Genomic DNA, 288358 nt, shown 5'->3' on the forward strand with positions numbered 1-288358 from the left:
ATTTTCACAAATACATTTCCCTATACGAAATTTACAATAAAACTACGCATTACACAGAGTCCATAATAGTATTGTGAGTCGATAGAACTGATATTATATTTATATAATAATACTAGTTATTGTTTGCGGTTTTGACCGAGTAAGTCCGTTTTCAAACAGTACCACTGCACGTTTTTGGGATCAAAAATAGTCTATAATCTATATGTGAAATCGGGACGCTGTTTGTATGTATTAAATCCATTCTGTAGTGTTTGCGTTACTTGAAAACGTTTTTACAAACTTACATTTACAGTATTAGTAGGATGAAATGGTGGAGAGTAGGAGGGAGCGTAAGGGGTTGTGTCCCGATGATAAATCACCTAATGATATCATGTTAATGTTGTCATGATGTTGTAACATTTGCTGATTGAAATAAAAAAATGTCAAATTGATATCTCATAGCCATTATAAGTACACATTACTTTAATTCAATAATTCAAGCATGTATTGCCAGAGGGGTAAGTAGAATTGATTCTACAACCTAATTGTCTTCGTATATGATAAGCTATACTAAGTACCAATACAAACCACGTGTAATGTTTTATAAATATCGATAAAATTTTACAATTGGAACGCGGTACCGTCCTATTCACAACAATGCAATACAAAAACATAAATCTGTTACGCTATATACATTATCTCTTTAGAATTACAGTGATGTAACAAAACGCAATTTTCTAAGTACCTATACCAAATAGTAAAAACAATAGTTTGTATTGCATTTCGATTAATAAATGGTTATATTGACATCATTGTAAGTGTAAAGCGTGGCGTCGATTTGAGTAGAACTGAAATGCGCAGAATCGTATACGTGGTGATTCGACGCTTTCCTAATGGACGCAGTTTTATAGTAGGCCCAGCGAGCCTAGTCGACGCTGGTCATTACGATGCAATTTCGATTTTTTTTTATTTCAATCAGCAAACCCGTATTATACATTGGACTCATCGTGTACCAGTTATGTCGACTCACGACCTCCCGTAGGCGCGGGCGCCGGCGAGCGCGTCCCCGCGGCGCCGCTAGAGCAGCTGCCGGATCTCCTTGTGTACGTGGCACAGGTAGTCCACGTACGAGGGGCTGCCGTCCACGCCGCGGTCCTCCACCAGGAAGTGGCGCAGCACCGTCTCCAGCTTGTCGTGTTGTCGCATTATTGTTAGCTGGAATTAGAGAGTTTATATACATGGTGCTCTAGAAATATTTTTTCGATTGAATTTGATAAAAAAAAAAAAGATTTTTTTCATTAATTATGTGGATATATTAAATCTAGATGAATATATTTTTGTTCAGGCGTGTTTGTTCAAGTTTTTAGACTTACATACTTAATAAATTTAAATTAGTAGATTTGTATATTTTAATATTATTATAAGAAATATTTTTGAGTACATAAATTTTAATTTTAAACAAATAAACAATAAAAATATAAAAAGAAAATAATATGTTTAAATCAAAAGAAAAAGAAAGACCAACACAAAAAGAAACGCAAAAGCAAAATTGTGCACTTTATAAAAAATAACCATATACATGCTAAATAAAAAAACTCCGCAATGCGTTAGAAGCAACACCGAAAACCCCAAACCCAAGAAACATGTGCATAAACCACTGTTACCCGTTCATAAAGAAATGTAAAACCCGAAAACAAGCTGCCTCAATTCTCAATTAACGATATCAATACATTTCACGCAAATAATTGAAAATATTTATCGTACGACACTAATTAGTTCTCATGAAATATAAATGATATGATTATAAAAAGATGGTATTACGATATTTTTTTCTGACCGGAAAGCGACCATCGCACACAAAGTCTGAAACTCGCCATAATGACCCACATGAGAATGTTTCGGACTCAACCTTTATATATCTGTATTCAAACAGGCGAATAGCGGCGATAGCCTAGTTGGGTGTAGAACGGACTGCCGAGACGAATGTCCGCAGGTTCAAATCCCAAGGGCACACACCTCTGACTTTTCTAAAAAATCATGTGTGTATTCTTTGTGAATTTATCGTTCGCTTTAACGGTGAAGGAAAACATCGTGAAGAAACCTGCACATCTGAGAAGTTCTCTATAGGAATTTCGAAGGTGTGTGAAGTCTACCAATCCGCACTAGGCCAGTGTGGTGGACTAAGGCCTAATCCCTCTCAGTAGTAGAGGAGGCCCGTGCTCAGCAGTGGGGAAGTATATAATACAGGGCTGATATTATTATATTATATATTCAAACAGGCCGGAATATTGTGCTTTCTGCCGAGGGGTAATCATCCCTCGTCAGTCGACACTCTATCTGACCCCCACTCTGTTTACCATTAGGTGCGGTGGGGCGACTTAACCGTGTCCGTTTAAAAAATGGATTTTAGTAATACTGGTAGTGATTAATGAAAAAAAAAACAATATTTTGTTTATATTCCAGATATCCTTGATGAATGATTCCTTTGTTTTTTAAATACTCATAGACAGCAGTCTTGTACAATCATACAAAAAATTGACATAATAACCTGCGATTTTAAAAAACGATCCCAGCCGCTCTTTTTCAATCCATCGTAAAAATAGACCAATCAGAACTAAGTTAACATGCTTATAAATGGATTCGATTAGTTTATTCACGAGATCGGATTAAAGAGTTTGGGAGCGTTCATTGAAATCGATTTTACCCCACAAAAAAAGAAAACAACCCAATGAACCAAAACAGAAAAAAACCTCATGCTTTCATATTACTTATTTTGAGTTACATTTTCAAGATCAGATGAATATGGTCATTTATTGAAATCGATAAATTTACCCCATACAATAAAATAATAAAGAATCCCTCCCAAATCAAAGCCACCAACACCCAAGCCCCTTTAGTCGACATACATCATCTTCTGGACGCTCTTGTGCGTCGCCATAAGGTACTCGACGTAGGAGTCGCCGGCACTGAAGCCGCGGTCCTCCACGAGCAAGCGGCGGAACGAAGCCTCCTCCTTGGAATTCTGTTGCACTACCGATAGCTGGGACAGGCGATGGGCGATTATGGAATTGTGTATCGATTGTATCATATCGATTAAATTGATGATAATTAAAAAATATTTTTTTATCGATTATATTAAATTGAATTAATGAGTGATTTTTATATATTGGTATATCGATTGTGTGAAATAAATTTATCAATTATGGGATTTGATAAGCAATTTTTAAAAAGGGTTTAAAAAGTAAGTTAGCGATTGCGAATTTATTAAATTTACTACCCTTAATAATTCAGTTTATTTTAATAACAGTGTATGGAGAAATTTATGCATGTTTCTAATTTCAAAGTGCTAAAGTACAGGGTTTGTGTATAAATGAGCAAAAAGGCTATTAACTATTTTATTATAGAACAATGACCAAACTACAATAAGCAAAGATAGGTAAAATTTTAATAAATGTATCAAGATATACTTGCTTAAGAGCTCTGATATTTTTTAAAATTAATCTTAATAATGGTCGGAAACAGATTTTGACATTCTTATTATCAATTCATATATTTTGCTGTGCATAATCGCCCACTTTAAGCTTGAAGCACGCTTTCAAGCAAAGTATACAGGCTGACATTCTATTTAGTAACAAATTGGCTGTATATATGTTGTGCCTTTACAACTAGAAACTATAGCTCATAAATAAGTACAACACGCTTTTATTTTTACCTCACTCAATGTCAGTGTCAATTTTGACATTTTATTATAAAGAATGTCAACCCATTGAAAAACAATTTATTACACTGCAGCTAAAGCACCGGCTTACTATAATTCGATGCATATTCGACTTTATACATAACTTAGTACGACAGATATTCAATTAACAAATATAAAAAACCATGCTTTTGTCAAACAAAAAATACAACTACATGTTATTGTCTACCATGCACATATTTACAATAAAAATATAACTGAAAAAGGAAGAAAAAGGACGAACTTTCACCCCTCATTTGGGACGGAAATATGTCCTACCTTACGTGCACTTACAGCACTTCAAACCCATACCTTTGAGGAGTTGGGTTAGATATAAATTACAAAATAAATATTTGGGGTAGTGAAGAAATATAGCGGTAAGTTTGTCATAAGCTATAACAAGGCCATTTTCGTACCCCATCGATAATATAGTCTTTATGCCACTGTAATCATACGGCCTCAGACCGGCTCTTAGTGGAATTAGCATTCTGGGACCTCAATACAAATACTTTGTTTCTTTCAGGACAAGATTTAAAGCTATTTATACTATGTTGTATCTAAAATAGATGTTATTTTACATCTATCTATATCATACTTTAATCAAGGGTTGGCGAAACGCGTGGTAACAGCGGGTTGTAGAAAGTACTAGCCAGTTTTAACGGCTGGTTAGCTGCTTAATATCATCCTACCTCAGTGAGTTAAAACGGACAAAACGTGCCACAAAAAACAAGATTAATATGAGATCTGGAATCGACCCAAGACCTTTACTACGTGAAATACACTAACAAGGATCAAGAATACAGCTGAGTAACCGCGGTTTTCAATAAACAATTCCAATTGTTTTTTTTTTTTTAATATTGCACAAATATAAAATTCAAATGAAGATTATTTGACATGCTTACAAATGACATTTGGATTGGTTGCTTCTTGGGATCGGATCGAAGATTAAGATTGGGATTGCTCGATAAAAATAATAATAAATGGATTATAAATGAAATATAGTATGTATGTATATTCCAGTATATACTAACCCTCATGCAAGAGCGTCTCTTCTCTCTGGCGTCGTGCAGTATGGCGCGCACGGCCTGGCTCGTGGCGTTGTGTCGGTCCGGCAGCTCGCACACCTGCGGGTCCAGCTGCTGCGGCGACGACACGCCGAACACATCCGCCGTGAACTGCGCAGGCGCCGCCGAGCCCACCCACAGGAGCATGTGCACTCCGTTCTCTGTAGGTTAGGAAATAGATACTATTGGTAAGATACATTTACACCCGGATAGCGACTACTGAAAACAGTGTAAAATTTGTTATAATAGACCAAGTAAGTTCGCAGTTCAAGATAACCTATGTCCGGTCCGAACTGGCCGACATGATTGTGTCGACTTAATTAATATCTTATATAATCACGATTACAATTAATTATATTTTAGAATGACACACATGTTGGAGTCTAATGTAAATCGTAATGACTAACTAACTGTAATATACCATTTGTCATAAACAAACTCCTACCTAGCAGATACACGCCATGATCATTCATCCTGTCGACCGACGCCCGCAGCGGCGCGGGCGCGGCGTCGGGCGCGTCCGCCAGCGGGTGCAGCGGCAGCAGGCGCGGGTACGTCAGCACCACCGACTGCGGCACGTCCGCCGTGAGCGCGCGGTACATCGCACACGAACGGTCGTCGCACGTTATGTCTGGACCTAGGGATCAGTATTAGCCGGTTAGTATTTTTTTTTTTTATTTTTTAGGAAGGCTTACAGACTAATAACATTAAATTAAGTCACATCAATGTATAATTAAGTTGCTAATAACTAGCCTCCACATTTGAGTATACAAATATCGATATTAAAAAGAACCAAAAAAAAAAGAATAATAAAAATAACAGTATTACTTATATAGTCCTATAAGAAGTATTACAGATATGAAAATAATTTTAAAAAGAATCATTTTGAAGTATCAAAATATAATTTATATGGATTGATATGTTATTTGATTGATAACAAATATACTGATAATCTAAGTTTAGACTAGCAAGTGTTAACAGAAATTGATTGTGTAGAAACTTTCAGATGCGTTTATGTTAGCGACAATATTTTAATAACTTTATGCACTTGCAACTCATTTGGTGTAAGACCTGCAAGCTTAAAAATTTGCACTAAGTCGCTTGTTGTGACGGTTTAATATATAAATAGCTTGTGCAAGACAACTGCAAATTTTCTTGTTAATCTAAACCTTGCTATATAATTGGTGGAGTATGTAAGGGGAAATGAAAAAGATGTGGTGATGTTACCCCAATTTGTGACAAGTATTAATGTTTACCCCATCGTGCGATAGCCTATCATTTACTAATTTTTAAATCAATATAATTTATTTCAAGTAATGAATACAATTGATAAGATTTTCGTTGTAAATTTACCCCAATATCGCAATAGACGTTTATTGGATGAAAATACATTTATAGATCTACAAACCATATTTGACATTATATAAATTTAGTAACAGAAGTAGTAGTTGTGTAGGGTACGGACCGCCGGCGACGGCGTCGGAGCGCAGCAGGCAGTTGGTGTAGAGCGGCAGCAGCTTCATGGACTCGGGCAGCACGAGCTGGCCGGCGGGCGAGGGCGAGGCGCAGTGGCGGCGGTAGGCGGCCAGCGAGCGCGCGCACCGCGCCGACAGGGCCTCGCGCACCGCGCGCGGCGCCGCCTCGCGCAGCGCCCACACCGCTGCGGGCACACGGTACACACGGCTTCAACACGTGTCTGATACTAAACACCACGTCTAAAGTCTTGTCTAACTCCCTGCGTTACCAAAGAATGTGCCAACATTTCCATATAAACACCCGTTAAGCGGCGATAGCCTAGTTGGGTGTGGAACGGACTGCCAAGACGAATGTCCGCAAGCTCAAATCCCAAGGGCACACACCTCTGATTTTTCTAAAATTATGTGTGTATTCTTTTGTGAATTTATAGTTCGCTTTAACGGTGAAGGAGAACATCGTGAGGAAACCTGCACATCTGAGCAGTTCTCTATAGGAATTTCGAAGGTATGTGCGTGTGCAGCGTGGTGGACTAAGGCCTAATCCCTCTCAGTAGTAGAGGAGGCCCATGCTTAGCAGTGGGCAAGTATATAATACAGGGCTGATATTATTATTTATTATTATTACTCGTTAAACTACAAAACAAAAACAATTTTTTTACTGTCAGCTGTCAAATTAGACTATTTTCCCTCTATGTGCCAGTCAGTGAGAGTCAAAATATTATTCGTCAGTTTTTTTTAATATGACATCATCATAATATTCGAATGGGTTCAATTTTTAACGGTTATACCAATATTACGAAAATAAAAACTAACTCAACCCTTTCTTTCATCTTGATATTAAAGTCTCACCTTGTTTAGTAAGGAAGTTGATGGTGGTGTCCAGCTCCATGGAGCGGTAGACGTCGGCGAGCTGCTGCGCCAGCGACAGCGACAGGTTGATGACGCGCAGGCGCCGCTGGCCCGAGCGGTGCGTGTACAGCAACGCCGCTTGGATATAGACGCCGTCCTCGGCGGTTAATTTGTCGTCGTGTTTCACCTCGATACCTATCGCCTTGTCCGCGTCTGTGAATAATAATACAATATTTATCAAAGTATAGTGAAATTTATATTAAATAAAATACTGTTCATTTGTGATATATGTTTTTTAAAATCTTCTTTGATTTGGCACTTTATTCAAGACTGGCCATTAGTGACGTATCTATAACATCAAGTATGTAAGTGATACATACCAACGGCGGCAAGTTCGACGTCCGTGGTGTTGGACATGAAGAAGTGTCCGAAGAAGTCAGTTGGCCGTACACCAGTGGACGTGCGCACGCGCATGACGGCGTCGTGTGCGGTGTTGCGCGTGGCGGCGCGCCGCACGTCCCACAGCAGTCGCGCGCCGTCCGTCTCCGCCTGACATAGCGTGGGATAAAATAAAACATCCATAAAATTGGGGTAAATGTCTTGACAGCGTTCTTCAAAAATCGCCAAATTGACAAAAAAATATTTACAGAATAAAAGAACCTTATACAAACGAAAAGTGCATTTTATTAAATTAATTCTAGTGTTAAAATTTGTTTATGTTTATCACGATATACGACTTTAATAGACAGGTCTGGCTAAAGTTGGTTATTGATAATGCGAGACAGTTCGCAAGTCTGCTAATTAGTCTCCATCCATACTTGCGATACTCTCAAATTCCGTCTACACAAGCTTCTCGAATTTTACTGACCATAGCAGATGTCAGTATACGTTTCACCATGGATCTAAGCGAACTGACTGACGTGACCTTCGATCCTAGCAAATGTGACCATGGATCCAAATGGATAAAAAAAAACCATCGACTAACGAGAGATGATTGCCCCTCACGAATCGACACCATGCCGGCTAGTTTGAGGCCAAATATTAAACTACACTACACTAACGAGCAACTTATGGCTGTTGGTGTACTCACGGTGAAGTAGGTGTACTTGTGGAGCTGGCCGCCGGTGAGCCGCGGCAGCTGTCCGATGGTGGCGGCGTCGACGTACGCGTTGTTGCAGACGAACATCTCCACCGCCACGCCGGCCGCGCTGCACGCCTGCCCCGTCTCGTTGTACGCTGTCGTTTGCGGACCTGCGAGTGCCACATGCGGTATTATCGATGTAGTCAAATATTAATATAAGTCTAAGATGATAATGAGTCAACGTTGTCGTCAAAAATGTATATTGAAGTTTATAATGTACTTATGGTGGTAGTACCCCATCTTAAATTAAATTTACTCCATACACATAAAATAACACTAACACACACGCACGCACGCATGCAAGCACACATTCACATACTTTCCGGGCCTATCGCCATATCGGGCACAAATTCTAGTTTCCAGCTGACACTGAGTAGAATAATCCAATATTCTTTGCCCGAGTCGGAGTTCAAACCCTCATCACTGCAGTTATACCGTCATATAACTACACCACCGGAGCAGTCATAAAATATTTTTATAAATTGGATGTATAGAGCATATTAATATGAGTTAAGTCTAATACCTTTTAGAGTACAATCGTTGCCAAATTAGTTGTAACAAACTTTACCAATCCTGTTTACAGTAGGATATATAAACACTTACTTAGTATCTGTTTCTCCTTCTCAGTTCCCAATAGTTTCCTGTCCTCTCTGTTGATGAGTTTCCCTGGCGCGTTGTAGGTGGGCAGGGTGGTGTGGAACACGAACAGCTGGCCTGAAGTGTCGGCCGCTTTCAAGGCTTCCAGACCCGCCTGCAATCATGAATATTATTGAGGTATTTCTTTGTAAAAAAGAAGATATAACCATTGACATATATTCTATAGACACGAACGTCCATATAAACTATTTCTGTCAATATTGACCATACTAAAGTCAGTTTGAATGGATTGCAGTTCATTTCAGTTGAACACAATGATTTTTCGGAATGCCATATTTTGAATTTAGTATGTAGCACTCATGTATCAGTGGATATAACCAATTTTATCTCTATGAATGAGTTTGCATGAACAGTACGACTATTTTTACACATATAAATACAATATCGCCTTTCGTTTGTTTAATAAGAATGATGAAGTTCAAGATTCATGGTCAAAGTCTTCTTTGATTGAAACTAAGATAAAGTTATGACAATTTGATACTCCCAGCAATCAATATTTCTTCAACAGTTATTAATAAAATTTCCTATAAGTAACTAGTATTGCAGCTGAGTTGGAGTTCAAAACTACAGCATAAGCAAGTCTTACCTGCACAGCAGGTAGCAGTATGGTCTCCGTCTCCTTGTTATCGTTGAACATGACCGGTAACTGCTGCAGCAATGCCTGGAGCACCGGACCACTCTCCTCAGGATATACCAGGAACCCTTCCAGTAGGGGAACAAACATATCTCCCACGTCACCCACCGACATCATCTGCGGCTGGGCTAGGGAACCCTGAGGAAACAATAAAGCTATTATCGATATTATCTAGACAATTTTAGGCATTACATGACAAATTGATGCATCGATATGAGGACTATCCACTTTATATTTGATCGTAAACTTTTATCGATACATCCATTTGCTTTTTATCATTATCGATATTTCGATACATCGAATTTGGAAAGGAAATATCGATATTTTTATACACTGGTATTTTATATCATTAGCGTAATTTCTTTCACTGTTATACATAAACAAGCCTTAGGTACTAACTGATATGTGTTACATAATCACCTTGATGTTATAGAAGTGTACTGTGGAGCTGTAAGTGATGAAGCCGACGCGTGTCCAGCTCTTGCCAGTCTGCTCGTCTTTTGGCAATGCCTGGAAATAATTACACTATTCAGTCACACTGAACCAATACTAACTTAATAATAACGAGGGACTACTGCACTCACACTTGAGACGAATATTTGTGGATCGTAAATTTGACTTGGTTCCCCTACGGTATATCGATTCATATTTTTTTTTTTATTGCCTTAGTAGGTAAACGAGCAAGCGGTCCGCCTGATAGTATAGCAGCATCCGCAGCCCATGAACTAAAGCAATGCCAGAGACATAGCCAAGCGGAGATGGGCACTCTTTTTGAGCCTCGTAAGTACAAGTCACTCGAGAAACACCGATGCAGGTAGTTCTTTACATATTTCGATCACAATTTGACCCATCGCACCTGATGGTAAGTGGGATGGTGCAGATAGAATTGTTTATCCCTCGTAAGTCGACATAATAATGCCGGCCTCTTTGAAATTCACGAGTTAAACTACAAGTTTTGAAGTACAAATATTCGCACAAGGCGAGAGTGAGAGAGAGAGAGAGGTCAGATTGTTGACACTAAGGATTTATTCTCTATGACCGTGTAAACTCGTAACACGGCTGTGTTCCGTTATCTTCACGAAATTAGCGTGGAATGGTATTCCGTGTGGCAATTTTTATTGTCTGAAACGCGATACCGTACGTTACGTGTTTGTTGCTTGCGCAGACTGAGTATTTTAGACGCGCGTTTTGATAATCCGTATTAAATGCGTCTAAATGTACCTCTATAACGTCCATGATGTTTTCGCATATGGTGCTGAGCATGCCGTTCTTGATGGAGTTGTACGACACGTCGATCACGAATACTAGCGCAGGCGGGTTCGGCAGTGTGTTGTTCTGGAAAAAGGACAACAAGATATACAAACAAGTTTTAGACTGGGTTAGGTATTGCTCGCGGTTTTATCCGCTTTGAAAATCTTTTTTATTCCTCCAATGCACCTGATGGTAAGTGGAGAGGGGTCCAATAGAATGTCGACTGAAGACATATCATTAGTCCTCGACAGTCGAGACAATTATGCTGGCCTGTTGGAACCGGATATACACAAGTTGATCCCGGAATGTAACACACTTACGTGGGCCACTATGACGGTTCTTAGCACCTTGTGTGCGGTCGCTACTCGGGTGGATATAAAATATATTTACCACCAGCAAATGACTGAGCCGGTACAAAGTCCCTAAAACTAGCGATTTATAACGTCATATGTAAGACGTCAGCGCCGTCTATTTGAAAAATCAGATTAAACAATCCCATTATTCCCCATGGAAGCAAATTACGGATATAAAAAGTAACCATTATGTTAATTCTGGACATGGCCTACCTATGTGCCATATTTTGTCCAAATCCGTTCAGTTGTTTCTGCGTTTACTTCTAACAAACATCCAAACGTCCAACCTTTCACATTTACATCAGTAACAGTAAGCAGTAAGAATTGTAGGGATCCATGAGGTGTTATGCTAAGTATGAAATTTTAATTTGTTATTTGATTACAAGGCTTTAGTCCGAATTCAGTTAGCTGTGTGTATATTATCGCCTGCTTTAACGGTGAAGGAAAACATCGTGAGGAAACCTGCACATCTGAGAAGTTCTCTATAGGAATTTCGAAGGTGTGTGAAGTCTACCAATCCGCGCTAGGCCAGCGAGGTGGACCAAGGCCTAATCCCTCTCAGTAGTAAGAACCTCGTGGCCAGCAGTGGGCAAGTGTATAATACAGGACCGATATTATTATTATTATTATTAATATAGTAAATGGCAACACACCCTACAGTACTCTTTAGTGGCGACGATCTCGTACGTGCCGAGCGCCATCTCCGCCGGCACGCGCCCGTACTGCTGCATGCTCGTCACGTACTGCGTGTACTCCATCGGCACTGGGAACAAACATTTGTTACACATACAATCAGGGGTAAGATTACTTTTTTTTAATACCGCAAAGTGACTGTACTGCACCTAATAGTAAGTGGAATGAAGTCTAATAGAATGTCGGCTGACGAGAGATGATTACTTGACAGCTGTATATACTGCGCACCGTTCAAATTCTGCTATCGCAAGTCAGAATCGTCTGTCGCCATCTAGTGTGATTATTGAGCATTATTTTCTTGTCAATATTAATCTTGCAATTCCAGTGATGTTGACGAGATGGCGGTGTAAACACTCATTTTACCCACACCGGAATTGCTAGTATTCCCTGTTGGACCTATGCCAGCCGACGCTGTAGCAAATCTGCATAACGGCCACTTCACCATGTCTACAGAAATTAAGGTAGCTGACTGACCGCGAACATGATGACAAACCAGCCATCAAGTTCAGAGTCTTCAACTTCCACCCGACCCTATCCTACTCCAATAGGGGGTCTGCTCAAAACACTTGCATATTCATGTTGCGGAAAGATTTTGGATTATGGGACGTGATATACGTTGTTTTGGTTATAGACTGACCGTAAGCATGTCAACCGATTTTGGGGATCCAGTCAATTTTGTATGGAAACTTACTATGTGTTGCCTGACGTGGTAGAGACTTTCCCGCCCTCACACCCACCACTACAACTCCTGTAAGCCAGGATCAGCAGTGGCACGCATTTTATGACACCGAGCAGTGAAGCTCGGCGAGTCTCAGGGAAAACTACTATGTCATTATCCCGCAACGAAATTATTCAAATAGAAAGATAGGGAGGAGTTGGAAATATTAATTGTCCGTCCACCAATTGACGTGGTAGGCAAATTCAAGGCCAGGATGATCTATAGCCCATATGAGGCAATATATAACCGAGGAGGTATATAGTAGTGACCAATAAACACTCAAAATATGAGAGCAATCATCAATTTTGGTGTTTGGAGCAGTGGCGTAGAGTGAAATTTTTACAAAGGTAACCCGTGGCAAAAAAAATTGGCTTAAACATATAGCGGCCAATTTAACATAAAACACACAAATAAATAAACCTAAGAGTGAAGCCGATAGTCATCGGATTGTATGGACGCTTCGCCACTGCTTTGGGATAACTTGATATAATTTTACCAATAATACCAAAATAATAAACAATACCTTCAGTAGACGAAATAAATAAAATAAAAAAAAAGCGACGATAGCCTAGTTGGTTGTGGAACGGACTGCCGAGACGAATGTCCGCAGGTTCAAATCCCAAGGGCACACACCTCTGACTTTTCTAAACAATTATGTGTGTATTCTTTGTGAATTATCGCTTGCTTAACGGTGAACGAAAACATTGAGAGGAAACCTGCATACTTGAGAAATTCTCTATAGAAATTTTCAAAGGTGTGTGAAGTCTACCAATCCGCACTAGGCCAGCGTGGTGGACTAAGGCCTAATTCCTCTCAGTAGTAGAGGAGGATCGCGCCCAACAGTGGGACAGTGTATAATACAGGGCTGATATTATTATACCTTCAGTAGTGGCCTTGCAGAAGGCGCACTTGAAATGTCGTCCGGCGTCGATGAACTTCATGTAGGGGCACATGTAGGCCTTGCAGCGGCAGCAGCGCACCGGGCCCATGGCGGGGGAGCCCGTCAGCGCCGCGAAGTCCAGCAGCGGGGGCTCCTGCTCCGCTCCCACTGTCTCCGCCATGGGAGAGATCTGGGAAATTAAAATTCGGTTGTAATGTTTAGAAACGATCATGTACACAACACAATATAGATGATATGCTCCATCCTTTAACTTTTTTTTATTTGTTATTGAAAGTTTATTATGATTTTTAAATAAAGTCTGCATAAATATTGTATCTTTTACTTCTTACGGATTATAATTTGTACGCCGCACATTAAAACATTATAGGACAATTTATATTTATATTTGAACAATGTCTACCTTGCATATATACTCATGTTCTACAAAAAAAAATGAATTTGTTTATCTACTTCATCCTGTAGTCCTAGTGATGAGATGCAGATGACGTAGGATGTTTTTTCTTTTTTTTTCCAAATGTATGTATAATTTTTACTAAGTTACAATATTAATTTTTACTTGTGCTTCACAAATTGGGTGTCGAACGGGAAGGGGTGCTGCGAGGTCCGATATATCTTACGTAGCCCACCCCCTGATGCTATAATTTAATTATACCACGACAAAAAAGAAGTACTTACGACTAAAGCGAAAGGCATCGAGGTCTGCTTCAGAAGATCGGCGGTAACCGGCACCGAGTACATGGAACTTCTTATGTACCTGGGACCTGGAAATGTATAACAACACCTGTAACCATTTGTGCTAACTGATTTTTCAATCTTCTGGAAGTTATTCACAGCATGAAATATTTAGTATTGTTTTTAGAAAATTAATTAAATCCTGGCCAATAGATTTGTTTGCCGTCAGTACAAAAATACGGCAACAGACTTTTTTGCCGACGGTACAGTAACAATCACGTCGAGATTTCCAACTATCAAATTGGAATTATGTTTTTTTTTACTAATATGAATAATACATTAAGATAGAGTAGAACACAAACAAATTAAGAATGACAATATTATGTATAGTTATCAATTTGTCTCACTTTTATATTCAGTCAGGTTATGGTTTATTTGATGGGATAAATTTTATCTCATTGAAATATTACTCCTAAGACAAATAGTTAAAGCACAATTAAATCTTCCATTAATTCCAACATGTACTCCATATCAAGTCATCTTATTCCCTCGTCCAATGAGTAAATCCACTCACTTGCGTTCCCTTTATCGTCGACGACGAAGTTGGTGGTGACGAGCGGCGGCACGAGGCCCTTGTCGTTCGTCACGAACACGCCGCTGCGGTTCTGCTGGTCTTCTAAGATAGCTTGAATCTATAAACAATACATTTTTTTATTACTTTTGTGTATACTTAAAATGAAGGTAGTTAATATAACTCAAAGAATGATATGTGTTTCTTTTTTTATTACTTTTGTATACAGGGTTACAGTTAAAATGAAGGTAGAACACAGACACATTGGTAAAAAAATCTCAATAAAATCTACAAATTTTGACATTACTAAATGAATAAATTAATATAAAATTATGAAAGATAAGATTAAATATATATGTACTAATGTAATAATTATATATTAATTACTTAAAAATTATATGCATATAAAGGCAATAAAACCGTACCGGACTAGGCATCTGATCCGGGTCAAGCTGCTTGGTCGGCGGCTGCGGTTGATACTGCTGTCCAGGATACGGCGGCTGTTGTCCAGGGTACGGAGGCTGGTACTGCGGCGGGTACCCTGACGGTTGCTGGCCAGGGAACATTCCCTGGCCTGGCAGCGGCTGAGTTTGATGGGGCTGGTTTGGTGGCATACCTGTATGAGGTGAATTAAAAAGATTACAATAAATTATTCATGGACTTTATCGTTATTATTATTATTTTCTCCATACGTTTCGAAAACTTTGCAGCCTACATGCAGATCCTTCCAACGTCGCAACGCCGGGAGAAAATTATAATATAAAAATCCGCGGTAAAATACGATAATAGATTTTTCAATGTCTTAAATTCATATGAACATATGTAATAAATCATTATAAAAAAAAAATATAATAAAATTGTTAATAGTAGTCTTTCGTGTTAAGTTTATTACTGGTTTGGTGGAAGATATTATATAAATATTGGCCATATAAGAAAAGATAAGTAGTGGAATTTCAAAAACCCTGATTTAGTATCTTTACCATTACTCTGCCTATCGCTAGCTATTGCTCGCGAAGCTGTCTCGAGAGTTCTTTTAGAATCTGTCAATAAGTAAATTTAAATTCTATCTCATAATTTATGTACTTTACGAATTTTGTTAGATATTCATCAGTGTATTCACCTTGTACTTGTATACCAGTAACATGTTGACAATTAATTTCAATAAAATCTTTTTAATCAAGAAGGTAAAAAAAAAGATACACATAGACCAACATTATAAGGTATAACAACTTTTTGAATCTAGAGATACATTAAAAATATTACTCATTTAATGGCTAAAATATGTAGCTATTACTAAAGCAACACTTACCAGGATATGGAGCACTGGCAGGTGGGCCAGGTGGTTGACCAAATCCTGGCTGACTGACTGGTGGTGCACCAGGGAATTGTCTCTGAGATAGAGGTGGCGGCATGTGCGGTAAACCTGGCATCTGCTGGAACTGCTGGCCGGGCGGACCTGGCGGACCAGGCTGGGGTGGGAGACCTGGCATGCCAGGTCCTCCAGGCTGCGGGGGCATACCGGGTTGAGGCGGTAACCCGGGCTGTCCTTGCCTTGCTGGCGGTAGACCAGGTTGTCCAGGTCCTGACTGAGCATGTGGTGGAATACCGGGTTGGCCAGGCTGAGGAGGTAGTCCCGGTTGTCCAGGTGGCATCATTCCGGGTTGCGGAGGTCCCTGTTGCGGCGGCTGCCCAGGCGGTCCCGGCTGCGGGGGAAATCCAGATCGTTGCAAGGGCTGCTGTCCAGGACCAGGTTGCGGTGGCATGCCTGGCTGAGGTGGATAGCCAGGCCCATGCATTTGACCTGGTTGTGGTGGCAATCCTTGATGACCTGGTAGCTGTCCAGGTGGTCCCGGTAATTGACTAGCTCTTGACTGTGGCGGTAGTCCAGGCTGTGACATCATGCCTGGTTGTGCAGGCATACCACCTTGCGACATACTCTGTGGCGGCATACCGGGTGGTCCAGGTTGGGGTGGACCTCCCATAGGCTGTGGAGGCATTCCTGGCTTTGATTGAGCTGGTGGTGGTGGGGGCATGCCCTGCCTGCCCATCATTCCAGGTTGTGGTGGAAGACCTGCTTGTGAATTTGCTGGAATCTGCCCTGGTCCTGGTGGCATTTGCCCTGGTCCTGGCGGCATTTGCCCTGGTCCTGGCGGCATTTGTCCTGGCCCTGGAGGCATTTGTCCTGGCCCTGGTGGCATTTGTCCTGGCCCTGGCGGCATTTGCCCAGGTCCAGGTGGTATTTGACCCGGTACTGGTGGCATCTGTCCCGGTACATGAGGCATTTGCCCAGGCCCCGGAGGCATCTGCCCATGCCCAGGTGGCATATGGCCTGGTGGACCTTGCGCTTGACTCATTGGAGGCGTTCCTTGACTAGGCTGTACACTTGGTGGCCGTTGCTGATTCATCATATCGAAGCCCTGAGGAAGTGATGTCGGCACGGGTCCTGGCGTCGATGAGGGTGGGTTTTGACCCATTGGAGGATACTGTGCTCCACTAACTGGTGGCCTGCCTGGCATTGGGCCTGGAGGTCCGGGCTTCTGAACTTGTCCAGGTCCATAATTTGGAGGATATTGCCCTGGAGGCAATTGGGAGGACGGTATCGAAGAGGGTTGAGACCCATTCAGACCCATGTTGGACATCTTCTGGCTCATGTCATTGAAGGGATCCTGCATGCCTGTAGGCGATAATTGCCTGTAGTTAGCATTAACCCCATTGTAGTCTTGAGAAGTGGGGGGATAGAGGGGGTTGTTCGGCGCATTATTGTTTTGACCCGGTGGCGGGTATTGAGGATTCATCATCTTGATTAAGCCAGTTCACCTGTAACAATAATAAATACAAAGATGAGGCTTTTCTGAACAAATTTGTGTAGTTAATGTGAACAATCATTCTCAAAGTATTGTTAGTGTCCATAATTATACTTAGCTTATAGCCGTGAAGAACATAGTAGGTTGTATGTTTATAAATTTTTATGTATGTGCTTATTTAGTATTTAATGTATAAAGGTTTGCTTTTCCTCAATAAAATAAAATAAACTAATATCAACTTTTTACAAATATAAAATCCTTTTTTTTTTACAGTTGAAAGGTAATAGAAAATAGTTTTGCTTATTATATTTAAAATACAATAAATGGCAACAAGCCTGAGTATATTTGGTTCGTGGGATATGTATACCAACTGTTATAGCCTTCGGATAAACATTACAGAAGTAAGTGCACTGCAGCACCAGAGTTATGATGAATCAGCACAAAAACTTCTCTTAGCAAATGTAACAAACATCATGCCTTTATCTCTGAAGGGTTAGGCAGAGGTGCAACCAGAGCAGCCACTCCTCACGGCATGTGTTCTGTCTCATGTGACAGGGAAAAGCCTATTGCCACATTAGATGCAAAATTTCAAACTCCAACTGATACAGATCAGAAAACTTGACTATGACTTCCCGATTTGTGATTTGAAGTAGGGACATCAGATCAATGTGGTACTTAGCAAGCAATACAGATATGCCGCTGAGGCAGCTTCCATACAAAATAATGTTTTATGAACCCTTCACCAATTAAATATCCCTTATTTTCACATAATTTCCATAATTATAACTAATACCTATTGCCTTGGTGGGATACTAGTAGTGCATATACAAAATCATTGGAAAATCGTACATAAGTCCACAGTATTGAATAAACAGGTAATCAATCATTATCAATAACTAATATTAGAGAATGTTTGAACTACACCTCAACACTTCAGAGGAAAAGTTTTTGAAAGCAAAACCAAAATATTATAAATAAGACTTTTATTTCACATTGTTCAATAACTTGATTATTGCTATTTTTGAATAATGATAAAATATAATAGCCTATATAACCTCCATATTATATACTGCCTACTGCTAAGCATCAACCTGCTGCATTATTTAAAACATTAAGACTTTAGCCCAGAGCCTGACAGACTTCAAGTACCATCAAAAATCTAATGAGAATTCTCGGATATGTATTTTTCCTTATAAAGTTTTCCTTCACCGTTATAGTGAATGATAACTGATTAACAATACACTCATAACTTCAAAAAGTCAGTAGTATGTGTCGCAGGTTTGAACCAATGGATCTTTGTCTTGACAATCTATTCTGTTACTAACTAAGCTTTCACATTTTGTACCAACTTGATTTTTTTTTATTCTTGTATTTGTATTAACAAGCTTCAACATATTGCAAAATATATTATTTAATTCATGTTTAAAATATTGTCAAACTGTAAATATAAATCATTAGTCACTATGTTTCGTATACAGATGCTTTAAGAAATCACAAATTAAATGATATTCTTTAAATAATAACCGCCTAATTTATTTTCAAATAATTCCATTCTTTTTCATACGGAAGCTTCAGCAATGTGTTTAAAAACTATCTCTTATTATACAAGTTATAAAGACCATTAAACAATTCAACTTACTGTAAAGATGCATTGAGGATGAACGCGCAAAGTATGTCACACAGTGATAACAAACTACAAGCAAATACGTGTCTACATACAATAAAATTATCCCGCATTTCTTACTTACTTAAAACTTTTACGTCAAATATTCGACAGTCGACGCGTACTATCACGTAATTAAGTAAATATCAGGCGAAAAAGAAATTTTAATAACATGTATCACATACCGAATTTGGGCAAAGTATAGACATTTCAATGGGAAATTTATACGATTTTAGCAAAAGAATGGCGTGTAATTTATCAGTGGACGTTTTGGTTATGTTATATTGATTGTGTAATTGAGAAATAAAAAGTAATAAAGGCAAAAAGTCACTAAATATTGGAGTCGAAGATTTGACAGCTGCCTGCTAAAATGTTTAATTAGATTTTGGGAGATTATGGAGTCCCGTTGTTCTTGTATTTCATTTGATATGAAATATAACATGTTTACTTTTTGTACTTACGGCTTATGTGAGAAATTTTCACGAAATAACGCACTAAAAAATATAAACAAGACACACAAATCACACAGAACTGCAGGGCCACGTATTAGGCGGTGTTGTCAGCAGAATATCGCTTATGTGGAACTTTTGAGTTACCCACCGACGTGCGTGAAATGAAATGTAAAATACGTTATCTATAATGTTTTATCAACTATTACTTATTTTTTTTTAATTGAAATATGATAAAATATATATAAGTTTTATAACAAAGTAATTAATAAATATTTTTTTTATATAATATCTAGATAATAAAATTATATGGTTTTAAAATTAAATGTGTAGAATGGAATACATTCGTGTATCCTGGCAATGTCATTATTAGTGTCAAATTATATTAGCTGTAAATAAAAAAGACCTTTATTCTTACATGACATAAAGTAAAAATTATATAAACTTTCACAGGAGACGTCTCATCTAACAGATGAGACGTGTAATATAAAATAATTTTGAAAGTATGGATGTTTGTTGCATAATTGGCCAGAACAGGTTTGGCAAAAAGTGACATACGTAGATCAGTAATAATAATACTTTCAGTTCAGCTAGTATGATTAATGATTCTTTAAATGGACTAGGATGCACGGTTAAAAGAAAGTGCCCATTGGTCTCCTAAAATTATCGATGTACATTTAGTTTTACGCACACATTCGGACCTATATATGGGAGCAGACGAGTGCATAGGCTCCTAAGCTACTTTTAAGTTTATCCCGGGAACCGGGGCAAGTCTACTTATGCGGCGTATACCCAAATAGATAAAACGGACATAAAATCCAAATTTTTGCTTCAAAACTTATTACCAATTGGTAATAAGTCGCTGTCTTATTTGAAATGTCCATAATATGAGAAGATGTCTCAACGTCCTTAGATATTAATACAAAAATAATATACTTACAGAAAATATAGTAATATTCGCATTAAAAATATGCGCAAACCATGATATGGAAAAAATATGGAGTATTTTACCTTGATGTTTTGCAATTTCACGATAGATTGGGTAACTAACACATAAGCGCAATTTTTTTTTGACAATCTTCCCAATGTTTTCTCTATATTATAATCTTAGAACTCTGCATAAATTCTATCACACAAGCAGAACCGCGGCAAATTGATTTATTTTACACCCAATAACACTTTTGTTAGGAAGATGTTGAGTCATGTTTTATTTGCTTTTTAATAATGACCAGACACTGAAATAATTGTATGTAGGTATGTATTATTAAATTGCGATTTGCGAATATAATTTTTGCATAGCATAAGAATCCAAATGAAATCTAATTAGAAATGTCATTCGCCTACGTTTAGGTAGGTAGATACAGAACATGACTGATCCATATGAGAGTGGAAGTTAGGTCTGTATCTCTAAAGCCATAAAATTTTAATTTATTTATCGACGAACATTTTAATTGGTTGGTTCAAGCAGCGATAACCTAGGTGGGTGTGGAATGGTCTGTCGCGACGAATGTCCGGAGGTTCAAATCCCAAGGAAACACGATACTGACTTTTCAAAAAAAATAAGGGTGTATATTTTGTGAATTACCGCTTGCTTTAACTGTAAAAGAAAACATCGTGAGGAAAACTTTATATCTGAGAAATTCTCTAGAGGAATTTTGATGGTGTGTGAAGTCTACCAACTCGCACTAGGCCAGCGTGGTGGACTTCTAGGCCCAATCCCTTACAGTAGTAGAGAAGGCCCGTGTCCAGCAGTGGGACAGTATATATTACAGGGCTGATATTATATTTTAATAGATTTAAATCTACAAGTAAGTCAGTCAGGCTCTTGCCATGTTCAATAGCCAAGCTATGCAATAGATATCGCCTCCATATTGGAGGCATCTATCTATTCCATATATGATATGGTCCAATGGTAGCGTATGCAGCCTAATAATCGGGAAGTGTTGGGTTCCAATCCTAGGCCGGGGAACACTTTGAGTACTTTTCTAACATCAGGTTTTAATCGTTCAATATTGTGAGTTATGGCGCAGCGTTACAAGCATCATTAGCGACTACAATCATATTCAAGTAGCTATTTAAACTAAGGGTTTTTAAAAACTGTAAATTAGCTTTCGTCGGTTAATCTATATACATAATAAAATAGGCTATTTGTTACGCAGCAATGAGGAGTCACTGCAGCGAAGTGCACCTCAAGTAAAATATGGATTATTTGTTTCAATTGTCGCTATAATTATGCCGGCCCTATTTCTTCGGCACGTTTCTATATAACATGAAGGTTGGAGAGCTTCTGTCTACCAGCAAACTATTCCATAATCCATAGCGAGGATGATCACTTACGATTAGGTAAGTATTTGCCATATATTTTACTGTAAAATAAATCAGTATGGTAATTTCCATTGTGTTATACAGCACCACATACATGTGGAGCATGTTTGCTTAACGTAGCCTGTTGGTTGCGAGCCAATAAGGCCGCGCATCCCGGGCTACGCGCGTGCGCTCTGCAGGGTTGGTAGGGATGGGACTTCTTACTCGATGTAGATGTATATGGATGTTATGCCCTAATTGAGTATTGAAACCATTCGTTGAATGGCTTTCCTACTTATGTAAACTAACAATTCATAGTAATTGTCAAACGTTAAGATGGATAAATGTAGATTGCAAGAACAGGGCAACAGAAGGATGTACATATCAATTGCCATAACAAAACCGCATAAAGAATCTTGGTGGCGTAGTTCTATTACGGTACGACTGCAGTGCTGAGATCTTGGATTCGATCCCCGGGTCAGGCAAAGTGATTGTGGAAGTGGGTTTTTCTACTCAGTATCAGCTCGGAGTCTGGAATTTGTGCCCGAAATGGCGATAGGCCCGCCCACTGTCACATCAAGGGACGAAATACACACAGCGGAAAGTGGCTGCACCTATGCCTACCCCTACAGGGATAAATGATGTGAGTATGTGCATTGCTGCATACAAAATTGAGTGCAACGCAGCACTACCTACTAAACATTCGAATTGATATATTAGCCTGTTTTATCGATATTTCACCCTCAGCCCCTCACTACAACTGTAACACACCCTCTATCGATTCGCAACGCCAAAGCCTAAATTTGTGTTTGCTCTATCATTATAACACCGTACAACAGTATGTACTTCTACGCTTTATAGAAAATTCGACCCTAAAACGTAGTATGAAGACAAATTTTGCATAAATATGTAAAATAAGTTCATGCATTTAATAATAGAGATGGGACAGTAAGAACATTACAGAGTTGCGATGGAGCCATGCAAGGTGCCTACACCTTAGGATTGATATCTCTTTGACAAAAACACTTATTGTGATGCCTCGGTTTGTTACCTTTTAATTTAATTTGGAAAGATCTGGAAGGAAATGTTTTTGTGAATATGATTTAGTGAAGTGAAATCATTTTGGATTGCTTCAAGTGCCTGCATTTAATTGTAAGTTTATTTTTTATACAAATTACTAATTGCTGTTATTAGATACGGGTAGAAGTTCATTCATGAGATGAAATGGTGATTCCATATTAGCTCAAGTTTATTTATCAAAAATCGTTCCGTAGTTCTGGAAAATACCGTCTATACCGAAATTCGCAAATCCTTTCAAATACTTTATACATTGAAAAACCTGTAAACCACGGGTATTGATGATTACTCAAGACAGGAGACCAGCGTGAAGCTGTAGCTTTAAACTGGATGCTCAGAGCTGAAGGCGAAGAAGTTCTTCATTAGTAGAAGATAGGTGTTATAGGAACTAAGACCAGTTAGTCGCTTCAGTAGGTCAACTTTGCTGGTGGTAGGATAATTATGTGTACTGCTTAAGGGAAATCATCTCTCATCAGTCGACATTATAGTGGATCCCACTTCACTTACCATCAGGTGCAGTCGGGTCACTTTGTACGTATAAAAAAATCTGTTGACTCAAGAGCAGCTACTTGACTTTGATGCCTGCAAAACGCTACCGCTTGAGTGTTACATCTTGAGTCGTGCCTAGGAGCTGACAACGCGTATAGGTAATTTGTGTCATTGGGGAGAACATACACCTCAAGGTCCTTTAAGCACGTGAAGAAGCAGTCAGACAAGCCGGCGAAACTGTGCCGACTGTCCGCGAATGTATTTATAGTCTGTCTGTCGTCATTTTTGGGCTAAATTTCATTTAACATCTGATAAAGGGAAGCCACTTGCTTTTAGTATGATAAATAAATAGAATATTGCAATAGGCTCGATTTTGGATACTGGGGCATTAGTTGCGCCTCCATCGGTAATTAAAGTGTGGGCAAATACTGTTATCGAAGGTCTAATCAAAGTGGTACTTATGTCGGCACTTGACCGACTAGACTTATGCATTTGGTTTGCATTTACCATCACGTTTTATATAATCGCATAGATTAAAAAAAACAGGTAGTTAGGTAGGTACTTAGTTACATAATAATTTAACAGAGGAAAATCGTTTGTGTTTTCAGCTTGAAATCATTATAATGTTGCCTAATAAGTGTCGTAAAATTTGCCTAAAAATTTAGTAAATATTTTTCCACAAAGTACACAAAAAGTTAGTTCTAGAATCCTAGTAAAAAGTAATCATGATTTCCTCTTCCGATACGGCTAACATCAATGACTTCCTAGTAGATATATCATTAATGAATTATAATATTATACTGTTTGGTCTAAAAGAAAGTAGGTGTCGACTTTTTGTAGCCAACACGGTTGAAAGAGATATTAAAGGTACTCATGTCTTGAAATCAAATTACAGGAAAATCCAGGCCTTGTGTTACTAGTCTGCAAATCAAATGTTCTGCAAATCGTTATGGCTTTTAAAACAAGGCTTTAGATTGATTAACGATATTTATATCATGCGACAATCATTAAAAATTCCCGCGAAAGATTACTCTCTTAAAATCGCACATCAGATGCAGAATATTGGGATTAAATTCCATTCCTTATACTTTGCGGCGTTATAAGGAGCCCGTATGCTAAGGGCATGGTCTACCTGAGGCGTAAAATGCTACAGGAAGTCACGATAGTGTGTCGATTTTCGTGATCAGCTTGATTTCAAACGGTTTGTGTCAATGTTGTCAACTGTCGAGGAATCCGACTGACGATTCCATAATACACTATATCTGGACCCCACTCTACCATTAAGTACGGAGACGTCATTTGCAGTGCCGGTATAAAAAAATTAAGAGCACCTAAGACCTACGATAAATCATCACGACTTTCATTCCAGTAGCCACCATGATCTCAGAGGCGGTACTCCTGTCACTGGTCTGCATCAGCCAGGCCCTTCCGCAAAAGCCGAATCTGGACGCTATTCTGAACCGAAGAACCGATGTCTACATAGCCGGGTTCTTTCCCTTCGGCAAGGGAGTGGAGAACTCAAACACTGGTATTTATTTACTTCGTTTTAATTACGGACGGAAGAAGAATACAGGTATTCGATTGCATAGTAATAATATACGTGAGATGGTTTTTGTATACGGCAGTCCATCTGAGTAGGCACCAGAGCTACATTTATTTCGACCGTCAAGCAGCGATGTGCAAGTACTACTGAGTTATGATTTAAGAACATCGTTGTTAGTAAGAATTAACGTTCTAGGGGACAAATGCAGTGCAGTGACGTGGAGAACTCTATTATTAAGAATTTTTAGAGGTATTTTTCACGTTGTCTTGTCATCTAGGGATTTTTAGATAGTTTAACTAACTAACGGTGAAGAAGAAACTGCCTCATCAAAAAAGTCCTTCGGTATTTACTATTTAGCTTATGATTTTCAGAATATTGAAAGTAACTAGCGAGAAAGTATGTTTCATTGTCCCGTAAACACTACTGTAGGTCGAGGCGTGATGCCGAGCGTGAAGTTGGCGCTGGACCACGTGAACGAGCACGACTCCGTGCTCAGGAACTACCGGCTGCACATGTGGTGGAACGATACTGAAGTAAGTACTTATATGTATATGCAAGTTTTAGATAATAACTACAGTGTATGTTTTAGTACCTGAATTGTCGATCTAGCTCCTCTGCTTATGAACAAATAGCGGAATAAAACCAGCCCTCACTTACCTAAAGATATAACTCGTTAACTACCTCGTAGAATGGTCTACTAAATTAATTGGTCCACTCTTTTATCAAGGTTTAATCTATTATAGATGACGAGTTTAGCATTGGTAAATCAATACGGCTAGTACTGAGTTACCTTGGTCTTCTAAACAGTGTAACGCAGCAGTGGGCGTGAAGTCATTCTTTGACATGATGCACAGCGGGCCGCACAAGCTGATGTTATTCGGCGCCGCGTGCACGCACGTCACTGATCCCATCGCTAAGGCCTCCAAGCACTGGCATCTCACGCAGGTAACATCTTCAAATTATTGTACTCCTGGTAGGTATAAATCATAAGCGAGAAGTATTTCATTCATAGAAGTTTTGGTCAATATACGTAGTCAAATTAACAAAAATTATAGGCAAAAAACAGACTAACTCATAGCTGCCGTCAGGGTAGTGTTAATTGTAGACTTCGAAGGAGATTCATTTTATAAGACCTGCCCATAATCCTACCCGTACTGATAATTTAAAATAAATAACATATTAGAATAGATCCAAATAGGTCGATCTGAAAATCTTTTGAGGAGGCCCGTGTTCAGCAGTAGACATCCTACGGCTGATGATGATGATGATGATATATTTTTTCCAGCTATCTTACGCCGATACCCACCCGATGTTTACGAAGGAAGCGTTCCCGAACTTCTTTCGCATAGTGCCCTCGGAGAACGCGTTCAACATACCGCGCATCAGACTGCTGCAGCACTTCAACTGGACCAGGGTCGGGACTATCTACCAGAACGAACCTAGATATGCTTTGGTAATTAATTTATATTAATTTTGATCACAAATCATCGACCTAATTAAAACACTAGAAGTCGATGAATGCAATCCGCTTCAACAGTCTTATTTGGATTTTTTTAGAGGATGCCTATATTTATAAATGGACATCCTGTGGCTAATCATGATGATCTTGGTACCTTATGCAAACAATTTGGATACTTCTAGATTAAATCTATGGAAACATGTTTAACAGTCGGATACGACGTTAGTTGTTTTATAAAAATAGAAGACGTCGTAAAACAAAATTATTTGTGATACATGAATGAATTTGAAGTAGGGAATGAAGCGACGAGTAACGGGAAACAATTTAGAAATTAGTCACGTTAGCGAATCCAAATAATTTGGGACCTGATTGTAAAATAATAATGGACAAATCCTTAATATTCCAGGCTCACAACCGTCTCCTAGTAGATCTAGACACGAACGGCTTCCTCATAGAAGAAACACAGAGCTTTGCGACGGAAGTGAAGACGGCGCTCGCTAAGCTGAAGGAAAAGGACGTCAGGATCATCCTCGGTAACTTCAACGAGACTTGGGCGCTGAAGATCTTCTGTGAAGCCTACAAGTATGTAGAAAGTTCCTGGTCCAACTTTGCATTAAGTTTGTTATTATAACAGAAGATAATAAACTTTCGGAAACTGTTTATTGTACGGTATCACTGAACAGGATGAACAAATGGGCGGAGTCAAATAACATATTATTTTAACTTCCAGACTAGAAATGTATGGGCGCGCGTACACGTGGCTTCTGCTAGGAACGTACAGCAACAAGTGGTGGATGAGACGCGCGCCGTGCTCCAAGCGGAATCTTACCACCGCGTTAGATACCGCCATCTTAACCGACCTTCTGCCGCTCTCCACTACCGGCGAGATGACTGTCTCTGGCATCGTTAGTATTGATGTCTTCTCTACAAAATACTTTTTTTTGCAATGTAGGATATAGCTGCTATCGTCTACTACCTTTCCATTATTAGTTATCAGTTTCATATATTGGCAACATTCGTGACATACTTCTTGATGATTTTTCCCTTCGAAACCAACACCTTCAAAAACTAGCTTCTTTTTTCCACCACTGGCGGAGGTTATCTTCATTTTTGTATCGTTAGTCAACATTTTGCACACTATGTATTGGATATTACGGTAAATTTGTATTTCTCGTTCTCCACAGACTGCCAAAGACTACCAAGTAGAATACGATAGGAGACGAGGCACGGAATATTCTAGATTTCATGGATACACCTACGATGGTAAGAAGTTGATTGAAGAATCTCTTGACCGTAAAAGATTTCTTTGGTACTATGGTCTGATTTTTACAATATTTTTCGTTTTACTAGGTATATGGGCAATGGCGTTAGCAATACAGACGGTGGCTCAGCGAGTCAAACTGAAATACAAGGAGAAAACTGTGCAGGACTTCAGATATCGAGATAAGGAATGGGAGCAGCTGTTCTTGGACGCCCTCAGCAATGTTACCTTTGAAGGAGTCACGGTAAATATCAAGAATTTTGGCAATTGGTAGTAAACTACTAACAGCTGATGCATTTTTTTATGTCCGGATTAAAGGTAGATGACAGATGCTTCTTTATTGTTTTCTTACTGATTTTAAGCCGACCATATAAATTGATATCGGTTTTAAAAACTCTACCATTCGTTTCGCCAGGGTCCAGTCCGTTTCTACGATAACGAGCGGAAAGCATCGATCCTGCTCAAGCAGTTTCAGGGAGACGAGGTGGGGGAGGTGAAGGTTGGGGAATACTGCGCCGAGAGAGACCACCTAGACTTAGCCAGTGGAGACACTTTCAAGTGGATCGGAAAGTATGTGCTTAGATAATTTCAACAATGTTCATTGATATGTTATTCACAAAATTATCATTATTATGTTTTAGTTTTTTGGGAAATCAATATTATTATCAGAAGTATTTGTTTTCGTTATTGGTTATCGTTTTCGACGCTACTTTAGCATACATGGCAACTGGTAACTTTTAGTGCCTATTGGTACAAAAGATGGATAAATAGCAGTTTTCCTCACGGCATTGACTTTTTCAAGTAAGATAACAAAATATAGACCTTTACAAAAATACTAAACAAATTTTCTAAATTCACCAGGAACCCTCCGAAAGACCGCACGCTTCGCCTGATTGAGCATACCCAAGTGAACATCACCATCTACTCAGTTCTGGTCTCCTGCTCGGTTCTGGGAATCCTGCTCGCCACCGGCTTCTTGGCCATGAACATTCATTACAGAAACCAGAGGTAAAAACTTCTTTAGTTTGTAACTAGTGTCATTGGTAACTCAACACCACACATATCAATGGAAACAATCGTACCCTTAACTTACTAGACGTATAATAAACAAAATTACTTCTAATATTGTCAAGAACATAAGAAGAAAACTATGAGAATAGAAAACAGACTACGCATAAAACAATACTATTACGTCCATTTTAAGTATTGGCAGTCATATTTTCTATAACCTAGTTAACGAATCTAGTGTCTAGAAATAATTACAAATACATATTATTATAATATAGAGACTGGGAAATATTTTCTCACAAGCATGTATTCTATAAAAATATTTCTTTGTTTTTCAAAGATACATAAAGATGTCATCCCCTCACCTCAACAACCTGATCATCATCGGCTGCATGCTGACGTACCTCAGCGTGATCTTCCTCGGCCTTGACTCCAGCCTCAGCAGCATCGGTAAGATACCTTATATCTACCTTAATTTACCTCTTTCCTGGATACGAGGTAACATGGTCTTCACTGGTCAAATGTGTTTTCCAGGCACTGAAAATGCTATTTTAATATTTTTTAAAGATTCTTTTGCTTTCAACTTTGAATCTTTGCTATTAATCATCTGTGCCTTTAAACATAGAAAATTGGCATTTTAATAACTAAAATTTATTATATTTATCTTTGTCTTTCTGTTTATATGAATGTGCCTCTAACATGATTGGTTCGTATTCAAAATTTTTACATATTGTTAAACTACGGTCGTTTACAACTTTGTTTGTATTTTGTGTATTTATCTTTACTTTACTTTTTGACAGTCAACGTTCGTCTGGTTTGAAATGGTATAACACTTTTTATTGATTCATTATTATTAAGGTTTCCTGGGATCGTATACAGGATGCCTGTCTACAATCTTTATCGCTAACGTTATATGTGAGAATGAAATAACCTAGCGATTGATTTATCGACAGGATATGTCAGCCCCATACATTTTTCTGTTTCCTATTAGCGTTAACGATTGTAAAAAGGTATCTTGGCCACGGCTCTAGTCTTACCTTACGAACTTAACAATAAATTTAAACAGACAATCTGAAGATGATGAAACTAAACATTAATATATTATGTGATGCAACAGAATACTTTTTCACACAATCAAAAATTTTATTTCTCAAGTACTGTTTACATAAAATTAACTACAACAAACTTAAGTACTGATTAAAAAATGCAAAAGCATCATAGCAAGTCAGGTAAAAACCATTACAAAGCCATCATTCACCAATAAAAAAATTCAAACCTTGGCTTAAATATCATCTTCATTGAACCTATAGCTCCTAACACGTTGATCAGCGAACACCCATTAAAAAAACAAAATAAAAAAGTTCTAAAAGCACATTTAGCATGTTGCTGGCACATCATCACGCTGTGTCATCTGATCTCATCATTACCATTGATCCTTAGGTCTTTCTCAGGATGCACAGCCCGGAGGTAAACCTTGATCCGTCCCCCAAAGCTTGGCTTCAACCCTGGCCAATGTGGATCCTGTTAACCAAATTTTGGGAACTTCAGTTTTTATTTCTCTTGTCGAATAAACTGGCAACCATTTGCTAAACACGTTCTCACGATATTCAATTCACGAATGACACTGAATTTGTAATATTATGTTTTAACGGAACAGATACACTTCTTAAAGCATTTTTTTTTTATCTTCTTTCAATTCTGGATACGCTTTCGTTGAATTTTTTTCTTCGTTTATTTTTCGTTTTTTTTTTAGATCTTTACAACTAAGTGCTATCTCTCATAGTGCTTCTATGTCAACAGCAGCAACATACAAATCCTTTCTTGATAATGCTTTACTTTAGTCATCTTAAGCCTTAATTTTGTCTCATAATATTCGGTTATATATTGACTTCAAAATATTTCTTGTAGACACAACAGTTTTTGTAACACCAAGGCTTCTTAAACCTTTTTATAGCAACAAGAAACTCCGAACATAATAATAAAGATTTTACTTTAGTTCTATGAGTTTTCTCTGTAAATAATAAGGACAATCCACAAAAACAGGGGTTTACGTTTTGGAAAACCTAAAGCATGTGAATGAAAATAGGTGTCCCGTAGTCCCTAAGTTAGTTTAATAATTTAAATCTTAATTTATTGAAAGAAGATTCTGTAGATGTCTCATACCCCAAATATGGAATGCTATAACTTACGACATTTGAAGTTTTTGTATCCCTTCCCCCGCTGTATTGTGATTTTTTTTAGTATGGAATGTGATTCGGTTCATGTCTTGCCAGTTTATGAGGCATACAATACTGAGAAAGACCTAGGCCATTTTCTAGGTCGAAGGAGGGCAGCATGTTTCCAAGTTTTGGTTTGTTTGTTCCTTTAACATCATGCGCGAAGCTTATGTCCGTTGGTACGTCAGGAGTTTGATGCTGCATTAATTTTAGCTCTTCGTTAATTTTCTGCTTCGTTATTGTCATTTGTTTTGACGCATCTAAGTTTCTTTTACTGCATCATGGCTTGATCTTCTGCTTTCTGCGATGGATTCGGCACTGTAAATAATGATTAATAAAATAATATCAATAAATATTGTATAAGGTTTGGTATAGAATGTAGTCCCAACCATTCCTGTTTGTTTTGTTAAAGCTCTGAATTTTGGTTGATGTTACGTAGTTCGTTTATGTAAATATGATTTTGTAATGTGTTACTTAAGAATGTTTTAAAGACCTTCCCTTATAATATGTTTGCTCATTTATACCTATTTTTTTCTAATTTTATGTCGCCACCTTTTCTTGCAATTTTCAGAGCTCGATATGTCCAATAATCCTATTTACCGATTTTTTCACCTGATGTTGCTCGTAATTTAAAATTATCCTCAATTAAGTATCGTCCTCTTTCCATGAAAATAAATAACCTCTTCCACCTCTTGTGGCTTTTACTTCAATTATTGACGGCCTTTATCTTATCAATATCTTTACTTCTTTAGTCCTAGCAGTCCAACTTACTATAATCATATCCATATATTCATTATTTTTAGTATAGCTTCCTCTTTAATTTTACCTATCACTTCTCCCAGGGTGGCGACTTCCCCCAGCTATATTGCAATCAGTAGTGGCATAGAAAGATGTCAGGGTATTTATTATGGTGTACTCTCAGGTGCGTTTCCCGTCATCTGTACCACTCGAGCCTGGCTGTTGATGGCGGGTTTCAGCCTCGCGTTTGGAGCCATGTTTTCCAAGACCTGGCGGGTCCATTCCATATTCACTGATGTGAAGCTGAATAAGAAGGTATGTTGAATAAGAATGATCATAGGTGCAGGTTGATTAAAATAGTAAACCTACCAATGATTGGCATAGGACTGCGGCGCCCTTGATCGTAGTAAATTACAAATATTTTATTTTTGTCGACATCTATCGTGGACCTTATGGATATATAAGTATAGTCGTTATAATAATTATTTCACAATTATTATTTAAGATGAATTACGAAAATTTCTCCTCGTCGCAGGTAATCAAAGACTACCAGCTGTTCATGGTGGTGGGAGTTCTCCTAGCTATTGACCTGGCCATCATGACCACCTGGCAAATATCAGACCCCTTCTACCGCGCTACAAAGCAAATGGATCCTTATGTGAGTAAAGTACCTAACCAGAAATTCGATGTTAAAAACAATGAAATAAATCGCCTTTATTTCCTATCTCAGTGAACTTAGTTCATTAAATCTTTGCTCCTTCGGTGAAAAAGACTTGAGTCTATAAATAACTTAAGGTGGTAGCTCAAGGTCTATTTTCATACATTTTGTTTCGGCTTTAATCTGGGTAACTAAACAAGTATTGGCAAGTAAAGAATTTAAATTCACGTCTAGTTAGTGATTAGTTCTCGCAGTTGAAAGAAAAATGTAAAAATAATTAATAATCATGGATATTTCTGCCTTTAAAATTTCGTCATATTAAATTTTAAAGGCCGAAATATCCATGATTATTAATTATTTTTACGTTTTTCTTCAACTGCGAGAACTAATCACTAACTAGACGTGAATTTAAATTCTTTACTTGCCAATACTTGTTTAGTTACCCAGATTAAAGCCGAAACAAAATGTATGAAAATGGACCTTGAGCTACCACCTTAAGACATTATTTTGTTCCTACACTATTTCATGTTTAACTCAGCAGAAAATAATAAGATCCTACTAGATCGCAGTTGAACGCAAACTAGGCTGATCAGATACATATCTTCCAGCCCCATCCATCGAGCGAGGACATCGTCATCGTGCAAGAGAATGAGTACTGCCAGTCCGAAAGGATGCCCATCTTCATCGGAATCATATACGCATACAAGGGCCTTCTGCTGGTACGTGGGATTTTACTACATTGACGCGCTAAATTAAGATTTACAGGGGCAAGTATAAAACCTTAAATAGATTGACAAAAAATGATAGGGTTAAGATATTATCGACCACCGTTCCTTTTTAAAGAGTTAGCAAAGCATCCCTTATTCTTCATCTTGAGAATATTCATTAATAGATTTGGATTTGCGCGAATAACATTAAACCGTCCAAAAACGAAAAATAATATCCGATTACTCTGTTCGAATTTTACTATTCTAAAGACCAGGTTGTTCTAGGTATTCGGTGCGTTCCTGGCGTGGGAGACGAGGCATGTCTCCATCCCGGCGCTGAACGACTCACAGCACATCGGCCTGTCTGTCTACAACGTGCTCATCATGTGCATTATGGGCGCTGCTATCACTCTGGTATGATATTTTGGAATCTGATGGTCACTAAGTACAATAATATAAAAATACCAGAGCGAAGAATTAGTCTAACTAATAGCACTATCACGTGGGTCAAATTGATAACATAAGTACTAATTCCCAATGTAAACGAAACCATCTCCGCTGTCAAAGAGGGTTCGTAACAAAGAAATTTTGAAAGCAGAAAACCTAAACCCAAATGTAACTTCTATTTTCAGGTTCTGGCTGATCACAAAGATGCTTTGTTTGTCCTCATCGGTATCTTCATTATCTTCTGTACAACAGGAACGCTATGTTTGGTCTTTGTGCCTAAGGTGAGTAAAATATTGTTGAGCGTTTATGTTGAGGATGCTTTATTCACACAAAATCTAGAGCCAGTAAAAGAATCCTGTATCAATGAAAAAAGTATATATCTATATATTATTATAGATTTCTTACTTTCTTTTTGAGTAAAACAAACAGGCTTTCCTGTTAAAAGACAAGCAGCAACACCATCTAAAACTTTATTTTTTATAACTTACTTAGCATCAAGCAATACGTGACCATACGTATATAAGAAGGGGGTCGGCTGGGCCGTGCTTACCCAAGATTTGCGTGGGAGTACACCCACAGAAACCTATAATAATAATAATAATATCAGCCCTGTATTATTATATACTTGCCCACTATTGAGCACGGGCCTCCTCTACTACTGAGAGGGATTAGGACTTAGTCCACCACGCTGGCCTAGTGCGGATTGGTAGTCTTCACACACCTTCGAAATTCCTATAGAGAACTTCTCAGATGTGCAGGTTTCCTCGCGATGTTTTCCTTCACCGTTAAAGTGAACGATATTCACAAAGAATACACCCATGATTTTTTTGAAAAGTCAGAGGTGTGTGCCCTTGGGATTTGAACCTGCGGACATTCGTCTTAGCAGTCCGTTCCACACCCAACTAGGCTTTCGCCACCGCAGAAACCTTACCAAATATTGAATATATTATAACTGTATAAGCTGAAAGTCACATACACCTAATTCCTGTGTATTTTAATTCCTAAACTACAAGACCCTATTTTAAATTTCTTAATTTTCCAGCTACTAGAACTACGTCGGAACGGTCAACCAGGTGCAGCAAGCGGTCGCATCCGCGCCACTCTTCGACCCGCCTCGACGCATGAGTGCCGTTCCCCGGGGCCGGAGCTGGAACGAAGGTTGAAGGAGCTGCGACAGTACAACAATCGGTACCGAAGGACGCTGCAGGCTAAAGAGAATGAGTTGCAGGTTATTATCTTTTTTATCCTAGCACGGCGAAGTGATCCCATTGGACCTAATCGTAGCCGGAGCGATGCAGATAGAGTATCGACTGACAAGAGACAATTACCCCTCGCCAGTCGATACAATTATGCCGGCTTGTTTGATCCGGATAAAACAGATTAGATGGTACACTAGAAGTCCTTGAGGATAGTTTTTAATGGGCTGGCATTAAGAAACTGTTTAAATGTAGGTTAGTTTTCAGGGGATATGTATAGCATGAAATGTTCATCTTCAAAACTAAACGAACATTTTTACATTATTATTAGGTGTTTAATAAACGAGATATAAGTAACCTTTTGTATCACAACTATAAATACCTATAGAACACAGGGCACATATTATATCTAAAGGAAAGCTTATTCATATGTTGCGAGTTTGGAACATTATAGCATTTTTAAGTGGATCAGGTCACAAAGAAAAAGATCTTCGAAAACGGTCGATGAATGATCTTCTTGGATTCTTTTCAGATGTTGTTGAGTAAACTGGGTAGTGACGCCGGGTCAGAGTCCTCGACAAGAGACTCCCGCTCTCCAGCCACGCAGAGGACCAGACTTCCTGTACCTAAAGAGAACATTAGTCATCCAGGTACAAACCTTAGATTATTTACTAATATTATTTGGAGTGTCTCTTAAAGAAAAGCATCCAAAACAAACTAAATACCGACCATAACTCCCGTTAGATTTATTCCGATGAGGCCCGATCCGCGGCCAACCGCTCCATGGTAACTATTGACAAATGCATAGTTCTATATCGGTTAACAAATTATGTTGCCAATCAAATTATACTCAACACCAAGTTCGTTATAATTAGATAATGTAAATATCCTGATAAAATTATCATGTGTAATATTCTTTTTTTCCTAAAGAAAGAAAATATTTAAAGGAAGCAAAGGAATTCCAAGGCTGCAAATGTTGATGAATAATATAGTTCTGTCTTGTAATAATGTTTTGATCTTCTGCATTTTCCAGAAACCAGTGACATTACGTCAGTATGCAGCCTAAGCGCGTCTGCCGGAGCTGAGGCGGAGTACATCAACCTGCAAACCCAACAGCCCATCGATAAGTAAGTCCAGACCAACCCCAGCACATTTTCATCAAGGGAGATCACGGAATCCAACCTGATCATACGACCATAGCGCAATGAGACTAGTATGCTAATTTGAATGAATGTCTTCAACCTTTTTAGCCCATGCAACAATTTTTAACCACTATGTCGTTGGATCCTTTCAGACATAAAATCATTCCTCGATATTTTATGTTTTTCCAGGCCAAAACCATCAGCGCCACCAGAACCAATTAAAGAACCACCTCCGAGGGAACCAAAGAAAGAGCAGACAAAGAATGTCTCCTTCAAGAATCACCTGGACTACACCAGTCCACCATCGTCTAAGGCAGTTCCTGAGAAAGATCAACTCGCGAAACTGCCGTATGGTTGGACTTCGGAAGTAAGTTTAAACAATAATGAAAAATGTGCTAATCAAGGATATCCTTGAATAAAACTGACTTAAAACTTGTGAAACAGGTCCATGCTTTTTGATATGCCGTCTATATAATGATAAGTTCTGGTATAATATTTAAAATCTATAGACACGTTGACAGGCCCAGTTTTGGAATGCCAGGCTGCATGGCCGTAGTTTCGTATACATAAATGATACGATTGGTGCCTACTAAGCTCTGAAAAGCTTAAGTTTAGTAATTGCACCTGTAATTTATATCTTTAGAGTTAAGTAATAAATGATTTACATCTCATTGGTAAAAAAGTACAAATAAAACTAAATCCTTCGTCTAGGAGCCATCAGAACCAACACCCAAGCCGATAACGAAAGTCTCCGAGGTGGCGAAAGCTGAGGCAAAGACCATACCAGCTTTGAAAAGCAGTGACACTCCTACTGCTAAATCTGTGCCGGCCAAGGTCCAAGAGCCGATGTATACGAAGGCTGCGACACCGAAGGTTAACAAGGTATCAGTTTTCTTTGATGATTGTCAACAAAAGCATACCTACTTTTGTTTTTGATCGATCATGATGACAACTATTAAGCGAAATACTTGCTCGTGTCATTATCCAGATGTAAAATAATTCGATCCTCTTAAAGTCATCAAAGTTACGGGCTAAGTGCGGAAAAAGGAGCCCCTCAAGATAGAACATAGAAATCATCAAAGTTTATGTGATACCTATTTAGAGTCAAGGAACATTTGGACTTCCGAGATTAAAAATCATGGAGTAGGATAAAAAATAATTTAGTGCACGTCGCACCATGAGTTTTGGTATAACGATTTCCAGTTAATTCACTTATCATAAATCAAATTATCCCAGACCCCGGAACTACAGAAGAAAGTGGTGAAGGTTCAGGACTCGTCGACAAAAACCACGCCGTCGCGGGAACACAAGCCGGTGCCGCGCGGGCACCGGCGCATGTCCAGCGTGAGTCAGGCTGCGTTGCTCACCGACCTCATGCACGTCTCCGTGGACCAGGACGACCTGGAACCGCCACCAGGGATGGAGAGGAAGGTTATAGGTAATTTGCAGGTGTAATCGTTTTTGTTAAGTATACCTTAACATGGCATAATAAATATTATAGCTATTGAAATAGCTCAAGACCTAAACGACAAAGAAAGATTACGAAGTGGCTGAGAAAAATCTTCATTAAGGATACGTTCGGCCGGCTCGGCAGAGAGGGCAATTTAAATAAAAATCGATTTGTGATTGTATTTCGTATAACTTATAAGATTGCCGAAACATCTTATTCTTTTTCAACTTCCATCCTTCCTCTTTAAAAATCGAATATCATATAGATTTTTCTGGCTATATAAGTGATCAAGCTATTATTGGTAATAATTATTAATTATGGAGTCCATTTGGTTATTTACCTACTTGCCTTTGCTATAAGAAATTAGGCTGATGATAACCATAATAGTAATACATGATGCATTATTTCACATTTGCTTAGGTCAAGAGAGAGATCCGCCGATACCTCCAAAACCAAAGCAGGAGCCTGAAGACATACTGGATGTGGACCACGACTACTCCTCTGTCGAGAGGCGGAAATCTTGTAAGTAGCTATATTTTTATCATTCTATAGAGTAATATAATCTTAGCATTCAATATAAATTAATAATACTTAACTCTTCTTAGAGTAGATAATTTTTTAATTAAAATAATTGCCGGATTTATGATTAAAAGTCCTTATCCAGATCGGAAATAATTTGTAGTTGTATTTAGATTTGACAAAACATCTTTTGCAGCGTGGGATTGGAATTTGGGTATACTTGATGAATAAGATTTTTCTTGAAATAAAAACTATTTAACAGATTTTTTATCGCGGTTTTTTATATTATTATTTTCTCCTGACGTTTCGAAGACTTTGCAGCTTTCATGGTCACGGGGGGGACTGAGGTGTTGTTCATCCGGAGAGTCAAAGTTACAATATCTACCTACATTTTTCAGATACACAACTTTTTTAAATTTTAGCTGTTGACGACGCTGTTGTTAAGATTTTCCTCCCTATCAGAATCATGAAGTCTGGTTAGAAAAAAAACGCATCATAAATAGCAAACGTTTCCAAAATTAATGTAATTAAATATATTTTAAAATAGGTCAGAGAAGAGATTCCGAAAAGAGAAAGAAAGAGAACTTCATAGTTGTGCAGAGCGATTTGTGGGACACCACAACTTTCCAGTACACGTGTCAGAAGTCTCCACCTGGATCCAGTAAGTTTCTTTATTCAATTAACTAATAAGTTACAATGAAATATCCTTGAATCTCGTGTTTCATCACTTCTAAATTGTTTAATCTAAATGTTACATTACACTCTCCTCTTGTATATAATTAAATGTTATGACGCCTGAATTCCAAAGGACTGAAACAATGGGTTCCTACTTACTCGTTCTTATCATATATGCCTACTAATTTCGCTTCAGTCACGATAGAGTTTAGCAATCCTTGCACAGTTATTTAGCTGTCAAAATACATGGATAATTTTTAATGACAAAGACCTTCTCTAAAATCATAATTGGGTTGAAATGGCGGTATATTTTTGCGTAACAGGGATGACATATTTTTGAATTAACTCTCAAAATTACTACATTTACCAAAATATTCTATTAGTCTGACGATCAATCACCCATTATATTAAGAAAATCTCTCAAAATTCTAATTGGTAAAACCATTTCTTTTTTACTTTCATAAGTATGCTTCTCTTTTATTTATCAATGCCGTTTCAAAATTGCGTTATAATAAACATTATTTATTTCTAGCGCGTCAAAGTGATCACACAGCACCTGATGGTAAGTACAGTTCGCAAAAAAGGATACTCGTTAGGAAATAGCCGACTAAAGGTCCGGTTTACTTTCCAGAGATATTAATAATGTTTTCTTCTTCCAGCTCACCATCACTCGCCGATGCAGAGGAGTGTCTCGGAGAAGAGCAGGCAACAGCAGTCACCGCATCATCATAGGTTCTTATTTTTTACCAAGAAGTCGTTTTGGCATCGTTTTCGGAGCAACTACCTAAGCTATAGGCTCCAGAGAAGGAGGAAGGGTTACAGACACGAGTTTGAAACATTAAATGACAAAACAAAAAAGGGACAATATTGTTGTAAAAAGAATTGAAAACATTTTGCTTTATTTTCTAGGGAAGTCGACAGCAGAAGCATGGAAAGGAGAGCGTCTAATGCTTCTATCAATATTCGTAAGTTACTTTTTTAGTTACTGTTTTCGAAGATAAACCATTTAGTATGTACCGATTTATATGCCTCATCAAGTTTGCTCGACTATATAAAGACGAACTACGTATCTTGCTGACAAATTTTAATTAATTGTATATATGATATCTATACTAATATATAAACAAGAGTCTTTTTGTTTAAACGCGTTAATCGTAGGCACGACTAGACCAATTTTGATTTTTTTTCACTAGTAGGAAGCTATATTACTCCTGAGGACTATAGATTACTTTTTATACCTGAAAATGTTCCACGCGAGTTGAGCCGCAGCCAAAACTAGTGTTACATAAAGTCTACTCTAGTTATAGATTTGTATTTTCTCTTTAGCTGGAGCGGCAAGAGGCGGTACACCTGAAGGGTACAGAGAAGCCGAGACACTCAGGATGACTGACAGATTAGCCAAGGTAATTATGTTTTTTACAAATCAATCATAACGCATTTGAAATTATTAGAATACCACGTGAAAACCCGAAACTCTATAAAGTCCTACGTTGGCAGAAACAAGTCTCATAATAATTATGTATCTGGTAATTCATACCTTTGGTCTGCATCTGCAACTACATTAATTTTAGTTTGATTGTACGTTAGTAAGGGTTTATGAGATTGCCCTTGTCTTACAGCGCCGCGGTTCGGAGTTCCCGCAACCGGTAAGCACGCCCCCGCAACAGTCTCAGGTCAAGCGGAGACAGTCGGCTGCTCAAGTGAGTTCTCTTCAGAAGATTGTTCTTACATTGACCTTCATTTCATTTTTGGAAGTTATTGGTTTTGGCAGGGGTCTCGTTGTTACTTAATCCATTAAATTCATTTTTTTACAGGTCAGATCATACCACGATGAAAGAACAGAAAAACCAGAATTAAAATCCCGGAGACATGAGGAACTGCCCAAAACGCCAGTTCAAGAGGCACCCCAAGAAACAGAGTCCTGGAAACCGGACCCCGACACGATTAGGGTGTCGAAAGGCCAAGAGTCGCCTGCAAAGAGGCTGCGACAAGAAGCCGAGCCTCTGAAGAGGGCGAAGGCAAGTGACTCTCCAAGATTGACGCAGGCGAGCCACCCACCACGACCCGATCACCATAAAAGTAGTCCTAATGTAGCTTCAAGGCATAAATCCGGTACGTACTTGATAACCGTAGGTAATATTTTGGCAAGTTTGTTTAATATGATAACAGGCAAATATATTTTTTTTAAAAGTTGTAAAACAGAGCCTTAATCATATTTCTTCTTCTATTCTAATATCCTCAAGGTTCACCAAACAATAAGCGAGAAGAGCGCAAATCAGCAGCGTACAGAAGCGACTCAAAACGCCAAGACTCAGTGGAACAGCGAAAGATGTATACCGCCAGCTCGGAGTCAGAACTCTTCGAATGTGCGATCTTACCCATCTTCCACAAACTCCTGACCGAGAGACACAAGAGTCAACCTCACGGGCTAAACCTCAGTTATGGTGTCAGCTGTCCCAATATATCCATCAAGTGCGATATAGTTGAATATTTGTAAATTATAAAGGCTGGTAACACTGGTTTTGTGATAAGAAAAAAACAGGTAAAAATACTGGTATAGGCTGCCTATATTTCGTAAAACATTTCTCTATGTTATCTTTATTTCATTTCAATAGAACTAAAAAATGTCCCTAAAGCAACTGTTATAATCAGTCAGCTTGTGTTTGCTTTATTCGAAAGTCTACATCCGTTATGTTTTTTTTAAATGTTTCATGAAAATAACAAAACAACTTAAATATTTCATGTAAACTTAAATATTTCATGTAAGTGTCTAGTCTACAAAATAAGAACAATGCTTTATTTAAAGCTTTAAAACAAACCAAAGACTTATTTTAATTTTTAATTTTAATTTAGAAATACTTTTACGAGTCTAAATTTATTTTACTGATTTTATATTTTTATTATGAAGCACTGATGTTAAGCTTTAATTTTTATTCGAAGCAAGTAAGTTTATATTGCAAACTTAGACATTACTTTATTAAAATTTGAGATTTAATTGCAAAACATTTAACTGTCCTAGATGCAAGATTAAAATAAATTTTGAAAGTCGAATATTACTAATTTAGTAAGAATCCCGATCGCTAGCAACATTTAACCAGAAGAAGAGGATACTATATAAGTTTGTCCTCGTATGAAGAGTAGAAAAATACAATACATTTGAGGTAGAATAAGAATGTGCAACTTCAAAAGAATATAGTTATTTTTAAATGGCAAATTAATAAATATTAAAATTAAATTCATATAGATAATTGTAATTAAATTGTAAGTAAAATTGTAGAAAATGTACAAGTTCGTTGACGGGTCAATTTCATGTATAATGTAGTAGACAGAAATATATTGACGCACAAGGCAACACTGTACAGTCAAGAATAAAATTTAGTGCACATAAAATATAGGATACTTAATTACCTACAAAAATATTCTAGATTTTGTCATTCTTGTGTTATAAGTTAGTAAATACATAACAATAGGTAATTCACCTACTAGGTAGTCAAATTATATTGGATTCTATCATAAAAATACTTTGAAAAATATAAAATTATTGTAATATTTACTTAACTCTTCAATTTTTTTCTACGTGTTTTGTATGGTAATACGTTCCTTATTAATTCTAACTTTTGGCGTAAATCATAAAAATTATAACAATACCTTATTAAATAAAGCTTTAGAGTGATACAATATATGCTCTAGTTCTTTAAATTATTTTAAACCTCGACGTTATAACCTCCTATACGAAAATCACGCACTGGAATACGTAAATGTTTTATATGTCTACGTAGTTTTTAACATTAATAACTGTAAGTAATCTAAACTGTAACAATGTCAAGCAGGAATATTGTATAAAAATGTAAATTTCGTATTTAGACTACAATTGGGAAAGTAAAATAATTTATTATTGCTTAAGAAAAGAACTAAGTAGCTATTAACTATAGTAGTATGTTTTCTTATTACCTTTACAAAAGTAAGGACAGTCAAAAAGCAGTATTGAATCATTTCAAGTAGCGTCTAGTCAAACGTGTTCAATTTGATTTGTAGATGTAATTGTTTTTTATTGTTGTTGAGACTACTTCTGAGGATAACAGTAATATGTATTATAGTTCGGCCTCAATTTTGAAATCTGTATGTATAAATATAAAATAATACTTAATGTGTAAATAACATAAATGCATAGGCATAAAAAATGGGCTCGGACATCCTCTGAAATTAATTAAAGCAAAAATAACAGTGTCTACAGTAAATATTTATAAAATTAACATGATAAATTGCAAAATGCATTCGAGGGCTTTACCCCTACAGTCTTAGAAAAAAGATGCAGAGATTGGGGGCCTATATGTGTTTATAATATTACTATCTATAGAGTAATAAATTTTCTGAGGATATTGCCCAGCCCATTCCAAATGTGTATGCGAAAATGTAAACAAAAATGTTTTATGCAAAAACTAAGAAGTCTTTGCTATCTAATGTTTATTATACGTTATACTACGTGTCTGTAACTTCAGAAATAGTCGTTAAAGTTTTAAAATATATTTTAAAAATTGTACACTAGAAATAAGTATTCTGTTATTGACTGTACATATTTGTTCATAAAATATTATGTAAAATTTGTTAATTTAGTATTGCACGTAATTTAAAGACTTTGTAACATTTAAGATATTATAATTAATGTATGTATTGAATCTAAATAAATAACTTTATTATAATAGTTTAGACCTTATTTCTCAGCTTTATTTACTTACACTACCAAAAAATGACATTTTCAATATTGATATGGCAATACTAAAAGTAATGTCACTGTTTCAAACAGTGGTTGCAAGTGATGCACTGCAATCGATTTAAATATTTGATCTGAATAGATACAATTAACTATGTCGATATAAATATTCCAATTAAGACTAGCCACGCCGCGCCGCATGGTCTTCAATAAGATTAAGTTTATCTGCACTCTATGCCTACCTGATACCTTATCAGGTAGGTATAGAGTGTATGTATATGTAATATAATATTCAATCCGTTTATTCTCACCTATTACACTGTAGGTATTTTTATTATTACAAAAAAACTAAGGAATAACAAATAATAAAGAATTTGCCGACATTCTCTTAAAACAGCTTAAAAAGATCTTCTCTTAAAAAGCTAGTTAGTTTTATAAAATTATGATAGCATCATTTATACAAAATAAATAATAAATTATTATCAAACTAAACCATTTAAATATATTACGATTAATGAAAATACAATACTAAAACAAATCAAACCATCGTATATAACGATTGCTTTTATTTAATGATCTGCTTGGTTTTGATTCGAATGCTCTCTAATCGAATAAGTATATCAGCACGGCGCAGCCCTACGTGCCCCTCTAGCCGGTTAGTATTTTTCTGTGTGTCTCGTCTTTCGGTTGTGTTATTTTTATTTTGTGAATTTGTGATTAACACCGTTTAGTTGTGTACGTATGTTTAAGTGATAATTAATAGTCAAAATGCCTGTGTTTCACACTAAAATCATCGAGAGTATTCTAGATCCGGTCGCTCAACAGGTGAGTGAAGGAATTGTAAATTACTAAATATTATTTTTAGCTTGTTCCAGTTAGATGTAGGTGTAAATTTTTATTGTTTACATCACGTTTACTTTAAAATTACTTTGTGATTATGTCATCGACGTGTCGATATTGTATCTCACTGTTGTCTGTTAGCTGATTGCATTTTCTTCGTAACGTAACCTTGAAGAATAGGGGTTAAGATGCAGAGATTCGTCAGATGACCAATGAGAGAGGCTGGAAAGTGATTCATCCATTTTGAATCTTATTGGAATTGTTAATCGGTTGTTTTTAGGGTCCGAAGTAATGTAAGGTCATTTCTATTTAGGTTTGAAACTATACATTGTGTACATATGTGTCATGCCTGTGAGGGAATTGTTCTGCCGTTGTTTATAAAGTACCTACACGACTTTTTTAAGAAATATGTGTGTCAACTGATTGTTCTGCAGACACTTTTTACCATATATGTTGTATAAAACTTGTCATGAAATGAAGCCACATACATGAGGTAACATATATTGTACTTTATTATTGGTTAATTGATATAAAACCGTAAAGCCTTAATACTAAGGTCTGAAATGTCATAATCCATGTTTCCCAATTATGCATGATAGAAAAAAATATCAGCTCAGTGTAAGAAGTGATCACATCTGATAATTAGTTACCAACTCATTGGCTATACTTGAGACACCACTAAGCGAATATCTACCATGAAATACCTTCTTTATTATATTAGTATAGATTGCATATTTGATTTCAATAAAAAAAATAACAGAAGGTTATCAGCCTTAATAAGTATAAAATCAATTGTTAGTTGAACAAACTTTATTTTGGGAGGTGGATGGAGATTTATCTCCTAAAAGCACCCCTCTGAGCTACACCTTAGATGTAGCTAACAAACTACCAAACTAATAACATTTTGTAATTCGTAAAATTGCAGATCTATTTGTTTACATTCCTGCTGCTCTTATTTTATGATATAGTGTATGTTTAGTAATAAATTTTGTAATAGCTTTAACACTTTTATAATAGTAAACAGTCAAGAACATTCTACATTGGTATCTAAACATTTCAGAATGCAGTGAATTAGAATGTCAGTGGATTTTGTTTAAATGTCAATGACTTGTTTATTAAATCTGGGACAAAACACTCTCATATACTAGTTTATGTTTATACATTCCACCTTAATTTGATGTACAATAAAGTGTTAAATAATAATAGTAACATATCATACAACAAAAGTAACAGAGTGGCCACCTTGAGATAATGCAAAGCGGAAAATAAGTGGGCAACTTAGACAGCGGTCTAATGATCTAAAGAAGTTTGCTGGTCCATTGTGGATGAGAACAGCAAAGGACATGGGAAAATGGCAAATGCTCTAAATACAACTAAAACTTAAAGTTAAAAAACATTAACTCTCTTTGTAGTGATAAAGGCTTTTTGAATTTTGAATATAACAATGGCCTTCTAGTTAATAATACTATCCCACTGCTAGGTACAGACGTCCTGTACTAAGAGCATTTAGGCTGTTTACCACCATACTAATATGAACTTATTTGGTATCTTTAATAGACTGCAAGTTATATTATTATTTCAGTTTGTAATTTAACACATTATAGTAGCATGCTGTGGCAATTTACCATAAACTAGAAAATTCAATTTACTACTTCCATTCAATTTAATGACTTGAAACAATTTATTGGTCTATGAATGAGCAATAAATGAATCATCATACTCAATGGTATTATTGATGGTGACAAGCGGACAAAGTCCACAAGGGATTAGTCAAAGCTCTGGGTTGCTAATAAATTTGTAAGATATAAGCTGTAAGGCAAGCATTTTTGTATGAAACTATTGGTCAGTGTAGGTAGTTAAGCAAATTTTTATGGTATAAGAAGTCTTCATTGTAATAAGTGACATTATACATATAGACATTGATGTTATACTGTAGTGTAAAATCTTAATAGATCCCTTAAATCTTGTTTTCAAAATGGAATGTTAATTGCCTTCTAATTCCTGAGATTTCGAAATATTATGTGTATTGTATTTTAGTGACTATTTTAACACTTAAATATTATCCTGTTAATTACATACATACACAAGGACTGATTCAGCTTTTAAGTAATGGGAGTGTCATATTATAGACAGTCAGGACAGACACCAAATCGATTAACATAATGATTTTCCACTTAAATTAAATAACAGAGTGAAATTATCCATGTCAGTCACATGTATTACCTATCATAAAAAATATTTATTTTATTAAATTTATTAATGTAAGTCATTAAAAAATTATTAGTAGTCCCTAGAGGGTTATGACCACAATAAAACCTCCGAGATTTGTCCTTGTACATACAACTGTAAACTTAACATACACAGTATTGTTTATACATTCCTTTGCATACAATATGTTATGCAATTAGTTCAGCTTGTTTCCAACCACAAAGATTATGTTGAATCAATCAGCTGCAATCTAATTGTGTAATGTGTCTGAATTACGAAATCTTTAATTCTGATATCTTGTCCAGTAGTAAACTACTATGCAGTTTAATATTGTAATGCACAAGTTTGTAAAGCAGTTTTGTTTAGAAGTAAATACCACTGAATGGATTTGTATCAAAATTAGCACAGACTGGGCCTTTATTTAACATATTGGCTACATTTTAAACCAGAAAAATTCACAATCTAGGAAATTTTGTTAAACCTAGTAATGTATAAAAAATATGTGTTTGTTCATTAACCTGTAGAAACAATAAGTCAGTTTCCAAACAATCGAACTTTGCTTTTATTTAATATTCACACACCCGTGATGGTAACATCCTCTAAGAGATATGGTCTAGGAAAAGTTGTTTTCAAAAAACCATCAGATCAGTTTGGTCTGAAACATGTCTGGAACCCAGGATCTTCCGTTTCACACTCCAGTCTTTTACAATGCTAGTACTACAGAATAAAATAAATATAATTGTCAATTATAACCTGTAGGAACAATAAATGTCTGTCTTTGAAGACAGTCAAGCTTTGTTCTGCAGATGATTTAATTTCATTGGTCCGCTAAAAGCTTTATATTCAGTTAATATCACGGTTTATTAGTTCACGCCTCGTTAATTTTGGCGTTATGTGCTACTGACCTTCAGAGATTTATAATGCTTACATCTGGATTGTAGATGTTTTTGTAATGTGTGATTTACTCTTTTTTTTATGACTGTATATTATGAAAATGTCAATTTGTGTGACACTGTATTTATTGAGTCGTTACAATCGAACTTTGGACTTCTCGATACCATAATTTCGAGACCTAGGAGACGTGAAATGTGTCGTATACCTACACCAGCTTTTGCTTGCAATTTCGTCCGCGTGAAGGAGTTTTCCAAGATAGTAAGTAGCCTATAACCTTCCCAAGGTGGTAAACTATCGCCATACGAAATTACATAAAAATCAGTTCAGTAGATTTGGAGTAAATCGATAACACACAGACAGACAGAAAAGAGGACCTGAATACCTGAGGAGTTCTCTAGGAAGTTTGAGGGTGTGTGAAGTTTACCAATCCGCGCTAAGTCAGTGTGGTGGACTATGGCCTAATCCCTCTAAGCAGTAGGGGAGGTCCGTGCAACAGTGGGACAGTTTGTAATACAGGGCCGATATTATTATTATATAAACTGATACAAATATCAATGACCATTAAACCTCAAAAAAACAGAAACATGTTCTTTATGTTATGGATTTGAGTTAAAAAATAATACAACTCGGATTTGACATAGCCGCCCGTCGGCTTGGCACGCTATTTTCGGCGCCATTGGTCATTCGGCCCTCTGTCTTATGCCCTCAGTCTTCCGTCCTCACACTCTGGAAGGTTACAGAGATTGTACTCTTAAATATTATTACATCGTACTGTATGAAAAGGTATAGGAACACTCGCGTATAGTTGGTAGCAAGCCTTATTTCCAATGAAGAGTTATAATACTCTAGCGATTCCAGACTGGGGTTTTTAATAATTTATTATTATAACAAATTAACAGTCGTACTTATAAACTCGTCTTACGTTTTAATCAATTGCTTTGCCACCAATTACCAATACTTATAAACTTGTTTTAGCGTTAAGAGATGGTTAAGCATTGCTTACATATCTGTCAAATTTAAACATCGTCGGTGATTAAAAGTTTAAGGGCAGACTTGTCAACACGTAAGTAATTATAGCTTTGCGTAATTTTTATAAGTAAGACTGTAAATGCTTACATAATACGTATAAAGAGCTGAAAAGAATACAAAAGTCGTCAGTGAACATCACATATTGGCTTCAAAAAGGCATAACCGGTTAGCTTCGGCTTTCAACCAGAAGCCGCACTAAAAACATTTACTCAGACAAAAAGGTACGAATTATAAACCTTAAATAAATATTGTTATTTTAATCCCCCACGTGCAGTAATATAATTCGCAACCGAAGCTACATTCATTTACTTTCACTTTGGAAGGAGGCAAGTACACTGACTCGGAGCTGTGTGTTGATAGTCATTTGTACCTATACAAATATGTTTTGACAAATATCCTATTTATATCCGAAGGGGTAGGCAGATGTGCAAGTAGGGCATTTACTCTTTACTTGTGTTCCATCTCATGTTGGGGGCGAGCCTATGGCCAAATCGAGGACAAATTCCAGACCCCGAGGAGAAAAACCCAATATCACTTTGTCCTACCCGGGATTCGATCCTGCGTCCTCAGAGCTATATCGTACCGCGCACAGTACAACTACGCTACCGACACAGTCTTATTAGTCCGATAGTTTACTATTAAAAAAATATAGCTAAGTAAAATATGTTTATTCGCTCATTATATCATCCCAAGTTTTAATAAATTCTTTTAAATATGTTGATTAACGATTTATTTAAAAAGTCGTCTCTAATCCCCAACTTCGTGTTTACAGTACCTAAGAAATAATCCAATAGACTATCGAAATAAGTCATTTGTAATCATGCGAAATAAACTTTAATCTGATTGGTCCGTTTGAAGTTTAGTAATTTAGATTCAAAAAGCAAGGGTACACTTCCATTGGTCCTTACATATGAAATTGGCGTTTTGTCGTACTGGCCACTTCGATCTGATATCTCTTTAGTTAAAAATTCTAAATTCAAATTTATAAATGCATTGTAACTGGTACATTTGAGTTTCGAAAACAGTCATTTTTTAGTAATATCGACCTTTCCTCAATAACGTCTAACCTAAGCTAAAGCTTATACAAAGTAGGGTCAGCACCGGAGAATCTAGATCGATCGGAAGTACAGTCAGCAATAGAATCTAGAACAAACTCGGTACTAGCTACATTAATATTCTGATCTCGTAGCGTATGCAAATAGAGTATGGAAAATCATTTGTAAACATCGACTTCGACAAATATTTATTGCCTATTGAAGCTGAATTAAACATGCTAACGGTACTGAATTGTTTATTAAGAAGTGTATCTGCATTATATAATAGCAACAAGTGGACGTTAGTTTGGCAAAACCAAGACTTGGGTAATCATGTAGGCAACATTTTTATCTTCGAAAAGTGCACAGTGGGACTTTAATTCCCAGAAAGATATTTTTCATTAAAATAGTAAAAAATACGCTTGTGGCTCGTCTAATGGTAAATAATACATCTGCCAATATACGATACGAATACCGCGTAGAACTTTATATTAAGCATAATTATAAAGCATCAAAATTACAAACACACAAATATAGTAATACCAGCTTTGTATTAAATACTGTCTCACTGCTGAGCATAGGCCTCTACTACTGACATGGCTTAGGCCTTAGTCCACCACGCTGGCCTAGTGCGGGTTGGCAAAGTCACATACCCTAAAAATATAGTAAAGATTTATTAAAGCCAAATTTACAAGATATGGCACTATACATCCAAGTGCATTTTATTGCGATAAAAATATTAAGTTTCAAGTATCGTGAGGAGCTTTTGGTATAACAAAGCGCTCTTTATACATCGTGTTTAAAGTGTCAATAAACGATGATAGCTTATCAACAGCCCTCTGTGCGTTGTCATTCATAAATCCTTAACATATACCAGGCTTCTTGACGCTGTGAGTGATGCTGTGGAGCGAGGAGTCGTGAGTTCATGAAATGTTTGTCATCTTAAGATTCGGATATGGGCGTGGGACGGGAGGTTATTGTTGTAATTTTTTTTTTATAGTGGGGAACAGCACTGGTGCGGAATTTAGGCCACTTGGTGTTAAGTGATTGATTAATCTAATGTTCGGATGACCACGACACTAGATTTGTATGTTAGTGTGGTGGTATTGTAGGATCTTTGGGCGAATTTAATTAACAAGTATTTGGGTGTTGTTACAACCAGCGTAACATGATCTTCTTATCATAAGGCAGAAGAAAAGCTCATCAAATTCCGTTCAGCCCTTTCGAAATCAGAAACGAAAATAGACGGATATTTTACCTTGTTCCATGATTTTCAGGTCGTTTTTATTAGTTTTTATGTCTATTTCGGAACATCGAGTGTATAGAATTTCATTCAAACATTTCCATGAAAGCGAGCTAACTTACTCGTTCCAAAATTGCACTTCTCATTTTACTAAACATCTGTTACCATTTAAATACACCAGCATACTATAAATTACTAGTGTTTCCCAACTCGAGACCGGATCGATAGAGTGCAGTTAATTCCAGTGATATCTAAATATAGACTGGAGACACTGCAGAGTGTGCTGTTACAAATGTCTGCCCTTTCGCAAAGTGATTTAGTGCTGCAGTTACACACTGGGATAGTGGATGGGCGAGCGTTGTTGGATAGCGACTTACATTCAACAAATTTTGTGTTTGTACATGTTTAAGTTTGCCACAACCATTTTTCTTATTTCGTCAAGCAGGTGTGACTGTTTCGGAAGTGTGCGAAGGAAGAAATAACTCGTGTTCTTTCCTTTAGTTATATGTTGAATTTTGTTGATGGACAACGCGCAAACGCGATGACAATATACTCGTATAGTAGAAAATCAGTTATAATAGCACGTTCCAGTGGGGCTCGGTGCAGCACCAACTATATAGTTTGGCAACTGACGCGCCAATTTGTCTTGATAGTTGAATAAAATCTTACTCAATTTCGCTACGTCTAAATAGCCCTACTGTTGAAGTAGATGTATATTTCTTTTTGTTGCCTTAGAAGGCAAACGAGCAAGCGGTCCGCTTAATGGTAAGCAGCATTCAGCGCCCATGGACTTTGCAATGCCAGAGGCATAAGGAAGCCGTTGCCTAATTTTGATTTCCCTCATTTACCAAGACGTTTTTGTCTAATTTGGAAACAACAGCTAGTTCTCTGAGCGCTAAATCTTCAATTTCTCTACAACTTACATGCACTCGCAAGGCACTGTCCCAGTGTAATCTCCACCTAGTAATACCACGAGACGTCTGATAGGTGACTAACTGCTGTTCATGCGATGTGAACTTCACTACAGACAGGAAACCGACTGTCTTTGCATATTTATTGGCCGTAAGTGACTCTGTAAATGTATGTGAATTGTGTGACGTCACGATGTTAATTATGTATTCGATGTTGCGGGGTATTTAATATGTAGCTGAGCGATTTATTGATCCAACGTATTTGGGTTGTGCGATGTGTAGTTTTGATTGAGTTCAATTCTCGGGTTGGTTTTTTGAAGATCATATTTCATGAAGGTGAGAGTTAGTTAGAATTTTGAAAATTATATTAACACTATAATGCCTCGGTGCACGTGAGATCATAACATCGCTAGAAGTAAAGGCCATTGACCAACAATGGACAGCTCAATACATGAGATTATAACTAAGAAATATTATAGTTCTATGGGTGGATGACAGTGGGTACATTCCATCAAAATAAAATATTGCATTAATGCACACACCCGAAATGTTCTGATAATGGAAGCAGAAGATAATGATTTGATAACACGCTGATTAAAGTTAATGAGCGATGATACGGTTCATGGAAATTGGCGACGATCATGGCCAAAAACATGAAGCTTTTCAGAGCCACGCGTGCTGGATTGCGGAACCACAAACTGGTGGTGCGAGACTAGGCCATTGTGGGGAACTAAAGTCTAAACATTATGTAGGATACCGACGCTACTTTGATTAAAATAAAAAGAAATATCACCGACTACAGAAACACATTCACAAATTCTTCACTAACCAACCGACCAGTATGGTCTGTCAATGCTCAGTGTTCTTATAGCAAAAACTACCCTCACAAAAATATTTTTATTCTCACATTTAGGCCGCGATAATTTCATGTCTGACGAAGGATAATCATCTCTCGTCAATCGACTCTGAACCCTAATCCGCTTACCATCAAGAGAGGGTTCACTTTGCCGTTCTCATATAAAAAAATATAAAGGGTTGTTCGCAGTGGAATAAGGTATAATATAGGGCTGGCATTATTAGTAATATAATCTTTATGAACAGTCACAGAATGAATAAAAACACCATGAAACGACCGCTGTAAATAACGTCAAGGTCCAGGTGTTATGTCACGGTGTTACGGTTTGGAGGTCGTATCATATTTTTAAAAACAATGCGATGTTCGCGTTGAAGGACATTGGCCTTTGTAATTAGTTTTGTGTGATGACTGATGTATTTTATAGGATAGGAAATGAGCCCTAACGAGCTAGTAAGTCGCTTGATGTAACCTAAATGACCTGATGTTTCTTTTTGTATCGGATCCCGCAGTCGACGCTAGGGGATACCTGTGAATGGGATATTGGAATTTGGAATCCCTCGGCTTAGGACTGCAAGGTCCTGGAGGAACGTTGAGAGGGGATACCCTGGTATCTTCTTCGGAGAAGAAAATGTGAGGGAAGGAGACGGAACCCTCTTCGGATGGGAGGAGGGGAGAAGGCCAGGAAATGTTCTCGAGCCCTCATAGGTCTCAATGTGAATTAGCAACCACGAGGTATGCATACTTTACTGTGTGCCTAGGACAGCGACAAACGTCCCCCGTGAATGGGCGTGCATTTGGTGTGGAGCCCAAGCGCACAAGAATTATCTCCATGGGAGAGGGGGAACATGTGATGTTAACCAGCCTTTAACTTACTGTCAGAAGTATCTTTAATGCTACCAGCTATAAAGAGAATTGGGAAAGATGTGGGGTGTTTGGGTCACCGGAAACTTTACTTATTATGTGACGGGCAACAGAGAGTGCACTTCACATTGGATTGCCTGTAGGGCAGTGGTACAGACCCGGCAAAAAATGTAATGTTTTAAAATTATTAATTTGTATAATTTAATAATTTCTGGTAGAATTGTATCATTAACTTTTTGGATTAGACCGCGACTACAAAGTGCTGCAATGCCTTTGAAACGTCGAGAGAAGAATAAGATTAAAATCTGCGATAATATCCGTTGAATTAGTTTCACATTGTCTAACATTCGTGCAAACGTGCGAAATCGTAAAACATCACCGGCACTGTATAAATGTAAACAAGCACTGTAGTAACAATAGTGTGGCCTGACGGGAAGAATGCACGGGCCGTCGGATTCAGGGGCTTCTCAATTTTATAAAATTACCAAGTTTTTTGAGTATTGGATCAAAAAGGTCGCCAGAAAATTTGTGTAGGTTTATATTTTTCATATTTGGGTTAATTCGATAAATTTATCATGAATGTATTGGGCCAGAAAAAGTCGTGACAATTTGGGTACAGATTTTTCATGTTTAGAATAATCGATTCATTTTCCACAAATCCTTAGGATGTAGGCACGTCACTATAAACAATTGATTCCTGGTTTATGGCTAGATCCATTTGTTTATATCCCTAGTATAAAACAATCGAATATATTAGACAAATCATGGTTCATAAAGATTGCACGCGATGCTCCAAAGCAAGTACGAGCGAACACCACTCATCTAATTTTACGCGATGATTCAGTTCGGTTTTCGCGCCGGCACCAATCCTCCAACAGAGTTTAAATAGAAACAAACATTTCGTAACTTTTGTTATTTTGATGCTGTCAAAAATCCAACGAGGAAGCGGCGTGTGCCAACCGGTAAGGGCCATTTGGGATGTTAGTTCCGCTGCGGTTGTGGATTGTTAATCTACGCGAATGTTATAAAGGTAAGGTTTGGGAATATTGAAGTCTGTATAGGGAGCGGCGATAGCCTAGTTGAGTGTGAAACGGACTGCCGAGACGAATGTCTGCAGGTTTAAATCCCACGGGCATACAGCTCTGACTTTTCTAATAATTATGTGTGTATTTTTTATGAATTATCGTTTGCTTTAACTGTGCAGGAAATCATTGTGAGGAAACCTGCGTGCCTCAAAAGTCCTCTATAAGAATTTAGTGGGTGTGTGAAGTCTACCAAACCGCCCTAGGCTAGCGTGGTGGACTAAGGCTTAAGCCCTCTCAGTAGTAGAGGACATCCGTACCCAGCTGTGGTACAGTATATAATAGAGGGCTTATATTATTGTATACGTAGTCTTATGATAGCTACACCGGAGATGATATTAGTATCCGGACATTTTTCTGTGGTCTTCAACGAACTCCGGAGATTATCTGGCAAAATGTTAATGTAGTAAAGCTTACATTGCAACCAAAAAAAGGTCGCCAGTTTTCTTTGTCACTGGCTTCTGGTGAGCTAAGGCCAAGACGTAAATTATGAGTATCGGGAGATTTTGAAAAAATCCGGTTCTTCAAATCTATGTCCTCCTGAGTTTCTTCGGTATTCTTGTATCCGGAGCGAAGCCAAAACGACGAGGCAAGCGAGTCGTTAGTCTGGTGGTAAATAGTCATAAACAGTAGCAACATCACCCCTAATGTCTCCAAGGCACCGTACTGCGCAAGTCACCCTGAGGTATTAGATAAGTTTCCCAATGCCCAGTTATTGGCTGTACTGTTCTTCATGAGAAAACAAGCATGGAAACGTTTGCTGGCCTAACAGGGTCTCGATATAAAAGATCTAGTGCAATCTAGTCATAACTGGCTACAGACTAGGTCAGGTCTCTTAAGGCTATTAAAATTTTAGAATAGGCAAATTACCCACTGTGTTCTATTAAACGTAATTGATGGGAAGTTGTTAGTTGCATATGCATGCAGCGACGGGGATGCAAGTCGTCTCGTGATTCAAGAATATTTGTAAGAGAAATCGAAATCAAGATGGTTTTGTGGCATAGATCTGTATGCCCTGTCGACAGTTGTCAGAATTATTCCGGCTTGACATTGTTTTTTTTTTCTGGTGTAATTTCTGGTTTATATACTGGTAGTAGGTGGTAGGTTTTTGCTACCAAGCACCAGTGTGTAGTCACTGTTGTATTCCGGAGTGAAGAACATTGTAGCCAGTTTAACTACTGCGAGCGCACTGGCATACCAAACAATACTTTGTAATTAAAGGGTTTGGATTGTTTTTCTATTGCTTATGTGCGGTCGTGTCTCTTATCATCAGTTATTTTAATTGGTTTATTATTGCCTAGTAAGTGATGTGGATTGCAATCGACCATAAGTCCCAGTCAACAATTGTTTTTACATCAAATAATATGAATAGTACCTAAACTGTGTTTTAACTAAATAACCGCTTCCAAGAAATGATAATAATTTAAGAACTTGGTACTTGTGTGTTCAAATAAACATAAAGAATTACGACTCAACATGTTTACCGACGTGTGCGTCATCTTTATTGACCTGTTCACACGTACCCTTATCAGCTAGGTACTGCGTGACATCATAAAACACGTCATCTACGCATCCTTTATTACATACATGCATAGTATCACGCATCTATCCCGTAAGGGTAGGCAGAGACTATGAATTGCCACTTTTTCACGATTCCACTGCTCCGCTTTTTTGACCTGAGTTTTATTAAGAATGTCAGATATTTGAACACTTGAAGGTTCGGTGCGACCGACCCCTACCGGCTCCTTCATTTACTGGATTATTCTTTAATGAAGTTGTATAAGTTTATTTGTGGCGACGATAGCTGTTTGGACCGGAATTAGTATCGAAGCGAAGGTCCACAAGTTCAAAAAGACGCAAAACATGCACCTGTGCCTTTCCTAAAGACATCTGTGTATTGTTTATCAATTACCGTTTGCTTTTGAGGTATAGGGAAACATGGTGAGGAAACCTAAGGAATTCTACATTATAATTTGAGGGTATGTGAAGTTGCCAACCCGCATTAGGCCAGCGTGGTGGACTGAGGCCGCATCCTTCTCGTTAGTAGAAGCGACCCGTGCCGCGTAGTGGGCTGACTGCTGACTGTGGTGACTATAATAAAGGGCTGGTATTATTACTATAAGAAATTTGTTGATGGAGCAGGGACGAATGCCTAAATTATTTGTTGTAAACATTAGTAATGTAGTGATGTGTAATTAGCTCAGTTAATAAAGGCTATTTTATATTATTTATTTACACTCATAAACATCTTTGGGTCGGAAGCATCATTTGTTGAATTTGGAGATAATATTTTGTTGATGGAAAACTAACACGTAGAACGAAACGAAACATGGAAACCAACTCAGCTGTAATTTAGTTTTGAGAGATAGTGATACTTCATTCAATATGCAAATCGACTATAGGAGCCTTTAAGTTGCTTAAAATGGACATTTACGACTGCATTCGACAAACTTTTCTTGCTAAAGACACACTAATAAAATCTCTGACATATCAATGAAGGCAGTAAAAGTGCTGAACTTGGCCATTAAAATGTGGTCGCCATATGGTGCGTCGCCCACGCGTGGGCCGGCCGAGGACTTATTTGTAAAGTATCGATGATGTAACGGAGTCTGTCAAGTGTAATTAATATGTTTTGAGCAAGTTGAAAAGTGGTATTGGTTTTTTCTACTTAGTATCAGTCTCGAGTCTGGAATTTGTGCCTGGTATGGCGATAGGTTCCTTCTCTATTATGGATGGAATAAGCATCTCAAATGTAATGTACTAGTATCGCCCTTGCCTACCCCGTCAGGGATAAGGCGTGAGTGTATAGGTCATTTCATTCACCAAGACGCGCCCCACCACTTTTTGGACGGGGTGTTGTGGCATAGAGGTACTGATCCAAGCCTCTGCCTCGACGTTACCCATGGTAGCGTTCGTGTGCACCCTTCTGCTCATGCTCACTGTGAGCTAGTAGGGAAAGTAGTGTGGCGTGTCATGGTGGATGAAATTATCTAAAATGTAAGATCTACCACGGTATTTTCACGAAGATAAGACAACACGGCCGTGTTACGAGTTTGTAGTGTCGTAGAAAATAAGGCTCCAAATTGGTTGATAAGTAACATTTTGAATACAGTTTTCCTTTAAACGATTTTTGAAGGATGAAATGAGATTAAGACGGGTTTTTAAAAATGTCAAATAACTTCTGATTAATCACATTACTGTCGATCCTATGTTATGATCGTAAACAAAATTACATCTCGTTAACAAGAGCATACGTCAAACATTCTACCGCATAGGAATCAATGAAAGCTGCAAGTCGGGCGCGTGGTGCAGCGAGATGAAAGTTAGTGGATCAAGGGCAGCAGAGACGCGCCGGGCCGCCGAGGTCGCATCGCATGCCGTCTACTACTTATTATAGTTACTGCACATAGACATACGTGGCTTGCCTCTGATGTAGGTGGTTAATTGGAAACTGGTGATCAACTTTTAGCCTAATATGTATGTGTAGGAATTATAATTTATTGTGTATTTATTAAAAATGTTGAACTTCTATTTAAGTAAGTCAGTCAGGTATTCCTTATAACGTCTCTGGATGACGAGCGCCATGCAGTGCCTTCCATCTAGAGTTTGGTAGTTCCTATTTCTTCTGTCTGTTGGTATTGCTCCGTTGAATGCCATTTCATTTGTTAAAATACTCAACATGAAAACGAGCATCTTTTAAATCAAATAAACTAAAACAATAAAAGCAAATTAAAAATCGGTTCAGTCTTTTGGGAGTAACATCCATGCGTTAATTTATACCACCCCTCTTTTTGCGCTGAGGGTAAAAATGTATCTCGAAGCAAACAATTTTCACATTTATTCTATTCAGATTTAAAGGCTAAATTCAACAATACATGTTACACGATGACAACAGCAAAAATATCCATTATTTACCCAAACAGTAACTTAAATGTCATATTAGACCACCCCTAGTAGAAATGTCGCGCCCTTTGCACCACGCCCCTGGGCGAGGCCCCTCGGGCGCTTTCTGTAAGTCACGCCAGACGTCTTTACGATAAGCGCTTATGGTTATTGGGGTGTGTTGGGCCATGTTTGGATACCGTGATTGTGTTTGATCAAATGTTTGTATTTGGGTGGGTTATTAATGAAGTTTTTATGGTATAGGCTAGTAAATTAGAAAGGGGGTCTCTTGATGTTATCTTCACTGTAAGGATCATAGATGTGGAAATAGATATAAGAAGAAATAAGGGGGCACTGCGGTTAATAAGGGAAAGGCAAAGGAATTAGGAGAGGGAGCAAATGGATAAGTTATTTACAATACTCAAAATAGCAAGTTGTGTCTTGATCAGATTTTTATGAGACGGTGTTAGTACAGGAGTAATCTTGGACGGTGAAACCAATCTATTGTCTTAACATTGAATTCGTATATTAATTTGTTACTTAGCCTAGCTGACAATTTAAGTTACTACTTTAAAGTCTTTTAAAAGCATCGAGCATCAAGTAGTACTCGCCTTGTTGGTTCATTTTTTTTATTTATTAGTGGGAGATACGACCGCGCATAAACAGTAGAAACAGCATCCAATGCTCTAAAATACAAAGTATTGTTTGGTATTCCAATGCGCTTGCTATCCTGAGACATGTGATGTTAAGTCTTATTATGTCCAGTAGTTACCCTGGTTACAATGCCCTTCAAACTGAAACACAACAGTGACTATACACTTCTACTTCTCTCACATATGAGAGACCTACCACCAGTAAACCAATCATGTCGACAAATACACGTTACTACATTAAAATTCAAGACAAATAGATTTCAACATTAATTTTAATGTAAAATCAAGCCCAATACAATACTAGTCGATGACAACACGTACCAATATGGTAAGCGCCAGTACGCCCACTTGGCTGCGTACACGCAACACTCCATACAAGGAGAGGTAACGTGCCGCACTGTGGTATCCATTCATGATTTTTTGTCTTCAACTTTTTTAATGATGTCAATACCATGATAGTAATCTATTTGTTGTAGGCAATATTGTTATCGTTCAAGTACCTATATGTTAGTATTAAAGATGTATAGAAATCTGTACCGACTACTGAAGGAATTCCAACGGCTACCTAACTATAAGACCTACGCTATGCTATTACATACAAATAACTACAAACCAGCATTACTATTGCATAAGTGTTATTATTCTGTAAAAGATTTTCTGAATGATGATAGATTAATTTAATGTATAACATTGAAATAGTAAGTAATATTTTATATAAAAAAAAAACTATCATTAATTTGTAAATGTTTCCTTATGTAATAAGAAGTTATTTCTTTAATATTACTATAAGAGACTATTCATCATTACACATTCATCGGAACTTGTAAATTATATTACCATCCTATGTTTTGTACCTACATTCAATGCAAATAAAAGATTATGGTTATGATTATGATTACGTTGTCTGTATGTATGATATTTATAGAGGCTTCTAGTTTTTTTAGTGTTTTAAAAGGCAAAGGAACAAGCGGTCCGCCTGGTGGTGAGAAGCACCTGTCCCTCTAATACTAAACAATGTCAGAGGCAAAGCCAAGCCGTTGCCTACTGGAAGGTTTTTATATGCATAAGATTCAAGATGAACATAAAGGTGAAACAAGGCCGAGTTCGAAATTAAAAAAACGCGAGGGGTTGACTGTTTCGATGCTAAAAGATTAGACATCGGAACCGTTGCCAAATTCATTGACGATGGCTATTAGAAGTGCAGCCTTCTTAAATGTTTTTTAAAAGAGATTTGTTCCGTTTATTGACGGTGAATTTATTACTTGGCAAGTCATAGCTCGTTTTATACGACAAATGAGTAATCCATCCCAGGGTAATGATCCTACATTTATAAATATTCGTGCACAATACATAAACATTGAAATTCGTGATGTAGAAAATAAAGGAACCACGGAAATCGGTCTACAATTTTTGGAGTAATCTGTGTAAAACATTTAAAAAACATACGAATTTATAATCTTCTTTTTTCGAAATCGATTAAAAAGAACAAGAGTTCCTAAATATGTGCTGATTTGTTACTTTATATTTTATAAGGACACGGCGAAGTGACTCCAATGTATCTGATGGTAAGTGGAGTGGGGTCCAATAGAATGACAATTGACGAGAGATGCCGACTCCTCGACAGTGGAGACAATTATGCCGGCCTGTTAGGACAAAATACATAGAATGATCTCGGAACGGGACACACTTACGTTGGCCGCTGGCGGGTTTTATCACCCTGTAAGCGGTGCCCCTATTCAAATCTATACTATTATATAAAGCTGAAGAGTTTGTTTGTTTGTTTGTTTGTTTGAACGCGCTAATCTCAGGAACTACCGGTCCAATCCGAAAAATTCTTTTTGCATTGGATAGCCCTTTGTTCGTGGAGTGCTATAGGCTATATATCATCACGCTATACCCAATAGGAGCGGAGCAGTAATGGCTGATCTCAGGAACTACCGGTCCAAACTGAAAAATTATTTTTGCGTTGGATAGCCCTTTGTTTGTGGAGTGCTATAGGCTATATATCATCACGCTATACCCAATAGAAGCGGAGCAGTAATGGCTAATCTCAGGAACTACCAGTCCAAACTGAAAAATTCTTTTTGCGTTGGATAGTACTTAGTTCGTGGAATGCTATAGGCTATATATCATCACGCTATACCCAATAGGAGCGGAGCAGTAATGGCTAATCTCAGGAACTACCGATTCGAACTAAAAAATTCTTTTTTGTGTTGAATAGTCCTTTGTTTGTGGAGTGCTCAAAGTTATATATCATCACGCTATGACCAATATGGAGCGGAGCAGTAATGAAACATGTTGCAAAAACGGGGAAAATTATTAGTTTTGAGAGCTTCCGTTGCCTGCGCTGCTTAAACGGTTAAAGTTATGCAACAATGATGTATGACGGGATTGTTCCACTTAAAAAGTTCTAAAAAATATATTATAAAACAAAAGTCCCCCGCTGCATCTGTCTGCCTGAACGTGTTAAACTCAAAAACTACCCAACGTATTAAGATGAAATTTGGTATGGAGACAGTTTGAGACCCTGGGAAGAACATAGGCTCCCGGGAAACTACTACTTTTATAACGGAAAACTTTAGCCTGAAAAACTTTATAACGCGGGCGGAGCCGCGGGCAAAAGCTAGTATAAAATATATCTCTCCACCAGCAACTATCCAATCCTACTAGCTAACTTGGTATTTAGATGTTTTAATTATCGCTTGCAGGTCTCCCGGCTGGTGATTCTGCATGAAGAGGCAGAAGATGGCAACGCAATGCCGGACCTGGCGCGGCCCGTGCAGGCCGTGTCTCTCGCCGTCAACAACCTCGTCAAGGTATGAAGCGCTTTACATTGAATATTTAATAGCACTACTTCAAGAGGTGTTGTAACATTTTCTTCAATAGATACTCAAAGAAGACGGAGATAATGTTTTATTGAGCGTCTGTTGCTTGAAAGTGGTCTTCATTGGTGCTGAAGTAAATGTACAAAGAACTCTTAGGGCCTTTTTCACAAGTTTCAAGTAAATGGTATTTAGCAGTTGTCGTATTAAACAGCTAATATAGATAGTGTTAATTTTATTACCATTTGGAGCATAGATTAAATTGACTTTTGTATTTAGTTGGCTTGTATATTTATATCACAAATAGCCATTACTCAGAAGTTGTGAACATTGAACTCTATAAGATCTTCAAAAATATCTAATAATGGCCTAATACTTAACCATAATCAGATTTGTTCATAAATTATTATTATTCTGACACGTATTGCAATCTGTTAATATGAAGACTCCGGTACTCGCAGGTTGGTCACGAGACGATCGAGTCGTCTGACGACGCGATGCTGCGACAGGACATGCCGGGCGCGCTGCACCGCGTCGAGACCGCCGCCACGCTCCTACAGCAGGCGTCCGACATGCTGCGCGCCGACCCTTACTCAGGACCTTGCCAGGTAACCTGCGGCAGTGTATGTGATAAAACTTACGGAGTGATAATTGATTTGATACTCTTGGGTATGTGACAAAACTGGCGGCGTGATAGTTGGTATACTATTTGATACTCTTTGTGCCCTATTTAGGATTTAAAACAGATTGTCTGGTAAAATAGATATTGTCGAGTAATCAATGTTGGTAACATCCCGCGGTAGAATATGTAACAAGACTTGCGGACTGATAGTTGAGCAATCTTTGTACCCTATTTAGGATTTAAAACAGATTGTCTGGTAAAAATAAACACTGTAAATCAATCAACGTTGTATGCCAAGGATATTGAAATTATTAGAATTACTTAGTATCCTCTATTTGAAAATTCAGAGTAATAATGATATGCCAATTACAACGTTATCAACCAAAATCCTGGCCTTACTAGTTTTTAAGCAATGTTCTTAAACGCACTCGTCTTGTTAGTATAAATAAAAATATAATACTGATGCTAATCCTACAGGAAAAAGCTGATAGAAGGCTCCCGCGGCATCTTGCAAGGCACGTCCGCTCTTCTTCTTTGCTTCGACGAGTCGGAAGTCAGGAAAATTGTGAAAGAATGTAAAAAGGTACATTTAAGTTAACCTAACTTTTATTTTATTAGAAGAGGTTGAAATACCCTTAAACTTTTTAACAAAACCAGTATTTAGTGTTTTTTCTAGTTTTATATTTAGATCATGTTAACTGGATTTAAAAAAAGTTTCATGTATGTATTTACTGTGGCATACTCAGTAGACATCAGTTATCATCTTTATGGCTCCATAGAATGGAAGAAATGCGTTTTTAGAATTTGATGAGTACAGAATTCCATTTTTTTTACATTACTATTATTTTTTTTATATTAACCTGTTGGAAAAAAAATCAGAAATAAAAGAAAAAACCGAAAAACACATCAACCTGTATATCGTATCGTGTATGTTACATCATCCTGTGTATCATAGCTTGAGGTTCCCTAGTGCGTGTGGTTGTAGGTGCTAGACTACCTAGGCGTGGCGGAGGTGATCGACACCATGGAGGACCTGGTGCAGTTCCTGAGGGACATCTCGCCGGCGCTGTCAAGAGCGGCCAGAGAGGTATGTTGTACCCGTCTGTCTTAATAGATTAAGTACTTGTTACAGTAGTAGTAGATAAGTAGTCGATGGAATTTTTCTGCTAAGGTTTGTATGTATTTTCTAAAACCCTTTTTTTTTAAGAAAACAGGAGTAAGGAATATATTGAGTCACAAAATTATTTAATGTTACATATCTATATTAATATTTTTTTATGTAATTTTTTTATGGCAATTCTACTTTATGGCAATTTCAAATTGGGAAACCTTTTATGTACTTATAATTCGATATACTCGTATATTGACAATTACCCTAACCTATACAGGTTGTTTCAAAAAGTTGGGATTATATAAATTAGTACACTGTATAGAGGGGTTAAATTAAAACGTTTTCATAGACTTTTAAAGAAACTCATCAAGATTACCCATAGCGCTCTTTAGTAACTTGTGAATACAATTGGACTCTTTCCTCAATATAAACAGCATATAGCAAGCCTCTTTATATAGTATATGGTTTAAGGATATTTTTTAACGAGACGGTGAAGTTACCCCACTACACCTGATGGGAAGTGGTGTGGAGTCCAAAAGAATGTCCATTGACGAGAAATGATTACCTCTCGGTAGTCGACACCATTATGTCGGCCTATTGGAATAAGTTATACACAAGGTGATCCCGGAACGCGACACTTATGTGGGTCACTATGACAGGTTTTAACACCATGTGTACGGTGGTAGCTATTCGGGCGGATGTAAAATATATCCTACCACCAGCAAATGAATGTGACCATTGCAGGTGGCGGCCCGCGCGGCAGAGCTGACTCACCCGCCGCACGCGGAGACTCTCGCGCAGTGCCTCGAGAGCGTCAAGCAGCTCGCGCCGGTGCTCATCTGCTCCATGAAGATATACATACACATACTCACTGAAGGTAACAGGATCAGCGCTAGTACTGTCGCGTACATCATATGAATGGCTGAAATCTCTTGTGTTTCACTTATGATATGCCAACCACGTATTTGGATTCTGTATTGTTGAAGGACTCAATTAACTTTATACAGGGTGTTTTAATACTATGGGATTCATTGAGATCAGGGCCAGCTACTGTCGCTTGCATACTTCATAATATGAATAGCCGTAACCTCTTGTGTTTTACTTATAAGATGCCATCCACGTATTTGGATTCTATATTGATGAAGGACTCAATTAACTTTATACAGGGTGGTTTAATACTATGGGATCGTCCGAGTGAAAATGTTTTTCTAGGGTAGAAAGTAGCTTATAGTACTCAGAAGTAATGCAGCTATTAGTGAATACTAAATCAAAATCGGTTTAATAGTTCTTGAGATCGCGTTCAAACAAACTCTATAGCTTTTTAAAAGTATAGATTATGTTAGTTGTGTTAATAATATTTACAAAGTATAATTGAACAAAACAAAAACTTGTTTTCGTATTGCAGGTGGCAAAGGTATAGAAGAAGCGGCCGAGAACAGAAACTATCTCGCGCAGAGAATGTCCGACGAGATCCATGAGATTATACGGTGAGTTATTACTCCATGTCTTGACCTGTCATACATTTAAACTCTAATTATCTTGCCATAGGTATTCGGTTTGCTACCAAATGGTTAATATGTAAATTGACAGTCTTATAAATTTATTTTAGCGTTAAGAGGTGGTTAAGAATTGCTTAAATAGGGGTCAAAAATATCACCGGTTTCCTAGTTTAAACCTAAACTTAAAGAGGCAAGATGGCGGGTTTTGACTTACAGCTGATCGAGTATATTTGTATTTTAACTAAGCTTTGCGAATTTTCTATAAATAAGACTGTATCCTCCTTATTTATAGACGTTATTTATCTAAGGACGGAGCATTGCTGTGATAACGAGTCTGTTTTCTCAGTGCTGACGGCATGGCAGCCTTCGCAGTGCGTAAACATAGGGCCGATGTGATTGGCTAATATTGAGATATAACTTAAGTAGAATTGGCTGTCAGATAAACAAAGCTGAACAAACAGCAAGCTGTCAGATAAACAAAGCTTAGAAACAGACTCGTTATCACAGCAATGCTCCGTCCTTAGATAAATAACGTCTGTGAATAAGGGAGTATGTTTACGTTAAATTTGTTTTAGAGTGCTGCAACTGACGTCTTACGTAGAAGACGGCGGTGAGAAGGACAACATCACCGTGTTGAAAGCCTTGCAGAATCAGATACACACCAAGATGGGTGCCGCACATGATTTCTTGAATGTGAGTCTGAGGTCTACAAGTATTTTAGTTCGGAAACTGTGTTAATTTATTGTTGTATGGAAACAGAATATTGTTTAAGGTTATAGCTTAAGGTCCATTTTCATAACATTTTGTTTCACCTTTAATCTAGGTAATTAAACAAGTATTGGCAAGTAAAGAATTTAAATTCACGTCTAGTTAGTGATTAGTTCTCGCAGTTGAAAGAAAAACGTAAAAATAATTAATATGCATGGATATTTCGGCCTTTAAAATTTAATATGACGAAATAACTTGTTTAGTTACCCAGATTAAAGGTGAAACAAAATGTATGAAAAATGGACTTTAAGCTATAACCTTAAGGGTATTTATTTTATTAGAATTGGGTGGATTAGTTTTGTGCGTATATTATTTGTTAAATAGAAAAGGAAGGAAAATAAATCGATTATATAAAAAATCCATATGATTACTGGTGTAAAAATAATAATTTTACATTTCCTAAATGTCCGGGTTTTTTGGCTACGCTATTGCTTGTGATTAAGTTTAAAGTGGTAACGTAATATCTATAATAGGATTTCCTAAAGTATATTTTGCCGCATTATTCTGTTGGCAAAAAAAATGCAAAAGCCTGCTTCTCGTTAATGTAAGGAAGGGAAAGGCAGGGCTCACCAAGTGATCTGTTATAAAAATGTGTTTATTTTTTTGTTAAGTCTTTCGCCGTTATTACTCAAACTATGATCATGTAATTTTGTCTATACGTGTTTTGTGGCACAAAAGGACATACAGTACATTAAATGTAAAAAAAGTGCTGTTCTCGAGTAGTATAAATTTATTGAATTACCCTAATGCCTTCTTTTGCATGTTGTCACGGCTCTTTAGGGGGCGCGAGCTGCACTTTAAAAAGCACTGATGTATCGTGTATTGTTTGTGCGCAGGACCCGCTGTCGCTGCGTAACAGCGGCGGCGAGCGTGCCCTGCGCGCCGTGCTCACCGCCGCGCGCCGCGCCGCAGAGCATCTTGCGCCTGCGCACGCCGACCCCGTGCGCGCGCACGTGCGGTACGGACACACACACACACACTACCACTCTTAAAAATAATATTAACGAGGGAAACGCTTATTGATTTAAGCAACTTAGGGTTTTATACATATTTGGATTCGTCTCATTTTTAGATGTTTTTGGAAATAGTTAAAATCTATAAAAAAAAAAAAAAATCTATATCTATTAGCCTTTCACCACATTATAATAGATGACTTTAAATATGATAGAATACAATAGTAAAAAACCAAGATTCATGAACTCACAGTAAAAGGTGCAGATGCTTTTTTTTTTTTAAAATTATACCTTCATAGTTAAATTAAATTATCTATCCTAAAATGAAACCATAGAAAAACTTAAACCTACCCTAAAAATTCACAAGCATACTAAACCATAAAATTGTACAGGTCAGGCGGCATCAACGCGGACCACCTGTGCGACGAGCGGCAGTACGGCAGCGGCAGAGAGCCCAAGGCGCTCAGCCTCGCCGCCGAGCTGCGCGCGCAGCTCAACCAACTCGACGCGCTCGTCAACGACGGCGTGCGCGCCGCCGAGAAGCAGGGCGGCAAGTCCATGCAGGCCAGGTACCTACCAACTACGGCTCCATTGTGAAGTTGCTGCGTGCGCAGTATGACGCCGATTTGAGCTCCCGGGTTCGAATCCTGGGTCTGCCAAAATTATGTTAGCTTTTTTCTGTACCAGTTTATTTGTATTGGTAATTTAATCACGAAATGACTTTCAGACTATAGACGTTGAATCTAAACAAAATAATTGATTTTTGTAAAGAAGATATCTGTCATGTAATGCTCGTGTTATTTTAAACATGGTGATAATCTAACGAAAATAATTCGTTTTATTTGTTATTAATAATAGCATAATGTTTTTCGTCATAACAGGTTGGAGACGGCTCACAAGTGGCTGTTGCATCCAGCTGCAGACCCCACCACCAGGGTCGAGGGACAGAAGGCGATCAACAGCATCGTCTCACAAGGACAGAGGGTGAGTTTAGTTTGTGCAAGCCTGAGCACGTGTGCGCGATGGTCAGGGGGGACACCAGCCGGAGACAAGACGCCCCGCATGCACCGCACGTACCGCACGTAGCGCACGCACTGCACGCACGACACGCACCGCTGCAGTGCACAAACTCTCATGTCATCATATTCACTCAGATTAATACGCATAGCCTCGCGAAGCTGAAATGTTTTTATTGATTTTATAATTTTGGTTAGATCGCGGACGGCCTCCAAGGGCGTGAGAAGGCGGAGATCCTGCAGCTGTGCTCGGATGTGCAGCGGCTCTCCGACAAGCTTGCTGACTTGTGCATGAGCGGCAGAGGGGACAGCGACGACGCGAGGGCCATTACTAGGTACGGTGATATCTTGATTAGTGTGAAGTTAGTTACGTCAAACGGCGCCTAAAGCTTTTGTCATTCTCTAGGTTGTAATATATCTTAATAGTCTTAGAGGTTCCCTATTCTACAGTGATATCTCCTTGATTAGTGTGAAGTTAGTTACGTCAAACGGCGCCCACGGCTCTTGTCATTCTCTAGGTTGTAATATATCTTAATTGTCTTAGAGGTTCCCTATTCTACAGTGATATCTTTTTGATTAGTGTAAAGTTAGTTACGTCAAACGGCGCGTACGATTCTTTTCGTTTTGTGGGCTGTGATATATCTTACTTAATAGGTTCACAATTCTCGGACTGAGCAGCTTGAAAATGAATACGAAATCTTAAATACTAGATTCATCGAACACCTATACATCATATTTTAAATTTGACCATTCTGATTGTCATAAGAATTTTGTGTATTGACCATGACTGCATCTCATCATTCCTCCAACTAGTACACGTATGAAAGTATGTTGAATACCTGTTGCGAGCACGCTATTATAATGTTGAGTTTGCAGGGAGCTGACGGACAAGCTGCACGAGCTGAAGCGCGCCACGGAGCGGGCGGTGGTGAACCGCGTGGTGGAGGAGTTCATCGACGTGGCCGCGCCGCTCCGGCTCTACAGCGACGCCGTCAACGCGCCGCTCGGTGAGACACGCATACACACCATCCTTTGGAAAATACACTTGCGTTTCTGACGTAATTAACCTCTTGCTTTAAGAAGCCACGAAGCGGTTTTTATCCGCGCTCGCCACGGTCGAGAATCCGCTGTTTTATTTCCAAACTTACGACTGGAGATCTGTGCGATTTGCAACCGTTGCGGTTGCGATTATCGCCCGTAAACTTGGCGAGCGATTATCGCAAGACGGGCAGTTAACGGTTAGTTTCCTTTCCTTCCTCAACTACCTCCTCCCAACTTTCGAACAGTTGTTCAGCTAGAGGATTCCAGTATCCCATGCGCAGTTTCCGCCGGTGTTGGCTGTGGGGTCCGATACAACAAGATAGAAGAAGTTTGTTGCGAGTGTTTGAAATTTGTATCACTGTGTATACAGGCACGGCGGGGCGCTCGGCTCGTGCGGAGGAGCGCGGCGCCGCGCTGCAGACGTTCAGCGCGCGCGCCGCCGCCGCCGCCGCGCTCGTGGCCGCCGGCGCCGGCCACCACAAGCGCCTCGCCGACCAGCTGCTGCACTACGGGGAACAGGTACACACCTCAGCTTATATACTATCTCCTCGACTATGAATAACCACCGCGAACTCACCTCTCTCCGCTCCAGCAGCTCCTAAAGGTAATACAAATTACTGTATATTTTTAATGTTTTTTTTTCGAAGGCATGACAAATTAGCTTCACTGCACATAAGTGTCAGTAAATAGATGCCTAAAAACATGTCAACTGCCCAGAGATAAACCACCCCCGACGGTCAGCACAGTAAATTGTAAAAATAAGATAATCTAGTTTAAAAAAAATTTCTACAGAATTGCATTCTGCTCAATCCAGGTGGATAAACTCTCGCCTCAACTGATAGCGGCGGGCAAGATTCGTCTCTTGTACCCGGAGAGCAAGGTAGCCGAGGAGCACTTCAATAACTTGAAGAGTCAGTACGCGGACGCGGTGCTGCGCGTGAGGGACCTCTGCGACCAGGCCGTCGACCCGCTGGACTTCGTGAGGACCGCTGGTGAGTGAACTTGTACTTGGTTTGTGTTGATTACCTTTTTATGATACGCAGGGTTGAGGACCCAGTCTTAGTCGCCAAATCATTCAATTAATTGACCTATCGCCATTCACTGCTGGAAGTAGGCTTCCATAAAAAGGACAACAACCATTCTGGTGCTGAGAAGCTCGCATCTATCAGCCACAAACCGTTTTTTTTTTCTAGTTATAACTCAGTCGTGTACTAGGACAATATAATAAAGCTTAATGTAGTCACTGGCATGTTAGGGTTAGTAATAATGTAGTTCTAATAATGTATTACAATGTGCCTTATATGTTTGCAGGAGAACTGATGCAGAAACACACGTATTTGTGTGAAGACGCCATAAGGAACAACGACTCGCAAAAGATGGTCGATAACACCTCAGCTATTGCAAGGTGATTTTAAGAATTTGATTAATACAGAGGATATTAATTTAAAGCATGAGTTGTCAATATATGATTAATTCTATTTACAATCGATTTCATACATTCACTAGTGAGTATCGATGCATAGAATCAATAATTTTAACGAGATCTTATGAGGTATTGTTATTATATTAAATCGATTGTTTATCGTATTTTGTTTTCCTTAATATGATTTCGGATGTTTGTATGTAAACGAACGGTAATTAAAATAAAACGGTGGTCCAGACTGGCGAACCGCGTGCTGCTCGTGGGCGGGGCGGAGCGCGACAACACGGAGGACAGCGAGTTCGGGAGGGTGCTGGGCGCCGCGCAGGCGCGCCTGCAGGCCGCCATCGCGCCCGCCGTGCGCGCCGCCAAGCAGGTCGCGCTCGGCGACCGCGCGCACGCGCCGCTCTGGAGGCAGGCCAACGCAGAGGTACACGTCACATAACAGTCTCTTTGCGCTGCTTCAACTCAATTGATAGAGAATGCTCACGGCTAAGTCCGCTTCTACTCGACGGCATGTGTGAGGTGTAAATATATAAAGAAAATCACCCAATTTGTTGCCAAGGGATCGAAATACATGAAGGGATCTACTTAATGTATTTTGTACTCAATTACATAGAGTGATCTGATACACACGATGGGGTAACTGTCATATTTTCGGAGCTACTTATCCAACGAACTTCAATGGACTTAATTCCTCTTGTATAATATCTTTGGACTGTACTATATCATTATCATCGGATTTATTACAGTCATGCTAAATCTATGCTCCTAATATACCTACGTCAAGTTTAATGGTCCTTCGAGCCGGATAGCCCACCAACACTTGGCCAAACAACTCAATTATAACACGTAAGTTGTTGCTCAGATCATCAACGCGGCATCGGAAGTGGAGTCTGCGCTGGGCGGTCAGTACGCGCCGCCGCCGCCGCCGCCGCTGCTGCCCGAGGCGCTGTCGCGGCTGCAGGTGTCGGAGGCGGCGCCGCCGCGCCCGCCGCCGCCCGCCGCCGCCGCGCCGCCGCGCCCGCCCCCGCCCGCCGACACTGATGACGAGGGCGAGGATATCTTCCGCAGGCAGCCGCACCCGAGTCAGCCTATCTTGGTTAGTTCATATTCAGAAAATTATAGCACACAAAAAAAAAGTACTAGCTGAATCACCTTTAATTATTCTATGTTATGCTATGGTAATTATATTTATAGAGGTTCTAATAAATCTTAGGCTTCGTAGCAATGGCTATACGAATAAAAAAACGCAGTTTAAGTAATATAAAATTATTAAAAAAAAAAACGATTTCAGTTAGAATTGAATATGTCTACAAACTGACACCATGTATGTTCAGGTGGCGGCCCACAACCTCCACAAGGCGGTGCGCGAGTGGTCGTCGAAGGACAACGAGATCATCGCGGCCGCCAAACGAATGGCAATTCTCATGGCGCGACTCTCCGAGCTCGTGCGCTCCGACTCTAAAGGTAAGGCTTGATGCGATTATCTGTCTGTCTGTTACCGATTTTCTCAAAATCTACTGAACGGATTTTTATGAAATTCGGTATGGAGATAGTTTAAGACCCTGGGAAGGTTATAGACCACTTTCTATCCCGGGAAAATATATAGCGGGACTTTTATCCCGGAAAACTCGACACGGGCACAGCCGCGAGCAAAAGCTAGTTGTATGGATCGGGAAAGACGTGGTGATATTGGTTAAAACTCTATAACCTACTCAATATAATATACATTTAGAGCCTTACTAACAAACACTATATACTTCTATGATAGTTATATAATGTTTTGTCTTGCTTCCTCTGACGCTAACGCCCGTACATCGAGGTATATAGTAATGCTATGATAAAAAGTTTGTTTCTAAACATAAGAGCCTCTTAAATGTGTAACCATAGGGGCGCTGTTATTGACTACTATTAATAAGAATTGATCAACACTATGCGTTCGGCCGCATTATGCGTCCTCACCATCTATCATTTGAATACAGGTGTAAATACTTTTCAGTACCATAACACAAAACTATCTATGGCCTTATTTTGATGTACTTAGTCAATGGTTACTGCAAAACAAATAATATTATGCATAGCTTTAACCCAGAGGCTCGATATAATAAATCTAAGCGCTCTTACTCCTACAGGAGGCCTATATCCAGCAGTGCGATAATTTTACATACACGCATAAACATAAACGTGCGCGCCTTTTATCCCCATATTGCACCCACTCTCCGCAGTCTATTCTGTCCCTTGATGGGATAGGGGGTAAGCTTATCGCCATGTCAGACACAAATTCCTGTGTCCATGCTAGTACTAAAAACTCAATATTAATGTGCCCGATTCGGGATCGAACCTGAGACCTCAGCACTGCAATCGTACACTAATACAGCTACACCACAGAGGCAGTAAACCCTGCAATAATTTTATTTTATTTTAATTTTCTTGGATCGCCAGTGTGTGATACATGAAGAACTAAACAACAACAAAAACAAAACAAGCACTCAAATCACACTGTCCAGTTACAGGCAACCACAACTGACATGAAATATTACATCGGATATAATTTACACTAAAGGTTTATAAAATTTAAGTGTGCCAAAAATAAAGGTGATACAAAATGTACAAAAAACAAGAAACCTAAAAATTTTTTTGTACAAATATTAATACGTATGTAGCTCCGTCAATGACAAGTCTAAATATTGTTTATTAGTAAGAAAAAGCAAATAGTTATCAGAACTCGGATGCGTAAATCCCTATCAGAAATGTGGGTAAACAAATCACAGGGAATCCCAACGTTGGTTGGTTTTTAGTGGTCTCTGGCATGTCCCGTGGCTCGCCACACCGCCGCCGCTGCCGCGAGCGATGTGTGTCAATGAACCTGGCTCCGTAGCCGAATGTCTCGTGCGGCCAGGCTAGACTAGACCAGCCCGGCCGCTTGTCATCTGCAGCGCGCTGTTTGTTTTGCTAGCCGTATTATCCGCTTTATTACATGCACTTGATATCCAACTTTATTTTTTAAGTATCAGAGTAGCGTTTACATTGGCGTAGACGTCTTTGTTTATTGCACACAAGAATGTGTGAGCGTTTTAGGTTATTTTTTATCGGTTAATACGTTGCCGCCGTCTGGTTAAATATTCACGCGACAATGAATGTTCAAAGAGTTGTCGCTTGTCTATACTATTATATAAAGCTGAAGAGTTTGTTTGTTTGTTTGTTTGTTTGTTTGTTTGAACGCGCTAATCTCAGGAACTACCGGTCCAAACTGAAAAATTCTTTTTGCTTTGGATAGCCCTTTGTTCGTGGAGTGCTATAGACTATATATCATCACGCTATACCCAATAGGAGCGGGGCAGTAATGGCTAATCTCAGGAACTACCGGTCCAAACTGAAAAATTCTTTTTGCGTTGGATAGCCCTTTATTCGTGGAGTGCTATAGGCTATATATCATCACGCTATACCCAATAGGAGCGGGGCAGTAATGGTTAATCTCAGGAACTACCGGTCCAAACTGAAAAATTCTTTTTGCGTTGGATAGCCCTTTGTTTGTGGAGAGCTATAGGCTATATATCATCACGCTATATTCAATAGGAGCGGAGCAGTAATGGCTAATCTCAGGAACTACCGATTCGAACTGAAAAAATATTTTTGTGTTGAATAGTCCTTTGTTTGTGGAGTGCTCAAAGTTATATATCATCACGCTATGACCAATAGGAGCGGAGCAGTAATGGCTAATCTAAGGAACTACCGGTTTCAACTGAAAAATTCGTTTTGTGTTGGATAGCCCTTTATTTGTGGACCGCTATAAGCTATATATCATCACGCTATGACCAATAGGAGCGGAGCAGTAATGGCTAATCTCAGGAACTACCGGTTTGAACTGAAAAAATATTTTTGTGTTGGATAGCCCTTTGTTCCTGGAGTGCTATAGGCTATATAGCATCATGCTATAACCAATAGGAGCGGAGCAGTAATGAAACATGTTGCAAAAACGGGGAAAATTATGAGTTTTGAGAGCTTCCGTTGCCTGCGCTGCGTAAACGGTTAAAGTTATGCAACAATGATGTATGACGGGATTGTTTCACTTAAAAAGTTCTAAATAATATAACAAAAGTCCCCCGCTGCATCTGTCTGCCTTAACGTGTTAAACTCAAAAACTACCTAACGTATTAAGATGAAATTTGGTATGGAGACAGTTTGAGACCCTGGGAAGAACATAGGCTCCCGGGAAACTACTATTTTTATAACGGAAAACTTTAGCCTGAAAAACTTTATAACGCGGGCGGAGCCGCGAGCAAAAGCTAGTATAATATAATGCTGATATGTATTAGAAAAAATAAAAGCTAATATTCTAAATTCAATTTATATGTACTATGCTATTATGTGTAAGCATAAAACGAAATCACATATCGGCCCATAATATTCTAAAGTAATCCAAAACATAGATATAATCTACTCGGCATTTGTTTGTTGCTACTTATTTCCTTTTAGAGATACCATTTTTAAAAACACATTCTTTGCATGCTTGAGGGCAAATACAATACTATGTTTTTTGTATATTGGTTTGGACTGAACAATTTATAACTCAGAGAATGAGAGTTTAAAAAAGTGGGCTGTTACGTGTTTCCGTTGAAATATTTTGTAACATAATATGTTATATACTATGCACAACTCATGCTAGCACTAAATGTATATATATGCCTTCTTAGTCCAATAGTGGAGTTGAAAGTACAACTTTGAAAGTGTTACAATCTGAAAAACATTTGGAAAAATATATATCCTTTACTGAAGGCTTTAAAAGAGCCGACAGACTTAAATGTAGTATGTTTTGGAATAAAAAAAATTATAATATCTGGATGTAGTTTTTGCTCTTATCTTATAAAATGTCAAAAATCATAGTAAAGCCCACTGTTGGACTAAATTAGGCCTCGCCATTGTCTGTAATCACTGTGTATAATGTGTCCACTTGCTCGCTGCGGACAGAGGTCGCTATGAATCTGAGCGGTGAGTGCCTTTTGTGTTCGCGCGCGTTTGACAGCTGTCAAACCTGACACGCGTTAGTTGTGACAGCTGTCAATTGTCGAGTGTCAGTTGTGACAGCTATCAATTGTCGAGTGCCATCTCGGTTAGACGTAGTGCCGTTTTATTATTTGTAGTACGAGTATTTCTGGATTTGTATCAATGTAAAATGCATGCTTAATAATTTATTTTTTAAAATAGAATATGTTTATTATGCCACAGAGCATCTCTTATGTTAATACATAATCGTTAAAGTCGTAATCCACTTTAACGATTTCTTTATATAGAAAGGTATATGCATGCCGGTGCATTTGTGTACTTTGGACTTACGATTCCAACAAGCAAGGTTTTAGAAGCTAAATAGTCCCCACAATATAGCATTTAATTTTAATTAAAACATTTAAAAATTTATATTTATTAGCAAGTTTCTAGATACATAAACATCATTTTTCTCGCGGTCCCCTTATTTGACATGAGAGGGAATACACACTTATGCACGACATTTTAACAAGTTTTTTTCCCACTTAGTAAGCAGTAAATGATTACTCGTTGTGTAAAAGAATCACCAACTATAGAACTGCATGATATCAGCAATACCATTAAACGTTCAATACGAGTTAATCGCAATCGTTATCGCTAACAGGCAGTAAGCGCGAGCTGATCGCGACCGCGAAGGCGATCGCCGAAGCTTCGGAGGAGGTGACACGCCTCGCCAAGAAACTCGCCCTGGAGTGCACCGACAAGAGGATCAGAACTGTGAGTAACAACTACAATACCTGCCAGACAATTGAACCTCTACCGCGTGGTGGATTTCTTTTGTATGCATTTACGTATATTCCATAGACACGAACGTCCCTGAAAACTATTTGTTCAAAATCTGCAGCGCTAATACATCAATCGTACGTCTAAACTCTTTAAACATGCAGTGCTAAACCGCTTTAAATAGAGTATAAGTAAAATGGCAACCTAAACCGGATTGCAGTACACTTCAGTTGTACACAGTGAGTGAAGTAGGATCACTTTATCGTACCCGTATGACATAAGCGGCGATAGCCTAGTTGGTTGTGGAACGGACTGCCGAGACGAATGTCCGCAGGTTCAAATCCCAAGGGCACCCACCTCTGATTTTTCTAATAAATTAAGTGTGTATTCTTTGTGAATTATCGCTTGCTTTAACGGTGAAGGAAAACATCGTGAGGAAACCTTGCATACCTGAGAAGTTCTCTATAGGAATTTCGAGGGTGTGTGAAGTCTACCAATCCGCACTAGGCCAGCGTGGTGGACTAAGGCCTAATCCCTCTCAGTAGTAGAGGAGGCCCGTGCTCAGCAGTGGGCAAGTATATAATACAGGGCTGATATTATTATTATTATTATTATGACCTAGTGGTATGTGTGGTTTATAGGATAAATAACTAAAACCTTTAAACTTCCATAAGACCAATATTTGATACTGTATTTTTTTATAAGTGGCACATACATTTTGTTAACCAATTTAAAAAAGGATGCGGTTCGCAATTTTACCCGTATGATTTTTTAATTGCTATTAATGACGAAACGAACTACCCGTTTGCCTGATAGGAACCGATACGACCGCCAATAAACAATAGAAACACCATCCTACACCTTGAATTAGTATTATTGGTATTCCACTGCGCATGCCATCCTGAGACATGAGATGTTAAGTCTTATTAAGCCCAATAGTTACATTGGCTACAATGTCCTTCAAACCGGACCACAACAGTAACTACGCCCTGCTGCTTGGCGGCAAAAATAGACATTGCGGTGGTACCTACCCAGGCGGACTCTCACATATGAGAGACCTACCACTAGTGAAGTATTCACCATCATAATTTTGTCACCAGAACCTGCTGCAAGTGTGTGAGAGGATTCCGACTATCGGCACGCAGCTCAAGATCCTGTCCACTGTCAAGGCGACCATGTTAGGAGCGCAAGGTACGTTACTATTACATATTCACAATGTTTTAATATTTTAATAAATTAACTGCCTTCGCTCGAAAATGTATAATCGATATTTATATTTTAAACTGACTACTGCCTTCGCTCGAATGCTTTGCATATTTTCTTATTATTATTATGCTTAACGGTTTAATATTAAGCTTTACGAATTATATTCTATAGGACATGTTTAATACAATCGTGTAAATCGATTAAATAAAAACAAATTACAATATTCATCGATAAGTAAAACAGGTGAATTACAAGACAGACCAACATAATTCCCGCTCTCTGGGATGCATTGTTATGTATTTTAAACGGCATACCTCGTCAATTGTATATTAATTTTGAATCAAGATACAATCGTTTGATTTTTATCGATATGTAGTAACAGTTTGGCATAATCGATAACAAAAAATATCGATATAACAGCTTTAAGCTATCGACTATTTATATCAAACAACTCTTTTTAGCTTTAGTACTTCGCCTAGATGAATAAGCTAATATTTAATATCGATGTATTGTTGTATATATTTATCGATATTAACACTGCTTCTCGCTTTTAACAGTCGGCATGCCGGACTACAAAGGTAATTTTATCCCTTATACCCGATTAGTGGTTACCCATTGTCATATGAGAGGGATGGTCATTCATATCGATTTGTTACCATAATCGTTTTACATTATAATGTTTTCATGCTGATTTTAATAGGTCGGACAAATTGGTTACTTTAAATATTTTTATATTTTATTGAAGAGATAATTATGATTATGAAATATAATTAATTATAATTTAGCCGCATTCTTTGCTGTAAAAACCTCGTCTAATTGTAACAAAAAATTATCGTAATACTCCTTTTCAAATTATTTAAAACAGCTTGTATTTAAAATATAGCTTATTGCACAAGCAATTTATTTAACCTTTTAACTCCTCTTTAATATGTTTTCTAAAAGTCTTCTGCTTATAACATTATGCTAAGGCTATACTGGGACACTCGATTAATAGTTTTTTAATGAGCTGTTTAAGAGATAATTGATAAAAATAACAGCTTCAAACATGCAACTAAAGGTATGTATTACGAAATTCTAACTAACACATTAGTGAAGTATATTATTTCTCAACAATAATAATTGATTAGTCTGATTCGTTTTGAATTGTAAAAGTTCTGTCAAAGCAATATAGCTATGTATCTGTGTTACAAAAAAACGATTTTTAGTCACGACATAACAAATGTATTTGAATGTAGACAATTAAAAAATACTGTTTATTTATTTTTACATCTAATACTCATATAGTAACCATAGCTGCTAACTAACATAGCTTCAACATTAACGACTAAAAAACCTTTCAGTTAACATGAATGTGTTATATATTGTATTGTAATTTATACTCATTATAATGTGTTCATTGCAGGAAGCGAGGAAGATCAAGAGGCGACTGAAATGTTGGTCGGAAATGCTCAGAACTTGATGCAGAGCGTGAGTGTTTTTATTTCAATTTATATAACAATGCGGCAAAGGTTATTTGTTTGATTTTTTGTAGAGAGTAAATTCTGGAATGTTTGAACTGATTTTACTAGTTATCTAATTATAGTTTTATCATTGAGTATTCTATATTTTATAGATTCATAGCCGCGTTAAAACTATAATTGTTACAGTGATTCTACGAGTAAAATTATTTTAATTACTTTATCGATATTTGCACATCGATTCCGAAAATAAACAATCAAAATTAGTAGTATATCTGATTGGTCGAATTCTATAATAATTTATTTTTGTTCTGTGTAAATAAGCCTTGCCTAGTTCAGTCATCAGTCTCACACAGTAGACTTTAAATATGATTTTTGATTAACAATATAATCGATGTATAGATATATTTGCTGGTTGTAGGCCACTTCTACGTTTCGGTTTTTGTTTGTCGGCTTACCTGTAAATTAGAGGAGGCCTGGGATCAGCAGTAGACTTCCAAAGGCTGAATACAATTCATTTATTTAAAGGATCATCAACATAATATACATAAACACGAATAAATACACAAAACATAATAATTAATAGAACTATATGTCATTACAATTAAAGATGACCACAACATGCGAAGTTATGAACAACTTAAGAACTATATAAAACGTATAATTTTAAACTTTCAAAGAAAACGAGAATAACATACAATAAAAAACATGAGCAACAAAACATTAAAAAATAAAATTAAATAAAATAAAACAAAAATACAACAAATACAATTATACAATTTAACTTAAAAAATAATGATGAATATACATATCTCGTTCAGGTGAAAGAGACAGTGAAGGCGGCAGAGGGCGCGTCGATCAAGATCCGCACGGAGCAAGGCGGCTACCGGCTGCGCTGGGTGCGGCGCTCGCCCTGGTACCAGATCTAACTACAGCGTGCCGGTCTCGTCTCCCTACTGCTCCCATGTAATACACTACAAGGTTTTCTGACATTGTTTAATAGGAATTATTTCAAACTAGACTACAAAATTATATTTTACAAGAGTATGAAATGATTCAGAAGATGCAGTGTATATTAAGCTTCAATATATCGATGTTTCTCGACCCCTTTCTCGGAGTTATTTTTTTTAATGTTTCAAAATAGGCTTTATAATAATTAACATGTGAAAGTTGTGTCTTACATAGGGTGAGGCCGGGGTTAGCTCGAGGTTCTGCTATTTGATACGTATTTCGTCCTCCCTCCTTTCTCGGTGTTTAACACGTAAGAAAACACGAGTAAGATTTTGTTAGGACTGTTTGAGTAAATACAGAGCGTAGAAAAAAGATTAAGACAGGGGTCAGTCAGTGTAGGGTTTCAAAGTTCTAAAATGCGTATTAAAATATTATTAATGTGTCGATTTTTTTGTGGAAAATATATCGATAAGTAGGGAGATAGAAACTAAATGACTTATTGTCTATATTTTCAGCTGGCATACAAAAGCGACTAGCGACTGTTGCTAGTTCAAAGCTGTTTTAGATTATAACAGTTCGTAAAGGTGTAATAAAATTTCGTGAATTCGATGATTGTGGTATTTGCAGCTATTTTTGATTTGGTATTTAATTGTTTATGTAGTTAAGGTGGTTAACATTATTTTTTTATTTATTATGCAAAGGCTTTGTGGGTCATGGTCGATATATTTATCGATACTTTTTGTATTGCAGTTTATTTTATGTATTAATAGCATAAGTTTAAAATAAACTGTGCGAGAATGAAAACATCATAATATATTTAAAAAAAAAAACAATAAATTCTACACAAAATAAAGGACAAAAATGTTAAGAGAAAACATCACTACAAAAAATATCGATAAATACATTCGAGTACGTGACAATTTTTTTTCAACAACGAATGTAAAAATGTACCGAAAAATAATTTATATAAGCGAAACGTAAGTTCTAAAAGTGAGTGTGATTCGAGAAAGTAAGTGCCATGGAGTTAGTGCTTTATATTAGTCTAGATTCTAGATCTAGTGTCTAACTATGTCTAATACTATTCACATACCGTTTTTCAATAAACAATTCCAATTGCTTTTCGATCCATTGGAGAACTAATCAGAATGATTTTGTGACATGCTTACCAGTGGCGAGGGGTCAATTTTCAAAAGGCAAAAAATTGCCTTAGTTAACATATAACGGGCAATTTAACAGAAAACAAAAACTAAGACAAACGAAAATAAACCTAAAATGAAAGATGGTAGGTATCAAGTTGTATGCACGCTTCGCCACTGATGCTTACAGACTGATTAGTCTATTCCCGGATCGGATCGAAGATTAAGATTGGGTTTGTTTATTAAAACGGCGGTTAGTGTAAGTAATTAGTATAACCTACTTGACCTAATCCAGAAATATATATTGTCTTCTCACGGATATGTATATATATAGTGCTTTATCTCTTCCCTTTATTGTATTAATTTAGAGTTCTTGTTATAATATAGTATATATTATTTATCGAATGATCTACCGTATTTAAAACTGAATACGATAGCCATATTCGAGGGTTATCGGTGCAAGGTAAAGTGTACCATGTCTGCAAAGAAATTAAGTCATAGGTCGTTTATCTATGGCGCGTGCAACACACAAGTTGCGCGTGTGTGAGTAAACACGTCAGTCGTCAAGTATCGATAAAGTCAAAATAAAGTATATTTTGTTTGCGTCTATGTATCTGACCCTTCAATTATAATATGATTTTTTTACATACACAAACTGACAAGCCTTTTATCACCGAGGAGGTAGATAGAAGTTCAACAGATGCCTCTACTTTTCGCCGTGTGTATAACATACCTTGATATGACAGGGGGACCTATCGCTGTATCGGGCACAGATTCCAGACCTCCGGCTGATACAGAGTAAAAACCCAATATAATTCACGTCTCGGGTATTGAACCCGAGAACTCAGCACGGCAGTCGTAATACAACTACGTCAACGAGACGGTCGCATTTTTAACATACTTTGTAAAATTGTTATGTTGCAGCTTAAGTTGGCATATTTAAAGTTAACAAATAAATTTTCTAACAGTTAAATTGGTAGAAAAAAATGGCGATCTGATTTTAAAGTCTCTTTTAATTTTGTATTTGCTATTATTACTTCGCATTGGCAAAATTACCGATAAATAAAATGTGGCAGGCTTAATATAAAAGAAGAAGAATAGTTAAATCCACAGGTGCGAATAAATAAATGTTATTGAAACGGAAACTATGGTTTAAATCGTTCGACTAATCGCACCACATTTTGTAACTTAAAGTAATGTTGCAAGGTTTATTTTCCTGTAACTATTGTTTATCTATCTCGTATTTTTCCTGTTTATGGAACAAGCCAATCTTTTATTTTTAACAGTCATTGAATTGAAATCTGTGTGTTTTTACAAAGTATTGTATTTCCAATATATATGTTTTTCCTATTGTAAAAAAATGCGAATAATCACATATAGGCTACAGTGTAGTCACTTGATCTATTAATATACAGCATGTGGTAAAAACCGAACGGTTCATTATAAGTTTTTGAGAATCGGAATATATTTTATCCCATATTTCATTTCATAATAACCTTGCGGTGAATGACAAGGATATATTGTACCTATTTATACATAAATATTATACAAATTACGTCTCCATGCAAATAAATGTGACCAGCACAGAAGGAGGAAACTGTACCAGAGTTTTTAGACAAGATGCCTTCCTACAATCAGTAATACTAATAGAGAATAAAAAAATAGGATATCTCAACTATAAATGTACCATGGCGATGTTACAATCACATTTTTTTATTAATATTTAAATCGCAATCCAAAGACCGGCTACCAGACTTCAAGCAATAGCTCATTCTGCGCAGATCAGACCTTCAACAGATAAATTAAAAATAAACAATTGTAAAGTGAAGGTAGGCATTGTAAATTTGACTTTCGGGCAACCTACACTTCAGTTCGATCCGTGATCACGAAGGCTGCAGTATTCGAAACGTCGGAAGAAATTAAAAATTAAGAAATATTATAAAATTCGATAACTATATTTTTTATGTAGAAAGGTATCTTGTCCAAGGCCTTTGGACTACACTGTCTGAGCTAATGCAATCTCTGCTGTGCCAGGGTAAAATAATCGGCCTGTGTATACAAGCCCTTTTTATGGATAATGCATCTAGTACAGAATTACATCCATTAGGTATCTAACAATCTAAATAGATAGAGAGAATTTTACACTCTCCTATATTTAGAATAGTTTGAAAAAAATATACTACTTGTTTTTGTTATCTAATTTTATATATGTATATCTATATATATAGTTTTCTTCCTTTCATAATCTTTAGAAATATGTAATTAAAAATGTATGCTAATGGTTCTAGAATAATACAGATCTCCGTATATCACCTACATTATGTAAGGAATATATTTTTGTATGTGTATGAATGGTGTACGCTGCGGTAACCTAATTATATTTTACGTAATGCAAAATCGGATGTTCGATAACTGGTAAAGTAATAAGGACCGTAAGTACTTGGAATTAATGTCTAGATTTGCATGCATGTCCATTACTGTCAATTTGAGTTAGCTACAGGTAAATGTAATATTGTTAAGTATTAAATAAAATCTATGAGTAATCGGTGTGCATAAAAAAATACGAACACGCTTATTGAGAACACCCTTTTTTAAAGTCGGTTAAAAGCGCTGAAAAGGTGCATTTTCTTGAATTTTTTTTTTAATGAAGAATATTAGAATATTCGGTTTTGCATTAAAGATGTGTAATGTATATAACTCTATAACATTTGTATCATGTTTTTTTTTTTATAATTTTTGTCTTTACCTTTTTTTGTTATTATATAATCATTTTTTATGTTCTAATAAAATATTTTTTTAATTTGCTTTTTTTATTTATTTTTTGTAGAATTTTACTTTCAGTGTACTGGTGATAATTCGTATTGCTTATTTTTTATTTAAAAAAAAGCTCCTAGTTGAATTGGCATACTCCTTTTTTATGTATTTTTCATAATTATCGTATATTGGTAAAAAATAACTTTTTGGAAAGCTTAAATGCACAAAAATAAGTATGATTACATGACATTCGTAGAAATTTAGAACATCCTAGATATTACTATTTGTACTTAGTAGCTATGTGCCTGCTAGAAAACTATAATGTGATATGTATTTTGATACAAAAACAAGTTATTAAGGTCTAGCCAAACAGCGCATTACCCAAGGTTTCAGAAGCTATATATTCGAAATTTCAAAAAAAATATTGAAATAAATTAGATACATAATTTCTACAGTATATTATTTTTAATTTGGTTGTTTAATATTTTTTTTTGTAAAGTGGATATTGTTACATTGATTTTATCACAAAAATTGTTGATTCTATACTTTCCAACTAACACTAATAGATAAATAATTGAATGAGGAATAATTATGTTGATTAAATATTCAAAAAAACCTAAAATATTATTAAGAAATTAGGTTTAGGGCTCCAGGCCGTTTGCACGGGAGAGGGTTTTAATAAGCTTTTGCAGTTGTCATAATATAGTGTACATCCAATACGACTGGCCGGCATAATTCTAGCGACGTGTGAGGAACGCTTATGTTACTCGACTTATGTAGACTATACTGTGTTTATTACTAGCTCCAGTGTAGTTAATTTTGTCCTGCCAGGATAAAATAAATAAAATGAACTTTAGGGCTTTTTCCTCTAATTCTAACCCAGTCATTTTACACGTTACTTTGTGGAAACCTAAACCATTGCTTTATCTAGTTCTAATATGGAATTTGTATCTAGACTAAGTAACAATGCAATGAGCAAGTTTCCATCTGGCCTAAATGTGTAGATTAGACAAAGCAGTCAGGGCCGGACTTAGGGATTTAATGTAGGTCTTTAATTATACATTTTTGGAAGACCTATCAAAAAAATAAAATATTGTATACACTATAATAATATTTCATCTCATATAAAAATTGATTCATTTATATAGTTCTCCGGTCCTTATATTTATGTTTCTTAGTATCCACTATGTCCTAATTAGTGATATGTACTTTTCGAAAAAAAACAATTTGTACTTTGTAGTGATATTTTTAACCAAATAAGAATAAAAAAATGTAAATAAATCTTTGAGGTTTTCGCACAATAGGATTAAAAGGCGTAATAAATCATGTCAGAAAATTTAAGGCAATGACCTAAAATGTATAGTTTAATAGCCGTTAGTAATGATTTGCTTCTTCTGTAGCTATGTAATTCTTCTGTCCATGGAAAGTAACTAGAAAGAGATGGAGTTTCGTTTCCAAGCTAGGAGAAGAATATCGAGCAAATGTCAATGGTTGTTGTTGCAATCACTAATGTTACTTGAAATTAAATTTGCTTAGGATTGGAAAGAGATCTATCCTCATATAAAACTCACTAATCCAACTACAGTTGCTTTGATTCTTTTGATAAAATTTGTACCTTTCTTTCAAATAATATTTAGGTCAATTTTTTTTGGTAATTAATTAATACTCTGTGTCATTATAGTAAGGTGAAGAAAGAAAAAATACGTATTTTAATATTGTAAAATCCTAATAACTAAGTTATAATTTTATATTAGAATAGTGTATCATACATAGAAAATATTTTCTTATTAGATGAAAAACTAATAAATATTATTCTTATAAAAATTTGTTTTATTTTCCCATATTCACGTCGAGTTTGCCGTTAATTTATGCAGGGATAACCTAATTTGAAACATTTTCATAATGTATAACATAATCTTATCTCTTCTGACTTATCTTACTTCTTATTTTTTTAATAATATGTTTGATAGAAGTAACAGACATGGGCGTAGCTAGGGGTGGCTATAGAGGGCGGTACGCATTCTAGAAACGTCTTTTCGCACCCTGAAAATGCCTGGCGCCTACTTTACCTATAACAAACTGTACGGTGGTCGCTATCCGGGCGGATATAAAATATATCCTACCGCCATCAAAGAACATGAAACTTTTGGCCTTTATTAAAAGATTTAAAACATAATATAAATTTATTGGAATAATGAAATAATTAATACTTATTTAGTTTTAGTTACTTATGTTATTATCTAATTAAAATAATTAACGCAATTGTTTGTAAGTAAACACAAAACCAATAAATCGGATTTAAATACAATTTAGGTTCCCGCGTAGAACATGTTCTGGTTTAATACATAGGGTACTTTGTATACCGGTAATGTCTTCCTAGGAGGAATAATGGAATTTCTACTCAGTTTTTTTTCTTAAATAGGTGGCGGTAGGAGCTGTTTTTTAGGGATATATGTTTTCAAAAATCTAAAGCAGTGTCTGAGTGTTTACCAAAATAATTCAGGCTTTAGAAGTCAGCGTATTTTTTATTCCCTATAGTTTGAGATTTGTTCATTCAAACACACTGGATTTCTTTTCATCTCGTGTAAATAATCTGCATACCCTTTGGCCATCCTCCATCATCCATTTCCTTTTATGTTACTCACCGATTAGAAGCGTCTTGGTGAGTGGGACTGATGAGTAAGTCATTTACATGTGTGTATTTCTAAGAATTATATTATCATGATGCCCTTACTATACTGGAGTGCTCAGTGGAGTTCTATGCAGTATTGTGTAATTCATAGTTATTTATTGTGTTATTATTGTTTATAGGCGGACGTACCGCTATCAGGCGAGTACCATACTCGACTCAGCAATCAGCAATCAATTACAATAAATAAAGAATTTGTGCCTGACCTAAAGGTGAAACGAAGTCGATGAAATTTTAAGATTTTGACATATTATGAGGATTACTTTATACCAGCATGCTTAACGTCGAGTGTCACATTTGGGCAATTAAGGGAAACGAAGTGCTCACAAGTTTTGCTCGATCTACCATCGAATTTAGACCCACCAGGCTTTACGCTGCAACTAGGCATCATTTATCAATATTGTCAATGCACTTGTAATCACATTTATTTGTCCGTACGTCATTTTTACGTTTATTTGTTACTAATAACAGTGGAACGAGGAAAATACTACGTTTGTACACCGCAAAGTGATATCATTCGTTATTTCTGTGCTCGGTGTAACTTAACGTCTTTGCTATTGAAGTGAAAAAGTAAATATTTTGCGGTAAGTAATATATTTGGAAAAGATAAAACATCTATAACGTTATTGTGTGTGAATTTGAATATATGTACTATAAAAAATAGGTGTGAACGTTGAGTGCGGTTTATAAATATGGGTGTGGACTAAAATTGTAGAACTTCCTTTTTAATATTTATATTATTATTTCTGTAAAAATGTGCTTTTATACTATGTCGAAAATTTTTTAATCTTTAAATATTTTCAATGTTTTAAATGTTTTATAAATGAATTAATAGATTGAATTATATCTTCGCCCCATCTTGAGCACCTTTATCAGGAACATCGTATTATTCATTATCGAACTAGTTGTGCACTTCTCGGAGACCTAATAATACCTTCTACAAATGCGAAACTTGTTTATTTCCCCAATTTATCGAGTAGATAGTAGTAATTATAGTAAACATGTAACTAGTTGTAGTAATAAAATAGTATTGTGGGTGGAACTGAGTACTGGCCGGTCCCACATTTGTTATAAGTATACCAAAAATGTCTTACCTGTTAAGTTAAGATAAAGTTAAATTTAAATCTAATATGTCCAAAGTTGACCGAGTGTCGGCCTCGGCGGTGTAGTGCGTGCGCGGTAGTACCACCACTCAGAGACCCAGGGTTCGAATCCAAATTGTGAATGTGTCAAGTTTAATCAATATATTTGAGCAAGTTAAAATTAATTGTTTTTTTTTGTACACTATTGGTTCAGTCTGGAATTTGTAGACGATATGGCTATAGGCTCGCCTCTATCACATCATAGGACGGACTTGGCGAAAAGTGAATGTTCTGGTTGGATTTCTTACCTTTTCGGGGATCCAGGCGTGATGGTGTATGTGTGTTATGCCCATAAAGTTGACTATAATGTTTCCGATGAGACTCACAAATTGATAATGATAATGATGTATAAGAGTATCAGTAACTTTATCAAGTATCCTTCTTATTAAAAACTTTGCAAACACTTACCACAACTATACTTGCTCGTTCGCAAGCTAGAAACATAATAAAATGTTGAAATTTGTCAGCTAGGTGAAGATGGCGCCGATATCGCTGAAGATAGTCCTCGACGAGGGCGCTGTGACCAGGAAGGTTAAGTTCGACACCACGGACACCGTCGCCAAGGCGTACGACATCGTCAAGGACAAGGTCATCGTGGAAGGAGGGAAAGGTCAAGTATATTGAGTATGTCAAAAGACTGTGCTGTTTCTGGGCCAACGAAGGCTTAGCAAGGGCTACGGTTCGATTCCTCGGATAGCTATTAGTTGTTCTGTCACAAAGGGGGTTCGATTCCTCTGCCAGTTACTAGTTGTTTTGTCACCAAGTATTGATATGCATGTCTGTTGTGTATTTAAAGGCCATTGTAACCAATGTAGTCGCTGGACATTATCCGCCATTTTCAATAAAAGATCCCAATCGCTTTTTTCGATTTATCACAAAAGTAGTCCAATCAAAACAAAAGTTTTTTTGACATGCGTGCAAATGCGTTATTTTGATTAGTTTCTACTCGAAATCGGATTGAAAATTGAGAGTGGGTTCGTTTATTGAAAACGGGTGTAAAAGATATACTAAAGATTTGGTATTATGCCTACATTTTGATGCTTTACTCTATTTTACTTAGGCTCGTGGCGCTTTCATACAATCAGGGGAATATTGTTCGTTCGATGATGAAGCATAAAAAAGTTCAGAATAGGTTTTATTTAATAATTGTCAATTAAAGAACGAAAACAAAAATAATCAACCACAATAACTTTCTACAATGTCAAACATTCTTGATTCTGATTAGTCTAAATTAAAGATGGTGGTTAAGTTCGTTTTTTTGAAATTGGCCGTTTGATTACAGACTATGGACTGTTCCTGCGCTCGGTGGACGACACGCTGGCGGGCGTGTGGCTCGAGCGGCAACGCACCCTGGACTACTACATGCTGCGAGATGGAGACTCACTCGACTACATCTGCAAGATCAGGAACCTGAGAGTGCGGATGTTGGACGGTGAGGATCTTGGTTTATTTATAATGTGGGCTTTAGCTACCAAGGTGCTCCTTTTTCTAGTTTTTTAGGTCACAAAAAGAAGGTACCTACTGATACTATAAAGTATTCGCACTTTTATCACTATTTCCATGTCTTCTTTTTATGTATTTGCCATTTATAAACAAATGTATATCGGTGGACTTAATGCCAAAGGCATTTTCACCCACTCAACTAAACTTTATTTTTATTAATATTTATTACAAAATGTTTGAGTTTGTATTGCTCAATATTACGCATAAACAGTGCAATGGACCTGGCGCTCAGATAGATTAAATCCGTAATTTGCGTGGGTATATAGGTTACTTTTATTATTAAAAAGGATTTGTAACACAGACGGCTCCAGTAGCAGCTAGTCTTCCAATATTATAAAGAAGTCTTGTTCGAGAAACATAATTTACCTACATCTATAACAAATGTTTTACCCGTTGTATTATAATGTATGGTCTTGTTTGCAGGCACGGTGAAGACCATGCAAGTAGATCAGTCGAAGACCATCGCGAACCTGATGTTCGACATCTGCTCGAGGCTCGGCATCATCAACCACGACGAGTATGGATTGGTGAGTCTCATAATTAAGTCGAGAATAATATTATATTAGAGGTATTCCTCTGCTCGAGCTAAGCTCGGCATACTGAGCGCCCGCCCCGAGACCCTCAGGGAAGGGATGGCCCAATTTCCCTTTAAGTGAAAACTGAATCCCCTAGAAATTCACTTATTGTTTTTGTTGTGTGGATGGATGCCTGATTCTGGATGATGTGTATGTTTATTCCTGAGTCCAATTTATTGCAGTATTTGTTTAGGGATTTCGCAATTACCCTTGTGGCTCGTACTGCTATGGGAATGATTTCTGTTGATGTGTTCCATAACCTGGCTATTTCGCGTTTCAGTGGATGGTATTTACTTAATTTTTTTTGTTCTTATATTATAGTCTGATGGAACTGTGATATTTATAAGGTATGTCAGCATAATATGTATATATTTTTTTAAATAAAATATACCATTATAAATTGCGAATGGATGACTTATAAAAATACAATCAGTGCGTCGTTTTGCTTGAGGCACTGCCTTAAACAAACGTTGGTGAAAGAGCAATCATTATACATTATAACAAGGACAAGACATCACAAAATCTCATCGGAAATGAGACACTTGAATCTTATCTCAACTCAAGGCCTCTTCAAGAATAATAAAGCAGAGTGTTTGCATTACTGGATGAGAAGATGCTTGTCAACCAAGCCTCTTGTCTGATGGTAAACGACAAGTGACCATCAAAACATTATCACAAACTTTCCAATTTGTAAAAAAATATTTTGTCCAGTGTCGCGAGGAAGTAGAATCGTCAGACGACAAAGAGCTGAAGGCGGGTAATACAGCCACCCTCACCAAGAACAAGGGTCCGCCGCGGGAGAGAGACCAGCAGCTCGAGCAACTCAGCAAGATACTCAAAACTGATGACAATGGTAAGTTACACTATATTTAGTCAATTGCTTAATATGTGCTTGGATGAATTCAAACAATCCAAATATGCAAATAACTATTTCAAAAGCTTATTATTAAACTTTAGTCGATCGACAACTCTCCAACGAATGATTCTAAGTGTATAGAAATAATATAAAATCAACTACCTATAACCGGAAACAAACTACTTTTTTTAGGTACATATACGTATTGCCGAATCAATTGAGCAACTAATCTTACATTAAATCTTATTTTTATATTCTAAAACCACAAATTTATTACATGTAAAAGTATAATGTACAACCGTATAAAGTTATAAAGTATTATTCCACCAAAAAATTAAACGCAAATTATACACTTTATCAGAATCGTTAATGCTGGTGAATATTTTGTACTCATACGGATAGCGACCACCTCATGGGTGCGTCGCATTTTGGTACCACCAGTATATCCGGTTTAAACAGGGAAATTTACAATTTAGGACTAACCCTTCCTTTATACATTAATAACAATAACCATTGTCACCAGTGCTATGGCTCGACCACCATAAGACGTTACGCGAGGCGGCAGTGGAACCCACAGAGACGTTACTATTGAAGCGACGCCTGTTCTACTCGGACCGCAACGTGGACTCGCGCGACCCTGTGCAGCTCAACTTGCTGTACGTGCAGACCAGGGATGCGATCCTCAACGGACGGCATCCGGTCACTGAGGACCAAGGTAAGTGATAGAACTACCACTCTGAGACGAATGCACGCCCATGCTCGCGGTTTTTTTTTCTTTACTGATGTTTTAACATTGGGTTTACAATTTTACATAACGTAAGTGCTAGAACTACCACCCTGAGATGAGCCTTCTTCGCTAGGTCCTCACACGAATGCACGCCCATGCTCGCGGTTTTTTTTTCCTTACTGATGTTTTAACATTGGGTTTACAATTTTACATAAGGCAAGTGCTAGAACTACCACTCTGAGATGAGCCTTCTTCGCTCGGTCTTGACACGAATGCACGACCATGCACGGGGGATTTATTTTCTTTACTGATGTTTTAACATTGAGTTTACAATTTTACATAAGGCAAGTGCTGGAAATACCACCCTGATATGATCCTTCTTCGCTCGGTCTTGATACGAATGCACGCACATGCACGGGGATTTTTGTCTGTACTGATTTAACATTGGTTTTATAATGACACATTATAACTATTTTACATGTGGATTTGTTCACATTGGGTGAGGAGGGGGACGAGGTTTCGTTATTTGATACGTAATCCCCCCCCCCCCTTCCCGTACGGGGGAATTTGTCGCGGCTCTAGGCACACGGTTGAGTGTGTATATCTCTTGGTGATAAATTCACATTCAGGCTTATAACCCTTATCAGGATTACTACCCGCATTAAGTGGCAACACTCAAGCAGTTTCCGTAAGAAACTCGCTCTGGTTAATTGAGGCTATATATGCTTAGGTTTATAATTATTTATAGCGCCATTTTTCGTTTGATCACCTGTTTTAGTTAATAAATGAAGTTTTAAAATGGTTTATTGCTGTTTTCGTTAGATGGCGTTTAAAACGCCCGTCGAGTAGCGTTCATAAAATTTACAGTATTACTTGAATTATACTTTGAAAATGTATTTTGTCATTATGATAATATATTATACTTATCTGTATTTATTACACTTTATAGATGTAAATTTGTTTGTGCAAATTTTAGTGTCCATAGATGCCTATTAACGCGATAATCGAGAAATCATAGACTTATAAGAGAAAGTATAAACTCTTTTTATTTTAACTCTTTTTCTGTGCTCGTAAAGCAACGTCCGTTGTCACTATGACAGTAGATATATAATTTAACTGGCAACATTGGCGCGTGCGCGTCCCAACTGTCATCTCTCATGTCACTTGATGACGCTCATTCCTGACATTTTACTACGCCGGTTACAGTTTTATTTCTAGTACTCGTTTTAAATCACCGATAGATAAACGGTAGAGGTCGTAATTTATAAAAAAAGGAACACGAATATAATGCCCGAATATTCAAATCGCGAATATTACGAAATGGTGCGAGCGTATGTGCTGTGCGGGGGGAACCTTAGCGCGGCGCGAAGGATGTACGAAAAGGAGTGTGTGCCGCGGCTGAAGATGCAAGGAATCTTGAAACCGACGCTGCCTACTATACGTACCCTCAAGGCGGTTAACCACCGGCTCATAGAATACGGACAGTTTCGGAGGCCGAAGGGCTTGTAATCATAGCTAATATATATATGATTGTGAATTCAATGGACCTTTGTGATTTACGTTTATTAATCTGCGTTGTAAGGAATGTACAATGTAAACAAATGTATGTCCTATCTTCGTAATTAGCTTTGGTTTTGTTTTACTTCTAAAACGTAAGTTAAGTAATGTAAGTTGTAAATAGTCTGAAATATAAAAGACTTTTTACATTTTGTAAAAAAATCTATGAAAATACATCTACAAAAATAAAACTTAAAACTGTAAGTGTAATTAGTGTTACTTATGTATTTTTGATTTTAGTAAATAAGTACTTATTTGTACGTCTTTTAATTTTATTCTTCATGTAAATTAATTACCCCCAAGTACCTATCTCCATAGATTTTTAAAATGTATATTTACTATTTTAAAATAGACCTTTATGATTTCAAAGATTCAAATTTCGAAATATTTGTCTATTAGAAAACACCAACGGTGACAAACCGGTGTTTACGTTTGACAAGTTGAACTTGTGTTTTGTTTATCCCATAAGATAAGCAGTAGAGTGAATATACAGTTCAAAGATTTCTCGGACACTAACTGTCGATCTTTGTCCAACTTTTTGTCAGTCCCCTTTTTTGGGGGTAAAATTAATAAGACACGAGGGGTTGTCGAACCTTGTTTTTCAATTGTAATTCGTGAGCAAGCTTCGTAGTTCCTATCCTGAGTATAAGGGGGAGGTTGGTAGAATGGAATGTAAAATTTGAAGTTACTTATATCGATTTGAAAAATGTATTAAAATTAAGCGACTTTAGTTTATTTTTAAAATCCTATTCACGCCCAATTCTTTTATCTCACATTCAATGAAAATGTAGTAGATAACGCATCAAAAATTTGCGGAATTATTTTACTAACATTTGCAAAGCAGGATTACATTTGGCATTACGGGACAGTCCCGCAAAATGCAGAACGGTTGGTGGCTTTATTGGGGTAAAGATTGGAGGCGGGCGGACGGCGCGGCGTGACGCGTCCGACACGACGGCGCGCGGCGTTGCCAGCTCGCGGTCGGTCGGCCGGCCTCGCTGCGCGCCACTCGCAGTTCGCGCCATCGCATGGCGACTGTCGCGTCGTGGCGCGCTCCCACCGGCGGCCATCTTGTCACGACGCGCCGACACGATTACTGATATTAGGCTTTGCTTACATGACGCTGGGATGGTTGATTTAAGTTTATGTATGGATGCGTTAGCGTAAAACTTGTTGCATTGAAATATTTACACATTTTAAAGCCGAGGTTTTGTATGTTATACTTAATTATATTATGGTAAATAGGAAAATATTTCTCATTTAAAATCATTTTTATAATAGACTTTCGTGGCAGATATTTACGATCGTATTTGCCTATTTACACATATCTATTTTTTCTAACAATATTTTATACACAGATAATTATTAATATTTTCCGAATTTATATTTTCCTTAAGTACTGGTTACTCAGTGCCGCCTCTAGGCCGCGGCCTATTGCCAAATCCGGCATTGAGATTATAATAATATATAAAATGTCACATTTATTGTTCTAAATCTAATATGCATCACCATGAAAAACTTTGAGAGCTATTATTTAAATATAACACTTATTAAACTCACCATCAACTATATTTAATTAGAAAAAAGGGAAACAATTGAATTTCCTCACTATCGATTTCTACATGTAAACCCGCCCCAAACACCGAAGAGCGAGACGACAAATCGTCGCGCCATAATGCCGGCAGGCCGACACGACGAGGCTTGCATCGTATACACAAAAATGTTTCGCGAAAGGATTGATTTAAAGCTCATAAAATTAGTGAAAGCGAACTCTGTGCTGTATGACTACAATAATCCTAAGTACATGGACTTTAATTCGCGTGAAGTGGCGTGGCAGAGGATCGGAGACGAGCTGAAGAGAGCCGGTAAGTGAATTTACAATGGACGATTTGTCATTAGCGACTGGCGCGAGTACTGCGGGAACTCGATTTGTTTGCGTCACGATCGAGTTGTACTATGGAATGTCGATATTTTCGTTTGTAATATGAATTTGGTTTTGTGATATTTAAAGCAAATGAAATATTGAGTTTAATAAAATATAAATATGTAAGAATTTTGTACGTCTGTTTTGTACGTTTCTATATAATTTTCCTTGTTAATTTATGGGAAACCGATGCGACATTCCGATCATTGAGTAGTCCGATAAGAATCGGGATATCACAGGTTCAATTCCGCGTGACAAATGTGTGTGGTACTGTAGTAGACAGCTATTTAAATCATACTTTTTGATACGAATTCACAATAATAATGCGACACCGTTTATATTGCATGTTTATTGATAAACGAAAGAATTGACGTAATATGATTTATAAAGCTAAATATCTATATCCTTTAATTTACCTTTCAGCGGTCGACTGCAAAGTGAGATGGATAAACATAAGAGACGTGCACAGAAGGATATGCAGGAAGAGGATCGCGCAACCAAACAACAGGTCAAAACCTTACAAATACGAGAAGGAGATGGCGTTCATGAAAGCTTTTTATAAAGACGTGCCTGCGCCTACGACGGAAGAAGACAAAACATACGAGCAATGGGACGACGGGGCTGTAGAGAGCGACACCAGCGAGAAATCCGAAGAACCCGTCAAAAAACCAGTAGTCAAGCGCCGCAGGACCAAACGAACACTGGAACGGCCCTTCGAGGAAGAAGAGAAGCAACCCTCGACGTCATTTAACGAAACGCAGTCGGAATTTGATGCGTCCGATCCAGTGGACGCATTCCTGCTTAGTATCGGAGCCAGTTTGAGGACTTTCTCGCCGTACCATTTGAACCTGGCGAAGACCAAGATCTTCTCGGTGGTGCAGGAGCATGATCTACAGCAGATCATGGAGAAGCAGTCAGGGGATGTCGGTGTGAACGTCAAGGTCGCGCCCACGGAGACATTGTATTTAAATGAATAGAATGTTAGGGTTTTCATTTTATATCTTAATAGGTTGCTATATCTGATGATGGCTGAAGGTTGGATGAAAAGTTGACACATCTGCACTTTTAGGAGCCATAATCGCAGTGCCTCGAAATATAACTTGTTCAGGCACAATTGGCGATCCATCACCTTGACCTCCATGTTCTGTGGCGGTCTCTGATGGCTTTCGGTGCTCTAGGTCTTTCGAATTCGGCCATAATAAATTAATATGAAACGGCGTTGGCTGGTATAGTTGATTTTTTTGTATGTAGGCATGGAAAATTGCCCTCCTGCACCTGATGGTAAGCGTAGTGGGGCTCAAAGAAGTGTCAGTAACGAGGGCTGGATACCCTTTGCCAGAAAACACAATATGAAGGCCTGTTTGAAACTGGATATTCGCAGGCTGAGTCCAGAACGTGACAGACTTACGTGGAAAACTATAGCATGTTTTAACACCTTGTGTACGGTGGTCACTATCCTGGCGGATATAAAATATATCTTACCACAAGTAAAACTTTTGAACTCCGATATAATGATTAAAAAATCGCGTTGGTTGGTTTAGTAGGTTTGTTAGAGCAATGGTTTTGAACCAATTGCTTATTAGTCGTGAAGTCCTAGGCTTAAAATGATTTAACTACTTACGCCCATATTCATAAACGTTATTTATCTAAGGACGGAGCATTGCTGTGATAATAAGTCTGTTTCTCAGTGCTGACGGCATGGCAGCCTTCACAGTGCGTAGACATAGGGCCGTTGTGATTGGCTAATATTGAGATACAACTTCAATCTAGTTGGCTGTCAGGTAAACAAAGCTTAGAAACAGACTTGTTATCACAGCAATGCTCCGTCTTTAGATAAATAACGACTATGAATTGGAATAAAAAATATGGGTTAGAAAATATCGTAGAATGCTAAGCTCCAAGTTTGCTTTGGTGATAAAGATTATGTATTCAGTTGCTAATGTTATCTGCAGACATAAGACAAGTCATAGGATATTTAAATAACGTACATACATAACATCACCCATTTATCCTCGAAGGGGTATGCAGAGGCGCAACTAGGGCACCCACTTCTCGCCAAGTATGTTCCGTCCCATGATGTGATAGGGGGCGAGCCTATCGCCATATCGGGCACAAATTCCAGACTCCGGGCTGATACTGAGCAGAAAAACCCAAATATCACTTTGCCCGACCCGGGATTCGAACCCAGGACCTCAGAGCGCTATTGTCCCGGACATGCAATACAACTACGCCACCGAGGCAGTCAAAACAATTTAAATAACGTAATAGATTTTAAGTTATATGATCTAACTTAAGTAAATATTGTGAATATTTTTTTTGTCTTATTTATATTATGATGGTAGTGAATTCCAAATATACAGGTCAAATCTGTCCGTGACAATTGAAACTCAATCTTACGACCTTCTTAATACGTTTAAAGTTAGTGTGACATGTCTAAACACTTTTTGATATACACATTTAAGCCATAAGCTAAAGGTTATAAGGTTGATACAATTGTTACATATGTACATAAAAAATAATTGGTTTCTCCATAGTCCGTAAGCGCTTCAATAGAAATAAGTATGTTGTAATAAATGGCTTTATTGTTTTTTATTGCGGTAATTGTAAATATATTTTGAAGAAATACATGCATAAATAGGGTGTTAATATCATTTCCCTTCCTTGCTTCGCCGTAGTCGGGTAAAAAGAGAATTACTCTGAGTGCCTTTAGAGTTATCTCTAACCGGACGTTCTAATTATCCCAATCTCCAATTTCGGATTAATGACATTAGTAAACTAATCAGTTATCTTGAAAGATTATCAATTAATAAGGTTTATTCTGTTTTGAGTATTTTTGCTATCGACTGAAGGTTGTAATTGAGATCGTAGTTTATTGGTCCGTAAAAGGCGTAGCTTTTTAACCATATTGACCTATGTTTTAAGAACTAGGTAAGTATAGAATACAGATATATTAATGTGCTCGCTTTTGCTCGCGGCTTCGCCCGCGTGATGGGGTTTTCCGGAATAAAAGTCCCGCTATACATTTTCCCGGGATAGAAAGTAGCCTACAACCTTCTCAGGGTCTTAAACAATCTCCATACCAGATTTCATAAAAATCCGTTCAGTAAGTTTTAAGAAAATCGATAACATACAGACAGATAGAAAAGGGGATTTTGTTTTATTATGTTTATAGATAATGACAAATAAATAAATGGGTCTTTTAATACTATAAGTAAATGTGTTTTTTTGTAAATTCCGGTTTGTAGGTCACGGCAACTTAATCCGTATTGCTAAGCATTATGAAGCTCAGAAAAAGCACTGAGTTTAGTTGGGTGTGGAACGGACTGCAGAGACGAACGTCTGCAGGTTCAAAACCCAAGGACACACACCTCTGACTTTTCTAAAATTATATGTGTATTTTTTGTGAATTATCGCTTGCTTTAACAGTGAAGGAAAACATCTTGAGGAAACCTGCATATCTGAAAAGTTCTCTATAGGAACTTTGAGTGTGTGTGAAGTGTACCAGTCCGCACTAGGCCAGTGTACTGGTGTAAGGCCTAATCCCTCTCAGTAGTAGAGGAAGCCCGTGCCCAGCAATGGGACAATATAATACAGGGCTGATATTATGAAGTTTAATACCAAATGTATGAGAATAAGGAGCGCATTGCTATGTGTTATTGTAATTTAAGCTTCTTTATGGCATCTGTTTCTGAACGGGCTTTTCATTTAGTTATAGAAAACTAATATTATATTAAGGTTAGCGGGCCTTCTGCTGAGGCTTATTTATCTTTTTGCAATTACGGGCGTTCTTTTTGAAGTACAGCTTGGATAACCGTATAGGTAAGAGATTCAAAAAATCACCTTATTACAAAATAATTTTGTTTCTTATTTGTCTTGGGTAAAAAACTGAAGTCCCGTATTTTGTGCCCATTTTCCTAAGCATGTGCCCATTACAGACTGAAAAAAAACTGGCTACCCTAGTAGAAACTGGACAAGCATATCGAACTAAGACTAGGTTCCCTCTAACCTTGCTTCTGCCGTTTGGTGCTCCTATGTGACTTCATAGCTAATTTTATTTATGAAAGTACAACTAAATATCAGTAACTTGTCCACACAAAAGATGTGTGTGAAGGTCAACAGTACGTATTATGTTCTTCGAACAAACTACAAAACTAACTACAACTTAGTCCGCCTTATTACAAAACGAAGACTAACTATAGTACCGGGTTTAGTACCAGGTTTAAACTATGGACTAAGAAAAATGGTATTACAAAACCGAGTTTATCGCTAGTCCGAGGACTATCTGTGGTACTAAAGTTAAACCGCCGTGACCCCTAGTTTAACTCCAGTACTAACCTCGAAACATCAAATTTCAAAGTTGATAATTGTGTTTAGAGAACCAAATATAAACTAAAATAGAAAAAATGAAAATAAATTTGATTGATTTAATAGATTTAGAAGATTTAAAAATGTTAGGAACAAATCTGCGGTTCAATAGACCCCGTAGTTTTCGTTAGTGAATCGTTTAGTCTTACAAATATAGGTACATTTTACATAAGTCATGGTAACTAAATATTCATTACAAAAACAGCAAAATATACTCACTTATTTGTTATTTTTTTTCATTCTTTCCATCTTAACATATTGGTACTCGTCTTGGTTGATTTATAATCTAATATGTAAACCGACTCGAAAATAAGTTAACGTAGTATTTCTTGGATTAAGAAGGAAATTTGCACTAATTGAATAACATTTTAATTTATTACACTGCTCATAACCAAGATGATTGCTTTTAACTAACCTTTTCTTCAAAAGGCCAATATTCGCCTTGTTTGTTTTGATTTATTGCTCCATTTTTATATTGGTATAACTAAAATATACGTAACGTACGTGATTCCACAACAAAAACAATTACACTTGTGATGCTGTTGCCGTGCCTAAATTGTTTTAAAAGAACAACGTTCCTTTATGTTACTTGAAGTGCTATTAATCAAAATCATAAATAAACCGACATGTAAACATTTTGATAATGTTCAAATATCCCCGCCGCACACTTCATTCCATTGTACGCTAGCTTAACAAGTCAACAGTGAATTAAAACAAAACCAAGCCATTTTAAATTATTCAGCTTTAAGATATATTTATATACCAAAATAGTATATATTTAGTATCATCATCATTATCTAAATCACATTTTATTAAATATTTTGCCCTTCGTTTTATACATACTTGTGTTAAAAGAAACGGTGCGTCAAACGAGGAGTGAATGAATCAATGGATTACGGTAATTTTTTGCTTATACTCTGTGGATACTAATTAAATCAGGGACTATCTTCGGTACTAGTTAATCCTCGGTTGGTCTTGGATTTGTAATAAGAATGAATTTTAGTCCGAGTACTAACTTTAATACCGTAACAAACCTAGACTTTTTAGTCTTGGTTTAAACCCAGTACTAACCTATCTTTTTGTGATAAGGCGGAGTAGGTTTATACTGATCCGTTGCAGAACATTCAATATAATAAAAAGCGACATTATCCCTAAATATTGTATTTCCATACTGGGAATAAGTACTCAATACACAGTCGCCAGCAAAGTCAATAATAATTTCGAAAGATAAAGTCCATACTTAGGAACAAAGATTTTATTCAACAAATTCATTGACAATGTCGTAAGGAACAAAGTACACGATCGGTAAAAGATAGAATAATAGCGTTTATTGGTACGGAATAAGGGTCATGTTGGTATTTGGCCGGTTACGTCGCGGCCTCCGCAGGTCCGTGGTATTCGCGTCGCCCCTATCTCGTTTCGTGACGTCGTCGTGGTGTGCGTTGTGTTGGCGACTTCGGACTGTTTTTGAGTATTAGCTTATAAGTATTAAGTACACTACATTTTAAATGCGTACAATTACGCTATGGCTGTTATATTTAAATCTTTATGTTGTTACTTGATAATTGAGATAGTACAAAATATATTCGCGGATTACTTTAATTACATTTTTTTTTGAGGAAATCAATTATAAGTATATTGATTCTTCAGCCTTACAGTTAATTCGGCATGCTTTACAAGTGGTGACTAACTGAAGTTTTATTATTGTTAAATTATGAAACATTTTAATTGAACATTTCGTATGAAAGTCATGGAAGACAATATTATGTAAAACTTATGAAAATAATTTTAAATCGTACAAAAAACTAAAACGATGAAATACTTATGTAAAATTATATTTTAAATGAGATAACGTGTTTTAAATGTTGTTTATTTGCATTCTCAATCACATAAATATTATTTTTTATGGCATATTTAAATTTTATATAACTCTGTTTTATTAACACGGAGACAAACATAGATATATATATTTTTGGACAATTAGTTTGTCGATTGCATTTTTGTATCTACAATGGGATGCCAAAGTAATCAAACGCCTCGAGTTCCATGATAAACACTGTTTCTACAGATAAAAAAAGTCAAACTTACCGCAAGCAAACCAACATGCTTACAAAGTATAGAAACAAGAAACAAGCGCTAGTCGGCCAGCACGCGGTACGTCACACGTCACCTCGCCGCGACGTTGCCGCACCGACACGACGCCCGGCCCGGCCCGCTGACAGTCGCCGCGCGCACGTCACGGCTACGCCATGCCGATGCCGCTCTTCAACAAAAACTTAGATATTAAACTGCTGAAATTAGTCAAAGAATACCCGATATTGTACAATGCGACGCATTCTAGTTATTTAAATTTCGACGCGAGGGAAGTGGTGTGGCAGAAGATCGGCGATATACTCAACAGGCCGGGTAAGTTTTGTTTTTTATAGCTATACATTTTCATTTGTGTTTGGCAAGTTCGTAATGATAAGGTTAGTTCAACGGGGTCGGACTGAACAGTTGTGTTAAAACACCGCTGGTGCTGCCATCTATGAATTATGTAGTGTACTAAATGAAATTGTAATTTAAAAAGTATATTTTAATTTTTGAATATAATGATAAATAAAATTTTGTGTAGATTCTAGAATCTACAGTATTGCTAATTATTTATCAAACATGTCTAATTGAACGGGGTTGTAAAGATTATTTATTATGAACGTATGCTGTAGAAAGTAATAAAAATAAGGCTTTGTTTTATGAAACCTTATTAAGGACTATTATCGTTTTCAGCTCTCGCGTGCAAGTCAAGATGGGTGAACATGAGAGACATGATGCGTCGGAAGCTGCGAACGCGACAGATGAAGCCGGGCAGCATCAAGCGCCAGTACAAGTACAAATACGAGGAGGAGATGGCGTTCATGATACCGTTTTTCAAAGAAGTGGGGTCCGAACAAGCGCCTCCTGCGCCAGAGTACTCTGAATTCTACCAAGAAGATGGCGAGTGTGAGGTCGAGATGCCTTCAGAGGTCTTCGTCGACTCCAACGTGGAATTTGAAGAGACTAAACCTTTAACCTTCAAAAAACGGCAAGAGGAACCGAGCAGAGAGTTTAACGATAGTGTGTACCAGGAGCCGAATCCTACAGACCCTCTGGACGTCTTCCTCTTAACTATAGGCACCACCTTGAGGAAATTCAGCCCACTATACCTGAACCAGGCGAAGAGCAAGATATTCCAGGTGGTGCAGGATTACGAGCTACAGCAACTACAGAATTCTGGAAATGCGGATACCAGTAATACTAATAGATAGAATTGAGATACATTGGTTACCTTAGCATAAAAATACGAAACAGTACAGGCCGGGTGTAATAATTGTATACTATTCGATGGCTTTGACCTCAACTGAGACGTGCGTGGAATTAATACAACGCCATCTGTTGTTGAGAATCTCAAATTTGTATTTTTTTTTTCACTGAAATCGCAGGCAATTATAATTGATAAGGCGGTCGAATTAAAATTAGCTATAAAATAGATTATATATTTGTCTATCCTACGTTTGAAAAAAAAACTTTATTGTGACTAATATTATCTGTTAAGAACTTAATTTTTTTATTCTAGTGAGGCATTTAATGCAAAGAAAATGTAAATTGTACAGCCTATATAAGCATTTAGAATATTGAGTTTATTTTGCATTTTTTTTTAAACATTGTCCGTAAATTGGAGAAACATCACGATATGTTCAATATTACCTAAGCGGTGTATTTACTAGATTTATTCTAGAAATGTAAACCATAACTTACACAAATTACAAAATATGAATAATTAGTTTTATACGACCTAATAAAAGTTGCAGAAGGTTGCTGGATGCGTGTCGCTTCCAATAGGTCTATTTGGAAATCTTTGGAGAGGTCCATGTTCTGCAGTGGACATTCTGCGGATGATGATAAAGATGATACGAGCAGTTAATTTTTGTACTTAGATACTTGATACGTACTAAAGTATTTGTTAATTGTTTTGAAACTCGTTATTAGGCTAATAAAGATGCTTTACTGGCAGGTCGTAAGTGCAAAATGTTGCTGGACCTAAATCTGCAATACTTTTAAATTTATTGTAGAAATAGAGGCGCAACTGGTGCTCTTTCCACCCTGTGTATTTCATCCTATGATGTGATGAGGGTGATACTATTAGCATATGATGAGATGTTAAGTAGATAGACCAAATATCACTTTGCCCGACCTGCGATTGAACCCGAGACCTCAGCACTGCAGGCGTACCGTAACAAATACGCCACAATTTTATAACACTGTTTGTCAATAAAGTGTAAGTATGGACATTTACGAATGCTCACTAATGTTCAAATATTGTTGAATATGTTTATAATAAATAAAATGAAAACTATTGTGTTGATTATTTATTAATGTTTCCTTAAATCACTTAGCAGATACATGACGCGTATTTATTTCTAGACAAGACACAAATGTTGCTATCGAAGGATAAAAAATATCCTACCAGTCTATGGAGCCTAGATTTTATTTAAATTATATACATTTATATTGTATGAGCTGGTAGAAGGCATAGATGTTGTAACTAGGAATATAAGTAGGTGTACTAGCATACCCAGTTTACACCTAGGAGAATGAGCAAATCTCAAATTTTGACCAAGAGAGCCAAAGCGGAAATTTCATGTAGGTAGTTCCAATATTTCAACCCAAGTACTTGCATACAAAAGTTTATAGGTATTTACTTGTGTTAAAACCGGAGTGTGGGAGGGGAGGGGGTCAGATGCCTTCCTCTGCCTCCATAGGTTCGCCCATAGGTACGTGTTGTGTCAGACCGCCCGCGTCCTAACGCGACGGGCAGTGAGTATGCGAGTTCGTAGCGACTCGCGACAGGAAGCGTGGCGCGCACGTCACGATTCACCGGTGAAGTGATACCTGACGAGTTTTGTTAAGCGACGATAGCCTAGTTGGGTGTGGAACGGACTGCCAAGACGAATGTCCGCAGGTTCAAATCCCAAGGGCACACAACTCTGACATTTCCAAAAAAAAAAAAAAAAATTATGTGTGTATTCTTTGTGAATTTATCGTTCGCTTTAACGGTGAAGGAAAACATCGTGAGGAAACCTGCACATCTGAGAAGTTCTCTATAGGAATTTCGAAGGTGTGTGAAGTCTACCAATCCGCACTAGGCCAGCGTGGTGGACTAAGGCCTAATCTCTCTCAGTAGTAGAGGAGGCCCGTGCTCAGCAGTGGGCAAGTATATAATACAGGGCTGATATTATTATTATTATTATTTGTTAAATGAAAAATCTACTACTTATCAATTGAAATGTCATACAGTTTTTAGTTAGGGCCGCGAAAAAAGTCCCCTCTAGCATGGGTGTGCATTTGGTGTGGAGACTGAGCGCACTGTATCGATTTATTTATACACTTTATATGTGGAGAAGTGTATAGGCTGATTACATTTTCTAACAGTCGGCAGTATGATTGTTCTCTGGTGATCTAATATTCACCTATATTTTTATAATAATATACCATATAAGTATGTAATAATATGTTTGTTATCAGCCGTGGAGTTCGCCGGAATACAATGCCAGATCCACTTCGACGATTTTCACGAAGAGAAGCACAAGCCCGGATACATAGAGAAGTAAGTATGCATACCAGGTAGAACAAAATCATCATAAGCCCGTTGCAGTCCACTGCTGGACATGGCCTCTCCCAACGTACGCCAAGACGCGGTCTCCACTCCAGAACACGCTTACTCCAGCAGTTATCTGTTCTGTGATATATGTTATGGCACTGCTAATTATTTAGCTACAATCGGCTGGCAGGTTAAGGGGATGCACGCTATGGAGTTGGGAATAGTGTTAGGGAAGGAGGTAAATATCTTTCCTGGAACGGATTGCAATACGATTGCTAACTATAATCTTTAGTTAAATTTAATTTAAGCCTATTATTGACAGCCTAACGAATAGGGCTCAAATATACTAATGCAAATTAGAATATCTTTGGTATTTATTGTATTATTATCTTATAAGGTTTAGTACATGTTTGTTCATCTTTCACTATAATATTTCTATAAGTGGAGGCTGTTGGATCTCAGTCAACCAACCTAGTGCTATTAAGGTTTATAATATAGCTGTAAGTCTTTCGCATCTTAAACAAATTTTATAGGTGGAATCTGACCGTCAATTTTGTTACCTATTTGCTTGTAAATAATAATATAGTAGTTAGTACAGAATAGTGATTTAAATGCAACAGTACAATGATATACCTTTACTTTAGCGTCAGTTATCACTGGAGTGATCGGAAACTAATGATTATGGGTTCTTTCCTACATTCTTTGCAACATCTAAACATACTTTAATTCTGGAATCAAACATTCATCTTAGTTCCTGATTACACCGGTACCTTCTAACGGCTCAGAAGTTTGTGGCTATTCATTAATAAAAACTTTTTATATAATATGTAAGTACCATCGTAGTAATCTCTTCAAATTGATTGGTACCTTAATTGCTTTCTCGCGTGCTATTTACTATCCTTGCTCTATACCAATTACTAATTGCAGCCTGGCCGAGTTCCTCCCGGAACAGTACGCGGGCTCGTGGGGTGTGGAGAAGAAGATCCTGAAGGCGTATCGAGCGCACCAGGGCCTGAATCAGCTGGAAGCCAAGTGTCTGTACATCAAGACGGCCAGGGACCTGCCCACATACGGTGTCACTTTCTTTTTAGTTAAGGTAAGAACATTTTCTCTTAAAAAATGTCATAACAATAAAGAGAAACCTATCTAGGCATATCTATATAATTTAGGTTAAAATTATTTGATTGACAAAGCGAGGAAGAATGAACTTCTTCTCTTAACCTTTTTTCTTATAAGAAGTTAAAGAATGTAAAGAAAAAAGAAGAAAGAATAACTAATAAACAAACGTATTAACGATTAGGAGAAACAAAAGAACAAGAAGAAATTGGTACCTCGGCTGCTGGGCATCAACGCGGAGTCGATCCTGCGCCTCGACGAGAACACCAAGGAGATCCTGCAGGTGTGGCCGCTCACGCAGGTCAAGACCTACCACGTCGGCAAGTCGGAGACGTTCACGCTCAACTTTGGGGATTATAGGTAAATAGGAGGAATTTGTACCTTGGATTAATTGCAGCACTTATGATTTAAAGGGCTACAGAATTCGGAACTCAGATGAGACATTTCGTGTGAGGTTGAATTTGAAGATGCATGATTGCAGGCACGTCGCCAGTTGTAAAAATAGCATTAGTTCTTGTACAACGAATAACAATTAGTTGACCGACTCTAGATGAAGTGGGATAAGGTCAAAAAAGGCCGTTTCTCAAAAAATTTGCAACATCCCTAATGTAATCGGTAAACGACACAGTCACTGCGTCGTGGTTTTAATACAATTCTTTCCTTCTATCATCATCTAATCACAATGTTTTTTTAGTGACAAAGAATACAGCGTGAAGACGCAGGACGCGTACCGCATCCGCGACATCCTCGAGGGTTACATCGACTTGATCCGGAAGCGCATCCTCGCCGGCCCGGACAACCTCGGCTCGGAGAGCGCCGTCATCGTCCAGGATAATGTCGAGGCTTCCAGGTAATATATGTAACGATATAGATATCTGGCAGGTAACAATATATATCAGTAGCGAAGGGTCAATATAACCCGATTCATGTCGGCTTCCCTTTAAGTAGAATTTATGTAGAATCTAACTATCATTGGAATGATTTCCAGACCGCATTCATGCATATTAGTACCTATATGTTGTGTCGGCTTACCATTCGGAAAATTTTATCTTTCGCTACTGATATATATCAAGAACTGTCTAGGTGGCGTTGTTGTATCACGAACAGAAGAAGGGACTTCATGACCTTCGCTGTCTCTATTCTCTTCCCCAATGCCCATTTTCTGTCTTAAATCCGTAAAGTATGTATTTGTAGCAAAGACAAGACGGGAAAACATACATGCATTTTTTATTAACCGACTTATAAAAGGAGGATGGTTTATATTTCATATTCTATTAATTTTTATTTGCCTCGGTGGCGTAGATGCATTGTGGTACGACTGCAGTGGTGAAGTCTTGGGTTCAATCCCACTCCACTTACCATAAGGTACGGTGGGGTCACTTTCCTGGGCTTGAATAAAAAGAAAATGCAGTAGAACGTACCCAGCTGGCCTATAGCATTATTAGTTTACTATAATTAACTAGTCACCAAATTATTACATTTTCAGAGGCAACATCATTCATATAGTGTCGAATAACCCGAGCAAAGTGGTGGAGCAGTCGTTCGTGGGACCTTCCAAGCTGATACCGTATGCTAATGGTAAGGTCTACAACTCGACAGCTAAGCAGAACTCTTACTGGTTCTAAATATAGTTGTTGGATAAATTGAAGTTGTTTTCGTTACGCAAGTAGTCTGCTAGATCCAAGTGCACGCAGCTTGAGTCGTGTAGCAGTTTTCTAATATACAGGGTCATTTTGACATTGCGTTACTAAATGAAACCACATACTCGTTTTCACCTTTGCTGACATTGTGCCAAAAATCATCCATTAATAACTAATATTTTCACCAAAAATCCTGGTTTTGTTTTGTGATTTTTTGATCATTTTGTAGTTTAATGCGAATATGGCGTGTGCGTGGGTGTATTTCTGACTGAAAGTATGATGTTGCCGTTGTGAATTCTCTTAGAGTAGTAGTAGTGGCTTTAGGTCGCTTCAAATTAAAATTAACTTTTATTAATAAGTATTTTGTTCGAAACTTACACTTTTTTATTTTCCATCCATGGCTCAAGTAACTTATTGTAAAGTGTTATTTCCAAGTAAATAAGTATGTGGCTTCATTTAGGAACGCGATGTCAAAATGACCCTGTATACTGTCCCACTGCTGGGCACAGGTCTCTAGTACTGAGAGGTTTAGTCCACCACGCTGTCGTAGTGCGGGCAGACTTCACATATCCTCGAAGTTGTAATGTAGATTTCTCAAGTATGTAGGTATCCTCGCGATTTTACCAATTTCAATTGTATTGTTTTTCTCTGTATGCACTATAGTTTATACCATAAACTGATTTTGAAAAGAACGAAAGCAGAGTTTCTTGCCTGTTCTTCTCTGGTGAGAACTGCTTTCCGAACTGGTGGTAGAGTTAATATTGACGGAATCTAAATAATTTATTTAAACATTTTGCAGGTTCAAATGAACTATTTCATTTCAACGAATAATACAGATATAATATGATAATATTGCTCCTCAGAGATGAACACCGGCCAAGGCACACAGATTGTGACGGTGCAGCAGATGGTGGTCACCGGGATGGTGAACAACCCACAACAGGCGGTGGTAAGTCATATTAAACAAGGTCTTAGCGGAATCTCTGTGTACTTCTTTGGGATAAATGGACGCGTATACGTTAATTGAGAACGTGAGCTATCCGTATCACAAATTTTATCGAAATCTGTTCAGGAATTTCTGATTTTATTTGTAACATCCAAATATCAGAAATTTAGATACAATATTAGTCAGACTAGTTATTATTATGGAAATAAAACTGTTTTTGGATTTTATCGCGATTTTTATAATAATAATTCTAGAATTCAATCTGATTATAATTTGTAAAAAGAAACAGTATCACTGCTCGACCTGGGGATCAAACCCGGGATTTCAACTCTGCAATCTTACCGTACTATAACTACGCCACTGAGGCTCTCATAGTGGAAACTGCCGTAGCAATACACCTTTAATACAGGTCGGCATAATTCTACATAATACATACTAAGTACAAAATTTTACACAAACGGACGCTCGCAAACCCTAATTAAAAAACTTAAGATTAAGATTTTCTATCGACGTTTCGAAGACTTTACAGCCTTCATAGTCCCGGGGGGAGGGGGTGGGGTGCTGTTAATTATTAGTCGCTTAGACCAGTAAAATATATTCCAAATTTCATAAAAAATTACAGAAATATAATTCGCTTTGTGTACGTGCAGGAGTGATAAAAATATTACCGTATACTTTTTGCAGAAAGGTGAAGTTCCAATGCGCAGTGACATGTCTATGGAGTCTATAAGGCGACTGAATCGCCTTAATTCTCAATCTGTGGTCCTTGTTGGATTATTGTCAGGTAAGGTGTAAATATATAATGATTTCTTGTTTATGCGAATGTTTGACTTTGAAATAAGACTATTTTACGGCTTTAATTGCGGTTATTTACATTATAATTTTCTCATATTTCGAAGACTGCAGCCTTCGCGGTCATAGAGCGGACTGATGTGTACTTAAGATGTTGACACCTTATATTTTTTTATATGCCACGTCATCAAAGAAAATAATACATATACAAGAAAATTAATAATTAACATATACAGACACTAAGTATAAAACCTTCATTTTCAAATGTTACTTGTTTCAGAACCTGATGAGGACAAAATCCGTGAAGCGCAAAGGACGGTGGACACAATCAATTCGGACATCATGCCCGTGTTGGTTGAAGGTCGGTCCAAAATTCTTTCTACCATTGATTCCCAAAGCGGTCCAGGACCCTCAGCGGTCCACGGGAGACTTGGCGGAGGTCTACGTTGACGTGACCAAAAAATGGGGGTCTACGATTCTTAAGCGGGGTTCCACGAAAATGTATCTGGTGTGATAGTAAAGTACTAAAATTTTGGTGAATTACCTTTCACTGTAGGCAGATAATATTGGGGTCGTAAGAGGCATGGTGACTCCGACATAACTCCCCGCGATGGCTGCGGGGTAGTTGTAATGCATTTTCTCTGCGAATCCTATAAAAGAAAGGTCCTCCGGAATCAGCAAAATTTTGAAAGGGGTCTATGTGTAACAAAGTTTGGGAACCTCTGGTAAAAACTATGCACTTACGTTTTGTGACCTGGCGGCAGACAGAGACGCTACTAGGGCACTCCCAATTTGTCTTTTTATTATTTTGTTCTATGACTGTCTTGGCTTGGTTGTACACTGTGCGCGCTGCTACATCGCTCTGAGATCCCGAGTTCGAATCCCGGGTTAGGCAATGTGATACTGAGTTTTTTCTCTCCGTATTACGCTGGAGTCTTGAATTTGTACCCTACATGGCGATAAGGTCGTCTCCGTTAAGATTATGAAAACATTTTTGGCAAAAAGTGGGTGCCCTAGTTGCACCTCTAGCTACCCCTTTATAAAGGCGTGTTATATATCTGTTTGTTTGTTTTTTATGTCCTCTGTGGGGCGAATCTATTGTCATAAAGGCGATGAAATCAGATTATTGAATATATTTTAATCATTTTACATCATTCCAATATTAAAACAGCCTACATTAGTATAAAAAACAGAAAAATTCTAATGAGTATTGTAAAAATTTTGGTGTCTTGCTTTTGATTCGTTTTCTTATATCTTACAATTTACATCGAGTAGCTGAAATCTTCTTAGAGTTCTAAAAAAGCAACATTATGCAATTTCTTTTAATATATGTTTGCAAATAGATCTTCCACAAACTCATCTGATGTCAAAGAACAACATTTATATTGTGTGTACTCTCCAGGTCTACACAAGTCTGCCCAGAAGCAGTCGACGGAAGAAAGCAAGAAGAAGATGTTAGACGAGCTCCAGGAGTTGTCAGACTACGTGCAGCAACTGACGCACAGCATAAAGATAGAACCTGTCGTGAGTACTCTTTCATTCCCTCCTAGCCGAATTTCGGCCATGACATCCAATCTCAACGGAGATCAGCCAAGTACGCAGGAGTTACTATAGTGCTCAAGTGTGTGCGCAATACACAAGTACTCTCTGTTCCTTCACTCTCATAGTCCGGTGAGACGACAACCCGATATGACCGGAGAGAGATTAGGCAAAGAAAAAGTGCTCTTTGTGATATAATTAATATTATGTCGAGAGTGAACTTAATGTTATAACTATTATGTTGGCGAGGAAATGTATATTTTTCTTAGTTGCCTAATTATTTTGGTTAGTTCTGTGTAATTTAGATTATTCTGTCACAGTTTTCCTATAAATACATAATATGCTGAATGCACCCGACACTTTTGGCGTTCCGATAAAATTTCTCGGCCCAACTTAATGTGAACCAGCCCTTACTGTCTCATCAAGGCATATTGCGACTGTGTCGCTCCAAACGTCGTCTTGCTCAATTTTTATTTAGTTTTTAAATATTTACCAAATCTATCTCTTTCGACATAGGAAGGTATGATTTTAATTTTAATTCAAACTTCTACTGGTGGTAGGTCTCTCATATGTAAGAGTCCGCCTGGATAGGTAGCAGCGTCTAGTCACTGTTGTGTTTCGGTTTGAAGGACATTGTAGCCAATGTAACTACTGGACGTAATAAAACTTAACATCTCATGTCTCAGGATAGCGAGAGCAGTGAAATACCAAAGAAAATTGTAATTCAAGATGTTGAATGGTGATTCTACTGTTTATGGGCGGTCGTATCGCTTGCCATCAGGCGAACGGCCAGCTCGATTCGCCATTTAAAGCAATAAAAAAACAAAAAAAATCGAAACTATGAATCGAACCCAAAATGTCCATGTTCACAGCCCTTGCTGCCAATAATAAAATATTTATCGTTGTTATATTTCCCGTGTCCAGAAGCCCAAGGAAGCTGAGGAGACGGCCATGAAGATCGCCAATCTGACGACGCAGATGTACGCGGAGCTGGACCCCAAGACCAAGAGGAGGAGTGATCTGCTCAGAGTAATATATTTTTTTATCCTCTCTCAGTAGGTAAAGGCCCTAGGGTAGACATTGGGTAAACCAATAGCATGATAAGAGAAATGGCACTTATAGTAGAATTGTCATTGCTAGTATAGTTCGTTTTTTTTAGTACCGGACCTCGTAACCGTGAGGTATACACACTTAACTGTGTGTCTTAGGGTCGCAACAAAGGTCCGAAGACCGAATGCATAAGAATTGCCTTGGGGATGGAGAGGCTGGTTGTTGTAGCTGCTAGTATACTTAACTGATTTATTATGTCTTTGCAATAATTTATGTAAATTCCTCTCTATATTTTTTCTGTTACTACTGCTAAGCAGTAAACAAATGCCGTGTAGGTAGGCCTGTTCTCTCAAAATAGATAGAATATAGTCAATAGCCGCCCGGAAAGCGATCACCGTACTTATGGTAAAACCCGCCGTAGTCCACGTGAGTCGTGTTCTGGGTTCGGCCTGTATAGATCCAGTTCAAACAGGCCGGCATTATTGTGTCGACCGGCAAGAGTAATCATCTCTTGTAAGTCGAAATTCTATTTGGACCCTAATCCAAACACTATCAGGTGCAGGGTTACCACTATAAATACTATCAGACGAGTATGGTGTGCCGATATAAAAGGAAATATATTGTTATTGTTGCAGAGATCCCGTCGCAGCTTCATAGTGGATGAGAAGATGGACAGCAGCCTCCGCCGAGCCTCGTTCATAGCCGCGGCCACCACCGCCCTGCACGTGCTTGATGATGCACAGAAGAACATCAGCCAGGTGAGATTATTATTAAATACCAGCAAGAACAACTGGACACCTAAATACAACTACAACAAAATACTTTACTGGTGGTAGGTCTCTCATATGTCAGAGTTCACTTGGGTAGGTACCATCGGCTTCCTTGCATTTTCTGTTATGTATTCGCGTTAATGATTGTAAAAAGGTATTAGCTAGGGCCTCTAGCATATCTCAGCTGAGCAAAGTAAACAAAAAAGCAATAACAAAATCCCTCGTTTTCACCCACCAGTGCCAAGGCACTATCATGATTCCTGAGAGGGTTGTGCATTCATATGAAAATTTAAATTAATTTATTCCTTATTTTACGAGCATATGAATGAACTTCTCTGAACAACAATAAAAAAAAAACAATTGTATTTTTTTTCTCCTCTCCTTATCATGTATTGTAGTCTTTGCCTTAAAATGATTTTGAAAAGAGCAACACCAGAGTTTCTTGCCCGTTCTTCTCTGGTGTGAACTGCTTTCCGAATTGGTGGTAGAGGTAATATTGACGGAATCTAAATAATGTATAACATTTTACGGATTCAAATAAATCATTTCATATCGACATTACTCATTTACTAACAAACTAAACTAAACAAGTCCCAATGTACTAATAAAGTATCTCCCCAATATAGCCGTATGCTGGACCTCCATTAGACAAGACCCAGGTGGAAGACACAGAGAAGTCTGCGCTGGATAAATTGGGCAAACTGAACGCAGCGATTGCGCTATACCTGTCTGCCCATACCGGTGAGTATTATCATGCATTTTATTTTATTATTATATTAACCCCCCCCCCCCCCCCCCGAGGCAATTCTTGTGCGCTCAGTCTTCAAACCGATTGCACGCTCATACACGGTGCTCATTTATCGCGGCCCTAGGCACACAGTTAAGTTTGTATACCTCATTGTTGCCAATTTACATTGAGGCTTATAAGGGCTCGTGAGCAGTTGCTAGCCTTCTTCCCTCCTCCCATCAGAGGTTTCCTTATACTTCCTCCACACTTACTTCCCAGATATCCCCTTCCAACTTTCCTCCAGGACCTTGCAGTCGTTAAGCCGGGGGATTCTAGTATTCCCTTGGTTTCCCCTCGGTGTTGAATTCGGGGCCCGATACCCAAAAAATACCTTGGCTATCTGTCAGTCAACCTGAGGGTTTCGGCTTCTCTGTACCCTTCAGGCGTACCGCCCCTTGCCTCTCCAGGTGAAAAGAGAATGCACTTCTGTAATTGGAGTTGCCTTGTAAAACTAGTTTTTGGCTGCGGCACCGCCCGCGTGAAACTTTGCCGGCATAAATGTTTTCTTGGAATAAAAGTTGCCTTAGTAGACAGGAGTAATGTAGCTATGTAGCTACGTACCATAAGTGAAAAAAAAATCAAAATCGGTTTAGTAATTCAAATAAACTCTTCAGCTTTGTAATATTAGTATAGATATGGTTTTTTTAAAGATATCGTTATATGTCGTGGGTTAAATGACATCTTAGCGTAGTGATAAGACTGATGACTAGACTGTCAATAAAAATCAGATCTTAGGTTCTATTCTTAAGTTAGTCACCGCAATGCTCGCTGTGAGTGTTGTAAATAAATAAATAATACTTAATAGCTTCTGTAATCAAAAAATAAAAATGTGTTTTGTGAAAAGGACAGATTGGTGATTTTTTCCGGTCATAATTAGTTTGGAATTCTTATATACATTTAATTGAGGCTGACTGTACATACATCTCTGGGAGTACAGGTGTGATGTGTCTTTCAGATCCCAAAATCATCGACTACTCAACAGCGGTCACTTCAATGAACACCATCAAAGAACTCATGCCGGAGTTGGCTAATGGTATGTACATACAAATAAATATTTTGCAACACACTTTCTTTACCCTTATGTCAAGACTAAGTCTGACAACGCATTCCCTCTATAATGATTCTTCTGGTATTGTTAAAGAATAAATGAATGAAAATACTTCATTATTAATTTAACACATGTGAATCTATTAATATAATATATATGAATAATATTCACACCATTACTATTTGGATCAAGTTTAATGACTACTTTTATAAAAAGATTTTATCTTATTGTATGCACTTTAATGTCACAAATGAACTGATTTTCTTTCTTCTTGCTCCGTTATTTAAATAGAATCAAGTCTCTATAAATTTATTTTTTCATTAATCGATTTCAATTTTCATCTATGGAATATAATTGTTCAGACGCCCAAGCGCTGGGCAGCGTGAGGGACAACAAGAGTCGGCAGCAGTTGCTGGACGGCATCCGCGCGCTGTGCGACTCCACCAGGACCATCTGCACCCTCACCGGCGCCGAGGATCATGAGGTGACCCATTTGGGTTTATTCAAATAGTCTGTTTTCAAGTAGTTATTACAGTACTACACGCCAAAATTTAATATGCGTAGGTATGTCGAATATCATGGTATTAGAGGCTCCCTATCACTCCAAAGATCCCCTATGTAATTTTTACTTAGTATCTATTCGTACAGAGGTCGGCCTATAATTTGATTATATGTAAAGACAAGTAAAGCGGCGATAGCCTAGTTAGGATTCCCGAGACGAATGTCTGCAGGTTCGAAACTCAAGGGCACACACCTCTGAGGTTTCTAAAAATGTATGTGTGTATTATTTGTGAATTATCGCTTGCTTTAACGGTGAAGGAAAATATTGTGAGGAAAACTGCATACTTGAGAATTTCTCTATAGGAATTTTGAAGGCATGTGAAGTCTACCAAACCGCACTAGGTCAGCGTGGTGGACTAAAGCCTAATCCCTCTCAGTAGTAGAGGAGGCCCGTGCCCTACAGTGGGACAGTATACATATAATACAGAGCTGATATATATTATATTATATAAATATAAGTAATTCTCAGTAATGTCGTGATCAGGTGAATGATATTTATCAACTGTTGCAGAAAATGCAAGACGCGTCGAACAAATACGCAGATGTGTCCAGGAAACTGATATTCACCATCGGGAAAGGAGTCGACAAGGCCACGGAGGCAGAGGTAAGTAAAAAAGAATTCCAGTACGGTAAAGTCACGAAGTGTTCTTCGCAATACTTACATGTAATTATTTATTTGTTTTAACGGGCAAGTAATTTTTGCATTGTAATTGGGTAGAGTTTTAGTTATGATTTAAATTGTATTAGTGTATGCTACATATTTAAATGGACAGGGAAAATTAACCCCCTGCATCTATCTGATAGTGAGCTCCGTGGAGTTCTGACTCCAGCTATCTGGACATTATAGTATCGACTGGCGAGAAATGGTTAAGCTTCGCCCGTTGACACAATTATGACGGCCTGTTTGAAGACAAATAAATGTATATAAAATCAAATTACCTATTTGCCACTGGTCTCACAATAACACGATGTTTTCAAATACCAGCTTGATTCCCATATAAAAACGAATTTTATTATTATAATTTGTTCAGATCCTAAAACTAGCTAAGAACGCGTGTGACAAGGCGGTGATGCTGCAAAAGGCTGGCAATGATGTCGCCAAGGCCAAAGGAGTTGACGCCAAGGAGATTCAAGACGCTGGTCAGCACGTCGTCACCTGCGGGAAGGATTTGGTTGCTTGTGCTAAGGTACGTGGACAGTAGTATGAAACAGCGGTGGTACCTACGCAGGCTGTTATCACGGTGTTTCGAGGACTTTGCAGCCTTCATGGTCACGGGGTGGACTGATATAGTAGTTTTATTTAAATGTAATATGGGTCTGGGTTCAAATCGCGGATCAGGCCAAAATAATTGCGACTGGGTGTTTCTATCTTAAAGAAATTACTTAGTCGCAGCTCGGAGTCAGGAAGTTCGTGGTGTGATAACTCCGTGCCTCGGAAAGTACTTAAAGCCGTTGGTCTTGCACCTGATCTCTCTTTGGTCATGTCGGACTGCCGTCTCATTGGACTATGAGTGTGAAGGAACAGAGAGTGCTTGTGTATTATGCACACACTTGTGCACTATAATATCTCCTGCGTACTTGGTCGATCTCCGTTGAGATTGGCCACCGAGGCCGGAATTTGGTTAGGAACATTGACGTATATAGACACGTAATTCCATATAAACTATTTGTTTGGAATCTGAAGTAAAATGGCAACTAAAACGTCATTATTACAACCTATTTATTCACTTGAACAACAAATCAATTTACTTATTTGACTAATATTTTTTATTCACATACAGGTTTACTTAGACTCGAGTTCTTATAATATGAGCGTCACTCCGTACGTAACCACAATATTGAAATCATACTAAAGTCAGGTGAACGGATTGCAAAACAGTTAAGTCGAACATAATGAGTGTACGGAACGTCAGCTCTAGTCTGTAGTACATATATATAGATGGTTAGGAAGGAATCATGCTAAAGATGTAGTTACTGCGCTAGATCACAGCGCCGTGTCCGCACGAGGCGCACGGGCGCAGCGCGCTGCTCGCGGCCGCGGCCGGCACCGCCGCCGCCGCGCGCGCGCTGCTGCACCGCGCCGCGCCCGCCGCCGCCACCGCCGCGCCCGCCTGCGACAAGCTGCACGCGCGCGCCGCTGATCTCGACATCGCTCTGGAGGCTATAAACGAAGCTTGCTCGAAACTCGGTTAGTCTACAATAATAAGCCAGCTTTACAATACCAAAAAAAAAAAATGCAAGAATTTACTTCCACTAGCGATTTTTAGTCATAATTCAAGGCAGGTCAACTAGAAATTTTGAAACTTGAAGGACTTGCAGCGAGTTGTTTTTGTGTATAATTATTGAAATATTAAACGCATTTAGAAGAACTTGCGACTATAATTATAGCTTAAAAGTCCATATAACCGTAACCAACATCATGGGTTATAAATCAGTAGATCATATTTGAACAAAATAAAGGTCTATTTAATTATCTCTTCCTCTCACACACGCTCGTTTAATGACAAAGACGTTATAGCTTACATCGTGACACTTAGCCATCAAAGATGAAAGGCTTATAAGTTGCAAATTTTGAAATATCCTATATGAAATATGCATATCAGTTGAACACAGTGAGTGTTCGGAACAACGGATCTGGTACGTACTACATATAATCTATCGATGATTATTAATTCTATTGCAGAGGACGCAGATGCGAAAGCCAATGCCAAAGCCGAACCGGAACCCGACGCGAAACCCAAGTCTCCCGAAGAGATATTACGGCTGCAGATAGTGAAGACCATCACCGTGGCCAAGGACAAACTGCACGCTGCCGATGATGAACTTAACAAGGTATTGTTTAGCCAAATCCTTACTAATATGAAAATAACTGTTTGATACGTTTCATAGTTAAGGCACTGAACTGTATTTAATGAAATTTTGTACCGAAGAAGCATGAACATACAAACAGTAATCAACGCGACGAAGCTGTGAGCAAATTCCTGTAATAAATGTATTTGTCACATTCATTCTATGCGTATAGTGTACACAACAACTGCTTTCTTTTTCCTTTTTTAATGTTCATGTCATTTGGTTGTAAGATATTACCTCGAGTGATAAAACCGCCAATTGTAATTAATTTATCAGTGGATATACTGTCTTTTTTTCCTCATGTTCTTGTGTACAATAAATAATTAAATAAATAAAAAAGCGTAATGATGTAATGGTCGTTTCCCTTGAACATGAAAATCTATCTACCTAAGGATATTGACTTTACAGAGTCTGAAACCTAGGCCAATTCTATTATGCGTGATAATTGTTTTGTACCGACACCACGTTGAACTAATATAATGGATTTTGACCTTATTTTTCACAGCCACTGACGAGCACCATGATGAATCTCGAAGATGCGGAGAAACAGAAACTACAGCTTGCGAAGAAAATTGCGCAAATCAACGCGGCGATGGCGTCCTTCGTGTCTGCTTATTCAGGTAATAAATATTAAAGATAGCACCCCCATTTTTGAAAGTCTAGGCAGAGGACAGCGTAGGCACAAATTCGAGTTTAATTTTTTGTAATATATAATTTTTTTCTAACATGGAAATTAAACTTAGCATCCTATACATTTATTTATGTGTCTGTAATTTGATATTTTTTAATTTATTTAAAATTCTAACATACATGAAGCTAGTTGCATTTTCGGTAAATAAAGTTTAGTAATATACTTCATCGTTCTATAATCATTTTGTAGACCGCGAGAAACCCGACCGGGCGACCGCTGAGCTGGCGTTAAGGACCATCACCGAGCTGGTGCCTGAAGTTGCACGTGGTAAGTATTTTGTATTTGATAGACTAACTTCTGACTACGGCTTTGTGCTCGTGATTTTCTTCCCGGATTAAATATAAAAAAATATTTAGCACCTATAGCACTCACCTATAGCACCTATAGCTTCCCATTAGTGAACAAAATTTCAAAACCCGGAGATTCGCGCGTTCAAACAAATAGACTCTTCAACTTTTTATATTATTGTAGATTGTACAGAGTTGATCATCTTTTTATTAACGATCTTATGAGATAACTTACCTATATCTAGTCTACTTTTTCATATTTCATCCGGGGAAGTCATTTTTATATTATAGAACAATCAGGATAAGCCAATCCTGAACGATAGAGCATATGGGGTAATTCCCCTTATTCGAGAGCCCATGGGGTAAGCTAACACATGTACCGTATGGGGTAAATTACCTTTAGTTTACAAATCACATTGATTTATAAGTAGTAGTCGAATTAAAAAGCTCACACATTTTTTTGATTTAGGAATAGAAGACAATCTTACTTACTGTTTTACCTCTAGTTCAATGAAGATGGTGGTGGTAAGTCTCTTATATGTGAGGGTCCGTCTGGGTAGGTACCACCGCAATGTCTATTTCTACGCCAAGCAGAAGTGTTTAGTCACTGTTGTGTTCCGGTTTGAAGGACATTGTAGCCAGTGTTACTTTTGGACATAATAAGTCTTAATATCTCATGTATCAAGATGGCGAGTGCAGTGAAATACCAAATACTTTGTAATTCAAGTTGTTGGATAGTGTTTCTACTATTTATGGGCAGTCATATCGCTTACCATCAATGAATGGCAAGCTCTTCTCATCATTCAAATCAATAAACATAAGAAGGTATTTTGTAACTTCATCCATTCATTCAATTATATTGTACAGATGCGAAGACTCTAAGCGCAAGCATGGACCCAGACTCGCGGAACCAGTTCCTGCAGCAGATCCAGGCGCTGTGCCAGGCTAGCAAGGACGTCTGCGCCACCGCCGAGACCGAGGTATGAATAAACTATAGTTGCAAGAGGTTAGGGTCTGTTCAAGTATTACTTAACGCAATTTGGGGGGTGCGGGTGTCTTGTAAAACGTTACGATGCGTTACAGGGGCGGGAGGGGAGTTCCGTACAATGCGTTATGTAACATTGTTTTTTTTTTTATTTTGAAACAATAACAAAGGTATTTTCGCGAATTTACGGGATTTTGCATAAAATATTTGTGAATATTAGAAAATTAACTTCACAGTTACATAACTTTTAGAGGGTGGGTTGGAGCGTAGAGGAAAACGTTACGGCGCGTTACATGGAGAGTTGGGGTCAAAAATCTTCAAAAATTGCGTTACGTAATAATTGAACGGCTCCTTACTGGCTTTTCAAACTTTTCGAATACTGACATTTCTAGTATATTAGTTAGAAAATACTGACTATCTCGGTGACGTAGTAGTACGGTATGTTTGCAGTGCTGTGGTTTCGGATTCAATCCCCGGGTTGGACAAAGTGATATTATAACTTAGTAATTGGTATATTACTAAATTTATTTATCTATCCGCCCATAATAATCGCAATCCAAATTAATAACTATTCTAGAACCGTCGATTTACGTTTTTAATGACATTGACTCGTGCTCAGGGTGTCAACGCCGCAGTGAGGAAGTTCTCAAACGCGTCAGAGAAGCTTGTGTTCACCCTGACTCCAAGAGAAGATGGTGCAAAGGGGCAGCAGGTAATTACTACAAATTGGATCTTATTTTTAATAGCACAAAGTTGGCATTTGTATATACGGCGATAGGTCTTTCCCTTGGCACATTATGGAACAAAATAGAGCCTCAGCAAGATATTAATGTCATTACTTCACTATCTATACCTTCGGGAATAAAAGCGTGGGCTTCAGTTCGGACCCGTCTCTTTCATCCGAACAAGCTGCCACAAGTGTGCCGACCGGCGAAGGTGCAATCATTTCCTGTCAGTAATTTATTAAAAAAATATTCAACTCGAATTGATAACCTCCTCCTTATTTTGAAGTCGGTTAAAAAGAGAAAATGGTGCAAAGAGGACTGCGGCAATATAATAAACCATAAAAACATTTCCTTATTTTATCCACTTTAGTGTTTAAGAAAAAACAGCAATTCATCTTAATCCTTTCGTGATATTTTCCAACCATACTCTATTTTAAGAAATTTCCACTCTCCAGATGTTGGACCTGGCAAGTTCTGCATGCGACAAGGCTTCCCAACTGCTGTCGAACGTTCACCAGCTGGCGAACATAGTTGAAGGTGTCAACGGTCAGGATCTCGACTGTAAGGGAGTCAGGGTGGTGGACAAGGCTCAGGCGCTGCTTGCCGCTGCACAGGTGAGAATGGTCCTTGTGAGTTTAATGATATGGTCTGATTTTCTTAGGTGCTCGATTTGCTACATGGTTATTATCTACACTGGTATTGTAAGGTTAAGTGTTCAAATTACTTTGTAGGGGGGTGATATCTGAAACTTCGGAAACGATTCTAAAAAATCAATCATTAGAAAGCTTCACTAATATAATGCTAATTTGTAATAGTGTTACTTATTTTAGTAGTATCAAGCAAGATAAGTCGGAAGTAGGATAGAAAAGTTAGATTTAAGATTTCTGGTATTCTTTCATCAGGTGACAGCCCCTACCATCACCGAGCCTCGTTGCCAGTCTTCACTGCTGTCCACAGTTGACGACCTCTCGTCATCCAGCCAGCAGCTTGCTGACTCCTGGCGGAAGGTGCCTCCCAGCCCGTACCACCAGCCGCTGGAAACCGAGCTGCAAGAGTTGGAGAAGATCTTGGACAAGATGAGGAAGGGATGCCAGTCTCCACCACCAGGTAAGATGCGTAGATATAGAGCTAAGCCAATAGCTTATCGATCCCTTTGGTATAAGACCCACGTACTTGTTTGCTCCACCTTCCGATAAAAAACAGGATGATAACTAATAGTGAAAGGTTCAACAGAAGCAGACATTCGGACAGAAAAGCAACGTCAAGTATCGGGTTGTTGATGCGTTTCTTGACGTCATATATGTACGCCCTAGACTACCGTTTTCATCAATCTCTCTTATTCCATCTAATGGTTGTCTGTACAAAATTGCCTCGAGCGATAAGACCGCCATTTGTATCTCCTCTCAGCCTTTATTGTTTTAATATTAAGCACAGTCTTTTGTTTATGGTGTACAATATGAAATGCTATGAAATAAATAAATAAATAAAATATCTCCGAATATTCAAACCTCCCTTTCCTTTATCTTTTTAAAGCCGACATAGTGTCTATGATAAAAAAATAAAAAAGTCTATGGTGCCAGAATGCATGACCGTTGGTAAATTAAATGTCTTGATGCAGGAGCCACAAAGATGATGATGCCGATGGTGTCGCCCCAGGAGATGCAGAGACTGAAGTACGTGAGGACTGTCTCTAGAGCCAAGAAGAACTTGCAAGCGGCCGATGATGAACTCAATAAGGTACGATAACCCACATATTCATTGATTCCCAAAGTGGTCGAGGTGGAGCCCTAGGGGTCCACGGGAGGCTTGGGGGTCTATGCTGTTGTGACCAAAAATGGGTGAACACAATTCGTAAGCAAGCAAGTATTCGTAATTCGACAATTTGTGTTCGACAATGTTTTTTTTATATTGTGTTCGGTATAGTTCTATGATGTTTCTGTATACATTTAATTAGCATCGAACCTTGAACTTAACAGATGCAGCAGACAATTCATCAAAATAAAATAGGACGCGACTGATTATTTTTGTATCGGGTTCAATTAGATTTGTTTTTGAATAAAAAAAGCAAAAAAACATTTTTCTTTTTAATAAAATAGGAAACCACTATGAAAGTATTATTGTCTAGCTCGTATAGGTATACTATAATATTCATAATATAATGCTTGCTGCAGCCGGATATATGCTTGCTGATGCGACAAGAGGATGCTGATAAGATGCAGAAACAACTCCAGCAGCGGCTCGAAGAACTAAACGCGGCTGTCGCGGCGCTACTTGCGACCTCTCAAGGTAAACTAAATACGACTGTAGCAGCGTATAGGTAGACAACGCTGTAGAGGAACAGATGGTTGCGTTCCTCTATGGAAGGGAAAGATTTCCAGTCATCATCACGCGAATATTGCTTGCGTCCGGCCCCGGCCCCTCCGACGGTTCCTAAATTCTAATCGGAAGTGGTATATATACTGAGCGTCGCGCAAATTCTGGTGCGCAAGTCAATATTGTGTAACGCCATCTAGCGTGATTCCTGTGCATTATCACTACAATTATGTCAATACCATATCGGCCTTCTCGTAGTGCCATTGATATTGGCGAGATGGCGGTGTATATACTAATTGTACCTCACACGGGACGAGAGAGAGAGAGAATAGACCTTCATGATTTAATGAGAGTATCAACTGTGAGCTTGGTATTCATAGCCATTCTCTGGTCAGGCAATTGATATTAAATTTGTATGTTTTATAAAATTTATGGAATATACCTGTATTACAAATTGTGGTTGGACTTCTGTTCCGTATAGCTGTCGATATGGGGCTAATATTAGCTTGTTGAAGTGTGGATGTACTAATTTCATAACTACCTACCCTTTTGGTATGAGGTACTGCGGTTATGCAAATACATATAAAATTTTATACTATAACCTGTTTTTTTCGTAAGACCGTTCGAACCCTGATTACGTGGCGACTGAAGAGGCAGTCAGCACCATCTCTGAACTCGTACCACAAGTCGCCAAGGGTGAGTAATTTCATCTCATTGTTTTCCTTTCATATAGCTTTCTCGTTGTCGTTGCATTAAGATACCAATGCAGTGTTAAGGTCAGGGCTTCGCTCCCCGGACCCAGTAGAGATAAAGAATTTTTCATGGAACCGAGCATAGCTAACGCCACGTGCGTATGACATCTCTGCCTACCCCTGAAAAGGGAATAATGCATAATGCTTTGTTTATATACGCTTATTCGCAATATTCATTGCTATCACTAATTATCTAAAAAAAATTTAGATTCGAAGACGCTAAGCTCCAGCATGGATGCGGAGTCTCGTGACAAGTTCCTGGCAAAGGTCCGTGCGTTGTGCGATGCCAGTAAGGACGTCTGCAGCAGCGCTGAGAGTGGCAAGGTGGGTTCGCATGGTGAAATGTGTTTTTTAATAAACGAGTAAACTTAACAGCGTTTGAGTGGCACAGTGCAGTGCTGTAACAAGGTAGGTGCTGGTGGTGCCTGGGAGGGGGGAGGCAGACATGACCAGACACAGATATCACCCTGCGTGAATGGTACATGTCCCACTACAACAATGCCAAGAGAATCTAGGTCAGAGACAGAGAGAGTCAAGACTCTGAAGACAAAATTGTGTGAAGCTACCTATAGTACAAATGCTATTTACCCACGACAACATTAAGTTTGAAAAACAAATTATAAGGAATATTTCCTTTTCAGGGCCTGGAGCCAGCCGCATCGAAGTTCGCGGACGCATCAGGAAGGCTGGCGTTTACAATTAGTCCAAAATCTGGCACCAGTAATGAGCAACAGGTAACATAACTAATATCTGATTATTATCAAAAGCTTGGTTTTGCATGCTAAGAAAGGAAAAGTTTTTTCGAAATAATATTAATTTTTATTATGGATAGGTCTCTCATATGTGAGAGTCTGCTTGGGTAGATACCGTGTAGCGTGTCCTCACTGTTGTGTTCCAGTTTGACCCTGGCTACAAACTGCTTCAAACTGGAACATAACAGTGACTACACACTGCTGCTTGACGGCAGAAATAGACATTGGGGTGGCACCTACCCAGGCCGACTCTTACATATGAGAGACTTACCACTAGTAAGAATCATTATGAATCTACCACCGCTTCTGAATGTGTTATCGCTGTAAAGAAGAAGCGGCGCACGAAGAGAGAGCAGCTTCTCAGCGTATGTCGCACTTCAGAGCTATTTTATAGCGCCTAGAAATGTTCTAAATACTTGCGATAACCCAGGTGGTGGATCTGTCAAGTGCTGCCTGCGACAAGGCCGCGCAGCTGCTGTTCAACGTGCAGCAGCTGTCGCAGCAGGTCGGCGGTGATGCTGGAGAGCATTTAGACAGGAAAGGGGTTGATGTCTGTAACAGCGCACAAGCCATACTCGTCGCTTCACAGGTATAGTAAACATGATTTTAGTGGGAGTTCAGGATAAATTGTTTTTTTTTTTTGTGGTGGAATGATCAATCAATGAACAATCATTTTGCAGGAACTAGAATTTGAGGGTCTTTTCAGTCTTTCAGAGTAGTTCATTATGGGACTCGCTGATCTTCTTTGCTAGGTATCACTGAAATGCCTTTTATTGATTTTGACTCATAGCAGCAGTGGGGAGTGTGAGAGCGCAATAGTCTGTCACTGCTAGTAATCCAAATCACTTGTTTTATCATCTTTTGTGCTACAGTTAAAACTTGCGGATTAGTCTTCAAGGTTTAATTGCAAAGATATAAGACTGGTGGCGTAACTGTACTGCATGCGCGGTACGGCAGCGTCCTGAGGTCCTGGATTCGAATCCCGGGTCGCGCAAGTGATATTTGGGTTTTTCTGCTCAGTATCAGCCAGTAGTCTGAAATTTGTGCCTTATATGGCGTTAGGCTCGCCCGTATCACAACCATGGGACGGAAAACACTTGGTGAATGGTGGGTGTCCTGGTGGCGCCTTGGCATACCCCTTCGGGGATAAATGTGTGATGTGTATCTTTTTTGTTAAATACCAATGCCGTATGACTAAAAAGCCATCGTGGTCCCTGATACATCAAAAAGAATAGTGTGCGGCCATGATGTGTCTTTTATTTATTTTTTTCATTTAGAACTGGGGTCCTAACATCTCGGATCCCCGCGCCCGATCGGAGCTCCTATCAGCAGTGGACTCGCTCTCATCGTCGGGGCAGGACCTAGCCAAGAACTGGCGGCAGGTGCCTAAGGGTCCTCGTCACCAGGTCCTAGAGAAAGATCTGCAGGAGTTGGAGAAGATCCTGGGACAGCTTCGCGGAGCCTGTGAAAGTGCTGCTGGTAGAATAACTTTTATTTAGCAGTTAAAACAGAGTATATACGGTTTCATAAATAATTTGCAAGCAAATGATCTATAATTTTTTTTATGAATTCTCAAGCGAGCTCTTTGTTGATCTCGTTCATGATTTCGAAATAAAATATACAGGCTTGTACAATTTAAGTGACAAGGCGCGCAACGTTTATATTAGTGGATGTTATCAAGAGTCAAGCACTCTCTTGTCTTGCTAAGATAAAAAAATACTTTTAAAAACCTGGTTTACTTGAACTTTGTATTCGATATTATCTGAAACGTTTAGAATACATGACAACCTCAGATGCATGAAGAACTTCTATAAATTTGAAGAATCTAAACCGATGGTAGTTCTAAGTATGATGGTGAAGCATCTGTCGTTTCTCTAGATGATCAAGTCAAGAAGGTGGCAGAGGTCAAGCGGCTGCAGTTTGTGAAGAGTGCTGCCGATGCCAAGAGGAACCTGCAAGCAGCTGACGATGAGCTGAACAAGGTAAGTGAATTGTTGATCCACATATTTGTCCAATAATATTAAAGGTAAAATTTTGACAATTAACTATCATCAGGGAGAGGGGCGTATGAGGGACTATGGGGTACTCTTTATGAACTTTGCCTTTTTTAATATTTTCATTTTGTTATATTATATTTTATTTAATATCCTATTCCAAGTCTAATGATATGTATCTTGTTTAGCCGGTGATACCTGCTCCACTGAATCAAGAAGACGTTGTGAACAAACAGCATCGCCTGCACCAGCACCTTGAGGATCTCAACGCTGCTATCGCGGCACTGATGGCTTCTACGGCTGGTAAGTGGCGACTTACGAGAATTATTATTATCAGCCACAAGATGTCTAGTGAACATAACCCTTTGCCAAAGATTTCCACACTGACCTGTTGCAAGCAGTTCGCAGAAAATCTACACGTTTAATGTTAATTGGAACTGGAAGGACGAGGCATCAAGTTGATAATTTTTATATTTGTTTTTATTGATTTTAATGACTAGACGAGCTCGCCGTTCGCCTAATGTTAAGCGATACGCCCATAAGCAGTAGAAACATTATCCAACACACTGAATAACAACGTATTGTTTGGCATTCCACTGCGCTCACCATCCTGGACATGAGATGTTAAGTCTCATTATGTCCAGTAGTTACACTGGCTACAATGTCCTTCAAACTGGAAGACAACAGTGACTACCCACTGTTGCTTGGCAGCAGTAATAGACATTGCGGTGGTACCTACGCAGGCGGACTCTCACATATGAGAGACCTACCACCAGTAAAGTAATCAGTAATATAAACCGAAGGTTAAAGCAGAACCAAGGCTACAAGACAGGCTCAAATATCAAAATATAAAATATAATTATAAGCTATACGCTGAAAAATATCTCTTTAAGTGTATGGCCAGGTCTCTATAAACAACCTAATAAACGATATAAAGTAACAGCCTTAATTATCGTTTACATTAATGTTGCAGATTCTTCGAGGCCGGACTACGCGGCCGCTGAAAAATCAGTCGATACAATCAACAAACTGCTGCCCGAAGTCGTTAAAGGTATGTAAGATATGCGGTCCGAGTACGTGTTGCCCCTCTCCAGTGAGCGTGACTCGCTGAAAAATTACGGTGCAACAAAAAACTCACTTGTGAGACAGGTGACTCATACTAGTGCAGCACGTGGCTTTGCGCTAGTGAGTGTTGTGACTCGCTTGTACCATCTTTCGGTAATTTTAACTCATTACCAAATAGGTTTTATTAAGGTGTCAAGTTTTGATTTTGATAGTTTTTAATAACATTCATTAGATGCGAAAGCCTTGGGCGCGAGTCAGGAGCCGTCGAGCCGCGACGCGTTGCTGAAGCAGGTGCGCGCACTGTGTGACGCCAGCAGGGACGTATGCGCCAGCGCAGAGACCGGACAGGTCAGTGAGATTGTTCTTATAATTGATGGCAGTGTAACGAATATATTTTTTATTTGGTTGGATAGCTATCACCTCATGTATGGGAATAAAAATCCGCGGTTGGTATAAGTTCCGTTCAAGAATCAGCCAGTGTGCCTCTAATAAGACAAAGCAATGTAATTTAGACGAGGTAGTAAACACATTTTCTTCTCTTTTTCATGGCGATAAACTTGACTTGATTGTATTATAATTAGATTACCCTGTAATTATAAGCATTATTACTTTGACGTAACTGAATAAAAAATCTTCATATTTTCTACGTACAATTATTGTCTCTAACTTCCTTTTCGTGTCCATCATGCAAACTCTTAAATCCATCCCTATAGAGGATTGCCTGATACCATCTTTGCAGTCTTTCCTTCTTGACTTTCCTTCCTTTTGATTCCACCCGTGTTCTGGATTGCCTGCTAGTGTGAGTAGGTAATTAATAACACGGTACTGGAAAGTAAAAAAATATTTTAATTACTGTTTCAGGGACTGAGCCAATCAGCGTCGAAGTTTGCAGACGCTTCAGGAAGGCTGGTGTTCGTAATTAGCCCCAAAACCAGCACCACTAAAGAACAGCAGGTAAGATTTGATATCAGAATTTTAGAACTTATACCAATGTGACACTAATAGAGTAAGAGATGATATAAAAAGCGTGGTTAAAAGTGTCACAATATCTGTATTTTAAAACGTATATCAAGGTGTTGGATCTCTCGGCCGCGGCATGCGGTACGGCGTCGCAGCTGCTGTCCAACGTGCAGCAGTTGTCGCAGCAGGTCGGTGGAGATGCTGGAGTGGCCCTCGACAGGAAGGGGGCTAAGGCGGCTGATGCAGCACAGGCTCTGCTTGGAGTTGCTGAGGTAAAGCATGATTTGTTAAAAGCTACGTTAGGAATATTTAAAGTAGATACTATAAACTGTAAAACGTCTCTACAACTGTATATATTTTATTCACCAGAAATCAGCTTCGACGATATCCAAACCAGAATCTCAAAAATCTATGTCGTCGGCGGTGGACGATCTATCCTCAGCGACTCAGGAGCTGGCTACTGCCTGGCGACAAGTGCCAGCAGGCTCTCGCAGCCAGACCCTGGAAAGAGAACTACAGGACTTGGAAAAGATCCTGGGACAGCTGCGTGGAACTTGTCAAAGCGCTGGCGGTAATACTTTAGATTTTATTCTTTACGGCAAAAGAGTAATTGTGTGACAAATCGTTTACAGAAGATAGATATACTCGCGCAAAACAAATATAATTGTAGAAAGTAGTACATTAAGGATCAGTGTAAATAAAATAAGTTTTGAGAAGGATACACACAGTCCTAGGCTGTTTGTAAATTGGTAAAGAATAGTTTGGATTTAATGTAACTTATGTCGAATTGCGTTAAATTATTCTAGATGATGAAGTAAAGAAGGCGGCAGAAATCAAGCGGCTGCAGTTCGTGAAGTCTGCTGCCGGAGCCAGGAAGAACCTGCAGGCCGTCGACGACGAACTGAGCAAGGTACGTGGTTAGATGATCTGCTTCGATCTTTCCTTTATTAAGAGTTTTGAACTCAGTATGTCAAAGTTGAAATTCTTCCTAGAACTACTTTGTGAATTGCCGATTACTTCTGAATTGATTTTCTATAATCTATATATATAAAAATGAATTGTTGTTCGTTAGTCTCGCTAAAACTCGAGAACGGCTGAACGGATTTATCTTATCTTGGTCTTGAATTATTCGTGGAGGTCTAGGGAAGGTTTAAAAGGTGAGAAAAATTCGAATAATTGCCGGGAAAGTCCTCAAAACAGCATTTTTCTATTTCTCATACAAACGTTTTCTAACTAATACGTAGAGTCAATTTGAGCTTTATTGCTATTGTATAAAGTTCACTGTTGTCTAAGCAATGTAGGTGTGTTCCTAACATCAAAGCAGTGTGCGTTGGAGCACAGAATATAATAATGTAATGTCGCGTTCTGAAACTCAACAAAAGTGATATCGCGGACCCGACTAAATTGAATAGTCACAAAATTTAATATATCATTTGTTATTTGGTTGGCTTCACGATATTATTTCTTTTGTTTTACTTTAAAATGCATGTTTTCGTTATGGTCAATTTTTGAGCTACTTTTGCATATCTATACTTATAATAAATCTGTAGAGAGGTCAATTCTGTACATGAAATATATTTCCAAAATAACTGGGGGTGATTAGGGATCGATACTGATGCCAAAAATGCAATTAGTAAAATTTTTGTCTGTCTGTCTGTATAACCATTATAGAAACAAAAACTACTCGACGGATTTTAACTTAACTTGGTACAATTATTTTTCATACTCCTGAGCTGGTTATAGTATACTTTTCATCACGCTACAATTAATAGGAGCATAGCAGTGATGGAAAATGTTGGGAAAACGGGAGAAGTTACTCCATTTTTTAAGCTTTCGTCATTTCGTGTGCAACCTTAATGGTTAAAAGTTCCTTCGATTTCACCAGGATCCCATCATCAGACCCTGACCGGACAATCGGACCACCTGCATACCACCATAAATTAAAAGAACATCCCGACAAATTGAGCACCTTCTCCATTTTTGAAACCCGAAATCCACGCGGGCGAAGCTGCGGGCGGAAGCTAGTCATCTCTATAAAATCCCAATACAACGCATTTTTATTTTTCTGTTTCTTACGGTTCTCTTCGTTGTTTAGCCAGCGCAGACTACAGCACTAAAACAGGAAGATGTTGCCAAAAAACAAAATCGCCTGCACCAGCACATTGACGACCTCAACGCTGCCATCGCAGCTCTGATGGCCTCCACGGCTGGTAAATAATCCTTATACCTATCCTTATTTAAGATTTTAAAAAATTATCAATAATATTAACAGATTTATTGTGATGACTTTTTATTTCATTGTGTTAAGTATTATTTTCCAGCCTCCTCTGAAGGTGTGAAGCTTTCATTGATATGTTTTTTAACAGATTATTCGAAATCCGACTACGCGGTCGCTGAAAAATCAGTCGACACAATTACGAAACTACTGCCCGAAGTCGTGAAAGGTATGTAAGACATTATGATTGTCTGGTGAGTCATGTGACTCACACCAATAATCCATGTGATATACTTTAGTAAGCCATGTGACTCACGATGGTAAGCATGATGGTGACCACGTAACTTATGCGTGGTGAGTCATGTGACTCACACCAATAATCCATGTGATATACTTTAGTAAGCCATGTGACTCACGATGGTAAGCATGTTGGTGACCACGTGACTTATGCCGGTGAGCCGTCTCATGTCGGTTAGCCAAGTGACTTGCACTGGTAATCTATCTGTCTGACTCCGATGAAATACATGAAAGTATATTTACCTACATGTTCTTGTAGTTTCTTATGTCACCAAGTAAATCTTAATATGTTATTTGTCAGTGAAAGATTTAATAGATTTGAATGAAATGTATCAGATGCGAAGGCCTTGGGCGCGAGTCAGGAGCCGTCGAGCCGAGACGCGTTGCTGAAGCAGGTGCGCGCGCTGTGTGACGCCAGCAGGGACGTATGCGCCAGCGCAGAGACCGGACAGGTCAGTCATTTAATGTGATCATAGTGACATGTGGCCATGTGATTCTTTGTGGTACTATTACTTTATATCACATTAGCAAATCCATTGAATCCTTAAAGTGAGAATCCTGTGACCTGTGATACACTTTGCGCTTTTATCTTCATTCAGAGTACCATTAGAGATTAATGTGTGAACGAAATATATGCTGGGAATACGACAACCGGCTTCGCTTCCATTTGCTTACACAAGTAGTTCTTCCATATAACTATTCTACAGTAACGAACTTTTTATTCGACAGGATCTGAGCCAATCAGCATCGAAGTTCGCGGACGCTTCAGGAAGACTGGCGTTTGTGGTTAGCTCTAAACCCAATATCGGCAAAGAACAGCAGGTAAGACTAAAATATTTCCTAAAATGATGAACAAAGGGAGAGAAGAGGGGCTTTTTATAACACAAGTGACTTTAACAGAATGTAATATTACTCAAATTATATAAAAAAATATTATAGCTTGTATAGAGTTCCCTCCTCTCTGGATACCCTTCTGATAATCATAATTGGCCATTCTTATGGAAAGATACACTATCTGTTTAAAATAATTAGAAATTAATTTTCCTTATTATCAAAAACTTACCGGAGTTGCGAGAAACTGGTTGCGCATAAAATAATGTGGCTTATTGACCTGAAATTATGGCGTAGTTCCAAAAATCATGTAGTTTTTCTACAAAACTATCTCTAGGTGTTGGATCTCTCCGCCGCTGCGTGCAGCAAGGCCTCGCAGCTGTTGTCGAACGTGCAACATTTGTCGCAGCAGGTCGGCGGTGATGCTGGAGTGGCCCTCGATAGGAAGGGGGCGAAGGCGGCTGACGATGCAAAGGAGTTGCTTGAAGTTGTGCAGGTAAGCAAGCAATACGCAGCAAATTAAAAATATTGAGTTATTGAAGTTTTATTAAATTTCTTACTCTTAATCACTTTACTATTTAATTTTGTAATTTAAACAAAGTTGAAAAATTATACGCGGGAACCCACGACTAAAATCTAGTAAGTATATCACTAACCAAAATGTCATTCGCCAGGGATCAGCCTCTGCGATTTCCGAACCTGCTTGTCAAAAATCGGTGCTGTCATCCGTGGATGCTTTGTCGTCATCGAGCCAGGACCTGGCGTCCACCTGGCGGCAATTACCAGCAGGTCCTCACAACCTTACCCTGGAGAGGGAGCTGCAGGATTTGGAGAAGATCCTGGGACAGCTGCGTGGAACTTGTCAAAGCGCTGGCGGTAAGTGTAATTTACCTTATTTTATGTATAAAATAAATAATTGGGTAAAAATCAACAGTATCCTTGCTCAAATCAATTGTAATTTGAGAGAGTAGTGAATAATTTGTAAATAACGGAAGTAACGAGAGATTTCTGACTAATCTTGCGTCATTTACAAGTCAATAAAAAACACGCTGGATTTACGCGTGGCGCATACTAAAGTGTTTGTGTTGTCCTAGACGACGAGGTTAAAAAGGCGACGGAGAAGAAGCGGCTGCAGTTTGTGAAGTCTGCCGCTGGAGCTATGAAGAACCTGCAGGCGGCTGACGCCGAGTTAAACAAGGTAAGTGGCTTTAAATGAGGTCATGATTTTTCAGGTAGTTAGACAGCCCAAGGCGTCATAATATATTTTGTCTTCTTCTGCATCTAATGATTCCTCTCCTTGTTCAGCCGGTGCAATCCGCTCCATTGAAACAAGAAGAAGTTGTCAAAAAACAAAACCGTCTGCAGCAACACATTGAGGACCTTAACGCTGCCATCGCGGCCCTGATGGCCTCTACAGCTGGTAAATGATCTTCATATCCATGTATTATTAGACTTTTATCCTTTACGTCTAAATAAAAATTTGAATATTTGTACAATATTTTTTATGTGTCTGTGCATTAATTCCCCATTTGATAGATTCCTCTGGAAGTATTAAGGGAATATTTTCATTTTAACAGATCATTCGAGGCCGGACTACGCGGCCGCTGAAAAATCAGTCGATACAATCAACAAACTGCTGCCCGAAGTTGTCAAAGGTAAGTAAAACAAGGTACTCAAGATGATGTGACAAGACTCTCACTTGTAAGATATGTAATTCACTCACGAAAATTACGTGACACGTGCCGGTAAGCCATGTGACCAACGTCGGAGAGCAATGTGACTCACGTTGTTGAGCAATGTGACTCACGTCGGTGACCAATGTGATTCACGAATTTTTTTAATACATGAAAGTTTGAAGACCACCTTAATTAACCAATTTAACCACATTTAAAATAGATTAAAATATTTATAGATTTTTGTAAGTGAAGAAATTAATAAATTTGATTGAAATGTATTAGATGCGAAGGCCTTGGGCGCGAGTCAGGAGCCGTCGAGCCGCGACGCGTTGCTGAAGCAGGTGCGCGCGCTGTGTGACGCCAGCAGGGACGTATGCGCCAGCGCTGAGACCGGACAGGTCAGTAATATTTATTCTTGTGCGTAGCCAGGTATAAAATATCTACGATGGGTTTCTAGATGCTTTTACTTAATGCAAATGCGCAATCGACAGATGGACTGAGAACACTACAAACGGTTCCATTTTCATGCTACGGAATCAATGATTTGATGCATATATACTTTTTATATAATAGGACCTAAGTGGATCAGCGTCGAAGTTCGCGAACGCTTCGGGAAGACTGGCGTTTATGGTCAGTCCCAAAACCAACACCAGCAGAGTACAGCAGGTCAGAATATCTCTTCTAAAATTATTTTTAAAACTTTATTTATTGTAGCAAAGTGAAAGAATGAGAGCGTTTTATTAGATACGTGAACATTGCCGTCGTTCGGCACGGCAACCAATAAAATTATTCAAACGCAGCTAAATTTAAATAAATAATGTAAGAAGTAAAGTGTTTTGGTAGGGAGGAACTCCTGTCTTGAGCTCTTTTCAGTAAATATGAATTAATTTCTTTATGGAAAATTACACTATCCGTAAGCATCAAGTCCCAACTTATTTACCTTAATTGTTTCACTTTGGTTAGAGATATGTGAGGAACTGGTTAGAAATAAAACTATATGGTTCTATCGTAGTAATATAATTGTCGTGTGGTTTCACAAATGTTGTAGCCTATTTATGAAACTGTCTAGGTGTTGGACCTGTCGGCTGCTGCGTGCGGCACGGCCGCGCAGCTGTTGTCGAATGTGCAACAGCTGTCGCAGGAGGTCGGCGGTGATGCTGGAGTGGCTCTCGATAGAAAGGGGGCGAAAGTGGCTGACGACTCGAAGGCGTTGCTTGAAGTTGCACAGGTATTTCCCAGTAAAACCGAGGTGTTAGTTTAATTAAACTCCTTGCTGATTGTTTTAATATTTTACTTTGCAATTTAAACCAACTTGACGGGTGGATTGCAATATCACGAGGACGGACTACGAGCATAACTGAAATAATATTTAATATCGTAAACTGAGAAAAGCTATGAACCAGAATATTATTCACCAGAACCCAGCCTTAATTTCCGACCCTGCTAAGCAAGAATCGATCCAGTCGACGGTGGACGCTCTGTCGTCATCGACTCAGGACCTGGCCTCCACTTGGCGGCGACTACCAGCAGGTTCTCACAACCACACTTTGGAGAGAAGTCTGCAAGATTTAGAGAAGATACTGGGACAGTTGCGTGGAACTTGCCAAAGTGCTATCGGTCAGTACATTTGAAAAACAATGTTGTATCTACGTTTAGAATATGGGTGTGGTAAAACGCATATATTTTTACATCTTATCGTGGGTTCGAGTAATCTTTACAGCGTATTTCTGGTTTTCTCTACTGATAAAAGAGGTTTTCTTTGTCAAAAAAAGTGGTTGTATTTTTAGATGATGATGTTAAGAAAGCGGCAGAGATCAAGCGGATGCAGTTCGTGAAGTCTGCCGCCAGCGCCAGGAGGAACCTGCAAGCGGCCGATGACGAACTGAACAAGGTATCTGTTTACATAGCATAAGTCTGTAAATTAATACTTAAAGAAGAATTAATCTTCTCAAAAGAAAGAATAGTAATTAAATTCTTAAAAAGTAAGTAATTTGCTCTCTAGATATATTATGTTTTATAGTATATTTTTACGTCTCACAAGCAGGTAATGGCGACCGCCCCGCTGAGTCAAGCAGATATAGTTCAGAAGCGCAACCGCCTGCAAGAGCACATCGCCGTCCTCAGTGCTGCTATCGCGGCCCTCCTCGCTTCCACCACTGGTAACGTCAAGTCTTTGTCCCTCAGAAATAAGTAGTCTCTTTGTATTGTGCTAAATAAGAGTGCGGCCAAACCTCTCATCTGTTGAGCTCTAAAGTGTTTTTTTTTGTTGGTCTTCGCATACTGTATGTGTATTGCACATCCAAAAATTCCTTTAAGAATGCTAGAGTTATGGTCATATCTATGACATTGGAAAAAAAATAAAGCTTTGATAATACTTTTTTTTAACAGATCGTTCAAGATCGGACTACACGACCGCCGAACAATCTGTTGATACTATCTCAAAACTGACCACTGAAGTCGTTAAAGGTATGTTAAGTATGTTGTTAACTTTTGTCAGATATTTTATTCACACTAGAGAGGAATATAGTTTGTGAGATCGGTAATTCACATTTCTGAGACAGGTGATTCACATCTGTGAGATGGGGGACCCACATCTGACTGGTGAGTTACATCATTGAGGCATGTGACTCACGTTAGCGACGGATCTAATACTCTCTAATGAGATTCACGCCCCATATTTTGTTACTTACGCGTCCTGTGACCTAGGAGTCCTGCGACTCACGAGTATTGTGACTCACACATTGCATTAGATTTGAATCTCAGAGTCTCACTAAAATTTGTCATCTATAACAGTGACTCTAATGTAAATTAAGGATGATGTAAGTAATAGCTTCGCAGTATGAATAAAATGTTATTATGATTGCTCAGACGCGAAGAGCCTGGGCATGACCCAGGATCCCAGCACGAGGGAGAAGCTGATGAAGCACGTGCGCACGCTCTGCGACGCCAGTAAGGACGTGTGCGCCAGCGCAGAAAGAGGACAGGTCAGCATTGAACTAACACCCATATTTACAAACAATACTATGAGGCAGTTTTATGGTTTTATTTGGTTCTGGTCAGGTTTGTTTATTTATAATTACAATTATTCTGCAGGGTCTGAGCGAATCGGCGTCAAAGTTCGCTGACGCTTCAGGCAAGCTCATCTTCGTGGTCAGCCCCAACACCAACACTAGCAAAGAACAACAGGTAAGATAGTGTATTATGGTACGAAATTGTTGATCCAGTACGTATTATTAACAATAAGGTACCCAACTGAACAATGTCCTTTTAAAATCTGCCACAGTGGTTCGTTCTAAGAGACTTTCCGGGATCAGCTATTGAAGTAAGCCAGCATAATCCTTGCGTGTGTGTATGCATACGCGTGTGTGTATGTGAAGTAGTGTTATTTCAAATTAATTACATTCTTTTTTGTTATTTTTGACTAGGTCTTGGATCTGTCTACTGCCGCGTGCGGCACAGCATCGCAGCTGCTGTCTAACGTGCAGCAGCTGTCGCAGCAGATCGGTGGGGATACTGGAATGGCTCTCGACAAGAAAGGGGCAAAGGCGGCTGACGACGCGAAGGCATTACTTGAAACCGCTGAGGTAAACGGACATTCAACTTATTGAATTTATTCATAAACATCACGCCTTTACTCTCGAAGGAGTAGGCAGATGTGTAACTAAGGCTCCTGCTTTTCTCCTGTGCATTTCGTCCCATGACATGATGGGGGCGAGCTTATCGCCATATTGGGCCCAAACTACAGACTCGACGCCGATACTGTGCAAAACAACCCAAATCACATTGCCCGACCTGGGATTTAAACATGGGATCTCAGAGCCATGTCGAAACCGCGCACGCGGTAAAACTACGACGACCGACTCAGTCTTTAGTTAGTAATTGAATTTAATTAACTCCAAAATAGTTGTTAGCATCAAGAGTTGTTAGCATCGATATGTATGTACTACGTACTAGATTTGGCGTTTCGAACATTTACTGTGTTCAACTAAATTGAACTGCAATCCATTCAAACCGACTTTAGTATGATCAATATTGACAGCTTGTGGTTGTGTACGGAGTGGCGCTCATGATATAAGAACTCGAATCTATCTGTAAACTTAGATTTGAATAAAAATATTAGTCAAATAAGTAAAATTATTTGTTGTTCAAGTGAATGAATAGGTTCTAACAGTGACGTTTTGGTTGCCATTTTAGTTCAGATTTTGAACAAATAGTTTATATGGATGTTCGTGTCTATAGAATATACTTCAATGGTTGTTAGTTAATTCTATCCGGTTTTTTTCATCAGAAATCGGCTCCGACCATATCCGATCCTGGTTCTCAAAAATCCATCCTGTCGTCGGTGGATGCTCTGTTAGGGTTGAGCCAGGACCTGGCTAATACCTGGCGACAGGTGCCTGCGGGCTCCCGGCACCAGGTGTTGGAGCGGGAGCTGCAAGACTTGGAGAGGATTCTCGGACAGCTGCGAGAGGCTTGCCGAAGTGCTGGAGGTAGGTCGTTCTATTAGTAGTATATATTGGTATCTTCATGGAATATAGTCCAAGAAAAACATGCTGCCTATGTCCATGTTGCCGCTATTCTTCATTAATAATGGTGTTATGCGAATGTTATATTACAACGGATTTTTGAGCGTAGATCAAGCGGCAAAGGACGACGTCCAGCGCCTCAAGTTCGTGAAGACGGTCGGTGCGACCAAGCAGAGTTTGAAGACTGCTGACGAAGAGCTGAAGAAGGTATGCGTTATATTTTGCATGTAATTAATTAATACAGGTTTTTTATAAAACACGTGTTGGTAGTTTGGTAGTTTTTTATGTATTGCCAACAATACATTAGTATGAAATTATTACAGCTGTGTTCGCAACTTTCTCGGCTTATAATTCAAATTAGTAAATAACCCCCATCAGTGTCTTCAGATCGATTTCAAAGTACATAAATCAAATAGAATGATAATGCGTGACCGTTGCGATCAAAATTTCTCGTGACTGTTTCGTTTCCTAATCGATCGGGAGTTGTCGATCAATCATTAATTCTGAACGGTAAAATTCGCTGTCATGTACACATGTAGGTTATTTCTGTTTCTTTTGATTGGGAATGTAGTTCGTATGTTGGTCACTACTATTAACAGAAGGAAACTGCCCCAGAACTTTGAATTACAAAACTTCAAGGCAATCACGACTACTCTGATTTTGTAAGATATTTCAGTAAGCCTGAATTACTTATCTGGCTGTCCTGGGAATCGATATAACAGTAAGACAGAACAGGCGGTTCTGTTCTATTACATAGTTAACTAGATTACCTTACAGTACTTCCTATTGTTTATCAAACTAGAAAATGCATTTCTAATTTATGTATGTAGATGTATAAAACCTAGATAGCAGTGGCGAAGGGTAAAATTTTCTGAAAGGGAACGCGACCCAACATAATATAGGTACTTATATGCATAAATGCGGCCTGGAAATTTTACTAATGATAATTTGATTACACATAAATTACGAAAGGGAAGCCAACAGGAATCGGCTTATATAGACTCTTCGCCATTGCCAGATAGGAAGAAAGTCCGTTTAACGTATATTCTAAATCAGTAATAAAAAAATGGCTTTTGACTTCTCGATTACCACGGCAGCAGAGTTATATAGATATGTTTGTAGCCGGCTCCCACGACGCCGTTGACGCAAGAGGCGGCGGTGGACATGCAGCATCAGGTACAGCAGGAGCTTGGCCAGATGAGCGGCGCCATCGCGGCACTCGTCACTGCTACTGCTGGTACATATAATATTATGTCAGCCCTATATATACTGTCGGTGAGACGGTACTCGGCACAGGCCTCCTTGACTACTGAGGGTTTAGGCCTCAGTCCGTAGCAGAAGGGTATTCACGTGGATGAAATTACAAGTAAAATTTTATCAGTTAAACTGGGTTTTTTTAAGCCTAAGAAGTTATAAGCGATGATGATAAACAATATGATAATGTGCTTTTGTTAACAAGGGCTTCATGAAATAACTTGAGAATGAAAACTTTGGTAGACAATAGATAAATTCTAGACCTACTATATATAATAGATATATTCATGTATTACAGAAGAACAATGAGCCTCGCTGTTGTGGAAAAATATACCAACTTCTAGTAATGACAACGTTAACTTTAAAACTAAAAAGGTTATTTATTTCCCTCACACCATAACTACTATATTACTACAGAATTATGAATATTGTGTGTAGATCGCTCGCATCCTGACTACGCCACAGCTGAGCAGTCTCTCGGAGTCGTCACCTTGCTACTTCCTCTGATCATCAAAGGTAAGTTGGATAATAGTTCGCACAAAGTAGTATAACTAACTTAACTTCTTCATTTCAGCAAGATACGTTGTGGTGGTGTATATTTAAAATGTTTATAAATATAAGTGTCATACCTTTTCCAATTTTAACTATAGACACCTGTTTAATGATAAAAATGGTCCCAAATATTTTGTTTAATGTTACAGAGAACACTCTGGTATCGATTTTAAGGTCAATCGACTCTACTTTATAAAAAAACAAGCTAGTAGATAACAGAATTGAACGTATAACCTAAGCAAAAGCTAAAAACAAGTAGCTCTCCTTAATTAATTCACTTCTTGGGACATTTCATAAGATACTCAGTCAAAGCTCTCTGTTTAAAAATCTTTATAAAATTTCATCATGGTTTCTATCCACAGACGCGAAGACATTAAGCCCGAATCAAGAGCCGGCAGGTCGCGAGGCGCTGGCGGAGCGCGTCCAGGCGCTCTGCCAGGCCAGCAAGGACGTGTGCGCCAGTGCCGAAACTGGAGAGGTCAGTCGCTTAAATATGCTACGTAGAGCAGTAAATAATAATTTATTACCTATCTTCCCATCTCTCTCTCTCATCATCTCTCGTTTTGTCTCTCTACCGTATACACGCCCTTTTACTGTAGGAATATTATTGCAAGCTGAGATAAAAAATGCAATTATCCACATACTAGGTCTCAAAACGTTTGCGAACATTTTCTTTCCCTATTCCTTTCCTCATCATCAGGCCCTTTTACTTTCCTTTTTTCTTTCCATATCTTTCTCCAGCCGTTGCAATTGCTAAACCAGGGATCGTCAGTATCCTATTATTAGGGACTCCTGGTGATACAGAAAAAAACAAAAAGAAACAGAGGCCTCCCCCACTTATCCTAGGAATCTTACCTTCTTCTCTTCCTCTAGAAACATCGCAGCCGCAATGCCTATGACTATCAGCATCGGCTCACGCAAACTGGCACCATACTATATATAAAATTTTGGATGGGATGTTGTTTTTAGTTTTAACTTGTATCTTCATTGGTATCACGCTCGTTTTTATTTTATCTACTGTTATTTAACTTATAAACTTTAGTGGTGCTACAAAAATTATCACAAATTTTCTTTTAGGGTTTGCCGGAAGCTGCGTCAAGGTACGCCAATGCCTCGGGCAAGCTGGTGTATGTGATCAACCCTCGAGTAGACGTGGTCAAGGGGCAACAGGTAATTACGTGGATTATGTTATTTAAGGATTTATTTTTTAGTCATCGATTAAGTCTGACATTGTTAGGTTTTTTTTTAAATAATGGTGTAATTATTTCATTTTCATCCTAAAGAATGTATTTAAAGATATGAAAGTCAGTCTCTGGAATCCTTTTTTCAATTGAGAGTGGTACCTAAACAATAAAAAATTAAATTTATGTGATTTATAACAGTGAGTCACGTGTCTCAATGAGTTGAATCACGTCTCAGCAAATTGAGTCACACGTCTCAGTATCTGAATGATTTTCATCACATATCTGAGTAAAGTCAGTGACAATATGTCTCCGTTGCATGAGTCACATGTCTCACTGTCGCAAGTGCTTTCAGCTTGCAATTGTTATATTTTAATATTCGTCTCCAGGTGCTAGATCTGTCAGCAATCGCATGCGGCACAGCATCTCAGCTGTTAGCCAACGTGCAGCATCTGACGCAGCAGGTCAGCGGCCCTGTGGCTGAAGATTTGGACAGGAAGGGCGCCACCGTCGCCGATAATGCGCAGGCCCTGCTAACTGTTGCTCAGGTATTTATAGCGTAAGCCGGCAAACAACAGATGAGTCACCTTGTGTTAAATAATATTCAACGGTCATAACCGCTAAAAATTTCATAATTTATCATCACCATTATCGTCATCTTCAGCCTTTGCAAGTTCATTGCTAAACATTGAACAGCAGTCAGGAAGTTGGCGGTGGGTACCTGCGTGCTTCGGAAAAATCGTAAAGTCGTCGGTCCTGCACCTGATCTCTCACCTGTCATGTCGGATTGCCGTCTCATCGGACTATGAGAGAGAAGGGACGGAGTGTGCTTGAGTATTGTGCATATATTTGTGCACTATAATAATATGTCCTGCGTACCTGGCTGATCTCCGTCGAGATTGGCCGTAGTGGGCGCAATTAGGCTAGAAAGGAATCAACTTAACTAAAATTTTACCAGGTGACAGCGCCGTCCATCTCGGACCCTCACTGTCAGGCGTCTATACTGTCGTCAGTGGACGGACTATCAGCCTCGAGCCAGAACTTGGCGCAGGCCTGGCGCAAATTGCCTTCAGGCGCTACGAAGCCCCTGGAACAGGAGCTGGAAGACTTAGAGAAGACCTTGGTGCAAATTAAGGCGGCCGTCAAGAGTGATGCAGGTGAGTTTAAGCAGGATTCTGCTTTAGCTGATGTATGCATAAAAAAATTGAATAGTGATGGTATGTGTACATTCCCATCTAGAAATATTATAGTCATAATAATTTAGGTATACAGCCGACTTATAAGTTGGAAACATGGCAATTGAAAGGGTCTGCGAGGTCTTGGGTTCAGATTAAGTAACACTTAGTATTGGTTGTTCTGAATCGACTTGCTCGGAAAGGTAATGTCACGTTTGTCGCAAATCTTATGAAATTAAGTCTAATTATGTCTGCAATATGGGTGAAATTGTATGGTATTTTGACCTCACATTGTAGTGGTATAAAGAGAGGATTTATTGGATCTCTCGAAAGACTTGTTATACAAAGTGCAGTGTCAAGACATTTCTGTCTTAGAAGACAGTTATTATGTAAATCATCACACTACTAATATGTTTTTCAATGACGGTCCCAGGTTCAAAGCCCAAGGTCCGTCCAGAGGTCCCCAAGCGCAAGTCGGGCACGTTCAGCGCCGCACAGGGCCCGAAGCCGCGCGGCCCGCCGCCCGCCGTGCCGCGCCGCAACCCGCGCGCCTCCATAGAGATCACGCAGGAGTTCCTCCACACCATGCGACTCGCCGAAGACCACGCAGCAGGTAAACTGTCATATTCGCTTGAACATAAGAGAGAGAGGAGTTGCTTAATGATAAATCACTACCACAAACACTTGCTTAGAGAAATGGAGGTAAATAATGTTATGATTACTAGCCTGTGCCGCATGTATTAGTGGGTGGAATAGATTGATGTTTTATAATTTAATTCGTGTTCAAATTAAAGATAACTGCAGGCTATAAGATATAAATATTAATGTCAACATGTATTAGTGTGGTCGAGTTGGAAACAGTATCTGGTACGTCTCATGGTTACCGCTTGTGGGTAACTTTAGCTTGAATATAAATATTGATGATATAAAGTTTCCGCTTCCCGCGAATTCCAATTAAGTTACTGTTTTTTACGAGTTCGGCAAAGTCACTATAAATGATGGTAAGTTAAGTAGAGTATCAAGTTGATTACTCCTCGTCAGTCGATACAATTATGCCGGCCTGTTGGAAACCGCATATAAACAAGCTGATCTAGGAATCCGACACACTTACGTAGATCCCTACGGCGGGTTTTACACCTTGTGTACAGTGATCGCTATCCGGGCGGATACACATATCCTACCACAAGTACTATTTACCGCCATTTTCAATATACGATCCCAATCGCTTTTTTCGTTCTATCTCAAAAATAGTCCAATCAGAACAAAGGTTTTTTAGACATGCTTACAAATGAGTTATTTTGATTGGTTCTTTCTCGAAATCGGATCGGAGATTGAGACCGGGATCATTTATTGAAAACGGCATTTTAAACGTCTAAAAAATGTAATATTCCTTTTATTATAAAACATTAACAAGTAGTCCTAAATCAATATCCATCACAGAAGAGAAGTATCGTCAGCAGTTCCTGAAGGCGGTAGATAATGCCGGCAGGACTATTGGCTGCGCTGAAAACAACCTTAAAGAGGTAAGCATAGAAATTGTTTTTGTGTACATATTGTGTATAAGTGGATTTACTGTCGATTTCAATAAACGATCCCAATCTTCATTTTTGATCCGATCACAAGAATAAATCAATGAAAATACGTCATTAGTAATTATGTTAAAAAATCAGAATTCCTATTGATACATTCCACGATAGAACAAAAGAGATTGGAATTGTTTATTGAATACGGCGGTTAGTAGTCGAGAGTGAAGGCGTATCCAGTATTGCGGTAATATTTAAACCAAAGATTCGCTTTAGACTTGATTTTGTCCGGAGTGTTCCTAGTAGTTCTCAGCGTGTTACGCTGCGCATGCGGCTGGCGTATTCCGCTAGCATTCAGTATACCCACTTAAGCATAGTTTACCACTTTACCTTTGAGTGATATGGATATGGACATGCACATATCAAAACAAAGAAATTCATTAATCATTTTAAGAAAGATGACACAATTCTTTTAGCAATAGTTTGTCTTTACGAGTGCGGCATTTATAAGTTTAATGATGTTGAATGACGAGACGAGATAGTAAAGAATAAATATTTATGTGCAGGTTTACAAGTCGAAGAGTCAAGCAGCAGGGCCGAAGTTGAGCGCGAACCAGCAAGCGAAGAAGCAGAAGGAAATGGAAGAGAAGTTGGCGCTCGCCAATGTTAACGTCGCCGCGCTCGTCGGCGCCAACTGTGAGTACATCCACGAATATAATGACAGATAGTAGGTCCCTATCGACGAGTTTTCTCGTTAGAATTCGATGGTACAAATTACACTGGGTTTGAATATGTAAGATGGGGTAGTTGGGCCCAACCCAATTATACACTAAATGGTCTAATGATTGTACTGTGTGCATATAGTGAAGAACAAATTGGGATTAGATCCAAAGATTTGTGGAACGAAGTCAGTCTTTCATTCTATCCCGATTCCCGATAGACATTACATACACACAAAGCTGAATTGAATTTCAAGTTCTTTGATATAATTAGACTTAGAGTCAAGTACTAAATATATCCAGTTTCCTTACACCCGCTACATAAAACAAAGACCCACTAATCGATATGTTGTTGCAGATGCCGATAAAATCGATTTCAACACTGCTTCGAAATCGATTAACGAGTTGCCGCAACTATTATCCGGTATTGTGGAAGGTAAGTGCATATTAGACTAATGACTATGTGTTGATCCTAAATGTGTTGACTAAATATAGAGAACGTATTAATATCTAGAAGAAATCTATAGGAACCACAGGCCTTGATAGTGACTAGACGATACTACATGAAGCCGACGACAACCGATTATCTCTTTCTAAAACTAATGTGCATTCCTTGCGAAGTATTTCTTTCTGGAACTCAATAATACCTGCCGAGTATTGTTCGACATTTATGTTTTGTTGATAGTTATTAACTTTTTTTATTACCTTAATTGGCAAACAAGTAAGCGACCCGCTTGTTGGTAAGCAACATCCACTGCTCAAGGACTTTGCAATGGAGGAGGCACAGTCAAGCAGTTACCTATCGGTACCTGCGTGGCTAACTATTGAATTTTTAATTGTACGTTTAGAGCTCGATGTTCAATAATCACTGCCGATTACTGCAATCCTATGATTTAGTAGGACAGTTACTAAATGACTGACTGAATGATTCGCAGACGGCAAGTCGCTGAGCACCTCATTCACGGACAAAGCCCGGCAGGCATTCCTGGACGACATGCTGCAGTACTGCGAGACGACCAGGACGCTCTGTGACACCGCCAAGAACGATCGACAGGTGAGAAACTTAGCTAATTAGTGAATTATATTTTGCGTTGGGATAAATATCTTTTCAAATCCCAATGGCACACACCTTTGACTTTTCTAAATTATGTGTGTATTCTTTGTGAGTTATCGCTTGCTTTAGCGGTGAAGAAAATATCGTGAAGACCTGCATACCTGAGACATTTTCTATAGGAATGTTGAGGGTGTGTGAAGTCTATCCGCACTAGGCCAGCGTGGTGCACTAAGGCCTAATCTCTCTCAGTAGTAGAGGAGGTCTGTGCCCAACAGTGGGACAACATACATATAATAATACAGACTTAATATCATATTTATATATTTATGAAAGATCTAACAGAAAGATTTTGGATTAATAAGTTAATCACTAAAATATCTGTTCAAATTTAAAACGATGTATCCTTCTATTCTACTAATATTTATCACTAATGTATACTACAAAGGGTTTATTTTTAGATAAAGAAAAAGGTTTTATCAAAAGTTATCTATAAAGTCGTCTAGGCAGTACAATATATACCATAGTGTTCATGTTGTTGATAGAAACTTAAAGAGGCGGCGGTAAACTTCGGTGATAAGTCCGCGAGGATCCTGTACACCGTCAGCTCGGAAGCTGATCACGACCTGGAGAAACAGGTAAGGAACATTATTGACTTCTGGAGAAACAAACATCTTTCTCCCTTCCTAAATCCCTATTCTTTTAATGGCGATAGTATATATGATTTTTATATTCATTGTTTATCGAAGATCGGTATCATTAAATCTAAGTATATTTGAGAAACAAACAAAACAATATTTTTCATAAAATACTAGCGACACTATCGAATGGTGTAATGATAGTCGCGTTCACTCCCACGCCGCGCACGCGTCTGGAGTCTGCTCGCAGCAACACGACACCTCATATGTTAATTTATTGTACTTACCCGAACTACTTAAAAGTTTAACAAATGATATGCCTTCACCAGATGTCGCAATTGTATTTCCCCTTGCAGATAATCTCGACGGCGAAGGACATCGGCGACAGCACGTCCCGGCTGGCCGCGGCGGGCGCGCGCCTCGCCCCCGCGCCCTCCCCCGCCGCCGCCGCCGCGCTCGACTCCACCGGCGCGCTGCTCTACACCGCCAAGGTACGTGCTACTCTTATACAGGTGAAGTGTCCCAGCAACATATCAAACACTCACTGGGTCACATCAAACCATCCCGTGCTTGCACCGGCCGCTTTGCTTCTGATGGGAATTGGAGTGGCTTACATAAAATATTGCACGGCAAGGTTGATTGTTCCTCGTCAATCGACATTATTATAATATACAACAGCAAATGGCAAGACATTCACTTGTCTATTGATATGCCTTTGAATTACATTAAGTTTCAGAATACCAATAAATTCAGCTGAATATCCTTTAAACTGGAACACAACGATACATGCATGCAGCCGGACGCTTATGATGTTATATAGTATAGAATATCGAGGAAGGCTATAGGGCATAGGCCCTATAGCCTTCTTCGATAAATGGGCTATCCAACACTAATAGTTTTTTTTTCAATTCAAACCAGTAGTTCCTGAGATTAGCTTTATATAATAATAAAGATATAAATTACTTGATCACAGCTGGTAGCGCCCGCCATCCACAACTCCACCTGCAAAGAAGCCCTCCTAGCATCAGCATACAAACTTTCCGATAACTTGACGGAATTCTCCAACTCCTGGAAACCGCTGGAGTCAGATCCGCAACAAGCCAAGAACGTCAAGGAGTTGACAGAGGAGACGAACAAGCTGATGCAACTCCTGGAACACTTGAGGAGATGCGTCAGAGGACAACAGGTAGTAGAGGAGAAGAAGGAGAAGCTAGTGGTGGAAAACACTCCGCTAAGGGTCTTGGCTTGCAAAATTCATCAGGATGCACAGGTCGGTGGTTGTATAGTTATATACTCGAGTGCTTAACATAAATGGTTGAAGAAATAGCAATTATTTGCAGAGATGTATTGAAAATTAAGTAAACATGACAAAAAAGGCTATGGCTTATTCATTGACAGTTTAGTCGATGTTGTATATCCTGTATCATTTTTTATACAGACAGACCAAAGTTTTTGACTTCAGAGTTCAGATTCAGTTTCCGGTAAACTTGTGGCTGTTGGGCTTCGAGTCGCCCTTGCAGAGTAAGTGTGGAAAGTAAACTAGGTTTTCCGTTGAATAGGAACTTATATTTTCAATAGAGTGAACACATTAGACAACCGTATTAGACTAGCACACATTGCTTAGTAACAGTACATTGTTATTTCATTCCAAATACAATAATTCAAAAGATACATACTGTTACACGGCCAGTTTACATAACATTATTAAAAAGGCTTTGTATTTCGCTATGCAAACCCCAACACGCCCCCTCAAATACAAAGTCTTCAATTAAAATTAAATGAAACAAATAAATAAATCCTGCAAGTATAAAAATCTTAACAAGATTTAAGACCTATACCGTCTATACATTTATAATGTTTAATGCTAGGCAGCGGTTTTGTTAATACATCTGCTATCATATCGGTAGTGGCTACATGTCCCAAACTTATACTTTTATTATCTTTTAGAACCCTCCTAACAAAATGATATTTAATATCGATGTGTTTGCTCCTAGCATGAAACACAGGATCTTGGGCAAGGAAAATCGCAGATCTACTATCGGCATTAAGGGATATGGACGCATACCTTTCAAGCCCCAATTCGTTGAGTAAACTTTGTAGGTACAATCCTTCCTTAACAGCTTCCGCAAGACTGACATACTCCGCCTCGCAGCTGGATGTAGCAACAGTTCGTTGTTTACGCGACATCCACGTGATGCCAGCACCAGCTAAAGTAAAAACATATCCCGAAAATGACCGTCTGTCTATAGAACAACTCCCCAATCTGCATCGCAGTATCCTTTCACGAACTCACCAGTTTTCTTATACACCAGTCCGTAGTTTATTGTTCCTTTCAAATAGCGTAAAATCCGTTTTGCTCCTTTCCAGTCTTCTTGCTTAGGATTGTTACAGAATTGTGCCAGTTTTACCACAGAATTTGTGATATCAGGCCTCGTTGCAACACTTAGGTACATCAATGAGCCTATCAATTCTCGATATGGCCAATTCTTAGCCTTTTCATCATCACATCGTTCTATTTTACTACCATTACTAATTTCCATAGGTGTTTTAATATTATTCGCATCTTGCATATTATATTTTGTTAATAATTGTTTACAATATTCTTCTTGCGACAATGTAATGACGTTGTCAGTTCGTCGGATGTCAATTCCTAAAAATATTTTGCTTGACCATAATCTTTTAATTCAAACTCCTTCCTTAGTTCATTTTTAAAACGAGTTATGCGCTCTTCTTTTTCCGACGCTATAAGAATATCATCTGTAAACACAAGTACAAATAAATGTTCGTTACCTTGTTTTCTAAAATATGAACAGGGTTCATTTAGACTTTGTGTTAAACCCATTTCCTTTAACTTCTTATCGAGTCTTATATTCCATTGCCGACCAGCTTGTTTTAATCCGTATAAGGATTTTTTTAGCAAGCATACGTCGCCACCAGTGTTCAAACTTTCAAGCATTTCTTTAGCTCGTTTAATTACAAAAGGTTTCTCGCCCTCATTGTATATCAGTTTCATTAACGATTCCTTCAACAATTTTGGAACTTGCATATAAATTTCTTCGTCTAGATATCCATTTAAGTAAGCTGTATTAATGTCTACCTGATGAATCTCCAGATTCATCTCAACAGATAGAGCCATCAATAGTCTAACGGTATCCCACCTTGCTACGGGCGCAAAAGTTTTATCGTAATCAACTCCGAATCGTTGACTGAATCCTTGAGCAACTAGTCTTGCCTTTTTCACAGTTGATTTATCCACATTTGTCTTGGTTGTCAAAACGTATCTACAACCAACAATATTTCTATTTGACGGTCTACTAACGATATCCCAGGTGTCTTTTGTATTAGACTCCTTACTTCAGATAGGATCGCCTCTTTCCAAGCTGACCGTTCGTCTCCTTGAAGAGCCTCTTTTAGCGATATTTCCACAGAACCTGCAAAATCCATGCAGTCTCCAAAAATCTCTTCAGCTTCATTTTCTATTGACTGTTCTGGTTCTTCTACATGTATTGGCTCCGTTTCCATAATACTTTCCGGCTGTTCTATTTGCACCGATTGATAAACTTTTCTGGGACGGCCTACTCGGCCAGTACGTAGCACTTTGGGTCTCCCGGGACCTCTGTTCAGTACTACACTTCTTGTTTGAGTATCACATTCAAGCGTTTTCGAGCTTATACCTATTTCTTCTGGATCTCCTTCCTCAATTGACTCTAGTCTTTCGGTGACCATTTCCGGTTCCATATCCATTCTTGTTTCGGGCATTGCAAAGTTTTCCGTACTCTTTTTTGCCTCAGACTTTCGATCAAATAGGATATCAATGAATTTCTTGTCATTATAGTCCATATTTTTAATATTATTAGTGATATTTGATCCATCTTGTAGCATTTCATTTTCAATTTCTTCAGTCTCATAGAATTTTATATCTCTAGAAATCATGAACTTTCTCTGTTCCGGTATCCACACCCTAAATCCTTTTAATGTCCTAGGATACCCTACAAACATTCCTAATATTCCGCGAGAAGCGAACTTATCCTTACTTGGATTCTTATCAAGTACATATACTTTTGCACCAAACTTACGTAGATAATGAATTTTGACTGGTTTGTTGAACCATTTTTCATAAGGGATTTCGCCACCTAAACTCCTAGTGGGGCAGCGGTTCCTTATGTAACATGCTGTATCTACGGCTTCAGCCCAAAAGCTCATAGGTAACTTGCAATCGAGAAGCATGCATCTAGCCATCTCGACCAGCGTTCGGTTCAACCTTTCAGCAACTCCATTTTGCTGTGGTGTCCGAGCTACAGTTAATCTCCTCATGATCCCTTCTGATTGCAGAAACTCTTCAAATTCGGCGTTACAGTATTCACCGCCGTTATCGGATTGAAAATATTTAATCTTCGATCCTGTTAAATTTTCAACATAACTCTTGTACAGTTTGAATGCATCTAGAGCTTTATTTTTAGATTTCAGAATATATATCTCGCACCAGCGGGTACTATCGTCGATAAAAGTTATAAAATATTTACCACCCGTCTTTGATTCACATCTCATTGGGCCTACAATGTCAGAGTAAACGATTCGCAATTTTTCATTGCATGGACCATTAGATTCACCAAATGGTAATGCAGACATTTTACCTTTAGCACAAATCCCGCAGTCACGTATCATGCTAATGTCGTTTACATTCACATTTTCACCTAATTTTCCTAATAGTTTGACAACATCCTTTCCATTCAGATGTCCCAAACGTTTATGCCAAGATTGTAGATTTACATTGCGCTCAATTATGGCATTAGCAGCTTCAAATTCTTCAAGACAATATAAGTTACCCTGACGGTATGCCGTCAACTTAACTTGACCATTTTATCAATTACCCACGCTAAGTCGCGAGTGAATTTGACATCGTAACCATTATCAGTAATTTTGGCTACAGAAACCAAATTGGTTCTTAAATCCGGAACATAGAGTGTGTCCTTAAACTCGATTGTGCCTACGGAATTGTCACTTATTGCCGATAGTCTAACTACGCCCTTACCTCGGACTTCTGCGCTCATGTTAGTAGCTAGCTTCAATTTACCTCTGCTTTCTAGTAAGTTACCACCAAATTTGTGTACATCATTGCATAAATGGGACGTGCAACCAGAGTCCAATACCCATCGCTGCTTTTGAGAATCAACAACATTACATTCATCTAAATCTGAAACATTTAAAGATGTTAGTTCCTCATCTACATTATAACTAAAATGTTGTGGTTTTGATTGACATTCCGAAGCTTTGTGCCCTGGACGATTACAACGATAACAGCACAATACTCTCCTTTCATTTTCCTTTGTTTTATATTTTATAGACGTATTTGTTATGTTACTCCTTTCATTCGATCTGCCACTTGTGGTCGGCTTAACAGACTTTACACTTCTTTTATTCCTTTGAGTATACATAACGCTGTCCTGTATCTGATGATTTGTACTTCTACATTCATATTCCTCCAGAATCTTGACTTTGAGTATCTCGGGCTTTGATAGCTCATCTCTAGTCTCAATCGCACAACGAAAATTATCGAAACTTGCTGGTAAACTATATAATAAAATAATAGCCAACAAATCGTCATGGATTTTGACATCCATACCATCTAGTTTATCTACTGCATCGAAAAATTTGCCCATTTCTTCTCGGATATCTCCCGAATCACTCATCTTATGAGTTAAGAGTCTTTTTAGTAGTGTCGCCTTTTTGGCAGGACCGCGCGACGCATAAACCGACTCTAGTCGTAACCATACTTCTCTAGAAGTATTGCAACCTCGAATATGTCGCAATTCGGATGCGCTTATCGCAAGAATGATGTCTGCCTTCGCTCTTGCATCTTCGGCCTCCCATTTTAATAAGTCAGCCTCACCAGTGGGCTTTGTTAGCTTACCGCTTACGAATTTCCATCCGTCACTCTTTATCAAAATAGCTTCAACCTGAATTCGCCAACTCTCATAATTGTCCTTGTTTAAGGGCTCGATGCGAATTGCCGAGACATTATTCATTTTTATTTTACTTGAATAATTCGTATGACACTAGAAATGTCCGACAAAATTTTCACTCCCTAGTTACTGGTTTTCTGGGTGAACTGGGCCCATAACCATTGTTGGGCTTCGAGTCGCCCTTGCAGAGTAAGTGTGGAAAGTAAACCAGGTTTTCCGTTGAATAGGAACTTATATTTTCAATAGAGTGAACACATTAGACAACCGTATTAGACTAGCACACATTGCTTAGTAACAGTACATTGTTATTTCATTCCAAATACAATAATTCAAAAGATACATACTGTTACACGGCCAGTTTACATAACATTATTAAAAAGGCTTTGTATTTCGCTATGCAAACCTCAACAGTGGCAACATTATGAAATAGATAGTGCCTTCATTGGTGTTTGTATTTCTGAGTGTCCCCACAAATTTCGCCGAATAAAGATCTTTCATTGGAATAAGCATGGTATTGTTGCAGAAAATGTCCGAAAACTCAGATCTGCCGGTGGGCGTGCGGCACGAGTACGCGCAGTACTGTGACGCCATCCGCAGCGCCGTGGGCGACGTGGATGACGCCAGCCTCGAGGCCAGGCGAGCGCCGCATGTAAGTATGCCATCGTGACTGCCTTGACGTAGTTATGATACATGATATGATACGAAAGAATTGCTCTAAACAAAAGAAAAACGTTTTTTTTCTTCTCTGTATCATGTACTGTAGTTTATACCTTAATAAAAAGTAATTTTAAAAAGAGCAACACCAGATTTTGTTGCCCGTTCTTCTCTGGTGAGAACTGCTTTCCGAACTGGTGGCACCGTTAATATTGATGAAATCTAAACAATGTAAAACATTTTACGGGTTCAAATAAATCATTTTATTTCATTTTACAACTATTGGGCAGCATTAACCCAAAGTACGGATGTAGTATGTCGAGGGTCGCAAGCATGACGAGAATTAGGTGCAGTGTTTGTGCCTGCCTTTCCCTTCAAGGATAAAAGGTGTGTACGTAAATGTACTATCATCATCAGCCACAAGAAGTCCACTGCTGGTCATACACCCCCACCAAAGAATTCTTCACTGACTTGTATATTCCAAGAGCAGAGATTTGTGGCCATTTTTAATATGGAATAGACAAATAAGCAAGTATAATATTGTACAACTACCTAGACCTACCCTTCTAATCACTCTATTTGTCTTCAGGACATAAACAAGTACCGAGAGCTGGAGAATGCGATCCAGAATTTGCAGATGGTGATCCTGCAGAACAGACCCAACAGAGACGGCAAGGGAGCTGATAACAGAATCGTCGATTTGAGGGTACTTTTACTACTACCTTTAGTATTTACAGCGAATGCCAATTAGGGATCTGTGGGATGGCTAGTGGTAGGATATTTATATCCGCCCTTATATCTATCACTAGTCGTAACGGTGGAACCGATTTTCATTGTCCTTAACGCTTCCCAACTCTCTCATCGTAGGCGCGATACAAAATCTTAATAAGTTTTAAGTCATCATCATCAGCCCGTTGCAGTCCACTGCTAGACGTAAGCCTCTCCCAAGGTACACTACAGAGCCAGGTCGTCTGCTTTATGCATCCAATCGCTGTCAGCCCTCTATAAGTCGTCCCGCCATTTGGCCAGAGGGCGTCCCACGCTAAGTTTGCCAAGACGCGGTCTCCACTCCAGAACACGCATACGTTTTGTGTAAAACACTAACTTAGTTAATAATACTAAATAATGCTTTTGTTCGTTGTAGGAATACATTGAAGATGTCGCGGCGGAGGCGGACAAAATTATTGAAATTGCCAACTACGTTGAAACTAAGCAAGGCAAGAAGCCTTTAGGAGGTAAATTTGAAACTACTTGTAGAACATAGACAACGAGTGCAAATGACATTCGAAAAAGAACGAGTTCGCACGAATCAATTCTTACGAAAACAGCCAGTGAGACGTAGAATCCTGAAAGAGCTTTCTTACCAAAAAATTAAATCTTATAAAATTAAGTGTTTGAAACATTGCATATCATTCCAGCATATCAAAGAAGAGTGCCAGAAGATCAAGAGTGGCGCGTCGAATTCCCTCGCCCCGGCGCAGTACTACGGCGACGACGCACGCGACAACGACTTCGAGATCGACTCGTTCGCGCAGGTGCGTAGTGAGTGCTTTAGTACAGACTGTATGGGAGAGTAGGTTGATCTGGCTTGTTCCGAGCCGCCTTAGGCTAGGGTTGGAAGTAGTGGATTTTCGATGCATTTATTCCTGCTTTGCTACCATAAAAACCAGGATGTATGATAAGGAGAAACTAGGAGTATCACAGTCACTAACCGCAAAGAGGTGAAAGGTTTAGAAAGGAGTGGAGGAGTAAAGACTATTTCGTTCATTCCACATTTCGTTTCCATGCTGTGATGTAAATAGAAGTCAAGTTTATTACCATATCGGATTCTACATCAAATTTTTGCCAACTCATTCCATCTAAATCTGAAAACTCACATATTTATGGAAATGCCGACCTGGAAATCGAATCTTGTTTTTTGTTCAGGAATGCGAGTCTCGCGTATCAGACATCGGAAGCCACATGCGAGCGCTAGAGGATGATAAAGCGAGTGCATCTCTTCTGCCAAGATACGAAGCTTTGGTGGAGAGCTGCAATATGCTGAGGTAAGTAATAGATGCGTGGGTTTTTTTATACGGATCTGGTAGTAGAGTGACAGTGCACCTAGTGGTAAGTGGAGTGGCGACCAGAGAGAGGTTTCATAATATTAATTAGAAAGATAGCAAGCGAAATTCGCTCACATAAGCGCATTTATGGTGTAGAGAAATTTCATATTAATCATATTATCAAGAAACGCCATTCATCAGTTAAGGCACTTTCCCATAAACGATCCTAATGGATTTTTTCGATTGCTTGCGAAAATGGACTAAAGACAATAAAGTTTATTACACGCCTACAAATGACGTACATATTTTGGATGGTTCATTCTCGGGATCGGATCGAAGATTAAGATTAGGATCTTCATTTAAATCGGCCGATAGTTGACTAAAAAGGCCGTTATCTTGTCAGCATCATCATCATTATCATCATCCTCAGGATCCCGAATCATCACTACCCCGAAACAATTTAACACCGATCCGGTGAAAGCAGTCCGTATCTAGATTTTTTGAGATCAAGTTAACAGCCTCTTCCTATTTTTAACCAGCATTTCAAAAAGGAGGAAGCTCTTAATTCGATACATAACACACTGTTATGTACGCAGGTTTGCAACAAAGAGTGGTCTGGCTACAGCCCAGAGTGCGGCCCTGGATGCAGCGTTGGAAAATCTTTATAACCTGGACACTAGCGTAGCCAAGACGCTAGAGGAGGACGAACAGCACGATGTCACGATCAGGGTGAGGGTTGATATCTCTGTTTATTTAATAGTATAAGTTTTTGCTTTTATCTCTAGAGGACTAACTAAAGAACAGTTCGGTGAGATTATATTTACCCTTCGAGTATATCGCCTCTATGAAATTTTAATTCACACTATTTTTGTGTTCTGTTATAGATTCCTTATGAGATCAGATTATTAGAGATTTTGATGTATGCTTATTGATAGTAATAAGGTGTTGTGTCCCCCCCCAGCGTCGCGCGCCGCCGCCGCCGCCGAAGCCGTGGGCCCGCTGGCGCGTGTGCCGCGCCGCGCAGGGAGCCGCGCAGGGAGCCGCGCATGCGCCCGCGCCCGCGCCGCTCGCCGCCTACGCCGCGCAGGAACTCGTGCGCACGCAACACCACCCCGACGAGAGGGACAGGTAACACTACATTCAACACAGGCCGGCATAATTGTGTCCCGGCGAGAGGTAATATCTCTCGTCACTCCACCTACCATCAGGTGCAGTGGGGGCACTTTGGCGTGCCTGGAAAAACAATCACTATGGACTTCTGAGCAGAAAAAAATACGTGCAATACATTTTCAGATTAAAAAAACATTTGTCCAAGCTGATACATCTGATGAAGCTGCTGACGGTGGTGACCAGCAAGCGAGTGGCGATGTGGCAGCCGACCGACGACCTCGAGCTCGCGACCATCAGCGATCAGATTTTGCAGGTCAGTTCATTTGTCAAACGATATGGAAAATAAAATATTAAACTACGAAGACCTTTCAAAGACACGGCGATTAGTATTAAAGTATGCGACAAAAAAGAAGAACTATAAGTTCTAGATTAGAGTAGCTAATAGATTTACGCAATTTTAATTAATTTCCATCACTTCGTAACACACCCAATGCCAGAAGATTCTGGAATGGCAGGGACTTAGGACGACAAGCAATTATCTGGACAATAAGGTCTACCTTCTATTTAAGTACACCTAAGAATTTATATTTAAATCTACAGGAATTGGAAAAACCAGAAAGCGGTTACGGCTCGTCGGAACACGATCACTCGATATTAACTCCAGAATATACCAAGAAGTTATTGTCTCCAAACCAGAAAGTGAAAATCACCGGGGACCGACAGTGAGTATATACTTATTTTGATTGGTTAATATTTTCTTTTCACGGGTACCTTTAAGTGACCACATTGAACATGATAAGTGGAGTGAAGTCTAGATAAACGCGACGGCTGATGAGATATGTTTATTTCTCGTCAGTCGAAACAATTATGCCGGTTTGTTTGTAATCGGCATTCTCTTACAAGTTGGTGCGGAGATATTACTTGAAAATTAGTTTTTGAAAAATTTCCAAATTCAGTCGTTAATTTTGCTTGTGGTGCCTTCATTTGTGTAGGTATATAATTAGTAGGTAAAGACAATTATGGTGACAGGTCTCATATATTGAACAGAAATATCAGAATCTCTAATTTCAAATTAGGAATTTTTATAAATTACGATCGAGCTCGATCTGGCAGGTCAAGAGGACGCAGATAATGAAGTTAGCGATACGGCTATGAAAGTAAAAAAGAGGGAAAATATAGAAATCGGATCTTTATTATAACTTCGGTGGTGTATATTTTGTCAGACAACTGCAAGAGAAGGTGCAGAAGACGTCGTCGAAGCTGTGCATGATGAGCGGCAACGTGGTGCAGAGCGTCGCCAGCGCCGCCTCGCTCGCGCGCGGCGCGCACGCCGCCGCCGACGCCGCCGCAGAACTACGCGCCGCCGCGCACGCGCTCCGCACCCAGGTCGGTGCAGACAATATTACTGTGTTGAACATGCACACATGTTCACATGTTCACATGTACACATGTACACATGCACACATGTACACATGTACACATGTACACATGTACAACGTGGTGCAGAGCGTCGCCAGCGCCGCCTCGCTCGCGCGCGGCGCGCACGCCGCCGCCGACGCCGCCGCAGAACTACGCGCCGCCGCGCACGCGCTCCGCACCCAGGTCGGTGCAGACAATATTACTGTGTTGAACATGCACACATGTTCACATGTTCACATGTACACATGTACACATGCACACATGTACACATGTACACATGTACACATGTACAACGTGGTGCAGAGCGTCGCCAGCGCCGCCTCGCTCGCGCGCGGCGCGCACGCCGCCGCCGACGCCGCCGCAGAACTACGCGCCGCCGCGCACGCGCTCCGCACCCAGGTCGGTGCAGACAATATTACTGTGTTGAACATGCACACATGTTCACATGTTCACATGTACACATGTACACATGCACACATGTACACATGTACACATGTACACATGTACAACGTGGTGCAGAGCGTCGCCAGCGCCGCCTCGCTCGCGCGCGGCGCGCACGCCGCCGCCGACGCCGCCGCAGAACTTACGCGCCGCCGCGCACGCGCTCCGCACCCAGGTCGGTGCAGACAATATTACTGTGTTGAACATGCACACATGTTCACATGTTCACATGTACACATGTACACATGCACACATGTACACATGTACACATGTACACATGTACAACGTGGTGCAGAGCGTCGCCAGCGCCGCCTCGCTCGCGCGCGGCGCGCACGCCGCCGCCGACGCCGCCGCAGAACTACGCGCCGCCGCGCACGCGCTCCGCACCCAGGTCGGTGCAGACAATATTACTGTGTTGAACATGCACACATGTTCACATGTTCACATGTACACATGTACACATGCACACATGTACACATGTACACATGTACACATGTACAACGTGGTGCAGAGCGTCGCCAGCGCCGCCTCGCTCGCGCGCGGCGCGCACGCCGCCGCCGACGCCGCCGCAGAACTACGCGCCGCCGCGCACGCGCTCCGCACCCAGGTCGGTGCAGACAATATTACTGTGTTGAACATGCACACATGTTCACATGTTCACATGTACACATGTACACATGCACACATGTACACATGTACACATGTACACATGTACAACGTGGTGCAGAGCGTCGCCAGCGCCGCCTCGCTCGCGCGCGGCGCGCGCACGCCGCCGCCGACGCCGCCGCAGAACTACGCGCCGCCGCGCACGCGCTCCGCACCCAGGTCGGTGCAGACAATATTACTGTGTTGAACATGCACACATGTACACATGCACACATGTACACATGTACACATGTACACATGTACACATGTACACATGTACACATGTACACATGTACACATGTACACATGTACAACGTGGTGCAGAGCGTCGCCAGCGCCGCCTCGCTCGCGCGCGGCGCGCACGCCGCCGCCGACGCCGCCGCAGAACTACGCGCCGCCGCGCACGCGCTCCGCACCCAGGTCGGTGCAGACAATATTACTGTGTTGAACATGCACACATGTACACATGCACACATGTACACATGTACACATGTACACATGTACACATGTACACATGTACACATGTACACATGTACACATGTACACATGTACAACGTGGTGCAGAGCGTCGCCAGCGCCGCCTCGCTCGCGCGCGGCGCGCCACGCCGCCGCCGACGCCGCCGCAGAACTACGCGCCGCCGCGCACGCGCTCCGCACCCAGGTCGGTGCAGACAATATTACTGTGTTGAACATGCACACATGTACACATGCACACATGTACACATGTACACATGTACACATGTACACATGTACACATGTACACATGTACACATGTACAACGTGGTGCAGAGCGTCGCCAGCGCCGCCTCGCTCGCGCGCGGCGCGCACGCCGCCGCCGACGCCGCCGCAGAACTACGCGCCGCCGCGCACGCGCCCGCACCCAGGTCGGTGCAGACAATATTACTGTGTTGAACATGCACACATGTACACATGCACACATGTACACATGTACACATGTACACATGTACACATGTACACATGTACACATGTACACATGTACAACGTGGTGCAGAGCGTCGCCAGCGCCGCCTCGCTCGCGCGCGGCGCGCACGCCGCCGCCGACGCCGCCGCAGAACTACGCGCCGCCGCGCACGCGCTCCGCACCCAGGTCGGTGCAGACAATATTACTGTGTTGAACATGCACACATGTACACATGCACACATGTACACATGTACACATGTACACATGTACACATGTACACATGTACACATGTACACATGTACAACGTGGTGCAGAGCGTCGCCAGCGCCGCCTCGCTCGCGCGCGGCGCGCACGCCGCCGCCGACGCCGCCGCAGAACTACGCGCCGCCGCGCACGCGCTCCGCACCCAGGTCGGTGCAGACAATATTACTGTGTTGAACATGCACACATGTTCACATGTACACATGTACACATGTACACATGTACACATGTACACATGTACAACGTGGTGCAGAGCGTCGCCAGCGCCGCCTCGCTCGCGCGCGGCGCGCACGCCGCCGCCGACGCCGCCGCAGAACTACGCGCCGCCGCGCACGCGCCCGCACCCAGGTCGGTGCAGACAATATTACTGTGTTGAACATGCACACATGTACACATGCACACATGTACACATGTACACATGTACACATGTACACATGTACACATGTACACATGTACACATGTACACATGTACACATGTACAACGTGGTGCAGAGCGTCGCCAGCGCCGCCTCGCTCGCGCGCGGCGCGCACGCCGCCGCCGACGCCGCCGCAGAACTACGCGCCGCCGCGCACGCGCTCCGCACCCAGGTCGGTGCAGACAATATTACTGTGTTGAACATGCACACATGTACACATGCACACATGTACACATGTACACATGTACACATGTACACATGTACACATGTACACATGTACAACGTGGTGCAGAGCGTCGCCAGCGCCGCCTCGCTCGCGCGCGGCGCGCACGCCGCCGCCGACGCCGCCGCAGAACTACGCGCCGCCGCGCACGCGCTCCGCACCCAGGTCGGTGCAGACAATATTACTGTGTTGAACATGCACACATGTACACATGCACACATGTACACATGTACACATGTACACATGTACACATGTACACATGTACACATGTACACATGTACACATGTACAACGTGGTGCAGGGCGTCGCCAGCGCCGCCTCGCTCGCGCGCGGCGCGCACGCCGCCGCCGACGCCGCCGCAGAACTACGCGCCGCCGCGCACGCGCTCCGCACCCACGTCGGTGCAGACAATATTACTGTGTTGAACATGCACACATGTTCACATGTTCACATGTACACATGTACACATGTACACATGTACACATGTACACATGTACACATGTACACATGTACACATGTACACATGTACACATGTACACATGTACGCATGTTCACATGTACACATGTACACATGTACAACGTGGTGCAGAGCGTCGCCAGCACCGCCTCGCTGACAAATGAAGCGATCTCCAGTGCTGATAAATATCCACAATTCCAAAAGAAGCATTATTGCGCTTCAAGTATTAAAAGAAAAGAAATTGTCATAGAGAAGGCATTCTTTGTATACCTTGTAAGATCCTCATAACATTCCGATGAAGCTGTTTAAATCGTAGTAAAATCATGCCTACAACATAATTAAGGTATCTTTAGCCATAGATAAATTACAATACTTAATCTCTTTATTTTTAACGTAAATTACAAGTCTTATTTCTATAAAAATAACTTGTCTCAACACTAAGGTGTATAAACAATATATTTACCTTCAGGATGCGACGCATAACAAGCGCATAGAGGAAGCTGCGCAGGAGATGTCGTTCGCCACGTACAACCTGCTGGCTCTCTCGGAATACGTCAGTCAAGTGAGTATGAACTATTACCACATGCAACGAATTATTGTATGATTATCAATATATCGATATTCAATTTTGTATCGATAATATCGATTTTATTGAGAATTGATAATGATTATTTATTATATAAGTATTTAATTGTATGTAATAATATGTAATAATCGGGGATATATTTTATCTATCTCTTTTATGTAGAATTTTATTTTTTGTTGATAAGGCAAAAATGATTTCTATTATAATTATTTGGCGTCATTATAGAACCCAATACATTTATAAATAATTATAATTATTGATTAGTGAATTAATACACTACAGTTGCTTTCACATTTTCTCCTATTTGTTTTCACAGCGACCTGATCATCAGAGCTCCAAGATGAAACTCCTCGAAGCGGTGCGGCAACTGAACCACTCAGTTAATGAACTGGTAAGATTACAGAAAACAGGTCGCTTGCTATTTATTGCTCATTCGTTTATGAACAGCGAAATGGATGAATCTGTTTAACACCTTGTGTATGGCGACCAACATATACAGGGCGTTAAACCACGCTATAGTGGCCCAAAAGTGTGTCGTGTTCCTGGTTCAGCCAGTGTATATACGGTTAGTAATCACTGCAGACTTGAGAAAGGAATCCATCCCGATAAGTTTATCCTTTTGTGCACAGCTCTGAGTAACTATCTTAAGATTTATTTTTCTACCCTTATTTCTATACTATGGATCCTCAGTACTTATTAGAAGATGAAGTTGAATTTGAACTCACGTGTAGAGGTTATACACACTGGGTTGGTTTCGGCGTTAAAGAGAATATTAAAGAATAACCTGTGTATATAAAATAGGTTGGCATAATTGTGCCGACTGTCGTGGGGTAATCATCTCTCGTCAGTCGACATTCTATTGGACCCCACTACACTTGCCATCAGGTGTAGTGGGGTCACTGCCGTACATATAAAAAAAAACTGAACGTATAAGTTTTGTGTTCGATTCCGAATTTGAGCAACCAATACGTGATTTGACGATTTGAAAAAAACGAAAAATCTCCTCGCAATGTGTTTTGGGTCCAATTAAAAGGTATTACTTCTAGCCTGGTGACTCTTGAATGGATAAATGGATCTTCAGCTAACAACTTCAACCTTTTCACCAGACCCGCGTGACGTGCCCCGCTAACAAGCTGCAGCAGGAGTGCGAGGAGTTGAACAGGACCCTGCAGCTCCAGCACAGTACCCTGCAGGCGACCCCACGGCCAGCCTGCACCAATGTGTACAAGGACTGCGTGGACGCGCTCAACAGTCAACAGGATGTTGTTGGTAAGTGCCATAAATTACATTTTTGTACTGATCATACACGATGGAATTTAATACTGGTAGGTCTCTCATGTGTGAGAGTGCGCCTGGGTAGGCACCACGGCAATGTCTGTTTCTGCCGCCAAGCAGCAGTGTGCACTGTTGTGTTTCGATTTGAAGGACATTGTAGCCAGTATAACTACTGGACGTAATAAGAGACTTAACATCTCATGTCTTAGGAGGGCCAGTACAGTGGAATGCCAAACAATACTTTGTAATTCAAGGTGTTGGATGGTGTTTCTACTGTTTATGGGCGGTCGTATCGCTTGCCATCAGGTGAACGGCAAGTCCGACTCATCATTCAATGCAATACAAGTACAACTACGCCACCAAGGCAGTCAAATTCATTTGATTAATTGTTCAATCAGATAAGTTGAAGAACGACAGTCCGATGCCTCGTAAGCAGTTCGTGGAGGAGATGGGCTACATCACCACAGCTGTTTGTAACAGCAGCGACTACGCCGCTCAGTGCGCTTACCTGGTGAGATCATATGATATTCAATTAAAATTAGCTGTTGATATTTTGAATCGCTTTTATCGAATTATTATCTTCCATATTCCAGTATAGGAAGAACGATTCATATAAATGCGATAATTGGTAGAGGTAAGTGTAAAAACAAAAGAGTGTTTTTTTAAGAAAATATTGTACAAATACAACGCGGGCAAGACAGAAAAACAACCTTAATCGATATTCTAATCTTTTCGAATGTTTCAGATCTCGATATCAGACGAGAACAAAGCAGCGGCGAAGGAAGGTTTAGTAGACACCCACAAGCTGCAGAAGTGGCTCGGGACTGTGGAGGACACCTGCGTCTCCCTCATGCACTCCGCCAACGTTGAGAACGTAAGTGATAATTGTTTTAAAAGTGTTTATTTACAGCTTCGTTGTTCTCAGAACGGTCGCACATAAACCAATTAGGTTAGAGTTCTCCTTCCTTATAAACGTCTTTATGTAATTGGTTTATTTTTTAGATTAATTCATAGGGAAAGATTGGATAGCTTATTGATTTCAGCAATAAATTAACATACGAAAAAAGTCGGTGGATAATGGTCTATAATCTATATATCTGACAACGCTTATGAAAACATTTTAAACAAACAAACTAAACTACTACTTAAATAATGTACATATCCAGATGAAGGAAGAGGACAGGAACCTCAAGAGGCAGGTGGAGAGCCTCTCGGAGATGCTGGAAGAGTCGTCGGGCAAGGTCCCGGACCGCAGCGTGAGGGCGCGCCTGCTGGAGTGTCGAGATGAAGTGAACACGTCCGCGGACGCCGTGTCGCGCGCCGTCGACGCGCTCGACGGACATGCGCTGTGCTCGGACGGGGTGAGTATAACTTAATGATAGTTTTTTGGTTACCGTACCTCAATAGGAACCTTTATAAAAATTAAGTCAAATATCTCTTGCAACATGTTTAAAAAAATATGTTGTACCAACGACCCCATACTGGAAGAAGGGAATTAGTAAATGAGGAAGTAATCCAAAGTTAAGTTATTCCAAGGGCCCACAAACGATGGTGACACCGGCTTTACAATAAGAAAATAATTAGGGGGTATGGAGTCCTCCTCTCTATCTCTATTACTACATACTATAATGGGCAAAAACTTTATCTCAAGGAGGCTCAGATCAGAAAACTGACGATGGGGCTGCTCTCCGCGCTGAACAAGACCGAGTCGCTGGTGGAAGACCCCGTGCTGCAGCCGCAGGTGTCCTCCATCCATCCCGACACGCAGGCCAAGAGTGATGAGGTGCTCAACAATTGCAAGTAGGTTTACCGTTCCTAATGCTTTTTATTGAGGCTATGGGAAAGTGACTTCATTGCCCCTGGTATGAAGTGAAGTCCATGGAAAATATCAGTCGCTAAGAAAGTATTCCTCGTCAATCGGCACAATTATGTCGGCCTGCAAATTGCCATTTCATGCATTGCTTGAAGGAACTTATGTCATAATTGGAGGAACACATGTGCGGGCAAATTGTTCCAGCTTAGTGGTTACAATTATGATCTAAGGTCAATAGACTATGGCAGCTGGTGGTAGAGTATTGATTTGCCGGATAAAAATGATCATACACAACTACAAGGTGTAAAAACTACCAGTGGCCCTCGAAAGTGTCGCATTGCGGATTCAGCCTATGTATATTCGGTTTTGAACATCCCATCGTAGATTGGCGAGGGGTAATCTCTTATCAATTGATAGTCTATCTGGACACTTCATTTACCATGAGGTGCAATGGAGTCACTATGCCGTGTCAGCAAACGGAGAGAGACCATCAACATCTTGTGTTGCTTACATCTTAAGCAGACGTAAAAATTGTCTCTAAAATGAACATCTTTGTCCAGGACATTAATTTCCAAGACTCAAGCGCTGGTGAAGCAAGTAAAGTCTTCACCGGAGACGGATGAGGAGATGACCTGGGTGATGTTCAAGATGGGCAGAGACCAGGTTCTGGAGTCGTTCGAGGCTTTGCTAAAATCTATTCGGTGAGTACGTGTAATATTGTAGAATTTGGAGGGTAGGCAGCATTAAAATTCAACAGGAAAGCAGATTTTTTAAATTTTAAATAGATATTATGATTTCAAAAACTTGCCAAATTTTTGAAAGAGTTGAGTCAAAACATGATTAAATAGTGGCTCCAAGCCAAACGATGTATTCATATCATGCTTAATAAAGTACTTTTCAGTAAAAAGAACACTGATTTTTTTCTTCAGCAATATTTTGCCCACAATTATGTAAGCTGTCTCGTTAATACTGCACCATATAAAATGGTTCTCTAAATGGTCATAATCACTTTTTTTATTTACTAATCCCTATGATTAAAAAGTTTTAATCACTACTATTAACTTTCACTTGGCAGTCTCAACGGGAACCGGTGTGGTATCCTGGAGTACTCCATCGATGTCGCTGATGAGGTAATATTTAAATTATGTTGTATAATATTTTGTATCATAATTATTGTATAAATCGATTTAAAAAAATCGATTGTAATGACGAAAACGTAACTATGAATAACGGAAAGATAAGCTTTTATTAGAGGAAAGATTAAATAAAAATATGTTTTCAGGATGCTGAAATGGCGAACAAAAGTTACGTGCAAGTACAGTGAGTAGTTTGACTCTTTTATTTTCTTTTAGTATGCAGATAGTTAATAGTCCTAGGTCTTTCCGTTGCGGTGGGCCGTCTGGGTTGGTATCACTGCAATGTCTATTTCTACCGCCATGCAGCAGCGTTATGCATGTTCTGATTTGAAGGATTATGTTTGTAAATGTAGGCGTATGCACGCTGTACTCTGTTTCATAGTTTTTATAAATTTTTAGTATTATTGTTTTTTTTTTCATAAATTTTTAGATATTGTTAAATACTTTTATGTGGATTTTCTCCGCACTTTTACGGTGATGTGCGTGTATTAGCTTATATAATTAATCAGACTTTGTATAGAAAAGACTTATTCAAAAAAATATATTTAATAATAATATTATAAAAGAATGGACAATTGATGACAAAAAATAAAGCCTGGAGTTTCTTTCTGCCTTTCTTTTTCAGGTAGCCATCGCTTAGGTAGTTAGTGAAAGGCTGGTAGGTTAGCTAGGTTAGGGCTTTTATTGTCCTCACCGGCGAGGATCGCGACGCGTTTCTCCCTTATTGTTTATTTAAAAATACATATATACATCATTTTATTTCTTCTTCCCTGCCAGCCCGAGCTGGCTTCTTTGTTTACTAAGTATATTTTTCATTTATTTTATTTTCAATATAAATTGTCTTTGTTTATATAAGCTAATTGAATTAAGTAATAATTAAATATTCTCATGTACCTTGACTTGTCATAAGTGCAACTATGTTCGCCTACGTGATTAATAAAGGATTTTATTTATTTACTAGCTTCCGCTCGCAGCTTCGCCTGCGTGGATTTCGGACTTCACAAATGGAGCCGGTCGGGAACGTTCGAGAATGTTCGTTTTACGAAGCTACTCGCTAGGTGATTTGCTAGCCTCTAGGTGCCAAGCAAGCCGCCTGCCTGTGCGTTCGCGACCTTATATATACCTAGTCTTGCCATAAATATTGTAATAAAGAAAAAAGAAAATTGTTAACTGCAAATAACATTTATTACTTTTACAGTGTGTCAGTTTAATACATAAATATAAAACAATTAAAAATATAAAAAGCTTATTCGAAGTGGTCTCCATTGGCTGCAATACAGTCCTTTAAACGATGAGGCCAGTTATCAATAGAAGCACGCACTCTTTCCATGGGAAAATTCTTCACTGCCAATCGTATAGATTGTTTTAGGGACTCCAAATTATCATGGCGTTTAGAGCAAGCTGTACTCTCTAAAACTGACCACAAATCATAATCCAGCGGATTAAGATCGGGACTAGACGACGGCCAGTCTTCAGCTCTGATGAAGTCCGAAACGTTCGATTCCAACCAAGACTGCGTGGACCGAGCTTTATGACCCGGCGCCGAGTCTTGCTGGAAGGACCATACTTGGTTATTGAACATGGTGATGTTAAGGGGCTTAACTACCTTCTCAAGAATGGTATCTTGATACACTTGTGCCGATGTTTTGATACCTTTTTCACAAAAAATATGGCTCAGTCACTCCTTCATAGCTAACACCCCACCAAACCATCACTGAAGTCGGATAATGTCCACGTTGCACTCTGTCGACTAATTGGGAAGCTTCCTTAGAGCTTTGAGCATAAATACGGTCATTTTGTTTGTTAAAATGTTGCTCAATTGTAAAAATTTTCTCATCCGTAAACAAAATTTTTCTGTGACCTCCCTTTGCGTACCGCTTCAGTAGTTGTTTCGATTTTACCACCCTATTCTTCTTTAAATTATCAGTTAAGAAATGGCCAGTGCGTCTCTTATAGGCTGCAAGTCCTAAGTCATCTTTTAAAATACGCGACATGGTTCTAGGTGCTATCTTCATTTCCCGAGATAAAATCTTTTGCTTTCGGACAGGATTTCTTCGAATTCTTTCCCTTACTGCTTTGACCACCTTTTTCGTACGAACACTACGTGGACGGCCAGATCTTTTCTGTCACAAACAGAGGAGGTCTCATTGTACCTATTAATAGCCCGGTACACAAACATTTTACTAATACCAAGTGTATGGAGAGTTTTAAAAATTGCATTTGGCTCCATACCTACTTTGTGTAATGCTATCACAGCGATTCGGTTCTCTTTATCACCCCACACCATTTTAATATCGCAAAATATTTTACAATGTATTGGCGCCAAAATGAGAAAACACAATGAACAATCGTATAAAAATGACAGATTCGAAATTCAAATGTAATATTTTTTTATAATTAAGTGTAACAGTATTTATGGCCAGACTAAGTATACAAAAATAATCCTTATAGCATGATTCAGTATTCACGCATGATGGCTTATTATTAGCGTATTTCATGTATAACTTTGGTGTTTCTATACCGATTTCTATGATTCTTTTTTATGAAATATTTAATAATGTTAACTTTTTTAATTAGGGATGTCTGAGAGTGTTATAAACGTAAGAGTAGACATATATAATGAGAAAGCTTCAAACTGCTAAGCTATCGGGAGTTACACGTGTTATTGTGAGTCAACCATAAAAGATAGACATATGCTGTCGTGGGATATTTTTTACATAATTTTAAGGAGAACATTTCCGTCATCCATGTTTTCTGTGTAGGTTTAACCATTAAGGTTGCACACGCGACGGAAGCTTAAAAATGGAGTAACTTCTCCCGTTTTTCCAACATTTCCCTTCACTGCTCTGCTCCTATTAATTGTAGCGTGATGAAAAGTATACTATAACCAGCACAGGAGTATGACAAATAATTGTACCAAGTTTCGTTAAAATCCGTCAAGTAGTTTTTGTTTCTATAACGGTTATACAGACAGACAGACAGACAGACAAAAATTTTACTAATTGCATTTTTGGCATCAGTATCGATCCCTAATCACCCCCCTGATAGTTATTTTGGAAATATATTTAATGTACAGAATTGACCTCTCTACAGATTTATTATAAGTATAGATATAGATTATTATTTTATAAGGACATAATACCCAGCGTAATTTTCAGACGTTTTGAGACACCATCTTTATCTCATGGTGACAAGCAAGTGGAGTGCCCAACAGTACTTTGCAATTCAAAGTTCTTTATAGTGTTGGGACTGTTTATAGGCGGTCGTATCGCTTACTATTAGGCGAGCGGCATGTTCGTCTCGTTAACCAACTGCAAAAAAAAACCTTGCACCGACGAGTTTATTGACAGCGTACTGGGTGTAAAACTATTGACATACGAAGTTCAAAACAATTTATATTTTGCATTATTTTTTTTAGAATTTCGCTAAAGCTTGTATACATTCATACTGGTACTTCCAGACTGGACACAGCCAATCAGTGGCTTTGCAGGCCGTCGTGCAGCGCCGTCACCAAGCTGGCGGGACAGCAGGCTGCGAAGAACATCCTCGACATTGGCAAGAAGGTATGGAGCGGCATGTATAGATTACCGCCATTATAGAGAAACAGATGGTTGCGTTCCTCTATGGAAGAGAAGATCTTCAGTAAGGCAGATGTTACTTGTAACCGGCCACGACATCTTCGACGGTTCCTAGTCGGAGGTGGTATATACTGCGCGTCGCGTCTGCTATCGCAAGTCAGAATCGTCTATCGCCATCTAGTGTGATTATTGAGCATTATTTTCTAATTGTCAATATTCATATTGCAGTTCTAGTAATGGTGACGAGATAGCGGTGTATACATTAACTGTACCGCCATATATATATTGGATAATTGAATGCATTCGTTAGTTTGGTATTTTTAATTATTTTAACGTTTTAGCAATGTTATTGCACTTGGTTTTAAGTGTTACGTGAAAATGTGGACCAGAAATTGATGGAATAAAGTCTTTTTCTTTTAGATGATTGAGGACATGAAGCCAGCCGAGAAGGAGACCACCCAGCAACTGATCATGGAGATCGAGCAGCTCCAGACAGAGTGCAGCGTTAAATACGACCAGGAGAAGTACAGGTACCATGACGATAATAAAAGAACAGATCTAAACTATATAGGAGACTAAAAGAACTTTTTATGTTATATATTATATCTTCCTCATACCTTTGAAATGATTTTGAAAAGAACAACATTTTCTGAGTTTCTTTCCGTTTTTCTTTGGTAAAAATTGGTTTCCGAATTAGTAGTAAAGTAAATATTTTACTGAATCTAAATACTTCACATTTCACGGTTTCAAATAAGTGATTTCATTTCTTTGCAATACAGAGCTCTGATGATTACAATAGCGTACCTATGAGAAGAGGGGTCGTTGGGCGCATCCCAACTTAGAGTTGCCAGCGTTGCGTGGTGGAACCCTTATTATTTAGACTGTAGTAGCCATAGGATACTGATAATCCTAAAGTGGTAAAGTGACATTATCTTGTGCCACTATAATCCTACCGAACGACCGAATTAGATACTGTATTTTATATTCTACATCTTTCGAAAGACAATATCCACCAGAATTAAACGGAAATTATCAAACAATGAAATTAATGGAACTATACCAATTACTCTAAAGACTAATGAAGTTTTCACTTTCAGTTTGCTAATGGAGCGTCTCAAAGAACTGAAGAAGGTCATCGAACGCGACCTGGTCACCAGGGTGGTGGAAGAGCTGATCGAGGAGGAGGCGCCTCTCGAGGATCTTGAAATCCTCGCCGATACGGAGAAAGGTACGCGTATTTTGCGAAGACTACTCTATGTTATAATTTGATATCCGTTTTAGCCCATATTTTCGTTATTCTGTCATAGTCCCATCTCAGGGATCTCCCATCCAAGGGATTAGTGTAAAAGGTTTTATAACCCATGGCATAGTTCTTTTTTATAAAATTTTACTAAAATTCAGTTCTCGGCAAACGTCCTTAGAAAACCCATATACAACTTATTCACCTGGGAATCAAACCAATGATTTTCATCATAACTATTTTAAACACTGCAGTGTTACATATAACTTAGCTGGTCTTTCATGCATACATACAGTCCGCGCGCAAGCTTTTAGGAATCTAAGTAATAGAATGTGGACATAATGATTTAATACAATATTTTTATCGATATTACGTTACTAATGTAAAGTCAGGCAAAAGTGCGAAACTTAGATATTGTAATATCCATATGGTTCTTAAGGGCTGGCGAGGTGACTGTAGCTAGTTGTAACACCGTAACACTCCTTGTGGTTCAGACGCGAGCAAGCGCCACTACCTCCTGGAGCGGAAGATAGCGGAGCTGCTCGCTCAGCTCGGCAGGGTGACGAGGATCGCGCGCTTCGTGGCGGACGCGGGGAGCGGCTCGCCCGCCCTCACCAACGAGCTCAAGAAGTGCAGCGACCAGGTGTGACTCAATACTATTTGTGTTTTCATTGTGCTAATGGAGTATTATGTTTTGTAGTATAGCAACGAGGACAGTTGGCGGAATATTCTTAATATTTTTAAAACCAAAATATGCTAATGCCTTATTTTATATTGCATGAGCTGGTAAAGTAGCAGATGGGTTTCCCAATGCTAGGCGTTCTCTATAATTATCTATAATTTCAGAAGAATTTTGATAGAAACACCCAGAAGAGAAGAGTGTGTTAAAAATTATTTGATATTGTTGCAGAGTGAACTATTGGCTCCTATGCTGGTGAAAGCTGCGCAAGAGAGGATCAACAAACCTAATGATAAGGTAAGTGATTACAACCAAAATATTTAGAAGAAATGTTTTTTTACTATATTCTTTCTATAAAATTGTGCGAGACAATCTTTTGCTCTAAGTAACATTCAAATCTCAACATTCAGAAGAGATAAATATTAGTCGTAGAAGGTGATGGCTTAACCAATATTTATGGAATTTTACCTTAAATTTACTAAGTCATTTATATTTTTCGACCAGGCCGCAGTGGATACCTACAAAAGCCTGCTATCGAAGTACGCGGACTCGTTGTCTCGCGTCCGTGAGCTGTGCGACCAGGCTGTGGATCCCATGGACTTTGTGCAGACAGCCGGTGAGTACACACTAATATATTATAGGGGTTTGAAGTTACATAAAATACTTTTTATGTATTCCTGTGTTCGTTTTTTATAGAATTATACATATTTTATGTACTTCTGCCTTTTTTGTAATAATGATTAAAAATAATAATTAACTAATTTATAAACAGTGGCGAAAACCGGGATGAGAATCAAAATACTATGTAATTAAAGATACATTTTTTATTTGCTTTTTGATCGAGACTTAAAAGTTATATCGAAATGTAGAGAAACGAAAGATATTTAAAAGATGGGAGGTGAGGTAAGAAATATCACAGGTTATAAATATTACAGATTTTTAGAATTATTTATATTTATAGAATTTTATAATAATATTATGTGCACCCTAATTTTTACCCAGGTGTGATGATGGAGCGAATGAGGGAAGAGTCGAGCCAGAAGGACGACCCGAGGACATGCGCCAAGACATCCAACGTGATCACCAAGTAAGTTCTCAAATTAGAAATATTAAACGGTTCACTACTACTAGGCCCTACGTTATTTTTATACGACTGGCAATTCACCCATAAATCTTGTATTGTTGATGTATATTGATCATTAAACACCAGGTCATCCACTTGCCCGTTTGACGGTCTATTCATTTGCCAATGTATCATAATTTGTGTGAAAAATTTATAAAATTAGTGTGTTGTCAGTCAGTCAATCAGTCGGTCAGTTAGTCTACTAGTCAGTCAGTTAATCAGTCAGTCAGTACTAAGAATTGTATGACTAAACTGTTGTGTGCCCCCCCCCCAGACTGGCGAACCGCGTGATCTCGGTGAGCATGTCGTCGCCGACGGCGCGGCGCGACCCCGAGCTGCAGCGCGCGCTGAGCGACGCCAAGCAGCGCCTCAGGTCCGTCATCCCCGCGCCCGACACCCGCGCCAGCCGCCTGCCCGACTGGAGGCACACCACCGCCGAGGTACGCCGCACCACTTCAGTCTCCTAGGAGAGAAACCAAAGGCCTCCTAGGGCGACACCAAGGAAGCTAACGGGCATCACAGGGTCCAACTTGATGCATATACCTAAGGCCGGCGCTGACTAAACTAGTTTTAATATGATATAAAATATGTGAAATGAATGTCGGTGTCGCGTCATCGTGGAAAGCAATATATGAATCACATGAATGGATTGTGTTTAAAAGCAAAATTGATAAATGTGTCTTAATATAAGTTATTATGGTATTTGTAGATCCTGCGCACCACTGGTGAAGTGGAGTCGGTGCTCGGCGGCGAGAACATATTCAACAAGCAACCGGAACCCAACCAGCCGATATACGTACGTATATTATACAGGATGTTGCAGAAAGAGGGGATCAATAATAACTCGTGTATATAATTTTTTTATACGGGTACCGCTAAGTGAACCCAGTGCATCTGATTTTAAGCGAAGTAGGGTCCAGATAGTGTTGACACAATAATAAACGCTTGTTTGTAACTCTATGTACATTATGATTTTGAAACGCGACATACTTACGTTAGCTACTATGGTGGACTTTATACTTTGTAGGTGGTCGATATTTGGACTGATACATATATCATTAGCACAGAATAAAAATATTTTATTTCAGCTGATATTTTAATAAATTTCAAAAATTGCCACTTGGTATTTGTGCCAAATATGGCGGTCAAATCTACCTTACACATAATCATATAAGGCGTAGTCTGCAAGCATTTTCACCACATCTGTCTAACCTCTATCTAACAGTTTCCATTGCACAAGTTGTAATAGTTCTGCTGGTGGTAGGATATATTTTATATCCGTCCGGATAGCGGCCACTATACCCGAAGTTTTGAAAACCGCCATAGTGGCCCACAAGTATGTCGCGTTCCAGGATCAGCCTATGTATATCCGGTTCCAAAGGCCGTCATAATTGTGTTGACTGTTGAGGGGCAATCATCTCTCGTCAGTTGACAGTCTATTGGACCTTACTCCATTTACCATCAGATGCAGTACGGTCAGTTTGTCGTAATAATGATATTGTGTTGCAGAGCGTGGCGCTGGACCTGCACGCGTCGGTGCGCGAGTGGTCGTCGCGCGACAACGAGATCGTCGCCGTCGCGCGCCGCATGGCCGTCCTCATGGCCCGGCTCTCCGACTACATGAACACTGGTACCACCTCACTCACTCTCACTCACTCTAACTCACTCTCACTCACTTTCACAAACTCTCACTCACTTCGCTCACTCCACGAATCGCGGGGATACTGCCTGCATGACATACATACACATACGTATTCATCTCCAGATAGACAAACCGATTACTAATTTCGTTATGAGCTAATTGAACTATAATGATCTTCCTTTGATTGAAATTTAGCATTAAACTATCTATGTCAATAAACAATACTTTTGTTAATGTACTCTTTCTTTCTGCGATATTTTATAGTAGATCTGTAGAATACTTACTACCAGCTGTTTTCAATTATTCCAATTTCAATTCTTTAATCCGATTCCAAGAATGAATAAGTCATTTGTAAGCGTGTCAATAAAACTTTGTTCTGATTATTCCATTTTTGAGATAGATCGAAAAAAGCGATCGGGATTTTTTAAGCGCTCTGAACTCCTGGGTTTGGATCCCGGGTCGGGCAAAGTGATATTTGGGATTTTCTGCAATTCCGTATCAGCCCGGAGTCTGAAATTTGTGCCCGATATGCTGATAGGCCCTCTATCACATCATGAGACGGGACTTAACGAAAAGTGGGTGTTACGCCTCTGCATATCTCTTCAGAGATAAATGCGTGATGTGTGTTTGTTTAGTTTTAGTAAAAATGACGGTATATCGTCCATGTACAGATAAGCAACGCGAGTTACTGCTGACGTCGAAGCAGATCGTGCAGGAGTCGCACGAGGTCGCCTACCTCGCCAAGAAGATGGCGCACGAGTGCACCGACGTCAGGATCAAGACGGTACGTATAGCTGAATATGAACTGACAAATAAAATACTTGCTTTGGGATAGTCATTTTTGCCTTTTTTTAAAGTTAATGTTGTCGTCTCGGACTCCCGGCATGTTGCACTGAAACACTGGACCGATATTTTTTTCTTGGTTTCGCACGTCTGCCGCATTTAGCCAAAGACAAGTTGATGCAATTGTTCATATTTTTGGCTTGAATTTCTACTTTCACCGGAATCTATAGACCGGACTGTAGTATTATAAAGTATTCTTTAGGTTGACGGTTATTGTAGATGACAAAGGTAGGCAAAAATCACTGCACTTAATTTCATGTGAAGTGTTGGCTAAACAAAATACCAGTGGTGTAGGATCCATAAAAAACCGATACCCGACTTCCTTATTGTAATAATGTCAAATCTAATTATCATTAGAACGATTTGCAGACTGCATTTATGCAAATGCCTATATGTTGTGTCGAGTTTCCTTTCAGAAAATTTCACCCCTCGCCACTGCAAGATACATTATGTCTCCTGATATCCACTTCCCTCCAGAGCAATGCGGGTGACAAAATCATGATGTAAGGAGGCGATTTAACCTCAAGGATAGGGACGTTTACAACTAGATAAGCTAGTTATAAAGCACCACGGATAACATTAAATGAAAGGGTCCTATCACATGAGCTGTTAGATTTGATTACAATAGGCATGGCAAAAACGCCGAAAAGCACGGAAATTCCGTCTAGTCTCAACAAGGTCCATGTAGTATACAACCCCGGATGTTATTTGCATACTGTTTAACATGATGTTGCGCTCTTCATGCCAGAGACCACACTCCCAAAGTACGTGATGAATGAATTGAATGAATTGAATGTCTCCTGATATGTGCCTTTGTTGCTAATCAGGTTTTCGTGTATTTTTGCTTTCCAGAACTTGCTGCGGGTTTGCGAGAGAATCCCCACCATCAGCGCCCAGCTGAAGATGTTGACCGCTGTCAAGGGATCGTCTCTTGGCCATCAAGGTGAGTGTCTAAATATTAATGAAATCCCCACTATTCTTAGACTGTAAATTTCTGTGTTCGATTCCCAGGTAGTGCAGTAAAAAATATTGGTTTTTCGATAATATAAGTGAAATAAGTGAGTTGCTAGATTTCGTGGTGGGCTCACTACGTGGAACGGAACTAATATTGGCGAAATGATAGCGCAGGCGCAGTTACGCTTTTGCCTAGTGGATACGAAAATAAACTTTATTTGAGTAAATAAATAATAATATTATCAGCCCTATATTATAACCTGTCCCACTGTTGGGCACGGGCCTCCTCTACTACTGAGAGGGATTAGGCCTTAGTCCACCACGCTGGCCTAGTGCATATTGGTAGACTTCACACAACCTAAAATTCCTATAGAGAATCTCTCAGGTACGCAGGTTTCCTCTCGATGTTTTTTCCTTCACCGTTAAAGCGAGCGATAATTCACAAAGAATACACGCATGATTTTAGAAAAGTCAGAGGTGTGTGCCCTTGGAACTTGAACCTGCGGACATTCGTCTCGGCAGTCCGTCCACACTGAACTGGCCAATCACCGCTTTTTCAGTAAATAGCTAAATTTATATTCGTTTGCAGGCACCAAAGAAGACAAAGAAGCCATGAACATGCTGGTGGATAACGCGCAGAGTTTGATGAGAAGTGTAAGTGCTTACAATTCGCTTTCCTGTATAATACGAGTACATTGTTCACTATTGACAAAAAACATCAAAACTTTTTGATAAAAATTCACCATTTTGATGTGTGCGATACTGGCTTTTATTCGCCATTCTTAAGTCAAAGTATGTTTTTGCAGAATAAAAAATAAATTCGTGTAAGTAAGAACTGTAAAGAATTAAGAATATTAACTCATAATAATTTCTAATGTTTACGAGTATGTTCGACATTTAAATAAAACTATTTTTCTGATTTTATCATAGTTTTTTATAAGACCTTGTAGCCTTCATGGTGACAGGGGGGGGGGGGGTTTAAATGTTGGTTGTCCGAAATTTCAATTACAATATCTACCAACATCCTTCAATTAACGAATATTAATACTCCTCGTCTATAATAATATAATATTAATATTGGGTTGATACAGATCCAGGACGTGGTGAAGGGAGCAGCGAGTGCGTCCGTGAAGATCATGTCGCAGCACGGACCCCGGAACCGCTGGGTGCGCAGGAACTACTACTGAACTGCGCAACATACAGCGCAGGACCACTGCAGTACAACTAATTCATTTTGATACTTTTATATTTTTGTAATAAAATATTTTATATCTAATTTTTTTTTGTTTTATTAGATGTGAATATAAAATAAAAATCTCTCCTAATCGCAATGGAGATCAATTAGGTATGCAGATATTTTAGTATACAAGTGAGCGCGCACTACACAGGTGCACTCTCTGTTCCTTCACTCTCATAGTCCGGTGAGACGGTGATCCGACATGACCGGAGAGATAAGACGCAGCACCGGCTTTACGTGTTTTCTGAGGCACGCGGTTATCACACCGCCAATTTCCTGACTTCTGGCTGCAACTGAACTGAACAATTGCTAAATATACAGTTCCTCCAGGCCTAGAAATAAATTTGTTCTCAAAATATCAGATTTGCTAAAACTCTGACTAGAATTGTAGCAATTTTATTCGGTTATGTTAAGGGCTATGAACCCATAAATGGCACTAATTTACTATGAAATGGAAACACCTAGTAAAGTGTAACTTAAGCAGCGATATCCTAGTTGGTTTTGGAACGGACTGCCAAAAATTGTCCGCAGGTTCTAAACCCAAGGGCACACACAACCTCTGACTTTTCTAAAAAAATATATGCGTATTATTTATGAATTATCGCTTGCTTTAATAGTGAAGGAAAACATCGTGAGGAAACCTGTATACGTGAGAAGTATTCTGTAGAAATTTCGAGGGTGTGTGAAGTCTACCAAACCGCACTACCGGTGTGGTGGACTAAGGCCTAATCCCGCTCAGTAGTAGAGGAGACCCGTGCCCAACAGTGGGACAATATATAATACAGGGCTGATATTATATTATTATATGCTCGCCTAGTCCATTTGCATTGCCCAGGTTTTTATATTCTATACTTGTCAGGTTATAAATCATTACATCCGTGGAGACGTTGCCCACCACTTTTTGAGTGGGGGTGTAAGAGAACTGGTAATAGATCTGTTTCAAGCCTCAGTCTCGATGCTATCAAGTGTAGTGTGCGTACATTCATGCTGTCTACGCACACCGCAATAGATAAGGAAATGTAGTAGAGGGTTGCATGTAAACCAATGATATTTTTGGAGTAAGATGCAAGCATTTTAGAGCAGTATCGATATGCGCCACATCGAATCGTATTGATTGAAGGACAAAGGGAAATTAATGCGACTGTCTTATTTCTCGGTGAGTTTAGTTCACAGTAGGTATTAATCCCAATCTTTTTATTCGATCTATGAAAAAAATGGATTAATCAGATCAAAGTTTTTTTTATCACGTACCTATAAATGTTATTTTGATTATTTCATTTTTGGAATCAGATTGAAGATTGAGTTTGATTTATTGAAAGCAACTGTTAATCAATAGATTTTTTTCCCTATTGTAAAGTAAATGAAAACAATAGTTAATATTTAATAACATAATATTTATTATTTCTTTAATACAATGACATGATTATTTAATACCTTCCGAAGGAAACGGCATCATAAATAACAAACAATGCGATATGTAATGGATGATGCGCTGATGACGTCACGAGCGTCTGTTTCTCGCCTTTGATCACAGATTGGAGCGGATTACTTTCGTCTGCGAGCCTGTGGGGCAAACAATGTGAGTTAAAAAAATGAACAAAAAAAAAATATCTTCTAATAAAATAAATGCTTATTAATTTGGCTATTGACAATAAGACTAGAAACTTCAACTATTGCTAAAATTATTAAGTCCGCTACTTAGAATTAACTAGATTAGGTATATAATGAACCAAATTTTGCGAAAATATTGAGTACCTGACACCAGTTCATTGAACAAGTGAAACAATGACCAAATTTAATATTCGTCAATATCTTAGTCTTTAAATGCCTATTCTAATGGTAACTGAGTATTTTTTATTATTATTTGTTATCAGGCAGGCAGTTTATTTAACTGACGTGCCCATATCTTGCAATTTTCGATCTCAGTTGCATATTAAAAAAAATACCAAGTTTGTTCTTAAACCTATCCACATTTCCTGTTGCGACTAAATCCTTTGTTCCTTTAGATATATTGATGCCACTTACAACTTCCGTCCTGGCCTTGTTGAAGCACACCGAGCGCACTCTGAAGGGATCGACGAACACGCACGTGCACTGCTGCACGATCTGCTCGCGCCACATGCGCTGGATGATGTTGTGCGCCGCTGTCTGGATGAACTGCTTCTGCTGCCCAGCTGGCAGGGCTGCGTAGTTCGATGCTGAGAATACCACGCCGTTCGCCTGGGGAGGGGGGTTGATTAATGTATCATGAGGGTAGTTTTATTAGATAAAGTATATGATCTCTAATGTACGATTGATGAATTGCATTACTGACGTCAAATATGTAAATACAGTTATGTGTCGTATCTATGGACAGTTGCTTTAGTATAATTACTGAGCATTACGTGCCTAATCCTTTCACGAGCATGTGCAAAATGTTTTCCAAAGGATTTACAAAAATTCGCACCTAAAGTTCTAAGTAGTTTGGTATTGTGTTATTTAATTTAGCTAACGCGATAACATTATTCGTTGCGATTATTTTTTTTGTAGTCAAAAGCAATAGTTAAAAAAGTCAAAACCTAATTTAACTCCGAAATTAGCATTACCCGCTTAAGGATGATATTTAGTGGCTCTGGACTACGAGTGGACTGTCAGGTCGTTCTTGGTTGTTCGAGGCTTACCTCAAACAACCCTCAAGTGTTTTTAAGGCACTTTATAAGGCAAAATTATGCCAGGTTTTCTAGAAAACTGGAAACATTCTTGGTCATCGTGAATAAAAAATTGCATCACGTACCATCTAAATTAAACAGGAATTAAAGTTAAGTTCTAAGTAGAGACTTACGAATTCAACAGCATCTGAGAAGGGATCGTCCTCGACCTCGAGCGTGGCGCGAACCGCCTCCGAGTCCTTCGACTGCTTCTTCTCGCCGAGCAGCAACACGCCGTGCTTCTCGTAGCCTGGGGAAATGATTAGTTTGAGATTCTGATTCTCCCTTACGAGAAAACTTATTCAAATTTATGGTTATTTTGGAAATAATTTTTGAAGCAACTCGTTAAGTATTTGAACAATATATGAAAGCGTATATCCAAGATTACATCAATGCAATATTTTCTACACTTCAACATTAGCTTCGATAGCTAATTGTATTCAGTCTAAATTTAAAATATTAATGTTGATTTACTTACCGACAATCTGGGCGGGATTCTTGCCTCCACCGATCTTGAGTCCTGGAGTAGAGGTCACCAGGGAAGCGGACATGGCCATTTCGTCAATAATCACCTTGTTAGCTAACGCTCTGACTGTTTCAAGCTGTTACAACAAACATAGTTCTTTATAAATCCGTGCCGCTATTGTCAAACGTCTGATTGGTTAACACTGCATTATCTTTACTAACAACAAAATTGGAAGCACTATAATATTTCAGTTTAAATGCTATTTTAGCTAGTGTAATTATAAGGTAATGAGACTGTTTGAGCGCTTTAAAATTAGTCGTGCAGTTGCAGTGGAACCGTCATCCGGCGAAGTAAATCCTTCAAAATGTCGTGATGAGCGATTTTCAGTCCATGTAGTTCAACATGATTGATGGTATTATTACTGTTAGGACTATAATGTCTTATCATCAAGAACTAGCTAGCACGTCCCATCATTTAGTTTTATAGAAATAGATACTTATTTAATCTACTATACTCTCTCTTCTTCAATACAAACTACTCAGTACTGGTAAATGATTAACCTAAACGATTAATTACAATGGCACTTACAAGGAAGAACTGGCTGATGGTAGGTCCGCCGGTGACGAAGATGGCGTGTTTGACGGCGCCCGGACGCAGCGGCAGGTCGAAGATCTGGCCTTGGCTAGCCTCGATGTTGGTGATGCCTGCAATGATGATGGACTTTAATCAAACTTTCTTTATGGGTAGATACATTGGGTAATAACGGGTAGTTCAAATATCGAAGTTGTTACCAGAACAAAACCAGAAAGATTTGCTTGGACTGTTACCAAAAATATTTCGTTGCTCTCCTCATAAGATGTTCATTGGACCTCGAAATCAACTCGCTGAATGGAGCTATTATTGTAACTACACCAGCAATTAGAAGGCAAGCACTGTTCTGTTCCGGTTTAAAGAATATAACTAAAGAAAATATTGGCTATCATAAGAATTAGCGTTTGACGTGCTTGGCAATTGGTAAAAGGCAAATGTCTCTTTCGTAATAAGATGTAGTATTAAGAAAGCGGAGTTCTCGTTCCTTGCTACTACTACTACAAGTCAGTGGCAAAGGAGCCATATAAATCAATTCTTGCCGGCTTTTCTTTCGTAATTCATGTGATATCTAATTATTATAAGAACGATTGTAGACTCCATTTAAGCATATTAACATCTATTGATTGTCGTTGTTTTCTTTCGGTAAATTTCACCCTTCGCCACTACTACAAGTACAATACTAAACTCACCTAATTCGATCTTGATGTAGTTCAGGAAATCGACGACGGATTTGGAGTAGGAGTCGAATTTCTCGTGTCCGGTCTTCACGAACGGAATGCGGTCGTAGCGACTCTTGTCGTCGAACGACACCTTGGCGTTCTTCAGTTTCACTGCAATAAAGATGTTTAGTTGAGAACAAGGTCAGATGTATCAGTTTTTGCAAACATTACCGCTGTCTAATCCTGCCGCTATGCAACGTTGTAGTAGTTTAATGTTATAACCTCGCTGCAGTAAGACGGTTTTCTTTTTAGTGTTATTTATTAGTTGTGGGTATTATAATGAAAGTTAATTCCTTAGGACAAAGAGGTTGTTTCAGTTGTCTTTAGTATTGCAATTCATGTACTGGAGCTTATTGTTTGTTCAAGAGAATTAAATTGTTCAACGATGCCTACCATCACAACAATTTTTAATTTTGTTTATTAAAAGTACAATTGATAAACTTCATCATGATTTAAGTGATTACATCTTAGTACAATTACATTGAGCTTACACTTGTCTAGTTATTTTCAAATATACCTATCTGATCAAGATATTATAGCCTAAAATTTGTGACACAGTATTATTGTGATTACTGAACATATCGAAGGTACTTACGGTCAGTGTCGTAGAGGATCGGGTACGGGTGCTTGGAGGTGTGTCCGACGAGGAACACCTTGATGTCGGTGCAGTGCTTGCCCTTCAGCATGTCCACCAGCTGCGAGACGAGTGGCACTACCATGTTCTTGTAGTGGGCGGCGTTGTCCTGTTTCCAAAGGAGTATTGTTATATTGAAAAATTAAGTCAGAAAAAATAGGTTTTAAGGAAAGCGTGGGATCTTTAACAGTTACTTTACGGTGAATAGTGGAGGACTTGGTATTATATTATACCAAAATAATTTAATCTAAAGGCATGGCTTTAAAGTTATTAGCTACCTTCTGAATGTTGAATTTGAATACGGTAACTATGTAGAGATAATTGAAAAGAGATAATTATATATGAAGGTTAATTTTATAATATGGGACCTACTTCGATTTGTAGAGAAAAATAGCGAGAGACAAAAGAAAAGAGATCTTAATCTTACCTCAGTGGTCTCAACCGAGATGACGATATCAGCGAGTCTGTTGGGCAGTTTGTACTCGTAGGTCTCGCCGACCTCCCTGGGCCGGTCGCCGTCGGTGCAGCGCACGCAGGCGTCGGGCAGCGCGGCGGGCAGCAGCCCCGTGAGCGCGAGCGCCGCGTAGCCGCGCGCCAGGTCGCACGCCTGCTGCAGGTCCTTGTCTGCGTCCGCGCCGGTCACTGCGTGGATGCACGCTTGTCTGCAAAGAAGATCAACTTTTAGAGACACAACTAAAATTTTACTTATATTTAGTTTTTTTGATTAAGTCGTAATATGCATGTAAACCCAACGTTTTGATTTTAATAACACAAATTTGTGATTTTAATTCTATACCAGTTAAGCTTTTAAAATTAGAACCATAAGTTAGACTTGGCAATGTCTTGCCCAGATTATATAAATGACTAGATCTACAAACTCCATACCTGAAGGGCGCGATGTCGAGCATGAGCGACAGCGGCCTCAGTGGCGAGGTGCCGCTGAACACCCTCTCGCAGGGCTTGGGCAGCGGCGCGTGCATCTGGTGGTGTTCGTGCGCAGGCGCGTTCGCCGCCGGACAGCTGCGACTCAGGCGGTACGAGTTACCGAACTCGCTCTCCGATGAGCAGATCTGGAAGTGATATTTAGTATATTAGCCTTTTATACTTGAGGAGTCAATGTATACATAGAAGTAAAAAATAGTTATAGCAAATCTCTCTCAAAGTGGGCAGTATTGATTTAATTATTTCCATAACCAAGCCGTATGCAAGTTGTGTTTCGGTTTGAAGAACATAATATTATGGTATTGCTATTCTTTGTGGATAACGGTTGCACGTATTAGGCAAGTAACTTGTTGATCTTCAAATTCATTTTTTATTTTTGGTTTTGTAAAATAAGTGTTTAGTGTAATTAATACTGCACAAACACTAAATGCAGCACTTATGCCTTTCATTCCGGAAGTTATAGACGAAGGCGCGACTGGTGTATCATCTTGCCACCATTTCCAATCACTAATATTGCAATAAAAATATTGCTTAATCTGTTGAAATTTACCTTTCCGTTGGGCATCCTGAAGTCATCGTAAGGTTCGTTGTTGCCGTCTCCGAGAAGACCGCGCAGTTTGCCAAGATAGAACCCGTTCACTTCAAAGTAGCACACCTGGTGATAACAAAAATATTAACTTTTACAAAACATTCAAGCTATCGTTAGCCATGCAAAACAGATTTCCAGAGGCTTGAACACCACTATTTTTTGAGTTTATTGTCTCACTTACCCTTTTGCAAATATATTCGATATTACAACTTTTAAATCCGACACTCAAACTATAAGGAAGCGGACTTACAACCACACCATAATCGAATTATATTATTGCATGAGAAATCTTATAGATCCCTCTTTACATTCCCTATTTCTTCACAAAATTTAACGGCACTCACAATCCCTCTGCGTATTTAAGAGTGAAGATGTTATTCTGTTAAGGGACGTGATGAATGACTCACCTCAAATTTGGAGGTACAGAAGGCCATCAAGCCGTACTTGGAGCCGAGCCCGATGCGGCCGCTGGTCTGCCTGAACGCGAACACGTCCTGCTCCACCACTGGGAAGCCGTGGGATTGGCCATTCAGGATCACCTGCGGAACAAGTAACAATGTTATGTATTTTTGAAATTTAGACTTAATACAAGTATTTAATATAATTTCAATTTTATTGCAGTATAAGTTAGAGCCAGGTAATTCGAAGTTCTGAGTGTAGTAGTTAGCAATCGTGGTGGTAACCATCGCTCAAGCGATTTCCTGAATTGAGAGAAAACCTAGTTCATTGAAAAAGATATATTTGCTGATTTTGGTTTTTGATATTATAATATATGTTATAAAGTAGCACATATCCTTTTTTGTAGTTTAAGATTAAGTACCTAATACATCAATCAGTTCAGTAGATAATGTAAAAGCGACAGAATTACTTCCATTTAATAGTATACTTCCATCTCCTCACCTGTCCATTATCCTTAAGCTCGATGATGGTTCCGCTCTTGTCTTCCAGTACCAGCGCCTTGGGCTGTCCGTTCGCCAGCTGCATGAGGACAGTGAAGTTCCTGTCGACGTGGTCGTGGATGAGGACGTACCGGCACGTGCCCGGGAACGTCAGGTGACGGCCGTCGAACGTGAAGATGTGCTGACCGTTCACTACCACTGCGCGGACTGTGGAGGGTTAAATGATTAGTGCAATATTCTGATAGAGATTGCATATCTCCAAAAATCCAGCTAGGTATCTAGGTATTGAAATATTATTTCTGTTCGGGTAACAATGTGTAGTGACTGTATGAAAGATATTGTGGTGAGTGGATACGTCATATTGTCTTAACGTGTGTTTCTTCTAATACAACTGCTAGATTCTATACAGCTTAGAAAATATGTTCTTTGTAATTATAACTTCTAGATTCAGTACTACTTAGGATATTGGTATGTCTATGAAAAGTGAATTACTCGTACCATAATCTGTTGTAAAATAGAAATAAGGTGATCTAATCTCATCAGTCGACACTATTTGGATTCCACTTATCTTGCAACACAAGATACAGATAGCTTAATTTGCCGTGGTCTAAAAAATCCAACACGACTTACGTTTGTTGGGCACTTCGTCAAGCGGGTCGAGGCTGCGCGGTCGGTAGGCCTCGAGGAGCGCGCGCGGGTCGGGCGCGTCGCCCGCCGCCAGCTGCCGCAGCGCGCTCCACGACGCCGCGCCCAGCGCCGGGGCCGACGGCGCCGGCGCGAATAGCCACTGCGGGACACGAGACTTATTTATGTAAGGGTGTGCAATGGAGATAATGTTTGATATATCAATTAAGTTCCGAAGAGGTAAGATCTTCAAATAAATATAATCCTTCTAGTCAATTATTTATTCCAAAGAGATCGACAGCAAGTGGAGTAGTTAATTTCAGTTCCTTTCTGATGATCTGCGCCATCAATGCCAAATTAAATTTCCATTATACGTTAAGATTAATTTTTGTTTCCTTTTTTCAATTATTATAATCTTCAATTGTTAACTTCTAAATTGTAGTGAAACCTAAATGAATTTCTTTCGGAATTTTATGTAAGCCAAAAGTCACTAGATCACCGAACCTTCAATGACTATCAAGGTATACTCACGCTTGAGATGCTGCCAGGTCCAGCGGCGGAGACGAGGTCTCCGTACTGCGAGGGCAGGAATTGACGTAATGAGGAGAACGCGCTGACCAGTTTCTCGTACAGCACGCGCAGTTCCTTGCTTTCCTCCATCTTCTCCTCCTTGATTTTCTGGAGAAGAAATTCTTGGTTAGGCCGGAAATTATGTTATTGTCTATTGGTATTCACATTTTTTTATTTGCTATCACCTACGAACCTATCAGACGATTTATGAACATGACCGCTTCGGATGGAGTGTATGCTAAGAAGAACTAACTTCTCTTCTTTACGTAATATTATTTTATCGTAGTAATTGTGACGTGGTTTCTGTACTGTGTGATAGTTAAACTCTCCACGTTGAGATTATAGATGTTTTTTTAAAAACCATGTTAATGAGACTTGGATCCTGGCATAACAGTAAAAGGCAAAAAAAATAGAGTCTCAAATATTTCGATCATTCCATGTTAGAAAATATTCTCCACCAACCTTAAGCAAGTAAGCGTTAAGGGCCTTGGCGAATTCCTTCAGCTCATCAGTGGGCAGGATCTTGGAGATGGCTTCGTAGGCTTGCGAGACCAGTTGAACAGCGCGCTCGGCGAAGTTGAACTCCTTCCACTGGTGAAGTAATTCAGAATTATTGTAAGACATCTTTAGATAGCGGTCATAATTAAATTGTTAGAAGCAAATAATAAAGATGTAATTCGCGGGTGGATAACTGAATAAAGATATTTGAAAAACTATTCAATCTCCATGTTTATTTAATGATGAACATTTTTAGAGTGTATTTTTTATATTACCTTCTCTTGGAGGACGACTACGAAGGGCATGTTAGTAATCTGAGAAACAATGTCGTTGTAGATCTGGGCAATCTTCGGAGGCAGCTCCTTCAGTTGCGCTACCACCAGTCGTGTCAGGTCTGCATACAAAAAGATAATTTAGTAATCCAATCTAGTCATTTTTACTCTACGGTAAAAGTATATCTACTGAATTTTTTTATGCGTAAATACAGTTCAGCCCAATTTATATTTTTCGATTAAAAATATTATAGTACCTCTATTTTCTGGATATTATAATAAAATGTTATGTCTAAGAGTCAAGAGTGCAGTGTATTACTGAATACAAAGTATCGGTTTATATGGATTCTGTTTATACTCATACTACTTACCATCAGGCAGGTGATTTGCTTTCTTTACAGTATTAAACAGAACCTCATTTTTTGAAGTCGGTTAAAACTCTTAATGACTTACCCTTGAAGATCTCAGTGAAGACGTTGGTCAGCTCTTGCAGCTCAGCCTTGTGCTTCTCGAAGAAGTCGGTAACGATGGCAGCGAAGTGAGCCACCACGTCGATGACTCCGTCCAGGTACTCCTTCATCAGGGCGCCGAGAGTGTCATACAGCTGCTTCACTTGGGGCTCGATCTGAAAATCAATTCTTATGAGTACGCGCTGAAGTTTGAATCCCCAAGGAGGTAGCAGATACAAGTGTAGTAAACTTTGTTATATGATGATAAACGTCAAGTTTTCTGCAAATCGCAAATTCCAGACAACCAAAGTATGTTTTTCAAATCACAAAATCAGACAACATGGTTTCTACTCTAAAGATTAAACACAGGACAGAATTGCTAACGTAACATCTTTTTTATTATTAAGATTACAGAGTTTTAATTGAGTTAGTTCTAATACTGGTTGCAAGATTTAACTAAAACTTTTTTACGAAAAATATCTTCATTCCAAGATTTACTAAGTTTGCATATTTACCTGTTTCTTGTACATCTCTCCGATTTTCTTGGATGACTCAACGTAGGTCTGCACGATGGAGTCCATGAGCGGCTTGGTGCCCTGCAGGATCTCGTCGATGAACTTGGCGATGTACTGGACGATTTCGTTGCTACAAAAGGTAATGTTGTAATTATTATAATCACCTTATGTGATTGTAATAAAGCCCACTTGGAAGTTTGTGCAAATATGGTAAATTGTGACAATCTATAAAATGTTTCCACAACTCATTATCAAAGGCGGCTAAAATAGGGCAAATACAGTTCAGCTGAACCCAAAGTAAAACTAGACTTGTTGACGTTGAAGATTCAATAAATCTTGTATGAAGTGTTAAAAAAAGATTAAGCAAGTAATAATTACAAAATAATTTTTTCTAGATGGTTTTACTTACAAAACGTGCGAAATTTCCTTGAAGACCTTGTCGTCAGCGATCTCCTGGTAGAATCTGTTCCATTCAGCTCTGAAGTTGTCTTCCACTTTCTTGAAGTAAGGAGCGGCCCTTTGAGTCACAGCCTCGACGTCCTTTGATGCCTTCTCTCCGACGTTCTTGATGCGGTCTTCAAGAGTGTCCAGATCCTTCTTCAGTGCATTCTAGAAGATAGGTGTTTGATAAGAATCGTCATCAGAGTTACAAGATTGATAAGTGGGTTTATTTATAGTATAGAATTTTATTAATAGCCTTGGTGTTGTCACTATCTAACTTTTGCTCATTTCAAAGTCAAATTCATACGATTTAGACTTTAGGGTTCCGAATTTTTTACTGTTTTTAAAAATCTATTTGTTAGTAAATATTAAAAAAAATGGGATAAAACAATAATATAAGATAGTGACAACTAAAGTTCTTAAAGAAATATTCTCACAATTTTCTGCAATTAATGATACTTGTTGTGTTAAATAATTAAGAACTTACGAGGAAGTAGTTGAAGTTCTCCTTAGAGAGGCCGTAGTCGCTCTTGACGAGGTTGTCTTGGAGGAACAGCGCTCCGTGGGCGATGTTCTTCTTGTCTCCGGAGAGGATGATGTCGGCGGAGATGTCCACGCGCTTCTCAGGGATTAGGTGGCCCACGATCGACAGCTTGCGGTTCGACTCCTCTGTTAAACTTGCATTGTTAGTCAAGAGTTCATTGTTCGAAATGGAACTTCTTTAACACGATTTGGTTAGTCGAGTGACTTTATATTTCAAATTTTACTTTAGCAAACGTGATAGTTTTTTTAATACTAAATCAGTAGCTCGTACGTCGAAAATAAATTAAAATAAATATGTGTGTGTCATAAAAGTTCCATTTTAATATTAAAAAGATTGTGCTATTGTGAGCTGAAGTGAATAAAAAAAATATGGAGTGAATCCAATCTCATAAACTATTTATGAAACTTTGAAGTTCTTATGGAGTTGGTGTATTTTATCGATCTAGTCCCAAATGTAGTACAATAATATCATCATTGTACTTTGTCTTTTGACTACCGGATTGTTTTGGGATTTTATGTAGAGTATTTAGGTATGCAGGTTCTTTAAGAGACTTTTGATAACTATTACATACAGTGTGATTGCATGTCATACCAAATATTAACATGATGATAACAGGCATTTTGATCTAGATCTCCCCGGGTATCAGGCATCCAATCTCTGATATAGTTTTGATACTATACCCTTCCTGAAGATCTTCCCTGATAATCATCACCTAATTTAAAGAAATAATCACCAATATAACCTGTAGTGAACTCGTAATATTGGTAGTCCTTGACCAGGGCTGACATCTGGACGGGCTTGCCTTCCAGCAGGCATATCTTGAACAGGCACTGCTGCGTGCGTTGTTGCTGGTTCACGTTGAAGGAGCCTTCCACGTCGATCGCCTTCACGAATGGTGTGTCGGCCTGCGGAGTGCGGAATCGTAAGTTGGAGTGTTCGAGATTTTATTTGGAATATACAAAAATAATGTAAGATTGGAGCATTTATGAACTCCTTGTCGAATTTAGAAAGAGCCTGAAACAAGAAGGCTGGCTTTAGATTGTTTGAAAAACAAGAATTTAATATCTATTTGAGAGGAGTTTTAGATCACGAGGATTTTATTATAACTATAAACATCGTGGTAGAAATAAATATAAAAATATTTAGTGTAAAGTATCTACTCAGATTTGATCATGACAATATTATAATAATATTTAATTTCGTACAAATTGACCTAACTGTTGCATGGAATATTTTTATTACTCAGTAAATTCCTTACTTACCAAGAATTTGACGGAGTTCGGTGTCGTCTCGAACATGACCTTAGCGACACGGTCCTGTGGGGGAAAAAATTAAAGGTGTTTTTTTTTCAAATATAATTTATTTTCATTAAGGATTTATGTTGCACTAAAAATGGAAATAGTATTTTCCTACATTTAAATAATATTTGCTGATAAATAAATTTAGTTTAGTAGAGTCACGTTAATTTCTAATGTTTGTACTTACAGTTCCAAGAGCGGAGTGGCACAGACTGGCTGATGATTCGATCTTGAAGCAGCCGTTCTCTGGGCGTTTCATGAATGCGTTGAGCCTGATCACTGCCTCCTGCGGGAAAAAAGAGATTTTATTATTTTATGAACAAAGTCTAATTTCGTAGGATCTTTAGATGAAACAGGATGAAGTAACATAATGGAGAAAAGACGAACACTAGCATAGCTATGGAGTCAAAAGTTGAGTTTAGGTTTCTATTAAAGTTTTTAGGAACAAATCTGTCTTCACATGCAAGTGCTGATAGTACTTTTGAAGTTGATGGTGCCTTTTGTGAAACAGTGAAATATTCTTGATCTGGTAAAAAGTATTAAAGTAACCTTTTCGATCTTAGGATGGAAGAACCCGATCTCAGCGACAGCTTTGTCCTCAGATCCTGAGTTGGAGTAGTCCACGAGGAACCTGGCGGAAGTCTTGTGTCCAGGCCTGTTCTTATCCAGGTCCAGGCAAGCCTCTCCCTTGATCGGGAACGGCAGGTCCTGGCTAGTGGGGTGAGTCAGGGTGTATTCCAGTGCCATCACTCTTGAGGGAAGGCGGACGGTGACTCCCGATGCGTAATCTTGAAAATAATATACGTGTGTTTGACATAAATACATATTCAAGGATGGATGTGAGTTAACCTAATGCGAGGTGCTGACGAATATACGCTTTAGTATAATTTGTACTGTTAACCAAAAACAAACACCCAAGGAATAGACAGAGTTTCGTCTCATGATGTCAGCTGGTGAGCCAATTGCCATATTAGACGCAATTACCAGTCTCCAAGCTGATACTGAGCAATAAAGCCCAGTATCATTTTGCCCGACCCGGGATTCGAACCCAGAACTAAATTGTTAACCAGTTTGAAAAATTGTTCACGCCATGTATGTAGTAAATTCTCATCAAATGAAGTATTTACGTAATTATCAATTGTTCAAAGAAAAAAGAATCTTCAATCTATGCTCATATGATACTTACGTCCATTCTCAGGTGTATTGTATGCGTGCAGGTGGTATTTGCGGTCCTCCTTGTTAATGTGTAGGTCGAGTGTGAACCGTGGTGGGCGGCGGTCTGAGACCTCATCTCTCATCTGCAGGCCAATCTCTGGAGCCACGCCCAGCTTGCGGAGGTCCAGGCCAGCGTTGATGACGTTCACGATCATTCCAGGTGCTGTAATGATGGATCAGGTGAATTTTAGAATTTAAATCATAGAAGAGAAATACTAGGAATTTCGTTTCGTTGATCTATAGGTTTGTTGCAAAGGAATTAGACTACTTCTTAAGATTTGGATTAACAGAGACTAAAATTCTCTGGTTAGTTGAGTCTCTGGTTTAATTAAAAAAAAAAATCATTTTTGTGCCTATACTTAAAAAATATTATTTTGAAGACTATAGACCAGAATAAACCGAAGCTGAATTTCTTTTTATGAAACAAGTAGGTAATAAGCACAGTATCAACACAGCGATTAAATAAGATAATATGCAAAAGAATGGGATTTTAGTGGTATTGATTATCTATTATCGGTCTGTTTCGATAACTCAAGAAATGTTATAGTATGTCAGTTATATTTTACTTACTGGACATATCGATCTTAGACTGGATCTCTGCGTGTGCGCACTGTTTCTTCTCCTCACAGTACACGTACGAGTTCTTGTATTCGTAGTTGGTGACGCGGGACTCGGCGACGTAGCTTCGTTCTCCCAACGCCACATTGAAGAATGTCTGTAGGAGAGAGACAGATGGTTTCTAATGATGTTGAGGAAATTATAGTCCACACTAATAACTACTGGGTCTAGTTAACATAACCTATAGGGAAACAAGTTTTAAAAAACTTGGACTAATAAATGGATAGTGGAAAGCTACAAGTCATTAAAAAATGTCAAAGTTCTAAGTGTGAAATTTATAAACAACTTATTCAACATACATATGTTGAAATCTTCATAATTAATGGATAACAATTACCTCAACACCCTTCTCGTTGGAGTCAGTGAATACGGTGCGAATGTATTTGAAGTTAGCAGATTTCTGCTCCTCCTTCACTTTCACGGATCCAGAGCCCTCAATGATGGTCTTCTGACCTTCCTGCTTGCTGATAAACGATGTGCTGCCGAATAAATTGATAATTATTAGACCGTGTATGTCTTCAGGAATCTTTGCCTTTATTTTTTTATATATATAAAGTCAGAGCATGCTATTAAGCGCATTATAAAAGAAAATTAAGTACGCAATCAAATTTTAAATTACTGTATTATTTCACCGACGAGCTATCGTTTTACTGCATATCAATCATGGTGATCATTACCATGGTCTATTCTAGGACTACAACAAAAACACTGTGCACTACGATATCCTAAATCTACAGATATTTAGCAACATCAAGAATATCTTTATTCACTAACCTGCCACTAAGAACATTCTTGTTGTCATTCGTGGCGTGGAACTCCAATCGCTTGCCGCTGCCAGAGTCCTTGCTGCTGATGTCGATGACGTAGTTCTTCCAGCCCAGCTCCTTAGAGTTAGCAACAACCTTGAAGGCTACGTTGTCCTTCTGGACATTGGCTTCGGAGACGGCATCAAGGCAGATGTCGTTGATGTTGTCTACCTTGACCTCGAGCTTGCCTTGGGTTGAGCTCAATGACGAACCCTGGACGTAGAGCCTGGGGATTTTGAAGTGCGAGATCTTTTTATTTTTTATTTTATTTTAATAAAATTAAGACGCAAAACAGATTACAATCAAAATTAAAGCTAATTATAAAATATACAATATTGAATATTGAAAATTGTATTTATACTACAATCTCAAAAATGTTGATAAGTGGGACGCGTATTTATCAAATCTTTTATCGTATATTGTGTTTCCAAATTTATTTCATTTCATAGTAATCATTTCGAACAATTGGCGCCCAATCGTGTCTTTGATAAGGGACTTAAACAAACAGGTACTACTCAGCATGCTCGAAATTTATCTAACTCATATTTTTTTTTATTTTGAACATAATTGGGAATAGCGCAATACCTTCTGATTTTGTCGGAGCTGGGGCTGTGGTACTGGATGTCGAGTACTGGGTGGGCCTTGGACAACACGATGGAGGAGTCTATCTTGTACACGCGACCGTCCGCGTCAACCACCACGGAACTGCTGTACGCATCGGGCGATGGGTTCTGAAACAAACGAATGAGATTATTAATTTTACAATTTACAAAAGGTTACAATGTATTTCATATAAACAAATAATGTAAAAACCAATAATTATGCTATAATATGCTGCAAAATCTTCAATATGGAAGAAAAAGATGGAACATTTCCTTCAAGTGATTTGAAAAGTTTTTACCTCCAGACTATACCAGCAAATTATCAGTATCATTTTACTCTGATATTTAGTAACCGATTTTAGACATTATTATCATTAACATACCTTGGAGTGTACAGTCACGTCCAGTTTCTTGAATTTGTCGTTGTTGGGCGTGTTGGCCTTGACCTTGAGGGTGCTGTAGTGCGGAGCGTAGGAAGAGTCCACCACCATGGAGGCAGACTTGCCTTTACCGTACTTCGTCTTCAGTTCCACGTAGTTGTTGTTCTTTTCGCCTGGGGAAATTAAATTAAAATTAGTAGCTATACGGCTAGGGTTACCTTAGTTGATTCGATTACCAACAACCAAATTTGTGTGGTAATAATTAGAAAACACACGTGAAGTAATCACGTCTACATTTGATAAAGCCTTAGTACTTAGTTTTATTGACTCCCCTTTCTATGGTTCTGATGTCAATTGAGGGATGCGACATCTCATTAATTAATATTTTGCACAGCATGTTCCGTCAGTTCCATTGTGGTCACGATACCGGGACAAATTAATACCAAAAAAGGGTGCAACGAGCACGTTCCCTATCATATTACAGGACGGAGTACAGATGGGGCAAGGAAAATGCTCTGATTTCTTCTCGGCCAATTTAGGAATACTGGCGTGATGAATGTTTTATTTGCTTGAAAAAAAAAATCTCGCTCATAAAACAAATCCTCCTACCTTCATGAGAGCTCTTGTAGTTGTAGTCCAAGACGAAGGGCTCCACGTGTGGCACGAGCACCTTCACAGCGCCGTACCCGTTCTTGGGACCCACTTTGCCGTTGGCGTCGACCTTGTATACATCAGCGTTGATCTGGACCGACTCCACTAAGGTGTACTGTGGGAGGAGTATCAATGTAAATGAGGTTCATGTCAAAGGAGATACAGTTTTTTGTGGATTGTAAACGCACGAGTTTTAAAGCCTTTACATTGTAGATTTTTATTTCTTAGCAATCTAGTTTTACGTTCTATCACATTATCTAACCAAGTCATATCATTAATATTTACATCTTTTAAGTAAGTTCAACGGTTTCTATATTTAGGTCCTTGACAGCAATTTATTCTAGGATTATTTTTGGCAGTAATTTATTAAAAAAAATTGGCTTATTATATGAAATATTCTCGGCGTGTAGGTATCAGATTTTTGTTCCTTCTAATCTATTATATTTAATTCTTATATAGTTAATTACCTCAGTAATTTCCTGGCCCTGGGGCTGCAGGAACAGGACAGTGGAGACCCACTTGATGTCGTGCGCCTTTTCGAACGGCAGTCTGACTGTCAGCGTGTAGTCGTCCAGGTATCTAGGAGAAATAGGCTTATTAGAAAATTGTGTATAATATAACAGGAACTTAATATATTATGTCTCTTGCTCCACCTATGCTAAATTCCAGCTTACATTAATTTAAAGCTTATGATCATATCTAAATTAATAACTTAAGGTTGAAGCGTAAGGCCCATTTTTCATACATGTTGTTTCACCCTTAATCTGGGTAACTAAACAAGTATTGACGAGTAAAGAATTTAAATTCACGTCTAGTTAGTGATTAGTTCTCGCAGTTGAACATTACTTATCAACATATAAATTACCCGTCCTGATCAAATTTAAATTGGAATTAAACTTGACGTTTCACAAATCTACTACTCCTACGAGACTGATATCTTTACTATATTCTTTAACTTACTTCTTATCTCCTGCATCCAAGAACTTGATGGTACCAACGCCGGCGAGTTCGAAGCCGATGTCGCTGCCGTAGCTGCCCTTGAGGCGGTAGGTTTCGTCGATTTCGGTTTCTGAGTTGCTGTAGGTGCCGGTCGCGACCAGGTTCGCGGGCTTCGGGATCAGGTTGCCGTTTACGTCGCTCTGCAAGACATGTTAGTTTGAATGTTTGCTAATGGACGTATTTATACCTGACTGGTTAGTGATAATAAAAGTGATGTTAAATTGGATATAGTATCTCCTTTAAATGAGTTAGAATTCATAGTAAGGTTTACATTTTGTGACAGACTTAATTCTATTCATCGTCCCGGGACACTGTCTATCATCAGATGACGCTATATTTTATTGACTTTTTAATTATGATTAGTCCAGAATTTAGGTCTAGAATTACTTTTATGTCTAAAATTAACTTACCTTAAACTCATATTTGAATTTGTCGCCATCAGGGTTGTTCTTCAACGAGAAGGTAGACTGCAAGTTCTTGCCATCCTTCAGCTTGAAGTTGAGCTGGCCTTCATAGTCGATGATCTCCTGGTCAAAGTTGCTGTTGGAAACTTTGCCCTTGTAGCTGATGGTGGAGGCTCCGGAGCCGCGCTTGGGAGCGTCCGAGATGGTCATGTCCATATGGCCATTGTAAAGCTGTAAAGAATTATATATTAATATATTATAATAAGATTGACCATATAATATCTTCCCTGCAGTCAGTAGATTAAGTAAATAATTTGGATTTGTTAGTTAGGCTAATAATGCAATGCTTAAAATCCAACATTTGTCAAATAAATTAAATCCTAACTTTTTGGCAGTAAAACGCGTTCTTCTAAGTAGGATCAATTCCTGTACGTGCCATAGCCTGAAGATTAAGTAAAAACTACTGACCCCATCCTTGAAGGCGCCGTCACGGTCGATCTTCAGGCTGAGGCAGCGTTCAGTAGGCAGCACCAGCTCGGCCACGGTGTGGGCCTTGCCAGTCACGGCGAGGATGCCGTCCTGGTGAATGTTCACTTCCGTGCGCTTGCCGGCGTACTCCAACTTGTTCCTATAGGAGAGTGATGGAGTATTACGAATTTGAATATATAAAGACACAAATGATAGGTAAGAAGACCTATAATATTAGTAATGAATCACATTTTATAAATAAGTAGATAGATAACGTAGCTTCAGAATAAAATAAGAAATATTACATATTAATATTTAATTCTCATTTTGCTACAGTTTCTTACAAATATGAAATAAAACAAGCCAAGATTATATTTCTGGATAGCAGCAAAAAGACATAAAGCCATTGTCCTTTCTTAGATGATGTACCCTCTAGTAAAGTAATTTCTATATTAATTGGGGTAAAAACAATTTCTAAGGATTTTGCTGCTAACTTACTCTCTTTGAAGAACCTTAATCAATAAGTTTGCTTCCTTAGTGAAAGTAATACTCACTTGGTGTCCATAACTTTGTCGGTCTTCTTGTTGTAGGTGGAGAAGTGCACTTTGTCGCTATTGTCCTTTTCGAAGTTGAGGAATAGGTCAATATCTGCGTTGAACACTGGCTCCTTAGCCGTAAACCTCACGTCTCCCTTGATCTTGCGGTTGATCTATAAGATAATCAAAATTGCTGGTCAAAGTAGAGTAAAGTAGAGTAAAAGGCATAGATTTAAAATATTTTTAATCTATGCTTTAGCATTTCAAACAGCCATCATGAGTATTGAGGATATAACCTAAATATTATAGAAGAATATTTACAAAACATCTACTATCGTGTATGGCAGACATTCATTTAAATCCCGAGCAATGTTGTTTTTGAAATAAAAACACCACACATATTTTTATTATTCGGTCTGAGGGTCGAATGAATAACTTTACGATTTATAGTTGATTTGCAGTCACTAGAAAAATAAATACATCTTATCTTACTTCTTATTAATATTATAAATGCGAAAGTTTGAGGAAACTTTCGATGTTTGTTACAAGCAAAAGCAGAAACTGTTTTACGGTTTTCAATAAAATTTGGCAGATGTATAGAAAATGTCCAGAGTTAACACATAGGCAAGTTTGTATCCCAATAACCTATTTTCATGGGAAATAATAGGATTTTTAAATAGATTACGCCAGCTTCGCACATGCTGCGTTAAACATCAATGTTTTAGGGACTTTTGTAGCAGGCAATATTTTACACGCCGGCGAATCCGTGAACAACACCTAGAAAACTATAATTACCTTCTTAAAGTCGATGATGATAAGTCCGTTTCCTTTGCCGTCAGCATCGGTAACCTTGTACTGTCCGTTAGCCGCGATGCTATCCTTGATGACCAGCTTGAAGTTACCGCTGGGGTTGGCGGTGCGCATAATCTTCAGCAGGTAATCGATGATGTCGCCCCTGCTGCCGGAGATGGTGGCGTGGGACGAGAACACAGCCGGGGTCTCGATGTGGCCGATGTTGATTCTGATGAAATATTACGAATTAATGCTTGTACGGAATATTGCAGCAGCTAAATTGAAAGTTATAATAATATGTAAAGCCATTGGTTTGATGTGTAAATATTTATTTTGGGTCTACTAAGTGACTCAATTACTGAGGCAATAACAATATCTTCAAAAATACACTGTACTCACTTGAAATCCTCATTCTTGCCGCCACCGTTGATCTTCAAGTGTCCAATGAAACCAACGTTCACGTCATTGGGCTTCGTCTTATGGAGAACGAAACCAGAGAGCTCGTACCTTCCAACTCCCTTCATGTCTATATAGTTCTCCACGTTAGACTTTTCAGCACTTACAATATCCCTTCTAGAGAAGGCTTCAAGGTTGGCGTTGTTCAAATTAGCCTTGACTTTGATGCTGTAGTCTCCTTCCTTCTTGATGTGTGTTCTAGCGTCCAGGTTGAATCCAGCACTCTTGTCTTGAAGCTGACCTTCGATGTCGATGTCTATCTTCTTGGGGTCTACGTCAGCGTTTGCCACTAGTTTGAATGGTACAGCGCGAATCTCCACTGTTGCCAAAATAATTTTTGTTATGAGAAATGTCGGAAAGTAGTGATACGTTATATATTTTGTTAATAGCTTTAAGGCGATACCTCAAGGTCCATTTTCATACATTTTGTTTCGGCTTTAATCTGGGTAACTAAACAAGTATTGGCAAGTAAAGAATTTAAATTCACGTCTAGTTAGTGATTAGTTCTCGCAGTTGAAAGAAAAACGTAAAAATAATTAATAATCATGGATATTTCGGCCTTTAAAATTTAATATGACGAAATTTGAAAGGCAGAAATATCCATGATTATTAATTATTTTTACATTTTTCTTTCAACTGCGAGAACTAATCACTAACTAGACGTGAATTTAAATTCTTTACTTGCCAATACTTGTTTAGTTACCCAGATTAAAGGCAAAACAAAATGTATGAAAATGGACCTTGAGGTATCGCCTTAATAGGCTCGATTGACTGGAGTAATTACACAGTCTTAGATATAGACGTCATGAAGCGGTAAATCCTTTTCAAAAAGCATAAGTAAGTTTATATTCTAATGGGCATTCTATAAAAAAATACGTTGAAAGAAAATGAATGTCAATTCAAACTTACAATTGTTCTTGGTAATGACGTTGAAGTTCTTAGAGTTCTCGACGTGGTACTTGAGAATCTGGGAGAAGGTGATCCTAGCGTTGTTGTCTCCACGGTTGGGGCCGTAGTGGATGTCCAGTTCATTATGCATCTAAAATAATTATACAATATAATTAGTCATACACCGACTTCCAAACTCAAAATTGATTACATGTATCTTGAGGAAACTTACAGAATCTGTGTTCTCGAATTTGCCTTTAAGGTCAAAGTTAATTTTAGGGTTCAGTTGGTTGTTGAACGCTAAGACGACGTCAGATCCTTTCCACGAGCCCTTCAGGGATGCGTAATGCTTGACCTCTACATCGAACTCCACTTCCCTCGGTTGTGCGACTGTAGACACAGACCCACAGATCTCCAAGGGTTTCTCAGCATTCTGGAGGTTTACATGGACGCCATCGAAGGTGTATTTCGTAACCCTTCCATCACACTCTCTGATGACTTGGCCGTCGATCTTGACTTCGTACTTCTTGCTGCCAGGAGACGAACCATCAGGCAAGCTGTATTCGAAGATCGGTTTGTAGACGGCACGGTGCTCGTTGCCTTGGACGGAGAATCCGAGTTTTCCAGAGTATTCGATGTCGTCTAACTTTCCTTTGACGGATGCCACGAGCTCGTTGGGTTTCTTGTGTGCCCAGATGTGACCGTAGATGACTTTTCCGACGGCTTCGAGGCCAAGCTTGACTCCAACTTCATTCTCATTGTAAACTGCTTCACCAGTCAGTTGAGAGCGACGGGTCTTCGCACCTGCAATAATATTAATTATTGTTACTTGTTTGAAAGTAACACTAACGTTACTTACGTAACAGTTTTTACCGCTTGAAATGGACTATGTCGATAATCCAAACATTTAAGTCATAAATTAATATTGATACGTCAGTTTTTCCATCTAATGAGAAATTACATCGAATTTTTTAAGTTAATGAGAGAGTATATTTGATAATAGCCATTTTATATGGTCTTACCTTCAGTGTCAAGTAGCAGTTCGAAGCTCCTCCTGCCTGCATCCTTGTCCTCCTTCACAACGGCCTTGATGTGGTAGCCTCGAAGATCGTTCTTTTCGAGGAATAGTTTGAATTTAGCTGAGCCAGATAGAGGCCATTTGCCCATCGCCTTGGCAATAGAGTCCAATTTGTCGTTGCGGTCTGATGGGAGAGAAAATGTATTTTTTTAATGCGAATTCACATCTACGTGCTTTTAAAATGGAGTATTCGAACTATTATAAAGTAGTATTTTACCAAAAACCTAATGTTGATTTTTAAAGTAAATTGAAATTATTACCCATAATAGAAAAATGGTACTCACTGACAATAGGGAAAGGCAGCACCATATCGTAGCACATGGTCAAGCCCAGGGGTCCAGACAGCTGGTCGAAACAGGCTGAGTACTCATTTTCACCTTTCTCCATCTTGATCACCTTCTGCTTCTCTTTCTGTCCCTTTTCCGCGGTCACGAAGACCAAGTCACTGCTAGCGGCGATCAGCTCTTGCTTGTCAACAGGTAAGCCGATTTGAAGGTCGATTCCACGTCCATTCTCCAGGACCTTAGCATTGACGTGTACACCAGTGGAAGAGTGCAAGTTGGTGATCACTTTGATTCCAGTGGAGAATGCATCAGCGTCTATGATGAAGGCTCCAGAGATTTCAAAGTCAGTGCTGGGAACGAATTTGATGTCGGCCTTAGCGTTTTGGGGGGATTGGAAGATCTGACGAATGTCGATGTTGGTGGCCACGTCGAGCCGCGCGGTGGCTGCTCCGATGAGGTTCAGGCGGAGCGGGAGACCCACTGAGGTTGGGTACGCGAGCTCAGCGTCCATGAACAGGAGGTGGGAGCGGATTTCTTGCTGTAAGGGAAATTGATAATATTTTAGCGACGTTGAATTTTGTTTCTTGTGTTATCTTTTTGATTATCTTGTTATATTAATAAAAAAAAATCTCACTTTTAAAACTTGAATGTGTTTGATATTAATATTCTTAACGGCCATTATCTATTTTTTTATCGACGCACATAAAACAACACCTTATTCACACTTAAACTTGACGTTTCCCCAAGTAATATAAACCTACCTGGAAGTGCTTAGCCTTGTTGATGCCAGAGTTGCAGCCGCCCAGAATTTGGTCCAGCATCTTGTTGAAATCGAAGCCCTTGTCGTCTCCGAAGGACAAGAACACGGCGTCAGTGCCGAAGAGTTTTACGTAGATATCTAGGTCCAGCTCGTTGTTGTAGGGGGCAGATTCGGCTTTCAACTAAAGATAACAGGAAATTATTAGCTGATGTGATTTTTTTAAGGGATTGGCCTTCATTTTGATTTCAAGTGAGAATTCAGCACTTCGATAGTTAAGTTTAATTATCGGTTGTAGTCCAATTATGCGATACTAAAGTAAAATGGAAATAAATGTAATTAAAGATTAAACAATATTCTAGGTTTCCTGATCTAATTTATGAAATTGTAAAGAGATTTGTATCTTATACGTTTTAAAATAGAGCATACTTTACAAATTATACGAAATTAATCTGGAATTACATGAACGCAGTAATGAATACTTACGTTCTTATCGAAAACGTCGATTTCACTCTTGATAGACCTGCGTCCACGAGAAAGGCTGTCTTCCACCTTCTTCTTAGACTCCTGGAATCTCTTGACGAGATTGTCATACAGAGCTTGAGGGTCTTCGGTGCGGAGGAAGCTCTTGGGTCCGAGGAAGTGTTCCACAACACGGTCCAGGTTACCTTGGCGACCTCCGAGCTGGAAGATAAGAAAGATGTGAGAGGAGAATCAGGCTTCGTACATGTGGTAAAAGGTTATCAGTAAATAGATTATAGGGTCAGATTTCTAGTTGAAGTAATTTCTTTATTTATCTTCTTTTTTAAATGTATGCCAACCTTTTATTAAGAAGACAGCAACTGCCTACACCAATATTCGTAGAGGTAGGTAGAAATACAATTTGGAAAAAAAAACCATACGATGCGCCTACACTTGTTTTTAACATGATGCAATTATGTCTTACGCAACAAAGCTACATTATCCATGAAATGTTTAAGATTTTTAAAAGACATAGAATTTTACGTGGATCCATGCGGAAACGGTATCTAACAAAAGAAGGTTACCTCCATGACGTTGTAGCTCTGGCCGAACAGGTCCACAGTGAGATTGAAGTTGACGGAGCGAGGGAGGAAAGAGGTTTGCGAGTAGATGACGGTCTGATCGACGCTGCCACCAGCGCCTAGAGCGTCCAGCTTGTACGACATCTCGCGGTAGAACGAGTATTTCCTGTAAATTGTGTCATTGAATATTAAATTGCATGGGAAGTTTTCTAAAGCGCGAACATCAAGATTTACTAAAATGTATTGTACTTCCAATTCCACATTTAGAGAGATCTGTAAACATATACCACAGCCATGGGAGAGTGTCTGCTCTGGATCTATTGGTGACTGTAGTCACATCCTAATTATAACACTGTCATAGTATTTCAACCATAAATTACTATATTTTTTTTACTCTATTACGTACGTGATTTAAAAGTTTTTGGTTTCATTAGAAAATCATTAACAAGTTAATGGTCTTCGAACGTAATAGGCCGCTAAATGGATACGAACCTCTCATCAACCTTGAACTTGTTAGGTGTGCGGATTTGTCCGTAGTGCTTCTTCGCGAGCTGTTTGTCGGGGTTGGAGGAAGATCTGATGTGGCGCAGAGATGACGTGATGAAGTTGCCCACTGGAAAGACAGTAAATCTTCAGTGGACACTCTAGGTTTATTTGTAAATTTAATATTTGGAGATAATGAAATGTCCGTTTTTGTAGCAAATTGATTTGACGATTCTGACATATTTTTGATTTTAAATTTTATTGACATTATTTTAGACTAGAGAAAACAAAAAAAAACAATAATAAATGCTCGTCTGTCTTGCAATTAAAAATAACAATCATTGCCAGTTGAAAACTGTTACAACTGCCTCTAATAAGTAATTATGGTTAATGAAAAAAGCAACACCACCCACGACTTGTATTTTATACAAAACTGCAATTATATTACGGTCTTTCGCCGAGTCATTTGATGTTTAGGTTCCGTATTGCTCAGGAAATACTTTCATATTTCGAAATTCGTCAAACTTCTCAATAAGTAACTATTCTAATTAAGCATGCTGTTTCAAAAAAGCGTGACAGATTTATACTGGTCGTCAAACTTCTCAATAAGTAATTACCCTAATTAAGCATGCTGTTTCGTGACAGATTTATACTGTCTATGATAGCATATACTTGGTCGTAGCAAAGCTGCCTTTCTACAATTGTCAACGCCACCTCTAAGTATGGGAATGTTATCCTAGCCTCTGTCTATCCTATCAATCCATTTTGGTTAGGGTCCCAATTTCTAATTACCTTGGTGTACCGGCTCGGAGTCAAGTAGATTTTTGATTTCACTGGCGGAATGGCTGCAAGGACATTCGATCACGGCGAGGTACGCCTTGATGCGGATCTCGGAGTCCAGCTGACGGTTCTTCATGATGTCCATGGCGGTTTTATGGATCTATCAAGAGAATTATTTTGGTTACATTAACTGGCAATGTTATTAGATGAATTTATATATCCATTGAAAAATATGTCTTTTAAAAAGAGACGAGAAGTAATTTTATGGGTGGGTGATTAAAAATCTTGCTCAAAATAGTATATAATCCAAGAGACATCTCTCTGTTCAAAGTTTCTGGACCGCATCCCCTAGAATTAAGGATTACGCAATATATTCTGTAAGGTGTGTCTTTACCTTAGCACTGCAAGGGTCTGCATGGAAAGCTTCTAGAGCCGCGGCCCTGACCCTGGCCTTCACATTGTTGTCCACAGCGCAGTGCACCAGCTTGTCGATCAGAGAGTCCTCCAGGTGGCGGATGTTGCGGATTCCCTTGAGGATTGCGACAACCTGGCAGAAAAAAATAAAATATTATGTGAAATGCTAATTGTATTTTTAGAGGTTGGGTTTGGTATTTTTAATAATGAAAAAATTGAAGGTAGTTATAGTATATTATTAAAGGGGTACGTAAAAATGGCCATTTAAATCTAGTTTTTAATTATGTGAAGATTTTGCGGATTCTGGTATGCTAAGTAAGAATGAATAAAGCTTGCTGAGCTCTGTGCTGATAGACGCATTTCGTTAAATAACTCTTGTATCACATTCACATTGCGGGTGGCCCAGAACCGGTCCCTATGGCGCTCAATAGGGAAGGCCTATGTTCAGCAGTGGACGATTCCCTGCTGAAATGATGAGATGATCACATTCAAGGGATCAACTCAACTTAGTTCGAAGGTGCCTAAAAACGTAGTCCAAATAACTTACCACATCCTCATCAGGCTTGTTCTTGGGCCTGCAGTTCTGCAGCTTGGATCCGAGTTTGTTGCTGAGAGCGACGATACCCTCCGGCTTGACATTGTGGCAGTCGTGTTCGCGGCAGTACGCTCCGCCGAGGGCTCCGGCTCCGAGGTACACCTCCTTGGGCAGATTCGGCATGTCCAAGAGACCCTGTGAAGTGATCAATTGTTTATAAGATAATTTTACTATAGTCCCTATGTTGATTAGTTTTATTTGGAAAGTCCTTTTTTTAAGGAGTTGATCATTAAGTGGCTATCATGGCACATTTTCAATATTATATTATACGTTGATTTGGATGAATCCCTCCTGGCCAATCTTAACGAAGATCAGCAAGGTACGCAGGAGACATTACAGTACGTAATTATAGCCTTATTTGGAGATATTATAGCCCCGTGTATTTTTTTTATTCAAGTACTTTTTAATTTAATTTCAATATTCTCTAATTGGTCGACATAATCAGGATGTACCAAAATTTACATTATTACTGTATTGAAATAAAAAAGAAACATCTTGGACTACATCAAATAATCTAAGACCAAGAATACTAACAGCAGCAGCCTTCAAAGCGGGGTTGTTGACGTGTCTGGCGTTGCCGAGGGACAGGAACACCAGGTGCTGCTCCAGCTGGCTGAGGTCCTTGGACTTCAGGATCTGGATGGAGGCTTCGATGCTCTCGCCAGTGCCGACGCGTAGCAACGCATCCAGATACACGCGCCTGGAAGAGGAGGATAGTTAGTAATACTGATTCGGTGAGTTTATTCGTTTTTAATTTCTGGTTTTTGCTCTCGTTTATTGATTATAAAAGAAATTATTAAATACGCTGTACGTTAGGTGTTTATTTTGTGTGATTATCGTATACAACGCTAATTGTATCGTAAACTTTAGTTTGAGTAATCGTTCTTCATAAGTAATAAAAAATAAATAATACCTATACTCTACAATTAAAACATGACATTTTATACGAAATACTTGAATAAATACTTACTTTTCCAGTTGGTGTGCCTTGACTTGGCTGTAAATCCTCATCAAGTCATCTTTGCTTGACGTTCTCATGATCTGTAGGGGAGAAGATTTGTGTAAAAATCTAATCATTTACAAGTTATATCTCAATTACTAAAAAGTCTTGAGATAAAAGGGGAGGTAGTTGCTGGAGCAAAATTATTATTAGGAGAAAGAAATAAAACAGTACTCCGTACTTAAGAATACGTCAAGTAAATTTATTGATAATAAGAATACAGGTAAATACATAACAAACTATGAACTTGTAATTATTTGTAGAAAATCGACTAGATCAAATACGGATATAGAAATAAAAGTCAAGATCGCTTCATGCAGTTTGGAGGTCACTTTATGATTATCTATTTGATACTGACCCTGACAAGTTGTGCAAACTGTCCAGCAGACTTGGAGCTAGCGTCATTGGCGACGGTCCTGGCGGTCTCCTTCACAGCACTGATCACGGAGTTGAGGTTACCGTTCGCCGAGGACGTGCCGTGGGGGACGTCGAAGATGATGCTGCGGGACTCCGTGCAGTGGGCTGCAGCAGTACATGGATAATTAATTGTGATCAAAGATGGAACTGTGATATTATTTAAGATGCTACAGACAATAGAAATTAAAGTTATTTAAGGTTGTGTTTGCTAAAAATATATCATAATTCTTATCTCATTGTAGTATGACTAATTATCTGAGCATATTAGTAATATACTAAATAAGGAAAAAAAATCTGGCTTCATTCGTAAATTCATTCAGATATATAAAAATATGAATACAGTAAAGAAACCTTACCGTTACCACCACCAGCGCCTCCCTTGCCGGAGAGGGTCAGCTTGGTGTGGACCTTTGCCCTTGCGCCGTTCTCTCCCACTGAGAAGGGTTTGTACAGGTACTCCTCAATGGCGGACACTTTCTCTGGCACTCCGTTGTTCACTTTCGACTCCACGTTCAACATGGATTGCAGCACTTGCAAGTCCTTGATTCCCTGTTTCATTACAAATAGATTTATAAACGGTTCTTAAATACATTCATACTTAGTAAAATTGAACGTTATCAAAATGTGTTCTTTATTTTCAAAGAAAGAGAAATGCCTAATCTATTGACCACCCACTTTTTATTCAATTAATTGTGAGTATTATGATTTCAACTTTCAAGACAGAATAGCCAATAGAAGCACAGGAATTGCATTATTATTCTGTCCTGACAGTAGGTCCTTAATCATTTTAATTATCAATGCATCTTTTGAAGCTACCACCAAGCGGGCTATGTGTTCGTCCCGTCAAGAAAACTTACGGCGTCAGGGTTGGCGATGGAATTGACGAAGTCGTTGCGTCCTTGTTCGCGGTGAGCGCAGCGCGAGAGGTCTCGGGAGCGGTGCAGCAGAACGGCGCCGCCCTCTTGAGAGGACGACACCTCCGTGGGACACACGCCGAACACGTCCACCTGAGAGAATATAATATATAAATTTAAGATAATATTTACAAGTCACTATAGTCTACAAAGTTCTATCGTTGAAAAAAAACGTATGGCTTAGAGCTAAACAGTACAAACGCCTTTCGATGCGGATTATCACGAACTCTTTTGAAACAAGGCCGTCGACCTACCGCAAATTCTGAGAGAATATAATACCTTCAGGTACTTGTTCTTGGTATTTATATGAGGTGTTATAATTTAAATTTAATTATGCTGTATACAATTTTAATTATGTAATTTGATTTGTGTGCTTCTTGATACTTTAATTATGAATTTGATTAATATCATTCTACCTGAAATATTCTGTTTGCTTCACATAAATCTACATTACAAATGTCATTTTATCATCTCAATTCTAATCTAGGTCTTCATATATTTTATAATCATTTGTAACCAGTTTACCTGTACGGAAGGCTTCTGCTCGGCTTGGAGTAAAGAGATGATAGCCCTCTTTATGTTCAGCGAGCGACGGCTGTCGTCCTCCGCAGCACAGATCTCCGGCCCGACTCTACCGTCCTGGTACGAAAACCTGACTGGCTTTTCGATGCCTTGCGGACATGGGTATTTCTGCAAAAGAAATATAATGTTATTCATCGAGATATAAAAGGACCTTCCAGAATTTATTTTATCTTAGAATAGCCTAAAAACGTGTCAGAAAAATAAAGAACCTATAAAGACTATATAAAAAGATTAGATATTAAATACAGAATACCACGTCTGTATCTCATATTGGTGGGCAGAGAAGTTATGGACAACCACTTTTCTTTCCCCCATATTTCCCTCTATTTAATCAAACTATACACAATCGGATCTTTGGCTTGAAAAGGGTATCGGGTACCAAATGAAAGCGGCCATTTTAAGAACGGGATGGTTGGCTCTCACTTGAGAAGGCATACGTTCAGCAGTAAATGGCGTTAGGCTGATTGATATACAATTACCTTGCCGTCCGGTCCAGAGAGGACCATGTTGTGCACGGAGAGTTCAAGCTCGCAGTTGCTTATCGCGGACACCGACGCCTGACCGAGCATCTTGAGGCTGGTCTCTTGGTTGTCTGCTCCGGTGAGGTACACACTGACGGTGCCTTCCACTCCATAGTTGTATTTTTGTCCAGCGGCGAAAGATGGGCTTGAAGCTGTTGGGAAAAGGAATATGAATAATTTTAGTGCAAAGGTTATTTAACTATATTTTCTTATGCATTCTATTAAAGGCAAGAACTAGTTGTCAGTAATAAATTCAATATTAACCATCTGAAAGATAGATTAAGAATATACTTACATCCTTTACAGGCTATCTGGCATTTGCCTGAAACAAACAGAACAGTAATGTTAATTGTTTATTCATTATTTCTTATGTTTACGCGAATGTTAAGGCATTGTGTCCACCTCATGACCATGAACGCTGCAAAGTCTTCGAAACGTTGGGAGAAAATAATAATATAAATCAGCGTGATGAAATCCGTAAATAGTTTTAATTTAATAAATGCTTATTTATATTACGAGAGAGTGTTACTATTCGAAATTATTAAAAAAAATTAAGTGGTATCAATGAGTCTTCAACATATTTTTTATATTACTCCAACATGCTTTTACGAACAAGGAAAGGATTTAGCTAAGTTTGTACGACCTGATTTAAAAATGTTTGGAGAATTCAGTTCAGAACACATTTCTTTCACAAATAAAGGCAAAAGCTCGTTAAACATTTCATTCATTCATTGCGAATCCACCTTCGATAAAGGCATGTTTGTTTAAATCAAATAATATAAGGTATTACTCTTTTGGGGATACAGATTGCGAAGCATATAAGACGCGTGACACCATCACTTATGTTTAATTTGTGCCAATTATCTCAGATATTGTTGTCTATAATTGGAGGTGCGCTAATTAGTGAGGCGCGTTCTCCATCTTAATTTATTCTGTTTCCCGAAATTAAATAACCACTGATTTTTTTTGTAGATAAAAGTAATCTAAACATTAATCCAGCACAGGTCCACCTATCTATAAAAAAATATCCAAATCTATTTACCTTACTGTTAGAAATAAATAATGGAACTACTGGACATAATGAGAATTAACATCTCATGTCTCAGGATGGCGAGCGCAGTGGAATAGTAAACAATACTTTGTAATTCAAGGTGTTGGATGGTGTTTCTACTGTTTATGTGCGGTCGTATAGCTTACCATCAGGCGAACGGCAAGCTTGACTCATCATTCAAAGCAATTAAAAAAAATACTACGTAGATTTGAATTTGCCATACACCTAACAAAAAATCATTGCAGTCACTCGCAATTTAGACAGTTTAGTTTTACAAAATTAAATAAAATTTTGTCCTTATCAAAATCAAGTTTCTTTTGAAGACTTAGCAAACCAGATCCTGGTTAAGATGTTTCGTAGATAAAAGAAACCTTGAAGTCAACACAAATGAAATTGACCAACTAACTTATCACAGTTCAAAGTCACAAACCAATTAGCAAGTAAACATATTGAATGGTAATTAGAAACTTATCGTCGGTTAAAGGTCCCACTGATTTCTATTATTGACAATGTAAGAATTCCGGTTCATGCTGATCGTAATATAGAAGATTCCGTGGCTTTATCTATTCATGGAATCTTACTCAATATACAATAAAAAATTTATGATGCACCTATATGTACAAATTGCTGAATGGGTTTGGATGATATTAATATTTATATATTTAGATCAAGTTAGATTAATATACTATAGGCTATCAAGTATTAAAGCGAAGTACATAAGTTGAGATTATAATGTATCCAGCTAAAGAAAATATGTAAAAAAATATAATACAAACGACAGCGCTCTTATTTGAACGAACTACGTTTTCGACGTTATTCCTTATTTCTTATTTCATACAGTTTTATTTTCTATATATGTAATGTTATATTAAAGCCTAAAACACACAGAATTTCTTCCAAACATCGTCGAGGACGCGGCGCGTAATAAATTTCTTCCCCCACGTGACGGCTGATGCCCCAGTCGCCAGCAATTACCCAATTTGTCCAAACTGGAGGGGACTGGCCTCGCCTCTCGACAGCATTGCCATCGACGATTCATAAATGCATTTATTTTGACAGGACTTTTGTAGGTTACAATATGGGAAAATTAGGTGAAATATATTTTTAAGTTGTAATAAAAAATAATTATGTATTATGTTATTATTATTTACTTTCATGAGTAATTCTAACCAGCTGATGTATTAAAACATAATATAATGGTCATAAGTACGAACATAGTAAATTAAATTACATATGGTATACAGGGTATCAGGGCCAAACTATTCCACTTGCGTGCGGATGCGACAGTTAACTGATCGTTTTCAAGTTAATTCGTTATTGAGAGGCCATCCGTTTGTCATGTCTGCTTACTACTAGATAGTTAAACTATGAATATATGCAGTCCTACTTATAAACTTGTTTTAGCGTTAAGAGGTGGTTAAGAATTGCTTAAATAGCTGTCAAAAACATCACGCGTTCCTAGTTTAAACCTTATTAAAAGGCAAGATGGCTGGTTTTGACTTACAGCTGATCGAGTTGTTGGAAATAAGGACGCAAATGATTAAATTGTATTTATAGTCTATTATATTGGAGCCTTATTTTCATCACGAGTAAATATATGTTTTAACTAAGCATAGCTTTACGAATGTTTTATAAGTAAAACTGATGATCAACAATGTGACATGATTCTATTTTGACATACCGAAAAAAATATAAGTTAGCTTTTTCACATATTTAGTTCCCCTTTCACCTTATAGATTACAATCATTAGCTTATACAATGTTTACTTTAGATAATATATTATAAACAATTAGAATTTAATTGACACGTCTACTTATTATTTTTTGAGCGTAAGGAAAATGTTTAAGAACAGTTCATTAATTAAAGATAAAGTTATGTAAACACGATAATTTTTATATTTGTCTTTACAGATAATGCTTTTCGCAGATGGCTATACTCTTATTTAAAAGTATAGATTTGAAATAATTTATTCGTTTACAATTACTCTAGCTTTACTCATGTTGCAAAACAAAGTTAGTGGGATTAGATATTGATATTTGAAGTGTACTAGCATAACTGCCTGGGAATTAATTTGAGAAAACTATGCTCGTCCCGAGATATGTGTAAAGTGCAGTAGCAATGCAGTGCTTTACAATTTATAATTTAAGCAACAGCTTAAGCAGAGATTAGGTTTGCAAATCTTGCAGTATCTTCTGCAAGAAATTTTCTCCGCATGAACAATCACGGCGAGCTAACCTCTGCAATATTTGAAGCTTGCAGGACTTGTGCAAGTCAAACATTGTCACTAGTGTTAATGCATCTAGAAGTTCTTGCGCAAGAATTTGTAAAATCATCGTGTAGGCGATTGTGAAGATTACAATCAAGCGAGGTTGTCGAGGTAGTGGAAAAAAAAAGTTATATTATTTTACCCCCACTAAAACAAAGAGCAGGGATGACATTCTAGGGCCATCGCCCCTGGATATTGAGATGAATAGAGCTAAAGACGTAATAAAAGTATTATTAGCTGATAACTTTAGATAAATCGATGAACTGTTGCGGTCAAAGTCATGTCTATCGACTTCGTCTCAATGTGGTCACTGTCAAGGCGAATTCATTATCAATTTAAACGAAAAACATTTAATGGAAACTGCAAAATAAATTGGTGATTTTTAATCCAATGACCGAAGAAATAAAGTAGAAAGCTAGTGTCACTAAATCTTGGGGGACCTTCGATATAGTTCTGAAACTGAAATAGTTCTCGATACTAAATTGAAGATAAGTTTTAAAAACATATTGCCTGATGAACATAAGTTGTTATTAGGTGAAATTGAGAATCTAGTCGAGCTCTCTTATAAGATTAAACCTTCATCATTACAAAAAATTATTCATTCTTACGTGATTAAACCTTTTCCATTACAAAAATCATTCACGATTGGCATAGTCTAAACGAATCGATGTTTTAGGGAGTTGTTTAGGTATGGTTCCCTGCAGTTATCTTAGTACAACAAGATGTGGGAACGTCCCGTATGCGCCGAAGAAGACCACCACGGGTTTTGGTTTGTATGCCGGAGAAGGGTGTATAAAGGGTCAGGGAATCTTTCCAATGCGCGCTCGGAAGATGCTATACTCTCGATTATCGACTTTCGACATTAGGGCAAAAGATCGGTGAAACCAACATAACCGTTTCACTCAACTTCCAGTGGTGATAGCAATAACGCGTTTTTTGAAAAATAAGGAGGTCCCTACTTCTTTCGAACTCAACTTTATCGAAACACGGACGAGGCAATCACTATCCAAATCCATACTGGACCATTGTGGTGGAATTATATTTCAGGATAGAAAAAGCAGACAGTCGTTAATGATGCAGTTACTCAACAAAGACCATTGTGTTTAAATGATTAGCGGGTTACTTTTGACTAAAAGGACTTGCTGGTGGTAGGATATATTTTATATCCGCTCAGATAGCGACCGCTGTACACAAGGTGTTAAAACCCGCCATAGTGACCCACGTAAGTGTATGATCAGCCTGTGAATATCCGGTTCCAACAGGCCGGCATTATTTGTCAAGGGGCAATCATCCCTCGTCAGTCGACATTCTATTGGAGCCCACTCCACTTACCACCAGGTGCGGTGGGGATACTATGCCGTGATCGTATGAAAAAGGAACCTAAAGACCTAATCCTTGATTAATCTGAAATAGTTTCATATTACATTATATCGCATATTCGGAATTTGTGAGCCAATTGCAAACTATGCAAATTGAATCTCACCAAATACAAATAAAAGGAGCTCAATTTCTTTACTTTAATCTTTCAGATCCTTCTAAAGAGAGAAGACGAAAGCGTTCATACCTAACTGGCATTGATACCTATTGTTGACACATCGGGTAACAGATAATACAATCTGAGGTCAAAGTTCCCCCTATCTGTTTATTGCAAATTAACATTATCTGAAGGCGAGTTAGTAACACTTTGTTCAATACAGAAGAATATTGTTCAGTTATCTAAAATCGAAAAATATTATTCCAAGTAATTGTACATTTATTTTATTATCTGTAGTGTTTTATTTTGATAAAATTATGTTAATATGTGTAATGATCTGGATCCACGAAGATGTTTTGTAGTTATTTTATAATAAGAAGGATATGCTTGAGAGTTTATTTGAACGAATCTACAATATGAATTTCACAAGTCAAAAGACATATCTTGAGTAACGAAAGCTGTACTTTTGAATAATTTAAGTCCGTGAAAATGCTTTCATGCGAAAGGGCTACATGTAGTCAGAAACCCACAAATATAATATCTAAGGAGTTCTAAATTATTTCGAGTAACGGAATTTATGAACATTCCAGCATCTTCTAATTTTAAAATACTCTTAGCAACATTGTTTAGATTGTGTTACTGCCTTCAGGTATTATCTAAAATTATATACGATTTTTTTTATTCCTTTGAATAACAAGACGAGCTTGTTGTTCGGTAAGCGATACCGCCTATAAACAGTAAAAACTCCATGCATCACCTTGAATTACAAAGTATTGTTTGCCATTCCACTGCTCTCGCCACCATGAGACATGAACTGTTAAGTCTTATTGTGTCCAGTTGTTACACTGGCTACTAAGTCCTTCAAACCGGTAATTTCGTATGTATTGTAGTTTGTAAAAGCATTGTAAGACTGAATAAATACAATGTTACTCTGTTACTTGCAGATCTTTAAGGAACCTATGTTCACCTACAGCTAGTTAATCAAAAAAGCTCTCCTGCCATTACATTTACTGTACCTCATAATTATTATAACAATTTTAAATAGGACCTTAGTGAAAACAATGCTAACCAAAAAAGACCTCTCTTACAAAGAAGTTATATTAGACCTAAATAAGAATATATTTAGAGAAATATGTTTCATTCTTTATTTGGAATTTTATGCACGTGACTTTTGCACGCATCTTGAAACTTGAAATGAAAATTGTTATAAATTAATAATGTTATCTTGTTCTTAACATTTTTATCAAGTAACGTTGGCTATTGTTAGCTGCAAGTCTTAACTACCCTTATCGAATGTTTATATAATATATAAGTTGCCCGTATCATTGTTATAAAATTTTGAACTTTATTTGTCAATACCGTACAATCATTTTTTGATAATATGAACCTGTATAAGACAAATTTTCTACTTGTGAATAATCTTTATTATTTTCTTAAATATATCGATAAATGATTGTTATTACATCTAGATTTTTCCACCCGTCGAAATAAAACATAAAATTATTAGGACAATAAGTTAATATTATTTTTAAAATATTTTAAATTATATCTGACTTCATTATTTATTTTTGTAGGAGTGTAGAGTTATCTTGGGTTTATTTTGCTTTAGTCTCTTTGTTATTTCAATAGAGCCTATTGAAATAACAAAGCCTAGCCTAGTTTGCATTTATATGTTGGATTAAAACTCAGTATTAAAGAAAGAATAAATATAAATTGACCAATGAATAATATCAAAATAATTATAGAATAAATGTCTTTCTCATCTGCTTCAAAATTTTAATAATAATTGTAAAATATTAATTATACTTAATAATCGCAAATAGCTGCCATTTTTTCTTTTATATAATTTGCCTCTGTGTTATGGACAAAATCGCAAATATGTAGCACTTTTTTTATAATGAAACTCTTCCATCGAATTCTAAACACATCGTTATATATTTTTACATTATTAAAAATAGGACAAAAAATTGCAAATTTTGTTTATGTACTAAATTGCGACAGCATCAAATATAAAAAAAAAAAAACAAAATATTTAATAAAAATTGGGATAGTATAATTACAAAAAAATTATCCCTTCTGGCACAAAAAACCGGAAAATAATAAAAAACTCACCGTTCCCGTACGCTGCTTTCCATAAAACGGAAATTACAAATAGCACACTTAATAATCTATTACTTTTCCCCATTTTGACAGGGGTAAAAGTGGGACACTTATTATAAATGATTCAGTCTTTTTAGCTTTAAATACTACTTGTCCGGCGGTACCGTTGTGGACAATAAGTCGGGAGGGACGCCGCTCGACTCTTTTATAGACGAACCCCACGCCCTCCCGGTACGACACCAAATTGGTAGCGAAATGTAAATTTGTATGCTATGTGTACATGGATGGAACCGGAATATTATTTCCCGGTTGTTTTTTGTGGTGCAAGTTGGAAAGGTGTAATGTTATGTAGACTGTGCTTAAATAAAAAAAAAGGGACTAGAAATTATAATTTAGTATAGTCACAAAAAAATGCTAGAAAAATGTATGATATTTTACTAAGCATTTTAAAAATTTTGTTTTGGCTACATAGTTAGCAGACTAGTCACAATATTTAATTTGATTCCTGATAAATTCTATTTAAGATATTCTTAATGTAAAAAAAAATATAATTTTAAGGATTTTTATCCGACTTGAAATGTATATTGTAGCAACTAACATATTACAATTTTTATTATTTTCTTTCATGCAATTGAAGCCATAATAGTAAAAAAAAAATGTATTTCGATTATATGCACGCAAGTCATTGTATTTTATAAATTGATCACTTAGGCTGTGTGTTATATCGTTGATTAAAATCATTTGTATCTAATTTTAGCTCTAAAATAATATAAGTAATTATTTATTAGTAGATATTAGATTTATGTTTTTCTTCCTTTCGAAACTACATTAACACGAACCGGAATATATTATCGGCCTATCTCTCATGTGCACTCAGCCGAATTAATTATTTGTTGTTGATAGCGTCCGTTTATACAGCAAAGGTTAAGTTTAATTGTAAAATAACAATATTATACCTCATGAAACAGAAATCGCTATACTTAGGTATAATATCATTATAACTAATTAGTATAATAATTAGTTAACAAAAGACCTCACAGCTTCAAAACGGTTTGATGGAGGAACTACATTATATTTTGGCTATATTATGGCATTGTATTGTATAAGTAACGTATTGAATAAACATATTATCTTTTAGGTAATTGTAATTTAAAGCTCTCTCTCTGTAGTCGGTCCCTCATGTCTGAGGATTGTGGTCATCATTGGATATGCCGCATTTAGAACAGAATATTTCTCTCCACTGGTTTCTGTTCATCGCATCTTCTACTAATTTGTAATTAAATTTAAAGCTAAATATCATTATTATTAAACGAACGGAAAGAAACTACAAATATTATTTTGAAGTCAGTTTAAGGGCTATTGCTGTTAATGGATATTGACGTTAACCATCTGGCAAGCGGCTTTCTTTAAGTAAAGTTGTACTACAGGCCTTGGAGTAATAAACAATTATAAAAACTATTTACTTCATTCCAATTTTCGTTGAGCGGATAATCCTCTATTCTTTGAGTTGTTCGCAAATTTTATGACCTATTATTCATAAAACAATTGTTTATTGTACTTATATCCATATAATACGTTTTAACATTTTAACAAATGAACTATATTCATTCATTAGTTTGCAATAATTTTACTGCCGATTTTCTAGTAAAATAACAACATAATTTTCTATCTATTCTTAAGATTCTTTTGTAAAATCATTAACAAAATCTAAAATGACCACGTGTTTCTCTACACGGTGTTCCAAACCCTAAACAATAGTTATCGCTACTCAAATACGCCTAAATATAATTAAACACAAAAATTCCTATTAATTAATTAGTTTATGATTTGTTTATAAAGGCAATGGAGAATTTAATACTTTGAAATAAGTTAATGTTTTTGTTTACAAGTTGTTAGATGGCATAGTTCATAATAATATTTAGTTTATGCAGTCTAAGGTAATAACTATCTTGTAGGTTGAATTAGACGAAATGTTATGTTTCATATATTTCTATTAAGGTGCTTTTCCCAGCAAAATCGTGCGTTAACCATGTTCCAATTGGCCTTGATTCGCTCCACATGAATGTTTACGTTTGAATGTTTACGGCGCATGAATTACTGGCAGTTATACGCCTAGATGTACGAATAATTAGTTAAAAAAATTTTTTTAGGTATTTTTGATAATTTTAAACTACCAAAATGTTTTTTATTAAATTGTCTTTCTAATAATGTCGGTTGAGAATTAAGAATATGTGTACTTTAGAAGAATATGTACGTAATCAAAACTATTGAATAGAGTTGGTTGATAATTAAGATTATGTATACTTTAGAAAATATACGGCATCAAAAATGTAGTGGCATATTCATTATGAAACTAACGAAACAATATCCACATTATAAGAATATTGTAATGTGCAACTTATATTTACTAATATAAATGTATTTCATATTGGTGATCTTTACATGAACAATGAGTGCTTAAATAAAGTCTTGACTTTATCCTCCATTTTTACATCATATGAAGCTCAGTGCAGTATTTAGCCTTTCATACGGCCGGTGCAATAACTGCGGCTCTGCATGACCCAAAACTTAGTCCTGATCTGTTCATATCCACATCCCAGGTTCTGCTCCCTGTGCCTGAGCACCGTTAGCATCGCCCTAGCTATCTCAATGTTAATTGACCTTTTACGTCTATAATTCACAATATTAGCGAAAACTTATTATTTTTGTATAATGATTTCTTATGTACACGTGAATGTTAGACATTAAAATTAAACTATTTTTCGGATTTTATCGCGGTTTTAATTATTTTAGTTTTATTCCGACGTTTCGAAGACTTTGCAGCCTTTATGGTCACGGGGGGGACTGAGGTGTTATTCATCCGCAAAGTCAAAGTTACAATATCTACCTACATTTTACAATTATACAACTTTTTAATTTTTTTAGTTGGTGGTCCGATCTACACCTCAGTCTCCCCCGTGACCATGAAAGCTGCAGTCTTCGAAACGTCGGGAGAAAATTAAAATAAATCAAATCCGAAAAATAGTTTAATTTTTAATTGTTTTTTTTTTTCTTTTAGTAAGGTAAATAAGCATTTTCTCTCCAGTACTTTAGGAAGGAGGACACGTTGAGTCTTGGGGGCTTTGCACTGATCTGCCGCGTGGGGGTAACGTTCGAATGCGGTAAACAGTGCCTTATCAACTTTATGGACCTACCAACGGTAAATAGACTTAAAATAGAGGTTATAAAAATAGCTGCGTAGAATAAGCTGAGAAATGATTTTATTAGAATACAATCAATGGATAAAAGTTAAATTAATTAGGTTAAATTGATATTTTATTTATTTACACACTTTCTATACATTAATGTATAAAGTCGGATTTAATGCCAAAAGCATTCTCTACCAGTAAACCTTTGGGTGATGCAAAGATGAAATAATATAGGTAGGTGGAAAATATAAAAAATAAAAATATAACTACACTGACATACTTAATAAATATAATAAACAAATACAATATCATTATATAAAATAAGGTGCGTTGGGGTTAAATCGGACGCTTTTTCGACGTGTTAAACAGTCTTCTCGAATTATTTTTTTACAAGAATTCTATAGGAGTTATCATAATGAATCATTAACGTAGCTACATGTTATTAAATGTACTAAATTATATATATTTTTTCAATTCCTTAAGAATAACAGTTCATGTTTTATAAGGCTTTAAAAAAGTACCACACTTTTAGAAATGTGTGAGAAAGATAGGACCTTCACAGGTATAGTTCGGACTACTATCTAAAATCGTCTATGATACAGGGATTCTAAAATCCATAAAAAGAGCATATTCTGATCTAGATAGTCATTTATAAATATTCAAAAATCTTTAAAAATATCGTGAGATATTTATAGAAGCGAACTTTGTTTTTTTAATAGTTCTAGGCTTACGGTCTTACCCCTCATGATTGACACTGTAGATATTTCTTTAAATATTCGAAGAATTAGTACATACACTTGTAAATAAATAACCAATAAACAAAATTGATCATTCACCTGAGATAAAAAAATACATAATTAATGAGTTCAGACGTTTTCGTGTGTAAAATTTGACACAAACTTGCAATATTTTTCAAGTGCTAGATCGAACGATTTTTATCCGTTGTTTAACGACAAATAATTCTATGCGTAAAGATCGGATCTCAGGGAATATAGGTGTTTTGACGAATTTGAATAAATAAGTCACAAGATTTATTTCCTTTATGATACTATATAACTACAAAATTAATTGAAAACAGTAAATACTAAACTAAAATTAGGCATATTCTTGCATGGGGTTAATCCGGATCTGCCACGGAACAACGAAATACCGATATTTTGTTTGTTAGGACCGTAAACATTATTTACTTGACGGAATCATTCATGTGAACTAGTGGAACGTAAGGAAGAAAATGGGGTCGCAGGTAGTGTTGTCCAAAAACAAAAATTATAACACAATTGCGGGTTATTTGATTTATACGATGTTACACCTCCTACGATCTTACCCCAACGCGCCTTACATATAAATAATTAATACGAATGTACTGACGTTTGCAAATGCAAAACGATTCGTGCTCGTCCTAATATTGAGTGGGAGAGCATTCCAGAGAAGAGTGGATTCTATTGCAAAGGAAGAGTGAGCAAAGTCATAACTGTGAGGGGAACACTGAGGTAGAACATATTTTGTGTTTTACTATATTATTGATTTATCTAGCATGCAGTAGAGGATTGAAAGAACATTGAGTTTTTGTTGGCATGACATTGTAGCTAATATAATTCCAAGACGATTATCGATTATCTTATAATTTATACAGAAAACGAATGCAGTCTAGCAGCGACGACGGGTCTATATAATCTGATTCATCTTGGCTTCTCTTTTGTAATTTATTTAAGCAAACTATTAAAATAAATTATATTATTCATAAATCATTTATAAATATTTATAGCATAGTGCTCAAGTCTAATTACAATTAGTATGAGTACATCATGAGGAAACCTGCATATTTGAGAAGTGCTCTATATGAATTTTGAAGGTGTGAAGTATATCAATCCGCACTAGGTCAGCGTGGCGGACTAAGGCCTAATCATTCTCAGTAGTAAACGAGGCCCATGTTCAGCAGTGGGACAGTATATGATACAGGGCTAATTTATAATATTATTGTGATTAGGTTAGAAGTTGTCAAAAACCTATTTTAATATTACTAACTGCTTGATACTGACCACCGTACACAAGGAGTTAAAACCGACAATAGTGAACCATGTAAGTGTGTTGCGTTCCGGGATCAGCCTGTGTATATGCGGCTCCCACGGGCCGGCATAATTGTCTCTACTGTCGAGGGTTAATCATCTCTCGCCAATTGATATTCCATTGGATCCCCTGACTATTACTTACCATCCAGTGCAATGGGGCCAATTTCCCGGGCCCCTATATAAAAAAAATTCAGTCTGAAATTTGTGCCCAATATGGCGATAAGTCATTCATCATCATCATCATTTCAGTCAGGAATCGTCCACTGCTGGACATAGGCCTCCCCCATTGATAGGTCATTGCCAGGTTTAATATAAAAGTCAAATAGATCGTGTGTATTGGTGTCATTACGAAAGACTTTGTGCGGCCTATCTCCGAACAAATAATTTGTCATCGATTCGCTCTACACGTGCGAGATAGGCAGCATCCGCAACGATAGCATTAATTAATTGCTATTACAATGTCTAACTGATACAATGTTAGAACATACATACACTGGCCAGAGCATTTGGTTAAGAAAATGCGTTATAAACATGATATTTTGCTGGTGGTAGGGTGTATTTGATATCTGTCCGGATAGCGAACGATATACACGTCGAATTAGGAACTTCTTTTTTGAAATCGGTGAAAAAGGATGCATAAAAATAAATTTTAAATGACACTAATGGAGTTCTATGTCACAAAAGCTACACCATGAGTAGCAAAAGATATAATGAAAGAGTAATTCAACTCTGTATCACTGGTAGATTCATGAATAGCAAAATGTATGTGTAATCAAAGAGCAATCTAACGTTGTATGACTGTATACGATGTTCGTTTTGTTCGCAGCTTTTTATCATTCACGCGTTTAGTAATTAGGGAGGACTACTCCATCACTGGGACAATAGACTAAAAAATAAATCAGTTCAATGCAATCTAAACCTTACTGCACTCACGACTTTTTTTAATGCTTTAAATGACGAGACGAGCTTGCCGTTCGCCTGATGGTAAGCGATACGACCGTCCATAAACAATATAAACACCATCTAACACCTTGAATTACACAGTATTGTATGACATTTCACTGCGCTCGCCATCCGAGACATGAGATGTTAAGCCTTATTATGTCCAGTAGTTACACTGACTACATCCGTCAAACTGGAACACAATTGTGACTACATACTGCTGTTTGGCGGCAGAAATAAACAGTGCGTTGGTACCTACCCAGGCGTACTCTCACATATAAGAAACCTGCCACTAGTAAAACTAGAATAACGGCTAGATTAATCTAGAACAGGAATTTTAGGATATCAAATATTTGTACAAACTTATAATCATATTTATATATTAGGAACAGGATAATGTTAATTGTTTGTTAAGCTAGAGAACGGTCAAGGCCCGGCTTCGATAAAGCGAGCTGAATCATTGCTGCTGATAAAATTATAGATATATTGCGTAATTATAGGAAAATGACATCTTGACCCTTGCTCCCTGTTAGCTCGCGTGAAATTTCTTGGAATTGTTCTGTGGTGTTGATACAGCTACTTGTCGCATCGAAATTGACAGTATCTACACATTTCAATAGGGTTGGTTTACAGTACATAAACACTAACAGTCTTACTTATAAAGTTTTCCCAAAGCTATGATTAGTAAAAACACAAATTTACTCCATCAGCTGTAAGTCAAAACCCACCATCTTGCCTCTTAATAAGGTTTAAACTAGGAAACCGGTGATGTTTTTGATAGCTATTTAAGCAATTCTTAATCACCTCTTAATGCTAAAACAAGCTTATAAGAATGTAATAGTGTTGATATTTTCTCTCTTGTAAAGTAAGCAATTAAAAACATACTGATACTGATGATAGGTCTCCCATACGTGAGAGTCCGCCTGGGTAGGTACCACCGCAATGACTATTTCTGCCGCCAAGCAGCAGTGTGTAGTCACTGTTGTGTTCCGGTAAGAAGGACATTGTAGCCAGTATAACTACTGGACATAATAAGACTTAACATCTCATGTCTTTTGGGTTTTGAACCTTCGGATATTCTTCTCGGCAGTCTGTTTTACTCATAAATTGGCTAAAACCGAGAATTTTGGCGAAAATATCCCTTAGTCAGGGATCATTTTTGGAACAACGATAGCAGAGAAAGACGATAATGTGGTTTCATATAGTAACGTAATGTCAACATGACCCTGTATAATATTGGTTAAGTGGGGAACTAGCCAAAGATGTAGAAACAATACAATGTTTGGTTACTTCAAGGGCGCACTGGAAATGCACCGCTGTAAGTAACCGTTGTCTTCAAGCAATAAGGTTATCGACTTGTGCTTATTACGCCGGTGACAGGAGAAATTATAATACATTTTATAATCGCATATAAGTTGATGATTTGATTTTAATACCGCTTGAATCTACTTATAAATCGCTGCTCACTATTACAAGGTCCTATGCTAATTTTACTTATGTTGCAAAATTAGATTAAAAGTTTTCGTGTTGGTAAAATTTTGGATTTGATATTAGATTTTTTTTCTCAAAAGTTACAGAAGCATTTGATATGTATAATTTAATTTGCAAAGCAAAACGTAGACTTTGTAATAGTGAGCCAGCGAAACGTCGCCTTAATCATTAAAACAATGTCCGTGATATCATCTATTTTACTGTCGCATTTTTTAATTAAGCACTCTTTAAATGATTATTTACTTAAGTACCTTTTATCAACCTACTGTCCTTCTCATTTTTTTTATTAGGTTTTTTTATTATTACACAATTAAATAAATTAGGAATGTCAGCAAAACAAGGTCGCTGAATTCAACCAAAGGCCAGGTGAAGTCCCTGTAAGTACAAGGCTTTTCTAAGTTGGGCAAAGATGTTACTACTGTGGACACTGCCCACCCTAGCCTCCCTCTAGCTACGATCATGGTTACAACTGTCTATTCGTAACAGCAACACTCAGAAGATAGTTGTGCAAAGATATATTACCTTACTAAGTTTATTATTCAAGACATACAATTTTTAGTAGCAGCGAAGTAATTCAATAGACAATGTTACAAGGCACAACAAACACAAACCCTGATTTTTTAAATTCTAACATACAACTAGAGAACTTGAATCCACTGAAACATTAATATTATATTGACGTTACTTTATAATAAAACTCTTGAACGCATTAAAACACTCATTTTGGTGACTATCATAGGCATTTCAACTGACCTCTGATAGTCTCCAAACCGCTGTTAATTAAACTTCAGTTCCCGGTTACGTACAGAGCGTGGACAAGAGAGCGTTGTCCGGGTCATCGGAGTGATAAGAAGGTCAGCTCATGAAGCCTCGCAGAATATTCCTGCGTTTACGAAGAATGATAAACGATGATGCCGTGCGTTGCTCTGCTGATTATCTTTGACATCTTATTATTGTAAAAGAGTGACAAAGGAACAGTGATAAAAGGTTTGGTAAGTTAGGCCGGGTAAGTTTTCTGTAGTTTTCAATTCAATTCATGAAGTTTCTTCGTCTTATTAGAATAAAAAACCGTCAGGCGGACTTCTTGTTCTTTTGATTAGTAATAAGTACAGATAAATATCTGGTAGAGATTGCATAATATGAATGGCAAGTTTGAGAGAAACCTCTTTAGTTTTTTTTTGTTATATCAGTTGGTACTAGTATGTAAGTCTAGCACGCTGAGATCCTGGGTTCGAATCCCGAGTCGGGCCAAAAAATAATTATGAGTGGGATTTTCCATCATAATAATTACTTTTTCGTAGGTTGGAGTTAGAAAGTAGGCGGTGTGGTACCCCCGTGCCACGGAAAGCACGTGAAACCGTGCTGTGCCTGATCTCTCTCAGGTCATGTCGGTTGTCGATTCACCGGACTATAAGAGTGAAAGAACAGAAAGTGCACCTATGTATTGCGCACACACACTAGTGCATTATAATATCTCGTGCGTGCCTAGCTGATATCCGTTGAAATTAGGCAAAGTGGAAATTCAACTAGGAAGGGATCATATTCGGGGCAAGAATCGAAAACTGAATAATTCTCTTAAAACAGGTTCCTCGACTAACCTAACAAACTCTATATTTATGAGACAGTAGAATCCATCAGTAGCTAGTAATATAGTTGAATAATAATTGTTCCTTATACTTCTCTAATTACTTCATTCACAAACCAGCCAGCGTACAAAAAACATTTATTCCGATAAGATTAGGTTCATTGTCGGCCATTGGCTATTTTCACGGGTTTATCAAATAGTTAACTTCATCAACGGCAATTTTAATGTCACTGACACCGGCTATGTGTTGCAGTTATTATTATATTTATGTTACAATAGTTATTGCGTCTTGCGTCTTTGTTAGTTTGTACGATTTGTCTGAATAATAATGTTTACGCGACTGTAAGACTAAATGAAACTATTTTTTTCGAATTTGAACGTGATTTTTGTTTTAATTTGCTCTCGTACTTTATTCAGGCACGTGATCATGAAGGTTGCAAAGCCTTCGAAACGTCGGTAATAATAAAACACGGCGATAGAATTAAAAAAAAAACTTATTTTATTTCGTTGATTTTTTCATGATTACATCCCCAAAGAGGACTTACTAGGCAGTAAAATACTTGAAAGAATATCATTTCCAACTTCACATTGGAGTGAGATAAGAATAAAATTAGTGCGTCGTAAGTGGTAGCTATGCCAGCCCTGTATATTTGTCTATATTATAAAAAAAGCCAGTTCGACCGGGGTAATACCACTCACAGAATACTAAAGTAAATAAACGTAGAAAAAAATGATATTAGTGAAGACCTCGATATTTCCTACTTAAGTCTTAAGAGGTGATACTAGTGGTAGGTCCCTCATATGTGAGAGTCCGCCTGGGTAGGTACCGCAATATCTATTTCTGCCGCCAAGCAGCAGTGTGTAGTCACTGTTGTGTTCCAATTTGAAAGACATTGTAGCCAGTGTAACTACTGGCCATAATAAGACGACACCTCATTTCTTAGGATAGCGAACGCAGTGAAATACTAAACAATACTTTGTAATTCAAGGTGTTAGATGGTGCTTCTACTGTTTATGGGCGGTTGTATCGCTTATCATCACGCGAACGGCAAGCTCGTCTCGTCATTCAAAGCAAATTCAATAAAAAAAGTTATATTATTAAATGATTAATAAGAGTAATTGCATAACACTCAATATTATAAGTTAGTTAATTGTAATGTGCTCAGCTTTTATCGGAGTTCAAATTTATCACTGTTATATGCATATTTTTTGTATAATTATAGTTTGTTACTCTGTAGCTATGCCTAAATAAAATAAAATAAAGCGATAAGCGATGAGCTGTTCTGGCGGCCCAAACCTCGCGCACCATCAGGGGGCTTTCTTGTTCGTTTCGTCATTTTGTACGAACTAAGTATTAAATAATAATGATGATTAAATATTTCAAATACCACCTTTTTGTATTTAGTACAAATATTACGCATTAATTCGCACTGATTATAGAAATAACAGATTTACAAAATTGTAATGATCTTTGAAGTGATGTCTTTATTTACTTCTTACAAGAATAAGTATTTTAAATAAATAAAAAAATATATTTAGAGCAGTAACAAGTTTACAATATTAGACCATAGTAACCATAATAACTGCATTAGTATAAACTGTGTCGCAGTTATTAGGCCCACCAGAAGACTTAATTATAAAGATAAATGTACTTAAAAATAATAATAAATACTTAAATAAATAAATATATATACATAAATAGATAAAACACCAATGAGTCATTAAATCTCATTTTTGTTTTGGGATAATCACAGATCTTGTGCGTATGTGAGTATAACTATTGTAACTTGTATGAATCTTTAATTTATATAAAAAACAGAAGTATTACTCAACCAGGACTTAAGACGTTTTGAGTCGTTGGTAAACATCGATCCATTTGAGATACGAAGTACATCGCACAACGGCAACAAACACGACAAGGATGCGCCTTTATCTGTTAATTGTTGTTTATTATTTGCATGACAAATAGTGGTCAAAGTTTATTGTGTATCACTAATGCACGCGGGTCTACTCGTGCTCTCAAGCGGTACTTGCGATATAACGTTTGTAACTTTCTAGTGATGCGGTTATATCAAAATTAAATGGTTTCATTTGTAAAAAAAATTATCGATTGTCATTTAATTCACAAAAGTAATACGCTAAATTAATGTCAAACATTACTTAATTATGTAGGACTTTATCTATCTTTGTGACTATGTCTTTGGTAAAATCTAATTATCCTTATAATGATTTGCAGACTGCATTTATGGATATAACTTATAATTTTTATGAAGTTAACTTGGGAAAAGTTCTCCCTTCGCCACACAGCATGGCTCAACCACTTAAATTCTCAATACCAGCTTTGCTAGTCACTGTTGCTGAAAAAAAAAGGTACTACAAAGTAATTAATAGCTATATACCTGGTAATCTTCAAAGAATCTTCATTAAGTCAGTTGGCTTTTGCTTTGACGATTTGTGACTAGCTCTGTTCACTGGCTGCAGCAGATTTCGATCGTTTCAATAGCAATCCTTTTCGGGCTGAAATATTTACAAGCGATTTTATGATAAAGAAATCATATTATTAAGCAATGCCTATTGCATGTATATCCGGTTCCAGACCTGTGTATATCCGGTTCCAACAGGACGGCATAATTGTGTCGACTGCTTAGGGGTAATCATCTCTCGTCAGTGGACATTGTATTGGACCCCATTCGACTTACCATCAGGTGCAGGGACCACTTTCTTGTGCACGTATAAAATTGGTGAAAAGTTTAGAAGAGAAGAGGCGGAGATCCCTGGTGTAATTACTTCTTAAAATACATATGACTTTTCGGTCACAATCATAATAGGTATCATTCAGACAACTTAAACTTTAAAGTCAGCTTACCTATGTATTTCTGAGTATTTGAAAATATGAGTTAACACGCATTATGTGAGCAAAAAGAACCAAAGATCCAGCCACAGTTGTAGAGAAGTTCCGTGGCATTTTTATGCGAGATTGGTCAAAGTGTCTAACGCTTGATGGTAACTAGGGTAGCGACTAGATTCTCTCGCCAGTCCACGTTATTGTGTCGGCCTGTATAAATCAGGATATACACAGTCTGATCTCGAAATGTGATACGTTTACGTATTATAGCGGGTTTAACACCTTGTGTATTGTCAGTTTCCGGGCAATATTAATTGTCCAATATTGGACAATTAATATTTCAAACTCTTTCCTATCTTTCTATTTTATTGATTTCTTTGTGGGATAGTGACAGATAAGTGTACCCTGAGACTCGGCGAGCTTCATTGCTCGGTGTCATACAATGTCACTGCTGATCCTGGCTCACAGGAGTTGTAGTGTGGGTGTGAGGACGGAAAAGTCTCTTCCACCAATATTATTAATAATGGTCTGTGGATGTTTTAATTTAGAGTTCAACTTTAAGTTAAATTATTTTGGATGATAATGCGTGCATCATTTTCAAATTCTATGACTTTTTGAGGAATTTAACGGTCTGAGAGAATAGAGATGTTGTTTTAAAATAATATTATCTCAATTCCACCATAAATATTGTCGCACAGTAATTTCTATAATAAAATTATCTAATCACTCGGTATTGCTCGCGGCTTCGTTTTGTAAAAAGACTTTACCGTTACAAAAATCTAAATCACTGTAGCAATCTGATCAGCCACCTATTAAACTCCAGCGCCATCTATTAAAAAAAAAAAAAAAAAAACTAATATTTTCTACCTAAGCAAATTACCGAGATCATAATTTTCCCTATATACTCCAGAATATGATTTATCCCTATGCCAAATGTCATCAAAATCTGTTCAGCGGTTTAAATATCAAAATTCGAATGTTATGTCAATATCGAAACAAAATGCTCTTTCTTTCTTATTCTGTATAAAATAGAATATAGTACAAATACCGCTTGCATTCGCGAATGCGTTAAAATTAATTCACACTTTATGTTCGTGTCATAAAGTTCGGTTTTCATCGACACAGAGTTTATAGCTTATTTTATTAGTCTTGATAATATTCTTTAGTATAAACGCAGAAAATTAGGTCAATACTCCGTTTGTGGAGACTGGAGACAATTCGTTTGTACTGCGTTTTACGCCTGTTCTGTTTCAATTGTCACTTTTATGCGACATTGCTATTATATTTCGGAAGGAGAATAAAATTTTGCCGTTACGTGTCACTTCAAATGTAGATTGTAGATCAAATGTTCAATCTATATTGTATGTAGTATAAATATGCCGGATTTGTTTTAAAATAATTCGTAGAAAACATCTGTAAGAATGGATATTCGCAGTTGTATTTTGTATTTTCAGAGGGTAAAAAATATTGCCGAATTGTGTAACAAATAATTAATAATTATCTGGCCTGGGAATGAGAATCTAAAATTAACTTCATTTAATCAATTTTACTAAACATAATTGTTAGAATATATGTAGCTATTATGAACACCAGAAAGTAGCGAGGAAGTGTTAAAAGACTCTTTTTATATAGGTATTCATAATTGTGTCTATTTATTTATATTTAAGCTATATTAGGTATTTTCTTTCCAATATTTCATCATATAATTATTTATTACACCTACTATGCTTATTTATTATTGTTTCATCTCAGCATCATCCAAACTCATCCCTCGAACTCTTTTTATCCGTCCATTTAAAATTGTCATAAAGTCTTCCATATTTAAACCATCAACGGTTATTTGATGTACAGCCTCGTACTGGCAGCGTGTCAAATACTATCCTTCAAACAATAACATTAAACTGTACGCATTCAATGCGCTCGGAAACGTTACATTTCTGCTAATAGTATTCGTGTGCAAATAAAAACGATTCTTATTGTAATTTTAACTAATTCCGCAGTTTCTGTTTTTATTGTCTCTACTATGTTGACTGCGGAAGTAGTTTTGTGAGAGATGGCTGTTTGAATTTATTTCTTTTGCGTTGGCAGTTGGTTGCATGGATGAGTTATTTAAGTTTACTATTTAAGAGACGGATGAGTTGCTAGAATATTGTTAAATTATCTATCTATACTTATTATAAAACAAAGTCCCCAAAAGCTCTCTGTCTGTATGTTATCGTTTTTCTGCAAAACTACTGAACGGATTTTTATGAAATTTAGTATGGAGATAGTTTTAGATCTTTTGCGGGTTATAGGCTACTTTCTATCCCGAGAAAATATATAGCGGGAATTTTATTTATTTTATTTTTAAAAATTACGCTATGTTCTGAACTAGTTCAATGTATCTATACTAATATATAAAGCTGAAGAGTTTGTTTGAACATGCGAATCACAGTAAGTACTAAACCGATCTGTTTTTTTTTTTATAATAACAAGCTACATTACTCCTGAGTAGTTTAGTCTTTTATTCCAGGAATATATTTATTTCGTAAAAACTTTTACATGCAGGTGGAACCGCAGGGTAAAGCGAGTATTATTTTAAAACCGTGAATTGTACTAGTGTCAAAGTTCAACAAACAACCCAGTGCCTGCACATTGCTGTTTGGCAACAGAAAAAAACTTGGCAATTTTTAAACAATATACCTTTTTCTAAATAATTTACTCATAAGTAAAACTTAAAAAAGTTTACTGGTGGCGTGTCTCTCATAGAATCCGCCTGGGTAGGTACCACTGTAATGTCTATTTCTGCCGCCAAGCAGCAGTGTGTAGTCACTGTTGTGTTCCGGTTTGAAGGACACTGTAGCCAGTGTAACTACTGGATATAATAAGACTTAACATCAAATGTCTCAGGAGAACCAGAGACAGCCAACTACAACAATGATAATTAGGGATGAGAGTTAATGTGATTTGTAAAATGTTTTAATAAAATCAGTTTTTAGCTAAACGTCGACCTGGATAGTAGTCTATGGGCTTTGTAATTATTTTTAATAAATCATTTTCGCATGAGCCCATATATAGCACACTTAGAACTAAGGTAACCTAACCTAACTTAACTCAAAAAATACGATTTGTGGAAATCAAATAAAACAGATTTGAAACAAAAAAGCCAGTGAATCAGGCGGTCGCGGCGAAAGTAAGAATCTGTTTCTATTCTAGAATTTTAATTCTTTTCTATTTTCTATTATGTTATAGTATGCTTTGGAAGGGCATTTTTAACGAAATCAGAAAAAAAAATTACTAAAGTTACTTTGGTTTTTAGGATGTGTTATAAATCTTGTCTAAACAATCAATTGTATATTCAACAACAAAAGGTTTTTTCATGACCCTACGTTTATTAACCAGGCAAAAGCCGGCTTATACAAATACACCGAACTTAGGTGAGCAAAAAGGCTCTCACAACCCTTAAAATTGAGGCTACCTTGCGGAGGGCAACTCACTAACGGGTTACGAACCTCGGCTCAAAACAGTCACCAAACCACAAAAATAGTTGGACATATTATGAACGAATCGCGTTTGTATCGGACATATTATACTTCTGTAGTCAATACATTTTTTTTATCTTCACAAAAATTCAATAAATGACATTTCCTTTACTTCACACAAAGAAACATTTTTTTTGTTTCAATTAGAACGTGTACAGGCGATTTGAAGTTTTAATTTTATTCAGCCACTTGTGTCGATTGTAAAAAGTCGGGGTAAATCTAACGCTAATGTTATGTACAATGCTTGCGAATATAATTTTCAAGCCAAAAATAATATGAGTATGAAATCTATATGGTTTTACTTTAATTAAATTAATAAGATTTTAGAGTATGAGCTGAGTGAATTACAGAAATCTTATTAGATTTCCATATTCAAAAGCATATTTTTAAATGGAAAATTAAACCAAAAAGTAAGTGAATTAAGGTATTTTAGTTCTTTTGTTATCAAGACATAAGGATCAAATTATACTTCTACAGTCTTACTTGTAAACTTGTATTAGCGTTAAGAGGCGAATTGCTTAAATAGCTGGCAAAAACATCACCGGTTTTCTAAATTACACCTTATTAAGAGGCAGGATGGCAGGTTTTGACTTACAGCTGATCGAGTAAATTTGTGTTCTAGCTAGGCTGTCAAATCACTTACTAATATTATAAATGTGTTTGTAATAAAGTTTGTATGTTTGTTAGAAGTAAATGTAAAAACAGCAGAATGAAATTCTATGAAATTTGGTATATAGATAGAACATGTCCTGGATTACCACATAAGGAATTTTTTATATCGCTAATTTGCTCCCGCGAGATAAAATCGCTTTTATTATGTCGTCGGTTGTAAGGCTAATTGATTTAAGCGTCATTTTTTTCGAAAAAATTTAACTAGGTTTAAAAAACATAGACAAAAGTGCTGATTTTAAATATATATCATACTTAATGTCGACAAAATGTCGTAAATCAATTAGCCTTTTTCCCGTCGATGTGATTTTATGTAGATGGCGTTGGTGTCGTGCTGTTTTAAAGACTTGTTGCGGGAAAGACGTTTCTCGCGAGCGAATCCGCGACCAATACCGAGTACTATATATTATAAAGATATAATATTATAAAGATATATGATTTGCTGTTGTAGATTCAGGTGGTAATCTCTTAAACTACTGATTGATTCTGATAGTTCTTTTACTAATAGGAAGTGATAGACATTCTCCTGCCCTGAATTTGACTTTAAAGCAGATTTAAACCTTAGTAATGTAAATCAACCATGTGCTGGAGTAACATATTAGTTACTTTGTATAAGTACAGTGAGCAACAAAAGTAGTTGGAAATATTCAAAATTTCCAATGGCCTTTAAACTTTTGTGTCCGATTACCAATTGTTTTATCTTCACTTAAATAAACTTCACGTGGTTTACTTTATCTTGTTTTTATTACGCGCTTTTATACCCAAAGGGGTAAGTAGAGATGCAACAATGGCATGGATGGCAATATGGATATTCCGCCGTGTGTATGCCATCCCATTATGTGATGAGGATGAGGTTATTGCCATATCGGGCACAAATTCCAGACTCCGGGCTGATACTGAGCAGAAAACAACTTTATTAATATCACTCTACTGACCCGGGTTATGCTATAGAGTCGAGAATTGCGTACATCATTACAATTAACATTCGCGAATTCGCGTGAGGGTATGAATTAAACATGTTTAAAAAAGGTTTTGTAAGTGCCTAATATTTATTACCGAGTATTGTTTAAGCAAACGTCTCCACATACCAAGAGCGTGAATAACTGAAAGAATTCGTAGTTGTTCCGTGTTTGCCACGCAGGCGCCCCGCCCGCTGGCGACCGCCCAACACTGCAAAATATATCGGAAGCTAAATTAACCGGAATGTTTGTCTCAATCCATTCGACTGCAGCGGACGCTGTGCCATTTGGAAAACGTTGGGTCGCCTCGGCTTGAACAGCAATGTTTTTTTTTAATATAAAAGTAAACAGGCAAGTTTAAATTATATTGGTGTTTGAATATTATTGAAAACTCATTTTTTCGTTTTGAGTGTCTCGGCCGATGTGTGATATAATGGAAAAACTATCGTTTTAGAACAAAAACAAATCCACATCACGCCTGTATCGCTAACAAATTAGTGTTCCCTGTGAGTCGCCGAGCTTCACCGCTTGGTGTCATAAAATGCATGCCATTGTCGATCCAGGTTTACAGGGGCCCTGTTTTCTATACCGCAAGTTATTAACCGACTTCAAAAAAAGGAGGAGGTTATCAATTCGACGTGAATGTTTTTTTTTTTATTTTTTTTTTTATATTTGTTACCCAGAACTCGCTCATTTATGAACCGATTTGGAAAAATCGAAAGAATATCTCTCCAGATTGGTCCCATAATTTTTTTTTTTAAATCGCTTCAGTAGTTTGGTTTTAAAACTAAAAAAACTAGAATAATTATGTTAAAATAACAGCAATTTTAATTGGGCACCGACTTCAAAATTGGTATCCAATATATACCTGTAATGTGAAATTCTTTTTCGGTTTTGAGTGGTTTTTTAAAGGCGGTTTAATTTTTTGTTAAAATTATTTTTATTTTGATAGCTCATAACAAGCACGTAACGCATCGCATTGCGTTTAAGACAATACAAATTGGCATACAAATCCACGCTAATTTCATGAAAATAACGTGACACGGCCGCGTTAACTTTACACTGTCATAGGTAATCAGGCCCCAGGAGTTGCAGTGGTGGGTGTAAGAGCGGAATAAGCTCATACCAAGTAGTACCCGACATTACAATGTAATAGAAGATCTTTCTGCCCTCAGCCCCAGTTATACGCTGTTTACTGCTGGAAGGATATATTTTATACCCGCATGTATTGAAACTACCGTACATAATGAGTTAAACCCATACACACAGTCACAGTGGCCTACGTAAGTATGTCGCATCCCAGGATCAGTCGTGTACATCCGGTTCAACTGGCTGACATAAAAGTGACGACTGCCGAGGGGTTATCATCTCTCGTTACACGACATTATATTGGACTCCACCACTAAGCTAAATAGGAATAAATATTTTTCAATCGCTTTTGCCCACGGCTTCACATGTGAAAAAAATATTCCGAGATAAAACGTAGCCTATAGCCGTCTATACTAATGTAGCTTTCTATTAGTGAATATTCAATCAGTTCAGTAGCTTCAGAGATTAGCCTCTACGAACCTTTCAACACTTCCTTTTTACAATATTAGTATAGATAGATAAATAGAGAGCTAGGTACTTACAGACAAAATCTCCGCCTTGGTATATAGATCTTAACTGATGGGTAAGTCATCTGAAAAAGAGGGGAGTTTATTAAAAAAATATATTTGTGAACCGTAAAAGCCATAAAAGCGGTGATAGCCTACTTGGGTGTGTCTGCAGGTTCAAATCCCAAAGGGCACACACCTCTGATTTTTCTGAAAATTATGTGTGTATTCTTTGTGAATTATCGCTTGCTTTAACGGTGAAGGAAAACATCGTGAGGAAACCTGCATGCCTGAGGAGTTCTCTATAGGAATTTCGAGGGTGTGTGAAGTCTACCAAACCGCACTAGTCCAGCGTGGTGGACTAAGGCCTAATCCCTCTCAGTAGTAGAGGAAGCCCGTGCCCTACAGTGGGACAGTATATAATACAGGGCTGATGATGATGATGATGATGATGATGATTTTTGAACCTGATACAGTGTTACAAATTTGATTTGTTGAAATTTGTGAAACAGGCGCTTAATGCAAATATATGTTAAATATGTAGATATTTACCTTTTATTAAAAGAGTCTTCATTGTAGTTCGTCTACGAAGAACATCTGAAATGATTCTCACAAGGCAAGTTTTTAAACAGAGTTAATGCATAATATAGAAATAAATCAATCTGGGTCATTTCGCTTACACAAATGGAATACATACTAAAATATACACACAACAATGGTTATTTAATCAACTTGTACATAAAAGACAATAATTTATTATTATTATAAACATGTCGGTGTTTGTGTACGTGTGTAGAAAATATAGAGAAAATAAAACAAAAATAATATCAAAAAGTAATACTCTTTGAATTATCAGCCAAATAATTCTGAGAGTATTTTAAAAAATCAGAAACCAAGAACCGTTTTGGAATGCCAATAATTTTGTTTTAAACCATCTTTATCCATATAACTCGATTAAAACGCCATCTTTGATATTTTTTAATAATGAATTGATAAAAATTATCTACTTAATTTGAAAATTAATTTTAAATATTTCACTCAAGTCACTGGAAAAACAAAGTTAATGGAACAAACATGGAACTATTTCAAAAGTTTTTTAAAGATTGACCTAGATATTTTAGATAAAAGGCAATATGCTTCGTGGTACCAGGCTAAGTCGTAGGTACTTATAAATATTAAAATACCCACGCAACGGAATAAAGACTTAGTTACATAGAAGGAACCTGAAAAACAGCTAATGTAATACTGACTTTATTACCATTTATTTGGGAGCACGGATTATAATGATTTTTGTATTTGGTCGAGCCTATCGCCATATTGAACACAAATTTTAGACTCTCGACTAATATACTGTGTAGACTGCTGAGGTCTCGGTTTCTTTGGTCGTCAAGCAAAGTGATATTGGGTTTTTCAACTCATTATCAGACCGGAATATTGTATGAATGCCCGATATAGCGATAACCTTGGCTCCTATAACATTATGGGACGGAATACACACGGCGAATAGTGGGTACACCAGTTGCGCTTCTGCCTACCCCTTCGGGGATAAAAAGCGTGTGTGTACTTTAATATAATAATAATTCGAAATTGAAACTCAACATTTTCTTCGTTCAAACAGTCTCTCATAAGCTCTTTTTTAATCGTCATGCATCTATTACTCTGTGAAGACGAAGCCGAAGAAAGAACAAGAATATAGTTCGACATGGTAATATGTGTGCTAAATGTCCCATTAATAAACGGAATAAAATATGGCATATGGATACGACACTGTTAGCTTACCTCTTCAAGAAGTTAGGAGCGAGCTAATACTATACTGAGGCCTTCCTAATTTTCTCGTATAAACATGAGACTTTTAGGTTTCCGTAACATCTACTTGACCGTTATTTGGAGTTCATAAACCCCGCTAATTGGGTTGTAGAAGGCCCTAAAGAAATATTAGAAACTCAGTCATAATATTTGAGTTGATCCTGGACTTAGTTAATAAAATCAGAGGTCAAGCACCCCGCATCCGTGAAATAGTTGCTATGCCCAAAACATTATGGAAAACGTTAGAAACTTATTTAGTTTTTAGTAAGTACTTACGGAATATTTTATTATATTCTTTAAACATGTTTTGTTTTTCATTTTATAATTTCCAAAAGAGACTAATAGCGCATAACGTCAACCATTGTTTTCAGATCATGATTTGCACAATAATTCCACATGTGAGGTGAGAACTCGGAAAAGAATATTAGAAATCGAACTCCTCCAAAAATGACTAGAATGGTAAAAATAGGAGTTGCATCAGGCTCATGGCTAGTAACCACTAAAATAACGTCCCTGTCTAGGAAACATTTGAAGCGCGAACTTTCGATGAATGCTGTCAAATAACTGGTATACTCTCCAACTCCTAGATTAGACTTTTAAAATAGCTATAACTTCAAAAAATCACCAAATGCCCTAAGATTAAAAGGACACTGTTCTGTGCCCACCAAAATTCGCCCCGGAACCAACAGCAATGGAAAAATGTTTATAATATTTAGAATCATTAATAAATTCAGATAGATTTTCAACGAACATGTTACTGGAAACTGCAATTGCTACTTAAGAGAGGATATATTCAGGCAGATTTACTATACGTAATAGAATGTGGGATAATCCGCAGAGCAGCAATAAGTTACGTTATTATTGATTATGACGGATCACAAACGACAGACTCCGATCCCACAACGGAAAACTTTGCGAATAGGGCTGGAACGAGGTTTATGGAGATGCTTATTGCGAATAGTAAAAAAGTAGTAGAATTTTTAGATTCTGTAGTGAAGTTTGTTTTAGAAAATGCGTTTGGAATACAGGCTATGTCCATCGGATTTCAACTTGTGACAGTGTATAATGGGATTATATCGTAATTTCCAAGTGTGTTCGTATCTTTAAGCTAATATTAGTTTAAACGGTCCTGTAAACGTCAGTATAGTAATTGTATTAATCATTAAAAAAAACTTGTAACAGTTTACTATTTTTTTAATGATTAATTGATTCCTTCCTAACCGAATTTCAGCTATGGCTGCCAATCACAACGGAGGTCAGCCAAGTACGCAGGAGACATTATAATGCACAAGTGATAATCACAATACACAAGCATTCTCTGTTTCTTCACTCTCATAGTTCGGTGAGACGGCAATCCGGCATGATCGGAGAGATATCAGGCGCAGGACCAACGGCTTTACGTGCTTTTCGAGGCACGGGGGTATCACACCACCCACTTCCTAACTCCTAGCTTCATCGGAGTAATTTTTAAGATCATCATAATTGTAAAAAGTTTCTCTAGCTGACATTTTAGATACAGCTTCATAAACCTACTCTACTTCTCATCAGATCATTACAGAAACTCAAACCCGATCGGCAGCCCTAACAGATGAATCGAATATGTTAATGCCCTTGGTCCAGACGGCAGACGGCCGAGACGTGGCTGTGTGATGTCATTGTTCAACAATATGTCGGAGGCAACGGAGATGTTTTTTGCAAATCGCTGATCAGTTACTCACAGATTTATATAACAAGTTTTGAATTTGGGTACTTGAAGTTATCTATAATTGAAATTATATGTTAAGATTTAACTATTTTTTCAAGGTTTTTTATATTGTAATTTTCTCCCGACATTTCGATGACTGCAGCATTCATGTACAGTGAGGTGTTCATCGAAAAACCAAAGTTACAATATCCACGTACATTTTACAATTATACGTTTTTTTTAATTTCAAACTGTTGACGGTCTGATCTATGCAGAATGAGTTTACGGTGTCTGGAATTTTATGTCTCGTTTAGACTATTGGCGAATAATTCGTGCACGAATACACCGGTATAGTCTGTTTACACGTGCATTTTCATGACTATTCTGTAGTCAATCTAAATCTGGTGTCTCAACGAAATAACAAAAGTTCAAGTAAACATTAAATGAATTTATTCAGTCAATTAAAATTACTTCAAACAACAATTAATTACAGCGTTACATACATGTCCTAGACACTTTCCGCATAGAATTATCTGGATTGGTCCAATTCGCGTAATAAAAAACCCATATAGAATGCAATGAAGCCACAGCAACATTGTAAACGCAAGTTTTTAGAAAACACATTCTCTTTTAAGTGCTTTTATACTACTCGAGCTGGATAGTTCGAGGCTGATGTTTATCTTGCATTTTATACAGAGACGAGCAAACAGCTCGCCTGATGGTTACGATTGCCAATAAATAACACTATCCATAAATTAAACAACTGTGTGGCGTCGAACTGCACTTTCGGATTGAGATACATGTCGTCTGAAAATATGGTGAAGTAACGTTGACTGAAGGAATGCCTTCGGTATTAATTCCGCCATTATACATTGATGTATAAAACGTGTGTGAATAAATAAATAAAAATACCAGTAATTACTCTTTACACACACATCATGCATTATCCTCGAAAGGGTATGCAGAGGCGCAACCAGGGCACCCATTTTTCGCTAAGTTTGTTCCGTTCCATGATATGATAGGAGGCAAGCCTAAGGCATATCGGGCACAAATCTAGACTCCGGGCTAATACTGAGCAGAAAAACTCAAATATCACTTTGCCCGACCCGGATTCGAACCCAAAACCTTAGGGCGCTACCGTACCGCGTGTGCAGTACAACTACGCCTCCGATGCAGTCTACAGTCTAATTACTCTAGAATCCTAGAGAGAACACAACAGTACCTTAGACCATTTAGAAAAGACGGGCCACGTGCTTAATACCCCAAACAAAAAAAAAAAATATTTTTAATATACTACATAGAAGTCATAACACATAACTATGCCATTTCATGCATATAGTTATTAACGCACACATAAATTTTAATCACTTGTCTGATTTACGCACACTACAACAGTTTTTATGAATGTGTACATAGCGTGTGCATGTGCTCTCATAGTTTGACAGAATGGAAAGGTCCTAAAAAAGCATTCTTTATATGATATTGTCTCAGTAAATAATGCTGATGTGTTAATAAAGTGATACTAAGATTAGAGATCAAAAAAGCAGCGATAGCCTAGTGGAGCGGACTGCCGAGATGAATAACCACAGGTACAAATTCCAAGGACACACGTCTCTGACTTTTCCTAAATTATGTGTGTATTCTTTGTGAACAATAGCTTGCTTTAACGGTGAAGGAAAAAATCGTGAAGAAACCTGCATAATTCAGAAGTTCTCTATAGGAATAAGAGAGGATGTGTGAAGTGTACCGTTACGCATTAGGCTAATTCTTGCTTACCAAAGATCTAACACAATGTAAGCACTCATGTTGCGTCGTTTAAATTGAGATACTTCGTTTAATTTGAAAATATAAGATACTATACTTGCTTGTTTGAAGAAATAAGGTAAACATGAAAGTTTGGATATCAAACTCATAAATCATTTTTTCTTTGATCTTATCCTGGCATTTCCGTCCATTACAATTTTCAATAGCAATATTTTTGCTTGTTTTGCGTCTAGCCATTCGTGTGACTTCTTCATAATTCTCTTACAGAATTGCTTTTTAATTTCGTCCGCACTGAAAATGTAATATTACGCTAACGAAAGTAATTCAATACAGAATTTCATCGTATTATTGGGTACAATTTAGTTGTTCTAATAAATATATATTCAAAAATGGCGTTTCGTTTTATTCAAAATAAATGAATTCTCCAGAAATGGATCGAGTGGCGAAATGTAAGTAAAGTTTTTAAATCAGCGGCGCCATTTTGGCACGAGACTTTATTTTGGCAACGAACATTAATAATATAATGAAGTGCAGTAATAGAATTAAATCATGCAACTCGGATTCAATAAAAACAATTTTATCACGCACATTTTATATTCATTTGAATTCTTGCAAATCCCAGTAATTAGAGAAACAAATGAATACAAAATACAAATAATAAATGTTCTTTTATTATTTATGCATTCTTTATTCAAATTGCGTCGGCATTCCTTCATGATGAGCGGATTAAAATGAATATAAAATACAATGAATAAATAAAACGGAATAAAACATAAAACAAAATTTATTTTAAACAAAACAATAACATTTGTGAAGTTTGTGTATTGAGTGTCGGATACTGAATAATGCTTTATGTAACGCGTTGGATCGAGACAAATATTTATTTGTTGGACAAATATTTGCCACACTGCAACCTTCCGCGGCGTGATCGACCTTGGACCCGCAGATTTATTGGCAATTCATCTTCAAAACGGATTTTACATAAATGTCTGGCTCTTATTTTGTGGGTTCGATTTACATGTTTTTAAATTATAGCACGTTCATAGATACAAGAGTTCGCACACGCTTTTTTATTATATAAAAAGTTTAGATTTTAATGTCATTCATATAAAAGTATTGTAATTATTGACATCAAAACTGTATTGTACATGATTGATCAATATTTTATGTTAATAATTGACATGAGCATAAAATATTGATCACATGATTTGAATACTTATATTCTAGCGACAATTAACAACATGTACAGTTTCATAACATGTTCAGAGAATTTATAGCATTTTCAGAGATATAGCGTTCAGTAAAAATGACTGCATGTCCAGTTGATTGAGTTACCTCTATGTGCTATAGCGATGACTTCTCTCATTGCTTGTTCATCTCGCGGCTCCTGGTGGGGCTGCGAGTCTGCTGCGCGCGCCAGGATCGCGCGGACCACGTCGCGCGGTGGCGCGCCCAGTGGCGTGGGACGGGAAGACAGCCCCAGCTGTGGGGTGGAGTGGTATAAGTTATTATCGTGTCACCTGATGTTGAGAGATCTCTGCTTTAAAGACCCATAATAAGATTAATGAAGACGTTGTCGATCTTAGGAATGGAATAAAAAAAAAGAATTAAGAAAGGAAGGAGGCGGAAAAGACATAACATACAAAACTTTACAGCAAGCTTTTATTTCACGTTGGTTTTCTGTGAGACAATTGTACTACTCCGAAAAACCATACCTCTTATACTAGGTACGTATTCATATCGCTTTGATATGGGCTATATCGTCGATGCTTCAAAATGTCAGTCAGTTCCAAATCCTGCCATAGAGTATTCTCAGAACTTTTGATTGTATTGTAATATGTTTGATGCAAAATCAGCAAATTTCTAACGCTTGTAACAAGCAACAGGTGCTCTAAGGGGCTTGTTCAACTTGGAGAATTAATTTAAATTACTACGCAAAGCTACGCGCGACGGGTTATTTATTATCTATTTATTTAAAACTTTTTTGAACACCGAAAATGTTATAAAAAGAAGACAAATTTGTATACAAAGATTACATTAGTGGTACAAATGGCGGTCTTATCGCGGATTGTTACCTTGGCAAGTATTTGCGACTTGATACGCTCGAGACGCGCCGGATGCGCTGGGTGCGTTAGATACGCTGGGTGCGGTAGATGCGCTGCGTGCGCTGGATGTGTGTGCGGGCGGGCGTGGTGTTGCGCCGTCGTCGCAGCGGTGCCCGCGACGAGCGCCGCCCACACGAGCAGCCAGGCGCGCATCGGCGCCTAGCCTTGGGACGCGCTCACCCGGCGCCATCGAACCCGCGCCGGCGCGACATCGCCGCACCTGCAATCAGATCACATTCAGCAGGTCGGTATATGGTAGTAGGCCTATGAGAAAATCAAAACAAAGTCAACAGGTCGGTCGTTAGAGTCGTTGGATTTGGACATCTCAAGCAGAGGTGTGGTAGGTCCTCAATGGATAGATCCCTTGTCAGAGGTGAAGTGGGTGTTCGAAGGTCTAAGATTTGAGTCCATGGGTTTGGCAGCTGATAAGTTAGTCTGAGACAGAGGTTAAGCATACCGTCATTATTTGTAATGGATTTCTGAAAGCATACAGGGAAGGGAAAAGTACTTAGATCATGTGGGCGACATCGCAAACACCTATTTAACAGTTCAGCCCGGAAAACAAACCCAGAACTTCGATTCACAATCTTACTAGATTTTAACTAAATGGCCTTCAATAAAAGCTGTCAATGTCCATACCTATGAAGCCAATGTTCCGTTTGTACAGAGAAACTGGGTTGGCCCCACTTTACTTGTGTTAAACTGGTAAAGTTAGAGGAAAACCACCCGCTACTGTTTAATGTCGTCGTTAACTTTGGTTTTTTAATTAAGTTTATTGAATGTTTGTCGAATTGAGGATACCTGGCACCTACTGATATATTTCCGAAAATTGTGAAGATTGACAAATATCTGCAGGAATTTAAGAGGAAACGATGAAAGTTACATTTACTTAAAAAGACGAAAATATTTTTTATTGATGTAAATAACGAGACGAGCTTGCCGTTCGCGTGATGGTAAGCGATACGACCGCCCATAAACATTAGAAACACCAACACCTTAAATTATAAAGTATTGTTTGGGATTCGACTGCGCTCGCCTTTCTGAGACATGAGATGTGAAGTCTTATTATATCCAGTAGTTACACTGGCTACAATGTCCTTCAAACCGGAACATAACAGTGACTACACGCGGCGGCAGAAACAAACATTACGATAGTACCTACCAAGCGGACTCTCACATATGAAAGACCTATTACTACGTAAGTTTCAGGAAACAGTGAATTAAATTCCATCGTGTATAAAATAATAAAGAAACGACGAAAATGATTCCAATTTAAACCTTAGGGGACTGGAAATATACACATTTTACAACTAGGTTATTGCGTTCCTATTGCTAACAATATCAAAAGATTCAGGATGTCACGCAGTTCGAGTTACGAGCGACGAGCGGTGTAAAATTCATATAAAACTAATGTGTGCTTACATGTCAAAGTGTGGTGCAAGTCACAAGCTTTATTACTGCGATGTAACAAATATAATGCCATAAGTGAATTTGTCCTTGATAAGGAAAACAGCTAGTCTTATAAGATCTATGCCTTGAAGTATTAAGGACATGGTGTGGGTAAAGGTGCGTAATTGTTAATTTAGTTATAATTTATTAATTAGACAATGCTTTTGAAGTTAGATATATTTTTTTTATTTTTGCCAACTTGACTTTTAATGACTATTGTTTTTAGTTAAACGATGATTATAATCTATACATATTATAAAACAAAGTTCCCTTTTCTGTCTGTCTGTATGTTATTGATTTTTTCAAAATCTACTGAGCGTGTTTTTATGAAATTTGTAATGGAGATAGTTTAAGACCATGGGAAGGTTATAGGCTGGGCTACCATGAGAAAGACATAACCTATCTCTCCCGGGAAAATATATAGCGGGACTTTTATTCCGGAAAACTTCGTCACGCGGGCGAATCTGCGAGCTAAAGCTTATGTATATTTTAATTTTATAAATAATAAAGTAAGTTACGACACATACAAAAACCAATCAAAAAATAATCTATATACAATAAAAATGAATCCCTATTTCCCTTGGTTACGCCATCACGCGTGAACGGCTGGACCGATTTCACTATTTTTTTTTGTTGTGTTTGTTATTGTCAGGAGAAGATTCTTATGAGAGAAAAAATTCAAAAAATTGCGCGTACGATTAGAAATTTAAGAAAACTTAACGAAAATATTAATTTTATATAACTGTCAATTGTTTGAAATAACTGCCAGTGTTTGACAATGCGCGCTGCTAATTCATAGTTAAGACGGGACAACGTCTATCGGGTCAACTAGCTTAATATAAAATGCTAATTTATACTGTGCTTAAGTACTATTACGTTATAAAATAACTCCCATGAATGCATTCTAGATGGAACTTCACTAGAAAAGAAGGGTGCATAACATTTATTTACAAATCAAAACATTTACATAATATTTAATACAACTGAGGATATATAGTAACCATTATGAACTTTAACCTATAAACCTAAATATAAACTTCAGACAATGCTACCAACGAAACTATATTGCACTTTCGTCACTTCTCGAACATTCTCTCCATCACTTAAGACTTAAACCAACCCTCCGCAGCTTTATAGTCCCCACAACCCACGTTGGCACGTTTTAACTCCAGTTAAGGGTTGTCCCGGCAGAGCTTTTTTACGGCACTTTATGAAAATGATAAAACTGTGCTTTCCGCTTCCGGTTCGCGTGGGGCGTTCCGAAACTTGCGCCGTGCGGGTCAATTTACCACTTTTACGACACGTGGGTAATCGAATATTGTATATTACTTTTCTTTTGATTAAACGTTTCTTATCTCTTCCTGGAGTGAGTTGGGGGATTTTATTTATTTTTTCTGACCTAAATAACAACTGGTACAAAAAACTGTGATGAATTCAACCTCCTAGTGAATTCAGTTATTTAATAAATAATATCTCCTGTAAATAGAAGTATAGGTAACTTTTTTATACGGCAAAATGTCCCCACTGTACCTGATCCTAAGTGGAGTAGAATCCAATAGAATGTTGATTGACGAGAGAAGATTACTCCTCGACAGTAAGTGAAATAAATTAATCAGACCCATGAAACTTATAATGTCTCTAATGATATGCCGAACACAATTTCAGTTTTATACAGCCTTCTTTTGACAGGTGTCTTATAAATAAACCGCCGGCTCAATATTACATCGTTTATTTTTTTCTCAAATCGCATTATTTATATCATTATTCTATATATTTATCAGTAAAAACTTCCAATAATGTCAAAAGATCAATAGAAGGGAAACCAAGAATTATTTATAATTTTACCAAAATGAAAATTTTAAATCTCATTTTTAAACACAAATAACAGTAGAGACTTCAAATCGTCGTGAGAAAATGATACTATAAAACAACACAATAAAATCCGAAAAAATAATTTAAATTCAATACAACCTTGTAACAATGAGTCAGTGAAATGTCTACTCCATTATATCCCTACCTCCCTAAACGTCTTGTTATTAATTTTTAAAACCTCCAAATGAGAATTCTGCCCTTATGGAAGGTAAATTTCCCAACTTATCGGAAATGGGATTAAAATCGAGCGAAGTTCGGGAAGGGCGCGGCGAAAGCTCATTAATTGTTTTCGCCAGGTGGAGCTTAATTTTATTGCCTTTACCGTAATTTGCGTAGTTTTTCAGTGAGTACAACCACTGTGTGGTGGAAGTTAGTTCGAATCCTGAATGGGGTATGCGCCTCTAGGTGACCTAATATAAATAAATTATTTTTTATAAGTATTTCTAGACTATGTTGTTAACTGTGACATCTTAGATACTCACGAAAAAATTCACAAAAAAAAAATGCAACATAAAATTTATAATTAAATAAAATAAAATAAAATAAAATACTTTATTTATCACGTAGGCGAACAAAGTTGCACTTATGATACGTCAAAACAAAGAATAAGAATAATTATTATTTCTAAACAACTATTAAAATCACTTATATAACTATGGAGATTTTTAAATTAGGGATAAAGTTTATACAAAAGACTAGGTACAAACCGAAGTAACCAGCTCGGGCTGGCAAGTAGGGGAAATAGAAGGGTAACGCGTCGCGATCCTCACCGGTGAGGACATGAGCCCTAGCCTAGCTAACCTACCAGCCTTTCACTAGCTACCTAAGTGATGACTACCCGAAGAAGAAAGGCAGAAAGAAACTCCGGGCTTTCTTTTTTGTCATCAATTGTTCAGTACTTCTTTTGTATTTTTTCCAAGTCTTTCTTGTACATAGTCACAATAGTTATATAAGCTAATGCACGCACATCACCGTTAACATGGGATAAGATGAAATCCAATCGACTAAACCTGGAGCGGCATAAAATAAAATTAGCGATAGCAAATAAAAGAGAACATAGATTCATACTTAAATAACGGCGTACAGCGTGCATTCGCCTACATTTACAATCATAGTTTTCAATCATGAGAAAAGAAAAAAAAATAGTGATATTGAACAGGCAAACACAACATGATCGGGTGGTCGTCTTTCAAAAATTACATTTCATTAAGATATGATATGATTATGTCAAATTAGAACTATAGAAATGTCATTATTATAAAAAAAGCATGTGAGACATGTAACAAAGACATTTTAGGCAGTTAATTAATTACTAATGTGTGCTAACATGGTGGGTCATTGTGTGCAGGACAAACTTTCCAAACCGTCTTATCATTAAGGTAATCAGATACAGTATAGTATCCTTTACACATTAATTCACGCTTAACATAACACTTGAATTTTTGTTCGGTCAAATTGGTAACTTCGAAGGGAAGTTTATTATAGAACTTAATGCTATTAACTAAGAAAGATTTATTGGTTTTACAGAGCCTATGATTAGGGACAACCAATTTATTTTTATTTCTGGTATTTAGACTATGCAAGTCACTGTTTTTAATAAAAGTACTAAGGTTTTTACGTACGTACATTATATTCTGAAAAATATATAATTCTTAATAATTGCTTTAAATTTGTTACGTACCTATAATATTTGCATCCTAGATTACCAAAAGATAAATATAAAAATTACAGCTTTAACGTGAAACATTAAAATTTCATTAACATAAAACTTAATTCATTAAACAAAAAAAGCTAAAAAAACTTACCAATTAATAAACGAAATCCTTAAACTCTTAATCCTTTCTTATTTAAACACAATACAACTTTAAACAAAATTTTATAGAGTGCTATTTCCAACGATCATATACAAGCTAATGTTCCCCAGAGCGGCGCGAATGTACTGACGCAGGGCCGTCGAGCCTTCCCATTATATACCTCGAGTAGGCCCACACGATACATCTTTCTGGATCGTCTATAAATACCCTAATAGGGGAACGAAGATAGAATATTCTGGAAGGGATTAATTTAGACATTTTTATAGGCTGGTGTTACAACATGCGTATTTAGCCAGCTATGTTATGTGCGGATTGGCAGATTTCAAAACATGTTCCACTACTGGGCACGGGCCTCCTCTACTATGGAGTGGGATGAGGCTTTAGTCTACCAAGCTGGCCTAGTGCGGATAGTTAGACTTCACACACCCTTAAAATTCTTATAGAGAACTCAGGTATGCAGGTTTCCACACGATGTTTTCCTTCACCGTTAAAGCAAGCGATAATTCAAAAAGAATACACACATAACTTAAGAAAAGTCGAACGTGCATGCCCTTAGGTTTTGATTACGGACATTCATCACGGCAGTCTGTTCCACTGCTAACCAGGCCATCGCCGCTTTTTTTACTTTTAACAAACATTTTGAGAGCCAAATTAATAATATTAAAATTGGTACGCTCCCTATCGCCTTCTAACTAAGCTCGTATCGCTTCCATAATAATACATCTTGTAATATCAGGTCGAACGTAGGCGTTATCAGATTTGGGATATTCTGAGATTTAACGATTAATAATCTTCGATAAAGTTTAATATCATTTACTTTTGGGGTTGGCGTGTCTGAGTTTGTGTTGCTTTTGGGGTCGCGTTATCAAAGTAGAAATTATTATGTCAATAAATAGAAAATGGATTTTGAAGTCTCGTAGCATAATTTTGCTATAGATTTGGTTTTAGGTTCAATTGAAAAAGCTTTTAAAATATATAAGAGTTGTCTGGAATTTGAATTGGTGATATCTCAGGTCAGGCAAAGTGATATTGTTTTTTACATTGTATCAGCCCGGAGCCAGAAATTTGTCCGATATGACACAAGACTCGCCGTCTATCACATCACGGGACGGAACATATTTCGGGAATAGTGAGTGCCCTGGTTAAGCCTCTGCCTACCCCTAAAACGTGACGTGTTTATTTTTGTCTATAAAAGAATAGACATCTATATGTCGATTACAAGCAAGACGTAGTGGCACACTTGTTATATTTCTGCCTGTAACTTTTTTAAACGTTTTAATTTTAAAGTTCTTGTACTACACTACTACTTCTATAACTTGCGTTTATCACCCCAAGTCATTGTCTTGTAATAATTTGTCCTTCCACAGTGTTCCGCAGATACCCATGTGATTTTGTACATATATCTTGCTTAAATCCACTTGCATTTGATCCCTTTATATTTATTTATTTTTTGTTATTATTTTGTAATCATGCTTGTAACAAATAAATTTTCTTTTTTTCTTTCATAAATTACACTTCTACTTTGAAATTTATACAAATTCTAAATTAGCTATAAAAGAATATAAACAAATCAATTTGTTTAAACTAATTGTTTCAAAATGACGATAACATAAAAATTGGTGGTAATTGATTTCAAAATCGATTTGAACGATTACGAGATAGTTCTCGTAAATAATCAAAGCAATTTATATCTCGATACTTCATATCGGCAATACAACAGCAATTAATCTAATCGCGTGGGGATTCTATAATTAATATTGTAGTTCCTGCTTATCCTTTCCGAGTGCTTGACCTTTCCCTTCGCGTGGGTTTAAGGAACCTTCCCGAAAATTATACCTTCCGGTTCGGGAAAATTCATGCGAAAATGTACTGTAGTCTAAATTAGTATTTCATACTCCATTTTTTCGATTTGTTGACCAATTTATGCAGTTTTTAATCGACTCCAAAGAAGAGAGGTTACTTATGCGTCGTAGTTTTTTAATGTTTTTCAGCAACCTTTTTTTTTCCGTCGTCAGATTTATATATATTTTTGGACTTCGAAAGTACAGAAGGGAACACCTCAAAATTAGACGGATTTTGAGTCTTGTTGGCGGAGTTTGTTCTTTAGTACAAAGCTAGCAAATAAGATGGTTATCAATTATGGTAGGTCACCGAAGTATTTAGGTTTTCAACAGTTGTAAACGAGCGTTAATCAAAAAATCACAGGTGAAGTAGGTATACCAAATAAATTTAAAATTAGGCGTTTAATTACAATGGAAAGGGAGTGTTTTGAGTGTATTGACTTCTCTATTCCGTCAGGTTATTTACTTTATGAATAACTTTTACCTAATGATAGAAAAATTAGCCCAATAAAATTAACAATTTGCCAGCAATCCAATTTATATGGGGCTATCTTTGTATCAACTATGGAAACAGAACTAAAATTCAAATACATCTTGCATTGCACTGCACGCTTCTAAAGACATGAGATATCTTCATTGTTTATGAAACCCAGTACACTGCTCGTAGGATATATTTTATATCCGCCCGGATAGTGACCGTACACAAGGTGTTCAAACCCGTCATAGTGGCCCACCTAAATGTGTCGCGTTCCAGAATCAGACTGCGTATATCCGGTCCAGACAGGCCGGCATAATTGTTTCGACTGGCGAGGGGTAATCATCTCTCGTCAGTCGAATTCCTAATGGACCTTACTCCACTATCCATCAGGTGTGGTAGGGTCATTATGTCATGCACCTATATAAAATACTAGCTACAATATCCTTCAAATACTGTATTTTCCCACTCAAAAACAGATAGCATTGCACCTAAACAGATTGTTAACGAAAATATTTTAGATATACGAGCAAGTACAGAGGTATAAGTTATAGTAACGTCAATAACCCATACGAGCAAATATTTCAGTAACTACCGCCCACGGCCTTCCACCCGATATCTTTTATGTTTAACAAGCATGAACATTCAGGGTGATAATTCAAGTTTATATTTTTGTCTAATACGATGTTTTATTTTGGGAATATAAGTGTGATATAATAATATCAGGCCTGTATTGTATGCTGTTTCACTGCTGGGCATGCTCACCTCTATTATCGTAAGGGTCACCTTAGTTAACTACGCTGGCTTAGATATTGGCAGACTTCACATACCTTCAAAATTCTTATAGAGAACATCCCAAGTATGCAGGTTTACAAAAAGCATTTACTCATCATGTCTCAGGATAGCAAGCGAAGTGGAATACCAAATAATACTTCATAATTTAAAGTGTTGGATGGTGTTTCTACTGTTTATTGGCGGTCGTATCGCTTACCATGAGCCGAACGGCAAGCTCGTCTCGTCATTCAAAGCATTAAAAAAAACTTATAAAGAATATATACACATAACTTTAGAAAAGTCATTCGTCTCGGCAGTCCTTTCCACAACCAACTAGGCTATCACTAAATTGTTGGTTACATAAAGAAGACTAGATAGGTAGTTATTCTATGAATATTAAGTGAAACTGATAATACATTACATTTGCACACAGACTACTTAGAGATACTACGTATCATTTGGAAAGAAACATTTTATACAACCCGCGAGAATTATAAAGTCAGTTTTTATTGTGTACCCACTAGAGTCACATATGTATTTTGTTACTATTTTTCGTTAAGCTTAAATCCATCTCATCCCAGGCAATTCTTTCGCTATATCGAGCAAAAATCCATCATTTCGATAATGTAAAACATTTATGCGTTATGCCTAATGTTTTTCTTTATACTACACCTACTAAAGACTGATTTGATCGAGTTGTTACGGTCCGATTGCAGTGATGAAATCGCGGGTACGATCCCCAGGTCGGGCAGAATTTTTGGTCTTCTACTCAGTATCAACCCGGTATCTGGAATTTGAGTCCGATATGGCTACTGGCTCGCCCCCTATCGCGTCATGGGACGGAATATAAACGGCGGAAAATTAGTGCAACAGTTGTACCTCTGCCTACCTCTTCGGGGTAAAAGGCGTGTGGTACAACCAACAAAACAAAAAGCCGACAAAATAAAACATACCGTAACAGTACACAAGTAACTGCAGCTACATTCATTTATAATACAATATAGATGTCACAATCAGTAATTCAAGTGCACAACTTACATTATTCATAGGACGAATCTACAAACTGGGCCAACGAATTTACTCCCAAACTCATGTTGTTCTTCGTAATTTTGTTGGGTTTTATTGCTATACTAGTCGCCCTGACAGACGTTTTCCCGTCTTAACTATGAATTTACAGCGCGCATTCTGTCAATCGCTGAAATTAACTTTTTTTTAAATTTTCTAACGTTCCGCTCAACTTCCTTAATTTTTTCTTTCATAAGATCCTTCTCTTGACAATAACAAACACAACAAAAAATAGTGAAATCGGTCCAGCCGTTCACGCGTGATGGCGTGACCAAGGGAAATAGGGATTCATTTTTATATTTACATAGATAGAGATAGATACAGTGTGTAAGGTCGAGGGATCTGTTCCGAGTTTATTTAGTGCTCGATTCTCATCTTAAATCAGGTCGGAGGGCCCTGTGCCATCTAAGAGTGAATCCAATTTTTTGCAATTACAAGCGTACTAATCGAAGGACAGCTTTGAAAATCGCATAGGTAAAAAGGGGATTTTCGACTAATTTACGTATACGGGTGTCAAAACTGTCCTTCGATAGGATGCCCGTAATAGGAGGAAGATGGAATAGGGCCCCTAGACTTCATATGAAATATATTTTTACGTAAATTTTAGTACCCTTTTTTGGTTCAGGTTTGAACTATGAAGAGGGAACGGATCTAAATTAATGTTCATATTCACACTTAATGACGGATAATTAGATCAAACAAGTAGCTAACACTCTACTTACGTATTAGAAGTCTTTAATAAAAAAAGAGGTTTACTCTGCCATTTATTACTGCTTTTTGCATATTTTGATTAGTTACATGTAACTACGAGCGACGATAGCCTAGTTGGGTGTGGAACGGATTGCCGAGGCGAATGTCCGCGGGTTCAAATCCCAAGGGCACACACCTCTGACTTTTCTAAAAAAACAAAATCATGTGTGTATTCTTTGTGAATTTATTGTTCGCTTTAACGGTGAAGGAAAACATCGTGAGGAAACCTGCACATCTGAGAAGTTCTCTATAGGAATTTCGAAGGTCTACCAATCCGCACTAGGCCAGCGTGGTGGACTAAGGCCTAATCCCTCTCAGTAGTAGAGGAGGCCCGTGCTCAGCAGTGGGCAAGTATATAATACAGGGCTGATATTATTATTATTATTATTAACTACGAACTGTCGTGTATTTAAATAAGTCCGTTGTCTAAAAATGTATATTGTATAAGTTCACGCTTTGATGAGTAGGGGTGAGCAAGCATACTCGTAATATTAAAACGGATGCTTAAATGCGTAGTGCATCAAGTGAATAGCACGCTCGACTCGACGTTCAGAGACCTTAATCTCCACGACAGTGTAACGTTATCTTTGTGAAATGAGCGCGGAATGATATTCTGTATGTAAATTTCTATTGTGTTAAACGCGACGCGATGCGTTACGCGCTGTCAAATAACGTGTAGCAGAGAATAAGTCCCCAAGTGTTTTTAAAATATATGCATATATACCTATACAAGAATATTACGACTTCTTCCCATTTCAGTTAGGCAGATATGTATCACATCTACATTTCGTCAGTTAAGTTACGCCCATGTAACAGAGTGCAAACCTTTTGTAGTTTACCGAACACTTCCAGACTTTGAGTCGATACTGAGCAGTGGCCACGAATGAAACTTTTCAAAAGATAACCCGAGGCAAAAAAATACCTTAGTTAATATATCACGGTCAATTTAACTGAAAACAAAAATTAAGACAAACGAAAATAAACCTAAAAGAGGAGCCGGTAGGAATCGAGTTGTATAGACGATTTGCCATTAACACTGAGTACAAACATCTAATTTTAACCCAGGATTCGAACCCAAGATCACAGCATGGCTATCGTATACACAACTCGCCATACGCCCAGTCAATCCACCAGCAGATTCAATAATCTCCCGCAGAGAAATATAAATAAACAACTTACTTTTTAACTTCCAAACAGAAACTGTCTTCAACCTTCGATTTGTTGTGGAATTACTCGAAACTTCTCTCGACGTCTCGTCCCGGGAACTAAAACAAACCGCACATTACATTAATCAATAAACTCAAACAGAAACACATTAACAACTTGAAAATATGTTTAAAAGTTGAAAAAGTAGAAATAGGACGGTAATTGATTGATATTATTTTTTGTATTGACAAATGAATTTACTTGTGGCTTCATATTCGTCAAAGACTAATAAGATTTAACATCCCATGTCTCAGAATGGCGAGCGTAGTGGAACACCAAACAATACTTTGTAATTCAAGGTGTTGGATGGTGTTTCTACTGTTTATGGACGGTCGTATCGCTTACCATCAGGCGAACGACAAGCTCGTCTCGTCATTCAAAGCATTAAAAAAAACTATTTTTTACACATACACACACACACAGACATTTGCGCCTTTTATTCCCAAAGTGGTCTGCAGAGACGCAACTAGTAAACCTACTTTCCGCCGTGTGTATTCCGTCCCATGAGGTGATACAGAGCGAGCCTATCACCATAACGTGTACAAATGTCATCCTCCAGGCTCATACTGAGAAGTATAACCCAATATCACTTTGCCGGACCCGACGATCGAACCCAAGACCTCAGCATTACCGTCATGCTGTAATACAAATATGCCTCCTAAGCATTTTTAGACAGTCCACCGTCTATGTTTTTAAAATAAAAATCGCCTATGTGTAAATCGAAAAAGATCTGTATGTGTACAAAATTATATGCGAAACCATTAACAGGCCGGCATAATTGTGTCGACTGTCGACTCATCATTATGGGTAATCATTTCTCTTTAGTCGATATACTATTGAAACCCACTCCACTTACCATCAGGTGCAGTGCACTATGCCGTGTAAGTATAAGAAAAGATATCAGTTTAGTTTATGTGTTCACAATCGTGTTCACAATCAAGTCAAGTGAATGATAAACATTCTAGTAAGTAAGCAGTTTGATAAGAAGATTGATTCAACTTTTATGATAGGCATAATATCCATACTTTATCCTTATTCTACATCTTAGTATAACAATTTTACGTAAACATATTGAATAATAAATAAAGCAAAATTCAGACACAAATTTCGTTAAAAAATGAGCGCTCCAAAACTCAATTTAGGATGCCGAATACATAAATAACTGCCAAAGAACATCAAAATTAATAATTCAGTAAAAAAAATTACAATAATCTGAACCAGACATCTGTATCCTGAGCTTGAACGTATTCGAAAATATTCAGCAATTTGTGTATTGGGGCGGCAGACGAGGTCAATGATATAGATTTTGAATATCACAGACCTGGTTTCCAGATTGATGAATATTCTACGCTAGTGTGGGTTTATAAGCATCTGTTTTTTACCTAAATGATAAAGATATTTGAATTATAAAGCACTGCGTAGAATCTGATAATTTCCAATTTTTAGCGCAAAAATTTTCACAACAGGCAGCAGCAGAGCTCTTGGCATTACAGACGTCTATGGGCGACGGAGACCACTTACCATCAGGTGGGTTAAAAAAAAAAACAAAATACAAAAAGGCTCGTCCGCCTTCAGGAGCAATAAAAGTTACACTTATTAAATTTCGTAAAACATCTTTCAACATTTAAGACTGGAAATAAGAAAAGAATCTTGGTTAACATTGGACTTAACTTATCTATACTAATATTTACAGCTGAACAGTTTATTTGTATTTTTGAACGCGGTCATCACAGGAACCACTAACAGATCTTGAAACCTTTTCACTAGTAGGAAGCTACAATACTCCTGTGTCCTTGAAATTGGGAAAGATATACCTACTTCTCATCCCGGGAGAATATAAAGTGAGACTTGTATCCTAGAAAAATTACTTCACGCCGCCGGAGTCGCGAGCTAAAGCTAGTCTGAAATATAACAGAAAAGCCTTCAATGGGAAGAGTACGAACCATATAACTATAGAGTGATATAGGAAGCAAATTTAAAAGTTTCTCTTCACCAAGACAATCAATAACATACGAAGACTTTAAATAGTCCCACATAATCACCTACCCACAACAAAACGAAGTAATAATATTACATAATAGCATAATAGTTCTATAAAGTGACAATACCATAATTAAAAAGAAAACGTGCAGTTACATAGAATATCTGACATCAAACTGTCGTACAAAACGAATGTAATTACTAGTACTGGCATTGTTGTGGAGACAATCAATACGAGACTTATATTTAGAAAGGCCTTTGATTCAAAACACTACGATCGTGTTATGACGTTTTGTCTTTTGTGACACGAACAGGACGCTTGATGACGAGTCCTGTAAAATAATAAAAGGAACCAGATTAAATTATAATTGTGCCTGGTTCCTTTATGCCTAGAACGGCCTTTGACTTTAATATAATGCGAACGTATTAAGACGTTTTGCTTTTTGACGACACGAGCAGGGCGTTCTATGACGAGTAATATAATAAACTAGCTTTTGCCCGCGGCTCCGCTCGCGTTATAAAGTTTTTCAGGCTAAAGTTTACCGTTATAAAAGTAGTAGTTTCCCGGGAGCCTATGTTCTTCCCAGGGTCCCAAACTGTCTCCATACCAATTTTCCTCTTAATACGTTGGGTAGTTTTTGAGTTTAACACGTTCAGACAGACAGATGCAGCGGGGGAATTTGTTTTATAATATATTTTTTAGAACTTTGTAAGAGGAACAATCCCGTCATACATCAATGTTGCATAACTTTAACCGTTTACGCAGCGCACGCAACGGAAGCTCTCATAACTAATAAATTGTCCCCGTTTTTGCAACATGTTTCATTACTGCTCCGCTCCTATTGGTCATAGCGTGATGATTTATAGCCTATATCACTCCACAAATAAAGGGCTATCCAACACAAAACATTTTTTTCAGTTCAAACTGGTAGTTTCTGAGATTAGCTATTACTGCTCCGCTCCTATTAGTCATAGCGTGATGATATATAACTTAGAGCACTCCACAAACAAAGGGCTATTCAACACAAAAAGAATTTTTCAGTTCGAATCGGTAGTTCCTGAGATTAGCCATTACTGCTCCGCTCCTATTGGGTATAGCGTGATGATATATAGCCTATAGCACTCTACGAACAAAGGGCTATCCAACGCAAAAAGAATTTTTCAGTTTGGACCGGTAGTTCCTGAGATTAGCGCGTTCAAACAAACAAACAAACAAACTCTTCAGCTTTATATAATAGTATAGATGAACCAAATGTGCATTGTTCCTTTAAGGACCGTAATTGTTATAATGTCAACTAAATATAGCGAGTATCGTCCTTCAAATGATACAACAATGTTTGCATCATGCAGTATGCATACAGAAGTTTGATAGCAGAAATAAAAAGTTATAGTACCTGCCTATAATAAAAGCCCTATAGTCTGTATAGGCCGTATAATTTTTTTATACATTTTAGCCTGCCAAGGGTCATGTTATACAAACACACCGGTGTTTTGGGGTGAGAGCTTTAGACGCTCGCAACCCTTGAAAATTAAGCGACCATGCTGAGCAACCCACTGAGTTACGAACCTCGGCTCAGGACGGCCACTAGGAGAACCGTATACAAACTCTCATACGAGAGTATTCTTAAAAAACGAATTACAATAAACATAATCACCGCAAAACGCTTTCAAATAGACATTTACCCGCCTTTTATACAATAGAACGTACCATCACGTCGGAATAAAAGAGGCTCGAAAAAAATATATATTCAAAAGAACCCAGACAAAAGAGGTAACCGATGCCTGAAATATATTGTTTCCGGTGGTTACATGGCTAATGCGATGAAAATAGCTGAAATATATCCCGAATAAGATACGACCTTAAAGATGTAGGTCAGTGTAGTCTTGCGACTTAGTCATTCTTTGGTAGATAAAAAACTTCTTACATGAAATCTGTCTGGGTATCGTTTTGTTTATTTCTGCCGCCGAACTTTTGAGTATTGTTTAAAAGTCATTGTAGAGGTTATTTTATTAAGTTATTGAAGAAAAGAAGCGAAGATAAACATCGTTACGATATCTGCATACATTAGAAAATACTACGCCATTATGAAGGTAGTTCAAGTCTGCTAGTAATATGTCAGTATCATGAGACCAGCAGTGGAAGAATATATAAAAGATCATTATAACGTTGTGTTTCTAAATGAAACAGTCACATCTTTTATCCCTGAAGAAGTAGACAGAGATGCAACTTCTGCAACCACTTCTCGCCGTGTTCGTCTTGATATAATAGGGCGCGAGCCGAAAGCCACATCGGTCACAAATTTCAGACTCCGGGTAGAAAATGAGCAGAAAAATCAACATCACTTAGCTCCACTCAAGATTTAAACCCGAGTCCATAAGCCGGCATAATATGTATAACATCCATCGAAGAGAACGTCTTTTCCTAGTCAGAATTTTATTATTATTTTTTATTGTATTTTACTGAATGGAAACTGCGTCAAATACATTAATTTTAAAATACAAAAATGAACTCAGAATATGATATTATAATATATTATAGATGCCAAACAAAAAACTTGTACTTGTTTCGCTTAACAACAGGTGTGAGATCTCCATGCCAAAAAAATGTTTGGTTCTTACATTCTCTCATGTATTTTCTATCAAAATATCCAAGCAAATGTATTATTACATGAGATTCAGATAAATAGAGATCTGAATCTATCAGTACCATAAAGTATTTCACGTGACACGTACATAAATACTCATTATTATAAGATGTATTGTCTACGGTTATGAATCTGTGTAAGCGTATATATTATATATTATAATTCTCTTTGGTATTTATTTTTGCGGGGTTTTTAGCGGGTCTGGTCGTGTTAGTCTTTCTTAAAATAAAAGTACAAGTTTTCTAGAAATATTGTTGAATAATCCAGGAATTGTAATATCGTGTGAACTACTTTAAGTTCTTACAAAAGTTGAAACGTGATTACAAATTTTCTCATTTACATATTACAAAATGGAAAAGTTTTTGCTCTCTTTTTGTATGAAACGAATCTCGGTCGACATTCACCCCTCTCATGTGATCTTATAACGGGTATATAAATTTAAATAAAAGTGATATCTTTACTGGTTCGTTTCTGCTAATATCAACATATTTAAAAATATAAACTATAAATTGTTTTGACGTATCTGTGCAACATTGTTCGCCAACGTGAAAAAAATTATTTTATTTATATAATTTAACTTAAACACACAATTTCTATATTGTGTAGACCTATTATAAAATTGTTCATATTCGTTGTCAATTTTTTCTTTTTTATTTTCTATTTACAATTTAATTATGTTTTGTTCACATCTTTTGGAAATCTGTGGACGTTATGTGGCTGATTGTGTTGATAATGATGATGGCTTCACGTATAAAAGTTAGAAAATGTTTGACATATACTAGATTATTGATTTTTTTTATGTAATTCGTAACAAGTTGTGTGGACCTATGTATTATAAAACAACGTCCCTCTACCGCGTCTATCTGTTCTTCAGAACGCGATAAACTCAAAACTACCGAAGAGAATTCAATGAAATTTGATATGGAGATAATTTAGGACCCTGGGAAGAACATAGGGTTCTTTAAATATATAGCATTTATCCCGGAAAAACTACTACGTGGACGAAACCGCGTAAACAATAAAACTAATTCAATAATATATTTGACATATGCACATGACTGAAAAGTATGAGAATTTAACTGGTAAAACACTGTACAACGCTAACGCCATCTATACAATAATTCAGATTAAAAATTACCTTATATGCCATGGAAGCAAATAATCGGGATAAAAACTAGCCTATGTGTTAATTAAGGAGATTTTCTCACCGTCTGGCAAATTTCATCTAAATTTGTAAAGATGTTTCTGCGTTTACTTCTAACAAATATCCAAACATTTTCTTTAACTTTCGCATTTATATTTGTAAGAAGCAATTAGCTGGATAACTTTCATTTCACTGAAACCGCCCCTAAGCTGTCTAACGACCGACTTCTAAATTGTCAGTCAATTGCTGTTACTTCTACCCAAATTACGACGTTCGTATGGCTCTTATGAATTTTATATTAGCTCTCATTTTTAGGTCATGACTAACATTATATGACGAATAACTTCAAACTCAGGAAGATATAAAAAAATAACTTGTCAAAATGTATAAACCCAATCAATCCGTAACCAGGCCTTAACCTTCGCAGGCAGACAGCCTTGGGCGGCGCCGGACAGTCTGCGGGGGCTGGGCGGGGCGCGGGCGGGGGGACGCGGGCGACGGAGGCTCGCCAGGGGAGGAGCGGGGAGACAGCGGGAGAGGCCAGACGACTCCGGCGGGACGTAGGCTCCCGGTGTTTGGGTTTCGAGTGTAGGTTCAAAATGATGTGGATTTTGTAATCAGAAAGTTTGGGATTTTTGATTACGGATTATGAAGAATTTGTTTAGATTACAACAGCTTACAAATTTCCTTATTTTAATTATGAAATAATTTTGTTTTAATTTAACTTGAATTAACATCTTACCACCTAATAATGCAGTTTAGGTAAATTCGTATTTTATTATTTACTAGAAAAAAAAATATCGTGTAAATGGAGGTAGTTCTCTCATATGTGAAAGTCCGCCTGAATAGGTACCAGGGCAATGTCTAATTCTGCCGCCAAGCTGCAGTGTGTAATTACTGTTATGTTCCGGTTCGAACGACATTATAGCCAGTGTAACTACTGGACGTAATAAGACTTAACGTCTCGTGTCTCAGGCGAGCGTAGTGGAATACCAAACAATACTTTGTAATTCAAGATGTTGGAAAGTGTTTCTTTTGTTTATGGGCGGTCGTATCGCTTACCATCAGGCGAACAGCAAGCTCATCTCGTCATTCAAAGCAATAATAAAAAAAAATCTACATACGACATAGACTTAACCAGTATTATTCTAACCATCCCCCCTAGCGCGTTGATACAAAAACTACATCCACGTAAATTACTTGTAATGGGACGAAAGTGGGCCGTGGAAATAAAGTTAAGGAAAACACATTAAGCTATTTTGAGAGAGCGCGTGAGGAGGAACTTACTTTGACATCCCACTAATAGCTTAGTTACTAGCTATGGGGTAGGAGTTAAGAGGATATCGCGTCTGCAGCAGCTTATATAACTAATGAGACATTGATGACAAACAAGTAAGCAAGGAGTTTCTTTTTAGCTATCGTCTTCGGGTAGTTATCACTTAGATAGTGAAAGGTTGATAAGGTAGTTTCCTACGTTCTAAGTACTTTAAAAAATATTTCTTATATATACATGTGTATATAGGTGACTAGTTTTTTCCTACGGCTTCGCCCATATGAAAGAGTTCTTCTAGGATAAAAAAACTTACGAAATATTTTCACGTAATAAAAAATAGCTTATGTCCTTCTCAGTGTCTCATACTATCTCCATACCGAATTCCATCGAACTAGAATACTCCGTAGTCAAATATACAAACATAATATGTTTTATAATATGTAAGGATAATAAAAGCTGCTCATGGTTGGAAAGTTGGAAGGGAAGAGACCACGATGACGAAACCCCAAAAGATGCATAGACCAGATTTCCAGTGCGTTAAATATTTCCATTTATACAGCATTTCATCAGGCAAAAGACTGAAGCTGATTGAGAAATATCACAACGAAGATAATTGAGAGTCACGATCCGCAATAATGAGAGACTGACTGGAGAGAAGAATAATAATGCCATAGCATGAAGATGCATCTCAGTAGGCCGGCATAATTGTGTAGAATGGTATAATCATCCGTTGCCATTTAATACTCTATCTAGATGGTATCGTGCTTATCATCAGCTGCAACGCAGTCACTTTGCTGTGCTTGAAAAATATGAAGCAAATATTACTACCACCACATCAAGCTCTAGAAACTATTGCTCGCGATGTGTCTTGGATAGAAGCACTCTATAGTGATCTTTGAGGTCTTTCGGATCCAGCAAAAATAGTCGAAGTTGATAATATCCAATTTCTTAAAAAAATATCGCGTTGTTTTATTTATAATCGCAATTCCAATAAGATGCCAATTCCTCGACTTAATAATAATATAATAATAGTATCAGCACTGTATTATATACTATCCCACTGCTGGCTATGGGCCTCCTCTATAAAGGAGAGTCCACCACGCTGGCCTAGTCCGGATTGGTAGACTTCACACAACCTCAAATTCCTAAAGAGAACTTCTCAGGTATGCAGTTTCATTACGACATTTTTCTTCACCATTAAAGCAAGCGATAATTCACAAAGAATACAAACATCATTTTAGAAAAGTAAGTGGTGTGTGCCTTAGGTTTGAACCTGCGGATATTCGTCTGGTCAGTCCATTCCACACCCTACTAGGTTATCGCCAATCCTCAACTTATTTAAGTAAAATATAAATTCGAGAAGTGCCTAATAGTCTTCCCGTGCAGTTGTACACTGCCAAATCTACAATCCCTTATAACATTGTCTTATACCCTCTCATGTCGTGAGCATGCAACTCCATCTCAATTATCAACCATCTCCCCTAACATCAAATATGTGATAAATCAAATATGTTTTTTATCTGAAGCTGCAGTATTGTAATGACTAGCAGTTATAGCGGACAATAAAACCTTAATACCTGAGGCCGTAAAACTATGAGTGGGTAAATAATTGTCTGGGGAGCGAGAGAGCTGCACATTATTGAGTTGACGGGATCTAGTTTTGTATTTATTTATAAAGATACACTAAACAGATTACTGACAATAATTATCTAAATTACATTACAGTGGATCTAATGGCTAGTCAGAATCCAAATAGAAGTGTATACAACTTATTCAAATTAGGTGACACGTACATGTTATTTAGTTACAAAATAATAATAATAAATATAAAATATGTTGGCTAAGGTAAGGCAGAAGATGTGGGAGTTGTATTTGACTTGGTTACTGTGGATAATATGTGTTTTACTGAGCGTCGGAAAGTATAATATTATATTGTAAAGATTATTGGATTGGGGATATTTTCTAAAAGCTTTTTTGTATTCGCGCACAGCAAAGTGACCCTGATACGACTGATGGTAAGTGGAATGGGGTCCAGTAGGGCGTAGACTGATGAGAGATGAGTACCCCTCGGCAGTTGACGCGATTATGTGGATTTTTTCTAAATGAAGAAAGTGACTGCACTACACCCGATGGTGACTGGATTGGGGTCCAATAGAATGTGGACTGATGATAAATGATTATCCCTCGGCAATTGATAGAATTATGCCGGCCTGTTGGAATCGGGTGTACACAGGCTGATCCCGAAACGCGACACAAATACGTGTGCCATTAGAGCGGGTTTTAAGTTCTTGTGTTGTGGCTGTTTTCCAGGCGGATATAAAATATATCCTGCCGCAAGCATTATATCATATAAGATCTATTTTTCTACTTTCTGATAATACACTTATTTTATTTTGTTAATTTAGGCTAAGTGGCTAATCGTCACTATATCAGTAAAGCAATAATTACTGTTTCTTCTTAAAGAATTCAATATTTTCCAAATATTACTCAAATTTTACGCTCTTAAAAACAATACCCTTAAAAGGAAATCAATTTTGCTATTAAGCATCTTCTTGGCAATTGTATTGTCGATAGTAAATCAATACTGTGCTGGCACAATCTTATGATCCTCATTCCTCCATAAGTGACAACAATAAATTGAACATCAATGTTATGGTTGACAACTGCCAATATCATATGTGAATATACTCAAAATCATCATAATATTTTATCGGGGTGTAAGGGCTGAGGCGATCGATAGGTAAAGAGTGCACTAGCGAAGACTTTTCTCGATAATCAAGCATGTGGGTCATTTGATGGTAAATGTTTTATACTGGCTAGGCACAGGAACTCCATTGCTCTTGATGGTAGCTGGAGAAGGGGTCAGATTGTATCGATTGAGAGATGATTACTTCTCGTCAGTCGACAGAATTATGCCGGCATGTTGGGACTGGATATACACAGGCCGATCCAGGAATGCCACTCGTCAGTCGACAGAATTATGCTGGCATGTTACGACTGGATATATACAGGTGATGCTGGAATGCGATGTACTAATATTTTCTATAGAATTACGACTCCACCAAGCGAAATGCGATCACTAATAAATAGATTTGTTAAAAGTATTATTTGTCATACACACTAACAATATTTTTTTATAGTACATCGCAGTTTTAAGTCTGCCAATGCCTACTACTAAAAATAGACAACTAATTCTGATACCACCTGCCCTTTTGACTATTTTTATCATCTCCATCTAATGGTTGTCTGGTGCAGATTGCCTCGAGCGATAAGACCGCCATTTGTACCACCGATGTTTAAATAATTTCCATCATATGTATAGGTATACATATTTGTTTTGTTTTTTTTAATACTTATGGTGTACAATAAAGTTTTTAAGATAAAATAAATAAAATAATATACCAGGCAAAATTCTAAATTTTATAATATACAGTCTGGCTCTTCGACTACTCGTAACAAACTAAACCACTTTGATCATTAATTCAAAAACATTACTTAGCGGACGCAATAACTAGAAATGATTGTGGTTATATAAAAACAATATAATTTTCTGTGGGCTTTAACAATTCGATGCACGATTCAATAGTGAAATAAAGGATGTTGGGAAAGAATATTGATTGTAAATTCTGTTCAGGGAAGTTAAAATAGTTTATAGGTTAATAAAATAAAAAAAAAACAGCGCAGGCACACCTAGCCCTGGTATTTTGTGCTGAACACGAACCGTTTCTGCAGTATTATGGTTTGCACGTTGCCTGAACCCTCTATATGTATTTATTTTTTGTACCTTGTAAATGTTTGTGTGCGTCCCACTGTACTAAATAATTGAGTGAGATAAGAACTTCTTTAAAACATATTAAGGTAAAATGGTAGCAAAATAATAATAACTTATAATTTATTTATGATGTTATATAACAACAATTCTGTTTCTTCATAATTCTAATTTAACAGCCAGCTAACAATTGTTTTTTTTTTATTTTATCAAGGCAACAGTTCGTCATATCAGCCCTGTATTATACACTGTACCACTGCTGGGCACAAGCCTTCTCTATTACTAAAAGGGATTAGGCCTTATTCCACCCCGCTGGTCTAGTGAGGATTGGTAGCCTTCACATACCTTCGAAATTATTATGGCGAACTTCTCAGGTATGCAGGTTTCCTCCAAATGTTTTCCTTCACCGTTAAATCAAGCGATAATTCCCAAAGAATACACACATAATTTTAAAAAAGCCAAAAGTGTGCGTCCTTGAATTTTGAATCTGTGGACATTCGTCTCGGCAGTCCGTTCCACTTCTAACTAGGCTATCGCTACTAATATATATCTAAATAATATAATATAAATGCGAAAGTTTAATGTTTGGATGTTTGAATATTTGTTAGAAGTTATGCAGAAAACTGAACAGATTTGAATGAAATTAGGCACGGATTGGCCATGTTCTGGCATTCCGTTAATTCCCTCTCAGTAGTAGAGGAGGTCCGTGCGCAACAGTGGGCCAGGGCTGATAATATTATTATATTATTCCGTTAAGTTGTTCCCATGAGAAATTAGGGAAATTTTTAAATCAGATTATTTAAACTGTCGCTGGAATTGTAGATGACGCAATGATCATTACAGTGATAGTGACTTGTAGCGAGAAAGATATTTCATGCGGACGAAGCCGTGAATAACACATAGTCTTACATAGATAAAGTTACTATACAAAGACAACTACACCGTTTAAACACAGTGTATAACTAGTTCAAGGTCGGTTTAAAATAGTTGTAGCCCTCACCTTGACATCGCTTAGGCGTGGTGTAACAGAAATTCGCACACGACTACAATTTTACTTCAAAACTGTTCACTTAAGTTTGTCAGATGTTGGTAAGCAATTAGATTGGAATTATATTTAAATGCCTAGTATTTAATTCCTCTAGAAGTAAATTGTCGTAAAATCAATACTATATTATACACTAATATTATAAAGAGGAATAGTTTGCGAGTCTGTTTGTAGACGCTAATCTCTGGAAATACTGAACCGATTTTGAAAATTAATTCACTTATACGAAGCTACATTAATCCTAAGTGTTATAGGCTTTTTATATTGGTAAAACTTATTCACACGAGCGCAGCCGTGGGCAAAAGCTAGTAAATAATATTATTACTCATTAGTTAAGTGGCAACTACGTATAATAGGGGCTGCGGGCTGGAAGCTCTTGTATCCCATTCTAATATCGGGCACTACTTCGAGACTATTCCGCCCTTTTATTCCGGTAAAATTTAGAGCTTGATTTTTATTCCGAAAAAACTTTCACGCGGGCCGAGCCGCGCCCAAAACGTAGTTCTTTATATATCTGATCACTTACAGTATACTCTTACTACTAATATATCTTTGTAAACATGTCTAGATGTTTGCTAGAAGTAAACATTATCTACTAAATGACTGGGTAGAGACAGACAGATAAAACAAGTATATCTATGTATCAGATATGGTTCATTTTACTTCGGAAAACATAGTGGGTCTTTTATTCCAATACAAAACTTGATACAAGCGATGATACAAAACTATGTGATAAACAAAAACGAGTAATCTCTATTAAATTTAATAAAGATCCTAGAAATAAACCTTAGCCCGTACTAATGGCAAAGGATGAAATTTCTGAAAGAGGACCTGACACAACTTATAGATACTAATATGCATAAATGCGGTCTGCAAATCGTTCTAATGATTATAATTTATTTATTTATTAATATAGGACAGCCAGTAGTTGTTACTATATTAGGTACATAATAAAGAGTTCCAAAACATATTTAAAAGTAACACCAGTTTAGTAATTAGATTTTACATAAATTACGAAAAGGAAGCCGGCAGGAATTAGATTATTTGGACCTTTTGCCACTAATCCGTAGTAAATATTAATTGACTATTAGCATACTTTACTAATTTTCTTATGTAATTATAGTGGCATATCCATTAAAGAAAAATATTTTTAACAGAGTTCAAAAAAATGAGGAGGTTATCAATTCGACGTGAATGTTTTTTTTTTGTATGTTCGTTACTAGAAATTTTAATTAGGCACAGACTCTAAAATTGGTTTCCAGTATATACCTATTATGTGAAATTATTTAATGGTTTTGAGTGGTCTTTGAAGGCGGTTTAATTTTTTGTTAAAATTATTTTTATTTCATATCATAATTGCGACGTAAGTACTTAATATTATACAAACAATGTCATTTTGTATACCATTCGCTGGTTGCTCTAAATCATTGATTCCCAAAGTGGTCTAGCTAGACCCTCAGAGGGCCACGGGAGACTTGACGGGAGTCTATATTGGCGTGACTAAAAATGGCGGTCCACGATTCGTAAGCAGGGGTCTACGAAAATGTATCTGGTTTGATAGTAAAGTACTAAAATGTTGGCTTGACTTCAGCTATGAATGTAAGCAGATAATATTGATAGGGGTCGTAAGAGGCACGGTTACCCCAACAACTGTCCAGACGCCCCCCCGCGGTGGCTGGGCGGTAATTGTAACGTACTTTCTCTGCGAAACCCAAAAATAAGGTCGGAACCAGCAAAATTTTAAAAGGTATCTATGAGAAAAAAAAATTGAGAACCTCTACTCTATAATATAATCTCATATACGATCTACTTCATCCACATGTGCGGAATAAATATATCTTTATCTGTAACAAATAAAAATCATAGTAACAACCTATAAACATAAATACCAGGTGGATTGAATTACCCCAAAATCAAATATAATGAGACGTCATTCACCAACTTCGACATATTACTATGTATATTTTTTTGCCGTCCCAGATTTACGAGTATTTTACGAGAGTCGGTTTACGATTTTTTTATTTTGCCCGGCACTAGTAATGACGGCATCAACGTGTCATCTGCAATCGATGGGGTGGTCCAGTGTTATTAGTTTATCCGATTTTTTATTGTATGGCGTGCTTAGCAGTTGATTGTGAACCCGGATATCTTGGGATCGATTTGATGCAGTATTTTTTGTAGATTTTTTTTTGTTTTACTTGTCTTGAGTGCCTAAGTGATTAATAAACGTAGCTCTTTAAAACGATTTGTCTATCAGGTTACTCGGTTGTAAACAAAAATACTTTCTACAACATGCTAGGAAAAGTGTAGATGACTCCACATTGTCTTAGTATAAGGCGCAAAAGAACACGATATAAGAAAGTTTTTAAAAATAATACATTTTATTGGCATAAAATATATAAATTAATTTATACAGAAAATATAGGCTTTAAAAATTCCAACATAAAGCAAAGATAGACCTCCAAATTCTGAACTAGATTAAATATCTGTATCTCATCACACAGCACGCTTCCACATAGTATTACAGTAGGTTTATGAGCTAATTTAATAAATATTGTGTCTTACAATAAGTCTATTAACAAGTGAAATCAGAAGTTTCAAATATTAAATACTTGAATGTACATAAAGTATTTTAAAACATAGTTTTAGTATGCCTATGGGCATAACTTTCACAGCGCGCAACTAGGTCGCCTCGTCATTCATAAAAGTAAAGAAAAATTTAACCCGGTAATCGAACCGAGAATCATAGATTTCACAGTCAACTATTCCACTGAATCGTACAAGTATCTACATAAAACCCATTGATCAAAAGTTTGTTACAATGAAATGAAAAGACCGAATGATTGAATGCTTTGTACATCAATTCAATGCAGCATCAGATTTGATAAAGTTTGAAAACTACGCCAGAACACGAGGCAATGAACTATGTTAACCTACTTCTCGATACTAGGAAAATTTACAGTGATTTTAAGAGAAATCAGTACGATTTTTACATTACTGAGTGGTTTTTGTAAGTGAATGATATCGAACGAGTGATGAATAAAGAGTATTAAGACCTCTCAGGATTTGGCATCGGACTGCATTTATCATTATTAGTTCTTCAAATTAAACGACATGGTACATAGAGACTACATTTTAATGGCAGTTATATATTATACAGGGCCATTTTGACATTGCGTTAGGTACTTAAAAAAACCATATAATAGGGTCATTTTTACATCGCATTATTAAAAGAAACCACATACTCAACTTCTTGAAAATAAGTCACTCGAACCGTAGATGTAAAATAAAACCAGCGGATGTTTCGAAAAAAATAAATATCAGTAAAAAGTAATTTTAATATAAACTCCTTAAGCCCACTACTACTATTCTAAAATAGTCTATCACAGCGGCAACATCACTTTCAGTCAGAAATACCCTCACAAATATAATATACGCATTAAACCACAAAGTGATAAAGAAATGCCAAAACTTAAAACGGGGTTTTGATGATAATATTCGTTACTCGTGACTGATTGTATTGTACTGATAAAATATATTTAGCTTTCGTGGGTAGACGAGGTAACGGTAAATGGTGCGAGTGCCTACCGTGAAAAACTTTATTTAAAGGAGCTAGTCCTTATTTCTCTTCATTCAATTGGATAACAGACTCATTTTTGTTTTTTGATTTTATCAAATATCAAAGTCAAATAAATTCTAACACGGAAAGAATGATTAAAATCTAAAAAATATCAACAATTTATAAGCCTTTGAACTTCGTTAGAAGATAAGTTTTAAGAAACGTAAAAGACACACAATACGCTCACATGACGTCATCAGGACTAAGGCCGTCAGAACGAAAGAGATAAAGCGATAGCCGTACTACACGCTCATTTCTTCATGTAGCAATATTTAAAACATGTTATATAACGTAATTTCTTAACCAATTTTAATTCATTTTTCTCCTAAATGGCTTCTTCGTACTATTTACCTCTCAATAAAGTATTGTGTACAAAATCACAGGACGGTTCCCTATAACATAAAAATAGTAAGACATCGACTACATGATTAGATACTACATTTAGCGTCAAGGAACAATGTTTTAGGGCCTAGTCCATATTGATAAAGTAAAGTACTGCTAAAGGTGCTCGTAAAATCTGAAAGCAAAACTTATACAGTGGGTATAAAAACAAACGATGTTGAAATAGTCAGAATTCTTCCGCACTTGTATTGATTAGTTCGATTTCATTACGAGAAAGTGCGAACCTCAATTAATAAAAAGAAACTGTTAATTCGTTGCCGTATGAAGAATTTGCTGTTAATATTGTAATAAACCAAGTTCAGTCAGTAATTAAGATAAAATATAACATAATAATACCACTTTAAATAGGGCGATCTGGAAGTCTTTGTAGGAGGTCCATGTTCAGCAGTGGATATCCTGCGCCTGATCATGTTGGTGAATTAATATAATGATATAAATTATTGAGAAATTTGGAGGGATTCAATGACATATATAAATTGATTTGCAACACTTGCCCGCCATGCATTTTCGCGAAAAGATGAAGGTTTCCAAACTGTTTACTTGGATTACCGTGTCTGTAAAATATATTAAAGAAATACCTAATTTATTAAAATTTTATTAAGATTTAGTCACATTTTATTTTACCACCAGTTCAGAAAGGAGTTTCAACCAGAGAACAAGGAGAAACTCTATGGTTGCTTTTTTAAAATCGGTTGAAAACTATAAAGTAAGTACAGTATATGAATATAGATGGATAGTTGCAACTGAACAGCAAAATAGAGTCGTCACATTGTATTTAATCAAGCTTGTTAGGAGTACGCGGGAGTGACTGTTCGTTGAAACACAGAATAACATGATCTGTATATTGTACTCAACGGCTGTTCATAGACTGTCCTTATCCTAGCGCAACGAACGTTTATATTCTAAACATACAGCCAAAGCACACCGTATACAGTCAAATAAGACCGCTACAAATTAAACACAATCATCTGCCCGTTACAGTCCACTGCTAGACATAGGCCTTTCCCAAGATACGCCACAGAGCCCGTTTTTTTATTATCATTCACCCCAAAATACAAAACTACGTGACACTATTGACATACAATTCAACATTGAGGAACCCATCCCCTCTTTTACCCCAGTTACGTCCCTAGTTATAGCGATATGTCGACATCCCGGACCCTTATTTTATTGCCAAATGCCATATATTTTTTATAATTTCTTTATGATTCGATAAGTATTGGCTTAATGTTATTTAACGAAAATGTTATTTTACGACGTCGATAAAAAGTATTGCAGTGTTGCAAACGTATTATTTTTGAACGTATCTTTTTTATACTCTGCTGGATGTTTCAGTAGTAAACTTCAAGTGGTTTTATATTGATATATCATTTATCAATGGCGAAGGGTATGGACCCTTAGAGGTTATAGCTCGATTCCTGTCGGCTTCCCTTTCGTTATTTATGTGAAATCTAATTAGATTTCACATAAATAACGAATCGCGTAAACATAAGAAATCATTAGAACGTAATGATTTCTTATGTTTCATGGTTAATTATATCGGAACCTAAAAGACCGGCTGCCAGACTTCAAGACACAGTAAGCTCATTCTGCGTAGATCGGACTACCAACAGCTAAAATTTAAAAAAAGTTGTATAATTGTAAAATGTAGGTAGATATTGTAACTTTGACCTTACGGATGAACAACACCTCAGTCCCCCCCGTGACCATGAAGGCTGCAAAATCTTCGAAACGTCGGGAGAAAATAAAACACTAATACCGCGATAGAATCCGAAAATTTGTTTAATTTCAATATCATTAGAACGATTTGCAAACCGCATTTATGTATATTAGTACCTTTAGGTTGTGTGGGGTTCCCTTTCGGGAAAATTTCATCCTTCGTCACTGTCATCTACATATTTTTACTAGGTGATATCTAAAATATTCTATCTGAAGATAGTACATTATGATGGTAGATGAATTAGCTCGATTATGTTTGGACGTACTAATAAAATTTATACCAGCAAAGTATAAGACGTAAGTGAGAGAGTGAAATATCTTATCTTACTTTCCTAATATTGTGAATGCGAAATTTTGTGAAGAACTTTGTATGTTTGTGAGAAGTAAACGAAGAAAAATCTTAACGGCTTTGGATGAAATTTAGCACACGAATAGACCGTGTCGTGGATTACCACATAGGCTACTTTTATCTCGGTGATTTACTTCCATGGGAAAAAAACATATTGTTTTTAAATAGATGGAACTTTTGTACCGGGCAAAGATTTCATACAGGCGATGCCGGGAGCAATACTTAGTTTAACTCATTAAAATTCCTATACAAGTAGTTTCTCTCAGAGTGGATTGATATCAGGCAGACGGCCGACCTTTGTTAAATGGTTTCTGCTGGTTACTCAATAAGGCGTTAGGCCGATTTCATATCTATACATATTATAAAACAAAGTCCCCTTTTCCGTCTGTATGTTATCGATTATCTCAAAATCTACTGAACGGTTTTTTATGAAATTTGATGTGGAGATAGTTTACGACTCTGGGCAGGTTATAGGCTTTCTATGGCGGGAAAATATATAGTGAGACTTATACCCCGGGAAAAAAAACTTCAAGCGAGCGAAGCCGCGAGCAAAACCTAGTTATAGATAAATTAAAGCATATAAAAAGACAGCAGAAGTAAAATAAAACAACAAACTCACTGCGACACAGTTCCATTATAATTTAACTCGCATAAATCTAACCGCAGTTAATGAGATGCACCACGGTATCGTAAAACAGCAGCAATTTGAGGCCAATGGAATTCGGTTACGCAATACTTAAGATTATGTTAATTTCAAAATGCAGATATCTTCACCGAATTTAACCGTACAGGCGCGCAATCAATGACGTTTTACAAATAGAAGCGTCATAGACTAACAAAATTGGATATAAAAACAGCGCACTATTTACTATAGTCCCATACTTGTACAGCCTTAGCAGCTCGCATTGATACGGCCAGAGCGTCGACGGCCGTGGCCATCTAGTTTATTAGTCTCTGGTCGCCATTTTGGTCGCCATGACAGTCGAATAAAATGCATTTATTAGTTAAAAATAAGTTAAATAGTCTATACTTATTATTAACGTATGAAATGAAACGATTTTTTTTTCTTTTACAGTTGGAGTATAATTTGTACATCGTCTAAAAACACAGGAAGGCATTTTATTTTTAAAATTCAAAAAGTTAGTAAACCGACTAGCCGCGACAATGGTTGGAGGTTGACTAAGTAAATGTCGGGCAAGTACCTTGCTTTCGTCTTGCCAATATTGAGTTCGGACAACGTATCTATGTAATACAAATATCTTAGGGCCCAATAATATGAGTATACAGGAATTTTAAGATAAGCTTTGTTAGTGACATACCTATTGCTTATTTCTCTGTACCTGATGATCAGCGGAATAGGTTCAGAGAGAATACCGATTGATTAAGATGATTACCCCACGCCAGTCGACACAATTGTGTCGGCCTGTTCAAATCAGGATATACACAGTACATACTTTACAAATTAAATGTATGACCGGCCAAATTGTGAAGTAACCTCGAGTATTAAAAAAAAATATTACCGAAGATTTTACTTAATGGTCAATACTTACGTAAATATTTTGTGATCAATAGCAGTCAAATGTTCTCCGTTTCCACATATTTTTCGTTTTTTAGAATATGTAAACTGAATAGCAACTTGATTTAAAATTTAATTATAAATTATCTTGCGCGTCGTTTAACTTCATTGAATATAAAAGATGCAAAAGTAGCAATATTGTACAGCCACATTAAAACGTAATTAAAACACTTAAATATTGTTTTTACGGGGCAAATACCGATTTGTAAATATTTGTAAAAATTACAATGAAAAGTTTTTTGCAATAGATTCACAGCCAAAACTTCTGAATAAATATTAAATATTATACAGTACATAAAGAGTGTAGTATGGTCATGAATACATCCCAAAATGATATATTGACCGTCCCGTTTGTCCTTAATGAATGGAGTTTAAAACATGACCTAGATTTCAACCCCAGCTAAGTGGAAACTAACGAACGAGCTGGGAATACATTTTCATTACATTATTATACAGCCAATCAATCTTCGGGTGTTAGGATATTCTTCCTGGTTTGCTAAAGATCATATTTAAAAATGTTTTTTCAATATTTAAAAATAATTATATTTTTTTTTATTTTATTCATATTTTATTTGGCTGTTTGGAGTATTCAAAATGTTCGTATTTCAAAATCACGTTGTCAGCAAATTACATAGTAATTATTATTTACTGATGCAAAATATTTTTTTTTATTGTATAAAAAATATTCCTTTGCCGAGTTCACTATTTCATAATTTTTATTTGTGGCTGTAAGTATGTATAGTTTTTGATTCCATTGCCTAACCTAGACCTAAAAAACATATCGAATCACGCATTATAACTCGGGCGGGAATTGAACATAATCTCTCATTTAGACTATTAGGGAATAATTCGTCTAATAACTTAGCAAATAAAACAAACACGAAAATGTCTATGAATTGTCACGGATACGCCCGAATAAGCAGTTTACACACTCGTGTTCGAGAATATTCATCTGTATCCGGTAGATACATTACACAATATAATTACTTATAGATAGGACATCAAGACAAAAGTTGTGCTCCAAAAGTTATAACCAATTGGTAATAAGCCGTCTTATTTAGAATATTCGTGTGACAAGATGTCAAAATGGCCGTCTTTATTAATACAAAAGTAACAGGTTTACAGAACGCATGCTAATATGTGCATTAAATCGTGCAAATCACGATACACAATAATTTGAATTTGAATTTAATTTAATTTTCTAAGTTATCTTATCAATAGTTTTATTTTATTTATTTAGATTAATGCTCACCAAGCAATTACAAATTATACGATTTTAAATTTTTAATGGTATCCCAAGGTACAAGCACGGCCTAGTTTGGGTACCCCTGGTAAATACTTTATTTTTGTTTTTAGAAATTTGTTTTGTTATACCACTGTTTTTTTAACTGTAAAACACATTATGTACTTTTTGAATTAAACTTATTATTAAACTTAAACTTACATTGGTGTTTCGCTATTTCATGGTAGATTGAATAACCATCGCTTGAGCGCAATAATTTGTATGATAATCTTCGAAATATCCATTCTACGTCATTTTAGAACTCTTCGGTGCTAAACTATCTAAATTAGTAGTTAGATTTTTCATTTATAGTCTACCTTATAACATAGAAAATATAAATATCAATTATAGACTAAACCGAAATTTCTAGTAATAAAAATATATCTTTTCTTTCTAAATAAAGTTTCTAAACGATTTTTAAACAAAGTGGAAGCGCATTTTTTGGAATATGCGACGCTGTTCATGTACGCTGTAGGATTTATAGCCGCGCCGGGAGTCGAACCCCGCTGCGCGCGCCACTTTGTCTGATGTATGTGCATTATAAATTATGTTCACGCTATATCTTAGAGAGCCACAGAATAGCGTATATGAAAGTAATTAAATTGATGTTAATATTTTTATTATGGTTTAGGAAGCTCAGTAACGTTTATAACATTTTTCTCACGATAACAAAATTACTTTGGGTTCACTAAGAATTCATTTTCACGTGATCTATTCTTAGTTCAAATAAATTAATATATTTTCAAATTATTTTTCACGATTCTTGCATCTTTTTATACCATTTCGTCGTTTGCCTATATTAATCTATGTGAAGTCATCACAACGAATTTTACTTTGAGGAATGACCGAAATAATAATAATAATTATTATTCACGTTATTTAACAAAAAAAAATATGATTAAAGAAAATATTTCGAAAAATAACAAACTTATTCGGATCGCAAATAATATTACTACGTGCAGGTTCTTATAATACTATTTTTTTGATTACACTGTTTTTACCAACAATATAAAGTATGTTGTACCCGATAAAAATAAAAAAAATCTCTACCCAAAAAAACATTAAATAAAGACCCTAAAATAAATCTTCATGCAGTAAATAGTGAAATAAATATACGAGATACCATCTACGGAATAAGGAAAAGGTGCAAAGAATTGAATTCAGTCACAGATAACTCGAGAACACTTGAGATATAGTATAAGCCCTTCCCTGACGTAGAAACAGCGTCTTCACCTAACGAAATGAAATTAAATGAAAATAAAAAAAAAAAAACGTCCGGAGTTTCTTTCTGCCTTTCTTCTTCGGGTAGTCATCGCTTAGGTAGTTAGTGAAAGGCTGGTAGGTTAGCTAGGTTAGGGCTTTTATTGTCCTCACCGGTGAGGATCGCGACGCGTTTCTCCCTTATTGCTTATTTAAAAATACATATATACACATTTTATTTCTTCTTCCCTGCCAGCCCGAGCTGGCTTCATTGTTTACAAAGTATATTTTTCATTTATTTTATTTTCAATATAAATTGTCTTTGTATATATAAGCTAATTTAATTAAGTGATAATTAAATATTCTCATGTACCTTGACTTATCATAAGTGCAACTATGTTCGCCTACGCAATGAATAAAGCATTTATATATATATATATATATATATATATATATATATATATATATATATATATATATATATATATATATATATATATATATATATATTTTTTTTTTTTTTTTTAATAAGTTATTTGAAATGTGAAAACCTGTGAAATTTTATAAATTATTTAGATTTAATCAATATTTACTCTACGACCGGTTCGTAAAGCTGTTTTCACCGGAAAACAACGGGAAAGAAACATTAGTGTTGATCTTTTCAAAATCAGTTTAAGGTATAAACAACAGTGCATGATATTGAAAGAAAAAAAAAGTTTAGTTTATTTTTATAGTGTTTAGAGCAGTTTATTCCGATACAAAACAGGTAAAAAATATTTTATTAAATTATTATACGAGTTCGCAAGCCTCTCCGGTATCGTGAAACGTCTTGCTTCGTCTACTATTAGTCCAAGACAATGTAGCGTCATTTACAGACTCCGAGCTGATATTGAAGGGGAAACTCAATATCATTTCGCCCGAGCTGAGAATCGAACCGGTGATCTGAGTGTTAATCGTAACGCGCGTCCAATAGTACTACGTTACCAACTACTACTTGGCTACTACTAAATACCAGTGTTATAAGTTTTCAACATCGAACTCCGAGTATATTTTATTATAATCATTAATAAGATAGTTCTGATAATCAAGAATATTATAGTTCTAACTTGACCATGCATTGGTATTGGAAATTTATTTAAACCATCACTCGAAGAAAGTCGCGACCAACTAGACGAACGATAAACTTGCTAACCATTCAAAGAGGTTATATGTCGTGCGACAATACAGTAATACGAAACTACAAGTTATTACGAATAACATTCGCGAACAAAAGCCATAAAGCATAGAGTGCCAACGGAGCCTTTAAAAAAAAAATTAGACGTTTTTTACTTGACATAAATCAGGGCTGCTACTCCACGCAGTTAGTATGCCAAATCGGTCAAACTAAAATGTTTTAAGTTTACAGAAATAAAAGTAGTGTTAAACCAAAATGCGTATGTGGGGGTGCGCGGTCGTGCCAAGCGGGGAGAGGGTGTAAGTAAGACTTATTAGGGTTGTCACGCGTTTTCTTAAAGAGTTTTACTAGTGCCCGTTTAAATCCCTTTGGTTACTCGTAGGGGCGAGTTTGTGGATTTAATATGCGAAAGAGTTGATCCAGGGAACAGTTTGTCGTTTAGGAAATAATTAATTTAGCTCTTCTCCGGATTTTCATCACCATTTGAATATTTAATGTCGGGAAAGAATGATATTTTGGCATCCGGCCTATTCGGTTACAATTTTAACATCACGCCGCTGTTAATGAAGATTAGTGTTCATGAACATGACCATTTTATATAGGTTGTATTGATAACATTCCTAACTTTTAATAACTAAAATGTATTGATTAAATTATAGATTAAATAAATTGTCTTAATTTTTTATTCTGAATTCTTTAATCAATAAATATACTATTAATGAGGAAAGGTTTGTTTGTACATTTATAGTTGATATTCTCTGGCATTGCTGAACCGTTTTTGAAAAAAAGCACTTAACATAAATAAATAACTCCTGACTACTTCAGGCTATTTATCCCGCGAATATATTTATTCTGGAAAGACTTATTAACGCGTGTGAAGTTGTGGACAAAGTCTAGTTAGTATACAAAAGTGAAGGAGGTAAGAGCCTCCAAATAATGGCTTAAGAATCTATAACACTAACGACAACCCGAGTAATGAAACAATTCATATCACTACCTTAGCGGGAGTACAAGTCAAACTAGCAATATATTAAATACAGCAATATTATTTTACAGAGTTAATAGACATAATGGAATAATTTCACCTCGCCAGGCATAATTAAGGGTTTCTTTGACAATAACTAGAATGTTATTCTGCAGAATAAAATTCTTAATAATTACAAAGAACGCAGCGTTTACCGTCCTGTAAGTCTGAAATTTCGCCCTGTCTTTATGTAACGCAGATGAGCATTAAAAATGTTTTTTGATCGTCCCTAAAAAGGTTAACTTCCATTGGGCGCGGCTTATAGCTTAAGTTGTCTTCTTACAGCCGTTTTCAATAAACGATCCCAATCTCAATCTTCAATCCGATTCACAGAATGAACCAATCAAAATAACTCATTTGTAAGTATGTCAAAAAATACATTCTTCTGATTGGTCCATGTTTAAGATAGATCGAAATAGTGATTGGTATCATTTATCGAAAATAGCGGTTCGTCATTTCAAAGAGATCACAAAAAACTACACTCTATATTATCCAATCAAAGGATTTAAATATCTACAAACAGTTCCAGCAAACATCGAAACATATTACACGCGAACAATTCAACAAGATAGCAATAAAAGCCATTACACAATAAATTAAACTAAAATAGAATGTCGCAAAATTGGCGCTAACTACGGCTCTGGCGTATAAAAATGTTTATTTTTTTCAATTGGCAACCCTAGCTTGGATACAGCGTTCTGCCATTGCATTGCATTATTGCTAGCTTAATGGTTTCGCAGACAAATGCACCGCATTCTGGTTGTCACTGTATTGCAGGGTGTAATATAGTGATTCAACTGCAAGGATAAAGCCTTCTGAGGAACGAACGCGGTATTGTCGTCTTGAATTATAGTGAAAATTTGTCTCTATTGCTCTCGGTAAACATGTGTTTATGATTTTATTGGTGTACGCTTGTTTCTTGGAACAGACGTTTTAACTAGCATCATAGCTGGGATAAGACAGAAGGTGTTTTATATGATAAAAAGAAGAATATAATTATTTTTTAAGACACAATTTAGTTATTACACTAAGGTGTTAACGTTTATAGTCACGGGGGGTTTGAGGTCCCCCTTCGTGACCATGAACTATGAAGGCTGCAAAGTGTTCCAAACATCGGGAGTAAATTGTAATATAAAAAATCGCGATTTTATCCGTAAAATAGTCTTATTTCAATCTTTAAGTTTAAGTTCATTGATTAGCTTCTGATGACGAAAACATTATTACTTAAAACATTTTTTCGGATTTTATCGCGGTTTTAATATTTTACTTTTATCCCGACGTTTCGAAGATTTTGCAGCCTTCATGATCAGGGGGGGTCTGAGGTGTTGTTCATCCGCAAAGTCAGTTACAATATCTACCTACACTTTACAATTATACAAGATTTTTAATTTTAGCTGTTGGTAGTCCGATCTACGCAGAATGAGCAGAATCACAGTGTCTTGATGTCTGGCAGCCGGTCTTTTGGGTGCCGATTTAATTAAATGTAGAACTAGATCTCATGAAATGTTGACTACTTTTTATTTTCTTTGACGTATTGAAATTGTTTTGTACCATTAATTGTTAGTAAGCATCAATGTTATTGTGTGTCATGCCTGTATCGCGGAGACTAAGGATTGTTTCATCTTATCCCATCCCAGGTATTTTTAGCAAAACTACGCGTGTTTAAGGAACTACAGCTTCGTGGTTCGTTCTTTTCCTCTTTTACTGGTACCCAAAGTACAAGATTAATCTTACCTTGGGTACGAGTTTTCAAATACTTCAAAATAATACGTTATATTGCATTGTATTAATTAGCATAATGGTATTCGTACGTAGAAATTTTTGAGATATAAAGAATTAATTATTCCTACATTCTGGCCCGTACCAAAAGGGTCCGAAATTTGTATTTTTCCGGTACCATTAAGCTGAGGGACAGATTACCGGCACACATGTTTCTACCCTCTTACGACATGGGGTCCTTCAAGCAGACCGTGAACAAGCAATTAGCCGGCATAACTGTGCCGACCGTAAAGGGATATTTTCATCTCTTCCCGGTTGACATTTTTTTGGTCTTCACTTAGTGGTGCTGTGAAGTCACTTTGTTCATTATAAAAAAATATTAGTATCAACACCATCATTAACTTCGAAACAAATATAGCACGGCATTGCAATGTGTATGTGTCCCTGAGAGATAAACTAAGCCCCATATTATAAACCGTTAAACAGTAAGGCGTATACGCAGAAATACGTACTGAATGTACATAGTAGTACGTGACTAGATATAGAGCTGAATAAATTTAAAACTTGAAGTCTCCGATACAAGTTCAGTTTAGTTGAATTTTTTTTCTTTTTGAAGTAAAATAAATCCCTTGAATTTTATTTTAGTGCAGAAAAAACTGTTAGTCAGAAGACAAAAGTATAAGAGTTTTTGTTCCTCTTTCACGAAAAAACTACTAAACGGATTTGGATGAAACTTTACTGTAATATTGGTTATACATCATTATAACACAAAGGCTATAATTTATAATTATTTTGTGTAATTTGATCATAATATAACGATACATATTAAGTCGGAAAAAAAATATCCCGGATAACTCCTTCACGCGGGCAAAGCCGCGAGCAAAAGCTAGTATAATAAATCTAGCAAATATGACTGACGTCAAGCACTTACTAGTTACTAGACGTCGATTTTAAATTCGAAGCGGACCTGTTAATCTCGACGCGGGTATCACGATACTCATAAATCTTAAGCATGGATAGAGCGTGCATCTTACGTAATATATGGGTCGCGTCAGAATTATAAATTAGGGTATCTGGGTCACACAGAATTGTAGGATATGTACAGCATACATGCATCATACAAACCTGGTACATAGTTAAAGCATATACAAAAATCAGGCATGCATCACTTGGTCTTATTAGATTTGTTTTGTTAGTAGGCGTCTTTGCAGTCAACATCGGAGAAATGTGGGGGGCATTTGCGAATGGGGTACTGCAATTCTCTACCTTAGCGACGTCAGTGGCTTGATGGAGAGTAGAGAAGGAGATGAGGGAAGAAAGAATGAGGGATGGATGCGACTTTCTCGGATGGGCGGAGGGGAAAAGGATGGGATATGTTCGCGGGCCCTTTTATGTCTAGGATTTTGTAACTAAGAGGTATATATACTGAACTATATGCCTAGGGTCGCAATAAATGTCGACCCAGCATTCAGTGTGAAAACCGAGCACACAAGAATTGCCTCGAAGGGGATTTATATTTGATTGGGTTAGTATAATTTAAACATAATTTAATACATAAGATACTTTCATATATAAACATAAGCTCTCATAGATCCATGAATGATAAAGTGACGGACAAAAGTGCATTTAGCCGAGTTTTCTAAGTACAAGTGTGCGACAGGGGCTGACCTTACGTTAATATCACGAACCTTTGACTAATCCACGGGTATTTTTTGAACATACACAATATTTGCCAACATATATATAAGGAATAAGAAGTTAAATGAGTCGAATTCTCAAGGCGCCTTACAATGTTGACATCTCAAATCATTCTCGTAGCGTGTGGCGTCGGAAAAACAACGTGGAAAGCGGGCATTTCCATATCTTACGTTAGACGTTTCAAATTATTCAACAAAATCATTTTCATGAGAAATATTGTTCACATACTTCAATTTTGAACATTTTCGGATGTGTTATGACTGCCTCGGCGGCGTAGTAGAGTTACGATACATCAATATGGATTCGATCCCCGGGTCGTGCAAAGTGATATTGGGTATTTCTCAGTATCAGTACGGAGTCTGGAATTTGTGCCCGATATAACTATAGGCGCGGCTCTTATTATACCATAGGACGGAATACACACGGCGAAAAATGAGTGCACTAGTTACGTCTCTGCCTACTTCTTCGTGGTTAAAAGGCGTGTGTGTATATGTGTGCTATGAAATCATCAGGACTTTCCAGAAGGGATTTTGTTTAGTTAACGGTGGCTGATGTTTGTGTCCGCCTGGATAGCGACCACCGATTTGTCAAACACATCACAGTAGTTACGCGTGTCGCTTTCTGAAATCAGCTTGTATATATCCTGTTTCAAATAGATCATATTGTATTATTATCATATTAAAATCTATCTTCGTAGAAAAGGCTGCAAGACGTTCGAAACGTCGGGAAAAAATTATAATATAAAAACACCGATAAATTCGAAAATTAGTTTTATTTGAATGCTGAACATTCGCGTAAATATGAGATTCTGAGTAAAATTATAAATTCGAATATGTGTGAATATGTTATAATATTTTTTACAAGTAAATGCTGAGACCATTGGGCGGATTTGGGCATAAAATTTATCACCGAAAAATGCATAGGCTTCAAAATAAACCTCAGACAGAGGTAGAAAACATTGATCACTTATTGTTATGACTTTATTGGCGCCTAATTAATATTAATTCATATGGAAATGTACTAGACATTTCGACAGGGTTTTTACATTACTAGAGGCAGCGAATAGGCAATGGTGTTATGTTAACGCTTAAGTCTTAAACACGGTTCAAACAGGCCGGCATAATTGTGTTGACTGTCGAGGGGTAATCATCTCTCGTCAAAAAAAATATATTTAATAACAAAGGCATTTTCTGTTCCTTCACTCTAATAGTCCAGTGAGATGGCAATCCGACATGACCGGAGAGAGATAAGGTGCAGGACCAATGTCTTTACGTGCTCCACATGGAGTCCACTGAACATAGCAAGATTAGCAAACCTGTTAAATCTGGCCTGCATCTTTCATCATACTGCATGAACGGTCTATGTCTTACACTAGTTGTAAACTAGGAACTTGTGGATTGACTCAGGCAAGGCAACGTTATGATTTTTTACACGATCTGCTTCGATGATCCTCCTAGAGGTGACGTCATAAAAACCAAGTAAATTTTCTACAACATGTTTGAACAAGTTAGCTGTGACATTACAAAGAACTGCGATAAGGATGGTATCTTCCGCACTCTTGGCGATAATGTACAAAGCCATTTCTTTTCAGATCGACTACCACTAAAGGTTTAGTAACTTCACTGGTGGTTATTTGTATCCGACCGGATAAAGATCACCGAGCAAGGTGTTAAATCTGCTTAGGAGGCCCACAAAGTGTACTCTGTAGTGTACTGTGTAGTGTGTATCCCTTTTGGGATCAGTCGGTGTATACTTTCTAACTGTCTGTGGCATGGTTGCGTTGTGTGATGGGTTGGCCACTTCCCTGCAACATGATTCAGCAGGCCAATGGCTGGCACATGCATGTATACTCGTGAATGGTTGCTGCATGTGTGTAGGGATATTCTTTTCTGATGAGAACAGCTTTCCGAACTGGTGGTAAAGTTCGTATTGACGGAATCTAAATAATGTATAACATTTTACAGATTCAAAAAAAAACATTTAATATCATATATCAGGTTCAAACAGGCCGACATAACTATGTCAACGAACGAGTGGTAATCATCTTTCTTCTATAACACTATCTAGACCCTATTCCACATACCACCAGGTTAAGGGTCACTATTTGACCCCTATAAAAAAATCTAAAGGGCTAATACTATCAAATATCTAGCGTAAAAGATATTAATATTAGTAAATGTCGCAGAGGACACCGACGCGACGTCAATAATATGAAACGTCTTTAGAAGTCACCTTCAGCGGTCACCTTGGGGTACGTTATTGCGGTTTTGAATTGACAAACATTTTGTCTTCGTATTTTTTATGTCCATGATCTTCTATTAGATTATTTTCAAAGAAAATGTCTGATAGTCATTTTGGACTCGGAATTGTGTTGTAATTTTTGTATTAAACGAAGAGAGGTTATAGTGCACGATAGCTTAAATGGGAATAAACAGACTGCTAAGACGGATGTCGACGGGTTTGATATCAAAGACACATACCTCTGACTTTTTGAAGTTATGTATGTGTTTTTTATCAACTATAGTTTGCTTTAACGGTGAAGTAAATATCGTGAAACATACATACCTGAGAATTATTTGAAGAAGATTAGATTAAGATTATTAGAAATCTGGCCAATATGGTAGAAGCTACCTAACCTAATCTAACCTAAACCCTTTAAATAGAGGAGACCCGTACTCGACAACGGCAGTATATAATACAGATCTGGTATTATTACATTGATAATTAAATGAAGAGACGGCACATGTCACGCTCGCTAAAAATAGTATAAAAAACTTGTTAAAATTTATAAATACTTAATGGAAATGTATCTATTACTCTTATAATCATGAGATAGTAAATATCAGTTATTATAACAACCTAGTTCGCCGTGTGTTTACTGTAATATGATAGAGGGACCCTTTTACTATATCGGGCACAAATTCTAGACTCCAGGCTTTAACTGTGTAGTAAAACTCTATATCATTTTGTCCAACGCGGGGATCGAACCCTAGACCTCAGCATAGCATCGTAATACAACCACGCCACTGAGACAATCAAACATTTTTATCATAAACAACATATTGCTGCTCGAACCGAAATATATTTGGATCATTTTAACGGTTTTCGTTTTCAATTCATTTAAGTTTTATTACTCCGAATGTTTTGCCCAAACGTTATTTATAGCTCCTTTAATGCTTTATTTTATTTATTATAGTTTGTGCTCGCGGCTTCGTTCGCGTAATAGTCCGGATAATCATATAGCACTCAAGAATATAACTTCTCAGTCTAAGCATTTTCAAAATCAGAATTATATTCATAGATTAGCGCGTTAAAACAAAAACTTCATCTTTACACATAATTGGACAGGGAATATCATTGTAGCTAGCTGTCTACCATAGCATAAGCAGGATAAATGTGGGTCCAATAATTCTCTACCTAACCTTTAAGAGTTATCTTCGACGAGCATACTCGCCTGATGGTACGATCCGACCATAAACAGTAGGAATACAATTGAATTATAAAGTACTGTGTGACACTCCACTATGCTCGTCAATGAGATATGAGATGTTAGGTCTTCTGATATCCAGTAAATATTGGTTACAATATCTTTCAAATCAGAACACAACAGTGCACACAGCTGTTGCTTTGCGGTAAATATAGACGTTGCGGTGGTGAACCCAGATGGTCTCTCGCATGCTAGTCGTACCATCAGTGAACGTCGACTTAATAATAATACCAGCTCTGTATTACTGCCCACGGTTGAACACGGATCTTCTCTACTAATGAGAAGGTTTGGGCGTTTGTCCACCACGCTGGCCTAGTGCGGGTTGGCAGACTTTACATTTTCGAAATTCTTATAGAGAACTTAGTTATGCAGGTGTCCTCACGATGTTTTTCTTCACCGTTGAAGCAAGCGATAATTCACAAAGAATACACACATAAGTTTAAAAACGTCAAAGGTGCATGCTCTTGTGTTTTGAACCTGCGGAAATTCATCTAGTCACTTCATTCCACACTCAACTAAGCTACCGCTTATAACTTTAAGGTATTTCTGCATAAATCTATAATCTTTAAAACTTCTATACAACAGGGAATAATAAGTTTATTAACCTTCAATATCACTAATTGAACCTCTGTCTTTAAACCATATAAGTTTACGCAAAAACTTCGTACTACCACAGCTACTTTACTATAGTACGAGTCGAACGCTTGTTTTCAAACAAATAGTTTTTACTTAAAATTCGTCCTTCCAAAGTTCGCGAACCCTTTCAACAATAAAATATCCTATAAATTTCAGATTTTACACATAAAAATAAAAGGCTTGGGGTTGTTTCGCTCAATTGCTGTAGTTTTTCACTACGAATTGATTGAAAAGGTTGTTACCCTTTGACATTGAACGTTTAGGGTGCATTCCTTGAATACGTGACTCATGAATTTCTTACTATGGGTTGGTGTTTTTCAATTTTACAGGAATATGATTCATAAATCGATATGTAAAGGAACTTTACAGGTGGGTTTCTCATATGTGAGAGTCCGCCTGGGTAGGTACCATCGCAATGTCTATTTCTGCCGCCAAGCAGCAAGGTATAGTCACTGTTGTGTTCCGGTTTGGAGGACATTGTAGCCAGTGTAACTACTGGACATAATGAGACTTAGCATCGCAAGTCTCAGGATGGCGAGCGCAGTGGAATACCAAACAATACTTTGTAATTTAAGGTGTTGGATGGTGCTCTACAGTTTATGGGCGGTCGTCTCGCTTATCATCAGGCGAATGGTAAGCTCGTCTTGTCATTCAAAGCCAAAAAACTTTTCAAAATTATTGGGTTTGAATATAATATAATGTAGCCATGTATAGGGTTATATAATTCTAGGTGTTAGATGTTTACGGCATTACTTCTATAGTAGTCAACAGACAAATAAATCTGTCGTCTTGTCATTCAAAATGTAATTGATAATTCTGAATAAGTAAATAAATGAAAATACTTTATTGTGTACCACTGACGAAGGGTACTTATAACTCTATTACTGTCGGCTTTCCTTTCGTAATTTATGTAAAATCTAATTATCATTGGAACGATTTGCAAACCGAATTTGAGCATATTGATCTGTTTCATATTTTACTATAGTTATATGTTGTTATTACTAACTTAATTAGTGAAATTGGTTTATCCGTTCTAATTTAAATAAATAAATAAATCACGAAAATAATATTGTTAGTAGCTGTAAGTTGTGTCGGGTTTTCTTATGGAAAATATCATCTTTCGCCACTGTTACACCAAATATATTAAAATAAATACGATTATAATATAATAAAAACGTGTACCAATAGGCGGTCTTAACGGCTATAAGCGATCTCTTCCAGACAACCTTATATATAAAGTTATAGATATGACTTGATAAGCTTCTATAATATTATGTTTACAATTCGTTTGCCTACAGTTATGTATTTATACATATTATAAAACAAAGTCCCCCTTTCTGTCTATCGGTGTGTTATCGATTTTCTCAAAATCTGTCGAACGGATTTTTATGAAATTGTGTACGGAGATAGTTTAAGACCGTGGGAAGGTTACAGGGTACTTTCTATCCCGAAAAAAATATAGTGGGACTTTTATCCCGGAAAACTCCTTCAAGCGGGCGTAGCCGCGAGCAAAAGCTAATAATTTTATAAAGTAAAACAAATATTAGAAATAACAATAATTAACATCTCATGTCTCAGGATGGCGAGCGCAGTGGAATACCAATCAAATTTTGTAATTCAAGGTATTGAATGGTGTTTCTACTGATTATGGGCGGTCGTATCGCTTACCATTAGGGAAAGCAAGCTCGTTTCGTCATTCAAAGTAATAAAAGAAGACGTTTCTACATATACAACAATCAAATACCCAAACATCTTTAACAATACCAAGATGTTACACAATCATAAGCCAAGACTCCGGATATTGACCTCAAAACCGAAAACCACCAGACCGACAGACAATCCAACCTTCATTAAACGCTAAATCGAAGTAAATTAGGCGAGGCTTTATTAAGCCGCTCGTGACCCCCATTATTCGAGTCTAGACTGTGCTAATGCCTAACATTGCCTAAGTCTTCACAACTATTTTTGATTTAATAGGCGCGGCCTACTCTTTCGTATCCATGGAAATGAGACGGGAATATTTATTCATTTTTTATGATAAAATGTCTGGGCATAATATTTTTGTTAGAATGATGAGATGATTGTTTTTTATTTGCGATGTAGTTAATTTTAATAAAAGACAAGACGATTAAGGAAAGTTTATACAAACATTTTCAAATGTCCAGAAATTATCATAAACATATAATACAGTGAACATTATCCATTTGAAATAAATTCTATTCTCCTAAACAAATAAAGAATACAAATCAACAATTTTTTATTCTCAACGAAATGCCTTAATGTTTTTGGTTTATTTCCTATTCGTCACGTAGTTTAAAGCCACTATCAAATACAAACGCCACCTATCTAGGAAGATCGGGCTAAATAGTGCCATCATGTAGAATTCAAAATAAATATTAATCAGTGAAATACTGCCCACGACAATGTGAGAATCAAAATTAATGTCCTACAATGTCTAAATTTCATTAACTTAAATTCATTTTAAAAACTTTCATACAGTTGGATTCACGAACAGAAATAAGTGAAATATCAAATTGTTCCTAATATTTATTTTTTATTTAAAATATTCCGTATATAAATATTTGTCAGAATTCGATCCTTGTTCCAATGTTATGGACATAATATTTCGGTAATAGGTGTAAGGAAAATAATACCGTAAATATATTGTTATGACTACTGACAAATAATATAAACGAGTGTTTTTCTATACTTTTCGCTTTATTTTTCTTTGACTTTTTTATAGCAATATATAGACAAACTTCATCAGCAGGTTGAAACTAAAAATATGCATGTTTTGAGATGTGTATAATATACATACATACACCATACCTTTGTCACTGAAGAAGGCGAAGGAGGTGTAACCAGAGCATCCATTATTCGTTTTGTCTGTTTCGTCCCATGATGTGATAGGGCGCACCTATCGTTAAATCGACTATAAATTTCAGACTCGGGGATACTTAAAAAAATATATATCGCTTTGCTCGACCCGTGATTTGAACCTTATTATAACGCAACTACGCTACCAAATATGATTAATTAAATACGTACGACTTTCATCATAATTAATTAGCGATGCGTTCCGATCCCTATCGTTTCCTTAATTAAAAATGCATTCCAACCCCTTCAATTTCATTAACAAGGGCGGCAACACGCCATCATGCACACGTTTATCGCGTTACGATTTTTTGCGACGTGTACACTCGCTTAATGATCGTGAATTATGACCGGGACATTCCGCCCTATTATCCTCTATTTATATAATATTTGTCTCGCGCGCTTTACGAGCGGTCTCGGAATTTTTAGGGTTGCCACTATTAATTTTTGTTTATTGCCATCAACTTCGAATATGTTTTATATGTATTTTAGACATAGTTTATGTATTTTGGCTGGATTTGATGTAGTTTGTTAAATACTCGTGGATGATTGACTGCATATTAATTGGTTTTGAATAGTGTTGAGAGAGGTATAACCGATTATTGGCTACTTTATTAAATATTACGCTTTTTAGTATTCTATAGTTCAAAATGCAAACGGATCTTAATAATTACAATCAGTTTTTGACATAAAAAATACGTTCCTTTTTACTGTATCAGGCGACGGTCTCTTATTTCGACGGAATACGATGAGTTATTAAATTAGTGCGGAATCCTTCGGCCGCGAGTTTCACCTAGCCCTAAAATATATAATTATTTATATTAGATAAAACCTACCAATCAAACCACAATTTTCAAAATCCGAACATGTAAAAACAATTCACTCCATCCATAACCATCTGAAACTTCGAGAAAAACTTATTGCTAGTAATAATTTCAGTTTCAATAAAGTTGCGCGTAGAGCCCGCTTAGAATAGATTTATACGGTATCATTTTGGCCGTCTCATATACGAAGGATTCTTTGTGCGACGTTCCAGCAAACAAATAAAATTCCTTTCAATATTTGACCTATTTTAGCATTTAAACTGCACCAGCTATGCCAAATTTAACGCTTTATAGTGTTACGTCATAAACATGTGTTATGTCCCGGCATTTAGATCTGAGTAAACCTTCAGTGGCAAAAGGTGAATTTTGAAAAAGTAACCCGAAATAAAAAAATTGCTTTAGTTAACATATCGCGGCCGATTTAACAGAAAACAAAAACTAATAAGGAAGCCGATAGAAATCGGAGTGAACGAAAAGAATCAAGTTATTTTAGTACTCAATTAGCCCTTTAAACTTTACCATGATTTGCAGTATTATTTCTTTGGTATTAGGGTAAGAAATAACTGATGAATTTTATGACAGGATACATTCAGATCTACCGGTGTTGTTATTCTTAATAGTCGTAGTCTTTCCAGAAATATGAAATTAAAGCTTTATCGAGCCGCAGAAGATTTAAATTCCATTAAAAATAAGTAAGCTTAAGTGTCATGTTAAGTCTGTTCATAAGCCTATGAGTGATTAATAATAAATTATGGCTACTCTACAGTGGCGAAAGGTCCATATAACTAGATTCCTGCCGGCTTCCCTTTCGTAATTTATTGGAAATCTAATTATCATTAGAACGATTTGCAGATCGCATTTATGCATATTAGTATCTAAGTATATGTAGTATAGAGTTCTCTTTCAGAAAATTTCACTCTTCTCCACTGCTACACTTGAAAAGTTTATCAATTTTAGCGTCATTTCTTTGAAAATTTTATTAGTTTCGTAAAATATAGAAAAATGTGCTCATTCCAAATATTTGTAACTCAATGTCGCTGATATCTCGCTTTAATTATTCAGAGTTAAACTGTCCATATAATTGTCAGTTTTGAAGACCCCAAATCGTTTAAAGAAAATAATCTTCTAAACAAAACAGATAGGGATCTTTATTATATGAATTTTGGCAAACTGATCTAAAGTTTAAACTCGTTTATTGGAAAGTAGGCCAGCGTGTTATAATCTTGAATGTAGCATTGGAAAAGCCTTGAAAGATAGCTATACTAGTTTTTGCCCGCTGTTCCATCCATTGGAAAAATTATCCGGATTTTTATTCAATTTATCAAAGGTTTTTGGAAGTTTAATCTTGGAAATTAAATTATTGCCTATTTTCTAATTGATTAAATAAATTACACACACTGCAATCATAAATAATCCTAACTCTACATTATAATATTAAAGATAAACGACTTCGGCTTCAATACTTTAAACTATGTCCAAATTTCCGTCCATCACACTAAAATATAAATATTAATTGCGATAATTCCCAGTGTATAGGCTATAGTGGCCTGCATAGCAAAACACAATATTGCCATTTCACAACAGACAGAAAAATTACCCACACAGAAGGTTTCTTACAAGAAATCTACTACACGGTGTGAATAATTACCTCAGAACAAGAACAAGCATAGAAGGAATCTAAATTACCCTCATATACTTATCCTATTTTTTCAAATAGGCCAAAACCGTTGAAAAGAACGAGACAAATATTATGTTGCTAATGTCGGCTTGCGTACACTTTAAAATAATCGAATGGTTACCTTTGGTCCTCTTTATGATGCCGAATTAAAAAGCAAATAAAATGTCAAATGTTCCAACTTGCCAATCTCAAAACAATGTCACAAACGCGCTCACACAATTTAGTTACGTTATACTTCAGCGCGTACTTTTCGAAAGTGGCTACATGTTGTGTAAAATTATTGTTGTTAATTTGAATAAATACACAGTGCTGTTTAAGTAAAATATAGCCCTAGGAACAAGCAATGGCCTGCGT

At 37.7% G+C, this 288358-nt stretch overlaps 7 protein-coding genes and 2 long non-coding RNA genes across 18 annotated transcripts in view; 5 read left to right on the top strand and 4 right to left on the bottom strand.

Annotated features, from left to right (window-relative positions):
* Window positions 1-403: 403 nt before the first annotated feature.
* On the bottom strand, window positions 404-19729 carry LOC115453690 (protein transport protein Sec24D). 2 transcript variants are annotated; one of them, XM_037438800.1, is made up of 19 exons: window positions 19623-19729; window positions 16004-17511; window positions 15120-15310; window positions 14698-14815; window positions 14127-14212; window positions 13431-13620; window positions 11793-11902; window positions 10757-10870; window positions 9956-10045; window positions 9488-9673; window positions 8848-8995; window positions 8194-8354; window positions 7484-7652; window positions 7104-7316; window positions 6245-6439; window positions 5225-5416; window positions 4747-4940; window positions 2886-3019; window positions 963-1194 (listed from the first exon to the last, which is right to left on the bottom strand). In XM_037438800.1, exons 2-19 carry the CDS (start codon window positions 17490-17492, stop codon window positions 1191-1193), a joined length of 3984 nt encoding a protein of 1327 aa, XP_037294697.1. In that variant the 5' UTR covers window positions 17493-17511; window positions 19623-19729; the 3' UTR covers window positions 963-1190. The 2 variants fall into 2 exon arrangements, with proteins under 2 accessions (XP_037294695.1, XP_037294697.1); XM_037438798.1 differs by lacking the exon at window positions 2886-3019 and having other exon boundaries at window positions 404-1194.
* Window positions 19730-25240: 5511 nt separating this feature from the next.
* Window positions 25241-42378, top strand: LOC115453691 (gamma-aminobutyric acid type B receptor subunit 2). The gene is made up of 30 exons (XM_037440180.1): window positions 25241-25556; window positions 25831-25968; window positions 26309-26476; window positions 26889-27064; window positions 27213-27387; window positions 27667-27745; window positions 27833-27987; window positions 28159-28313; window positions 28605-28751; window positions 29092-29201; window positions 31890-32020; window positions 32241-32363; window positions 32972-33082; window positions 33356-33484; window positions 33703-33798; window positions 34560-34745; window positions 35246-35363; window positions 35747-35840; window positions 36045-36222; window positions 36567-36737; window positions 37092-37293; window positions 37726-37827; window positions 38372-38485; window positions 39032-39061; window positions 39159-39231; window positions 39409-39464; window positions 39826-39902; window positions 40119-40199; window positions 40314-40611; window positions 40743-42378. The coding sequence occupies exons 1-30, from the start codon at window positions 25422-25424 to the stop codon at window positions 40994-40996; spliced, it is 4062 nt and encodes a 1353-aa protein (XP_037296077.1). The 5' UTR covers window positions 25241-25421; the 3' UTR covers window positions 40997-42378.
* Window positions 42379-43862: 1484 nt separating this feature from the next.
* LOC115453340 (vinculin) lies at window positions 43863-83274 on the top strand. Of its 2 annotated transcripts, XM_037438909.1 has the most exons (23): window positions 43863-44035; window positions 61412-61519; window positions 61987-62133; window positions 62625-62730; window positions 63133-63234; window positions 64003-64135; window positions 64664-64745; window positions 65333-65450; window positions 66362-66483; window positions 66871-67047; window positions 67360-67462; window positions 67693-67829; window positions 68371-68501; window positions 68906-69054; window positions 69350-69527; window positions 69847-69940; window positions 70196-70385; window positions 70824-71057; window positions 71296-71425; window positions 75606-75718; window positions 76825-76915; window positions 78333-78397; window positions 79209-83274. In XM_037438909.1, the coding sequence occupies exons 2-23, from the start codon at window positions 61434-61436 to the stop codon at window positions 79314-79316; spliced, it is 2796 nt and encodes a 931-aa protein (XP_037294806.1). In that variant the 5' UTR covers window positions 43863-44035; window positions 61412-61433; the 3' UTR covers window positions 79317-83274. The 2 variants fall into 2 exon arrangements, with proteins under 2 accessions (XP_037294806.1, XP_037294811.1); XM_037438914.1 differs by lacking the exons at window positions 78333-78397; window positions 79209-83274 and adding an exon at window positions 77488-78253.
* A 2705-nt stretch (window positions 83275-85979) lies between these two features.
* On the top strand, window positions 85980-176145 carry LOC115449644 (talin-1). Of its 7 annotated transcripts, none has more exons than XM_037438727.1 (114): window positions 85980-86501; window positions 87527-87669; window positions 88342-88491; window positions 88986-89089; window positions 89849-89990; window positions 90517-90708; window positions 104108-104189; window positions 105111-105279; window positions 105484-105659; window positions 105994-106149; window positions 106786-106877; window positions 107803-107888; window positions 108570-108669; window positions 108958-109038; window positions 110080-110201; window positions 111141-111245; window positions 111902-112024; window positions 112663-112777; window positions 113779-113856; window positions 114234-114355; window positions 114944-115036; window positions 115464-115619; window positions 116416-116620; window positions 117116-117264; window positions 117788-117902; window positions 118163-118240; window positions 119128-119240; window positions 119865-119957; window positions 120426-120584; window positions 120873-121077; window positions 121589-121707; window positions 122142-122256; window positions 122902-122979; window positions 123244-123359; window positions 123677-123769; window positions 124218-124376; window positions 125065-125266; window positions 125666-125769; window positions 125970-126084; window positions 126755-126832; window positions 127079-127194; window positions 127708-127800; window positions 127920-128078; window positions 128176-128377; window positions 128613-128716; window positions 129902-130016; window positions 130173-130250; window positions 130655-130770; window positions 131048-131140; window positions 131487-131645; window positions 131824-132025; window positions 132244-132347; window positions 132455-132569; window positions 132727-132804; window positions 133108-133223; window positions 133399-133491; window positions 133895-134053; window positions 134244-134442; window positions 134613-134716; window positions 134870-134984; window positions 135214-135291; window positions 135694-135809; window positions 135919-136011; window positions 136251-136409; window positions 137114-137315; window positions 137461-137558; window positions 138474-138588; window positions 139044-139121; window positions 139520-139635; window positions 140235-140327; window positions 140728-140886; window positions 141297-141495; window positions 141947-142126; window positions 142954-143036; window positions 143603-143732; window positions 144114-144191; window positions 144691-144809; window positions 145352-145444; window positions 145801-145935; window positions 146418-146714; window positions 151931-152056; window positions 152651-152767; window positions 153206-153293; window positions 153478-153596; window positions 153988-154106; window positions 154703-154835; window positions 155068-155234; window positions 155400-155529; window positions 155817-155938; window positions 156440-156602; window positions 160470-160562; window positions 160903-160977; window positions 161693-161855; window positions 162260-162372; window positions 162607-162735; window positions 163028-163222; window positions 163513-163661; window positions 164235-164375; window positions 164750-164804; window positions 164957-164994; window positions 168271-168373; window positions 168809-168918; window positions 169486-169616; window positions 170123-170271; window positions 170539-170604; window positions 170812-170923; window positions 171310-171394; window positions 171705-171870; window positions 172140-172226; window positions 172940-173060; window positions 173744-173856; window positions 174768-174858; window positions 175459-175523; window positions 175961-176145. In XM_037438727.1, the coding sequence occupies exons 2-114, from the start codon at window positions 87537-87539 to the stop codon at window positions 176054-176056; spliced, it is 13944 nt and encodes a 4647-aa protein (XP_037294624.1). In that variant the 5' UTR covers window positions 85980-86501; window positions 87527-87536; the 3' UTR covers window positions 176057-176145. The 7 variants fall into 7 exon arrangements, with proteins under 7 accessions (XP_037294624.1, XP_037294619.1, XP_037294637.1 ...); XM_037438722.1 differs by having other exon boundaries at window positions 87531-87669; window positions 134867-134984; XM_037438721.1 differs by having other exon boundaries at window positions 85981-86501; window positions 134867-134984.
* LOC115453342 lies at window positions 93317-96836 on the top strand. The gene is made up of 2 exons (XM_030182042.2): window positions 93317-94142; window positions 94625-96836. Exons 1-2 carry the CDS (start codon window positions 93953-93955, stop codon window positions 95176-95178), a joined length of 744 nt encoding a protein of 247 aa, XP_030037902.1. The 5' UTR covers window positions 93317-93952; the 3' UTR covers window positions 95179-96836.
* LOC115449645 lies at window positions 100747-102938 on the top strand. The gene is made up of 2 exons (XM_030177510.2): window positions 100747-100972; window positions 101333-102938. The coding sequence occupies exons 1-2, from the start codon at window positions 100816-100818 to the stop codon at window positions 101848-101850; spliced, it is 675 nt and encodes a 224-aa protein (XP_030033370.2). The 5' UTR covers window positions 100747-100815; the 3' UTR covers window positions 101851-102938.
* A 1334-nt stretch (window positions 176146-177479) lies between the features above and the next one.
* On the bottom strand, window positions 177480-213649 carry LOC115449632 (apolipophorins-like). Of its 2 annotated transcripts, none has more exons than XM_037439644.1 (58): window positions 213431-213649; window positions 206823-206849; window positions 206486-206679; window positions 205950-206114; window positions 205368-205517; window positions 204867-205059; window positions 204452-204615; window positions 204064-204134; window positions 203628-203793; window positions 203046-203228; window positions 202479-202631; window positions 202097-202244; window positions 201314-201434; window positions 200825-200987; window positions 200265-200462; window positions 199783-199962; window positions 199022-199559; window positions 198682-198861; window positions 197892-198463; window positions 197681-197810; window positions 196715-197090; window positions 196319-196544; window positions 195542-195696; window positions 194988-195147; window positions 194526-194750; window positions 194077-194255; window positions 193584-193695; window positions 193075-193231; window positions 192469-192638; window positions 192069-192214; window positions 191452-191709; window positions 191015-191156; window positions 190630-190774; window positions 190031-190222; window positions 189394-189632; window positions 189032-189130; window positions 188809-188862; window positions 188289-188451; window positions 187490-187671; window positions 186971-187170; window positions 186562-186691; window positions 186051-186222; window positions 185601-185719; window positions 185290-185418; window positions 184789-184935; window positions 184264-184420; window positions 183635-183840; window positions 183142-183273; window positions 182696-182800; window positions 182089-182273; window positions 181631-181865; window positions 181165-181312; window positions 180540-180680; window positions 179848-179963; window positions 179272-179395; window positions 178928-179043; window positions 178132-178326; window positions 177480-177669 (listed from the first exon to the last, which is right to left on the bottom strand). In XM_037439644.1, the coding sequence occupies exons 1-58, from the start codon at window positions 213501-213503 to the stop codon at window positions 177652-177654; spliced, it is 9924 nt and encodes a 3307-aa protein (XP_037295541.1). In that variant the 5' UTR covers window positions 213504-213649; the 3' UTR covers window positions 177480-177651. The 2 variants fall into 2 exon arrangements, with proteins under 2 accessions (XP_037295541.1, XP_037295533.1); XM_037439636.1 differs by having other exon boundaries at window positions 188280-188451.
* An 11437-nt stretch (window positions 213650-225086) lies between these two features.
* Window positions 225087-235392, bottom strand: LOC115454296. Its single transcript, XR_005112479.1, has 3 exons — window positions 232835-235392; window positions 232319-232368; window positions 225087-225210 (listed from the first exon to the last, which is right to left on the bottom strand). It is a non-coding gene; the product is annotated as an uncharacterized LOC115454296 (long non-coding RNA).
* A 4317-nt stretch (window positions 235393-239709) lies between these two features.
* LOC119189288 overlaps window positions 239710-288358 on the bottom strand; it is a 54153-nt gene continuing 5504 nt past the window's right edge. The window contains exons 2-3 of the long non-coding RNA XR_005112328.1: window positions 250861-250946; window positions 239710-239861 (exon numbers count right to left, since the gene is read on the bottom strand). This is a non-coding gene — a long non-coding RNA (uncharacterized LOC119189288). The remainder of the gene's footprint in view (window positions 239862-250860; window positions 250947-288358) is intronic.

This window comes from Manduca sexta, chromosome 3 (genome assembly GCF_014839805.1).
Source record: "Manduca sexta isolate Smith_Timp_Sample1 chromosome 3, JHU_Msex_v1.0, whole genome shotgun sequence".
NCBI classification, from domain to species: domain Eukaryota; kingdom Metazoa; phylum Arthropoda; class Insecta; order Lepidoptera; family Sphingidae; genus Manduca; species Manduca sexta.

What these genes read in the sequence shown, in the direction of transcription:
- LOC115453690 (XM_037438798.1), bottom strand. Translation starts at nt 17,492, where the DNA reads ATGATGAATCCTCAATACCCGCCACCGGGTCAAAACAATAATGCGCCG. An exon ending in CGGATCAGATGCCTAGTCCG is followed by an intron (nt 14,816 to 15,119) that starts GTACGGTTTTAT and finishes TATTGTTTATAG; the next exon opens with ATTCAAGCTATCTTAGAAGA. An exon ending in AGAGACGCTCTTGCATGAGG is followed by an intron (nt 1,195 to 4,746) that starts GTTAGTATATAC and finishes CTCTAATTCCAG; the next exon opens with CTAACAATAATGCGACAACA.
- LOC115453691 (XM_037440180.1), top strand. Translation starts at nt 25,422, where the DNA reads ATGTTTCATTGTCCCGTAAACACTACTGTAGGTCGAGGCGTGATGCCG. An exon ending in TTACCTTTGAAGGAGTCACG is followed by an intron (nt 27,988 to 28,158) that starts GTAAATATCAAG and finishes TCGTTTCGCCAG; the next exon opens with GGTCCAGTCCGTTTCTACGA. An exon ending in TGATCACACAGCACCTGATG is followed by an intron (nt 39,062 to 39,158) that starts GTAAGTACAGTT and finishes TTCTTCTTCCAG; the next exon opens with CTCACCATCACTCGCCGATG.
- LOC115453340 (XM_037438909.1), top strand. Translation starts at nt 61,434, where the DNA reads ATGAAGAGGCAGAAGATGGCAACGCAATGCCGGACCTGGCGCGGCCCG. An exon ending in GGACTTCGTGAGGACCGCTG is followed by an intron (nt 69,528 to 69,846) that starts GTGAGTGAACTT and finishes ATATGTTTGCAG; the next exon opens with GAGAACTGATGCAGAAACAC. An exon ending in ACCCGAGTCAGCCTATCTTG is followed by an intron (nt 71,058 to 71,295) that starts GTTAGTTCATAT and finishes ATGTATGTTCAG; the next exon opens with GTGGCGGCCCACAACCTCCA.
- LOC115449644 (XM_037438722.1), top strand. Translation starts at nt 87,537, where the DNA reads ATGGCGCCGATATCGCTGAAGATAGTCCTCGACGAGGGCGCTGTGACC. An exon ending in GATAATGTCGAGGCTTCCAG is followed by an intron (nt 106,150 to 106,785) that starts GTAATATATGTA and finishes TTACATTTTCAG; the next exon opens with AGGCAACATCATTCATATAG. An exon ending in CCGATGATGAACTCAATAAG is followed by an intron (nt 121,708 to 122,141) that starts GTACGATAACCC and finishes TGCTTGCTGCAG; the next exon opens with CCGGATATATGCTTGCTGAT.
- LOC115453342 (XM_030182042.2), top strand. Translation starts at nt 93,953, where the DNA reads ATGCCGGCAGGCCGACACGACGAGGCTTGCATCGTATACACAAAAATG. An exon ending in AGACGAGCTGAAGAGAGCCG is followed by an intron (nt 94,143 to 94,624) that starts GTAAGTGAATTT and finishes TTTACCTTTCAG; the next exon opens with CGGTCGACTGCAAAGTGAGA.
- LOC115449645 (XM_030177510.2), top strand. Translation starts at nt 100,816, where the DNA reads ATGCCGATGCCGCTCTTCAACAAAAACTTAGATATTAAACTGCTGAAA. An exon ending in CGATATACTCAACAGGCCGG is followed by an intron (nt 100,973 to 101,332) that starts GTAAGTTTTGTT and finishes TATCGTTTTCAG; the next exon opens with CTCTCGCGTGCAAGTCAAGA.
- LOC115449632 (XM_037439636.1), bottom strand. Translation starts at nt 213,503, where the DNA reads ATGGGGAAAAGTAATAGATTATTAAGTGTGCTATTTGTAATTTCCGTT. An exon ending in GCCACTCCGCTCTTGGAACT is followed by an intron (nt 188,863 to 189,031) that starts GTAAGTACAAAC and finishes TTTCCCCCACAG; the next exon opens with GACCGTGTCGCTAAGGTCAT. An exon ending in CTACATCAAGATCGAATTAG is followed by an intron (nt 179,964 to 180,539) that starts GTGAGTTTAGTA and finishes TCATCATTGCAG; the next exon opens with GCATCACCAACATCGAGGCT.